This window comes from Diadema setosum, chromosome 22, assembly GCF_964275005.1.
Source record: "Diadema setosum chromosome 22, eeDiaSeto1, whole genome shotgun sequence".
NCBI classification, from domain to species: Eukaryota; Metazoa; Echinodermata; class Echinoidea; order Diadematoida; family Diadematidae; genus Diadema; species Diadema setosum.
Window position 1 is genome coordinate 4,667,113 of NC_092706.1, and position 215,000 is coordinate 4,882,112.

General features: G+C 38.9%; 6 protein-coding genes across 6 annotated transcripts in view; 4 read left to right on the forward strand and 2 right to left on the reverse strand.

The window, feature by feature from the left end:
- The window catches only part of LOC140245567 (protein Wnt-6-like), a 27,917-nt gene extending 13,972 nt beyond the window's left edge, over window positions 1–13,945 (forward strand). The window contains exons 3-4 of the mRNA XM_072325131.1: window positions 7,135–7,418; window positions 13,487–13,945. Of these exons, the coding sequence (XP_072181232.1) occupies window positions 7,135–7,418; window positions 13,487–13,945 (743 nt within the window). The remainder of the gene's footprint in view (window positions 1–7,134; window positions 7,419–13,486) is intronic.
- A 23,995-nt stretch (window positions 13,946–37,940) lies between these two features.
- Window positions 37,941–52,950, forward strand: LOC140245568 (deoxyhypusine synthase-like). Its single transcript, XM_072325132.1, has 8 exons — window positions 37,941–38,318; window positions 41,243–41,401; window positions 41,931–42,149; window positions 42,625–42,711; window positions 43,616–43,727; window positions 44,691–44,794; window positions 51,247–51,378; window positions 52,614–52,950. The coding sequence occupies exons 1-8, from the start codon at window positions 37,941–37,943 to the stop codon at window positions 52,695–52,697; spliced, it is 1,275 nt and encodes a 424-aa protein (XP_072181233.1). The 3' UTR covers window positions 52,698–52,950.
- A 12,181-nt stretch (window positions 52,951–65,131) lies between these two features.
- On the forward strand, window positions 65,132–74,805 carry LOC140245569 (angio-associated migratory cell protein-like). The gene is made up of 11 exons (XM_072325134.1): window positions 65,132–65,234; window positions 66,025–66,177; window positions 66,712–66,831; window positions 67,970–68,109; window positions 68,774–68,918; window positions 69,314–69,397; window positions 71,018–71,133; window positions 71,456–71,538; window positions 72,399–72,489; window positions 73,369–73,523; window positions 74,501–74,805. Exons 1-11 carry the CDS (start codon window positions 65,132–65,134, stop codon window positions 74,574–74,576), a joined length of 1,266 nt encoding a protein of 421 aa, XP_072181235.1. The 3' UTR covers window positions 74,577–74,805.
- A 6,297-nt stretch (window positions 74,806–81,102) lies between these two features.
- LOC140245351 (protein CNPPD1-like) lies at window positions 81,103–98,062 on the reverse strand. The gene is made up of 9 exons (XM_072324929.1): window positions 97,938–98,062; window positions 95,874–95,964; window positions 95,040–95,121; window positions 94,535–94,655; window positions 85,911–85,983; window positions 85,354–85,409; window positions 84,523–84,584; window positions 83,577–83,694; window positions 81,103–82,837 (listed from the first exon to the last, which is right to left on the reverse strand). Exons 1-9 carry the CDS (start codon window positions 97,998–98,000, stop codon window positions 81,980–81,982), a joined length of 1,524 nt encoding a protein of 507 aa, XP_072181030.1. The 5' UTR covers window positions 98,001–98,062; the 3' UTR covers window positions 81,103–81,979.
- Window positions 98,063–102,673: 4,611 nt separating this feature from the next.
- LOC140245004 (neurobeachin-like protein 1) lies at window positions 102,674–184,227 on the forward strand. The gene is made up of 50 exons (XM_072324594.1): window positions 102,674–102,832; window positions 111,726–111,817; window positions 113,510–113,674; window positions 125,614–125,695; window positions 132,512–132,627; window positions 134,142–134,215; window positions 137,778–137,872; window positions 138,614–138,793; window positions 142,246–142,336; window positions 143,190–143,302; window positions 144,071–144,253; window positions 144,845–145,091; window positions 145,902–146,107; window positions 146,967–147,088; window positions 147,588–147,720; window positions 148,592–148,711; window positions 149,345–149,509; window positions 149,994–150,135; window positions 150,928–151,106; window positions 152,409–152,583; window positions 153,439–153,572; window positions 153,744–153,900; window positions 154,423–154,525; window positions 154,956–155,106; window positions 156,126–156,281; window positions 158,018–158,171; window positions 158,964–159,859; window positions 161,236–161,475; window positions 162,056–162,190; window positions 162,820–162,949; window positions 163,487–163,671; window positions 164,633–164,782; window positions 165,788–165,945; window positions 166,773–166,897; window positions 167,377–167,500; window positions 168,249–168,400; window positions 168,902–169,038; window positions 169,937–170,140; window positions 170,702–170,826; window positions 171,533–171,673; window positions 173,298–173,428; window positions 173,949–174,055; window positions 175,447–175,564; window positions 176,090–176,322; window positions 177,011–177,103; window positions 177,720–177,829; window positions 180,208–180,595; window positions 181,724–181,888; window positions 183,143–183,291; window positions 184,074–184,227. Exons 1-50 carry the CDS (start codon window positions 102,782–102,784, stop codon window positions 184,225–184,227), a joined length of 8,136 nt encoding a protein of 2,711 aa, XP_072180695.1. The 5' UTR covers window positions 102,674–102,781.
- A 12,672-nt stretch (window positions 184,228–196,899) lies between these two features.
- On the reverse strand, window positions 196,900–210,704 carry LOC140245313 (peptide-N(4)-(N-acetyl-beta-glucosaminyl)asparagine amidase-like). Its single transcript, XM_072324895.1, has 12 exons — window positions 210,592–210,704; window positions 209,403–209,517; window positions 208,652–208,777; window positions 207,798–207,960; window positions 206,874–207,102; window positions 205,779–205,900; window positions 204,854–204,999; window positions 203,484–203,594; window positions 200,713–200,901; window positions 199,884–200,066; window positions 199,196–199,376; window positions 196,900–198,349 (listed from the first exon to the last, which is right to left on the reverse strand). The coding sequence occupies exons 1-12, from the start codon at window positions 210,702–210,704 to the stop codon at window positions 198,183–198,185; spliced, it is 1,845 nt and encodes a 614-aa protein (XP_072180996.1). The 3' UTR covers window positions 196,900–198,182.
- Window positions 210,705–215,000: the final 4,296 nt, after the last annotated feature.

The following is a 215,000-nucleotide window of genomic DNA, read 5'->3' on the forward strand; positions in this document are numbered from 1 at the left end:
TTAGGTATTTCATCATCTCCTGCGCTTTTTCTTATTTCCTTTTCAGTTGTGTCATGTTCGTCGCTGAGATAAGTTTCCTTTCTCATTATGCGAACTTTGACATCTTGTTTGAAGTGGTGAATACTATTCGTGTCATTTTTCTTAAACGGGAAGGAATTATCAAGTCTAATGCGAGGTGCGTAATTGGACAATCCCTCCTTACACGGTTGAAGATAAGAAAAAGAGTTCATCGTGAGTTTGACAAAGAAGGTAGCCTAATTATTTGACTCAAGAAGCAAGAAATGGGATAAGATTTACGCGTGGATCTCTCCCCGTTTTCAATTCTGTCTCTCGGCATCTTATATATACCGCATCTTTCTTTTTCCTTCACTTTCTTTGTATTTTTTTTTCAATCCGAGGTGACTGAGCTCTTTGTGCCGGGCAGGAAGGAGATATATTCCAATAATTGCTCTTTTGACTGTTCCATCTCAAGGCGACTCGGAAACACTTAGAGCATCAAAAGAAGGATTACGAATACTTAAGACTCATTTTGCAAACCCTTGTAGATGAAGACTACCGCGTCAACTCTTCAGAAGGCAAGTGCCAAATTCAGATAAAGATGAGTCCGGAAACCGAAGATATTATTCCAAAAGAGGGGCACAGCCCTTAGGGCCTGTCTTAACTCGACCACTAAACCATTGACAACTTTGTATGTAATTATATGTCAATGGCTTCCCTGATTTTTGCTCCTGTGACAATATATTGCTCCCATGAAACATCTGCACGCTATTAAGGCAAACATGAATTCTACCCACAAACATAACCCGAACCCTAATCATAATCGTCACATATTGAGAGGTAAACCTGAAACCCTATCACAACCCTAACTCTAACCCTGAGTCCCTGGAGAAAATAAGACCGGAGCAATTGTTGCATATGAGCAAATGTCGAGTCACCATGTCAATGACGACATTTATTTACTTATTTATTTTAGGGTGGGGATTAGTCTGTGAGCAACAGGCGGAGTCATCTAAACAAAACAATCCATGAACATCTTGTCAGATTATCATATTGTTCTGTTGTGAATCAAACGCAGATTTTGATTGCATTTTGGCAAGAACAGAAACCGCTGATTACACTTACGAGTGACAAGCGTTGATATAGTGTATTATGCTGTAAATCGCGTGATTTCCTTCAGAATAGGAGGATATGTGTCTCCTGAACAGCTACACCCATGTTGTTCGTGACAAAGAGCATGATGTTGCTTATGGAGGTGTTAATAATGTTGTCGTTTGAAGCCGCATCGTCTAATACTCCCTCAAAGAAGAAGAAGTAGAAGAAGAAGAAGAAGAAGAAGAAGAAGAAGAAGAAGAAAAGAAGAAGAAGAAGGTTTTCACAACTCTTAAGTCCCCGTTACACCGTTACATACGGTCTTGACCATGGAACGGACCCCGTTTTCGACACAACGGAATTGTACAGTTTCAAATACGCTCCGTGCTGTGACGGCCGGGGTCTTTAACTCACTATCTTCTTACGACAGCTTTTATTCGGTTGTATTTCGTTTGTTTGGTTGTTTGTTTGTCTATCTGTTTATCAGTCTGTCTAGAGCAGGAAGCTACATCCGTTCAAATAATTCTGTTAAATAATCTTGTTAAGCTAGAGCGCACGGTGATATCATCCGCATTCACGCCACAGCTACTCTTAGAATTGTCGGTCTAGCACTTTCGCTCTCACCCGTCTGCCATCTCCGCCTGGGCAATATGAAAAAAAAAACAAAAAACCTCGATTAAGTTCTTGCTTTTGAGAGTGTCTTCTCTCAAATTTAACATTTGCTAAGACTTACTCTTGTCCTAGCTTTCTCTTTATTTTTATGATTGCACGTAGCGTTGCATCTAGCAAGTCACTGCAAGTTGGCACAGATTTTAGGAGCTAACGCAAGGCCATATGACGTATTGGGAAGTTGTAAGTGCTCGGTCTGCCATTGTCAAACGGCATGGGAAAAAGAAAGCTCGCGAAATCGGACAAGAACACTTCAATTAAGTGGGAGTCGAATGATCTGCAGATTGGCTTACACGGCTGAATAGGGATTAGGACTCATGAATTGAGCTTCATGGAAGTAAATAGCAAGGGCAGGAAGAAAAAAGTAAACGGCGACAAAAATTGCGCCGTAAATAGAGGCGATTCGAACAAATTGGATAATGGGGTTGTCTAGTTTGTCCACAGTAAGCGAGTTACCTGTAGCTTCTCTGACGGACGTAATGGGAAATGACATGACCTCAAGGTAAAATCGTTGGTCTTTTTGCCGCTAAGCGGGCAAGAAAAAAAAAGTTATCAAAGAAAGTGAAGTCGCAAGACATACCGGGGGCAGTTAGGTAATGATGTATGCATCATCATCTGGGAGGATAACTGCCCACATAAAGGACTCCAGCTCAAAATACCACCATACGGAAGTTTATACTGAATGGCACAAGCGACAACAAAAAGATGTCTCGAGTGTTGTTACCAGTCTCTGTATATATGGTCATCGTCAATGCATGCGAAAGATCGCATGAATCATTTGTATGGGCAAAAAAAAAAATCAGCAACTTTTACTTGGAAAAAGGCGTTTTATGACGTGATATAGGTCAGCCATTCGGCTCCTGAAGACGCCCATAAAACAGTGAATCATGTGAACCATAGAAGTAACAAAAATAGAAATGGAAACCGCCAAAGCTGCTGAAAACCACGTTGATCAGTCGTTGATCAAAATAATGTAGCATGGGTAGTATCATCCGTGTCTATAGGTGTGTTGTATAGCCTGCACTAACTTGATTACTCGATATTACTTACAATGATATCTTTCTCTTTCTGATTCAGGTAATACTTAAAATATTTCTTTCAGAAAGAAAACATTTTAGGAGAGATTTTATTTCACAAAGGACACCTATATTCCATGGCAAGAAGTAGTCTGAATTGATTCGTCATGGTATCTATGTTGACAAGAGTAACTTTTACTGGGATGATAAGACTCTCAAATTAGATTTTCCCATCAATTTTCGCACTTTTGTCATTCAATTTCAAAGATTTATTATTCAATTTCGTCCCGAGAAGCAGGTGGAACGCAAATCCTAACTTCAATTTCGTCAATTGTCATTGTAATTGGTTTTTCGTCAAACATTTTCGAAGACATAGCATTCAGAATCGTCAACTGTCATTCAAATTCGTCCCTCCCGCTGACGGATCGCAGAATGTGAAGATCAAATTCGTCTTTGTTCACATAATTTCATGAATTTTTCATTCAAATTAGTCAGATATTGTCGATTCTTTATTTTGATGGTTAACCAACTTTAAGCCGACATATTTTTACTTTCTCTCGTAAACTGTATCGTTACACATTATTCCCTAACCATTTGCTTTAACAATACACACGAAAAACAAGACTGCCAACGAAAATGATTGAAGGATAAACGACAGTCAAAAGTCATAACCCAGGACAGTATGTCAGTGTCACATTTTGAACTTTAACTCGTAATGTTCAGGTTTTCGCATCATAATGCATGAAGCAAAGTTTAGATTTTGTACCCTGGAAAGCAGCAAACATAATTATGTTATCCATTCTTTGACATTAAACAGGCGACAATTCTACACTTAAATTTTGTCTTTAATCATGTTTGCCTAGAAATCGTTTGTCAGCGTTTTCGTTTGCGAGACGGTATACTTCTGTTTGTATCAGTGTGTACTCGGATTGCTTGTGTGTGTGTCTGTATCTGTGGTTCTGTGTGTGTGGGGGGGGGGGGAGGGGGGCACTTGTGTGTATATTAACTCCTGAATGTAAAATGTGAACGGTTACAGAAAGAAAAAAAAAACCAATACATGAATGACCGGAAAATCACACCGGGTAGAGATATGAGACGAATATGAATGAAAATTTAACGAAAATGATTGACAAAAGACGAAATCGATCCTGCTGTTTTGAGTGCTGCGAGTGAGACTGACGAATTTGAACTGTAAATGACGAAAATTTATGCCAAATGACTAAATTGAATGGACTTTATTTGAAAATGAACGACGAAAGACGAATTTGAAAGTAAGATTAGCCTACTCCCGACATTCCGCGACGAAATTGAAGTAAAAATTTGTGAAATTGAATGAAAAAAGTTTGAAAGTGAATGGGAAAACCTATAATAGTGTTCAGTGCGTAAAATACGTTTACTTTAATTTGACGCCAATGCTCCTTTTCCCATTAACGAAAAAGATAATGATGATGATGATGATGATAATAATAATAATAATGATAATAACAATGATAATAATAATAATAATAATAATAATAATAATAATAATAATAATAATAATAATGATAATAACATATAATATAATAACAATAATGAAATAATAATAGCAATTAGGATGATAACAAAAATAACAACATCAATTAAAGTAGGGATGTGGAAAGAGATTCTTCCCATCTCCCTGATAAAAGTAGCGACACTACTTTTTAAAATAGTAATGTTGACAGTATACTTATAATAATAACATTCTCGTGAGATTTTACAAGAATGTCTATTCGTAATTTGAACAACAAAAACAGCTGTTGACGTTGCGTTTAGAGTGGAATAGTCTGACGGCATTTGTCGTCTCAGTTTCATCACCTGTGCCAAGATGATGTTGTGACCCACGAGAAGTCGTGGATCTGATAATTCTCTTGGAGGATCTTTTTCTTTCATTCTCGTCTTTCAAGAAGAGAGGCGTGATGGTAATTTCTTGCTCTCGTGTTAGAAGTAGGGTTTCATTTGTAACCCTTCTAATGATATGATCTGTCTACTACATCAATATTATCCCCAGCCAAGTGTATTCAGTTTAAAAAAAAAAGACCTTTGCCCTCCAAGTAACTTTCTTCGCTGCTATTTTCGATTCTCGCGTCCGCCGCAGCTGAATGAAACGGTTGTACAGATTTGACAGAAATAGACCAACGTTTCGTTTCCCACATTACTTCGCGTCGACACCCTTGTATCTGTTCGCACAACGGCCACCAATTACGCGGGCTGGTATTGCCATTGCCCGTCAAAACGCATTTACACATTACCCCCAACGTCTCAATCACGCTCGGCTGTGACAGGCAGACCTGCAAAATAGTGCAGTGTCCCGGCCCCGCAATTTTCTTTTCCCACCCACTCTTGTAGCCACCTCTTTCCGAGTGTGTACTCCACGGAGGATGCCTGAGATAATATTCTAGTCCCTTCTCTGCTCTGCATTTTTTTTTTTTTTTTTTGGGGGGGGGGGGGGTCATGCCTTCACGTTAAAAAGAGTAAGAAAAACACATACGCAAGAAGAAGATTGTTATATTGTCCGAAAAGTTTGTGATCTACATTTTCTATCACCATTTGTTTTCCGAATTAAACTCACATTTAACATATCATGATGGCAACAATGACAGCCGTCATGTGACGCCTTAAAATTCAATACACGTGCACACATATAGATATATGAGCAGCTTCTTTTTTTTTTGTAAGAGATAGATGTAGGTAATGAATTAATTAATTAATTAATTAATGACTAGTCTAGATAGATAAAAAAAAATAGAGGAAAGAGGACAAATTCACGAACTAAAAATGGTAATTAGCGCATTGGTATTATATTTAGACTAAGCTACATGTTACCTACTGATGTATTACGGATGTTATACTCCACTCTTGTTTTGCCCTATTTGTCTTATTGCAACATGGTGTGGGGAAGTACTTTTCAGTCTAGTGTAAAGAAATTGACTTCAAAGCAAAATAAAACAGTAAGAGTCATACATGGAGCGAACCCGAAATCTAAAGCAGGCCCGTTATACTAAAAACTAAAATTGCTTACTTCGAAAAATATCACCACCTATCAGCAATGTATTTTTGTATATCAGTGTGTCAACAAACTTATGCCTGACCATTTTGTTCAATTGTTTGATATCAATCAGAATGTGCATAATTACAATACACGCTCCTCGTCATTAATGCGTTTGCCCAGACCCAGAACCGTGTCTTACCAACATAATATTCGTTTTATAGGCCCCAAGAAATGGAACAATTTATCTAAAGACATAAGAAATGCACCATCTCAAAATTGTTTTAAGATAAGACTCAAGAAAAGTTGTATCCATATAAGGTAGTTTATAGTGAGGGCTGCTAAATTTCTCTCGATTCACTAAAATGCATATATACATGTACATGTATGTGCAATGTTGCCTTGGTTTGTTTTAGTATTATATATTTTGGGGTTCTCTTTACCTCTCCTTAATGTTATTTTTTTCTCTTTTCTTTTCTTTCTCTTTTTCCTTCTTCCTATCTGTTTTCCTCCTGCATCCTTAGCTTTAGTCTCTTGTGTATCTGTACTTCGTCTTGTAAATGTATATTAATGTCTTTTTAGCTATGTTTCAATCAGATTCCGTTTTCAAATGTTAAAGGTGCACTCACTTCAAGCTGTGCTTAGTGAGTTGTCACCTCCAGTTTATCATTACTGAATTGTTACTGTTTCTACATGAATTGATCTGGAAATAAATGTTCTATTGAATTGAATTGAATTGAATTGAATTGAATGTACGCATGTATGTTTGTATGAAAAGTTTGTAGGCCCATATGTAAGGAGAATAGGTAATGTTTGGATTTTGTCCATTTTGTTGCCGGACCTTCGTTTCATTTCGTTTTATTTTCATTTTCAACACATGCGATTACAACATTAATTACACATATACTTATGATACAACAATGCAATGAAAAACAAACTATGAACCATAATACAATTTCATAATTTCAAGACAAGTATAGAAAAAAATGGTTGCTGAAAAGCAATCTTTGTTCTTGTGTTTTGTGTTTTTGTGTCTTGTGTTTTACCCGAAACAGGCTATTCGCTTCCGTCATTTAAACCAAAACGTATTGGACTGACTGACCTAAGCATTAAGTTGTGCATCAGTCCGTCTGTGTATTGTGATATTGATTTTTACTTTCACAGTGAAAGCGAACTTCTTGTACCCTTTGCTAACAATCCCTGAAAAATTTGCGTGATCTTTCCTTTTTCATGCGTGAATAAAAGAGTTTGCATAGTGAAATTATCATAGCCCTCAATGAATTAGCTACCTTTCGCCTTTCTAATTCCTTTTTTCTATGTATTTGTGTCGTACTCGGTCTTTCACGACAACAGATACGAGTCAGACTGCCTTCGTCAACGCCATAACTACGGCGGGCGTAACGTTCGCCATTACGCAAGCCTGCAGCATGGGAAACCTCCTCCAGTGCGGCTGCGCGACGCTGCCCATTGGGAGGCCGGAGGGCGAGGTCGGCGGGGAGGACTGGGAGTGGGGAGGCTGCGGAGACGACGTCGACTTCGGGTACAGGAAGTCCAAGGAGTTCGTTGACGCCCACATGAGGAGAAGGAGCGATATCAAGACGTTGGTGACGCTGCACAACAACGAGGTCGGCAGAATGGTGAGTCCCGGATGTTGATTAACAATCGGTGAACATGACTTCATCACGTAAATTGTCACGTGACCAGCACGTAGCAATATTCGGACCTCGTTGGAACTTAAATCAACGCTGACGACGCCAGCTTCACAACTTTAAAGAGAAATGTCAAACCATCAGCAAAGTTCACTTTGACTGATCGAGAAAAATCATTTGCATTTAGACAAAAAAAAGGTATATACCTTAGAAACGAAATTCTGTTGTTACTCGTGACCACTTGTACGTTTTCTTTGAAATTGTTATAAATTTGTTCTGTAAATGTATTGTATATATTTTTTCTGTATATTCAATGGAAATGGAAATAAAATTGAATTGAATTGAATTGAATTGAAAAAAAAAAGAAGATGACAGCCATTTCCTCTTGCTGTTGTTTTATTAATCTTCAAAGGGCTACATAATAGCTTAGTACCCTGCTCTTAACGTGGAATGAGTGAAGTGGGATGTTTCACGTGAGTGGGTTGTGACTCTCTCACCCACGGGACCTCCATATTTTTTTAGTCCTATAGGGACACACTGTGCCATACGCTTGAACGAATGAATAAATGTCCTATGATACAACAGGGTGTTTTGCCTCTATCAGAGGGGATGGTGATTGCACAAAACATTGCTCAGCTAGACTCGGGAATCGAGCCCAGGTCATATACCTTGGGAAGCAGATGCTACTGAGCCACCGGCCTTTCATTGTGGTAGTTTTTTTTTTTTTTTTTCTTTTTGACGAAGGGGTGGAGAGATATTGTTCGCGATCGCAGTTGGGAGGAGAAGAAGTGATTTAAGAAATAATTGCGTCTCTTTCTCTTTACTCTCACAATTACTCGAAACATTTTCAGAGCTTCTCACAAAAGACAACAACAACAGCCAACAGATTAAAAAATAAAGATAACTTGAGTACGTTAAACCAATAGAGCCGACAATATTAATGGTGAGATTTCCAATTGCCTCACTCATTGTCACAAATCAGATATGAATCGAGGATAGAGACCCAGTTGCCGATAAGATGGCGATAATGACAGTGACGATGAAATGACGGCACTGATGATCATGCCGATGAAGATAATAACAATGGTGATGGTAACTGTTACAATAATGATGACGGTGGTGATTATGATGATTATGATGATGATGATGATGATGATGATGATGATGGTGATGATGGTGATGATGATGATGAGGACGATGAGGACGATGGTGACGAAGATTATAGTGACAGTGTTTATGATGAAAATAGTGATGAAAACCTTGGTTGCAACTATGAAAATGATGACAATGACGTTGATAATAATGACAACGGATATGTCAGTAATGATGATAATGATCATGACGATGGTGATGATGCCGATGGTGGTGCCCTGGAAGCGGTGATAATAGCGAGCTTTAGATATGCGACGCGAACACTAAGATGACGCAGCCTCCCGGGTGGACAACGGAAACAGCTGTCTCGCGCATGTGCAGAACACTATTTTTTGCCTAATTAGCGTCGCAGATCTAAAGCTCGCTGAATGGCGATGAAGGTACGACTTCAGTGAATGGCATATATTAATTATGCACATATAGGTCACATAAGAGCAGGCGAATAGGAGCGCATCGATGAAGATACGACCAAATGAGAACAAAAATATCTAACGTCAAACGCAAACACATACAGAACTATATTTGAAAGATTATGATGATGGTGGTGTTATGTGCCACAGGATCGGCACAAAATGTACGCCTTCAAGATATTCCACACCACTTAAGCTCGTATTTTATTTTCATTTAAAGAATAAATAGGTTGTAATGATAACGTTCAAAGAGGTGTTAAACTCATGTCACACCAGTGGAATCTTGGTACGACAGGATAATTTTCTTTAACACGTTTAACCTCTGATTTATGGTTCCAGGCTTATTAAGAGGAAAGGAAAGAAAAGAAACATGCCCCTTTGACGTGATCTCAGCAGTCCTGCTCTAGCTTGCAGGATATTGTGGTGTCTTCAAGCAGACATGGATGGAATACTTACAACTCAGTTTGACTTTGTTATGAAACTAAAATCACATTTACCAAACAGAAGTAGATCGATGTTTGTTTGTTGTTGTTGTTGTTTTTTTTTTTGTTCTCTCTTTCTCTCGTAAAGCACATGAACGATGTCTTCGCCATTCGTGATTATAACCGAAATTCTTGTGAATCTTCTCTTCCTCATCGCTGAATGAGATATATATCGGAAGTTTGAGAGGAAATGAGGACATAGTATTCTGGCACTTTAATGGCAACTTGTGACGGATAGTAGCTTAATCCACACTGAACATCGACTGTTTCATGTCATACTCGACAGCCAAACCGCGCGTGTTGTCGGGGAACCTGGGAGACCGTTCACGCTTCCTGGCCAAAGAACAAAATAGACTGAAGATTTAAATTTATGAATCGCCCCTTAATTTATGACATACACCGAGTAGCTAGACGGCAACAAATCATCGTAGACTAAACGTTTTAAATCACAGTCGAACGGAGAGCTACGCATTCATTTCAATTTACGACTCCCAATCTAGGTTTCTGAAAGTAGATCAAAACCAGCCCATCTCCATCTCCCTCCCACCCCCACCCCCCCCCCCCCCATAAGAGGAAATTAAGTTTGAATACCCCAAAACATGGGCTAACTTCCTTTCCTTTTACGCATACGTTTCATCAAGTTTATAATCATAAAATACTGTATAATTTCCCCAAAACTATCGCGTCTATTCCATCCCATCAATTTGGCAAACAGTAGTTATCGCTAGGCTGATAGAACGAAAAAAAAAAAACTGGTGCAGAGCAGAATGATTCATTGCCGCCGATCTTGCGGGGGTTGACATGTTTGTTTCTAGTCAACGACGCCAAGAAATCTAAACACACTTATTACAAAGAGTGATCGGTCAATATCGATGTCACCTTCCTCACATACCTTCTCCATTCAGGATTCAAGACAGCAGTGTGAGGTAGAAAAAGGGGTGAGGGTAAAGAGCAGGAAAGGAAGAAAGTGACAGATTGGAATGATCGGTATGGTCTATGACGCGGAAATGGTTGAGCAGTGAAGATGGAGCCGAAAGGAGGAAGACGATGACTAATATGATGATAATGCCGATGATAATGATGATAATAATGATGATGATTATGATGATAATAATGACGATGATGATGACAATGATGATGATGATGATAGTAATGACGATAATAATGATGATAACGATGACGATGATGATGATGGTAATGACGATAATGATAAAGACGATGATGATGATGGTGATGATAACGATGATGATAATGATGATGATAATGATGACGACGATGATGATGATGGTAATGATGATGATGATGATGGTAATGATGATGATAATGATAATAACAATGATGATAATGACACTGATGAGGAGGAGGAGGTTGATAACGATGAAAGAGAACAAGAAGAAACAGAAAAATAAGCAGTAGTAGTAGAAGCAGTAGCATCTGTAGCAACTCGAAGGTTAGCAACACACAATATAGTGATAGTATAAGTAGTAGAAGTAGTAGTAGTTGCTGTTGCAGTAGAAGATTGCATTTTCACTTTACCTAAATCAGATAGTAAGATACATGTTAACAGCTGTAAGGGCATGAGAAGCAACATGTCATTAGTAATGGTGTATAAGAGAGAACTGGAGGGCTAGGGAGAGAGATAATGATGTGTTGATGCAAATGAGTTTAGAACCATGCAGACATTTACACAAATAGAAGTAAGCGCATCTCAGCTATTTGGGAATGGAATACATTATATTAAACCCATAGCTCAAGGAAAACATGGTGTGTCAACAAATATGCTCTTTGGACATTGGACCCATATTAGAGGTAACGAGTTTATTTCAAGCAGTGGAAACTTTCGGCGGTTGGGCATTGAATAAGATGAAGACTTCAGACCAGCCCGCACTGATGTAGGAAAAAAAAAACGCTTAACGCCCTCTTTTGTTAACTGACAGTACAATTATGTTTCGCGGTTTGGGGTCGTAAGCAACAACTTTGAATGACTCGGAAAAGGGCGAGATGAATATTTAAAATCAAGACGTCACTAATCTGCTGAAAACGCCATCTCTTGTCAAATTTAAATCACAGAGATTTTCAACTCGAAAAAACGTTATAAAAAATGCTAACAACAAATGTCACATAATCTGTGATCAACCCAAATTAGCAATTAAGAATCTGTCTAGTTGAACTGAACGGTTTTTCCCCAAGGGATTTTGGAATAAAGGTCATCAAATGGCTATAAAAAAAAAAAAAAAAACGAAGAAATAAACGTGTTGACAGAATACGACTATACAGGTTTCGTATTCTAATTTTTACAGAGGGATTCTTTCACTTAATGGTTAATCAAACGTGAACGAATAAAATTCAGGTTGAACCATTCCCGTTGTTTTTATATCATGGTTTGCAGTTGTGAGCAGTTTGCTTTTCATCATGACTTTTTAAATTCATCTAACAAAACTGTCCAGCCTATGATGTAAACATTCAGAAAAATAGAGAGAAATCTTTAAAACCGCTGGGTTAAAGAGACTACTGAAGCTTAGAAACAAAGAGGATCATTTCCTTCCTGAGAGTTAATGTGTTGGTGTTCCTAACAGTACGCATGGAAGTCCATCTACATTGTGGGTCGTGACTTCTGAAACTATTATAAAACTTGAAGAGGGTAATCGTCATTCTTAGAGCCCATGTTTTGGAGTCGATAACAATATGTGCGAAGAGCAATCTTCAGTGTTGATCCTAACTACTCAACCTGTTACAGAATTGGAAAAGTGCGATCTTCATGCTGAAAGAATACGTAGTTGCGCAGGTTGGAAGAAAACCAAACATCGTTCCTTTTCTTTAAATCCTGTCTCTCTCGATCCCACTGAAATGACAATAAATAGTACATTCTGCGTCACGATACTGCTTCTCTGCTCTCAAAAAGTTTGAACGGACAGGATTTTTTGCAAACTTAAGCAGAAGGTAAAATGCGAGCGAGAAAGAGAGGAAAGTAGAAAAGGGATAATTATTTTATTCTTCTTCAAAACTTGGCACAACCATTGATTTCTATTACATAGATATCAGTGGGCACAACTCTTCGCTCCATGCCATTACAACATACCAAGTCTCCTCGAGGGAGCTCATATCGTCTCCACGAGGGAGCTCATATTGTCTCCACAAAGGAGCTCATAAAGTCTCCACGAGGGAGCTCATTATTGTCTCCATAAAGGAGCTCATTACGTCTCCACGAGGGAGCTCATATGATATTGATGAATACCTCATATTATTCTTCAGACAAACTCAAATAACTACACAATACACGCGCGCGTGTACCGCACACTAACTCATCCACGTGCACACACTCAACCACATACACACACCTTCAACCACGCACAGACACATCCATATCATGGTTCAACCCAAAATAATGTACAGTATTTAAATAGAGCACACACACAATGATATGTTTTTTACAAAATAGAAAAATAATTATTTTTTTTTAACTTTTTTTTTTTTTTAATTGAATACTTTTTTTTTTTTTTAATTGAATACTTGTTTATATCTCTTAAAGATCTATAATGTTTGTTTTATGTTATAAGTGCTGTCTGGGGCAAATTATTTGTATAGGGCCCCATTTCTCTCTCTCTCTCTTCTTTCGATCTTTAAAATAACAACAACAACATTACAACATTGCATTTTGTATCTCCTGACAAATAACCAACTGCAGAGGGCGACATTCCAAATGATCATGCTGTTCATGTATTTGGATTACGAGTACTGCTTATTATTACAAATGAGAAGGGGGGGGGGATACGGAGAAGGGATGGGGAGGAGTGATGTATCATATTAAACAACTGTCTAACCATTAACTCTTTCTGTGCCGGGGAATTTGAACAATGTGTACAGAAATATATTAAGGGATTTCTGTGGCAATCAAAGCATTGTAGATAGGAACGCAGCCAAGAAACTTCAATGATGATTTTAGATAGTTTGTATGAACCATCCATTTCAAATTCGTGTCTTCCATCTCTCTTCCTCCTTTGTTTGTTTACAGGCGGTCAAGGCTCATATGAGGCGAGAATGCAAGTGTCACGGTCTCTCTGGCTCCTGTACGCTCCAAACGTGCTGGAAGAAGATGCCGACGTTCAGCAACGTCGGTCTGCGACTCAAGCAGGCGTTCGACAACGCCGTCAAGGTCACGGGAGGGAACAGCGGCGAGAGTCTCATCCCCGAGCCTCTGCCGGAGAACTTGGTCTACTCCAGCGAGTCGCACGACTTCTGCAACCCGGACCGCCGCTTCGGCTCGCTGGGCACCGAGGGGCGGCGGTGCAACAGCTCCTCGCACGACGTCGGCAGCTGCGACATCATGTGCTGCGGTCGCGGATACCGCGAGGTGGTCGTCGAGAGGCGGGAAAACTGCGCGTGTCGGTTCCACTGGTGCTGCGTGGTGAACTGCGACGTCTGCCGAGTTGTGCAGACGATACAGACTTGCAATGGATATCACATTGCGTGACAGGAGGATGACTCGTTTGCCGCCAAAACAGTGCCATAGAGACAACAAGCTATAGCGTCGATCATGGACGATGTGTTACCATGGCAACAGATTAATCTACTATTAACATCAGCAGCAGCAGCGTCACCATCATCATCATCATCATCGTCATTATCATCATCATTACCATCATCATTATCATCTTTAATGCTTCAGCGGCGAATGGTCGTAGCTGAGGTTTATGAACTTCTCGTGTCGCTTCTTGTATTGACGTCTGCCAAACATTATGAGAGCTCACCTGCAACCAAGTGATGACGTGAAACAAAACAAAAGTGCCCGGATGATCGCGACCTTAATATCTTAAAGTCGATCATTCTGTGACACTACCAGATGTTGAATCATGTTTAAGAAGGAGGGGAAAGACATCCCTCAGCCTGTCTTGTATCAATCAAACTTGGTGTGTTTGCGAAAAAGAACAAACAAACACGGACATCGCGTCTTCCACCTCTTAAATAAATTGCGATGCATACAATTTCATATTTTATCGCTCCATGTAGAGTACAATAATATTCGATCTCTTACTTCTATGCCATGCTGTAGAGATCCTGTTACGCATAATTATTGTATGTAACTGAGATATTTACCACCAGATAAGGTGAGTTCTTCCATTTAATTGTACTGTTAGTTTAACTAAAGTTACGCAGGCTCACCAGAGTGCTTCCATGATATGACCGTCAGCATGGTCAGAAAATTCGTGATGGGAGGGGGGGGGGGGGAGTTATAGGAAGTGGGACGAGGGTGACTGAACCACAAAACGATCAGCCACTCCTTTTGAACGACTAACTGCAAATTTTTTTTCTCTGTACCTGTATCCGTTTTTCGTTCTGTCTTTACATCGATTAATTAATCGATCGATCAATAATCGATCAACTAATTTATCCAACCCTCTATCTATATAGGCCTATCTGTCTATTTACAGTACCTCTTTTCCTTTGTTCTACCCATCTCTCCACTTCGCCCGGTCAGTTTAACCATAGACAGGAATATCTTACTGCGTTCTGATTGTTAATTTCCAACTGAAAGAAATGTTACTTTTCTTTTAATTTCACGAGACCCAAAAAGATACATGTAACACTCGAGCTACACTCTAAGAAAAAAAGGTTCTCAAATGGTTCTCGTCGGCTCCAAAATGGTTCTCATCAGATGGTTCTCGCAAAATGGTTCCGATGAGCACCTATAAATGGTTCCCAATCGAAATGGTTCCGTTCGTCACCATTTGCTAGTATGCGACCCAGTCCCCGAGTGTTATTTGTGGTACTCTTGCAGGTCAAACAATATCTTTAGGTCCACTTTCATTTTTCTGCTTGCTGTATATTCGAATGCCAGATGTAAGTTTAAACCACAACTGTGGTATTGGTACAAAAATATTGTATGTGTTTCTACTGCTGTGATAATAAAAAGTACATATTGTTTTTATCGTAGACTAATGACTTCTCTTGGCTGCGTGCCAACTGACAGCTAGCTGCCACGATCCAATTTTAGCGCTCGATCAGATATGCGTACGCGTAAACGTACACATACTAGTACTGCACTGTAGGACTATGTACCCGCCGCGGCACGCGCCGCGGCTATATTTAGCCCTGTGCTGCCTGCCTGCTGCACCTAGTCTATGCATCACCAGTATCACACCCATCAAACGAACGGCACCCGGTAACGTTAGACATTAATTTTGTCTGAAGTGGACTGGAAACGTGTCACTGTCAATTCCATTTTCGCCATGGCAGTCATCACAATTTAGGAGAATAGGTAAGATTTTTAGTTTTAACGTGGTTTTATCTCATTTTTAGATGACAGTCGTTGTTACAAAATCAAGTTAGATTCATCACTCAGTTTTCATCGTTTTCAGTCAGTGATTAACCTTTAACGGTTAGCTAGATCCTAACGTTAATGTCTATCTAATTTGATCGAAGCTGCTATCTTGTGTAATGTTTTCCAGGTACAGTAGATCCAGATCTAACAATAACATGTTAGGCCTAACACTTTACAATTAGAAATTTGGCATAGCAATGGCCCATGGGCTAGCCCGAACAGACGCCGTGCGGGGCCGGAGCATGGCTGTCTCGTTTTTACAGCGACTGGGCCGGGCTATTTACTTAGCTAGGCCTGCATGTAACGTTTATGCCTATTAAAAATAGAGTCTGCTAACTCCGAAACACAGCCCGAACGCCGAACGCAAAGATAACTGTGTACAAGGAGCGCCCCGGGGTAAGGTCTAATACCGGTAACCGTTCTACATGCAATAACTTTTGTTCTATAAGTTATAACTGTCATTGTTAACGTTAGAGCCAATAGAGGTCTGTCTACAGCCCAGTAGGCCTAACTGTTAGGTCAAAATCTCTTCAGTATGTTTTCAGGCTTGTTCTTAGTAAGGAGTCACGTCATGTAATGCCGTGTTCTGTTTATCGAATTATAGCATGACTTTGTTTTATTAACGAGGTGTAGGTCTATTGTTTCTTTCAATTCATATGTCAGGGAAGTGGACACACCAACATGCACAGAAACCAGGGAACAAGAAACTCCGGCAGGGACGATGAAGCAGAACGTACGTGTTTGGGTCGCTGGTGCGGTTAGGGAAAAAGGTAGACTCTACATTGATCAGAGAGACAGCCTGTGACAGACCGCTGACAACATCGGCCAGAACCGTAGGCTTAACACTAGCCAAGAATGAGCTGGGCGGCCACAAGAATTCATCGATCAGAATAAGAGCCCGGGATAGCCCATTTACAGCATCAGCCAGAACCCGGGCCTGGGCTAGTAGAGAATGAGCTGTGTGGCTAAGACGATACATCGATCAGAATGACAGCCCGTGATAGCCCGTTGACAGCATCAAACAGAACCCTGGGCTAGTCAAGAATGATCTGGGTGACCAAAAGAATACATCGATCAGAATGACAATTTTAGCCCGATACATGTAGCCTGTTGACAGCATCGACCAGAATCCTACGCTAGCCAAGAATGAGCTGAGTCAAAGAAAAAAACACTGATGCTGCCAGAGAAAACCTTTGAGAAATATGTAGATAGGGTAGGTAAGTCCCTTTGCGTTGACTTATAGTGTATTTCATAGCTGCTCTTTCAGAATCTGCCGTCAACCAAATATTCATGTCAGGCGACTTTTTGTTGGTTTGTGTGATGGAGGGTCACATATGTTTTGTTATGATCCCAATACAGTATTTGAAGAGTTTGTTCGCAAAAACCGATAAGTCCATTGTTGAAGATTTTGAAGTACGGTCTCTGTCAAAAAGTACAAAATAATACCTTTTAAATGATATATTGGTCACTACATATAAAGGTACATTTTTAAAGTTATGGTCAAAAGAAGCAAAGATTTTTTTTTATTATTCTCTTTATTTTTCTTGACCTTTAATCGCAAATATCTCCATTTGGCAACTATGGACTTATCGGTTTTTGCAAACAAACTCTTCATTTGCAACTTACAATGTACCAGTGATAATGTTTCACTATAATTTGCATTTAACAGCTTTGAATCAACTGTATGGGGGGGGGGGGGGGGGGGGTAGACGTAATGAGATCAGACCAGATGCCAATCTGAGAAGTGGAGTCATTCATAGTTCTAAACTTTAAAAGCACAAACGGAAAATGCTCTTTATACTTCTCTAGTCATTGTGTGGTCAATTTCTGCACACTTTTAAAGTTTGCACGTAGACTGGTAAAACTTATTGCATTTATACCCACGCAGGAATTACGTATTGTGTAGAGAATTGAACATTATGTAATTTATTTCAAAGCACTGATGCACCTCTTGTCACCAGCTAATATTGCTTTTGCAGACATACAAAATGTACATGTATGTGGTGGTGGTGTTTAAAAGACTGTTGGCAAATTTGGTGAACAAAATGACAAATGCTAACAACATATTGTCATAGGCAGGTTATAGGACAGCAAATTCAAACCTCAGCTTTAGGCCTGCATCATATATAGTTTACTCTAATGAATTTGTTGCTCTGCTTTTAAAAAAAGTGTAAATTCCAAATGTTACATATTTTAGATCATGGGTGAGGAATTTTGTTCATTCATGCTTGTGAAACTGTGTGGGTGTGGTATCCTAGCTCTTTTCCCCTTGGGATTCTTATTATCCTTCACATTATAAACAATGTGTTCTTTTCTTCTTTTTGGGTGTGTGTGTGTGTGTGTGTGTGTGTGTGTTTTCGTAGGACATGCTGTAAATTGTCAGAAGTCATGATTAACCTGAATTGATACTCTTCTTGTATTTGCAGTTGTATAGATGTGTCTATGGTGCTTTCAAATTGCAAAACAACAACAAAAAAGGTCACTCGTATACAAACAAAGATAAGTTAATTCAAGTACTCGACGTTATGAATGTGAAGTGAAGAAGTGTAAAGCTTATCCTATCCCAAGTATCATACCAGCAATATAATGTATGTTTTCTGTGACAATACCAAAGGTCCTGTTTAATGGAATTGTTTTCCTGCCCTTTGTAGTTGCTTTTAGGACAAGTATGCTTTAAAAGAAAAAAAAAACAACACCGAACAAACTAGCAAACATGTGGAAAATGTTCCTCATACTACTTAAGTAATGTACTTGACTTCTGCCTATCTTAAGACTGACACAATTACTGTATCTCATCCATGCAGGAATTATTTCACAGAGAATTAGAAATTTTGTTATGTATTTCAAAAGCCTGATGCACCTCTTGCTATTTCATATCATCTGTGCAGAGATGTGTGATGGTGTTTCAAGAACTGCTCGGTACACAAATGACAAATATTGTGGAAAAAGAATTAGTGAACAAATGAAAATATTTTGTTGAGAATATTTGACAGATTATAACATGGCAAATACAAACCTCACCTTTAGATTGTAAAAGTTAAGGTGAATAAATACATTTCTGCGAATTTGTGAAAGAGCAAATTTCTATGGTTTTCAATTATTGAGTAATGTTTCATGAAAAAATATTGGTGAATGTCATGTACATGTATTTATGCTTGTGAAACTGTGTGTGCATGGGTGTGTTATCCTTGCTCTTTTTTTTTCCAGTGTCAATGATAATGTATGACATGCTAATGTATTGCTAATATACATGTTTTGAACGTATGTTTGACTGATGAGATGAAATTCAGATGAATTCATTTCATTTCAAATGAGTTTGTGATGCACATTTGCAATGCAGATAGGTAATGTACCTTTAAGAATGGTGCCAGTGAAGCACCTTACCAGCACTGCATGTGAAACACACCAAAAATACACAGACATCAATTCACATACTACATTCTAAGAAAAAAGAAAAAGGTTCTTTTGAGCACCATTAAATGGTTCTCAGCACTGTCACAATAGCGACACCTTTTTTGGAGCCTGTGAGAACCTTTTTTAAATGGTGCCTGTCAGCACCTTTTAACATTGGTGCCCATTAGAACCTCTTCCAATGAAATGGTTCCCATGAGCACCTTTTGAAAAGAGTCAAAAAGGTGCCCATCTTTAGTCAAAAAGGTGCCCATGGGCACCTTTTAAATGGTACTCACGAGCACCATTTCATCGGGAAAAGGTTCTAATGGGCACCTTTTGCAAAAGGTGCCGACAAGCACCATTTCAAAAAGGTTCTCACGAGCACCTAAAAGGGTGTCGCTATTGTGACAGTGCTGAGAACCATTTAATGGTGCTCAAAAGAACCTTTTTTTCTAAGAGTGTAGAGAAAGACGAGTGGGATTTGGGTGGGCAATGAGAAATGTTTCCTTCCGTGTATTACACATGTAATGTGCCCCATATCGAGTTCCAACCTGACCGTCGAACCTAGCGGAACCTGGATAAGAATTTAGATGTGAATAATTGAAACTGATTGTTAAAGATGATCCCGTGTTCTATCTAGAGTGAAAGAGATGGGAAAAACACACAAAAAAAAAACAGATTCTTACACAACAGAGTGTCCGTAATGTTTGAATGTTTGAACGGTAAGAACACTGTACTATGGATGGAGTGAAGAGACTCTGGAAGTCTTGACAAAATATTTGAACTCGGAATACAGCCGATACCCAAAGCACTGCTGTAGAGCCCTGCACAGATGCACTGTGGGATAGCTCAGTAGCATTGTCGTATCCGGTTGTCTAGCTCTCGTCGTCGTTCACATAAAATTATTCAATTCAATTCAAATCTATCAAAATATTCAATTCGATAATTATTTATTCCTATCAATAAAAGGAAATACATACGATGCAATCCAACCAATGCTTGCATTTCGCTCATTACTATACTTTCCATCTGTTTGAATTTTGCGTAGAAAGAGTTTATAGGATTTTAATTCCACTGAGGTCGTCACTGCACTGCAGTGAGATGCGCAGCCCAGACTAGTCTAGTTCTGGACCCTTTTTATCGATTCATTTTTCGCCGACTATACGCAGTAGGCCGAGTGAGGGCGCGATCCAGAGAACTGCGCAAACGAAAAAAAGAATCCATAAAAAGGGTCCAGAACTAGACTAAGCCCAGACCGGATCCAGCTTTGCTACAGAGTCATTACACAATGCATCTGAAACAGGACTCTAGGGCCAGGACCCATTATGCTACTGGGGCAATCATGTTATCCTGGGTAACATGTTATTGTAGGACCTATAGTATCAAGTAAATGTCTTCCATATGTTGGATTCTGTGCTTGTAATGAAAACAATGTAAAGCCCTAGGATTGGGAAAAATGCACCAGTTTTGTTATCTTGCAGTGAATGATAAAAGCCCATTACACAAACACTGCATAATTATAATGCTCACTGGTGAGCACCTGTAGCTATACAAGTATTGAATGCTTATGTGTAGTACATGTACAGGTATTATGTTGAGGGCATGATCTAAAAGGCTTCCATTTATTTTGAAAGCTGAACGGTTATGTGTGCTCAACAATGTTTTCGGAACACAATTAATGCAAGGATAATTTCACTATCAAGTGTTGTTTTTTGTCTTTTTTAATGGACTTGTATAAGCAGACTATGATATTGATATAAGAAAAGTGCGACTAAAATAAATTGTGTGTGTTTTATGTATACGTTTCAGTGTTTTGATAGTGTTTGGTTGGGTGTGTTTGTGTGCGTGTGTCTGTGTGTGTCTGTATGTCTTGTGTACTTGTGTTGAGCGGTGGAAGTATATGAGGACTACATTATTGAACATAGGTCATACTAATTACTGCAATGCGTAGTGTACACATTGCCCTGCTAAGGCTATTACGGCAGAGTATCAGAAGTTGTCGAAAGTAGCTTTTAATGCAATCCTGCCATGAATTCGTAGCGACTTTAAAAAAAAAATCAAAAGAGAATGTTGCAGGAAAGCGATGACTGTAATACAGCAGAATGACATTGTGAATTGGAACAATACTGTCAGCTGCCTTCTACAGAAAAATCAAATAAATAACATCATGCACGTTGTTGATGTTGTTGTCTTTACTCACAAAATTGTATTGAGTTTCATTTGTTGTTTTCTCGTGTTTCATACATCGATTGTCAAATCATAATCAGTTAACAGGGATGTATATCGCGACTGCATGCCCTCATATAAGAATAAAAAAGGGATTTTGAAACTTCAGCAGGAATGTATCCTTAAAGGGAATATGCAATGCAAATGCGTGTTGACTTGTAATTGATTCATAGAACCCTGATCGCATATCTAAATACGTGTCATTTATTTTGTAACATTTTTTTTTCATTATTTTTCTTCAGATTACTTGGAAACGCAAGGAAACAAACAAACCAACAAACTTTCAAATCAAGATTCTGTCGACGTCATAATCTGTGAATCACTGGTAAAGTACTATTGATATGATGAACAAAAGGCATGGGAATGCGCTTTTCCCGAGACTGCTTTCTTTGCAATGTCTTATTTGTAACCTGGACACATGCAAATTGTGCTCAGTCTAGCGAGAGATACATTCCAATGTCTTTTGTCGAGCATGTTAGTGTATACTTCAGCAATGATTGGAATCAGAGTCAAAATCTTGGTTTAGAAATTGTTGTTATCGTTGCCGTTGTTGTTGTTGCTGTCGTTGTTGTTAGGCAAATCAGAGTGCCAGGAATGAGAAGAAAAATAATTAAAAATTATCTCAAAATAAAGGGCATATATCTAAATATTCTTTTGGATACATAAGTGATGTTGAGGATATCATGAATAAACACAAGTCAATATGTAGGCCTATGCATATGCGCTGCATAGTTCCTTTAAACATCCATAGGCCTACATGTAGCAAGCAGTCCCGCTTACTATAATGGTATAATAGTGATCGTTCTCACGCATGTATACAGGATAGATAGTTAAAACGCAGATGTAACATAGGTACGACAGTACAAGCAATAGTCACAAATACTTGATTGTTGATCGACCTAGGTTCCATTACATTTGCTCCTGCGACAATTGCTCCCATGAAATATTTATACCCTGAGCCAAACATAAAACCTACCCACAAACATAACCCTAACCCTAATCCTAATCCTCACATCAAACAAAACCTAAAATCTTATCGCAACCCTAACCCTATAACCCTAACCCTAAGTCCTTGTAGAAAATAAGACCGGAGCAACTGTCGCATGAGCAAGTCGTGTCACCGGATCGACATTGTGCTTAGAGATAGTCCTCGTCTATAGAATTCGGGAAGGTGAGGGAATTTATTTGCATTTGCATGACTCTATATAGGGAAAAAATCCAAACAAACATACCCAACCCTGAAATTTGACCAATCAACCGTATCTAATACTCCGAATCGGTTTTTATTACTAGGCGTGGTCCGTTCACTTTTGTCAAATGCACTGCAGACGACCTCTGATTTTACTTAAATTGGAAAATTAATCATCCGTATCATGTCTAACAGCAATTGTTGTTTGCTTGTTTGTTTGTTGTTGTAGGGGTGTTTTTTTTTTCCTTGCTCTATTTCTGCGTTTTCTTCCTCAAAAAACACGAACACAAAATTAATATATGACAATGATATCAAAATACAAATTGAAGTGAATGTACAAAGTCATCAAACAACGATCATCTAAATTTACAATTTATTTTACTGCCTTATCAGTGTAATAGTAACACACTCTATCGATATTCAGTCGACAAATTAATTCCATCTTGCTCCCAGAAAAAAACAACCAAATAGATAAACAGACAAACAAACAAACAAAAGAGTGCAAGACAGTATGCATGTGCGTATATAAACACTTTTGTGTCATTCATTCTCTTTCCTTTCCTTTCTTTTTTTGTTGGTGTGTGTTTCTTCCTAGTAATCATACTCCATTCGAGCTATTCGATAGAGTGAATTTATAACTGGCCGAGGGGCGGCGTCCCTCAGGTGCGACGATAGAGTGCGCTTTTACCTCTACCTTTGTGTTTCGGCGACGTGCCTGGGTATGTCATCAAAGAGCCAAACATTGGCTGGAGGGGCATGCCAGGGAAGAAGACGTACTGGAATGGCGGCAGAATGCTCGCATGTACCCATTACATGTCACAGTGAGGTGAGTGTTTTGGACTGTTGATCTGTTTTACTTGATGGGGTTTATTTTTCGCTGCGTATTATACCACCATTATTGAGTTTGCAATGGGAATTTCTGCGGAATGCACAATGCGTGTCCATGCAGTGTAAAAACACTGAAGCGTGTAGATGTTTATTTGCAATAAACTCACTTCCAAAGCTTAGACTGGCATCGAAACGCCATGGAGAGTGTATGGAATATTATGACGTGAACATAAAATAACGACCAAATATGAACAGAGCTTGCATAATGCTATAGTTGATACAAAAATATAATACAAGAATATGAGCCGGTTTTTTTGTTTTTTTTTTTAATTCAGCGCGATGCCGTGAGTTATCTTTCCCCCTTCTCCCCTGTCAATCTATACATCAATATTATTTCATACAGCTACTATACGCGATTGTGATTGTGTTAAAGTCAATGTTGCTTGATGGTGTGCTGATGGCTAGACCATTTTGTTCAACACTCATCATGCTCATCAGCTGCTATATTAATCCGTAAGAAATGTCAACTGTCACTTACCAGAGCCCGCGACATAATGAGTGCCCATGATTGTGTGTGAGTTTGCGCATGTTTATTTTGTGCATGTTTATTTGTGCATGTGTGTTTGTGCGTGTGTGTTTGTGTGTACGTATGTTTATCCATGGAGGTATATAGAAAAGACCTTATGGCCTACTCCGTGGTTTATCTGTCTGTCTCTGACCTTTTTGTGTGTTCCACGGGTGGCTTAAAAGGAATAGCGATGATCTCGAAAGAGGAGAACAAGAAAAAGAAAAGAGAGTGATGGCTGTTGCGAGAAAGGGGCCCCACGGACGTTCTTGGTGGTTGGATGATTATGCTGAATGACTGAAAATCCAGATTAATCGGCAAGGGAAAGAAATCGTTCATTCTGTTTTCCAGTTCGATTGCTTTAGAGGACAACGACAAACAACGAATGTTGATCTGCATGTGGCACTGCATGGGAAGCAAAGTAATACCGTGTGCCCCCCCCCCCCCAAAAAAATACGAGAGCTCCGCAGTGATATCTTTAAAAATAGTGAATCAATCTAAATACAAATTCAGGGTATGAAACTATAACTCATTGTCCACATCTTGCAGAAAACCCCATTCGATTTGCTTCAGTGGTCAAAGAGAAATGAGGAATTTTGTAGAGGATATCAGGAATCTCTTCCCTCCAAGTCCTGTCTATTATGTTCACACACATGAGTATCCAAGTGCTAAACTTGGAAGAATCAGACTCATGACATGTTTAACAACAATCCACATTTCTCTGTGACCGCTTAACCAAATTGAATGGGATTTTCTGTAAAATAGAGCTAAGATGTTATATTTAGAGACCCTGAAGTAGTATTTAGACAGATTAATCATATTGGGTGTTGTCGGTGCAAAAATATGATTGTATTTTTTTTTGGGGGGGGGGGCATACTGTACAGACCTAAATACGTAATGCCACTTACATGAATCAACAAGGATTTACTTTGCTGACGTTCTTTAATTCTGAGAGACATAATAGACGACCTAGAAAAATAGAATAACTTAATGGCGAAACGGACTTGAAGTAAGCTCCAAAATATACGCCACTGTTATAATGTCATTTCCCAAACTATTCCTCAAGTCTGAACAAGTCAGGGCTGCCTTGCTATCCAATAGTGTTCTGTGCTGGATTCGGTTTTTTTAATTTGATTTATTGATCCCTGTATCATATCGTTGTACATGCCGATACATAATATGTATATAAACATTGTTGGCACCATATATACTTAAACATTAGTTGTTAACAAAGTAAGTTTCTTCATTGTCTTTACAATATACAGCAATACAGTTTCTTCGTTGCCTTTACAATGTACACCACAACGTATCAGCGATGCAATGAATACTACAGAAGGACGACAGCTTAAAGGGGAAATCCAGTCCAAATACAAGTTACTCTGATAAAAAAGAGTAAAATATTACGAGATCAACGATATAAATTTGATCAAAATCTGATGAAAAATAAGGAAGTTATGACATTTTGAAGTTTCGCTTTTTGGGGGGAAACAGTTCTTGAACAGTCAATAATACACTCAGCAAAAAAAAAAAAAAAAAAGAAAACGCTTTTTCCAGTTCATATTTTTCATAAAAGATTTTGATGAAAATAATCGTGTCATGTACCATATTAAATGTTATTAAATCGGCTATCAGCCTGTTAGGTCTATACAAAGGGAAATTTAACACATGAGTGAACACATTAGTTTTTGTCATCCAGGGCACAAAAGTAGAAATTGCAAAAATTGATATATTTGAATTAATATGCAAATGCCTTTCAAGATAACAATGATAACAAAGTACCAATTTCACGCAATGACAGACATGAATGAAATAGCAGAAAAAGGTTTTCGTTCCCTTGTTTCTCTTTGTATTCTCAAACAAAACATAGTGGGGAAACTAAAGGGGGAACATGATAATTTTCTGTCAGCTTAAAGTTTAAATAACATATGGCGTAAGCCGCAAAGGGGATAAATTGAACATAATTTCTTTATTTCCTTTTCTTATTTAAAGAATTTAAGAATTCATGAGACAAATTCAAGTACCAAAAATTTTTCAAATTTTCTCAATTTGGAATAACATTCAAATTTTTACCATCTTTGTTACCATTGCTTCTTCTCTTATGTCTTTTGAATATGAATTTGACAAAATATTCTTCATTTTCCTCCATTATTTTTTGCCTTTCCCTATCTTTGGAGGGTTAAAGAGACATTATAGAGATCATAGGTTGATTTTTGCAAATTAATTAGCATTTCTTATTGTGTTAAATCTGTCTTTTGCTTCATTGTTATATGGAAGAGCACATTATGCTTGAATATCAACTTGTCCATTTTTGCAATTTTTACTTTTGTGCCATGGAAGTAGATACCTTAAATTCAGAACTTCAAGAGTTGCTTTATTGGATAAGATCAAACAAATTGTCCTTGAATCTTCTCCAAACTAAGTGTATGTTATTCAGTAATTCTTTGAATAGTCTTCCTAATAATATATTCTTAGATTATACTGTTATAGATGTAGTTGCATCAACGAAGTTTATAGGATTGACAATTGATAATGAACTTTCGTGGCAGACACATATTGATAATATTTGTCATACAATATTTTGTAACATTGGTGTCATAAATACAGTTAAGTTTTATTTTCCCAGTCCCACCCTCCTTATGCTACATTCAACTTTGATTCGGCCTTATCTGAATTACGGTATCATACACTGCAAAAATCATACACTGCAAAAATCCGGTGTTAAATATGAAACACCGAGCTGGTGTTAAATTTTCGGTGCTCATTTATGGTGTTAGATTAACACCTCCTGGTGTCATTTCAAAATATAAAATTGTTTTTTTAATAGTTTCTTAGTTAACTGCACTTCTTGTTGATTTTGAACTTCAACAAGACGATCAAGAATTTTCCAATAAAGTATTTGATTTTTGAAAAAAAAATGTGTAAACACATTTACACCACAGTAACACCAGTTGGTGTGGTCTCCTATTGAAGCTGGACGAGTGTTATACCATTGACATTAACACCAGCAATATCAAATCACCACCATGCGGTGTCATTATTGAATTAACACCAGTGCAGTGTCAAAAATATCACCAGATACAGTGTCTTAAGAAAAAGTTTGTGTGTCGCCGGTCCTTTAATACCACGAAGTACCAGGTGAACACTTTTCAACACCATCACAGTACATTTTCTACACCTGTGGGTGTGGTCCTCTATTGACACTTGATCGGTGTTAGATTTAACACCCATGGTGTTAAATTTAACACCGATGTTTTTACAGTATAGCTTGGGGAAATATACGCACTCAATGCATCTCGATAGACTGTTTATTCGTCTCCAGAAAAAAGCTCTGCGTATAATTTGCAATGCATCTTGGAGATCTCATACAGACGTTTTATTTTTTGAAAATAAGATTTTAAAGGTAAGTGATGTTTATAATTATCATCTTGGTCAATTCATGCATGAATTTAGTAATAATTTATTACCTCCTACTTTTACTGGGATGTTCGTGAAAAACAACTCCTTCCAAAGATACCCAACTCGTCATTTTAATGAATTTCATTTACCTTTAACCAGGACTATATTCACTCAATCCACATTTTCTTTTGTTGGACCAAAATTTTGGAATAGCCTTAGTGATAATTAAAAAACGGCCCCAACCTTTGATTTTTTTTAAAAGTCGAGTTAAAGAATTTGTTTTTAGATATTTATAGAAATTCATTTGAACGTCATCATTAAATATATATATTTTTCATATTAAAATAAAACAAAATGTTGAATTTTTAATGATTGCAGAAGAACTGGAATATTCACTTTCATTTTTTCTTTCATATCATGCGTATGGCTTAGCGGCTCCGTTCACTCTTCACTTCTTGCCTTCACAATCGACATAGTTCTTTCTTTCTTCTATTTTTCAACCATGTTATCTCTTCGTCTTCTTCATCTCTCTGTCTTTTCTTTCCCGTTCTATTCTCTGCATGACAGCGACTTAATGTTTGGCTTTGTCTGGGTGTTTGTCAAGGGCTAGTTAGGTTCTTATTTGTAGTTTGTGTAATTCATTTTGTAAATTTCATTTCGTGTACAAAAGTAGAAGATCAATGATATGATATGTATACTCATTTTACTATGTTTGGGGGGAATGCACCCTACAAGCATTGCTTCTTCAGCATTCCTCCCCATTTCCTGCATTTTCTAAACTTCAGAATGTTCTTTTTTGTGTTTTTTCGCCCTATCATTTGTTCATCCATAAATATCATTTATCAAATTTTGTAATGTTGACACATAATACATGTACTTATGTTTTATGTGAGAAAAAAATGTATCAATAAGTTCTGTTGGAGATGAAAAATAAATGAATGAAAAAATGAATGAAAGTGAAAAACGAATGTGTTCACTCACGCATAAAGTTTCTCTTTTTATTGACCCACTAGGTTGATAGCCAACTAAGATGATATATATTAGTCATAATCTATGAGAAAGATGAACCTGAAAAAGTGTTTACCTTCTTCTTTTTTTTTTCTCTTTTTTTTTTTTTTTTTTTTTTTTTTTGCTGAGTGTATATGCAAATGGCAAAGTGAGCATGTTATTTATACCCTTACAACTTACCATACAGTTTGTACATATGATTTTGAAATTTCGAGTTTTTCATTCAAACGCATATACCCGAGGCTAAAATCCTCGTATATCTGACTGATCACTATTCTGAAGTTATTCAGCCCGGAATAACGTCATGTTTCAGACTTCAACGACAGAAACATTGAATTTTCGTCTTTTTTTTTTTTTTGATACACGATCAATGGAAAATTGTGAGGGCATGACATGGTTAGCTCACTCATTTACATATTCATACCCACTGTACAAGAACTGTTTTGCAGAAATTATCAAAACTTCAAAATTTCATAACTTCCTTAATTCTCATTCTATTTCAGTCAAACTTTTACCGTTGAACTCGTAACATTTTACTCTATTTCATCAGACTAACTCATATTTGGACTGGATTTTCTCTTTAAGCATTGCTTGATTTGCATGCAACCATCGTACATTTCATAGGAAAATAGGAGGGAGGGATGACTTGCATAGAGATAGGCTAGAAGAAAGGAGAAAGGAGGGGAGAGGTCTGTCTGCTTTCGCTAAATGTTTACACAAAGTTAGATCACTCGGATCACTGATCAGTAAAGCAAGACGAAGTATTTTCTCATCGAGTTATACAGGTGAACAGGTACAGGTCATGGTCGGTTACATAACATTACGTAAGTTTTTAATATGGCCTACCCCATCTGGTGATGAGTACCGTGAGTAATGTACTCTCCTCAGCCCAAAGAACTCAGCTAAGCTGTAAGTCTCAACAAGTTTTTATACTTTTGATTATGGACCACCTTGAATCCCCTTATCGGGCGTTACCCCCCCCCCCCCAGTTTAACGCCTTATATACCCCACCAAAACTTAGCCCACCTAACTGCTTGAAATTGCAACATCATTTACATTAAATTGCCCGCACATTAGTCCAGAAATGATTTTGCTAGCATTTCGAGAGACTCGTGTCAAATGTTGAGTATAAGCCACTTATTAATATTGTGTGATTAGCGAGTCTCAGATTAAGCGCCATGCAATTATTCTACCATCAATTTGAGTGGTATAGACAGACTAAATACAACAAATATAATGGTAGGAGTTTCATGAATGTCGAGCTAAAATGCAAACATTCTGGAAGGCGAATGGTATCGATCCATATGTTTGATGCCGTTGATGTACCGAGTCCTACCTGACAAAAGTTGTGACAGGAGTGACTGTATATATTCCAAGTTTTGGTGGATTTTGTGAGGACATATTCATCATGTGAAACCCTGAGAGCCCACGCAATTATAGAATGATGATGATGATGATGATGATGATGATGATGATGACAATAATGATGATGATAATGATAATAATAATAATAAGAATAATAATAATAGTTACTCTTATCATTATCATTATCGTCATCATTATCATTATTATTACTGTTGTTATTATTATTACTAGTACTACTACTACTGCTAGTGCTACTACCACTACTTCTATCATTATCATCAAAATAATGATTTACATTTACAAAGCGCAACTATTGATCTAGAGGTCTCTTTGTGCGCATTTCAAAACTTCATGAAGTTATTTTCCAAAACATCAGAAAAAAAGCACGAGTTTTCAAGGACTTTACAAACTGCTTACAGTGTCTATCTCAGCCCTAAGTTTGGTTCTGGAGACCTATTATTTCATAATAAGGAGCACTGATATACTTCTGCTCGAAAAGTGTCCGCCATTGCGTGGAGCCTGTCTTTTGAGGCGGAATTCTTCTTCTCCATTAAAATGATAGCTGTGTTCAGATTTTATGTAGTATTCGATTCTAATTACTTTTTGTAAGATTACTGGCAGGAGGATGACTGTTGTTATATTTAATTTTATTTTCAATGATATTTATTTTCAGTAAATATAAAATAATGACATGTAAGTACAGATATCAAAGCAATCAATGTGGACATGCCGGGGGCAAATTTCTAGAATGAAGAACTTGAGAACTGTGTTTTTAAGGGGCTGGCTAGTAACTGATCAGTGGGAATCAGTGGGAATGCTGGGGGATGATTGTTCCAATTCTTGTGGGATTCATTTAAGAGTACATTATATATTTATTGTTGTGTGAAATTTATTTGCTTCAGAATGGTCTCATATTCAAGTAATGTGCAGTTTAATGGTTCCAGGCTAGCGTGCCTGTACAGTGATGGGGCATTAAACTGCACATTACTTGAATATGAGACCGTTCTGAAGTAAATAATTTTCACACAACAATAGATATACAATGTATTCTTAAATAAATCCCACAAGAATTGGAACAATCATCCCCCAGCATTCCCACTGATTTCCAGTGATCAGTTACTAGCCAGCCCCTTTAAGAGATCTTAATTGAATAATTAGCGTTAAAAGGTTGTCTATGTTCTCTTACAGCATAGTCCGCATATATTTCATTCTTTTATATCTGCATTTTGTTACTTATTTTTGTTACTTCTTACAAGAGGTATGTATGTGCGAATGTTGTGAGTCTTATTTTGAGTTACGATGAATGTTTATGTATTTTTTTTTATCATGGGCAGGGCTCTCTGGAATACCGGGACCTGTAGGTCTTGATAAGATTATACCCTCTGGAAATAAAACCGAAATGATAATAATGAATAACAATATTAGCATGGAAGAAACGTCAGTTTGTGAGAAACGTGCGATATATTTCTTTCTTTCTTTATCATTTTTATCACATCAAGAATGATTAGTTCCCTTTTAAAAAGATTACCTCTATACTATCACGTTATCTGACCCCGTTCTGTTCCCTATTTCATTTAAAGCGCCGATGCATAAGCCACTCTGACCCGTACTCAAAAGGAAAAAGTCGAATATAGTTGGCAAGGTAAATATTTATGTATATTCGCTTGATTGTGCAAATATTAAGCTACATTACGCGAAAGGAGATATTGATAGCACGGTTTGGATTAACAATGTTCAATGAGGAGTGAATCTGCCCTGGAGATAGCAGACTGGTCAAGGAAACGCGTGGGAAAATCCTAATGGGGCACTGTGGCATAGTGGGTAATACTATTGACATTGTCAGTCAGAGGTTCCGAGTTCGAATCCCGTCAAGTACCAAGGTACGTCCTTAGATAAGATGATTTTACCCACCACTTCCCTCTCAACCAAGGTGTATATAATGGGTACCTGATGGCAACACTAATAGTAACTAGAGATTGTAATTTGTCATCACTGACAAATTAAGGTGATCCGATTTCTTTTTTAATCAATGATTCGAGTCGTGATAGTGCAAAGTCTCAACTACAACATACTAAAATCTGAGAGAAATTCACCGAAGCATAAGTAAGATAATGCTCGATAAAGAGAGTCATGTCAATTTTCACATCTAAAAAATTCCCTCCCATAGAGGTAACACGTCATAGCGAAAATAGAAAATATGACCTTTGACCCCACTTTGCACAGACAAGATGGCATCTGAGCAAAAAGTGGTTATTTTATGAAATGATCCCTGTAACATGGTCTTTACGTGTGCAAAATATGGGAAAGATAGGACATGTATTCACCAAGATACAGGATGAAACATCTATGACCTTTGACCCTAATTTACATACCCAAGATGGCGTCTGATCAAGTCGTTGTTATTTTATGAAATAATGTTCGTGACATGAACTAAACATGTGCAAAATATGGTGGTGATAGGGTATGTTTTTCTTGAGTTATTGCACATAACGTTGCAAAAAGAAAGAAATATTTCAATACATCGAAGATAAACTTTAAATTCAAGTAACTTTTTTGACGTGACTCCGACATCGTATGAAAAAACGAAGGGCACACTAACGATAGCCCAAAGTCTCAGCTACAACATATTAAAATCTGGGAAAAATTCACCGAAGCATAAGTGAGCTAGTGCTCGAAAAAGATAGTCATGTCAATTTTCACTTCCAGAAAAACTGCTCTCCCATAGAGATAACACGTAAACTGGTCAAATTTTACAAGGATACTTTCAATCCATTTTTACGAGGTGATGACGTCATCCAATCAAAACGTTGTAATAATAAATATGAAAGAACATTAAATAAGCTACAACATACTGAAAGTTAGGTGAAACTCGGCAAAGGATAAGTGAGATACGCTTGAGTGAACTTGAATTTTGATGACGTCATTTTGAAAATTTACCTTTTTTACTTTTTTAAGAAATTTGATATCTTTCAATCATTTTTTCAGTATCGCCAACCCATGAAATGATATGTACAACTCATCAGCTTTCAAAATATGTAAAGAAAATGGGGGGTCACCGTCCATCCTGACGAGTAAAATCGGATTTAAATTTGGCGGTTTTTTGGCATTGTTGCACTGTATATCGCCATTGACGCGCGCGCGGAATTTCAACTTTGACGGGCCCGTATGACGTCATATTGAGTCGGATTGACTTGAAACTTGGTAGAAACATTCTTTGACATTTCAGACATCCGATACGTGTGAAAAGACGGGAAATTTCTATTGCATATGAGCTGTGCGTGCGTATATGCGCGCGCGCGTACGCGTCCGTCGATTTTTTCTGAAATACTCCAAATGACCTGAAACGTGTGCAAAACAATTTTGAGCTCGATTGGAGCATGTTAAAATTTCAACGCGCGCGTACGCGCTCGTTTACTATGAACGTGACTAAATTTTATGAAATATATCAATAGAGCTTGACTTGAACTATATGATATGTAAATTTCATTGAGAAAATCCATTCCATTAATGAGATACGAATGTGAACGTGTTTTCAGATAATGACGTCATAGTGACGTCATGGTTGACTGATCACAGTGATACATTAGATCTGTCGTCCTTATGACGTGATACATATATGGTATCAGTTTAGAAGTGATAGGTGAATGACTTTTAGAGTTAACCGCTGCACAACATTTGAGGAGAAAGAAATAAAGAAGAAGAAGAAGAAGAAGAAAGAATCCGTACAGATACAATAGGTGATCCGAGAGGATACTCGGATCACCTAATGACAGGGTCCACTGGAAGAGCAGTGCAAAACACTGAAAAGGATAGCCTATTATTATCACCACCACCACCATCATCATCATCATCATCATCATCATCATCATCATCATCATCATCATCATCATTTTTGTTGGAGCTGTGAGAGGGAGAGCAAAGGTACCACCTTACTTACGTCCTCTGTACACGCCCAGAACTGTTACTATTCACATTTCAGAATCTTACATACGTTTACATCCCCTTTTCCTATATTTTGCGAGTCCTATACATTGCTGTTAGGATAAGACTAACAGCATGTGTTTTGTACAGCGCTTTTCCCCACTCCTAATCCAATAGGACTACTATTGTCATGCACTAGTACTAATGATACGAAATGATGAGCAAGCCATGTAGACGGGCCATACGTTACTGCATACTGTATAATGTGACACGCAATATCGAGTTGAACCTTTGGCCGTCGTTAATACATCGTCACAAGTGTTTTTAATTAGCCACTCTGTCACAGGAGAAGTGAACGTCAGGCCATTAGGATATAGAAGGGGAATGCACTTACGATGACTACTATCAAACCATACAAAATGTCTTTTAGACATCAGTCGCGTCAACAGCTCAGAATTTGTTGATAAGTCTGAAAACGAATCCCTTCCAAACATTGTTTGCACGCTATCTTGCACGGTATTGTATATCCAGTGCCTAATGTCTCTTTTGTGAACGTCATGAACGATGTGACGTGAATCTAGCACGCAAACAAAGAAAGCTGAAACTAGTAACATCCTTCTTTTTTGTTTTGTTTGGGGGGAGGGGGCGGGAGGGTTTCTTTCTCCTGGGATCTGGTGATAATGGTGTCGAAGCCCCATTTGGAAGCTTCTTGTCGACTATTCGCTTTTGTTTGGACTGTCGTAGAGTCACCACGGTCCAATTCAACTAAAGAAAAAATCCACTGATCCTCACTGCATTTGTTTGTTCCAAACCAACCTTGTCGAATATCATTTCATTAAAAAAAAACAGAATGTCATAGTTCAATTCAATTCAATTCAGTTTAATTCAATTCAATTCAATTCAATTTTTAGCGTTATACATAGAACCAAACGTACGATGATTGACCGCTATATGTTTTACATGCTTACATTAATTTACTGTACATCCAAGCCGGATATTATGATTCACTATGTTTTTATTATATTTGATGTACATTCCTTCATTGAGAAGTATGAAAATAAATTGAATTGAATTGAATTGAATTCAATTCAATTCAATTCAATTCAAACTTTATTTCATTTTTCGAAGAGAACATAAATATTTCACTTTCTTTGGTAACAGAGAATAAGGTTACATATAATCTAAACAAAGTAAATTGAAAAAAACATAATTGTGGAACCTTCGGGTAACAAATATGTTGTAATGAAAATTGATTGACTGAAGTGATATAGACGATATAACATTACACAAAATATCGAAAAATGGAGGGACCCGCTAAAAAGGCAATGCTTGTAGAATGTGGGCCCCTCAGGTACAGAATGTCAATATAAAATGAACTGATGCAAAAAGGGGAAAAAAGGTTGGGAATAAAGTCAGGAAAAAAGTCTGGAAGCCCACCAAGAAGACGGAGTAACAGACAGACACGCATATACACGGGCGAATGAACATTAAACGAGACTGGGACGACAAAACTTATAAAGGGGGACTAACAGACAAGACAGAACGAGACAAGACTGACATAATAGGAAGACAATACAACGGACAGAAAGGCAAAACAGATCCAGCGATCCTCGACAGAATTATATCGAAAAAATAATGGGATGCGTGAAAAGGATACGGAAATATGGAAAAATAGAGAGAAATAGATGCGGAAGTAATACAAACAAAATCGAATCTACTCTGTTAAGTGACTCAGGACAACAGGGACGAGAAAATACGTGACAGTATATTATTTGTAATTAAAATTCTTCGAAAAGACATTACAATGAGCCAACAGGCTGATTCAATTCTGTAGGAACATAAAATTGCAATAAAAAAGACTTTAATCTCCTTTTAAATGAATATATAGAGGGTGCAGTTTTTATGTCATTATTCAGAAAATTCCAATAAGTTGGGCCAGTATGAATAAGTGTGTTCTTAGCAAGAATTGTTCGTATAACAGGTAAATGAAATTCATAGGAACGTCGAGTGGGATAGTCATGTAATTACTGATTTCTTTGAAATTCCAAAAGTTCCCAAAGAGTTCTCGCTCTAGCAATGTATAATACTATGATGATTATCAACAAGGGAAAATTGAATGGAGAAAAAAAAAAGTTAAACATTTTTTTTTTTTTGGTGTAACATTCTAATCTTATTCATACTATAGTATTCACTTCAGCAATCAGTCACTGTTCTAAAAGGCTGACTGCACACCCGAAGGACGCCAATAATTCAATTTACTTTTGTTTGTTTGTTTCTTTTAATTTCCACATGACAAGATCGATCGATCGATAGCTCATACATTATTCAGTTGCACTATAAGATGGTCTTTCATGGGGTCTAGTTGTATTGCGATGCTTGGTGCGGACCACTTCGCTGGGTTATGCGCCCAGATGCATTTTGCAATGATTCGGATTGAAAAGCGATTTTTTTTTTCAACATGCGTGAGCTGTGACTCTTGGGACCTCACTTTTAGCATGTCCTATAGACAGGGGAATGAGTATTTTTCGTCTGCCATGGAGGAGACGACATAATAATACACAATATTGCTCAGCAAGATCCACCGCATCTGGGATTCGAACCTGCGCCCCAGAACCCGAGCCATTACGTCGATTGAATGGCAGACACGCTACCGATACTACTGACGAATGAATGAGCCACCTTCTATCAGCTTCAAACACATAGCGGGAGTGCGATGTCGTATAGGGGCAATACAGCGAAGTATACAGAGTGATCATGCTCTTCTGGTATCTGCATGTAGTATTTTATGTGGGCGTGTGTGAGCATGGACCTACAGCGGTTGTAGCTCCATGGTGTGAGTATATTATTATTTTCCTGCGTGATGTATTGCTTTTATATTGCTGAATTATGACGACGCCTTTAACACTGAATATGAGCGTGGTTTATGTAGCTATCATAATCGTTATCTTCGTTATCATCATATTATCGTGTACTATCCTCACCAACAGCATCATATCGACTTCACTTGTTGGCCAAATGATCTGCAATCACATCTTTTTTCTTTCTTTCTGTGTGTGTGTTTTTTTTTTTCATGTGGACCATACATGAAAAGCACTGTCCCATACCAACTATGGAACGATGTTTTAAAGACGGGCAATGTATCGTAGGTGAAGTCTGCAGAAGTGCGTATGAACATTACACCCAGTTTACCAACAAATTCAAATGTTATGCACATGGAGAATTTAATCGCAAGACGGGTCAACATGTTCAATATTTTGAATTATTTAAATCAACCGTCAGATATGACATAATAAAACCTTTCCAGTGGAACTTCAGTTGTTGTTACACAACAAGGAATATTCTTGAAGTTATGATTAAAAACCTCAAATTCTAGATTCTAGATTTCTTTCCTTTTAGCAGGCAGGTTTCATCGCAAATATCTCAATTTAACACGAATGGATATAACTCCTTTTCCCACCAAACTTTTCATATACTTCCTTAACATAGGACGTTAACCAGAAACCAGCGTGAGGCTTACTCGACATGACAGCAGAAAATATAAGACCAGTCTGTGTTCCACCTTGAGCAGAGAAAAAAAGATTATACCAACAGGTATCATGGTTTTTAAATTCAGCTACAGTTAACGAGTTTAAGACCAGGGTCCCGTTTCATAAAACTTGTTATCAGTGACAACTGCCACATTTCTGTAACAAATTTGCTCTTAGCCAATTAGATGCAAGGATTTCAGTAGCTTATAACAACTATGACAACTTGTCACTGATAAGAAGTTTTATGAAACGGGGCCCAGGTTAGAAACTCATCTTTTGAAAAACCCTCCTAGGTTTGAAGATGTCATGACTACTTTTTTGCAGTGAGCAATAACAGTCATTGACAGCTGAGCAATGTAAATGCCATCTATAACTATTATTGTCATTCGGTGAGATAAGCATCCGTGTTGTAATGATTATTCATGTAATCCTCATAAATGGTACTTGTCAGCACATCTACCAGACATTGTCGTTGGTTTGGGGTCGAGCTAATGTGGCTGAGATAATTTTCGTCAACATCCTTGTATTTATATACAAATCATAAATATTGGAATGTTGAATGGCGGAGTGGTGAAATGATACTATATCATAAAAAATAACTCTTTTTCTTTCACTTCCTCCCCTTGTCAAACGTCACCTTTTAGGTCTCATATGAAAATAAGTCCTTATCGACGGTGTCAACATTGACAGCCTACTTGATAATCGAAGAAGCAAGACAAGCGTTTAAAAATGGCAGCAGTACATCGCTTCTTATCTAGACTCCACCTCATTCGCTCGAGCGGACAAAAGTCATCGACTCTGCCATCCTCCCTGTCGTCGACCTTCCCATGCTTCTCCTCCCCGTCGTCGTCATCGTCCGCGTTCTCGGCCGCTGCCACGTCAGTCAAGGACCGGGCAAGGAGAGAGACGGTAATTCGGGAAATGCCCGAGTGCGTGAACAGGGATGCCGAGGAGAATGTCGCCGGTGTGACGTCGCGCGTACCCGTTCCCGTGAAGGGGCACGACTTCGGGGAGGGCATCGACCACCAGGCGATTCTGTCTGCCATGCAGAGGACGGGATTTCAGGCGACAAACTTCGCCACGGCTGTGGAAGAAATCAATAAGATGGTGAGAATTTCGTTTCGATTGATTTTAAGATCTGTTCATAACAGCACTACGATACTAAAGGATGAAACAATGTACTCTTAAGTGAGATACCTTGTGTTGAAACCCTGTATAATCATTTGACAAAATATCTTACCTGCTGTTCCCTCATAGCCCATGAATATGAAACAGAGGGCTAAATGTCTACGCTTGAGGTTTGTTTGTTTGTTTGTTTGTTTTTCATTTGGCACAATGTGCCTGGTTGATACCGTTTGCTGACTTGCTAGTCACCTGGGACAAACACGAGGTGTCGGCATCATTCGCCTGTTTTCTTGTGTGAGTGAGTATAAGGGGACCACTTTACCGGGCTAGCACCCTGCTCTTTGCGATGAATGAATGAAATGGGATCTTTTACGTGCGTGAGTCGTGGCTAATTCACACACGGAACCTCCATTTTATGTCCTATCCGAGAGACTTGATAGCATTTTGCCTCTTACTAGAGGGGACAGAACGCTTACACACAACATTGCGCAGTGAGACTAGAGAATCGAACCCGGTACCCTTGGATCTGGAGGCAGACGCGCTACTGACTGTGCCAAATCACCGCCATAATATGCTGGGATCATGTCAAAACTTTCACTGTACCAGAGAAGCTATACTGACCGAAAAATAACATGTCATTGGGATAGAATTGGTTTCTTGCATTATCATTGTTGTTTTCATTATTGTCATTGTCATCATTATTGTTATTAACATTATGTCATAGTCTTTCACAATCATCATCAAATATTCGTGATACAACTAACATCATCAATAGTCGACAACTGCTGCATTCAGTACATGTAAATCCATCCCTCAACCTAGAATTCAAAAAGAATAACCTCTCAGTTGTCATTATCCACCTAACAAAGAAGACAAAATCAGTGAATGAACACTCACATTGTTTGCGAATAAACTAGCCGCATCCCAAAAAATAAAAGCTATCTGCGACACTTCTCTTCCGTAAAGCTCCTCGACTATCCATTGTGTATCACTGAATAAGCTTACATATTATAATAACGAATTGTTTGTCTTTTGATAGCGAGGCTGGTGATGGCCGGTGATATGTGGATTTGCCTTTATTTAAAGTGAATATATTTGTCTCAATCCTCCTTCCTCCCCCCCCCCCCCCCAAAAAAAAAGGACAGCAATAAACGAGGGAATTTGGTCATAACCAAGACACTTACCGGTTCTTTGTTTATAAACCTAATGGTATAGTTCTGCTGGTTACTGTGTGCGATTCCCTTACCGGATTGGCGCCATCCTGAAGAAAGACCTACTCAATCTGTAGCTTATCTAAATCTTATATACCATTTAAATACCATGATATGAATCCATGTCTAACAGAGCATGTTTCTGATAACCGTGAAAACCTGTCTTTTGAAGCGAAATAGGTAAAGTAAACTACATTATAAAGTATATATTAAAATGAGGTGAATATGTCAAGGGTGGATGGAATAGCTCGTTATTCTATAATGTCAGTGGAGGAAAAAGCTGTCCATAGATTTGGAAACATCAGTAAAAATATGTATGGCCAACTATCGCAGAGAATGATGTTTCCTCTTCGAAATTCTCTTCCTGAAATGTAGAATTAAGTGTTTGGATTCACTTCCTTTTACCCTACATTAATGTAGCAGGTACAATTTTGTGTACAAATCACTGCAAGTTGTGTGTCAAAGAACGCGTCTATAATGAAATATTTGCGGAGGATTCATCGTAACAAGCACGAATTTATTTTGATCACGCGAAATAAGTACTAGTAGCTTACCGTCACGGTCTTCAACTCCAGTGCACAAGTCTTTCAAAACGAGAAAAGCATCCTGCTCCGTTTAAAGGGAACGCAAACCCAAAGAGCAATGTGGATTGAGTGAAAGCAGTAACATTAGTAGAACGCATCAGTGAAAGTTTGAGGAAAATCGGGCAATCGATGCAAAAGTTATGAATTTTTAAAATTTTGGTGTTGGAACTGCTGGGTAAGGAGACTACTAGAGGTTATGACGTATGAGTGGACTACAATATAAAGAAAAAATAAAGGGAATTAGATAAAAATTAATTTTTTCATGAAAATTACACATTCCATCAACTTGATACTGACATATGTTAGGGGTAGCACTTATTCCCCCTGCTTTCTGAAAGCGGTTAGTCAAGTACTCTTTCATTTTGCCAGAAAAGTGAATATTTGTGGAATTCCTTTCATATTTTCTTTATATTGTTGTCCACTCATACGTCATAACCTCTAGTAGTCTCCTCATCCAGCGGTTCCAACACCAAAACTTTAAAAAGTCATAACGTTTGCATCGATTGTCCGATTTTCCTCAAACTTTCACTGATGTGTTCTACCAATGTTGCTGCTTTTACTCAATCCACATTGTTCTTTGGGTTTGTGTGCCCTTTAATGGTTGCAGGAAGAGAATGAGCTAAAAAAAAAACAAACAAACAAAAAAAAAAAACATTGTCAGGAGATCATCTAAAACAAAAACGATGTTCATTATGGGTCAGTATTTCTTTTTTGTAAGATTCACTTAACTTTATTGCAACTGATTAACAAATTGCCCTACCTTGACGTAAAGCACCGAATTAATAAGTGTTTCAGTAGAGACCGTAATACTTCACTTTCGTTTAAAGATTAATGTTAGTTTTTACCTAAAACTTTGCGTCTCATTGGCGGACCATAGATTTAATATAGCTTGATATAACCACAGAACTCGTCTTCTAGTTCTGTGGATATAACTCGTGTGTCAGCATAACGCATGCGCATCCTTTTCCCCCAAAACAAATTGTCAGTCAGTTTGCCAATCATCTTATTCGTTTTATCAGTTTGCATTCGAGGTTGGTTCCATTTAATTGTATGCTTTTAGTATATTTTATTCTTTGTTCGTTTGTTCACTAATTTGTTTGTTGACCACTAGCTCAATAAGAGAGCCGAGCCCTTGACCAATGAGGAACCGGAACGGAAAGCGGCATGCGGAAGGGAGATTTCGAACTGCACCATATTTCTGGGCTACACCTCCAACATCATCACCAGTGGTCTGAGAGAAGTCATCTGCTTTCTTGCCAAACACAATCTGGTGAGTTTGGATAGATTATACTTTCTGGTTATTGACCGAATGATAATAACATACATATAGGCCTACTACTACATCCTGTAAAGCACGATATTTTCGCGGCATGAAATTTTCGTGAATCGGAGCCGACGGCCGTTTTCGCGGCATGAAATTTTCACGAGTTGCCTCTAACATTCAATTATGCGAATAGTGTAGACAAGAACTTTCACGTTTATTTTAATTTCGCAAAATTCTCGAGAGCCAAGATTCGCGAAATTAAAGTGCACACGAACATTCCCCGTTTTACAGCATATATATGATAATATGTACAAAACAAATGATATTATCATCAATATTGTCAATATAAAAAATAAAGATCTATTGTCATCATTCTTTGAGAAATTTCATCCAAAATGTCATGCTCTATACTCAAAGTTTATATGTCAAAGATGCTCAACTGAAAAGGTAAATACATTAACGTGATTATTTGGACAATTCTATAAATATTCTCGAAATAAAAAGCATAATGATGTTCCTCTTCTGCCGAATCGAGGTCGACTGCATTGTCACTACGGCAGGTGGTATCGAAGAGGACTTCATCAAGTGTTTCGGTGATTTCTACCTCGCGAGCTTTGAGGAGAGCGGTGAGGAGCTATTTAATCGGCGTCTTAACCGTGGTGGGAACTTACTGATTCCTGAAAGCCTCTACTACCACTTCACGGACTTTCTTCAGCCCGTCCTGGAGGATATGATGCATGAGCAGGAGAACCATGTGAGTGCAGGGAGTGTTGCGGTGGTTTGGCGGCGGGTGCACGTCACGAGACCAACACCCACGAGCCGTATAGCCCACGAGTCGTACAGCCCACGAATCCGACACTAAGCAAGCAAGGCCCACTGGACCGACACAATAGTATAAATCCCATAATGTAATACTGAACTCATGGGCCTTGTTTGCCTGTAGCGTCAAACCTATGGGCTGTATGACTCATGGACCTTTTTCCAATGTCGAACTCGTGGGCTGCATGACTCGTGAGTGTCGATCTCGTGGGATGGCGCGTATACGGTTGGGTGTTTGGTGTTTACCGTATCATTCATACCATTATATTCACAGTTCGTGAAGTCTTCATTTTCACTTCAGAGAATATGAATATATGCCATGCACCGTCTTGCTCCCTGAATTCTTCAAGCGCAAGAGAAGTGCATCAGCTTTAGTTGTGAATCTCTTTCTCTTATCGTTGACTGCATAGGGTTTCAACTGGACTCCGTCGAAGATGATTGCAAGAATGGGCAAAGAAATCAACGAAGAATCTTCTGTCTACTATTGGGCATACAAGGTTGGTTAGCTACCAGCGCTCGCTCTCCCCCTCTCTTCCTACCTAAACTTCTATATATTCATTTATACATTTCATCATTATATTCATATCCTCTATCAAAATGAATAGTATCTGTGTATGATGATGATAACAATAATAATGATAACGATGATAATAATAATGATAATAATAATCATAATAATAATGATGATGATAATAATAATAATAATAATAATGATAATAATAATAATAATAATAATAATAATAATAATAATAATAATAATAATAATAATAATGATAACAATAATAATGAAATACATAGCTGAGAAAGAAATAAATGAAGATAAATCAATTGACAGAATCGCCTGTAAAGAACTGAGAATATGTCGATGAAGCCATATTTTTTGTCTCCTTAAGTGTAGTTTCGAAGGTAGAGGCCCCAGCTCCCGTTGGTTTGTGGAGCACTTGTGCAACTTGCTCTTGGATAAGTGAAGTCTTAAGTCTTATAAAACAGGATCTACACTCACTAGACTCATCGACAGGAGAGTCCAACTCATCAAAGTGGGGTACCACAAATCAACGGAGCTATGAGGGTTGCACCTATACATTTCTGGGATGATTAATATTCTCCAACACTGAAATGTGCTCGTATATAGGCCTAACAGGCACAATATTGAATGAATAACCAGTCTTGCATAACAAGCCTTTACTACGACTATTTCCCTAAACTATGTTGGGAAGTAAATAAGAGGAAAGCTCTGAATATTCATGCCGAGTTAATATTTCCCGAAGCTGTTGCAACTGGCGTACTTTTTTCCCATTTGGTTTGTTTTAATGTATTCTGGTTTGTTTTATTTTGCTTACTTTTGCTTTGTTTCGTTCCTATTTCAAATATGGGTGTAACTTTAACTGACCTGACCACCAGAACAATATCCCGGTCTTCTGTCCAGCTCTGTCTGACGGAGGACTTGGTGATGAACTACTCTACTTCAAGGAGCGCAACCCGGGTCGCCATCTCCGCGTCGACATCTCGGAAGGTTTGTTTGTTTGTTCGTTCGTTTGTTTCATTTCCATCTGAGAAGATGGCTGGATAGCCCATATTAACCTGCAATAGCTAGTCTTCCGTGGGGTCCACAAAAATTGGATGTGAGGCAGGACCACTTCCCCGGGATAAACACCCTGCTCTGTGCGATGAATACATGAAGCGCGATCTTATACGTACGTGAGTTGTGACTCCCTCACACACGGGACCTCCATTAAAAACTGTCCTTTCCGAGGGACACTGTTTTGCCTCTTACTAGAGCGGAAGTGGGACCCGGGAATCGAACCCGGGTCCTTTGGATCGTGAGGCAGACGCGATACCGACTGAAATAACTCACCGCCCTTATCTGTATCGTCGCATTTTTGTTTTAGATTAGTTAAATTATATTTGTTCTTATAGATTTGCGACACGAACGTTAAGAGTAACAATAAAAAGAAAACTGTTTTGCGCATGAGCAGGACCGCTTATCAGAATCGATCTCGTGTCGTCTGAGTTTTCATGTCGGTTCTGCTGGCCGGCCACTTTAGGGTCCGCTCAACTATTCACAACGAAATAAGTTACTTCATGCAATGATCACGAGGTACCATCTTACTTTGTAGGAGTATAGGCTGCGTCGTCGCGAGATCTAAAGGTACTTTGCAACACGACGGAGGGAGAGAGGAGAACGGCCGACACACGGACGCAATCGTCGTCTTAACGTCCACGTCGCAAATCTAAAGCTCCCTATTTTGCCAGGGGTGCGATATATTCAAATAAAGGCTAGAACAGAAGCAAAGGGGCCTGCTGAGCTTTCGGTCCCAGCACAATTTTCTTCAGAGAAAAAACTGACGAATAAAGACAAGAATGACGAACAAAAATGATGAAAAACCAGAGAAGAGCTCTGGATGTTTACTTTTTTGCCTGGAACCATAAGGAAAAACAAATCCTGTCTAGTTAAATCCTTCTCTCTTTTTTTCAGATATTGTGCGAATCATCCGTCACGCGCAGGACTCGTATCATACCGGCATCGTAACGGTCGGTGCAGGCGTAGCCAAGCACCACATCTGCAACAGCAACGCACATGTGAGTTACAGTATATACACATTGCAGACAGGCAAATGCAATGTTGAATGGGTATTAGTAGAGCAGTTAAGCCCTCAAAATCATGAGAATTGTGTAAAATTTGACTAAAGCATGAAACTTTCACCAGTGTTAGTACATACCATAAGATTCATCTTAAGGTCGGGAGGTAAGTCTGAAGTGACCTCTGATGACCTCCAGAGGTCAATGAACTTTAAATATCAGAATATTGATGTTTGGAGGCATTTGGGAATGATAGGCCTAGATCTTGGTTACGCTGCACTAAATATGCATTTGTACTACAAAGCTTCCGTTTCCACAGGGCATTGACAGGTTTCTACCTTTGACCTCTGATGACCTTTAGAGGTCAATGACCTCAAAATACCATAATATTGATCTGTGATGTTATTAGTTAATGATAAACATGGTTAAGATGTGCAAAACAAGCATGTCTATTCTACAATGAAATTGTCTTCAATATTCCAAAGAGCAAAGACAGGTTTCTACCTCTGACCTCTGGTGACCTTTAGAGGTTTATATGACCTCAAAATATCATAATATTGTTCTGTGGTGTCATTAGTTAATGATAAACATGGTTAAGATGTACAAAACGAGCATATCTGTTTTACAAAGAAATTGTCTTCATATTCCAAAGAGCACAGACAGGGCTCTACCCTTGACCTCCGGTGGTCTTTAGAGGATGTACAAAACAAACATATTAATTATTATCTGTTTTACAATATTGTAGCCCAGATGGCTACTAGCACATAAAATAAAGAATAGAATAGGATAGAATAGAAAAGGATAGAGAGTAAAAGAAAACAGAACACTGCATTCGTTTTCCTAGTCACCCTATTATGTGATGTCAACATACTCAGTATTTTCCCCTTTTTGGAGTTTATGAAACCGTTTATCTTCCTTCCAGCTATTTTTTGTCGAAACCCCCTCTCCCAAGAAAAATCTATGGTCATAGGAATTTATAAGTTAGACATTGGCTACTTTCCCCGCTAGTGGTCAGTTCCAATGGCTCTCCATCCCCAAAGTCCCGCACCAAATTACGGGGAATGACATGATGGCGTGTTTTTACCCTCTGATCCCCAAACATAATGATCTTCTGAGCTGCCAGAATTTATCCCTCTAAAGGGCTTTTTACACTTGCAAATTTTTGCTTGGTCCCGTACTGACGGTGGGGCTAAGGGGAGGGGGAGGGGGGGGGGGTCTTAGCCCTACCAATAAGGAATTCATTTCTAGTGAACACCACACCCCAATATAAGATTGAGCCAATGAAATGCTTTAGGGAAAGGAAGTTTGTTAGCAAATTACTTATATATAAAAAACAAACAAATAAACAAACATGTTTGAGCCGAGAAATCAGTTAGAGTGGCAAGCTGTAAATGTGATGACAAATCCAATATCTATGTATCTGTACAATAATATGGTCGCCGGCTTGGAGAAAGTCGTAAGGAGCTTTTGGGAACTTACACAATAATGACGTTGTCTTCATATATAAATATATATATATATATATATATATATATATATATATATATATATATATATATATATCAGGGCTGCCAACATTGGAAACTAGTTGAGACTGAGACTACCATAGGCCAATGCTATAATTTAGGAGTCAAAATGAGTGAGATCAATAGAAGTGCATGCAAATTAAATAAAGTTTAGAGTGAGAAAGGACCAAAATGAGTGTAAGTTGGCAGCCCTAATATATTATATATATATATATATGAGAGAAATAGTTCAAGAGGAATGACTTTAATTTACGTTTGAAGACATTTCAAGAGATGTAATCTGATTTGTTAAGGGGCAAATCATTCTACTGTTTGCAGTCTTGTAAACATGTATCTTTAGCGAAAACTGTTCGAGTACGTGGACGGTGATAAGTAGGCCCCTTTAATCAAATTATGTATGAACCAAGTGGTTTCTTTTGAACATGTACTGTGTTGAAAAGTTCTTGGCAAAATTCCAGGGAAAATGTGTACATGAAAATTCCCATGTTCAAAGCATGTGATGGGAAATGTAAACACTATGTGCGAATGCTTCTATGTTTCCTGCTAAACTTAGTTGTCAGTGGGGAAAGAAAAAGAAAAGTCTCGCTCTATATATACCATGTCTACACCACAACGCCTACGGATATCTAAGCTGGAGGCGGTTTGGAATGTCTTGTTTAGAGCATCAACCTAAGTACAGATTAATTGGCAAACTGTTTAGATATTGCCAATTGAAGACTCTGATGATCGCATACAGTGGCTGTGCACCTGGAAAAACGCTGGTCTGACCTCAGGATGTCCCTTTTAGTTAGTGATGGAGATCTGTGTGCCGATCCGTGCAATGTAAGCTCAATCGCGTGTTTCACTGAAGACGCAGATGCTGCCCTGTCTTGAAAGAGATCGAGGGTATACATCTAGACCAATTTCAGCAGGAGGTTACACTGAATCATCCCTTGCTGGTAGAGAGTTTTAACCGGATGATATTACCCCCTGCCATATTTCCCTGATTCACACATTTGATGCAAACCGGATGGCGGCCATTTTGGAAACAAGCAATATTTGGGCATGGGGGCACAACTCTTGGCCAGGCCCAATTGTTAAGGAATATCGAGTATAAAGAAGACAATAAGAGCAAAATAGTTCCACACCTATTTGGAAGTGAGGTACCTAAAGATGTCATTAAAAAAATGCCCCAAGTTGCCTGACTTAATGACCTAAACTTAACTGAATGACAATAGCAAGACACAGGATTACTTCATGTGGAATGCATGTTAGGCCTCACAGTATGTCGTTTTCCAGATGGTCCATGACGTCACTGTATGCTTCAGGACCATGAGTCATTCAGCGGAACCATACAGCCCACGGGCTCGAAACTAGGTAGCATTGCCCATGAGCTTGACACTAAGTTGAGGCAAACCAGGCCCATAAGAGTCCGACACATGGGGGGAGGGGGGGGGGGAAGGACCACAAGACCTATACACTGAATAGGTTAAGCTCTCTGGATACATAATCTCGTACCGTGTGCCAAGTTCTCCTCGAGTGTCGAGCTCGCGGACCGCACAGCTTGTGGGCCCATTATATTTGATGTCGAGCTCATGGACCTTGTTCATCTCGGCCCGAATTCTCAAAGCTGGAATAACTATTCCGCGGAATAGTTATTCCGGGGAATAAGTTATTCCACCTTTGAGACTGAGATTCCGGGGAATAAATCGCGTCATTTTACGTCACGAGGGCCTGATTTGCAGAAGACGCGTAATAAATCGGCGGAATAAGCGGTGTAATAAAGTTATTCCACCTTTGAGAATTCAGGCCCTAGTGTTTAGGTCACAGGATGTATGACTCGTGAGCTGCGTAACTCATGGGCTATACGACTCTTGAGTTGTTTGACTTGTGACGTACACCTGTTGTTTTCTGGTTAGCATCTTTCACCCTTTCATCCAGTTCAAGGGACTTTGCCATATGCCTGTTCACATGAAGCATCAACCCAAACTATGGTACTCCTCTCCCCATCTTCCATGTTTAAGCGTACAAATTTTGTCCAGTGCAAATTTGATATTGTTGCACTTAATTTCATGCAAGCTAGGCTGCTGCATAACTAACCCAAACATAAATATTTATACAGTATGTCCCCCAAAAAATACAGTCAGATTTTGGCATTGATAACACACAATATGATTAAATTGTCTGAATGCTACTCCAGGGTCTTAAAATATATAATTTTAGCTCTCTTTTGCACTGTAAACCCCATTCGATTTGGTTAAGCGATCACAGAGAAATGTGGATTGTTTTAAAGGTGCATAGTCCCGGTAGTGTAGAGGGCGCTGTTGATGATACTGCCGATCACACCGGTAGCATTGATACGAAGATTGCCGAAGTTGAGCTGTCATCAAGAGTAAAGGTGTTGCTTGGTAACGTTGCCTTCGTTGTCTTCTCTGCGCTTCACGCAGTCTGTAGTAATGCCGGGGTGCGTGCATATGTGCTTCTTATTATGACATCACAAAAGAAGTTTGCTAACGCTGTTATCCCCTTCAGCCGAATCATGAGCCGAACTGTGATCGGACCACTGACTACAGTACCAGGGGCGGATCCAGGGAGGACCAGAAACGGCGCACGCCCCCCCCCCCCTTTATTTTTTGTTGAAACAAAAGAAATAAAAAGAAAAAAATGGGGGGAGGGGTGCGTGCGCCCCCCCGCCCCTTTTATTTTTGTAAACACGCCCCCTCTTTACGAAATTCCTGGATCCGCCTCTGCAGGACAGTGGATAGGACTTCTTCGGACTCGGGGAAGTGGGCCAAAGCGTAAGCGCCAAAGAGGAGTCGATAGCATATGTCTCTATAGGAAACCTTCGCCGTGCGCCCGCGTACGCATTTGACGAAAACACCGGGACCATGCACCTTTAAATGTCATGAGTTTGATCCTTAGCACTTCGATGATCTTGTGTGTGAATACAATGGACAGAACTTGGAGGGAAGAGATTCCTGACATCTTCTACAAAATTCCTCATTTCTCTTTGACCACTGAAGCAAATCGAATGGGGCTTCCTGTAAGATGTGGGCAATGAGGTACAGTTTCATACCCTGAATTTGTATTTAGATTGATTCGATGTTTTTAAAGATATCATTGCTGTATTTTTTTTTTTGGGGGGGGGGGACATACGGTATTTGAGGTCACTGCCATCACTGAAGACAAGTGAGCTTCATTTCTGAAGTAATTGACCGCTCACATTCCTGAAACCTTTTACTATGAACCAATGCTCTGTGGAATATGCATACATGTTTGATTATTAACGTCAAGGCGTGATTTGTAAATCATTGAATTTTTAGGATTAAACCAATGAAGCCAAACATAAATAATTGTAATACTACACAAATTTTGATATTCTAAAAGTCTGACCTCACATTATCCTTAGATGTCAAAGTTGGATATACACAGGGTAATGACCAATGTTCTGTGGAATGAGAAGACACTTCTATTGTAGCATAAATGCTATTAGCATAATGCGTGATTGCACACCAGGTATACAGTTAACCATTGAATATATGTCAAATATCAATATTCTGATATTTTTGGGTCATTGACCTGTCACAGTCCTCGGAGGTCAAAGGCAGAGACATGTAAATAATTTCCTTTGATCTGAGGAATAGGAAAGCGATTCAGTTGTAACACAAATGAATTTTTAAGACATCGTTATGTTTATCATCAACCAATTGCACCTAATATCAAAATTCCGATAATTTGAGGTTATTGACCTCTGGAGGTCATCAGAGGTCAAAGGTAGAAACCTGTCAAGGATCGGTGGAACATTGAGGCAATTCCACTGTAAAAAAAAAACAAACAAAAAACAAACTAGAAATGTCGCTATGGCGACTGGTATGCCTCCGCCATAATGCGTGATTCTCCTAATAGGTCTGTAGTACATGTGGACAATGTGTGATTACATTTTCACAAAATTGGCAAAATATTAAAATGACGTGTTTGTCACAAATGTGTTGAATGTTCACCTTCCTTGACCTATGTTTAATTGGATGAATAGGAGAGCATGATTTGGGGATTTAAGAACTTTAACTTGACTTTGACCCTTTCATAAGTTTATGCATTGAGTAATTTTCAAGGTATGGAGAAAAAGTGCAATTTCTGTATTGAGCAGTAAATTGTTATCATTTTCATCAGGCATTTGACCCTAAGATTTATAAGAGAATCACTGTCAGGCAGAACATACATAAATATGTAGGCCTACTAAGTTTCAAGATAACCTGAGCCACTTCCGAGATATGGAGAAAGAAGTAAGTTCAGCACTTTCACTTGATCTTTGACCTTTTGACCTTAGACCTTCTTGGCAAAAAAAAAAAAATCCCAGAGAATCTCTATTGGGTTATACATGCATACACCAAGTTAAAAAAAATAATCCTGCTGGCATTGCATAAATATAAGGGAAATAGTAAAATTTTGAAGTATTGCCCTTGACCTTTGACCCTGACCTTCGACCCATGAACACCAAATTCCCTAGATAACCACTGCCAGTCAGTACATGCGTATATACTATGTTCCATGAAGATACCTCGAACAATTTCCAAGATACGGAGAAAAAAGTGAAATTTTAACATTTTTTACTTGACCTTTTGACCTTTGACCTTTGACCTCATGACCCCAAACTTTCACCAGAGAATCTTACTTGGGTAATACATGTATACACTAACACATTGCATAGATATGGGGGAAATTACTTTGCTTGTTTCTTTGCAACTGATTGACAAATTGCCCTTTTACATCGACGTAAATAAGCACTGAATTGATACGCCCATGGTACGCCCATGATTTTTATCATGACTACTAAAACACAGATCAATTCAGTTCTTATTTACGTCGATGTAGGACAATTTGTCAATCAGTTGCAATGAAAACGTCTCGACGGAAGAATCTTATGAATGTGCTTGTTTCTGTTTTTAGCGATCACCTGCGGGCGCCGATTACGCCGTGTACCTCAACACTGGCCACGAGTTTGACGGCTCGGACTCCGGGGCCCGGACCGAGGAGGCCGTATCGTGGGGCAAGATAAAACCAACTGCCAACGCTGTCAAGGTATATGTCTTTTCTCTGACAATGTCCTTGTTATTTTCCTTTTCTCTTACTCCTCCTCCCCCCCCCCCTCTCTCTCTCTCTCCCTCTCTATCTTACATTTCTCCATCTTTATCTCTCTATTCCCCATCTCTCTCCCTCTCGCTCTCATTTCTCCATCTCTACTTGTATATATCTCTCTTTTTCTCTATTTCTATCTCTCTTTTTCTCCATCTCTATCTTTTGTTTCTCCATCTTTATCTCTCGTTTTTCCATCTCTATCTCTCGTTCCTCCATTCCTCTCTCTCTCTCTCTCTCTCTCCATCTCTATTTCTCTTGTTCTCAATCTCTATTTCTCGTTTTTCCACTTTTATCTCTACCTCTTTCTCTCCATCTCTATATCTCTTTTGTTTCCATCTCCGTCTCTCTTTTTCTCCGTCTTTTTCTCTATCTCTCGTTTTTTCATCTCTCTCTCTTTTTCTCCATCTGTATCTCTTGTTTCTCCACCTCTCTCTCTCTCTCTCTTTCTCCATCTCTATCTCTCTTTTTCTTCACCTCTGTGCCTGCTCCACCTTCTCTCCGCCTTTTATTCTTCATCTTCTTTATATTTATATATCCGTATGAATGAAATTTCCACAACGTGGCAAACATGTTGTCCAGTGTCATTGACTGTTGTAGCCCAAACTATCTCTCTCTTTTTTCACACCTGTGGAAACCCCCCCCCCCCCATGAAAAAAAAAAAAAAAAAAAAAAAAAAAAAACAGGACCTTCCTATTAAAGCCCAATTACTTTGAAATACAGTGTACCAGAGATCATATACTGTAATAGTATGTCGAGGAACATTTAGAAAAAAAAAAGAAATGCTTTGTTTATGATTAATATCTTTTATGACAATTTCATAGCTGTACTAGTTGATGAATTCCTTATCTGAATCCACCACATTTAGCTGCAGACATGGATTCGCACAAACACTAGCAGTTTGTGATAACGCAATATTTGCATTTAAGGATCGCTGAGTGCACTTTGGGCCAGAAAGGAACAAAAATAAAAACAAGCAAATAGGCAAAGGAACATATACGCACATAATTATATGTATAATTGTATATTGTGCGAAACCCTGAAGAAGACGAGTGACGAGTTGAAAATTTGATGCAACCATTCAAATTTGTTGGGCGCTATCATAATGCATCACATTTTCTTCATCTTATATGTATTCATATTATTATCCCTAATACTTGCCAATCCTACACTTTCCCTAGATACATGGAGAAGCCTCTCTGCTCTTGCCATTCCTCGTCGCGGAAACTTTTGCGAAACGAGTCTATCCTCCAGGTCCAAAGTGAGACGCATCTTCCAGCTGCGTGTCAAGCAGAGGAGACTAAAGCTGCTATCAGCAGATGAATCACCTCTTTTAACTTGTTCCTTTAGTATATGGTTCCTTCGATTGTCCGTGCTCTCCACAACTAATAGGAAATCTCCACTTCATTGTTTTTGGCTGACTTTATTAAAAAAAAAACAGTAGAGCTCTAATCAAACAATGCTGACAATTTTCAGAACAATCGGTCCAAAATTATACTGCAACCTCATTGCTGAGGTTGCAGTATAATTTATTTTCATGTTTTCATGATGGAAATTGGGTTCGTAATGCTGATTTTAGAAAGTGCAAACAGTCGTACCATAAACAGACGAAATATGATAGTTTAATTCATTTTATTATGTTGATTAATTTTCATTAAAAAATAGAGAATGTATCATAACCCTGTTTAAGATTCAGTGAACGACAAATTGAGGAGATGACGTTTTATCACTTCATTTAGTTGGTATTTAATGTGGTTGTGGTCGACACTATTGTTGAGTGAAAATACTCTTTATTGATATTCTATCTTCCTTATAATATTGTAGTCTGATTGTGATAAAAACTTACACTGGTTTGTTTAACATTTTACTGTAGAGTATATAGTTAATTAAAGGTGAATGTAAAAATATGACGAGGTTTCTCTTTCCCAGTGTACAATGACTCTAAGCTTTGTCAAAGCTGTGCCTCGCAAACAAAATAGGGAAAATATTGATGACCTTTTTAACCCGTTGAGGACGGACTGCTATTCCTACAACACGCAATTCCAATAGACACCTGCTAGAGTATACTCGGGACTCGTCCTCAACGGATTTTTAACGCAAGGTACGCAAAATTACGCGGCCACGTTTTGTTGAGTTCTGGCGATCAGTACGCAAGAGGGACGGCACAATGGCTAAAATAAAAATGTCTCATTGTTTGACCTTTGAGATCTGTGGCCCGTTGCATAAAACTTATCGTTGAATTTCAATGGTAACTACCGTCAAAATTAGGCGTCACAGCCAATCAGCATCAAGGATTACAAGCTTTACCGCTAATTTGAAGACTTACCGCTAGAAAGGAGCGGTAAGTCCAGCGGTAAGGGTTTTATGCAACAGGGCACTGACCTTGGAAGTGTACTGACGACATTCTTACTTCAAATCATAATTCCCCTTGTACACTGTCATTAATTCAACATTCTCTCATGAGAACCTATCAGTTCCATAAGATTTTATCATGTACAGGCCCTACCAATGATGCCGTTCGAAATTTCGAAGTCTACCAATGGACTTTCTAGTCTGCTGTACAGATTAATTTATATTATTTGAAGTGCATTTAAGTTGCAAGGCAATATTGTAACATATGCACTGGTGCAAAATAATATGATGACGCACTTTAATAAACTATATGGAAATAACTTGAGAAAAAAAAAGAACAATAACAATTGTAACCATGCGTAACCAAGCGTTTCCGTCGTGCTCTTTCAATTGTAAATGTATAGCAAATTGTATTTTGGAATCTACTAAAGAGTCAGAACTCAATCGGCGCTGACCAGGACTGATGTTTATGGACGCTTTTGTTGGAATTCACTTAGCGAGACGAGTGTGGCATGCATGTCATATTGAACAGAACTGCAATAATGTTGTATGATTTTGCCCTTTTGGCGTCCTTCCACGTGCAGGAAACCGCAGTGTCAGTGTGTTAGTTCAGATTTTCACATTTCCTAATTTCGAATGTTTTGAGGAGCATGATTTTACCTCCATAATTATGTCGGTGGTAGAGTGATTTTCTTTATTGTTACAGTGTGATTAGGGATGGTGATAATTACCATTGTGTATCAGGACAATAGTGTATTACCCCGGCTAAATACCGGTCAGTGATCATATGGCTAGGCTTAGGGTTAGAATTTGAGTTAGAGTTAGGATTAGAGTTAGGATTAGGGTAGGCCTATGGTCAGGGGAGGGATCTTGGAGATCATTTTGTAAGAGCTATTCAACTCAAGCGAGTATTTTTCTCTTATGTCATTGTATGAGCTGGCGGTCTCGGGTAAAATGCCGTTTCTCGCGCATTTCTGTGCGCTGTATACTTTGCTGCGTATTCAAGTTCTGCTGAAAAAGTATTTCATAGCCTTTCAAATACACGTATTGTATGAATATTTTAATTGACACAGTGGTCTTTCAGATTGTGGTTTAGTCTTGCTATGAAGTCTTCCATAATTCGTGCAGGCTTAGCACTGTACCAGTAGGCTTTCAGTCTTCTGTTTTATCATTCTTCAGTACTTTGGTGCTAAGCGTTCATGAAGATTATTAATGTTTGGTGGTGATTTCAAAACTCTATGAGATACATTATATTAATAACAATGTACACGTGCATAATCACACATGTTAATAAAGTTTACAACAGGGTAAAATAATAACGATTTCCATGGAACTTTATATGCATGTGTATGTTACTGATCTGATCGATGGGCGAGTTATTCTTAGTTCATATCTTTCGTACTGTTTTACACTTCGGTGAAAACCATGTGAGAAGAAACTGCGTCATATATATGAGGTATTCAAAATGACGAAGCTTGACTGTGTGGCAGCAGCGGACACGATTTTAACAGTAAGTATGTGGATATGGTGGGGGAGGGGGCTGACTGAACCAAGGGAAGGAGGAGGGTGGTGCTGCTGCTGGTGGGATAGGGTAGCGGAGAGGAGGAGGGGTCTAGAGGCCTGCCTTGCTATTCCTGGTTGAGACAATGTACCTATGATGTATCAGGCGAGGAATCATAGAGTGAATACATCTTCATATACAAAAAGCGACATTTAGGACACTGCGCAAAAAAAAAAAAAATGAACATGAGAAGTATGTTTACATGTACATTACACTGTTCTGATACTACTGTCAAAACTTTACGGTCATGAGCGCGGTGGTTATCTTGATGTGTCCACAGTTGTTGATGTGTCAAACCGTTTCATGAAAGTTGGAAGCGCTGACAAGTTTTAAGTCTCTGAAAATCACCACAGTCAGTGACCACAGCTTCTCACCAGCTCAAAACCAAAAATTTTACCGAAATTGTCAGAGACTGACAACTTGTCAGGGCTGACAACTTTCATGAAACAGTACACCGATCTACTGACATTAAATTCGCTATCACTATATGACCACATCCGCACTTCTCCACTTTTGCTCAAATTTCACTGAGCTGTTGCTTTTGTTTCAAACACTTCTCACCGGGACAGCGTCTCCTTTCACAGATATAAAATCAAGATTTGATATCAACATTCCTCTGATGTACCCCTCTTCTTCCACCCCCCCCCCCTTTGGTCAACAACAGAGGTATATTAAATAATACTATTTTGTTGTCTTCTTTTTCTTGTATGCTCGATCCCATCATACACATCATGCTCAAATATACAGACACATATATACATGTACATATTTCCACACACAGACCTTTAGAGAATAGACACATTACAGAAACACGAACTGAGAAATGATATTCATGAAATACCATCATCAACATTGATTTATCATTTGAATCAATGCCATATACATGTATCTGCAATACAAGATTATCAACACAAGTTAATCCAATTAAAGTATATGCTCATGTAACAAAGCCTATCAGATCTGTCTCTCTCACATGGTCTCGATACAAGCATGTCTACAACAAAGTTCTAGTAAAACTATGGATACGTTTGCCTTGTTACTTTCTTCATGCCTCAAGCACAAAATGTCCGTACTTCACATAATGTCGACGTCAACGTCTACCTGAAAACTCTGCTAAAGAATCAAAGGGCATGTAAATCTTTTTGTAACTTCCAAGTGGGAGCTAATCTATTTTTTTTTATATGAATTCAATGTGTGTCATTCTTAGACAAGCCGCTGAATTCATTTGGATTAAGGTCGACTGCAGCGTAATGACAACTTAGAGAGCGTTAAGGATGGACACTACATGATGTCACAATTATTAAAATTAGTGAAATATCTGTGCCATTGACCAATTTCACTATAACACAGTAAACCTTGCGTAAGCTGACTTCGCATAGGTTGGCAAATCGCAAAAGCTAACACAGTGGAAGAGTCCAAAGGTTTTCCTTTTATATTTGGTTGTTATTTTGTTGAGTTTCTGCACAAGTCTACAAGTTTTTCTCTGGTCCCATGCATATTGCTTTATGTAGAGTTTTACAGGCATTACTGTATATGAGGTATGGGTCAAACAAAAGTGAAATCAATAATTTTGAATACTGATGATACAAGAAAGTACCATAACAAAAATTACAAGTACGTACTTCTGGTTAAAAGTTCATTTTGTCACAATCAGTTGTATTATTACCTGTTCTTGATGAGACTTTCACCTTCTGGATCTGGAGGCTTCTTCAGATCGAATGCTGCAGATCCAGTCGGCGAAAGTCTCATCAAGAACAGGTAACTTGCAACTGATTGTGACAAAATGAACTTTTACCCAGTTGATATTCCAATCAGATGAATCTTTTCCGTGAAGTTTGTAATTCTTTTATACATTCCTCTTCCTCATTAATGATGCAAGATTGAATAACATATGAAAAATAGAACCACAAACTGGTTAGGTATCACCAGTCACAAAATGTGTGGTAACAACATACAACAAAAATTCTAGCCTTAAAAACCTCTATCAGAGAAAGACAACCCTTCTTGAGAGATTAAATGCTCAAATTATAGTAAAATGAAAGTTGATATCTTTACCATCTATACAAAAAAGCTGATGCACTCTAACATACGGTACATGTCTAACAAGGGGTCTAGGGCAATTACCCTCTGGGCAATTACCCCGCACCCTTCCCCTGGCCCTAATCCTAATCCTAATCTTGAACCTAACCCTAACCCTAACCCAAACTCCTAACCCTAAACCTAACCCTAACCCTAATCTTTACTCTTACCTTACCACTAACCAGTATTTGGCCGGGGGGTAATTGCCCTCCGGGGGTAATTGCCCGGATACGCTAACAAGGCTTATTATGCTCACAGTTGAAGACAAAAAGTACTGTATTCACTCAGAGTCCTTGCATTTTCATAGAAGGAAAACATTTTAACTTCTGACTGTAAATAATACAATACAAGGTGAGACAAAAAAAAAATACAGCCAGCAAGAACTACTGTACAGCAGTAGTTAAAAATACTCAGAAAATAAAATCCCAAAATGCTGTATCTGTGTTTGAAATTCCAGATACATAGAATAACACAGGGGTGGATCCAGGAATTCCGTAAAGTGGAGGCACCATTACAAAATTAAAGGGGGGCGCACGTGCCCCCCCCCCCCCATTTTGTTATTTTAATTTCTTTTGTTTTGAAAAATAAAATAAAGAGGGGGAGCACCTGATGCACCCCTCTCTGGATCTGCCACTGTCACATATAACTTTCCAGTCTACATGGAGACTAAGATAGAAAGGGTTTCAGACTACAGCGTACTGTAGCTCAACCTATAATGAAACTGCAGTCAACTCCAAGTACATCGACTGTGCATATTTTGTGTCATCGCTACATCCGTGAGAATACAAAAGTCCCTATTTGCACTCAAAGCCTCATGTGTTCTTCCTCTACACACATGATTGAAGTAAAAAATTGCCTAAGTCATTGCATTTTCCTCAGTTGCCTCAAGATCGACTTGATGAAGAGTTGACTGTACATACAAACGCTGAGAACTGTGTAAACTTAGTTTATGGGAAATAAAAATATCAAACATGACTAAAAGCAGAGTCTCACACGTACTTCTGAAAATAATTGCTTGTTCTGTGATTTTGTGAGTGTAAACTTTCTTTTCTAGATGATGTTGCTTTTCCCAAACTGTGGCAATCTTTGCAAAGATCCCATGATGTGCACATGAACATGCCTCTGGCTTACACTGCTACTATCTTTAATTGTGATTACATGTGGACTCCACAGATTTTGCTTGCTGAGAACACTGTCATCCGTTTGGGTGAAACATGTCCAGCCACACCATTTCCAATGTTATCTGGTCCACATCCTCCTTGACACAGGAAAATTGCATCAATAGTTAAAGCAATCTCGCACAGCCTACACCAATTAGTAATCCAGTGATTCAGCATTCAACATTCCATATTTGGTTTGGTCTTATGTAGCCGTGCCACCTGTGAATAACAACTTGTTCTTCATTTTGATATGTTCCTGTATCTCACGTGCTCTTCGTCGGCTATGGCTTGATTGGCCTTCTTCATCCTGCTCTTGCTCTTTAGAATTTCATAGCGATTTTTGTCCACGGTGATCTTGGCGTATGCAAAGGATCCCACTCCAACACCGATGATCCCAATCCTGGAAGATAAAATGTAAAAGAGAAGAAGAACAAAAGCAAAAACAGATCAAGTATTGAAACAGTGTTGCCTCCCCTCATGAACCAAAAAAAAACTCAAATGTGAACTATGTAAAAAACAAACTAAAAACACAAATGTGTGTTTCATTGTAATTCCTACAAAATGTATTTGTTTGTTGTAGATTTGTTTTGAGTGTGTGTGTGTGTTTCTCTTCTCTTTTTTTTTTTTTTTTTTTTTGCGGGGGGGGGGGGGGGGGGGGTGGATAAGAGTCCGGAGGTGTGAATGGGCGTGGCAACCAGCTGCAATCCCTGCAACATGACCTGCATCATTACTGGTAATGTGAACGGCATTTCATTCTGACAAGTGTGACTCACGCTTTTCAAAATACATGTAGCCGACTATAATGTGTGGTTCATGTTTTATCTAACTGTAGTGTGCCCCAAAAGATATCTTTTAAATCTGCCAAACCCTTTGCCAGGTACTAAAGAAACAACAGAAATTGAGTTTACATTGTGACCACTTCATGTATGCCATTTCAGCCTTACATTTGAAGATATGCCACTATGCACCAGACACATTTTTCTATTCACAGTTCAATGCAATCCCCCAATTCAAATAGCACCATCATACCATTCCACATAGAGAAATGTACTGCACACCTGCAGTGTACATGTGTTTGATTTGGAGCCTCTCTTCTAAATGCCAGTAACCTATGATGAATTAGTCATATACTACTAATCCATTAACCAGCTGAGGACTAGTCTCGAGTACATGTACATTGTATACTCAGGCAGTTGTCTATGGGAAATGTGTGTTATTGCAAAATCAGCCAGTCCTCAACAGGTTATTCTAACACCAAAGGTTAGCTAATTCACTGGAATAAAAGTGGTTTTTGAAAGGCTCTTAACCTGTTCCATACGGGAACCTGGTGGCCTGTGTACTAAGTCTATGGGGATTTCAGAATTCAGCATGGAATGGGTTAAAAAAAACAAAAAACACTGATATAAAGATGTCGACCATCAGTCCAATCGGAACATGTATACCGTTTAATGTCATTATCCATGTTGGGACCAGCAGTCATCCAGGTGATATTGCCGGATGAGCAAGATACACTCAAGCACTTTAAAAAACTGCTCTAAATACTCGTTCATTCCAAGAACAATCACAGACTGGAACACACTCCCATTGACAGTTACCGACATCACAAACAAAGACTCCTTCAAAGCAGTAATCCTACAGTACATCCAGGAGCAAAGCAACTAGACCCCACACTTCTCTCTCCGTGCAATAAACATCAGCGCCACCCCTGTCTGGTTGGCCACTACTAAGGGGTGTTGGACAGTAATCAAGAAGAAGAAGAAGAAGAAGCAATTATAAATTGAAATTATCATTACTACTAAATGAAATATGAGTAAAGAAACCCCCTTTCTGTGTGCCTTTGATCCTTTGAGCTGGTTGACAAGTCGTGGAGGCTGTCAAAAGTACGGTGGTCGGTAGGTTTTCAGTTCTTCCCCTGCCCACCCCCCCCCCCCAAAAAGTATTTTCTGTAGGATACTCTATCACATAATCTGACAAGCAGCATGCTTTCCTTCGAGCTACAGCTGTGTGACTGATACTTAATGTACATACCATCATCACATCATACATAGTGATCATCACTTATAATCTATGTCCCAACTTTTCATTGCACAATATTTGCAAGAGATCTAAATCATTTTGAAATACAGCTGCCAAGCTGGTTTGGTTTTAAATTTAATACTATACGAAATATGTATACTTTACAATTTTACTATCTTATTAAAATCATAATTCTCTTTTTGTGATTAGGAATGACATGATCTAGACTAGGCCCTATGTTCATATCGAATTCATAAAAAGGGGGAAATGTGTGCAAATCCACAAGTAAATGTACAACTTTAAAATGAAGACATGGGACTATGAGACACCGCTCCACATTCGAGACACGATGTTGCTGTCACTCGATTTGCAGTAGATCAAAATTCTTCAAAAACCAGAAACCTACCTACTGATTATGATATTATGCTATGCCTTATACTTACCAACTCAGCATTATTTTGGCAGATTTACTTAGTGCCATCGCAGTATAACTTTCGCACCTTCCGTATATCAGTGAACAGCCGAGGGAGTACGATCGAATTGCTTTACAATACAACCGAGTACTGAGTACATGCATGCTTATGTCATACGTACGTGTGTTACGTGAGGAAATGCGCTGCATCGTCTGTATAGGAGACGTGCATTGTACAATCGCAAATGCATGGGGTCGTAGCAGACGACAAATGTTCGTCCGTCTACATGATAACATTGGATTCTGATTGATATATCCTCGATTATTTTACCAATTGTTTGAGCTACACCGGGGGAATTTCATCGAATAAAATCTACAGCATACACTATAAAAATATAGGTCCTACTTCTGCATAGACGTGCATTTAGTAACAACAGCATCACCATCATTACTCACGTTAGTCTCTTTTTTTTTGTGTGATTTACACGGCAAAGAAGGAACCCATTCGGGACGTGAGGACACCTTTCTCAATCCCTAGGTTGTTGCTGTTTTTTTCTGACTCCCATGATTCCCACACACGAACACCCTGCCACCGACAGTCACTAGCAACACAACCAAGGCCTCCTTCAGAACAGTAACCCTCCACTACATCCAATAGCAAGGTAAATAGTTTCTAAGATTCTCACTCCTTGCTACCAACATTAGCCACCCCCTGTCCGGTTGGTCCCTGCAAAAGGGTGTTGGACAGCATCAAAGAAGAATTCATGAAGTAGAAGAAGAAGAAGAAGAAGAAGAAGAAGAAGAAGAAGAAGAAGAAGAAGAAGAAGAAGAAGAAGAAGAAGAAGAAGAAGAAGAAGAAGAAGAAGAAGAAGAAGAAGAAGAAGAAGAAGAAGAAGAAGAAGAAGAAGAAGAAGACAAGAAGAAGAAGAAGAAGAAGAAGAAGAAGAAGAAGGAGGAGGAGGAGGAGAAGAAGAAAAATAAAGAGAGAGACACTCACACACAAGCACATTTACACCATCTCATGCACCATGTCACGCCTACAAATCCACATTATCAATCTACACCCAAGCAATCATCTATTAAGTTCACCCTTTTTCTGTTACTCCGTCTGTACCATATTGTTAAGATATTTGTGCGTAAAAAAAAAAAAAAAAAAATCAATTCACTTGTCGGAGTTTTTTGTTTGTTTGTTTATACGTGCTTATACACCTATTCCCTTTTGTACGTTTTTTTCGGTATGTGTATAATATTTCTATAATGATCAAGCTTTGATTTGTCGAGTTGAATTTAAAGTTCAGCATTTATTTACATTTCATTTTATTTGTTTGTTTGCTTTGTGACTTTTTTAGGAGGGCTATTCTGATTTAAAATTTCAGTGTTTTCCTTTGTTGTTGTTTGATCAACCTTAAAAATGATGACTAAAAAGTTCCAAAGATATTGCACATTTTATATACAACCTCTTTGCAAGGCTCCAATTGATAGCGAGGGAAATTTAGTTCTGATGTGTTCCCGATCTATATATCTGATTGAGGGAAGATGCACATCGACTGAGTCAGAATTCGTATATAATGAAAAGTGTTCTACAAAATGTAACTGGCATGTCTAAGATACCGACAGAGAGTTAAAAAACCTGTCAAATAAACAGTTAAGGACCTTAAAGGGCTCGTATAGTTTTGGTTGAGACCTAACTTCAGGTTTTTAACATTTTGGGGTGAGATAATGAGAAACCTCTTATGAAATATGACAGGGCATGTAATTCCAAAAGGAATCCAACGTTGATGTGATGAAAATTGGTTATGAAATGGATGAGATACCCAAAACAGAGCAATACTAGTAAAGTGTGGGACCCACACTTTATTACGATTGCTTTGTTTTACTTTGTTTTTGGATGTCTCAGCCATTCCAAAACCGATTTTCATCAGATAAACTTTGAATTCCTCTTAGAATGGCATGCTCTGTACCATATCATAAGTGGTTTCTTGGTATCTCGCAAAAAGTTAAAAGCCAAATCCTCAGCTCCATCAATACTGTACCATCCCTTTAAGTTGTAAAACATTTTGTACTTCTCTTATTATGGGTTTGCGTTTTTAAATTGATATCATTATCATTATTATTTCTTGTCTTCACTTAAGTATAAGGTTTTGAAGGGCACCCTCCGCATGACTTTTTAGAATTCACCTTGGGTTGCACTTTTGGGCAAAGTATCATGAAAATCTTTTCATTTAATCGTTTTGATGCTCTCTTCAATGTGTGATTCATCTTAATATGTACAGGTTCTTTCACAACAACCTGAAAAAAAAAATCGTCAGGTCGATCCCCTTTGATTCTTTTTTTTCTTCTTCTTCTTTCTTTCTTTCATTAATTGTCATTAGATCACTCTGGCAGCTATGGGATTTCATTGTTTAATATTCTCATGTTCTGCCAACTATCATTATGATGACATGCAGTATACAGTAAGGGGTCTACTTGATGATATTATGTTTCTTCCATGCCCCCCATGAGGGTCCGTATAAAAAATAAGATCATTGTCAGTTGTCCATTGTAAATATCATATTACTGTAGTATTCATTGTCAATCAAAATCTAGCGCTTGCGTGTGTGCCTGCAATGCCCCACCCCGGCCCCTGGATCCCTCCCCCCCCCCCCCATGCCCATCGCCCCGCCCCCCCCCCCCCCCCCCCCCTCACCCACCCCACACGTACACATGCACACCACCACCACGGTGCTCCCACGAGCGTGATCTTGCGGGCTAGCTAGCTGCGCGGATAGCCCAGATTACTTGGTGTTACAGCAGATGCGTGGCAGTTGGACTAATTTTCATACCAATCGAGGTACAACAATTAGCGGTAAGAATCTATACCTTGACATGACAATGACTTTGCATGGAACCCATAACTAATGTTACATCTTTATACGAGAACAGTGGTAGCACGAAATGAATGGAACTGTCCCTCGCCTCGCATGCCGCCATATGACTGTTTAGTGTGTGTCCCATATATACATATTTGTGTGATGTGTCGATGATTAGGCCTCCACCACATTCACGCGAGAGTATTAAACATTTCGTCATCCTGTGCAATGCCAATGATCGTAATCATGGAAATATGAATTTACTGTTGTTGATTGTGCCATGGATTGTCGCCACAGTGTTGCTATTTGCTATCCATGGAGTCTAGTTATGGAAATAATTGTAAATGATAATTGTATGATTTTACCAACCCTCATTTAACATGTTTATAATTAGAACCTAGTCTTACTATTTATCTATTTATTCTTTTGAAGCAGTTTACTAAGTTTACTAACAATGTTAGAATAAAACAGATGATTACCTCAAGGGAAGGTTATGTTTTCATCGGCGTTTGTTTGTGTGTTTGTGTCCAAAATAACTATATTTGTTAATGGATTTAAATTAAACTTACACTAAAACTAAAATGTTACAGTACTGTTATCATATCATAGATCTCACAGGGCCAGGGAAGGTTGAGAATGACACAAGTACCTTGCTTTGGTAATAAACGATTAAATTTGAAAATTTAGATGGCGTTACTTATGAGCAAATTATGGGCTGCTTGCTTTAGCCAGTTTGGTCTAGATACATGTTTATTGAAAGTGCATCTGCGGCATCCCAACCTTAGCTAGATACTCCTCTTCATCATTCATACATTAGCGCACTGTAAAAGAAATCTTCATGAAAGCACTTTTTGGCACTCGTTCTGGTCAGATGAATTTCTCTGTGGAATCAAAGCACACACACACACACACACACACACACACACACACACACATATGGTGTTACATAGATTATAGCAGACAAAATACTCTGAGTGATTTTTATTTAGTGCTTGTTTTCTAGCGCTGGGCAAAATGGGTGTAAATATCCACAACACACCAATTTCCTCTTTTACAGTAGTCTTAAACACTCTTTGTATTTTGTGCATGAGAAGGTCTGAACTGAGGTAAGTCACCTAGAATCATCTATCCCTCTAAAACCAGGATTGCTAAGTTTGAGACTAGACGAGACACCAAGTAGAAACAATTTCTACATATGTAAGTCATTACATGAAATGTCTGTAAATATTACTGTGCTTTCTTTCTCTCTCTTTTAAACAGATATTAAAGGATGGATCCTAATCATAATGAAGGGGTGGATCCAAATCAAAATGACCAGCAAGAAGAAGATGAAGAGGTAGAAGTCATAGAAGATGATGGAAGCATGCCAGCTGGTTGGTATTTCATTTTCAACCTGAAACTGACATATGATGTTGACAAAGAATATAAACATTGTACCCTGTTCCATGGCACCCATATTTACAATTATGTGCACATATGTTTCATGAGGCCTGTGTAAGTGAGAGAAAAACAACCCCTAAATGGCTAAGATTACGGCCTTGTTTGTATCCATGTCGGAAGGTCTTTGTATGAATTAAAGAGAGAAAACTTGTGATGAATTTCAAACCACCTTAAAAGGAAAAAAAAAATCAGTCAATCAAAGCCTTTTATATGAGCTGTCTAGTGGTTGCATTGATGTTCTAAACAACAAAAGCAAAGATCCCAGTTTGAAGGCTCTTTCACTTGCTTTTAATCTGTTTGAATTAAGCTAAAAAGCCCCCTTCAAATAGTATAGAAAAAAAAAAAAACTTTAGTCCACAAAGTAATTGTGTTAACTTACAGTGATAACAAAATCATGCATATAATGATCTAATCACATAACTGCCAAGCACATAAATACATGTATATTAAAATGTTACCAAAATATATTTCAAGATTAATGTCTTCTGTTCAGTAGATCCCTAATATTGTTTGCTAAAGTAACTTTGTTTCAGTAACTACATTCCTATCTTCAAGTGCCTAACTGCAGATCAATTTGCCTTTGGGTTAGGGTAAAGTGTAGAGAGTTGTAGATTGTTGAGATTGTGATCACAATTCTATCATTTCACAACCTAAGTGTTTACGGCAGTTATCCATATATGCATTCTGCTAACAAAATCCATGCATGTTATGCATTCCCCATAGACTTGATAGCAGAAGAAATGGGTGACATGGACTTCTACGACTACGAAGGGGAGAACGAGGATGATGACGATGCAGAAGGGACTGAAGCCACGGAAGGAGATTCAGATGCTAATGCCAGGGACGATGCAGTAGCGAAGTTTGAAAGCCATTCCGGTCAGTGTCATTGTATTCTTATAATATTTCGTCATCATTTGCATAAATACCACAAGTTAGAAGCAAGGATAATATATGTTCACACGATCTAAGAAAAATTGTTGCATATAAATGGCCATTTGATACCAGGATATCAGTTTTGAGGCAAAAGTCAAGTGGATAATCATTTTATCATGAGTACTACTCAGAGGGTTAATAACCAAGGGAAAAAAGGGCAAGTTTGAAAATATTAGAGTTTCAGTCCAAATACTTATGTACTTACTGGTAGTATTTACTTCTGACCCTGTGCACTCACATATCTTCCTCAAGTCATTACATATTGAAATCATATCATCTTATCTGGTTTAATGACATATTGCCTTATTTATGTTGAAGCTCACTACCGAGGCAATTAACAACAAAGTCATAGGTGTGCATTTTAATCCAGCACACAGCAGCCATTAGTAAAGGCTTTAAGTGCAGTGAGGTGATTACAAGTACTTATGTGCATGGATGCCAGCTATAACTGTCAGCACTCCTTTCATCGCGCTCCAGGTTCGGTGTTCTGCTGCGACATCCATCCAGCCGGGGGCTTGCTGGCAGTCACAGGGGGTGAAGACGACAAGGCCTACATCTGGAGCACCACGGACGGCGAGTCGGTCCTGGAATGCACAGGTGAGATCCGAGAGGGTACAGCTATTTTGCTACCCTGACTAGAAACAATGTCAGTAGCAGATCCAGAGGGGGGCGCACCAGGCGTGCGCCCCCCCCCCCCTTTATTTTTTGTACAAACAAAAGAATTTTTTAAACAAATTAAATGAAACGTGGAAGTAGCACCAGAAATATTTTTTGCAACCCCCCCCCCCCCCCTTCATTGAATTCCTAGATCTGCCCCTGAATTTGTACCTTTGATGAGTCAGATTGGCAGATGCTGGCTTGTTTGGCAGCCAAAGTATGTTTCATCATACACCGTAACAACTTTCCTAATCCATTATGTAGCAGATTTTTTTTTTTTTCGTAGGCACTATTAGTCAAATTTCCATATGTGTGTTATTTACACATATTCATTTCATCACCCTCACATTACCAGTGTATCTGTTTGTGTTATCCTGTTGAGATGAGCTGATTGTGCTGTATCACTTGTTTCCCATAGACACCTGTCCGGGTATTCTCTGGATTAGTCTTCTATGGGTTAAAGGGGCATTCCAGACGATTTTCATAATTTCACATCATATAGTACATAAATCGGCAGCTCCATGTATAGATTTGTGGAATTGTGGTCCTTGAGGAGAGAAACAATACTCTGAAAAATCTTAAAACAAATTACACTGACGATGACATAGGAGCCTAACATATTTCAGAAATGTAGCAGTGTAATTCCATTACAATACCACTTGCTTAACAAATTCACCTGTGTAGAATATATGCATGCCATCTAATTTTGTTATGCTTCCTTCAGCCCCAACTCATGCATTGTTGTGGTGAGACTGCCATGTCATCATCCTTGTTCATTGCAATTTGTTGTAAATTTTGAAAACATTCTTATTCCTTAACCCAATCACTATAAATTCTGAAACTCTGTACTCGGTATAACTAATCTATACTTGTTCAAATGTGAAAGTCTGAAAATCATCCGGAAGTCTCCTCTAAAATCCTTGCTGAATTGTAAAAGTCATAGACTAGCGAGTTACTGGTATCGAAGATTGAGGGCTCCACTCCCAGTTACGTTTGAGGAGTGTGGACACAGCATTAATTTCTATATCTTACTATAAGTCATCTGCACACTGTTACTTATCTCCCTTTGATGTCGCAGGCCACAACGACTCGGTGACCTGCGTCTGTTTCAGCCATGACGGAGAGCTGGTTGCCACGGGCGACATGAGTGGGCTCATCAAGGTGTGGAAGGTGTCCGCCAAGGATGAGATCTGGAGCTACGAGTGCTCGGACTTGGAGGTAAATTTATTACGCTCTCTTTCCTCTTCTTGTCCCTTTTTCTTAGTTTCCTTAACCATTTTCTTAGTGTTTCTTAAAGTTAAACAAGATTAAGTCCAATGATAAAATTATTTGCTAATATAAAGTATGATAAACGTTAAAAAAAAAAAGGGGGAAAAAAATCCAGGAAATACTTTCATATCATTGACCCGTAAGCAAAAGGGGAAACTTTGATGAAGCAATGAATTGACCGATGAGTTTTTTTTAAGAGTTGTATGAGTGTATGAATTCAAGTATCAATTGATTAGTGAATAGACAAGGGAATAAATGAATCAGTAAACAGATTATCAATAAATGATTTGATAAAGAAATTTGAAATGTCTTGTTATTTCCTCCTTATTAGAAAGCTTCCTCATAGAAAGTGTGAAACATACATAAATGCCATGTATTCTTTTGTTAATAGGAGCATACATAATAAATAAGATGTGATTTTAGGATCATGCAATGTGAAATAGCAACTTGATACATAATTTTGAAGTAAACGCTGAAAGTTTATTTTCAATAGATACAGTTTCTTGGTGTTGTGTTGTTCTTCTTATTCTTGTCCTGGTTTATCATAGTGCCAAAGAAAGAAAGAAATCATAACATTTTTTTTGTTCTTTATTGTTTGTTTTTTTGTTGTCAGTGGCTCACGTGGCATAGCAGTGCACCTGTTCTGCTGGGTGGGACTGTGGACGGAGACATCTGGATGTGGAAGGTTCCCTCTGGTGACTGCAAGATGATGCAGGGGCACGGCTGCCAGACCACATGTGGCAAATTATTCCCGGACGGTAAGGCTCAACATCTATCTCTACAGTCCCCTCGTTGCTGAGCGCTCTCGGTCATTAGCAAAAAGTTTGAAGGGTACCACTGGGGCAATGACTTTGTTTTTTAGAAGACAGAGAGAGCAGACATAATTTATTCCATATGTCATGAATGCAGAGCCATATTTACGTCTTGATAATTGATTGCAGATAATCAAACCTGTCTGTGTACTCCATCCAGATACTTTAATGAATTCAAAGTCATGTAAAGACTTTACGAAGAAGACAAATGAACTGGGAAAAAAATATTGAAGTGAGTTGTTGAAGCTCTTTGCTCTTGTCTGAATAGGATGATAGACTGTTGAGCAACTGAACTTGCCACTATGGTTGGTATGTGTTATCACACTTGTTTGTCCTTACAGGAAAGAGATGCTGTGCTGGCTATGAGGATGGAACGGTCAAGGTTTGGGACCTCAAGCAGGCAACGGCCATCCATCACTTCAAAGGTCAGAGGTCATTTAGTCTCCCTTACAGGGCTCACACGGGTAAATAATTCCCCATAGAGACCTGTGTTAAAATTCAAATTTCAAAAAATTCTGTAAAATAGCTGGGAGAAATGAAGTGTTTCATCTTCACTAACCTGAATAAGTGAGATATTACCTTTCATCCATCAGATTGCCAGGGTGGGTTGTTCTGCTCTAATTCTGTCCAGGGGTCTGCAAAGCCAGACTACGAGTTCTTGTCACTCAAAAAATCACCTATTTTCCGTACACGTACCCAATGAAATATAGTCCCCTCAAATTCCATCAGAAAAGCTTTCATCTTCCAACCAAAATGCAGTTTGTAGAGGAATTCATACTCAATATCTACAGCTATTCAGTTTTTTGCCAAACTACATCATTGATTTTTAATTAATTTTTTTCTTCATTTATTTTGGTATCTTTGGTACGAATTTGTGAAGGGGTCTGGGACAGTCCATTTTATTTACAGGTGTGAGCCCTACAAGGAGAATTCTCCCCAAATGTTCATACAGTTTGGCAGATGTCTCCCCTCCCCTTCCCCCCCCCCCCCCAAAAAAAAAAGAAGATCTGATCACATGACAGTCATTAGCTCATCTGTAATTTGTTATCTTGTGGGCACCTTCATATATGGCTATGTTAATTACATAAATGCCATTGTAAAAAACTAAATGAAGTTGATCTGATATTTCAAATAGAAATAGGCTCACATTATGTAAAGAACAATTCTGCACAACCCTGTCTGAGTCCTGTACAGATGGTGCCATGTTTAGACATGTACTTCCAGGCAGAATGAATTGATCCCATATGGCAGTATTTTGGTGATTTTGTGAATGTATGAGTTTTGCAAAGGCATCATGCCAGCTATTTTCAGATACAATGTAAGCAACTTGAGGACTTCACATCTTAGATTACTGATTGGCGTTCAAACTGTCATACATTAATTTTCACTCAATAGCCACAATTTATTTTGTTTGAAACCAACTTTTCCTGTGTTTGTTCTTCTATTTTGATAACATTATCTCTCTTTTGATGGGCATTTTAGGGGATTAAGATGGTTTTACACATGTTTATAATGCTTAAAGATTCTGAATTATCTTAGTATCATCACTACCATTGTTGTCATTTGCAACATTCCCTAGAGAGAATAAGGCTATTCCACACAAGAAAGACTGAAATATGCCACAAGTCCATGAGCCTTCTCAGTCAGCATACTGTTCAAGTGGAAATTTTTTGCATATATCATGTGACAGGAAACTAGCATGAAAAATAAAGACATACAAATTTCTAGTTACCTATTGCTGTTGCTGAGCTGCTTGAAGAACTTGCTCAATTGCCATTATTGTTCACAAAATGAAAAAGGCATGAAATTGATTTTACCCAACTGAACATGAAAATTTGATTGCATGAAAATTTCTGCTTTTACAATATGTGATCTAGTGATCAGAGATTTAACTCCTGAATCAGCACAGATTTACAGTAATGTCTTTATCGTATTTGAGTTCTAACAAGCGACTTGCCATCATAACAATGTTAATGTCCACCGGTACGCAAGGAACGATTTTTCACAAAGATGATCCAATTTGCTTCCATTGATACCATCACTAGGTGGGAGTGGTCACGAGGGAGGAGTAACAACGTTAGATTGTCACCATGACAACAACTTAGTACTGACGGGTGCGGTGGATGGATCTTCCAAGCTTCTAAATAGCGGAACAGGAAAGGTAACTGGCTTTTCTATACCACATTATTGAACATGCCAAATAGTGCGCAAGCAGGATCTGTCATTAATCACGACCTGTAAGACAATGTAACTTGTGGATGGAACACCAATATGCCGTATGCCTATACCACACCAACAGAATGAAAATTAACAATTTCAATATTTTCAACGTCACTTCACTTTTACATTTGCTGGGAAATGGCAATGTTTTCTTTCACATGCTTTTTAGTTTGAATAGTGTATAATCTTTGTGGCATTTTGTTGTTGTTGTTGATTGGTTATCAAATGTCAGTAATACAATCTTTGCACCAAATCTTTTTCAGGTTTTAGCAACGTTTACCGCCGGGCCAGTCAATGAAGATATTGGAGAAACAAACTCGGTGGAATCAGTGGGTATTTCCCCCAGGTGAGTTGATGTTAAACATGCTAAGGCCTTTCGATTTATTATGAAGTCCTCAGAACTGGCAATTCTCTTTTTTTTTACACGAAATTTCATTATAACCAAAGGGAATTTTGAACCATAGACTGTAATAATAATAATTTTTGGACCTGAATTTTCACTTTGTTGTAACAATTTGTTTGTTTGTTTTTATATATATATATCTGTGTTTTTGTTGTAATGGCAGTGCCAAATATAATCATTCTGACTCAGTTCTCTGGTCAGTGTAAAACAGTGGAGTGAAAGAATGCTTTTAATATGTATCTGTATGTAACACGTCCATCCCTTATGGGTTTCAGAGGCATGTGTGTTTTCACCTCATTGCCTGTCAACATGCCTGAGCGACCCAGACTCTGTCAACATGATTCCAGGAATTAAAGGGAAAAGATAATGGCATAATTGGTCCAGGTTCATTACATGACATGGAGATGTGTAGATAAAATTTTATAAATTTTAGGCAAAAATCCTTTGGGTTTATAGGTCATGGTGGCAATTTTGAGTGAACTTGCATTTGTTTTTTGTTTTTTTTTTCAATTGATAACTTGATAAAGTGGTTATGTAATTTTGTAGGAAGGATAGAAGTACACAGTTACTTTTATTGCTTGACCAGGGTGAGAGGTTCAATCTTAGGAGCTGAGATCACAAAATTTTGTTCAAAATATCATTTTACAGCCAAAAGTTCAGCATGGGAGTATGAATGTTGGGATTCTAATTTGACTTGTTTTCTCTCTCTGAAACTCCTGTAAATTTCATTTTATTTTCCCACTATGTCATTGGAAGAAAAGACCAAATAACTTTTTTGCCCTTCCCTTCACAACATTTTCCAGCCAGTCCATGGCAGCCATTGGCTCCTTGAATGGAATTCTGAGCATCTGGGACATCCCTACCCAGAAACTCCGGCATAAGTGTCACCATGAGGTGGGTGTGTCACCAAAATGACATGAGAGAGAGAAAGTGTACCACAGTGATGTTATTTCAACACAAATGTCGCCGTGGTAACCAGTTCCATAGGGCATAAGATTGACTTGAAAAATCATTCCAGCTAAAGGGACAGAATGTATTTATGGACATACCCTGCTATGACCGATGACTTTCATAGAATCAAATTCACCAACCATTCATCACAGAGATTGGACAGACTAGTCAGCAACCTTTTCATGATTTCTCTTTATCCTTTGAGAATGGAAACAAACACAGGGCTGCTTGATGAAAAGCAGATTGGCAAAGATGCATCCCCCCCCCCATGAAAAAAAAAAAAGAAGAAATGTTAGTGTTAGTGAGAACACACATTAACTTATTAGAGAATCATCACAAATGTCTTTACCAGAATATGCATTCATCCAAAGCAGGAGGGTACAAATACTCCCCCCCCCCCAAAAAAAAAAAAAAAAAAAAAAAAAAAATATGTAAGGATTCTACAACCTTCTGTTGAGTGTTTGTTTGAGTGTGATGTATGGTTCGATTCACTGCATTTGACCAGCCACCCCCTCCCCTCCCCCATAAAAACAAAACAAACATTCAGGACATTGTGTTTTATTGGCAATGCGCTCTTGTGGCATAATGTGTAATTTGTGTTACTTAGACGCAACTCACCTAGAAGCACTCAATATTGATAGTGATGATGATGATGATGATGATGGTGATGATGATGATGATGATGATACCAAGTAATTGTGTACATTTTTCAAACGAGTGTTGCTGTGATGGCAAGATATGATGTTTTAAAGACTTCTATTAACAGTAATTAAATCTCCTTCCCTCCCCCTCCACCCTACCCACTCCTCTTTCCCCTCCCAGGCTGGCATTGTCCGCCTCAAGTGGGACCCAGAGAGCCCTATGGTTTTCACTGCCGGTCTGGACGGAGCGGTGAAGCTGTGGGACAGCCGGTCAGCTCAGTTGGTCTCATCATGGGTCGGACACCAAGGGGAGATTCTGGATCTCGCCATAAGCAGGTCAGTTTGTTTGTTTGTTTGTTTGTTGTTAGTCTATTTCACCAGATTCATCATTCTTTGAGATATATGTGTACCTTACCTTTGTACATTCTGAAGTTGTAAACATGTTTGTTCAGATCTTGCATTATATCAGCAAGTTTGATATTGCATCGGAAAGGTATCCACCACTAGAACTTTGCCATGATTTCCCAAGTATACAGACTTTTCCTGTCAGATGCAATTTTCCATCCTGCTACTAGACTGAATGCAGTGCAGAGGTACATAAAATGGTGACACAACATTTGCTCTTGCAACAATTGCTCCAATCTTGTTTTCTAGAAGGAGTTAGGGCTAGGGTTGTACTATGGTTCTAGGTTTAGTTTGATTTGAGGATTAGGATTAGGGTAAGCATTATGTTTGTAGCCAGAATTTATGTTTGGCTTAGTGTGCAGATATTTCATGGGTGCAATTGTCACAGGAGCAAAGGTCATGGAACCACACAAAACATTGCATGTATCAGGCACCAAAGCTGACTCTGTTCAAAAACTCAAATTACTTTGAATTTAACACATATGAGATGACAGACGATGAAATCACTTGTCAGGAACAGCGTGTCTACACCTCACAGTTTTAAATGCTACATGTCAGGGAGGTTGTTTCAATCTCTTTGGATATAACATTCTGTATGCTCCCACCCTGCAGTCATAGCATTCTGTATATGCCGTATGTTTAGTGAGTGAAATTTTTTGTGAATCGGGACTTCCCAACAATTTTGTGAGTGGTTAAATTCACGATCATCGAGTACAGTACTGAATGGAGAAATTTGTATGTGCACATCACATTCATATGGTGATCAGAGACAATATTTTTTAGTCTTTTTAATTTTCAAATAGCAACCGACTCGCAAAATTTGCCATACTGAAAACCTTACAAAAAATTGGGCATCTACAGTACATGTACATTATGATGTTTGTCGTTCTATTCCAATTGTTTTGCAGGGATGGCAACACAGTGGTGACGGCGTCCGGAGACACGTCAGCGAGAGTTTTCAAAGTCCAACAACCGGACAGATAATCACGAATGGGTCATCAACACCACCAATTTTTGTCTTCTGAAGAGAGTTGGAAAACCCCTGTGACTCTGAACTCGGTGCACCAGTGATGATGGTGTTAGGTGCAGCAGTGGATTTTAGGAGAAGTGCTGGAGTGGTCGTACAGGAATGAAGAATGGCAAATGAGACCATGGTGAATACAGGATAAGCATTGTTGTGTACAGAGTCCTACACTCACACACACTCTTGTGGATAGACACATATACACACACAAAAAAACCAACCACCACACACACATACACACAGAAAAAGAAAAACACCAAACATATTCATTTGTACACACACTCATACACATGCACACGCACTCATGCACTTGTACTTATGAGTACACACTCATGTGCGCACACACATTACCACACACAAGCAAACACATACACAAAGGAATACTGTAAAAGTGGATATTTTCGCGCGAGTAATTTTTCGCGCTCAAACGGGTAAGATGAGTTTCACATGTTTTTAAATCCGCGTAATCGGGACAATAACTACTGGAATATATTTGTGGTATACAGAAATGTTCGCATGCTTTTATTCTAACGCTATCTTCTGGTTGCGCGAAATGTGCGAAAATTTCCACTCGGCAAAAATTTCCACTTTTACAGTAAGTTAAAGTCTGCTGACCATTTCTCATCACTGCACTGTGTACTGTTCATTCAAAACTACAACAAAAGCAAGCCATGCAGTAGAACTGTTGTAATGGAGGACAAAAGATAGTGGATTTATCAGAGACTTGGCACTGGGCTAATGCAGTCATGATGAAGGAACTGTTTAGTGATCCAAGCATACAATAGCTTTAATGATGAATACATTCATGGGCTGTTTGCTTAATATCCTTACAATTCATCAGATGAAGGCATTGCATTGTATGTGTAGATACATGTACTTGTTGGATATTGCTCAGTACGTGGGTAATAACAGAAGAGTGTGGTGACAAATTACAGTATAACCAGAAATGTTCACATGCATTTTAATGTCAGTAGAGCCAAGATTCGCAAAATTAAAATGCATGCAAAAGTTCTTGTCTTCACTATATGCATTGAATGCCAGTAGCAATTCATAAATGTCATGTCACAGTATGTGGAATCAATAAAGTCAGAATAGCTTTTCCCTTCAAGGAGTCATTTTAAGACTAAGTCTCGAGTACCATGAAAAGTTTGAGTGCTGACTTATACAAAATTGCACGTTTTTTGTATGATTATTTTCAATAAGATGTGAGTGCATATTGAAGGACTTTTTAAAAATCAATATTAGCTCAATTTTTGGAGAGCCTCGATGAAATTGGGTGCAGATCACAGAATGCTGATAGTAGGCCCTATTGTGTAATTTGAATGTTCATAAGGTTCTGGCATTCTGCTATGACTTTTATGAAATCGAATTACGTGTATCTGGGTGTAAAGTGTAATGTTCTCCTCTTGAGGATTAATTCATGCAAAACACCAACCCATCTCAGTCATGTGGACAACCAGAAAATCGAATAAAATCAGAAAACAAAAAAGTGATGCTATGGAGACCATTTGTACGGAGAGAAGATCTGAGGGTGTGTTGGACAAAAATCAGTGGTGTTTAATAGATTTCTTCCTTTCTGTTTAGGGCCTGGTTGAGAAATAGGGATTTGCTCTGGGAAAATATCTATGATTTTAATCCTTCAAAATGTTAGTCACTTGTTCAAAATATTTATTGTAAGGTCGTCTTTACATCATTATGTTACCTGCACCGCATGTCATGAAGTCTTCTGACTTGATTTTGGACAATTCAGAAGATTTTGGACTAAAAAAAAGTTACTGGCATATAAGAGTACAGCATTCAAAATGAAACATAGTCCATTCAGTACACTATTATGGTGAACACACGGTGACACCAAATAATGCAATACTGAGTATGTCATGTGGTTTATTGCAGAGTTAACCAGAAACTTCACTAGAAGTAAGACTGATAGGAATACATGTATGTCCAAGCACCAAAGTAGGCTGTTGGGGATGAGCTTGGGCCTCCAGTAATTGTCATTGCTCTCCATGATATAACTCTTGGCTGCGACAGTCAAAGTTTCGGAGTCATGTAGTCGAGGCCGAGAAACATCGGGACCATTCACGGTAACAGTTGCATACCACACGACTCCAATGTAGACAACATGTGCAAAGCTTGTGTGAGAGGTGTGTCTGATAAGGTTAAAGCACAGTGCATGTACATCCCACAAATGCCCAAGGGTCTCGAGGCAGGCAGAAAAAACTGCAACATTTTGATCAGATGCGACTGGAAAAGTCATTTTCCAAAGCTGATTTTTACAGTATTGCAAGTTACAATGGCCCTATCATGTGCACGCATAAATTAGTTGTCCGATTTCATTTTTTTTTTTAATTCCATGTAAATATATATGCGAATTATGCAGTTGTAAAATGTCAGTCATACCTTCCATCATGACATCAAGATCTTGTGTAGCATCATGCCCCCCCCCCCTTTTTTTATGTTGTTGTTATGTGACTTTTTCTTCTATTTCATCCGGCGGAGAGAAAATTGTACACTGTAGTGGTCATTGATGCTGTCAATCATGTTACATTCATATATTTATGAAGTTAGGTCTATTAATGCATTGATACAATGTGTTTTTTTTTTTTATCACTGGAACACTTTGAAATCTAATTAGTGCCAATTATGTTGGTTGACTAATTGTGCTTTAAAAAAGCATTTATGTGATGAAAGGCGAGGCATCTTCATGAAATAAAAGGAATTTATATTGTATTTGTACCATGTATACATCGAGTTGTTGATGTGTGTTTATTATATATGTGTATACAGCATTTTATTCCAAGTGTACAGAAGCAGTGGTGTTGTGGATTTATGTACACAATATCTGTAACGTTCTGTGAGAAGCATATCACACGCCCGACACTAATGACACAAATACAAACTTTTCAACTTGCATTACACCAAGACAAAGTTTTGTTACACTGTATAGTTTCAAACAGCCCGAAATGCCTTTATTGAGTCAGTATGCATGAAAATGGGTGTACATATTGTACACGTATAATACTTTCACCAGTGTCTTCAGGAAGAGTAACTGTTGCTGTCGGTCACCAGCTGGCATGGAATGAAGCATATTGACTTTATTCAGGATACAGGTGTAATGCATTTTTTAACAGTCAGACCGCAAAAATTTCCTTGTTCAAATGAAATCTTGCAAAAAATGACAACACAGAGATTAGAGTTTTACCTGTAAAATCCTCTCATACAAACAAAATCTCATATTCCCATGTTTTTTTTATAACGGGGTTCATCTGTGTTTGAATAGGCCTGGGATAACAAGGAATTTTCATGACACTGGGTAAGACTACTGCAGTACAGTAGCAACACCGATGCCCACTGAAGCATGACTGTTACCATGACGGCAAATTCACACCGTGTCGTACTGGTGGAACTTGAGACACAGTGGCTGCTGCATGTACAATGTATACTCGTGATGTGTCCCTGGAGTACTGGAAGATGCTAGCATATAGATAATGGGATATTCTAATGCCCAAAAAGCTACCACAAAGGAACACAGGTACATACATGTAGATATCTCCTGCTTTACTTGGTTCTTGGTATATTTGAAGGGGTCGGTGCAATATAGTGCTAACCCACACAATAGTCATTTTGAGATAATCGCTGTTGAATCTTTGGAAAGTCCATACATTGTACATTAAAACATGAATGCATGCATTTTTTACCATCTTATTGGTTGAATTCAAATATATTTTCACGGAGGATAAAGGATTGTGAAAATGCATGTAACTCAATTTTGACAAAAGTGTGGGTTAGCACTATATTGCACCGACCCCTTCATTTTTTCTTTAATATAGAGAAGGTAAACTCTTACATCTAAGAGCAAAAATGAACATGCAAACTGAACCATCTTTAAAGGTAAAATCCCTCATAATCATCGAAAAGGGGACAGGGAGCAAAGTTTGTTGAGAAGACACTCCTTGTAGCTACATGTAAGTAACATGACACATAATTTAATTACTGTCACACTGTGAATCAAATTTGCACAAATGCTAACATCCTGAATATGCAGGGAAAAGAGGACATCCCTGCATTAGATACAGAAAAGTAAAACACTTTCAATTTAGGACATTTAATCTTGTACAGAGACATAATAGACATGCACTTCTGTATGTCACAAGTGAACCACTGGGTTAATTGAGAGAATAGAAATTGATGAAAGAGGGATTTTACCTTTTAGACAAGACTTAGAATAAATATGAAACACTTGCACTGAAACTAAATACGAAACCATCTCCTTAGCCTAAGTCTTGCACCACCCACTGCAACATATACCAAGAGGTAAATAAGTTAGTAGAAAATGAATACATGCACCTACCTAAAATGATGCCATAACTAATTCTTTCGCAAGACAAGATACACAGAAGCGAGGATATAAATAAAATATATACTGGCATGAGATCAGCAATACAATGTACATGTCTGAACAGATTGAATTTACCACCACAAATGAGTTAGTGGTTTGGGTGGGGCCGAAGGATGTTCCTTTAAGGTTGCAAAACTTCAGCATGTTGGTCGAAGGTACGCTGTAGTTGGTGCATTCATCACATATATCTATCACACAACTTTGAAACTTGCCTCCAAAGTCAACTCTTGTTTTTGCGGGATACCCTGAAACGTGCCTAAACAGCTACACCTTTCCGAGAGCACCGGTATATGGAAAGGGTAACTTTAAGCAAGCACACATGTATACGAAAACCTGCTGGTTTGGCTTTCCATTCAAAAAAATTCCAGGACAAATCCATGGCCAATTTTAATACATGCACTCATTCGCATGCATGGAGATACATGGTTCAAGACCCCAATACAGTCTTGGTGCTGAACATTTTTGAGGGACAATCAATTCAGTTTTGTTCCCAGTGTTTGAATAAAAGGAAATACTCCCTATAATCTTAATCAATTGGATGAGCAGCTGGAGAAAGAATGTACTAATGATGGAGTCCAATTAAGACTACAGGACTGTGATATCATAGAAGCACTACAGAATAGTATGATTAGATTTGATTTCAAAAATATGATACTCGTAGTACTCATGGTAAATATTTTGGTCTTATCTAGACCTTAGTCCTAAATGATGTTTTCTGTCGCAAATAATGATGACACAAAGTGCAGAGCTTTGGATGCAAACACTTTATAACTTGCTCTCCAAAGATACACTCTGGTACAAGAGAATTGTGCAATACATAGCGAAGTAATAGCACACATTGTGTCAGTTGGGTCCCTTGCAAACATGGGACCATCAGAAGGAATGACCTACAGTTATGTACACAGCCACCAAGAGGTCACTGTGGCGGTCACCACTGTGTTGGTCACTGTGGATGCTACAAAGAAAATGAGTCTGGAGATGCCGAGCTGTCCGAAGTGACCAGAAAACTCCCCAGCCAAGACTGCTGTTAACAATTTCTGCGCAAACAGTCGGCATGGGGAGTTGTAACCTCAGCAACACAGCTGAACTAAAATTTACAGCTGAACTCAAATTTGCAGCTGAGGAGTAATCTACATGTAGATCCAAACATATCTTGGCTTTATAAAATGCCAACTTGGATGCTCAACAGAATACCAAAGTGATGATGTCACAGTCTTTTTGTTATAGCCTGGGCTGGAACCAGGTGCATGCATAAACACTTGGGCCAGGTGAGGTTGTTTACAACCAGTTTCCATGGTGATGAAAGGCTATGACATCACACTTTGATATTTGATAATGATTAATTTAAATCGATTTCTATTTACAGGTCTCTTCCATTGCCTGTAGCTACACATGTATACAATACCTGTAATTGGATATATGGAATATGATAGTGGATACCAGTAGTTATAAAAGAGAATGAAAATACAGGGGAGCTTATAAGGAGTGCAATGACTTGAAATGTAATGCAGCAAATAATATATTTAGTAAGTACGATATCATTCAACAGAGTCAGTAATCATTTAATGGAAAATTTGTGTACTTCTGCCATCAGCTCATACCCTGTATACGGCATACAATATCAGTTTCCCATGTTTCCCCAAATCTTTTATCATAATATGAGCCACAAGTTTATGTCCGCACAAAGTTGTACTTCTTATGGTTTTACTCTCTAGTTCACCATTCTTGTTTCATTTTCAATATAAGAAAACCCCAGCCTACACTAGACCTGAAACTGACAAAGGAACTGCTTTGTTTACTTTTTCCAAAGTTTTGTCTAGCCTTTGTGAGAAATACTCATCACAATCTAGTGAATCTATTTGCAGCACCAAGATACAAGGTCCTGCTAGGCGTTACTCGACACTGACTCGGCAATGCGTGGTAATTCCTTGCAGGAAACGGAATACTGGTTATGGTCAAGGGTTGTGTTTTCTAAAAATCAAAACAAATCTGCAGTGAGACAGTGCAGTAATTTTCACTAACGACAACCAACATGGATAGAAATATGTATATAAGGTAATTTGCAGTCTTAGAATCGTCTTCTCTCAAATGCATTATACCTCTAAATATCAGGAACAGAACCCCCCCCCCCCAACAACAAAATTAATTGTCCCACAGAAACGTAATAAATGACTATGTTCTGAAAATGTGGGTTTTAATGCAGGCATGAGCTGCATATATGTAGTACCATCTATTGAAAAATATGAAGTACTGAAGGATGGATTAAGTGAACACGATTGGTCACATTAATGCTAAATATGGATGTTTTCCTACTTCACACAGGTCTAATTTCTAAGTCACAAATCATGTCAATATACATGTAGCTCATGACTTTTTTTTGCTTTTGGTAAATGGCATTTTGATTACTTATGGTTCCCCATAACTTCTCAGAAGTCAGCTTCATACAAATGAAACTAATTGAGGTGATTCGCTGGTGCTGAAGTTCATATTTTTCCACTTTTATGGTAGACAGCCAAAATTTGATGAAGTTAATGCGGCAAAAGAATATTTCTCCCTGCCAAAATGGATTAACTTAAACAAGGCTGAGTGTAATCAATTAGATATGACGTCCCATGCAGACACAAAACTAACCTCGGTCAAACGTTTGATTTTGTAATGGTAGATTAATAAATCCTACAAGGATTTTATAGGCTCATCTTAGATTGCGAAAAAATTGTGACGTTCTGCTCTGCGTACACTGAATATATCTGAATGCCTACATATGGCACAGGGAACAGAAATTATGTTGAGGGCAAGTCCATGTTTCTTCACTTCACAGACGTGATTCGACTGTGAACCAAGGACATGGTTATGCTGCTCGAAAAAGCAGTGCTGCCTTTTATGTGGGATACTTTAACATGCCTATGGTAACAAACTTTTACAATTCTGACATGGGTCATTAACGGCCAAGACGCGAAGCAGGATTCAGGCTACTATGATTGGTAAGGTGCCAGTTGTGGAAACAACAGCACTGTCGTCAAGAGAAGTCCGTAGCACCATGTGGATGGTCTTGTGAAACAGACCGGGGTTCCTGGCACCATCGCACGGGGAGCACTGGTGATGAGAAGAATCATCCACTCCGGAGAAGACGTCGGCGTTTGAGTCCAATGGGGTTTCCGATTCCTCATCACTTTGGGCAAGGCGGGAGCAACTGACCTCAAATGAAGTATCGTACACAACCGGCGGTTCCTGATGACTTTGAGAGCCGTTCGCACGGTGACGGGAGTGGTTCTTCACGGGATTTCGCAGGGCATTCCGAGTGGCAAGACTTTCTGTATCGGTGTCGTAGTAGGCGACAAGGAGGGCGTGGTAGAAGGAGACCATGGCGCGGCGCGCTCTGTCGATCTGATTCCGCAACCAGTAGTCTTCGGGTTTGTGTCTGGTGAGGCACTGCCCACAGGCGGCGAAGCCATTCATGTCAGTACCAACTGAGAGGCGATGCTCCACAGCGCAGCGTGGTGTCTGCCGTGCCAAGAATCCCTCTCCAGCTGAGCTGCTACACTCCCTGCAGCTATGGCAGGGGGCGAGGGACTCCAACGCCGGGAAATCTTCAGGGAGGATGGACCCTGCCTCTGACGGGGCGTCGCGGGGCGGTAGCAGGATTTCGCTCTGGTGGGTGGCGACCTGGGTGCCCTTGATGGGGCGCATCCCGCCGTAGACGTGGGAGTGGTTGCCCCCGTCCAGAGACATTCCGGGAATCGACGAGTGATGTTGAAGCACGAGAAGGGACCAACACAGAGTGGCACTACACAGGGAGTACACCGCTACACAGAGCCCCAGAACCTGCCAGAGATAGAGAGTACACAGATAATACTTCCAACTACACTGTACAGGACTTCACAGCTACAACTCTACAACTGAAGTTTACAATAACATTAGCTTTTTTCCATAACAAAATAAAAAAAAAATGTAAACTTTTCATGGTGCACCTGGGGATGAGATTAAATAAGGATGTCTCATTTGAGGACAGCTGAGACTGTAATCAATCTATTCATGTTTCTGAGCTTGAAGTATCTTATGGCAAAGACACAAAGAAATCTACACACTGAACATTGCACTATTAGCCAACAGTGACATCCTGTGTCCTGTGTGTATACACACCATGGGCACAATATAATGGTATCTTTATGATATTTTCCCATTTGACCTTTGATCTCAAAGCTCAAAGCTTTAACAAGTAATAGGCCTATGTCATCCCTCCTCTTTTGGTGCAGGAATATGATGTGCATATTTTCTGATGGATTTCTTGCATCATATATATATACAGGTTTTAACACAATCTTCGTAACCATTCATTCACTCATCATCAACATTATCATTCTCATCATCATCTTCATTGTCATCATCATCACCATCATCATCATCGTCATCATCATCATTTTTTAATGCTGCCTTGCATCAAAATCATGGTACGAGAAAATTAGTTATCAGGAGGTAGCAAAAATATTGGGTGGGAGCGTATTTTTATTTGGTGTGTCCAGCCCCAACTTGACTCCTTCCTCCACTGCAGGCCTGTACCAACCTTCATCGACTGTTCCAAAAGACTAGACAGCGTGGAATACCAGTCCGCGTGCTCCATGAGCACATTCATGTCCGAGTAGGAGAACCAGCCTCTCCGATGGCCTTCGTTCAGGGCGATCCTTTAATGTTGATGTTTAAGGTATACAGAGTTACTTTCTTCATACACTTTGACAGACAAAATTTTTCGAATCATCTCGCGCCAGTATTTGATACTGGATCAGAATTTGGCTGATTTTAACAACTACTAGTGAATGACTAAAAATGCAATGTTTTTATTGTACATAGTATCATCCTTAAATGTATTACAACCTCCTGTTAGCTTCTAAATGATTGATTTTGTCAAAATAAATTGAGTCATAAGCATACGTAAATTTAGCTTAGATTACAGCAAGAGCTGTTGTATCAAAGAGAAGCATTGTTAAAGGACAAGTTCACCTTCATTAACATAAGGATTGAGAGAATGTAGCAATATTAGTAGAACACATCATTGAAAGTTTGAGGAAAATCGGGCAATCCGTTCAAAAGTTATGAATTTTTGAAGTTTTTGTGGAGTCACTGCTGGATGAGAAGACTAATGCAGTGTATGATGTCACATGCGTACAACAGCATAGGGAAAATATAAAGAGAATTTCACAAAATTTTATATTTTGAAAAAAGTACACATTCCCTTGACTCGTTACTGCCGACTGTCTGTGAAGAAATTGTTACACAGCAGTAAATGGCATCTCTTCATGCACTTCACATGAACCAAATTTGTGGAGGCAATTTTACAGCCACAGGAAAATGTGTATAATATAAATGTCGAAGTCAGACAGCAGCAAACAACACATTCAATCATTGCAACTGATTAACAAATTGCCCTACATAAATACATACATGTACCATCATTCCATCATACACAGCTATGACATTGCAACTGATACTACCAGCGCTGACAAATGGCTTACCATGTTTCCATTTGATGCAGGAATTCATAAAACTCATCCGGTTCGATGTACAAGTCCCAATCCTATTAGATGAACACAAACCAAATACCGATTAAAAATCATGGTATTTACTCCACATCAAGGCAAAATACTTTCGCTTACTTTATAAATTATAGATACATAGGAAGAAGTATGGCACAATTGTTTATTACTTCTTTACAGAGAACAAGCTGTTCTGATTTCACTTCTATCATCAGGACTGACTGTATACGAACTATCTACATATGAGAAAAACATCTTGAGAACCTATCTTTGAAATACATCTGACACATATGACCTTTGTGTAATTATGTATTACTATAATTGTGTATTAAGTTTTTTATTCAGTTCTCAGTAGATAGATATATTCCTATCTCATATCAGTAAATAATTCAACAATAATTCTTGCATATGTTTACATTTTGATGAGACAATTTTTAAGAGTGGCAAAAAAAAAAAAAAAAAAAAACAGAATTTCAGGCATGGACCTTAATTCTGACATTTTAATTAGATCCCATTTCTGAGATTAGACAGGTGATTTAGTGTCATATAATATGTCTCTGCCCAAATTTTCAACAGTGAGCTAAGATAACTTTGATCTCGATACTCAATATCTAACACATTTATTCCTGCAGTCATAAATGCACATATCATACAAAGTTCGCTTATAATATTTCAGACACAAGAAATAATTATCTATGACAGAAGCATTGAACAGTAAACTTCAATTGCCATAGTGCATTGGCATTTACAAGTAATTTTGCTTCTTGTTCATAATATATATATGCATTTGTATTTAATGAATGTACTCACAATCGCTTCCAGGAATTCTCTTTCCAGTTCATGGACTCGCTTGACATCCAAATTAGCTGAAATGTAAAGAACACAGCATGAGACTTGTACATGTACAATGTTTGGGGGTTTGTTTGTTTGTTTGTTTTTGCAATCACTGGAAGATGGGGTGAAACCACAATCTGTCAATAAACACTGTACCCATTAAGAAATATTTCAATGTTTTATCACAAATATTGCTTCTTTCTTTCTTGCTTACTCTTTTTCTTTCTTTCTTTCTTTTTTGCAAGTAGCAGCATCACGTAATGTAATGTTCTGTTCATGTAGTATTCAAATACTGGAAAGGCACAAAGTTTTGTCATTAATTGCATTGGTATGAACCTAATTTCTCTTGTGTACAATATCATTGGAAGCATCAGAATGTTGCTTACTGTGTATGAGATGCTTCATCCTCAGTAAGGAGTTCCACAGCAACACCAAAGAAACAATTAACGAATGCAATTAGTGAGCCAGTCACATTTCCTAGTGGTTAGGACATAATTCTAGGGCTTGTCTACATTTCTAAAAATGTCACTCACCACTGTCCGCCCATTCATCGCTGAAAATCTCCTCATCTTCTCCTTCGTCATACAAAAACTTGGTAGCCAGCATCTGTCAATGACATCACAAGAGAATAGCACAGAGAATAAGACTAATGATTTAAAAGATTGTTTCCATTCAAAACATAAGTTTTTTACAGTACTAATGAAATGAGTAGGATATGGCTGTGTGACGAAAACTATAGCTCTGTTCGAGGTAACTTGTTTCGTCGCAGTACAAAGAGATGCCACTCCAAAACGCTCTCACCATTAAGCCCGTAGGCACAGAGAATAAAGTACACGCAAAATCCATTCATGATTTTAGGTGCCCATTCCTGCAGGATTTATTGAGAGAGTTCTTTCGACATGGACATTATTGCGAGAAGAGTTATCACACAGAGGTGCCTAGCAGCTCTTAGGTCTGCACTCAGCGACGTCTAGATATCTTCTGAAGACTGAAGACAATATCTCTATTTCTTGTCCCCTACAAAATTGCTGATCTATGAAAAACCACTATGAATAAAGGGAGAGTAAAATAGTCCTATTTGGACAAGTCAGCCATTTACAAGAGGGGAAGGGTACATTAAGGGAAACAAAAAGAATACTAGCTTGGTCAAGTCAGCACATTGCTGCTACTAACTTTTGTTTTGTCTCGATTCCACACAAAGACATAAAATAGAAAATAACTCCTGACCAATCACACCACTGCCCCTTCTTACATAACTTATGTTACCTCTTGTCTGGAATAAGAAATAAAGAGTTATATAGTATCTTCACTCTTGACCAATCATAAAGAAGGTCATTCTTACATAACTTATGTTATTCATTGTCTGAAAACCTATTCAAAGAAACACAAAAGAAAATTACTTTTAACCAATCATCTCTCTGTCTGGACCAGCAATGTATATCTCTATTTCCTGCTAGCCTCCTACCCTAAGGGTTGAGACCAACTGACCTTTGAGATGTTTGTCCCTGGACAGGGGATTTATCTTACATCAAGCTCCTGAGGACTGCCACCTGTTGTGGTCTGGAGATGGGGATGTACTATACAGTGCTATACATTTAAATGTGAAATGGACAGTACTATACGCATGGGGTATTTCCCACAAAATAATTGGGCTGACATGTGTGCATGTCACAGACATCCCCAACCTTCTAAGATGGAAACTATGCAAGTTTAGAATGAAGGTTCTCAAACCTTATTATGAACATAGTTTACATGTAGACAAAATTTATAGCGTTTACACTGTTAACCAGACTGGTTATTTAACTTACGAGACTAAATAGTCTATGCTGTGCAATTCTAGCTCAACAGCTCACATGTAAACAATCAAAAGATATAATAACTCAAAACAACTGTACATATACTTTAGACAAATTTGAACATGGATCGTGGAAATTACTTGCAGATTGTAAACTTCTCTTTCTTTCTTTCTTTCTTTCTTTTTTTTTTTTTTCAAAAAAGATTAGGGTTGAGTTCACCTCCTTGCTCTGCAAACATCCTTCTTTTCATCATCATAATTTCTCTAATATTTTACACACAAGGCATGTGCCCTTTATCTGAGTACTTTGATTTTTGTTAGCTTACTAACAATAAGTATTCTGGCATCACTATGCCATGTGCATACATTTAAGGCTGTTGCATATTATGTACAAGTCATGCAGTATCAAAAAATTCAAGATGACCACAGATAGTTACATTCTGGCATCAATGATCAATAGCACAGTGTATGAATGCGTCAGTGTTCTCGTGTTCATCATTGTCCTCAATAATGAAGTCCTCAGTGTCTTTCCTTCGTGTTGTTCTCAGTTCATCCAATGATAAAATTCATCAATTTACTGTTCAGTCGAATTGAAACTCCAAACTCGTATAGGCAAGTGAGTGGCTATGCGATTATTTTATCCTAACACTTTTCATACTGGTGTGGGCAGAATCACAGTTCTACTATTCTATATACCACTACAGGTATAACATACAACATAAATTATCCTGAACTGCGACTTTAATTCCTACCAAAGGAAATCGGAATGTACTTTACATGTATACAACGTTAAGACACACACTTAATTCTTCAGATAAGAACATTCTTTCAGAATTCACTCATTGATCCTTATAATACCCACAGCATGTGTATAAGCCCTGGCATTATATCATACTATGATGGTATTATTCCTAGATGCGGGACAATGCATCTGCATTGCCGTTCATTCTTCCACTGCGGTGTTCCACCACCATCGGGTAAGACTGCAGTGCCAGGCTCCATCGCATAAGTCGAGCATTTTTGGTTTTGAGCTGTTTTAGCCAGCTCAGGGGGTTATGGTCTGTCTGAATGACAAATGACTGCCCAAACAAATATGGATGAAATTTCTCGACACTCCAAATTATGGCTAGGCACTCTTTCTCAATGATGGGGTAGTTCACTTCGCGGGGGAGCAACTTGCGACTAATGAATGCGACCGGGTGATCAACCCCCTCCTCATCTGTCTGGCTGAGCACAGCCCCTATGCCCCTATCACTAGCATCTACCTGCACAATGAAGGGAGCGGAGTAGTTTGGGCTCCTCAAAACTGGGGCAGAGGTCAGTGAACTTTTGAGTGTTTGGAAGGCTGCCTCACATTTTGGGTTCCATCTCACCAATTTTGGCTCTGATTTCCTCGTAAGGTCAGTGAGTGGGGAGGCTATTTCACTGTACTCCGGGATGAATTTCCGATAGTATCCTGTTAGTCCCAGGAAGGCTCTAACGTCTGTTTTTGTGACTGGCCTAGGATATGATACTACAGCCTCAATCTTCGCAGGTTCAGGCTTCACCTTCCCCCCTCCGATCACAAAACCCAAGTACAATACCTCCCTCTCGCCGAACTTGCACTTGGCTGGCTTGGCTGTCAAGCCTGCCTCTCTCAACCTCCCTAGCACATCCTTCAAGTGTTCTACATGCTCCTCCCATGTCGCACTAAAGACGACTATGTCATCAATGTACGCTGCTGCATAGGCCTGTGCGCCACGCAAAACTTTGTCTACCAGCCGTTGGAATGTCGCAGGCGCCCCCTTCATTCCAAAAGGCATCACTGTGAACTCATATAGCCCAAAGGGCGTAATGAATGCAGATTTCTTGCGCGCTGCCTCCGTCAATTCGACTTGATAGTACCCTTTTGTGAGGTCAAGGGTGGATACATACTTGGCATTGCCTAGCCTGTCTATAAGTTCCTCGATGTTGGGTATTGGATAGCTATCAAAGACCGTGATTTCATTCAACTTTCTGTAGTCTACGCACAGTCGCATGGATTGATCCTTTTTCGTCACTAGTACGATTGGAGATGCATATGGTGATGCAGACTCTTGAATTATCCCCATCTTCAACATCTCATCCAACTCTCTTTTCACTGTTTCCTTGACACTATGAGGTAAACGGTACGCGCGCTGGCGGACCGGCCTTTCAGAAGTAGTTTCAACCTCATGTTGTAAGATGTTTGTCCTACCGGGGATACTGCTTAGGGTCTCCCTAAACTCAGAAGTGATTGCTCTCACGTCATTGGCCTGTTCTTCGCTCAAGCGGTTAGAAATCTCTACTTCACTTTCACTATCTGCGCCTGGACTAATTAGTGGGGCAACAGGTATACTTGGATCAGTTTCCTCCTCTACTATCCTGGGCTGTGTGTACATTACAACCCCCTGCCTTGCATTCCACTTCTTCAGCATGTTTATGTGAAAGACCTGGTGTCGTTTTCTTTCTCCTACCTCTACTACGTAGTCTACATCACTCACTTTTTGCACTACTTTGTATGGGCCTTGCCACTTTGCCAACAATTTGCTGCTTGAAGTTGGGAGAAGAACCAACACCTCATCCCCCACCTCTAGCGTGCGAGCACGCGCTCCTTTGTCATACCACAGTTTTTGGCGCATCTGCGCTGCCGACAAATTCTTGTGTGCTAGCTCTAGGTTCTCTGCCAATCTAGTCCTCATGTTCATTACATATGACAGGATTCCCTCTCCCTCAGTGATTTCGCCTGTCAGTGTCTCCTTTAACACGTCTAGGGGCCCCCTCACACGATGACCATACAGAAGTTCAAATGGGGAGAAACCCGTGGACTCTTGGGGAACCTCCCGGTATGCGAACAGTACATAAGGAAGATGTTCATCCCAATTGCATTTTCCCTCATCCATGTACGGCTTTAACATCCCTTTCAGTGTGGAATTGAAACGTTCTACTAGCCCGTTACTTTGGGGGTGATAGGGGCTCGTCCTTATCTTCCTGATTCCTAAGCTCTCGCACACTTGAACCATCAGTTTTGACATGAAATTGGAACCTTGGTCGGTGAGAATTTCTTGTGGTACCCCCACCCGAGAGAAAAGCTTGATGAGCTCATCAGCAATCTTGTCAGCATTGGTGGAACGAAGGGGGATTGCTTCTGGGTACCTCGTCGAGTAGTCACAAATGACTAGAATGTACATGTTGCCCTTCTTTGATTTGGGCAGGGGCCCCACTATATCTAGAGCAATTCGTTGGAATGGCTCACCTATGATGGGCACCTGAACCATGGGCACTTTACCACCCCTCTTGCTACTAGTCTTCTGGCAGGGCTCACATGTTCGAATATACTCTGAAACGTCTCTAAAAAGCCCTGGCCAGTAGTAATTCCGGAGGATCCTATCTTTTGTCTTTTCGACGCCCAGGTGCCCCGCCATGAGATTGTCATGGGCCATCCCCAGCAGCTCCCGCCGGTACTGTTTTGGAACTACTACTTGCCTAAACTCCTGCCCCTGGGTTGTCCCCTTTTTCCTCCAGTGCCGGAAGAGGATTCCCCCCTCCCAGTAGAAATAGCACTCGTCCCCTGCATCTGTGTCAGAGGGGAGGGCCTTTTCCCGAACCAATTTTAGAGTCCCATCCTCCCTTTGGTCCTTTCCTAGCTCAGATTTTGAGAGCATCAGTAGGCTTGGAGTAGCACACCTATCACTACCTACGTCTTTGTCATTTTGGGGTCTTCCTCCCTCATTCTTCCCTGTTTCCTGTTCAGCCATCTTGGCTTGCTGCCCCCTTGTGACAACCATAACAGGGTCCTGCAGTTGCAATTCTTGCAATCTATCATTCAAAAGCTCATTGCCTAGTATCATGTCTACAGAGAGAGTGTCAATTACTCCTACCACAACGTATCCCGAGATGGAGTATGGCTCACTCACAAGATGTATGAGGGCTAATGGGACATCAACCTCATTCCCTGTCACACCCCCTATCCTCACACTCTGCCCTGTGTAGGCATTAGCATGTACATATTCTGGCCTCACTAATGTTTGGGTCGCACCCGTATCCCGTAACAACTGTATTTTCTTCCCATTCACATCAGCCTCGCTCATGTATGGCTTATGTTTAGGGTCCACTTGATCTGCCCGACATAAATAGCCCTTAGCTACGCCACTCCCCTTATCAGAGGGCCCTCCCCCCTGCTTATTAGGGCAGTTAGGGGCGATGTGGCCTGGCTTACCACATTTGTAACACTTTACTGCTTCCCGATCCTTTCTATTGTTCTGGGAGTTTTGAACTTGCCCCTTTGGTTTTTCCTTCCCAGCCTGGCCTGATGGGAGGTTATTGCTGTTCCCTCTATCAGTCCTAGGGCCCTTATAGGTATGGTTTAGGCTCCTCCTGGTAGTGGTATACTCGTCGGCTAGACTAATCAATTGCCCAAAATCAGCTGCATGGTTATCGAGTAACCACAGCTTCAAATCAGGAGGAACGTGATCCAGCAGGTTTTCTTGTAGGATCATGTCCTCAAGTTTCCTCACGTTCCCCTTTGCTCCTACTCCCTCTCCCCACCTATCAAATGCATCGCGCATCCTCGTTCCATACTCTACGTAGCTTTCATCCCCGCGTTTATTCATTCTCCGAAATTTTTGCCTGTAGGCATCTGGCGTTAGCTCATATTTAAGCAGAATTGCTTTTTTGATCACATCGTAGTTGCCACACACATCATCGTCTAGTCTAGAATAAGCTTCGCGTGCTTTCCCTGTGAGTAGGGGTGCTAGTCTTCCTGCCCACAACTCCTTTTCCCAACCGTGAAGTTTCGCAACTTTTTCAAAAGTGCGCAGAAACGCATCTACATCATCTCCTTCTTTGAGTCTGGGCAGCAATTCTTTCAAATTATCTGGCCTATGATGGGTCGCTGGCCCCTGCCTCTGCGCAGCATTTTGCGCTAATCGCACCTCCCTTTCCAGCTGTATACGAGCTTTTTCAATATTTTCTTCCTTCTCTAACTCTACGCGCCTAGTCTCAGCCTGAATTTCTGCCAGACGTAGTTCATGCTGCATCCTTTCGCTCTCAACGCGCAGACGCATCATTTCGAGCTCTACATTACCTTCAGTTTGGGGAGCATTGCTAGATCCTGTCTCAGACCCTGTCTCAGACCCCGCCCCTGCTGAATTTACATGAGGCTGTAGCATTTCAATCAATTCTGCCTTACTAAGCCCGTCATGGGACAAGCCCAACTCATCACACTTCTCCCTCAACTCGGCCACCCTCATTTGTCGCAAGTCACTCATACTTAATATACTTCACTAGTAAATGTATGCGATAACCTTAACAAAAGACAAATGTGACCAATAATTCAAAATACTCTAAAGTCATAGAATTACCTTAGCTCATAAAATACTATAATCCCATGTATCTAACGCTTAAGGATATTAGGATAATTTGTATTGTGATTAGCCTGCACTGAGATTAAGCCACACACCTCAATTATCATATTTTACTTTAGCGTTCATGAAATAAATGTAAATTGAGCCACACCCTTGCAATTCCAGTTCTACTTTCACTTAGCTCCTTTTGGTGTTCGTCAAATGCTCCTCCTGCCTCTCGCAGCCAGTCAGCTCCACAGCTCCTGCCGTCCGTCGATCTGCTCCAGATCCAGCAAAATGAAGCATCCAAATCCTCCTGGATTATGAATCTGCTCCCCTCCAATGGAACTGCTGCCACAGGCATCCGGATGTGTACACCAACAATTCACTCGTCTCCAGATGAAAATTGCGTGCTCCAGTGGATCAGTATGAATTGTTCCACTCAGCTTTAAATATGAGTATTTTGTAGACTTGTGGATCAACTTGAACTGCCCCTTTTTGCTTGAAACTGCTTCCGGGACAGCGTCTTTCTATGGATCAGTTCGAGTTGAAACTGCTCCCAAACCGAAGACTGGAGAATTAAATTTATTTTCTCCAGCCAGCAAACTGCTCCAGATGCAATACCGAAGAACTGAGCACTGTACAGTTTATAGCTGGCTCCGTCAAAATCTCCCCAGCATACGTCTCAAAGTTAACAGACTTGATTTGATGGACTGGTGCGCTTGGCTTCCAGATCCCACTTGCTGCCACCAAGATGTGACGAAAACTATAGCTCTGTTCGAGGTAACTTGTTTCGTCGCAGTACAAAGAGATGCCACTCCAAAACGCTCTCACCATTAAGCCCGTAGGCACAGAGAATAAAGTACACGCAAAATCCATTCATGATTTTAGGTGCCCATTCCTGCAGGATTTATTGAGAGAGTTCTTTCGACATGGACATTATTGCGAGAAGAGTTATCACACAGAGGTGCCTAGCAGCTCTTAGGTCTGCACTCAGCGACGTCTAGATATCTTCTGAAGACTGAAGACAATATCTCTATTTCTTGTCCCCTACAAAATTGCTGATCTATGAAAAACCACTATGAATAAAGGGAGAGTAAAATAGTCCTATTTGGACAAGTCAGCCATTTACAAGAGGGGAAGGGTACATTAAGGGAAACAAAAAGAATACTAGCTTGGTCAAGTCAGCACATTGCTGCTACTAACTTTTGTTTTGTCTCGATTCCACACAAAGACATAAAATAGAAAATAACTCCTGACCAATCACACCACTGCCCCTTCTTACATAACTTATGTTACCTCTTGTCTGGAATAAGAAATAAAGAGTTATATAGTATCTTCACTCTTGACCAATCATAAAGAAGGTCATTCTTACATAACTTATGTTATTCATTGTCTGAAAACCTATTCAAAGAAACACAAAAGAAAATTACTTTTAACCAATCATCTCTCTGTCTGGACCAGCAATGTATATCTCTATTTCCTGCTAGCCTCCTACCCTAAGGGTTGAGACCAACTGACCTTTGAGATGTTTGTCCCTGGACAGGGGATTTATCTTACATCAAGCTCCTGAGGACTGCCACCTGTTGTGGTCTGGAGATGGGGATGTACTATACAGTGCTATACATTTAAATGTGAAATGGACAGTACTATACGCATGGGGTATTTCCCACAAAATAATTGGGCTGACATGTGTGCATGTCACAGGCTGATATGCCAAATTACTTATGCTTGTGCACCAGTTACATTTAAATGCTGTACAGTTACCATTACAACACATTTCTATCCATCTTCTTATTCTATTCATTTACCTATTCATTCAATTATGCTACTCCTCATTTCTTCATCTAACTATATCTTACTTTATTTTCACATCCTATTCATTATCAATTCATTCTAAGAAAAGAAAATATGCTTACGTAATACGTATACTGTTATGCATAAGGTCTCGCTCACTAATACAGACAGGAGTAGGATGTTCTAAAATCAAAATGCACTTCAGCGTAGAAAAGAAGCCTACCATTGAGACAAGAAACAGTTCGGTCGAGGTCACTTTATTCAGGTAATCAGATTTCCGTTGCTTCAGTCGACGGGCGTACATCATTCCCAACACGGAAGACGATGGGTTGACTTGGCCATTACTGAAAAAAAGAATGGAAGAACAAGATGATCACTCATCCATGTGTGTTGAAATAACCATACACATCCACGCATGCTATAATAACCATTCACACATCCATAATACATTAACACTGTATACCAAACTATTGGGTAATAAAATACATTTAACAATGACAAAATCAAAATCTGCTAAGTTACTGCTGCACTGAGGTATCACATATAACAGAGCTTACATCCCCCCCCCCCCCCCCCCGACTCACAAAATTCTCTAACCAGTGTGGAAAATGAGTTCAGATATTCTCCAAATGGGCTGAAAAAACATTTGGGTACCACTATCCTATCCTTCCCAATGACAACTTCGTAAGAGAGATTGATTAAAGAGACGCACATTGTGATAATCTTACCGATTGAATTTTGCAACATGACGACGGGTAAACGTTCCAAGATTTTTCTCAGCAGCGTTTTGGAAGAGGTCCACAGCAACGTCTGTGAGATCAAAAAGGCAAAGCACACTAAAAAAAGGCTGCAGTGCATGCATGAATAATATTACAAATCCCCAACAAAAAAAAACCAACAAAACAACAACAAAACATCAAAGCAATAACTTGTCTTATTTTCATTGCTGAAGATACTAGATAAATGCACGATGGTCTCGCACTTCTCTTAAGAAAGCCCTGTTTTGGGAGTAGGGCTTTTATGGATTACCAAATTGAATGACAAATGTCAACTCTGTGTATAACATCAAGACTATTGAAAACACCCTTTGACTTGGGCAACATTCAACTTAAACTGATGCCACTGGTTCTTCAACTTTGTCTTTTTACAGCTTTCACATGTGCACATCTTCAACTTGTTTAGCGTGGACTCTGGTTGTTCAGTCATCTACATTAAAGATATACCATTTTCCTCGAGAACAATTTATCAGTCAGTTTACGCTTGGCATGGCAGCTGCATTTACAAATATTCAGTAAGTATATACTCTGTGCATATATTCAAAAACACTACCTTCAATAGTGCCATGTTCCATCGTCAGGGTTGACTGTGCAGACTTCCCTGAAGGATGTTTTGCTCAATCTATCTGATTACGTTATATTTACGAGACATTTCAAAAATGTGCCTGTTTTCTAGAAGATGAAAATAAAAGTACCTAAATGGTGCAAAAGATACTTCATATGTTGGATACACATGTGTATCCCTGTCACGTGTATCCCTGTTTACAGACTCTTCAGGATATTTACCTGCAACAGGCAGCGAGATTCCTTCCACTCCCTTCCCTAGGTATAAAGTGTTACGGAACCGTTTCTCCAACTCTGCATGCACTGGTAGATGCTGTTGAGAAAACGAAAGTGGGGAAGAAACGAAACAAAAAAAGTTTCCAGTTTTCAAATGTGCAATTAAGGTAATTTGGGTAATTCAAACTGTCTTCTCACTATTGTACACAGTACATTTGCTGGGAGGATGTGATAATTTGTCATTTTATACTGCTTGTTGTAGCTCCTCTAGTTCTACTGCCCATTTGAACTTTAGCTGTTTCTTCTTCTTCAAAATACTCCTCAACGTTCCATCTGGAACCAAGTGAGGAGGAAACAAGTATATTAAACATGTAAACAATTTTAGTTTAAGTCCCTACTGTGTGTCCACTTCATGTTGTGGAAGTTTATTAAAACTGTATAAAAAATAAAATAAAAATGACACACATGAAGAGCAGGAAAAAAAGAACTGCAGCAACCCCCCTTTTTTTTTGCTAGAACTCTACGCAAAAACAAAATGGGCAAATAAAAGAGGAAGAAAAAAATCAAAACAATCATGGTGAATCATTATTAACCTTGCCCCCCCCCCCCCTTCCCACTTTTTTTTTTTCTGTCCTGCAGCTGCATAGAATCTTGTATACTGCTGCAGCCCCTGTTCAGTCAGTTAGTATTTCATAGATCTACCTAGCCAAGTTAGATTGGTAGGCCTATGTAACAAAAGGATTTCTAATTCAAAATCATACACATGACACAAGGAATTTAATCTGTCCTGTTCATCATTTATTGTTTACTTCGTTGTCATATCGTGGTCCCACATTGATGTGCTCTGTTGACTGGCCACAACGCAGCCGGGCTACACACACAGTCACAGATTTGTCGGATTGTTGAAATACAATTCATGCACCCCCCCCCCCCACACACACACACACACACAATATGTGACCCGCTACAACAAAAGGATCTTAAAGCCGCTGACGGCTAAGCCGAGAAAATCGAGTTTGAAGTCACATCATCAAAATTGGTCAAAACAACCGGATTTCTATTTTTGGTATAATTTTGTAGTCTAATGTTTTGTCCGTCATCTGCCGAAATTTCGAAGCTAAATGATCAAAGGAAAGGCAAGAAATCAGCGTTTTTCTGGGCCATGATTTTCCGACTTTCAACGTAACAGAAACGTGTCCGAAGATTTGGATTTAGCGCCGCAGCTAGACTCCGCCCCTAACAACGAGGGAGTGATCTTATTGGTCAGTGCGTGGCATCCTGATTACTGATTGGTCGTGCGTAGGCCGCTGGTGCTAAGCTTGAATGAACATCGCGGAGGTCGCTAGGAGAATACCTTCTATTGTCAAGCAGTGAAACTGTCTCACCTCCCCTTGATCATGATAGCGTTGGAAGGAAAACTGTGAAGGCGTTTGTCTCAAAACTCAGATTTCCCCCAACCACTTGACATGCGCTCATAAAATCATCAATATCTCGGCAACCAAATACTTTTATGAGTTGTGCTATGTATGAAATAAAAGTAGAAGAGTAGGGCCCTAGGGGAATAATGTCACGCCATTTTCAGAAAATTGTCCTCCCCCGACTTTCGGATCCTTTTGTTGTATCGGGTCACAAATGATTATTACAAGTAAAGACTAAAGTGGGGAACCACTAAAGTAACACAACTAGACAACCGCAAGCACGAAGCGACAAGGACTGACGTACATTCACTGGCCCGTGTGTACGCCCACACTAGGCTACAGTAAGCTATTCATGGTACGTCGGAATACAACAGTCCTCACTCCTTTCACCCTCAGTCCTATTCTACTGACTATGACTTCTACTCTAGTTTTACATAGACGGTCTCGACCCACATCTGTTGTACGAAAATGAATCATCACCACGTTCCTCCATGCACACCACAGTGACGAACATCTGTACGTGAAACCATTGGCATCAAAAACTATGAAAATCAATGGGGTTGGTAAGCTGGTAAGGGCGTGGATATTTCGATCGAGTTCAAGAAAGACTTTCGAGACTCATTAGAAAATAAATAAAGCAGAGAAAACTCACCTCAAAGTCTTCAAAATTCTCTGCGTCTTCTTCAAGACGCCTAAGGCTTGCTAAAAACTCCATATTTAAGCAAAAATTACGTGTCAGTTCATCGTGGTAACAGCAGAACCACCATTCCGTATGTCTTCCTCACTTGCGAAAATGAATATCGCCGCCTACGGTTGCGTTCGCATGTTTGTTGCACTCTCAATCTAGCGATCCTCGCTTGTGTCGCGCGCGCTAGCTTGGAAAACTAGTCTCAAGTCTCAAACCGATAGTCCTTTCAGCCGAGCCAGCCTCAACCTACTAGAAGTATAAGAATCTAGCAACAGTGTACTCAAGTGGTAGGCCCAGAACTTCTTCATATATTACTTACTAGTACTACTCACCATTTCTTGCACCCATACAGTTTGATCCAGAAGCAGAAGGACTAAAGAGAGACCTTCTTCACTCGCCATGTAAACATGAAAAATGTCTGCGAGTCAGACTAAACGACAGTCACTGCGGCCGAAAAATGTGGAAACAGTAGATTTCCACGACACCGTGTACTCAGAATATATTTCTTTGCTTGTTGCAATCGGATCATAATGAAAAGTGTACATAGGTGTATAAAAACACCAACCTCCTTTCACCGAAAGAATCATGGTGAATGTGTCATGAAAGCAATATGCCAAGCATTTTTTTATTATTATTTTAGAAAGAGGGGAGGAGGGTGTGTCATGTAGGAATGGATTTTTTTATTGATGAAGAAGATGATGACGACGACGACGATAATGATGATGATCCACAGCATTTGTATAGCATCATATATCTGTTGTAGAAGAAAAAAATCCAAAATTATTGGACTGGGGTGTGGGGAAAAACATAATAGTGATAATGTAATGGTATATTATAGTATATAATAGAGAATTTATACAGTTAATAAAATTAATGTGAATATGATTGTTCTGGATGAGGAAAATAGATGATAGTGAGTAGCTGGGATATATAAGATTGAATCTCAATTTGTACATAAATTGATGTTTTACATACATGAATAAGTGCATTGAACTCTGGTTACCTATTATGATGTTCATCGCCTGTCTATCACCATTCATCTGTCTTAGGATTATAAAAGTCCATTATCTCGCTTATTCTGTCTAAGAAGTCGAGTATGCATTTTTACAATTTGCTTCCTCATTATGAATCTTTTTCTGTTCCTACTTATGTCGCATATTCACTTTTTGTTTTTGTTTTGTTTTGAGTTTTGTTTTCAGTTCTGTGAATTTAGCTATACAGTGGGTCTTAAAATGGAATTTCAGTGCAGTTAGTCTGAAAAGAAGGAGAGAAATTTTCTTAGCACAACAATGAAGATTTGATCAAATTTGGATGAAAAAAAAGAAGCCACGACTTTTAAATTTTCTCTGTACAGGAGCACTTTGAACAGTCAATGAATATGTGTACAACAGGTGAGGTAATTATATGTCATTCCCTAACGACTTGCTAAAAGTTATAGGGCCTATACAGTAAGTTGTACATAAAATTGTGATATTTCCAGTTTATCATTCAAATGCATTACGTATTATGCCCCATTCTCAAATCCTAATTCAACTCACCAATATTCTGAAGTTTTTCATCCAGGTGCAGGAATAATAATCATGTTTTACGCTTCATCAAGGGAAACATTGAATTTTCGTCATTTTTTTTTTTTGTACAGAATGATTAATGGAAAATTGTGAAGTAATGACATTACAATACTAGCTCAGTCATTTACACAGGGCCTATTATATTCATATTGGCCAAAATATTCACCGTTGTTTTCATAATTCTCATCTCTCTTATTGTTTTTTTTTTTTCTTTTTATACAACCAGACACGTGTCAACCGGACTGGAATTCTATATGAAGGATCTATACTTGAATCGAGTCCTAACAAGACGTTTTGATTGGCTTATGCAGAATGCAATCTGCAAATTTCCAGTGAGAGAAGAACTCGATGTTCCCTCACATCTTTTTATATAGAAACGTTATAGTCAAATCTGTCTATATAGCGGCCACCAGTGTTTATTGCCACTTGGCCTACTATCAGATGGTCTACTTCCCAGTTCGTCTATACGGCTAAACTCACTTGGTCTACTATCAATTGGATATTAAAATGCCCGTTTGGTCTCATCCTTACTTGGTCTAATGCCCAGTTTGGCTAATTATCATTTCGTCTAATGACCAGGTCTCCTTGGAATTTTCCCCACTTTGTCTAATAGAATGTGGGTAAATAAATTAGACGAAATGGGCATAGCCCATCTGGAAGTAGACCAACTGATAATGAGGTTAAGTGGCAATTGGAGTAAATGGTTAACAGACGAAAAGGTTGTAGACCAAATGAGACTAGACCATGTGGGTTGAGACTAAATAGCTATTAGACGAAGTGGGAGTAGACCTAGTGATAGAAGCATTGGTTATATCATTTGCATAGATAAGAAATAAAAGAGGACCTAAGATAGAACCTTGTGGTACTCCACAATTGATTGTTAATCTCCTGGAGGAACATGAATCAAAATCAACATATTGTTCACGGTTAATCGGTGAACCATGTAACAAGGGTATTCCTCGAACGCCATAATGTTTTAATTTTCGAATAAGAATTTTGTGATCAATAGTATCAAATGCCTTACTCAGGTTCATGAAAATTCCAATAATATATTCCTTATTAATAAAAGCATCAATTATTTTGTCACAAATAATGGCGTAATCTGTAGAATGATTTTTCCTAAATCCGAATTGATTCGGAATAAGAATTTCATTTTCATTTAAAAAAGAAAATAATCTTTTATAAGCAATTTTCTCTAAACTTTTTGATATGCTGGGGAGAAGGGATATTCGTGGGCGATAATTTTTTAGTTGTGTTTTTTTTTAATGGATGGGAATCACAATTTTCAGTGAGTTTGGGCAGCGGCCTGAATTGAGAGATAGGTTGATAATGTACTATAGTGGGTTGCGATGAAATTAATAATCTGTTTAAGGAGATAAGCACTAAACCATCCTATAACACGAAGACTTGCTGCATTTGAGATCTTTTACGAAGGTAACTATTTTATGGTATGAAGTTGGTGAGAAAAAGAGATATACCAAGTGATTCAGAAAAACACTGCATAAATTATTACTATCGGTTACATTAACTGGAAGATGCTAAATTTGATCCTATATTAATAAAATACTTATTAAAAGAATTGGCAATAACATTTGGGTTCGTAATTTCATATCCATTTTTAGAACAGGTGTTTTTTTTTTTTCATTTTCCAAAAGATCCTTAATTACCTTTCAAATTGAGGTTGTTTTGGGTCCTCTAGATTCAGTATTTTTTTGATAATACAATTTGCGTGACAATCGTATAATAGTAGTTGTTAATGAATTTCTGTACTTTTTATATCTATTAAAACATCTAAACGCGTGTGTAACGCTTTCCTGTATAAAATTTGCGCCTTTATCGATAACAAAATACCCTTGGTAATCCATGGTCTGCGAGGCTTTCTCCTATTTTTTTTTCATTCGTATACATGGGATATATTCTTGTTATATATAAAAAAAGAAGCTTATTTATAAATAATTCGTACGAGCTGTTGACATCGGATTCACCGAAGACATCATCTCAAGACTCAACTGCCAAATCAGCAATTAATCTATCAATATTTTGTTGTGTTCTCTTCTGATATATTCACATTATTTGTGCTTATTCGTGATACTATCAACCTTCTGAGAAATAACAAAATAGGAAGATGGTCAGATACATCAAAATATAAAATACTATTAAAATTTTCTGACTCACTGACATTGGAAAATACATTATCTATAAGAGTTTCAGAGTTGTTAACTTTTCTGGTTACTCTATTTATGTGAGGATGAAGACTATTAGAGTGGACAGTGTATTCAATAACTTAAAACTGTTATCTAATTTACTTATTTGTGCTTATTCGTGATACTATCAACCTTCTGAGAAATAACAAAATAGGAAGGTGGTCAGATACATCTAAATATAAAATACTATTAAAATTTTCTGACTCACTGACATTGGAAAATATATTATCTATAAGAGTTTCAGAGTTGTTAACTATTCTGGTTACTCTATTTATGTGAGGATGAAGACTATTAGAGTGGACAGTGTATTCAATAACTTAAAACTGTTATCTAATTTACAGGGTAAAATATCAATGTTATAATCACGCATGAAATAACTATATCTATTTTCACGTGCCAATTTATTGAGAATATATTCTAATTTTTCTAAAAACAGATCTATTGAGCTGTTGAATTATAAGGGGGTCTATAAACCACCGCAATAATCATATTTTTTGAAGTAGTACTTGTAAGCTCTACAAATATATTTTCAGTTCCTTCAGTGTATATATCATTTCTGTTTTTAAAAGTGAGAGAATCATGAACATATAGGGCGACACCTCCTCGTCTGAATCTGTGATCATTTCTTAAAATTTTATAACTATCGAAATTAAAATGGTGTTTCAATATCATTAGTCTTTGACTTGCTAGGGTTGGATCGGTTTAAAGACTAATTAATCATCAAAGTTGATTCATCATAACACTGAACATGACTTTGGGGAAGAATGATCAATCTTTATTTTTAACACAGTGTAGAATCTATCTCCGGTTTCAGCGACCGAACATTTCTCCGGAAAGGGGGCGTTTTCTCGGTTAATGCGAGAGTGTCATTAAAATCTCGTCATTTCACGAGGACAATAAACCAATATCAACATGTCAGCTACGCCGTTGTGAGCAAAAACTGGTGTTTCCATTGCGAGTACGGAGGCGGAAATTTTTGCTGTTCTCAGTGGTTGAAGCCCAGTGGAGCCGCTGACAACGGTCAAATGCTGGCAAAATGGGTTCTCAAGAACAGATGTATGAGTTGTGGCTACATTATAGTACTAAGGTAAGCTTTAGATGTCTCGAAAACAAGCATTTCCGCATTCCCATGCTAGCTAGACGTTACACGTCGGGAAATTCAATCTTGCAGTACCACGGTAGGCGCTGTGGCAAAGCGAACGAGCCCCCCGAGGTTGGGTAGAGCTAGAGGCGGATCCGTGCCGTGTGTGTCCGAGTGTACACTGTACACAGCAGCATTGCTTTACATACAATCATGTTAAACGGCAATGACAGACTAGCTTCAAAATGTAGCTAAGGAGGTGTCAATTTCTTGTGTGCCCTGTCATGTCTGCTTGTGAATGTTGTGGTATCAATTTTCACTTGTGTGATTTTCCTTCTTTTCTTGGACACGTTGTAAAATACCCAAAATTTAAGCATTTTCACTTCAGTCCAATCAGATAAAAAGTAGCATGAATAGGGCCTACTAGGATAGTGTGATCATACTTCAGATTATAAATTAACATCTTCCCTAGACCACATTCTAACACAACAGTATCAAAGACTTCATAGATTGGTAACAAGTGAAAGCAACCCAAGGATTTAGGGGTCATGCACAGTTAATGAGTCATATGACCTTTAACCCCATGGGCCATGGCCCTGTAGAGGACAAGCTGATATTATGCTGGTTAATACATGTAATGATGTATTTTTGGTGGACACCTGTCTGCCTGAGGCTGAGTATACTCGTACTCGGGCCTAGTCTGTAAAATTTAACTGGTTAAATCAAATGACACCTACGTTGGTGTACTGTACTTGTATTGTAGATTGCATAACAGCCACAGAATGGTAATTTACCAATAATCCTATGTTTCAACTTCACAATGTCAAACAATGCCCTCGACAGAAAGATCCGTCTGTCTGGAGGAGTCTTTTATTTTTTTGACGTTATCGCTCTCCTAACCGTGAAGCCAGATGCAGTCTCCGTGGAACATTTCCCCGACGACCAGATACAGACCAATTTTTTTGTCAAACAATGCCCAGGCTATGAACCAACTTCGACCATCCGGGCTTCATTGTATCAGCAATGTATTTTTATGCAATCGTTGCCATTGCTGTCGCTGGATGTGTGCAAAAATTGCATACTACTGACTTAATAGTTTCATGCTACTTCATTGTACTCCTTTGTTGATCTGCCTACACAACCACACCTACAATTACAGAGACTCCAACCCCAAGCACCTTCTGATCTGGAGATTCTCCCGCCTGAACCCCTCGCAAACGGGAAACTCCAACGTGATGTGCGCAAAGCGCAAAGTCCCTTGGGTCATTATAGGGTTCTATAGATGCTCTCTCGTGCTATCTCAGGCTTATTTTCAACATACGATGGCACTAAGTAAGTAATAATTCAATGAATCAAATCATATATTTTGGCTTAATAAAACTTGATTTCATATATCATGTGCAGATGCTATGCATGCATGTGTATTATGAAATTGATCGGCATCTACAAAACCATACAAGCGGGAGACACAGAGCCAGGGCGGGAGAAATGAAATCTCAAGCGGGAGAACGGGAGATTCTGTGAAAATGGGTTTTCGGCGGGAGATCTCCCGTCGAAAGCGGGAGAGTTGGAGTCTCTGCAATTATACCATGCATGTGTGCATGTTCTGCTGAAATTAGCCAGTCACCGTAGTGAATTCTCTGGGTATTCTTGCTTAATACTCCTGAACCACGTAAACTGTGGAACAAATGTGGTAATTTCCCCTTTGTGGATTTTATTTAATTTGTTTTTCTCGCTCTGCACACTCACAGAGCAACAAGAGGAGTGAAAGAGAGAGAGAGAAAAAAAAAACAAAACTTACAAACTAAAATTATGTGGGAAATTTTACTCTTCTGTAACATGTGCTATTATCAGCAACGAGAGTCATTTTGAGGTCCAAACTGTGCGTGATCCCTAAACCCCAGGATTTCCTAGCACAATTTTTTTAATGATGATGAAAATGATGATTATCATTGTTGTCATTGTTGTTGTTATTATTATTATTATTATTGTTGTTATTATTATTATTATTATTGTTATTATTATTATTATTATTATTATTGTTATTATTATTATCATTATTATTATTATTATTATTATTATCATTATTATTATTGTTATTATTATTATTATTATTATTATCATTATTATTATTATTATTATTATCATTATTATTATTATCATCATTATTATACAATGTACTTGCCAGGCATTAAGATATGATGTAACAGTATAGTGTATTCAAATTCTATCACAGCTCTTACAAAAGACATCTATGTGCAAACACAAATGAAATTAGTCATATTGTTACAACTGAATAATACCTGTGGTGTCTGATTGCCATTTAAATATTTTGAAGGATATCTGTCTCATTATTTGCATTTTCTTCTTCCAGTAAAATTTGTTTACACTAGGCATGGCCTAGAAATCACTCACTCATTCATTGTGAGAAAGGCAGTGAAGAAATGTTCAAATGAGTTAAAGGAACTGTACAGTACTGGTTGAGGTGGGGATTCATGATTATAACATTCCTAAGTGAGATAATCAGAAACCTCTTATATATATATGAAAGAGCATATAATTCTAAGAAAGATTCAACATTTATTTGTTGAAAATTGTTTTTCAAATGGCTGAGATATCCAAAAAATTGATAATAATAAAAGGCGACAGGCCACGCCTTTTATTAGGATAGCTTTGTTTCACCTTGTTTTGGATATCTCAGCCATTTCAAAACCGATTTTCATCAAATAAAACTTTTGATACCCCTTAGAATTGTATGCTCTTTGACATCTCACAGAGTGGTTTCTGAATACAATACTGTATCTCACAAAATGTTAAAAGCTAAATCCTCACCTCAACCAGAACTGAACAGTCCCTTTAAGCTAGGATAGGAAGAGGTGATAAAAAATGTATAAAAAAAAAATCACCAAAACTTGATCAGAACTTTAAAGATTAGTGGAAATTATGTGACTGGGATGTTGCTCTTAATTGGCAATATTTTCCTGGTGCATTACGTCCATTTGTATCTGTTGCATGTCGATGTGTGAGTGAGCATGTATCATGTGCTATAAAAATATTACTACAAATGTGCAGTACATGTACATTGTAATTAATGTGGATACAATGTGTTTGTTGTAATAGCATTACAAACTGTTTTGGTTTTCATGTGGATGTGCCAATAAACATTACAATGACAAATATTTTGTGGTACAGGTATGTCCTTGTTCAGTATTCCAGTTCTGAGAATTCTGAGAATATGTATACACTCATGTACACAAGTTTGTAAATAAATAATTTCTACCACTTTTCAACGCGCTAATAACTCTCTATACATCTTAGCAATTTTATTGATACACCTGTAATGACATGGTAGCAGAATGACATCTTTTAGTACATGTACTATGATAGACTGACCCCGTTTACAGTGCGGGGCTGGGCCGAGCCGCGGCCGAGCCGCGGCCGAGCCCAGCCTCAATTGCGAGGCCGGGCCCCGCAATTTTGTCCGTTTACACTGCCGGGCTCGGCCGCGCTTTTGATTCAAACCTTTCAATATTTTGTCGTAGTGGCGCTCTGCTTGTAAACAAATGCAATTTGGTATTGTCTGGTTTTCAGACCCTTTGCCAAATGAATTCCTTGGCGACGAATTCGCCGTTCGGGCAAAGGCCTTTGCCGAAGGAAAGAATCCTTTGCAGGACAAAACCACCTTAAACTATACTAGTTTTCGACGTTGAGGGGGTTAATATCCTGAATAGCGAAAGATACAGGCAGAGGGTTTGGAAGCCAGACTAAAATTGGCCGCGCAATTGGCCGCGCATTTGGCCCAGTTTGCGTTTACACCAAGAAAAGGCCGGGCTCGGCCGCGGCTCGGCTGCGGCCGAGACCACCTCCAGAGCGAGGCCAAATGCGAGGCCAATTTTGGCCTCGCATTTGGCCTTTTGCGCGTTTACACTGAAGCGGGGCTGGGCACGGCCGCGGCCGAGCCGCGGCCGAGCCGCGGCCGAGCCTCGCACTGTAAACGGGGTCTATGTTATTCTGCTACCATGTCATAATATGCTGTCACCATTTCAAATAGATGTGTCGGCAAGGAAAACAAATAAAGTTAAATTATATGTAAGAAAGCTTTACATATCAGAAACTGTGTGAACCTGAGGACTACATTATACTGTATCTGTACACAGAATTCGGCCAACTCGATCAGGGCTGGTCGCAAACCTAGATAGTGGTGGCTATAAACTAGTGTTGATATCCAGGATATGAGCGATATGATATCCTGTATTGCTTTTCTTTTCCATTTCATTAGGTTTTGCTTATTTTTATTCATGTGCCTTTTGAAGTATCATATAATGCGATGTTTTCATGATGATAAAAAATGAAGCTCATACACTGTGCATGATATCATATGAATATTATTTTATTTTAACCCGTTGAAGACGAGTCCCTAGAATACTTGGGCACGTTTCTGTTGGCAATGCGTGATAGCAAAATCAGTCCATCCTTAATGAGTTGACAAAAAATAAGGGCTGCAGTTGAGAATGACAAATGCATACAACAGGCAAAAAGAAGGGGCACACACATAAAGATCATATACATGTAAACAAGGAGGTTCGAGAAATGGAGTCACAACAGTCTTATTTGCTTTGATCCCATGCTCGAAGCCGCCACTCAAAAATATTTAAAGTACAGTCAACTTCGGATACCTCGAATTCGTCGGGACCGAAGAAAATGGTTCGAGGTACGTGAAATTCGAGGTATGCGAAATTCGAGGTACGCGTACGTACGTCGAATTTTCTTCGACTTATCCGACGTTTATCGATGTTCAACATGGTATCTGTTATAGTGCCTACCGATTGTTTGCATGCTTGTCAATTGGAATTGAATCGACTTTTATGTGAATGAATTGAATGAAAATCGGAATTGAAATCAAAATGTCAGAAATGAAGATTTTGGTGGCCCTATCGCGCCACCAAAAAAAGTCGGATGTTTGCCTTTACTTTTGAAAATGAACAGCGGTAACAATCTGCTCCGTAAGATACTAAAATAAATGTCGGATGTTTGCTCATACTTTTGGAAATGAAAAACGATAAGACTCAGCTCCGTATGGTGCTAAAACTAACGTCAGATATTTGATTTTGCGTTCGGAAATGATTAAGGACAACATTCGGCTCCGGAAGACGCTGAAATAAATGTCGAATATTTGCTTTGACGTTCGGAAATGAAAATCAATATTCAACTCCGTACGATGGTTAGATAAGTGTCGGATGTTTCCTTATACTTTCGAAAGGAAATAACAATAACATTCGGCTCCGGAAGATGCTGAAATAAATGTCAGATGATCGCTTTTATGTTCGGAAGTTCCAGTAACATTCTGCTCCATACGATGCTAAAATAGCTGTCTGATGTTTGCTTTTAAATTTCGAAATGAATAACAGTAACATTCAGCTGCGTTCAATGGTAAAATTAATGTTTGATGTTTGCTTTGACGTTCGGAAATGAGTAACAATAACATTCAACTCCTTACGATGATAAAATAAATGCTGGATGTTTGCTTTTACGATCGAAAGTAAATGGCAATAACATTCAGCTCCGGAAGATGCTAAAATACATATTGCTTTTACGTTTGGCATGTTTGAAAGTGAATAGCAGCACGTTCTGCCCCATATGATACTAAAAAAAAGTATTGGATATTTGCTATTACATTTCGAAATGAATAACGGTAATACTCAGCTACGTTTGATGGTAAAATAAACGTCTGATGTCAGCTTCGACGTTCAAAAATGAAAAACAGTAACATTCGGCTCCGTACGATGATAAAATAATATTGTCAGAATGATTCAATTAACTTTCGGAAGTGGACAGCAGTAAAATTCGGCTCCGTACGATGATAAAATAAATGTCGTATGTTTGAAATGAATAACGGTAATATTCTGCCTCGTACGATGCAAAAATAAATGACAGATTGTTGCTTTTACATTTGGAAATGATTAACGGTATTAACCCACTCAGTTAGATGCTGAAACAAATAGCGGATGTTTGCTTTCACGTTTGGAAATGGATAAGGATAGCATTCAGCTCCGTAAGATGCTAAAATGAATGTCGGTTCTTTGCTTTTACATTTAAAAATGATTAACGGTAATATTCGGCTCCGTAAGGTGCTAACAGACTAATAAATGTTGGATGATTGCTTTTACAATAAGAAATGAATAACGGTAACTTTCGGCTCTTAACAATGCTAAAACAAATGTCGGATGCTAACAGATGTCGGCAAATGCTCCCACTTTTTCATTTCAAACGTAAGTTTTGACCTCCTGAATTTTTAGGTATCAACTTTTATAATAATCTATACGCCTATTTGCTAAATCTTAAAACACAAAATAAGATGATTGGATTTTCTGATTTTAATTTCGAGTAAATTCGACCACCAAAAAATAAAAATCAGTGATACTGGTGGCCCGATAAAAGTAGTGTGGAGCCCTGTTTATTCTATTCTTTATTATGCTCGGCCTATACTTCCACATCATATTCCACAATATTTTCGGGGCCATATTTTCATAATCGCATTGCTGGAAAAAAAAAAAAAATCAGTGCTTGCGTTCTCGGGGAAGAATAAATGAAACATACTTCGTGAAAGGCAAAAAAAAAAGTTAAAAAAGGGCACTACGCAGGAGATCGATGTTTGGACAGTGGACCGTGATTAATGCCAAAGATATAACTGTCAACACCCAACACCTACGCAGGTGCGCCACGACGGATTAGAAATCTACGCGCGCGGTATGACTATCATGATCAAGAATTAAAACACAGTGGTTAAAGAAAAGAAGATGATGGGCAGAGCGTAGTGCTATCGTAAGCACTCCATTGGCAAGGGTGCTATGTGCATACCGTGTACGTATGTAGGTAGGTGTTTGGGATTTTTCTTGTCAGCTGTGTACCGGGTATTTCTTTGGGCGCGCGATTGTTCTGGTCGGGAATATTTACAGTCAAGTGTGAAAAGATTTGTTACGTCTTCTTCGCTGTCCACGCGTGCTTAATCGGAGATGCTGAGTGATGTTGCAATTCGATTCGAGCTACATGCTGGGAAAAACAATAAGTTAATTAAGATCGGGGGCAGTAGATTTCACTTCGAGGTAACCGAACTTCGAGTTATTTCTTCGAGCTACGCGAATTTTAATACACGCAAACTCCATAGGAACAATCGGGACTTTCATTTTGCCCCCGAGGTAAGTGATATTCGGCTTATCCGACGTCGAGGTATCCGAAGTTGACTGTATGTGCCAAACAGGATCTGCCGCGCAGATACGAAGACAATTGACTCGTGTCTCATTGCATAATCACCAGCCACTTTCAAAGGATTATGTCTTTGTGATGGTAATTACTTTTCGCTATCCCTTCTTCTATAAGATAAGTGGTACAGACACGAGGATGCGCAAGTAGAAATTGAGCAAAAAAATGCTGAAATAAAGACGAATAACTAGACTGGGCACTAATCTGATATATCTATCAATAAAGAATTATACTTGAAGATTATTCCATATCAGTTTCATTTGTGGAAATTAAGCGGAAAAGTGATAAAACTAGCTTTCCAGGATGGTACAGTTTTAAACATTTTCACATGATACAGCTCTGATTTACACTTTTGTGCAAATTTCTGGACGGGACTGACTTTTGTTTAACATGCTTTATCATTAAGTGAAATTTCATTTCATTTACATTGTAATAGATAAGTAAGCAAAATATGGTCAACATTATGAAAACGTTCAAAATGAATCTTCAGATTGCTCAGCAAGACAGCGGCGTCGAACATCGATCATCAAAAGCACAAGTGCACCTGTGGAATTCTTTTGTACATCAATAGAAATCTGACAACTGTTTGAATAATTACAGCCAGTTGGAACTCCATGTATAAAACCTCCTTGATCATACACAGTAGAAACTGTGAACGCGAGGACTGTATGTAACTGTGTGCCTAAACCAGAGTCCTACATGTACCGGTATGTACACACAGAGTTTGGCCAACTCGGTTTCAGCTGGTCCCAGTGCAACATACATGTAGTGTGCAATCCTTTGTCACATGCTCGCCTATAAAACAAAGCAGCTTGCCATCACAGTGCTACCCACTGGCGCATAGCAGGCCAGACTCTATACATGTACAGTATGATGCCTTTGGCCCAAACATTACAATAACCCCCTCAGGCAGAACTGCCAACTCTCACGCATTGAGCGTGAGACTCACGCAATTCAACCAATTTTGACTGTCTCACTCTGATAAACGAAATCTCACGCTAAACTCCCAAAATGGAATGTACATGACTACAAAAATAAATATGTCTCTAAATTCTCTGATATTCCGAATTCATATGCCCAAGCCCAAAATTTCGAGATTTTCCTGCGCAGGTGTAAAGCTTAACCAATGATAATCGTTTTCGGTTCGCGCACAAAGACGAGCTATTGGATTACGATTGGTTTCTACCTATACCACGTGAGCGTAGCTTGTACTTTTGGCAAATTACAGTACATGTATGGCTATGACGTGTGCTTTACATCGCTTTACATACACTGACTGTGTACGTAGTACGTACGTACGTACGGCCGTACAGCAGGCCGCCAGGCGCTAGCCAGGAGGTCGCTCCGCTCCCTCGCAGTGTCTCACGGCAAACTCTCACTCAATGTTGGCAGCCCTGCCTCGGGACTACAAACTGTTAAATGCCATTGACATCTAGTGCAGCATTTTTGACATTGGTAGTGATAGAGTTAATGCAGAACAGGGATAAGGGCATGGGTTCAGACACAGATAACGCTTTATAACCTGAGGCCACAAATTTGATAAACTGGCACCTGTCATATATGCAATTGCTATCCACTTTTGTATATTCTATAGATGTGATAAAAAAATATAATGCCATTCTGTTCCTTCCTTTTGCAGAGGGATATTCAACTCTTCAAGACATATGTGGAGCGGTTTTTGCAGCAATACCAGGCCTCGCTGGACCTGTCATTTACTCACATCGCCGAAGGGTAAGACCACTCATTTTTTCAGCTTTTTGGCATGTTTTTGAGAGTCCAGACATTTTTTATCAGAGTCTGATTGACTGTGATATGAGGTCAAAAATCACGCAATAATGCAATAGGTAGCAATCATCAGATGCATAATTGTTTTGGATGATTTGAATTGAGCATATGAGCAATTAATTGAAAGGTTTCCAAATGGACTTGTTTGGTTTACATCTTTTTGGAATACATGATACACTGTCGTTTCCAATTCAGTCAAGAGGGGCTTTACATTGTATAACGTTTAGAATTTCTCAAGATGACCAACTTTCATTTTTGTCATGTTTAACCTGTTCAGGATGCGCTGATTTTGCTATAGCAGGCATTTCCCATAAACACCTGCTTGAGTATATTCAGGACTATGTTAGTCGTCAGTGGTTGCACAGAGGGAAATCTTTAGTACTCACCAGCTAAAAATATCCCAGTGCAATAGCCAGCAGATTTTCAGATATTTTTGTTATAATCTTTTGCTGTGCTTTTTATGGTTGGTTGATCTTATTTTGCTGTAGTCTCATCAGATTACTGTAATAAATGTTTGTAATACAAAAAATATTGAAGGCGTGTATGTACTGTACAGTATGTAAGTTTGTAAGTGACTTGTAATTGATAAGAACCCAAGCATAGGGAATCCTGAAAAGGTTCAACTTTTGCTTAGTCCCACATATGATACCATGTGTGTGCCATTGTGGAGAACTACTGAACTGACATGGTAGGATAAATCAACATGTTAGTGAAGGCCTCATTTATGTTCACAGTGAACTTTAAATAGGTGGTGCTGTGGTAGCCCCCTACATGTCACACACAACAGTAGGCCTACTGACTGTACAAAGGCCAGAGAAAGCCAAGTCTTGAACTAGATACGTGTGTGACTCATGACCACACTTTGTGTACGCAGACAACAAGGCCCTATGATTGACAGTGATGCACTTTACTTTGCTGGGGTCAGAGTTGCCATTTTGGGATCCAGAGAATGATGATGAATTCCCATACAAATTGTACCATGATTGATGTACACATGTATGTGTGTGTGGTCTTTGCATGACTGTTTTATAGCAGGATGTAAATGAAATAACCACCTGTAAGGGTGCAATGTACAATAGTGTTAAATTGAAGAAAATTTCATACTGTATGTTGCATGCTTTTTAATAATAATAGAGAAGAGTACCCTGTTTTGTTGGTGTAATACATATTTTGATAGGAACCTTGAAATACTGAAGTCCCAAACTGGATTAAGGCTTCCCTATCTATTGCAAATGTTGACATTTTCATGGTGTGGAAATTTTTGTGCCTTTCGCATAACATGAAACTAGCTTGAAAATGAAAGTATATAACGCACATTTGTTTTTCTTTTATTGTTTTGGTTTTTCCTCAAGTGCTTGGAGGCATATTTGTTATTTTCTGGCTTTAAGTACAATGTCAGTAGTATTTTTGTTATTGTCGTTGCTCTTGTTGTTTAAATTAGTACCGGTACTAATATCACTATTGTTATTATTATTACTATTATTTTCTTAATGTTACTACATTATTGAAAAATTGATTGTCATCATTGCTGCTATTATCATTTTTGGTATCGTTTATGACGTTTGTTATCATTGCTATCATTACTCTCATAATTCCATTATTATGCATATATTTTTTTTTTTTTTGGTCTCCATGCAGGAAGACCTTGGCAGGACCAAACTCTGCCTCTCTCCCAGACGGTCTCCTAGAAACCTTGGTGGTAGAGCTCGCCTCCTGCAGCCGTCAATGCAGGGGCGTCGTCGCCGACTGGGACGTCCTGCGCTACGCCACGCAGATTGTCCAGGTGCTTATAGCCACGTGCAGGTAAGGACCAGAAAATATTTTAAACACAAAATAATGTAAAACAAATTAGAGTCAATATACTGTATACACCGAATATTTGGAGGGATTCTTATTTTCGCGAATTTTGCGATTCAGGTGCTGTTTGTGAATTTTAAGACACACATGAATATCAAATGTTATCCCGACATGAATGTGACGTGCACGCATTCATTTCTTCATTCAGTACTCTATTCCACAATTGGGAATTAAACTGCTTGCAATATCATCGCGATGTCCCAATTCGCGAAAAATTCGACTAGATCTAAATGTATCGCATATATATATTTATTATTTCCACACAAGAAATTGCATTGTGCAAATGTCTGTGGGATGAAGAATGAGGGACAAAATTGTACAATGCTGTCTGTGATCAGCAACATGGAATTTATGGTTTAGCTTCCCCTATATAACATTTACTGTAGTCAGATGTGCTATGCAGATATTGGTCAGCAGTGGCAACAGAAAACAGCAGAAAGCCTGGATATGAGACTATCTACGTCTCTTGTCCCATTCAAAGCAGGCAAACAAATGGATGATTCATGTTTTCTTCTCTTCACTTTTTTTCTTTTTTTTTATCAGCCTGTTTAGCAGGGGCATGAAAAGAACAGATACAAGGTGCCCAGACTGTTATTGTCAACACCTCTTCTACGGTCAGTTTAACTTGCTTGATGCTTCAGTGGTTTCTGTATGTTGAGGGAGCTGCAGTGACAGTATATGCCCCCCCCCCCAAAAAAAAAAAAATCTATAAGGGATACTGAGTGGCTAGTGGATGTGATGTGTGTCTAGCAATCAGGAAGTCATTGGTCATAATACAGTGGTACCACTAAAACCCTGAATAATCGGTGTTTATTTACATCAATGAAGGACAATTTTGCAGTAAATTGCAAGGAACACCAAGTGTTCTATTTGTCTCACCTGCGAAGCAGAAGTGAGACATAGGCATCACTGTTCTGTCGTCATTGTCAGCGGCGGTGTCGTCATCGACGTCATGAACGATTTGGTGTATCGCTGTATTTGCTTGAAAGCCGTCAAAGTCAAAAATATGGTCTATGCATGGTAACAGAAAAATGTGTCCCCCCAGAAAAACAAAGCAAAAGTTTATTTGTTTTTAATGCAAACTTTGTAAACCCAATGATGATTTAGAGTGGAAATAAATGAAATTAAATGAAAAGTGCAATGGGTAAAATATTCTGGATTATGTTATTTGGGACATTAAATGATTCTTTTTTTTAAGTCATAGAGGCATAAAATGGCAAGCCTTCTTTAAGTTCCCACCGAGGTCCTAAGTGATGTGTTGTGTACCCATTCACAGTCAAAGCCACTCATACACAGCTAGCACTGAAACGGTGAATACAAGTGTAGGTGTCATAAGTGCTGACACTGTCAGTTTGTTGAGAAACTGGTCAGAAGTTGGGGATACAGTTTATACCCAGATGCGATAGATACCATAGCATTTTTTGACGAATATTGGAAAGATGAAGACAAATACTGTAACTTTGGAGGAAATAAAGAGGAATAAGAATTGGAAAATTAGGAAAGAAATGTAAAGAAATAACTATTCTTGTAAGTACTGTAAAACAAGGAATGTTTCCGTACATTTCAATTTTGCAAATTTTGTAAGAATCAAGATCATGAAATTAAAGTGCAGGGAAAAGTTCTTGCTTACACTATATGCATAAAATGCCATTGAGCGTTTAAGAAAATATTAATGTTGCAAAAAAAGAAGGCAGTGCCAATTTTGCAAAAATTTCATGCTGCAGAAATGATCTTGCTTTATAGTATGTAGGAATCATATAAATCAGCTCATGCAGATGGTGTGGAAATTCCATGCAAGTCACATGTCCAGAGACTCCAACTCTCCCGTTTTTGACGGGAGATCTCCCGCCGAAAACCCATTTCTGCAAAATCTCCCGTTCTCCCGTTTGAGATTTAATTTCTCCCGCCCTGGCTCTTTGTCTCCCGTTGGAAAGGATTTCTTACTTATTTCTATCGTATGTTGATGAAAAAATAAGCCTTAGATAGCGCAAGAGAGCATCTAGAACCCTAGGAACTTCGCGCTTCGCACACATCAAGTTGGAGTCTCCCGTTTGCTAGCGGTTTCAGGCGGGAGAATCTCCAGATCAGGAGGTGCTTTGGGTTGGAGTCTCTGCATGTCTCATGATCATTTTAACTTTTTATTAGCGATCCTACAGTGTATGCAGGTCTTCCCTGGTACAATAAAAGTGCATCAATCGTCTGTTGGCTTGCCTGTAACATGAACCCTGTCCATAAAATATTTTTTATTGTTGCCACGAGGAAGCAAGAATTCCAATTTATATCATTACCACTTCCCCATCAGAGTAATGGAAAGACAAACACTAATAATTGTTCTATTGCATTTCTTGTCAGAGAGGCTCATACCTCAGGGCTGCCAACACTGGAGACTAGTTGAGCGTGAGACTCCCATAGGCCAATGCTATAATTTAGGAGTCAAAATGAGTGAGATCAATAGAAATGCATGCAAATGAAATAAAGTTTTAGAGTGAGAAAGGACCAAAATGCGCAAGTCTCACTCTCAATGCGTGAGAGTTGGCAGCCCTGATACCTACACATTGTGAGATACTGTAATTTTCCCAAGTCCAAAGCCCCACCCCTCCCCCACCCCTTCCCTCCCCGCCCCTTCCCTCCCCATCTCCCTTTCCCACCCCCTTTCCCGCCACCCTATCCTCACCCTTTCCATTGTTTTAAATGCAGAGAATGTTGACATTTATATCTACCCTGCATTTCTCAAACTGGGTTACGTCAAAAAAGAAAAAAAAAAGTCACAATGATCCAAAACAAAGCCAAAGACAATTATTCATGTAAAGCTGGGGCACTTTCCTTTTCTCAAGGACTTTAGTAGATGCTGTCAATAATTAGTCAATATGGGAGCATTGTGTCTGTCCTATTATCTTTCAGGTACAGAAACAGGTACTATAGACCTTACAAGAGTGTACAGTCTACATACAATGTACCACCACTCCGTTTGGAATTGATCTACATTTTAGGTTACTGTGCATGAGAGAAATGATTTAGTCAGTTATCTGCACTGCTGGTATGTACATAGAATTTAAAATATTCATCCTGAAATTGAGTAACCATTATTCTCATTTGGCAAATGTCATCTAGCCTTTTTGTGGTAACTTGTAAGACATCTTAAATTATGGAAATTTATGGGATAATTATTGGACAATTTGGGCAATTTCCATACCAGACAGAGAAGGAAGGGAAAAAATGCTGTACAGCTAATGCTGTTGATGATAAAAGCAATGATATAATAATAAAAGAGATGATCATAATTATAGTGGTTACTGTAGGAGCTGAAATTTTCGCGGTGGTTTTATTTTCGCGAATTTCGCGAATCGCCTTTGAACCGCGAAAATAACAACGTGCGAATAGATAAGTACAGTTAGACCTCGCAACCGCAAAATTAACAACACATGAAAATGTCCTCTAGTAGCAATTCGCGAAAATATCTGTACGCGAAAATTTCAGCTCGTACAGTATTATAATGATAACAATAATAATGTTAGTGACAATGGTATGATGACATTGATTTTTATAATGATGGTGATGATATTATGTTAATGTAATGTTTTAGTGCATGGATTCACACTGAAATTACTGTACCGCATATCAATTATAGTTGTTAGCACCATTTTCATTTGCGAAATAATACAAACTTCTTTAAGTGCCATTCTCATTTGTGAAAGTACCATCATGGTATTTCTTGTATGCACACATATTTCTAGTGGGAAAAGACACAAAATGGATCAGGTCATGTGAGAATATACACTACTGTATGATTGGTTGTATTTCATGACACAATTTACACTCTTATCTCGCATGAACATTTGTGTGAAGTTGGACATATGGAGCACATTTGTTTTGTTTTCCTTTGTGAATGGCACTCGGAAAAGACTTTGTCAAAATGAAAATATCGTTATAGCCATGTTCGTTACAATTGTACATCCGTAAGTGAATTTTGTACCGTAGACTTTTGGGTCCTGAATTTTTAACTTTATTTGGTAACAGGAGTGCACTGTACCCCCTAAATATCAAAGTATTTTGCAATCTATTTTGTTGTGTTGTTGTTGTGTTGTATCGTGTGGAATATTGTGATATTTCACCACCAGTGTGAATGCACCTACATCTGTAGTAAGTTTCTTCTGACTCTCACCACCTGTTGCCTAACAACCATTACTAGGTTTTAAATATAAATATCCTGTTTATTGTTTCAAAGAAAAGCCAAACTGGACAATTTAAAGCTTGGTATGCAGTAGGGCCTGTCAATGATGTGTGCAGTTTTCACTTGAAGTAAACAGTCCATAGAATCTTTTGACAGTCGTGGTGAGTCATTTGTGACACGTATGAATACATTATGATTTCAGATGGAATGTTTGCCTTGTGACATCATCATCTATTGATATAAAAGAAAGTGGCCGAGTGTGACTCGGTCCGGGCTGCCCACAGTGTGTACATTTGTATATTGCCCCATCAAGGCCACATGGATTTTGCTGCAATGATAGTCATCTTGTCATGTTTTAGTAACTTGGTGTATAATGTACATGTTAACTCCTCTGAATTTTGCTGTGTATTAAATGCAGAAAGATTTCTTAAGCAGGGACAGGTTTGTAGATAAATTCAATCTGTGTGAAATCAGAATGACATTTACAATCAAACTTGCCATTTAGGGACAGAAACAGAAACAATCTGAGATATGCGTCGCCAATTTAACCCGTTGAGGACGAACTGATTTTGCTATCACAACACGCATTTCCCATAGACACTTGCTCGAGTATATAGGACTCGTCCTCAATGGGTTAAGGATCCTGTACATTGTAAATCCTTAGCAATTAAGAGGCTTTTGAAAATGCTGTAATTGAAACAACCATTGTAAATGAACAAAAGACTGGTAGAATAGGTTTTTGTTTTATATTGTATCAATAAAATACTAATAAGTGAATGGAGTTAAGTACAAATGAATAAATGATACACTTTTTGCACTTCCATACTTTAGCAAAAAAAAAAATAATAATAATAATCAATGTAATAATAAATAATAGATAAATAGTGCACACATGATTCAATCATTTTAGCACTTCTGACTGGCTACAGCCTTGAACCCATTTTGAAATATTGTTCTGCAATGCACATGGTTTATGACTGGATCCATGTAGGGACAGGTAATAAAATATCGCTCTATGTTATACATCGATTGCATCGATTGATGTATCGCTACAGGGCATCAGCCCCTAGGTCTAGGAGATTGTACTCATGTTGTCCTTTTCTGGAGTTGGTAGAAATTCTGAGATGAAAATAGTTGTGGTATGGTATACGTTTATGAATGATGCATCCGTCATTTACAACAATACAAGTAGCAAGAACAAAGCCCTTGCCCAGCAGTGCCCTTTAATGCAGCTCTCAGACTGAATGCTAGCCACTACCTACGAACTCATGCAGTAATTTTTCCCAGCGAGATACAGTACTGTAATACGCCCCCTCCCCTTCGTGGTGCCATACTGTAATAGCTAGGCGATGGCAATAACCCGACAACATTTTAATCATCATAATGTCTTGTGACTCGATATAGATGTCGATGGATAAATTTCAGAAAACAACTTTAGCAGATGGTGAAAAGTTGTGTTATTAAAGGACAAGTTCACCTTCATAGACATGTGGGTTGAGTGAATGCAGCAATATTAGTAGAGCACATCACTGAGAGTTTGAGGAAAATCGGACAATCCGTTCAAAAGTTATGAATTTTTGAACTTTCTGCTCAGTCACGGCTGGATGAGAAGACTACTATCTAGCTTGTGATGTCACATGAGTACAACGATATAAAGAAAGTATAAAGAAAATTCAACATATTTTCACTTTTCTTGCATAACAAAAGAACACTCGACTTCTCTCTTTCAGAGGGCAAGGGGAATAATATTTCCCTTAACATACGTCAGTAATGAGTCAAAGAAATGTGCACTTTATTAAAAAAACAAAGTTTTGTGAAATTCTCTTTTTATTTTCCTTATACCGTTGTATGCATTTGACATCATACACTGTAGTAGTCTCCTCATTCAGCAGTGATTGCGCAGATGCTTTAAAAATTCATAACTTCTGAACGGATTGTTGGATTTTCCCCAAACTTTCACTGATGTGTTCTACTAATATTGTTGTATTCACTCAATCCATACAGTATATGAAGGTGGACTTGTCCTTTAATATTTCTGCGTTGTACACATCCATGCATCTATAGAATTTGAGTTGTAATGTGATCATAGATTTTCCAGATTCTACCACTTTACATTCAAATTGTAGATATCTCTTCTTTTTTTCTTTTTTTTTTGGGGGGGGAGGGGAATTTTTTTTTTAAATGCTAAAAAAATGCTATGAAATGAACAAATTTACCGTGCTGCAAAGTGAAATGCACTTGCACTTGTATGTGTCAGTATCACCGACACGTACCAGAATTTTTAACACATGTGTGCAAACTGTAAGAAATTCTTGAATGATGTACATGTATGAATCTCCATCACAGTACTAGTATTGCACCATCTTGAGTGCCTTGGTATAAAAGTTTAATAACAGCTTACTTGAGATTCCCGAAATGGCAGTCCAGAGACATCCTCTTTTAATAAGTTTACCCATAGCCACAGAAATATAACTACCGGTACATTAAAGTCTCAGTATTTGGTGTCTAAAGTTCTCCTTCTTTATGACTTTTATAGAAAGTTACTTCATATCATTTTTCTGGTAGCCTGAGTGTCATACTAGTCAAACATTTGGCATTTATTGTTCAATCATATTCTGATCATGAGCAGATGGCATTTTATGTCTTCAAGTAGTCTCCCCTAGGAAACCTGAAAATTGTGAAATTGTCATTCGAATAGACTCAGATTTGGATTTTATATTCAGTGCATGTACACTGTATAATACATACTATGTACCTTAAAGGGATTGTATAGTTTTGGTTGGAACCTAATTTCAGGTTTCTAACATTTTTGGTGAGATAATGAGAAACCTCTTAAATGAAATATGAAAGAGCATGTAATTCTATGAAGAATTCAACGTTTATTTGATGAAAATTGGTTTTGAAATGGCTGAGATATCCAAAAAAGAGCGATTCTAATAAAGTGTGGGACCCACACTTTATTACGATTGCTTTGTTTTACTTTGTTTTTGGATGTTTCAGTCCTTCCAAACCCGATTTTCATCAAATAAACTTTGAATTCCTCTTAAAATGGTATGCTCTTTACCATATCGTAAGTGTTTTCTTGGTATCTCGCAAAAAGTTAAAAACCCAATTCTCATCTCCACCAATACTGTACCATCCCTTTTATATTACAAAACATTGGATACAAGATGTGTGTCCCATTTTGAGTGTGTTTGTGTTTTAGAATGAAGTTTATGATGCATACCCTCAAAAGGGCAGCATCAATTTTCCTTGCCATCATCACATACATTTTGTAGTAGCCGTTAATCTATAGGTACACATGTACAACGTTGGGTATGCATAGTTGCCATGGAAGGAATGCCAAAATCTCTTTAATAGTGCACTACATTGCCCACAAGGGTGTCATATTCATTTCGGAGTCCTTGCTATTGCCATTTTAATAAATGTTGCTCCTCTATCCGTCATTGACGGTTGGATTTATTTGCGTCTGTCAAGATGAACAAAAAGCCGTGTGTAAAACTGCAGTACTTGTGTAATATCTTTATTTAAAAAATCAGTCATTTTGTGATTTCATTGCTCACCTTGAATTATGCTGTCACTATCAGATATATTATAAACAAATATTGCCCTGCTGATATTTCATTCCCAGAATTGTCTGTTCTAACAATGCTGTCTGTTGGGGGGGGGGGGGGGGGAGATGAATGTGGTGCAAACTGCAAATCCATTCACTCGCAGATTTTTAAAGCATTTTACAGTATTTAATTTGTTACACTCAATTTCTATACAATATCACACACATCCACTTGAAGCATGGAGGATTGTGCAGTGTATATTTTACCGTTTAAACAGTGACTTTATCCAGTCTCCGCTATTGTGATTGAGGAACAGCATGAACAACATCAGCAGCGAAGATCATGCCTCCTGTAATCCATACAGTGGTTTGAATACATGCCTGGCAGGCAACTGGCATGCTGTTTTTTGTGATACATCTTTCATGACGATTTTAGCCGATTCTGACGTATACTCCACATACATACTTCATAGCTGTTTTGTCATGTGAAGAATAGTGGTTGTTGGTGTGGTGCTGCTTTAAGATTTCAACAGAGGCTTCTTCTTTTTCCCTTTTTCCCCATGAAAAATGTATGACAGGAGTTTGTTATTGTACTTGGAGCTCACTGAGGCAGTTTCAGTATTCATGAGGCACTGTCTATTTACAGGTACTGAATGAACATTAGTCCCTAGAGTACTTACAGGCTGGTGTCTATGGGAGACGCATGTTAAAGCAAAATCAGCTCCTCCTGCATTGGTTAATATACAATGTAGTTAATACGTAATAAATTTGATTTTGTGAGTTAAAGGTAGGGGATACCTTTTACAGACCTCCCAAAATGCAGCAAAACATTAAATATGAACCTCAGGGGACTTGCTTAGGCCACTGCTTAGAAATTTGGAAGTCAACAGTTATCTAAAATTGAATAATGCACAAAACTCAACTACTCAGTAGTTCTGTGTGTTTAAGCCTTTTTGTTGCATTCTTCTGTATTTGTGATCTATAAACACAAATCTAAAAGTACAAGAGCTGATGTAATAACATATAGAGTGTGTGGCAAGAATAGAAATGTTTGTAAGTGTTGATGAACTTTCTTCAAAAAATATACATGATGGACACACATGCAGTACATGGGTCTGCAAAGGTAGCCTAGTAATGTACTGGAATTTACGGCGAGCCCCGAAAACAATTCAATTCAAAATCGAACGGTCAAAAAAATGTACTAAATGTTTCCTTCCACTTTCAATACTTTATGGGAGTTTCTAAAATGATACTCTCTTCAACATACCACTGTATTTATACAACTCTTCATTTAAGGCGTGCCAATGGGATTCCCTACCTTTAAGATTTCAACAGAGTCTTCTTCTTTTTCCCTTTTTCCCCATGAAAAATGTATGAAAGGAGTTTGTTATTATACTTGGAGCTCACTGTGGCAGTTTCAGTATTCATGAGGCACTGTCTATTTACAGGTACTGAATGAAGATTAGTCCCGAGAGTACTTACAGGCTGGTGTCTATGGGAGACGCATGTTAGAGCAAAATCAGCTCCTCCTGCATTGGTTAATATACATGTAGTTTATACGTAATAAATTTCATTTTGTGAGTTAAATCAAGTTGTGCGGAAAAAGCCAACCAAGAATTATGAAATTTCTTCTTTGATCCAATTATACGGTCATATTTGCCAAACAAAGGAATACATGTACATGTAGGTGAATGTTCGTTTGGTGGCCTGACAAAAATGTGACAGTTTTATCAGTCCACATACTTATGTTCACCACTAATTCTAGAAATGGAATAGAAGGCAGTGTTCAATAGAATTTAAGGGCTGATGTTACATGTATCTTCTCTAATCAATATATGGCCATTCAGTGAACATTTATCATTTGACCTTCATAATGATAGTGCAATTGTATATCAATGTCAGTCCAGCATTGCATACAATTGTACATGTATTTTTGCCCAAAACTTTTAATTTTGGCATGAATACTAATAAATTGCTTGTTTGAAGCAATTTTGGGGGCAAATTTATCTGTCATGGAAGTGTTTGCAAAAATCATATCATATTGTGGGGTAATGGACATTGGAAACAGAAAATAACTTGACATCCCTGAAATTGACCCTTTTTGCTATACCGTGGAAATACACTGTACCCAAATTGCAAGAGATGAATACTTGGGGCTTTGGCCATGTATCAATTCTCAACGCAGAGGACAATGAATTAAAATGGGACCTAGTATATTGCATACATCTTTTTTTTTTATTCTCCTTCAGAGAGGTTTGATATCATTATTGAAACTGGTGATTTATGGCAGTACAAAGTGCATAACCACATGCTGCACAGTACAGGTCATCGAGAAGTTGCGCACTTGCCTTGTATTACAGGTAAATGGGTATTTTGCATTTTGCATTGAGTATGCATCGTCAGTCAGAGACCATAAAAAAAAAGAGGTCTTGCACTTGTTTTGTACTGAGTGGACACTTTGCCTTTTGCATTGAACCTCAGTAGCAGGAAATTAATTTCTGTAATATCTCTGTAATTCCTCCAGGATCACTGCTCTCAGCATGTAGATCAAAGTCCATGTTTTCCCCCGAGACATACAGGAATTCCACCCAAAGTTCAAACAATTTTTATACTTCTATACACATAGAGCCAGACCGATAGATTCAGTGCAGCCAGTTAATATACAAATGTAGTATTTTTAATATTTCAATATTTAATATGGGGGGGGGGGGTGTCATCGAAGGTACTGTAAAAAAATGTTTCTTGAATTTAGATTTTTTACATAATTCCTGAAATTTGATCAAACTTGCATAGTAGGTGTGCATTCTTTCCTAGAATGTGAATCGGAACATGGTTTTTGTCTTCAATGTATGTTTTAAATGTACAAAAATGTTTTGTTTATTTGTTTGTTTGTTTTTTGTTGATCTGCAGAGGTTAGCAGCCCTGTCAAAAAAGCTTGTAGTGCAGTTTAAGGGGGCCACAAAGAAAGTGATGCCTGTCATCACAAAATCATGGCAAAAGTTGGATGTGAATGCTACGAAAATTGCAAAATGATGCAAATGGGTCGCAAGATTACCAGTGTACATGTAGACATACATTGTAGAGCTGCAATAGAAAGTCATATATGCATCTATATTAAAAGTACCCTTATATGGTATATAAAGATTGTACATGTATTTCATGTGTTTTGTACAAAGTTATTGAGTAAAGTACAGATTGCTGGCATTGATATTACATAATGTAGAAATTTATGTACTTCAGTATACTACAAATGTACTGGGTATGCATGTAATGTACTATGCATATATTACATTTGCATGTACACTGTGTACGTTTGTAGGTACTGTATGTACAATGTACATGTACAATGTATACAGTGTATATCTTGTACAAACACATACAAATAATGGGTATGTTTGCATTTATGTCTGTAGTATCGATGTAATTATATCTACACAACATCCTTTGACTAATCCTGCTTGATTATAAATCCTCTCTCCAGTTCTATGTCACAGTGTGTCATTAAAAAAATTGTATATCAATACCACAGGAAGCAAAACCATTTAGATGGCATCCGTCTGTAAAATAACCATGCCTTTGAATAGTATCCCTTTGTCCCAAGATCGCTGCTTTTGGCCTACCATGTGTGTAGAGTTGTATCTAGGAAATGATAAAAATTCCCACTGACTTTTGTCAACTCTATGGCATTTAGCATGTGTATGCACACACACACACACACACACACGTGTGTGTGTGTGTGTGTGTGTGTGTATGTGTGTGTGTGTAGTACATCTTGTGCTTGTCTGTACAATGTATGCATCTTGTACATCATATGTCTCTATTTTTGGAACTAATGTATGAAATGCTCTCAGCTACAAGATATTGCTATAAAGAACACTCATATTGTTTGTTTTTCTTTTTATCTCGTGTGCTAAAAATATGAGGAAGCCTGTTGTAAATCAGGTTCCATGGGGTATAAACATCATAAGGTCCATGTTTCTGAGTGTGTTTGTGAAGCAGCTCTAATTAATTAACCTTCAAATTTCCTCCAGAGGTGCAGTCCAGACTGCAGAAGACTGGTTCTCCCAAACAACGTCATGCGTGGTATATAAAAATAGCCCCTGTGGTTTGACGCTGTTTTTCTCTCTCTCTCCTCTCCGTTTCTACCCTTGATACATTCAGGCACCATGACAACATCGCCCTCGTTGGGTCATGTGAATACTTCAAGCACATCATTCCACTAGCGACAGCTGCCTTCAAAACAGTGAGTATCTACATGTACCATCTTCCATGTTAATCCATGGCACACAAATCTGACCAGATTACCCCCCCCCCCCCCAAAAAAAAAGGGGGGGGGGAAGGAGGCTAAATGGTAAACTGGTTCTGTGTTGTCATTTACAAGTTTTATTTGTGCACTTTAATTTCAGTTATTGCTTACACACTAACTAGGTCATATATTTTGATCACAAATGAAAGCAAATATGGAATCTTCACAACTATGATAAAATGCAATCATTACAGATAGCAGCGACTATCATTACCCATACATAGAAACGAACAAAATGCTGAAGTATTTTGCAATGAGAATGGGCCTGTGTTGAGAGCACCTGAGGGCTTTGCTTGTTGATGATGTCACAGTCTTACATAAGTCAGGTTGCTATTTTTAGATACCTTTAAAATGGAAGACCATGTCAAAAGATTATTTTGAAATCAACAACACATACCTTCTCAATACTTGCGACATTGCATAACAAATCAGCAATATGTTGCCAGGGCCCCGTTGCTAGAAACTTTGCGTTTAAACGCAACTTGCAACTGATTGTCACTGGCCAATCAAAATCATTGTTGCATGCATGTCTTCTTAATAGGGCAGACCCTGAGCCAATCAGAATGGTTGTTTAAAAATTAGCGATTATTTGCAATTGATTGCAACTTTCTTGCAACGGGGCCCTGATCTGTCTTGCTTTGTTTGTGTGTTGTTGTCTTTTGTGTGTGTTTGTTTGTTTTGGTCAAGTCTTCATGCAATTCTGAGAGATGAGATTCTTAGCTCTGAAATGATGTGGAACCTCATCCAAATTTGATGCTCCTACCCCACCAAGAATTAATTGATGGAAGAGCAAACGTGCAGGAATGCCTACATTTTTTTTTTTAGAAGAGTCTACTCTGGTGCACTGAATCACCTTGCCAATTGTGTGTGGAACAAAAGAGATTTAAATCTCCGTAGCAACCACTGTAAAGAGATTACCAGAGTTGAAAACTTCATACTCTCTCTTAAAAAAAAACAACAACAACGACGACCTTTCTGTTCATGATCATGTCATTGTTATCGGCACAATGCAATGCCAGGATTATGGATGATCAGGCTTCTGTTTGTACATGTATGTAAAATACACTTTGTGTACATTTTATCCTTTCTCGAGCTGTCATATTTTCAAGCTATATTACTTATTTAATGACAACCAATACATTCTACAATAATTCAGTCAGATCACTATGTATCGCTTAATCTTGAATAGATCAAAATCAACATATCTTTCCATTCTGTTATCAAATTGTTGTACATATAATTATAGTTATGTTTGAATATACTGGTACCAATTGTACATCTTACTGTTTTTGAAAAATGAGCAAAAAATGACTGTATTTCATATGAGATATTAACTCTAAATGGAAAACTGTATAAAATGAGTTTGAATTTGAATTTGAATTGTGTTAGAACTACTGCTGACTGATACAGAGTGTCTGTAGATTTTTCATGCACGCACACTTTTACAGAGCTCATACATGTAGGTTGGAAATGGAGAAAACCAACTCAGATTAGGAAACAAGACAAACAAAAAATAAGTCTAGGAATAAGAAAAAATACCACTTACACTTCATACCCTGCTTCTGAATTTCAAATACAGGCCCTTGATATAAAAATAAAGGGTTACTACTATGTCAGAGACAACATAAAACCCCATATATAAGCTACAGAGTATTTGACGCAAATGCATTATTTTGAGGCCTATTGGAAAATCAATTCTTTGCAACTGTGTTGTTAAAGTTAATGATGCTTTGTTACATTTGTCTGATTATGAATAGCTGACCTGTTCAGAACCATTCAAGCACCTGTTAAGCACCTGTTAGGAACCATTCCAGAACCATTCAAGCACCTTTAAAGCACCTGTTACGAACCATTCCAGAACCTGTTACTTTCATTGTACCGTTTAGTAGGCATTATGCCAGAATATCAGTATCAAAGGTAATTGATCAGTCATTTATTGATTTATTGATTGAGTTTTGTGCTGTATTTTTTTGTTGTTGTTGTTTTCAAAGCTTTGTCATACTACATTATCAAAACTTCATAGAAGATATGATCATTAGTATGATTGTATGAGATTGCATGCTTTTCAAGGTAACAATAGATTTTCAATACGGGATATTCTCTAGTGAGATTTTGCTACTGATACAGAGTTGAGAATGATTTTCATACCTCAGAGTGTGTTGTTTTATTGATAGCAACATGAGTCATGCTGGATGAAAGTGCCGCACTATCCATTTTGAGATCAAGCTTATCATATATCCAACAAAAACTGTACAATCACACACATGTGTGGTGGCTCTAATTATTATCACCCAAATGCTACATTGATGATAATTGAAGGTTGAAAATGCACCGGATATTCACATGCTTTGCATTTTCCACACGTGGGGCGGCATTTTAATTTTCACACAGAAATTTCTGTTGTAGTGATGAGTGGATGTTGTTTGAGAGGGTAGGATTGTAGGTACGTGTAGCCCCTCAATGAAATTGGCATGCTCCCCCTGATCAGAAGAATTTATGTGGATTTGCAAAGATCACATGGGCTTGATGGAAACTGCGGGGGATTGTGGCACGGTAATCGCAGAATTAACAAGTTCTCAGGCTCTGTAACATTACAGATATGATGCTGGAACAAGATACTGTGGCAGTGTATTTACTGTTTTGACCCATATATCTGTCTTTGGATCAGCTGTGTAGATATTTAGGGGGCCCCCTCATGTTTGATTTGCACAAGAGCAGCAGATTCAATGAGAGATCAGTGTTTAGGAGCAGGGAACCAAATTTGTTGATACAGTCAACAACAATGAGCAGCGTGCATTGTCGGGGACGGAAATACCCATAATCTTGCTGTCGATTAACCTTGATCAAATCAGTGTTTATTTATCCACAAAAAAATAACTGTTGTATCAGTGTTCAAGATGTTAATGTGGTATCATACTGAAGAAGTATTAAAATCAGTCATATTCAGTTGAAGAAGCTAAACCCACAATGTAGTGGCAGCATTATTTTATGTTATTGTTGTCATTATTGCCAGTATTATTACTATTTTTAGCAGTATCAACGTCATTATCATTATTAGCAGTAGAATAAGTATTAACATCATCATTATTATTACTCTTACGCTTGATATCATCATCAGTATCAGTAGACAATGAAAACATGGGTTCCCGTTGCAGTAGTATGTAGTGTTTGCCTGTTGATTTTCATCAAAGGTGACCGCACAAGGGATAGGCACACTGAATCATCGCGTTGTCTTTCTCTTTGCAGTAGTTCAGGAGAAATTCTACATGGATGAGTGCTGATTTCTGAGAAATCAGACGGACATTACATTATTCATTAGATCACGCTTTATGATTACACTGACAGCAGTTGGAACCCAGTAAAAGGTATCTTCCATATGAACAACATAGCCAGAAACTATCTGTTAAAATGTCCTTCATTAAATAAATGCACATTCATTCAATCAATTATTCATCCATTCATTCTGTCAATCATTTATTTGTTTCTAAAATTGCACAATAGCCTTTTTTTTTTCAGATCTTGTCAAAAGAATGAGTCCCCCTAAAATGATACCAGTTGCACAGAGTATGCACTGACTTTAGTTAGACTGTATAGGATCCCTTCCTAAAAGCTGTTAGTACTGCCGCAACCCGATTTACACATAATGCCATTGGCTTTGTATGTTAGTCCTGAGAGTTGCATAAGGGAGGGTGCTACATAAGCACTTGCCTGATTGCCTAGGGCAAGTGAAAATCAAATGTGGGCAAGCGTTTTTGAACAATGAGAACAAATGCTTGCCCGAATTGGGCAAGCAAGAAGTTTTGAAGCCACTAGTCAATACCCTTGCTCTAATTTTGGGAGTATTCATTTTCTTCCCCCCCCCCTTTATTTTTACAAATGAATGATTCAAATAGGGCAAGTATCAAGGCAATTGAGGCTCTTCAGATAATATTCATATTTAATATCTAATGCAATCAAATGACCATTGCTTTCTTGTTCATTTTATGATTCTGTTCAATTTTTTTTTTCCATCAGTCATTGACCATTTACTACTTTTATTCTAAACAGCAAATTGGTCCCAGAAAATGTTCTCCTCTTTGATGTTCTATCAAAGTTAATCATGTTCATACATGTATTTCTGTTCCAATTATTTTGTAATATTGAAGAGTTCAGATGCAACATACCCACCTGGTGAGGATATAATACTTCATGTTAATGTTGTGTCCTTTTTCTTTTCTTTTTTTTTTTTTGGGGGGGGGGAGGGGGAGTCTGCATGTTTTTGTGTGTGTTTTTTTTTTCTTTGTTTCAAAGCTGCATTGGTAGATCCTAGTGCAAGACCAGCTTACATTGCAACTCTACTTGAGCATGTCAACCAGATCTGCAATCTATAAATAGTCTTGATACTTACTGTTGTAGTTTCAAGTGAATTTATGTTTTGCGATATGAAACATGCCTTATCTTGAAATGTACACACAACCAAACACACAAACTTAAACAAACTAAAAACTGCGATAAGGAGGGGAAGTCTTGTACATTAGGTGTGAGCTGCTGCCAATTCCGTGTACATGCCTTATATGCTCAACCATTTGTTGTCACTCAAAAGTGTTTGTTATCAAATACAGTGTTGGGGTTCTCCATTTCGCCCCATGCAATTATCTGTCTGCATGGGGAGACCTGGTTCAGGGACAAGTGGCTCTATGTTTAGAAAAGTCACAGTGCCTGATGTTAAGGATACATTCTCTTTATGTTCTGTCCTTGAAATTCTCATTTAGGTTTTGGCTCGAAGAATCTAGAGAAGAATTTCATGAATTTACATGTGTAATGTGTCTGTCTGGGGTTGTTGTTGTTTACAGCATCCATGTCTTATTGTTTTCTTATGACTGTGTCACACACAGTGGTAGATCAATTGCACAACACACACATGCATGCACGCACACACACACACACACACACGTCTGTTCAAGAATCAACTTACTTTTATACCGGTAGTATAACCAGAGCTGTGACAGAGGGAAAAATATAGAATGTGAGGCAGAAAGAAAATATAGTGTGTGCTTGAGTAAAAAGTAGCAGGAAATTTTAGAAGCAGATCCCATAAAAGATTTTGTATAAACAAGGAAGTTCAAATTTTAGTAATCATGCGTCATGATCCCCCATTATGGTAACATTTGTTTTAAAAATGTTGTTTCTCTGAGGTGTCGATATTGATTGCATATTTGGATGGCAATCATGCCTCGTTTTGTGGTGAGAAAGGGCTTTAACTCTAAAGTTTGAGTCACATTGGCAAGGTTTATGATGTACCAGGGAGGTCACGTACCAGGGAGGTGACCTCCCTGGGTGTACAAAGTTAATTACATTTCAGGATGGCTGTTCCAGAAGCATTAGCCCTTTTTGTGCCAAAGCCTTTGGACAGTATGTTTAGCACTGTGGGGATTTCTTGGTGTTGATAGGCACTCAAGGCACACAAAGGGTTAAGTGAGACCCCGTTTACAGTGCGGGGCTGGGCCGAGCCGCGGCCGAGCCCCGCAATTTTGTCCATTTACACTGCCGGGCTCAGCCGCGCTTTTAATTCAAACCTTTCAATATTTTGTCGTAGTGGCGCTCTGCTTGTAAACAAACGCAATTTGGTATAGTCTGGTTTTCAGACCCTTTGCCAACTGGATTCCGTGGCGACAAAGTCGCCGTTCGGGCAAAGGCCTTTGCCAAAAGAAAAAAAATCCTTTGCAGGACAAAACCACCTTTAACTATACTAGTTTTCGACGTTAAGGGGGTTAATATCCTGAATAACGAAATAGTATGGGCAGAGGGTTTGGAAGCCAGACTAAAATTGGCCGCGCATTTGGCCCAGTTTGCGTTTACACTGAGAAAAGGCCAGGCTCGGCCGCGGCCGAGACCTCCTCCAGAGCGTGGCCAAATGCGAGGCCAATTTTGAACCCGCATTTGGCCTTTTGCGCATTTACACTGAAATGAAGGCGGGCTCGGCCGCAGCTCGGCCACGGCCGAGCCTCGCACTCTGAACGGGGTCATAGAGTCATACCTCCTTCCACAGGTTGAAACTTGAGATCACTGAGATACCATGTATACATGTACATGTACTCCTATTTTCTCTGCCATTGCGAGCCTTTCTAGCATCACTGAATGTTGCAGTTTGTACAAATGAAGTAGTGTCTGGTATCATTAGTAAGGATGATAGTTTCTTGAGATCGGAGGTTTCACTATCGATCCATATGACTCTTGTGATGTACCAGCTCGAGAAAGACCTGCAAAAATGGCAGTGAATGTGGATACTAAAAGCAAGATATATTTGTGGTGTGTAATTTTCGCAAATTGGAGATGCCAGCCTTTTTCAGCACATGAAATTTTCATGAATTATCACTGGCATTAGATGCATACAGTGTAGACAAGAACTTTCACATGCATTTTAATTTCGCAAGTCTCTTTGCTGTTGCGAAATTCACAAAATTAGAATACATGCTGACATTCCTTGTTTTACAGCATGCATTCTATACATTTGTATACATGTGTATGTTCATTCTATGATAATGCACAGATAAATAGCTACATTCTGTTCATGCTCTCATACTTCTGTATCAAGACAACTAGATGTACAAACATGTATCTACAAAGACTTGTGTGTGTATGTATGTATCATAAGTATGTATGTGTAAGGAGGGCATTTTTTTAATAATCCCTTTAGGGCATGTTATTCAGAAGAAACTTAATTATTCTCTTCTTCCTTTTCTTTTCTATTCCTTGTTTGTTGTATTGCTGCAGATTCCAGATCAAGAAGGTCTCCACAGAGAGCTCCTTGTCAACTTCGTTCAGCATTCTCTTCATCTCATAGAGTGTATGTACGACCCTCTGCATCTATGGAGGAGGCATCTATCCAAGTAAGCATCACTTCTTTTGGATTGTCTGTCTGTCTGTCTGTCTGTCTGTTTGTCTTATGTGTCAGGATGCATCAACTTAAGATGTTATATGATTAATGAGTATATGATTTTTCCCTCTTTTTTTCTTTGATATAGAATAAGAAAGCGACAATCCCAAAGCTGAATGAAAATGAACTGGCTTTACCTTAGTTGGTAGTGCCACTGTCCAGTGTAAGGATACTGTATTGTCATGGATATGCATGTTGGTACAAAGTGGGTGTGGCCTGTTCGGCCCACAGTGGAAGACAAGATGGCTCGAGGCTGGGACCATGCCGTCTGAGGAGGCGAGGGAAGAATATAATTTTCATTCCTTTAAAGGACAAGTTCACCTTCATTAACATATGAAAGGATCGAGAGAATGTAGCAATATTAGTAGAACACATCATTGAAAGTTTGAGGAAAATTGGACAATCTGTTCAAAAGTTATGAATTTTTGAAGTTTTTGTGCAGTCACCGCTGGATGAGAAGACTACTGCAGTGTATGATGTCAAATGCGTACAACAATATAAGGAAAATATAAAGAGAATTTCACAAAATTTCATCTTTTGAAAAAAGTACATATTCCCTTGACTCGTTACTGACATATGTTATGGGTAATATTATTCCCATTGCCTTTAGAAAGAGGCAAGTCAGGTGCTCTTTTATTATGCGAAAAAAGTGAAAATATGTTGAATTTTCTTTACATTTTCTTTATACTGTTGTACTCATATGACATCACGAGCCTTAGTAGTCTCCTCATCCAGCAGTTCCAACACAAAAGTTTTAAAAATTCATAACTTTTGCATCGATTGTCCAATTTTCTTCAAAAGTTCACTGATGTGTTCTCCTAATATTGCTGCATTCTCTTAATCCTTATCTTAATGAAGGTGAACTTGTCCTTTAAGTTTGATTAATGGTGGTGATTTGTTTCGGTGTCAGAATGTGTGACATGTTGTTGCCCCACCAGGATTTCCCTCCTTCCGTAATAGTATATTCTTCAAACAGTGAGAATGTATTTTTAACAGTAGGATATACTGTAAATAGTGAGTAATGAGGTCAAATCGTGGGCTGCTTCCATAATTTTTTTTTTTTTTTACGCAATCTGTTATATTTGCTGATTGATCAGTGCTATTATACTTTAATACAGAGAGCTACAGTGTACAGCTACATTTTGTATATAAAAAACTTACTCTGTTTACTATTGGCTCATGTGTAAATAGAATGTGCATATCATAAAACATAATGCCCCTTTTTATTACCCATAATGATGTAAGTGTATGTTACATCAATACATTCTTTCATTCATACACATTTTCAAAGATCAGATTTAAAAGCCAAAGTACATGGCAGGCCTAAATGTATGAAAGCCTATTTAAGCCCAAAGCTACATGTACTTCTTTGCTGAGTATGCAAGCCAGGTTTCTCAAATGTGAAATCAAAAAGTCACTTCTGCTGGATACCTCATGATCAGCTTTAATTCATGATTATCTTTGCAGCCACTCTGGAAACACCTCCACACAAGTTTTCGGTCCCGCTCTCCTCAGCGTAGAAGTTGTCCCGTTCTTCTATGGTAAGTATCAACCCCCCCCCCCCCCCCACCCCAAGTCCTCTGACAGTGTCTGAAAACTTGTTGTCATCACTTTTCAAACAAACTGAAAGGGGTTACTTGTGTCAAACCCAAGAGTCACACACTTCGGAAATCTACTACACTGTGCATCAATGAGTGCATGCAGTTGTAGTATTAAAAGCATTATTTACTGTTTGCAGATGAAACAAAAGCCCAGCTTTAGTGCTTCGGAATAGTTATAAAATGTGAGTTAGTGATAGAAATGACCAATGTAAAAATGTTTATCAGTACAATCATTGTTAAGTATTGTTAGATACAAAATGTAAACAATACTTAATAAGATTGTTTCTAGAATAAACTGTCTACAGTTATGGTTTATTGAGAAAAATAGTTATGTCTTTTTATATTTTAGGCTTTATTGCAAAATTTTCATCATGGTAGGATGTTTTGTTATACAACTGACATACACATATGCATCAAATGTGGTAACTGTAACATTTTTAAATCACTGCTCCCACTGGTAAACGATACCTTTCAACAAGATTTTCAAAAATGGTCAGCAATGATTTGGTCATTTGTGCTAAAAGCAGAAATCTCTACTTGTTTGGTGTCCCAGAATGCATTTCACTGTGTTTGCAACTATAAACAGGAATCACTGACTGTATTTTCGATAAATCCCTGGAAAGAAGTGCATGTGTATGAAGCTACCATTTTGGATGCAACTATAAACAGGAATCACTGACTGTATTTTCGATAAATCCCTGGAAAGAAGTGCATGTGTATGAAGCTACCATTTTGGATGCAACTATAAACAGGAATCACTGACTGTATTTTCGATAAATCCCTGGAAAGAAGTGCATGTGTATGAAGCTACCATTTTGGATGCAACTATAAACAGGAATCACTGACTGTATTTTCGATAAATCCCTGGAAAGAAGTGCATGTGTATGAAGCTACCATTTTGGATGCAACTATAAACAGGAATCACTGACTGTATTTTCGATAAATCCCTGGAAAGAAGTGCATGTGTATGAAGCTACCATTTTGGATGCAACATGCCTTAGAATGAGCCTCGTAGCAGACACGTCGAATCCTTAAAAGCACTGTCAAAAGCTTGACATGATCGGAACCTCAGCTGCCAATATCCGTTTTCAATTCACTTCAATTCAATTCAAATAATTTTATTTCCATATAAAGTAATGCAAGGCATTATACAGTATGTCCACAAAAAAAAAATACAATCAGATTTTCGCATTGATAACTTCCAATATGATTTAACCATCTCAATGCTACTTCAGGGTCTTAAAATATAACATCTTATTAAGTGCAGAAAACCCCATTCACTTTGGTTGAGTGGTCACAGAGATGTGTGGATCATTGTAACGCATGTCATCTTCCAAGTTAGGCACTTGGATGCTCTTGGAACTGCATAATGTGTGGACACAATGGACAGAACTTGGAGGGAAGGGATTCCTGACTTGCTCTGCAAAACTCCTCATTTCTCTTTGACCACTGAAGCAAATTGGATGGGGTTTTCTGCAAGATGTGGGTAATAAGTTATAGTTTCAAACCTTGAAATTGTATCTGGATTGATTCACTATTTTTAGGGTTGTCATTGTACAATAAATTGTAGAAGGTCCCGTTGTAATTTTTTTTTTTTTTTTTTTTTTGGGGGGGGGGGACGTACGGTACAATGTACATAATGCTTGCATGAATAAAAAAATTTTGGTGGAGGCAAGAATGTTGATTTTCAAGGTAAGAATACAGCACATTAGTGATATACCAGGGAGGTGATATGCCAAGCAAAGCCAGTATTCTGTATGGTGTTGTTACTATTTCATAGGGCCCTACAGTGTGTGTATACAATTTGTATGTGTGTGTGTCATGTAATTGTGTTGCCATATTGGAGCAATGAAAAGGAGTATGAGAATTTGTAGAAGATATTTCAAGGACACAAAAGCTAATTCTTGTACACACACACACACACAGAGTGATAATAATTTATCCTTGATGCTCTAAAAAATGCTGTAGCATCCTTAGTGAAAAATACATTGCAAAGGCAAGGGCTGCATTGCTTGATCCACTTACACTATGTACTCAAGGAAAAAAAGCAGCTTTCGTGTAATGAATACATGTATGTGCATGTACGTACAAAGAGGCCTATGACATATTATATTAACCTTGCGTAAAGTATAGTATGGTATCATATGTCCTCCCCTTGGGAGCCTGTTGTTTCCATGGCGACCATTTGGGTGAGTATATCCTGTATTGATTTTGTGATGCTGCTTTCTTGTAATCATGGTTAAATTATCTGCATCCAAATTGTGCGAGAAAGGTCAAAAAGATTTTGTTCACATAGCCTTGGGAAATCTGCACTACTTTTACAACTGTCCATGCTGTGATTGGAAGAAAATTTGAAAGGAATTTCACACAAATCAATCTTTCTGCAGGATATGGAAAGATCACTTTGAACCTAGCTTTACATGCCCAGTGGGCACAGGGAATGAACACATTTCTGTACCTCAACACATCTTACTAACTGGTCAAGAGAATGTAGCTTTGCAAAGAATGAGGATTTGTGAAATTCCTGTTAGCTAGATGTAGTGTTCATATCATGTGAAGAGTGTACATGCTGTACCATTACTGTTTTACCATTCCATTTAAAGATGGTGGTGCATGATGGATTCAACCAAAATTTTAAAGATTCATAACTCTTGCATCGATTGCAGAGATGCCAACTGTTACTTTTTTATCAATATTTTGTATTTTTCCCCAAAATAGAGCCTACTGTTGTACGCAATATTTTGTGTTTTGTTTTTAAAAAAAAATACTGTTTTTCGAAAATTGTATGACTACACACATCTCATGCAGGAAAGGTAAAAACGTTATTTTTCCACCAAAAATATGCTTTTTTAGTCTTTAGAATACTGCAGCTGTTGTTCTACCGATATGGTTGGCATTCCTGGGCTTGTCTGATATGCTGTCAGCTGACGCCATGTTCTAGGCGACCACAGCGATCATACTTTGGGCCACCGTGGACAAAACAGAATTAATGTGATGCAACATGGGGGGGGGGGGGGGGAATGGATGGGCAAAATTTATAGGCTGTGATTGCTGTGGATGCCATGTCAGATTTATAAACTGTCAAAGTATGTGCCACAGCAGTCCTGGTGCTGATGAGAAACCTGAAAAGCTGTGATAAAAAGGGGTGAATGCAACAAAACGTGACTGCATGTGTAGGCCTAACAAAACTTTGAGGCAGTCCGTAGTGGTCCATAGTGGGAAATATGTGTACTCTAGCCTGACTAGATGCCATGAGAACAGTGTCTGATAGCTATAGGTTCACCGGAGTTACAATACTTTTGTAACAAAACTAGAATATGCGAAGATAAAAAAGGAGAATATCCAACCTGCTCGTGGCGACCTATGTTTTGGAAAACCAGGACTGCCGTGGTCTCAGGGAACATGGTGTAAATATAACATACTTCACTAACTTCCCTTGTAATGTGTTTGCATTGTGTCATGTTTTATTTCATATTGTTTTGTTGTTCGTTCATTTGTCTAGACTGCCTCATGGAACCCACGTGGTCGACAGCAATCAAAGTTGGACTCCATTGTCATATACTACACATGTTTGGTGCAATCGTCACAGGTTACAAGGTACGGTACGATATATGGATTATGTCTGGCATTTGATGGGACATGGCCCATCCAAATGGATTGAAAACCTAGTGAGGGAAGTTATATTTCCCAAGATGGAAGTCGGGGGACTTGTGTAACCTCCAGAAAAATAGCATTTCAAAACTGGAGGCTAGTACGTTCTTTGTATTCTGAAGAACAAAAGTCATCTGATCATCTGTTACATTTGATGGGTTTAGTCGAAGAACTTTTCATCATGCATACCTTTACCTTCAGAAATGGGTATGTAAGATTATTTGTCCAGATTGCCATTCAACCCCAGGGAATAATTTTCCTGGTATCGCATAGCAATTCGCTATGTATTTTGGTATGGCTGCTATACAAAATGTAATTTGCATAGCAGTTTCATTACATAGACTTGTATACCATATTGTTGAAAATGTATGTCCATCGACAAAAATTGCTAATCAGTTTCGAGAAGGAAAATTATTCCCTGAACCGGTTACCAACACAAAGCTGATGGGTCTTGTGCAAAGTTATTCGGGAGGTTGGAATCTTATTCCATTTGGGTTGAATCTTTTTTGCGTGTTCTCTCATTAAAAATGTCAATAGTTTTGTGCAAACTGCTGAGCTTTCTTTCTTTCAGTGTGCATATGCAATATCTTGATGACACCGTATAAGATTTGTGTGCGTGTTTATTTCAGTAATCTCGATGAGTTAAATGAGTTTTAAAAGCGCACATCTCTGTTTTTCTCATCCTAGTCCAATGCGCAAATGGCCACGACGCCCCCGACGGTGGACATGCTGTTTCGGCTGCTGACGAGCGAGTCGGACAACGGGGTGACCAAGGGACCCCCCACGGAGAGTCACACGGTCACGACGCTCGTCTTACGCTGTCTTGTTCAGATGATTAAGGTCATCCACAGCTGTTCACCAGAAGAGGTAAGTGCGATCACAGTTTCAAACAAGGGTAGTTTGATCATAAACTTACCGCAAGTTACACGTACTGCTGAATCCCAATCGTCCAATTTTTTTGGTGAGCTTTTTAAAGCGATTAATGCTTGTGTGAACGTTGTGGTGGAAAATGGAAAGTAGAGGTTTCGGTTGTCACAGATTTCATTGCCTTTTTGTTTGTTTTATTGTTCTCATATCCTTTGTCTGGTTGTGACTATTGCTTGTTGTAAGATTCAGAGTATGTAAGACTTTACTTCATGGCAGACTGGACCAGGAAAAAAAAATGAAGTCATTGTCCAAATTTGCTACCTACGCATTTGTTAAGTACAAGTGTATACATGGATCTGTACGTCAAAAAAATTGAGCGTCTCTCCATATTCTCTGGAGAAATCAGGTGTCGCTTCATCCAATCATGTCAGAGATTTGAGTAGAGAGAATCAAGTTAGCCAAATATTGGTTGTATGACAGTATTCAGACCTTTCTCATCTACTCCAATCATCCTACTTTGTGGTCACTGGAGAATTGCCTTTCATTTTCAAGAGTATTCAACTTGCTACAGAGTGTAGATGCAGACAAGCAAGACATCTTGATGATAGGAAAGTGAAAGGTTTCCCAATTTGTGCAGGATGTTTAACTTCTCCCATGGAAATATGGAGTATGTGTATCTAAATTGAATACACCTGGACTGATCCACTGATTGTTTTGATTTCAATACAATACTTTTTTGAAACATGAAAGCTTTTGAAATTGTCTCATCACCGATGATATCATCCATTTTTCTTGTTTTGTTTCTAAAAAAATCTCAGAACATCTGTTTGCAAATAGAATCGGTGGAAGTTTAGAGTATTGTATATAATGCATGAAATTTTTGAGTTGTTTTGTCGGGTTTTTTTTTTGTCTTTTATAGAAAGACAATTATGAGTCTGGATTGTCACAAATTAGTCTAGGAAATGCACCATTGTAAGTTGATATGATGAGACAATTAGATGCCTGAAGTGATATCACAAAACCTAGCATTCCTGCTCTCTTAAAGGGAATGATTGGCTTTGTGTAGGTGTGTTGCTATGCGACCCATGCAATCTCCTTTAATTCTTAAATTGTATCCCATTAAAATTTGTTCAGACACTCAGAGACACACTAGCAAACCTTTGTGTAGTTTACACTTGTGCACTCAAGACATATTAGATGTCAGAATTACATCTTGTACCTTCTGTACTACCAGTATATGGAACAAATGAAGCGCATTTTTTTTTTTATTGTGGTAGTTACGTCAATCTCCATTTTTCCTTATAAATAGTCAATGAGGCAACTTTGTGCTAAAAATGGCCAAAAACTCTGTTTAGAGATTTAACTGAAACCTATAAATAAATGCATTTTATCTCAATTTGAATGTTGTTTCCTGACTCCAAAAACACCTTGAGAGGAAATGGAAAGAACCGAACAGTTTTCTTTTTCTTCCGCAAAAAGCTGGCCCAATTTGATTTAAAACTGGGTTTCCCTGAGGAAATTTAAGAAGCAGCGATCTCCTGATCTTTCTTGCACCATCACCCAGAAGAAATGATGTGACGTTAACAACATTGTGATCGGTCGTAACTTTTCTTTTTACGGCATCCCCTAAAGCACACCATAGTCAAGGCGCTTTTACACCTCATACATGTATCTAGGACATGCAGTCGGCTCCCAAGAGCGTTCATTGTAAGGGCTTGTGATTAAATTCATGAAGACATGGCATTCTGTTCTTGACATGGTGGATAGCAGTGGGACCCTGTTTTTCAAGCAGACAGGTGTTACCTGATTGGGGTATTGCTTGTTTTCTTCTCCTTCTAAAACATCTGTCTCTTTTTTATATTCATGAGGTGTTTGTTCACATTTTTTTTCTTTTTTTTTTTCGCTCTGTGAGCACCATATAACATTGCTGTATTTTTTTTCATACGTTCATGTTTATTTGTAGTTGTGTATTAATAGCTGACAAATTATTTTGGGGGTTGGGGAAATAAACGACTTCTGGTATGTAAACAGGCATCTTTTTTATCCCTGACTTTGTACCTCATTGAAAGTTCATATTTTATTCATATCCTTCATTAATGACATCCTGTTCCGTAATTGGTTGGCATATGATCATGTGACCAAATATAACATTACTATGTTGAAGATAAAATGCCTTTGGGTAAGGACAAGTCCACCGTCATATACTTGTGGACTGAGTGAATGCAGTAATATCAGTAGAACACATCAGTGAAGTTTGGGAAAAATTGGACAGTCTGTTCAAAAGTTATGAATTTTTTAAGAATCTAAGCAGTCACTGCTGGATGAGAAGACTACTGCAGCGTATGATGTCATATGAGTACAACAATATAAGGAAAATATAAAGAGAATTTCACAAAATTTTGAAAAAAGTACACATTCCCTTGACTCGATACTGACATATGTTATGGGTAATATTATTCCCCCTGCCTTTAGAAAGAGGCAAGTCAGGTGCTCTTTTATTATGCGAAAAAAATGAAAATATGTTGAATTTTCTTTACATTTTCTTTATACTGTTGTACGCATATGACATCACAAGCTGGAGTAGTCTCCTCATCCAGCAGTTCCAACGCAAAAATTTTAAAGATTCATAACTTTTGCATCGATTGTCTAATTTTCCTCAAACTTTCACTGATGTGTTCTACTAATATTGCTGCATTCTCTCAATCCTTATGTTTATGAAGGTGAACTTGTCCTTTAACATTTTGATATTAAACAAGTTTACTATCTTTTTAATTCTAAATGTAAACATTTTGAAGTTAATTGTAACAAGTTTTAAGTATTCCATAATTTAAGATTCTGGTCCAAGCCAGTCTTGAAATCTTGGTTTCCTTGATGAAAGAAATTGCAGTTTGTAAAGTCCTCCCACCTCAGAATCTGTCATTCTAGAGTCTGTCGGTGCATGGTATATTTTGAGTTTGATCACAAAATGAACTATCTCCATTTTGTCAATTTTAGATATTTTTTGGGTGAAGCTGCTCAAAAACAGAAAAAAGAAAAGAAAAAGTAGGATATTTTTTCATCATGACTTCCAGAGTATTCCTTGTTGTGTAACAAGTGAGCTGTCATTGGAAAAGTTTGATTTTGCTCTATCTGATAATAAGGCCTAATCTAAAATGTTTGAAAATGACTCTTAAACTTGTTCTGCATTCAAACTCCTTATACATTTACATGTTTACCAGAAACATTCACAGCATGAACTTCTTGTAAATCGGAACCGACGGCCTTTTTCGCTGCATGAAACTTTCGCAAATCGCCTCTGATATTCAATGCATTGTGTAGACAGACACTTTCAGATGCATTGTAATTTCACAAATATTTTGGCTCCTCACGAAATTTGCGACAGTTTCGTGCACACAAAAATTGCAAGTTTTATGGTAATGTGTCTCATTGGCTTGTTTTGTTACCTCCCGCAGAGACAAGTGGAATTGAGTGAGCTGCTGGAACAGCTCCTACAAGCATTAAGGAGTAGCCATAGAAACAGCGATGTCCAATATGCAATCTTCAGTGAGTACAGCATCTCGTTATTGCCTGTCACGTTTTGCCCTCCTTCGAGACATCAAACCAGTACTGTAAAAGTGGAAATAATCGCGCATTTCGCGCAACCAGATGCTAGTGTGAAAATAAAAGCACGCAAATATTTTTGCATGCCATAACTATTGTATGTTCCAGTATTTATTGTCCTGATTCCATGGAATTAAAAACACATGAAATCCATCTTACCCGGCCGAGCACAAAAAATTACTGGCGTGAAAATATCCACTTTCACAGTATCCTAACAGATTTCTCTTTCACAGTATCCTAACCTATCTTTCACAGTATCTTTCACAGTATCCTATCCTTTCACAGTATCCTAACAGAGGCTCCCAGATTTCTGGGAGCCTCTCCCTTTGATACGAGAATGCGTAGAATCAATGAACCACTTTATTAACTAATGCATTCAAACTTTTTACATTGGTACCCGTTAAGGTGAAAAAGTTGTTTCTTGCTAGGCAGAAAGCTTGACCAGGATTTGCCTGACATAGCAGCAACTCATGCAAACAAAATACAAACACAGGACGGTTTGGCAGAACTCATTATAAATTTGTACGCATAGCAGAAATATTGGAAGACACTCTTATATTGAATGCTATTTACATTCCATTAGTGACTGTCTGAATTTCAAAGTTTAATTCGCCTTGCAAATTATATAATTTCAAGTGCCCATTTTTTTTCTGATTTTCTTTTGAAAAATTTTGAAATTATATCTTTGTTGGTCATTAGTTGTAGTAACACATTGTAAAATGCATTTTGTATCACACTTCTTGGAAAACCTTTCATGTACATGCAATGTGTTCTCATTTCATTCATTGAATTACAGGAAGTATACCACAGACACTGCTGGACTCCCGAGTCAGCAAACAAAGTTTACAGCGGTCCTTTGTCAAAGCAGATGTATTCACAACTTTATTAACAATTCTGGAGACTGCAACAGTATGTTCAATGCTGGTACTATTTAATGTTTGTTAGAAAGGAATTATCTTATATGTATGTATGGTTATGTTTTTTTTTTTTTCATTTTCGATTATTTATTTTCCTTTTCATATTTTGTTGTACCAAGTAAGCCTCACATTCATATTAAAATTGAGTATCATAGTTCTATTTCTTGTAAAAGAAGAAAATTTGCATATGTTAACTTCCAGTTAAAATTGTAAGTTGGAATACACAAAGGAAGTTTGGTCCATGTGATGCAAATTTCATTTGCCTAAATGTTTGTGATATATTGTGTCTGCCAACAGACATTCAATAATGAATGTGTACTGACACATGCGTATGCAAGGTAGGCCCGTTTCTTGCTTGATTATATCAATGGACTAAATCAGAACAGTAGATCTGGTTTATACTACATAATGTACCTTTGTGAATTCGGTCCATAGTCTCTATGGTAGCATTTTTAGCATTTTCTACGGTAGCATTTCTTATTTGTCAAGAATTATTGTGTGGTGCAATTTCATATTAAAAGAACATGTACAGCATCAGCTAAGATGTACAGACATGTAAGTGTTAGCATTGTGTCTGTTTTGTTGGAATAAGAATATACACGAATGCTTCATATGCAGCCTTATGTCTTTCTGTGCAGTTAGATTGTGACACTTTTGATTCAAAAACAAATATTTGATGTTCTAGTTTATGCTGTAGTGTTCAGCTTCAGAATAAAATTACTAACAAAAAAGTGTCATTCCTACACTCCAAACTGTCCAGGTTTCCGATGGCAACAAGCAGCTTGCCTTATTCTTCACCGTCCACCTGCTGGGGGCCATTTTGAATGGCTCCCAGTACTCCAAGGAGGTCTTCAAAGAGACGATCGGCTACGAGAAGCTCGGCGAGCTCATCGTCCGACTGGGAAGCCCGTCTCAAGAACTCATAGAGACGTTACTCGACATGGTGAGATCGCCTCACGGAATACAAACATTTGTGTGTGTGTCATATTAACGGATTAGTGTCACCAGATAATGTTATAGAACAGGTTGAGAAAACTCTGCAGTCTCATAGGGCAAAACCCAGCATTGATAGTATTTTTAGTAGCCCTGCATTCATAGAAGTATTGGTGGCAGTAGCAGTAGTAGCAGTAGTAGTAGTAGTAGTAGCAGTATTAGTAGTGGTGGTGGTGGTGGTGGTAATAGAAGCAGTAGTAATGTGGTAGTGTTGATAGTTAATGGTAGTGGTAGTGGTAGTGGTAGTGGTGGTGGCCGTATTAGTATAATTCTCCCTGATTTTGCAGGAATATGAAATACCTCTGAATATGAAATACCTCTCTACATCTTTACAAAGGATGTTGTAAGCCTCCCTAATTTGGGAATTAGGTTTCCCATATTTAGATGCCTTGAACACCTTGTACATTGTAGGTATCTCCCTTAGAGCTTTCTTGAATCTCCCTGATTTTGATGTGTGCAGTCAGCAGTCGTGCAGTGATGTGATCGTACAATAGTGAATTTAATGTGTCATCCAAAAACTTTCTTCCACCCCTCCCCACAGGTGTTGGACACCCCATACAAGGCGGACAGCAAGCTGCTCATCCAGAACACCGGGGTCGTCTCGCTCCTCCTCTTCCTCCTCCCCCACATCCACCACCTCCCGTCGCTCCAGGAGACGGTCATCGCGGGGCTCGCCCAGAGCTGCGTCTCCTGCGACTACAACCGCATGCAGTGCTGCTACGACGGCATCGTGTCAGGGGTCATCGGGGCCCTGCAGAGCAGGGAGCAGCTGCACCGCAAGACCGAAGGTGACGATTGAGGGCGCTGTTCATGAGGGGGGGTTTTTTCTTTGCTTTTTAATGCACAAAGGGCATTAATAACTGTTTCTGCTGCATAAAGTTGAATTATTGCAAATCCAAATAAAGCAAACAAATCAAATACATGTACAGCGAAGTATATAGAACTTTACATTTTAAAGCATAAACATAGCACTCGGAAGAGCTCAAATTCATCTTCCAGTATTAAGTTCCACCATGTGGAATTTGCTTGCAATTATAGCAAAAGGCTCTACCAGGAAACTTGTTAGCTGATGCAATGTGCCAGGGTTATGAGTTGTTGTTGATTATTTTGAGATGAAAAGTGTATAATAATTTTGATTGTAGAACACAACTCTTATTGCTGAAGCACCCACTCTGTTCAGTTGTGGGAGGTAGAATGTTACAGGTATGTAGTGATTGAATCGCATCCTAGCTGCCGTAGTATTGAATCGCATGCAGCTAACAACTGCATGCGATTCACTCTTGTGCGATGGATGCTGCCTATGCCAAATATATTGTGATTAATGAAGTGGTAAAAAAGAAAAATCTTGTGAAAATGCCTGTGATCTCCCCATTCATGAAAATATCTGTATGGAAGATTACAGCTTTTACGTTAAGTGGTGTTTTATATGTCTTATATATTTTGCATATGTCATATATTTCTCTTTACATTATATTCTGTTTTATATGTCCTATATATTTTCTATATGTCATATATTTCTCTTTGCATTATGTTATGTTTTGTATGTCCTATATATTTTGTATATGTCATATATTTCTCTGTCTGTTCTTATCTACCAGAGAGGTTAATAGGTTTGTTGGAGTCTCTTGGGTCCTACAGTATCACAGCCTCTCAGTTCAAGACCCTCATTGGCCTCATGCGTGGCCCCGACGACCAGTCCCTGTCACCAAACTGCACCCGCCTCATGAGGGCAGTCTCACACATGGCGCGGAAGGAGGGCAAGCTGAGCGCGCATCACTACTTTGATTTCCAGGCAGATCAGACTGTGAGTTTTTATTAACTGCAAAATTTCAGATGTTATGGTATGGTTATTTGAAACTTTATGAGCTGTTCAAATAAAAGTTATCAAATTTCTGTCTCATTTCTGAATCTCTTAATGTGACTAATATGTGTATTCATTGAAGGGACATGTTTAATTTGTCATCTTTTTTATGCCATTTATAAAAATATAATTGAATTCTCAAATTTCTTTTGTTAAGTCCATCTGAAAGGAGGAACATATAAACAAATGTGTGCCTTATATATCAGTATCAGCAGCTACATGCGAATGGTGTCACAGGCAGGTTGGTGTATTAAGCAAACTACAGGAAGTCATGTACAATATGGAGGTCTATGCAAACCTTGTTGATTACATCAATCAATTTGTATATTTGAAGATTGCAAAAGGAATCAATTCCAGCTTGTTCATGCAAGGGAAACGGGTTGTGCTATCTATCAGACATAGTGAACTTATGATACTAGGCCTGCAAAGTCTACCGATTTTTGCTGGAGAGTCCCTTTCAGGAAAAAAAAAAGTCATATCCTGACAAAAGAGTATGAAAGCATTCTTGATTTGTCTAGTTAGTTTTTCACCAAGTGAGGTGTATGTATTAAACACACAAGAATATCTCTAAAAGCTCCTTAGAGCAGTCTCAATTTTGGTGTGCACATGCTCACAGTTCTGTGATGTTGGTGTGATTTGCTTCTTGGATTTTTTTTTTTTTTTTTAGCTGTTGGTATTGTTATTGAAGATGTAGTATATGATAGTTGTGTAGAGTACTAGATCATGTGGCACACGCAGTTGTAGGAAAAGCCCCAAACAATGTTTACTTATGTTTTACTTCTGTGTGTTTGTGGGGCTGCAGGGCATCACGATACCACAGATCAAGAAGTGGCCTGGCAGCAGCTTTAGCTTCCACAGCTGGGTCTGCCTCAACACCACCCACGTCACCCTGGAGAAAGGGTTCTACAGGAGGCAGCTTTACAGGTACTCTTCTCCTCCTCCTCGTATCATGTCTTTCATTTGCAGCATTGTAGTTTTCATTTTTCACATTTGTTGTCACTGTCAAGGCATATGTGTGAGGCTTGAAATCATGTCGTAACATTCAATATATATGTCTGTTCAGGCAGAATGATTTTTGGATCAAGTTGAGGATGATTTTGACCAATTTGAATACTGCAGAGTGAGTATAGGAAATTGTCCGATATGGTCATTGTAAGTAAAAGCTGGACAAGGATAGAGGCCACTCTAGGGAAGAAAATTTACTGGAGGGAATATACGTGACTATGAAGGGAAACGTAATACCAAAATCAGAGGCAGTCACAAGCAACTGTTGTCATGACGACCCCTCCATCGTGCTAGACTTTGATATTGACTTCCACTTCTCTTGATGAGAATATGAAAAGTATGTATTAGAATTTGTGTTTGTGTTAGTACTTGAAAGCACAGGAGGAAAATGACCCGCCTTCTTTCTTTTTTTTTTCAGCTTTTACACAGCAAGTGGGTGTGGCTTTGAGGCGTTCTTCACTCTTGACGGTGTACTGGTGGTGGCCGTCTGCACCAAGAAGGAATTCTTCTCAGTCTCCCTCACAGACTATCCCATCACAGACAATAACTGGGTGAGTGGTGCAAGTCTTCACTCTTTCCAACAAGCCTTGGTTGCAAAGAGTTACTTTTGGCAAAAATAGTAGTGCATTATGTTAAAAGCATTTTCTTCAATTGCATTGTCCAAACACACACTGTAGGATGTTGCAAACCCACATACTCTTGAGATTCCCAAATTGTGACTCAGAAATCAACAGCAGCGCTTTCCCTACAATTACAGCACTGCATATGACTTTATTTTTATGCATTGTAGATATGAAATGCAAAGTACTGAACAAGTGATATCACATACAACTTCCTTGCAGGTTTTTTCTTTTCTTTTCTTTTCTCTTCTTTGTGCAAAATGCACTTGCGATGTAGCAATGACAAAATGTAGCAGTTGTTGCACTTTTATTGTGCTACTACACATCGCTGTAGTGTAGTAGTTTGCAGGCACAAACCCTTGTTGGTCGTAAAGGAGTCTGCGCCAAGACTACTACATGCACCACTTTGGCACTGTCCCATAGGCCCTGTGTTGAAGCTTCGAGGCTGCAGTGTAGTGGTGCGTGTATTAGTCTTGGCGCATGCAGACTCCTATACGACCAACAAGGGTTTGTGCCTGGAAACTAGTAGTGTAGGTCCCAGTGAATCAATTTGGCAGATAGTGGGTTTTTATACCTTGCACACACTGACTAAATAAAGAGGGTTTATTAAGTGTGCATCTGTCTGTGTTTCTGTCTGTCTGTGATGATGATGTTCTGTCAGTTAGTTGTAGATATGATTAATATAAAGCAGACTTTTGCTATGCTTACGTTTCCTTTTTTGTTAGAGTGTTTTTTTACGAATGGGTTATCTTTTATGCCGGGCTCTAGTGGATGTTTTTGTCATGGTTTCTTTCCCGCACAGCATCAAGTGAACATTGTCCACTCAGGGTCAAAGCGTCCATTCGTACAGAGCCAACTGTCCATCTACGTGGACGGTTATCTCCGGCAGACGTCGCAGCTGAAATTTCCATCGATGGGGGAGGTCAGTTTTCAGCCAAATTTTGCTGTTTGATTGTCTGAAGTGATAGAAGTGATGAAAGTTGCTTGTCTGTGGATTTGTAGTTTTCATCAATGTGCCATGCCCAGTAAATTACCTTCAAAAACATTAAAGAAAGAGGCATGTATAAGCCATTACTTCAATGCAGGATAATGAAAGACATTCAGTAATATTGAGTGGATGTGCTCTTACAAAGTGTGTAAGATATGTATATAGTCTTGAAGTTATCAATTGTATTGCATCAAATGCTGTGTGTGCACTATAATGGTTGTACGATATGTCCAAAAAAAAACAAAAAACAAAAAATCTGTCTTAAAATCTTTCTCAGACTTTAACCCTAGATAAAGGCATGTTTTGTGCGCAGGTAGGTAATATAAGTCAGGTAATATAAAATACAGCTACATTGTAGTAGCACCATCAGTCTGCTGTTCCATGCACTTGAAGTCCTTGTATGCAAAAGATTCTTCACAATTTTATTCCAGTACCACATTAATCTTTAGGTAAAAAATTTGAACTTACTCACTTCTGCTATCCATATACTAGCATGTCAGGAAAAGAAAAACTTGTGTAATGTTTTCTTTTGTGATGCATTTTCCTCGCTGCATTTTCCACGGGTAGGCTTTTGTGTCGAGTGTCATCAGCTCACCGCCAACTTTCAGCTCGTTCGACCACAGCGCGGAGGTGGACGTTTCGTCGGGGGCGCGGCCACGCTCTTCCTCCACCACGACCAGGAGAAATTTCCCTTTCCGCATGCTGGGCGGGCAGTCGCAATCAGCTTCTGAGGTTGGAAATGTAATGCACAGTGTTCTGATGGGATCAGTCTTGCGATTGATAACAGTGAATCTTGAAATACGTTTCTTTATATGAAGGGGAAATTAAAAAGAGATTTTGATTATAAAGCCAGTTTGTAATTAGCTCATGTGAACGTTAGTGGAAAAAAAAACAAACAAACAAACAATTACCTTTCTGTTTGTTTGTTTTTTTCATTTGGTTAGGCATTTCACTTGTTTCAAAGTGACATAATGCATAAGCTTGCCCGACAGGTCAACGTGAAACATTATGAGGATTTCACTGTAATGCAGAAATTTTCCACGCATGTCAGACATACGAGAGCCTACTAGACTAAAAACAATTGACCCTTTTTATGTCATTTTTTTTCTTCCTCCTCCTCCTCCCCTGTCCCCCTCCCCTCTCATTATACATTTTTGGTCAGTATATTTCATGTCTCCATCTGTGATTATAATTTCCTCTTTTTTTTTTTCTCCAGGATTCCTCCGTGAGTATGGTACCAGCCAACATGAAGTACTTGGAGTGGGGTCCGTCAAGGTCTCTTCAGGGTCAAATGGGTAGCGCCTGTGTCTTCCATGACACGCTGAGCCCAGTTCAGGTCAAGAAACTCTACACAGCAGGTAAGAGATCCTCCTGAGCATTATATTTCCTCCTCATCATCATCATCATCATCACCATCACTATCAATATAGTCATCGTCTTCATCATCATCATCACCATCAAGATCATTTCCGTCATCTATACATCATTGGTATTATTTCCATCATCTATACATCATTGGTATTATTTCCATCAATATTGATATATTCATAATCATCAAAAGCTCTATCGTCATTATCATCATCACCCTCATCATTGTGTTCGTCATCATTACCATCATCATCCCACCATCACTGATAGTAGCACCATCATGGTATGTGTCATTAAGTACTTATCCATATCGGGATCATTTTCATCATCCACAGTTTCGTTACAGATTTCACTTCCATCATTTATTAGCATCATTATCCCATCATCATCGAAAATACAATGTAGCACCATTATGGTATATGTCATGATAGTATTCATCTACATCAGAATATATTTCCATCATAAACATTTTCTCCATAAATTTTCACCACGATCATCATAGTTACCATCATCACCAGCATAATTTCCGTCATCACCTCTGTCGTCATCTTTACTTTGCTCATCATCTTTGCTGTTATCTTGTCATTTGCTATCAATACCATCATTATCTTCAGAGATATTTGCCAGCGATACTGACAGCATGATGTGTCGAAAACATATGTCTGCAATAAAACTAGACCCTCCCCCATTACTATATTGAAAGTTAGAGTGTAATTCATCTTCTGTTAAAGTATGCAACAAAATTGTACTTTCCTCTTTTCTTCCCCTTCTGTGATGAAAAGGTCCAAACGTTCTGACCCTATTCCAAGTGGACGACCCCGACCTCGCTGACCTGAACAGCAAAGTGCTGATCTACTACCATGGAAAGGCCTGCAAGGATGCCACCTGCATGGACCTCTCACGAAACCCGCCCTACGACGGCACCCTAGCTGGTCATAGCTGTAGCACTGGTGATCTCAAGGTTTGTGCTGTCCCGTTGCCATTGAGTCTGTACCCTGTATTGTGTGGTGTGTAAGGTTTAGGGTTCAAATCCTGGCCAGTGGGATTAGTATTGTAAAGGGATGTGACATTCAAGGGTACATAACATCACTCTTCAGCAAACTGCCATGGTATCATAAAGGGATCTCAAGATGGGTTGTAGTCTTCCCAGTCTTAAAGGGAACACAAACCCAAAGAGCAATATGGATTGAGTGAAAGCAGCAACATTAGTAGAGCACATCAGTGAAAGTTTGAAGAAAATCGGACAATCGATGCAAAAGTTATGAATTTTTAAAGTTTTGGTGTTGGAACCGCTGGATGAGGAGACTACTAGAAGTTATGACGTATGAGTGGACAACAATACAAAGAAAATATAAAGAAAATTCCACAAAAAATCACTTTTCATGAAAATTACAAATTCCATCAACTTGATACTGACATATGTTAAGGGTAGCAATTATTCCCCCTGCTTTCTGAAAGCGGTAAGTCAAGTGCTCTTTCATAATGCTAGAAAAGTGAATTTTTGTTGATTTTTCTTTATATTTTCTTTGTATTGTTGTCCACTCATACGTCATAACCTCTAATAGTCTCCTCATCCAGCGGTTCCAACCCCAAAACTTTAAAAATTCATAACTTTTGCATCGATTGTCCGATTTTCCCCAAACCTTCACTGATGCGTTCTACTAATGTTGCTGCTTTCACTCAATCCACATTGCTCTTTGGGTTTGCGTTCCCTTTAAGTGGGTGTGTGGTACAAGCACACTGTAGCTTCTTTCAACTCTGTGGTTTGTAAGGTGTGAGGTTCAAACCTTAGTCAGTGCTCCTCGTATGTCATAAGAGTATGACATTTGATTGAATGTAAGTTGGTGCTAACCTGTGCAATTATTCTCGCAAAAGTGTCACTAGTGACAGTGGATGCGTGATAGTTACTCAAAATGTTACGTTCTGTCACATTTTAGACATCACAACAGTATAAAGAGTTTGATCTCATGATGAACTAACTCCATTCTTGTCAATTTGAAATATTTGCCATTAAAACCTGCCAAAAAAACAAAGGAAATAATGAGAAAATATGGAATATTTGTAATCATAACTTAAGAATATTCCTTGTTATGTAACAAATGAGGCATCATTGGAGAGGTTTTATCATGCTCTTTCTGATCATGGACTTACTTTCATATTTTTAAAAATGGGGCTTAACCTGTTTTGCAGTGGAACTCCTCATATCTTTTCCCAAAGACTTTCATTTCATTGTGTCTTGCTTCTCGTGTATCTTGTTCTTCAGGACGTGTTGAATGGGATCGGAGGGGTGCAGATCCTATTCCCCCTGCTGGAGCTCTCGCTGCAAGACACCAGTATTGCCCAGGACATCACGACCCCAGAAGAAGTGGATTCACCCACGTCGGCCGACGGCAACACGGATGGAGAGTGGGAAATCTTGCCAGCTAACATGCAGTGCGGTACGATTTTGTGCACCAATCTTTGATACCGTACATGTCCTATATTTCATGGTCTTTGCAAATTTTGCGAGTAAGCTGATATTTGGGAAAGTGAAAGTGCATATTGTTTCCGACGCAGGAAATCACCAACTTTGCTAAGTGATAATTAATGATACACTTATTTCACATTATTTCACTCTGGTTCTCAATCACAAATATGAACTCATCCACAAAAATTATCTTACAAGTCAAGAACCACAAAATATCATGCTCTTCAAATAATTGATTGCTGTATACAGTAGATGCATCTAGGCATCATTCTCATGTGCTTGTTTTTTTGTTTTTGTTTTTTTTTTTGTAGAACTGATTTGATGCAGACACGTAGCTTGAAGGCATGGTATAGTTTTGGTTGAGATGGGGATTCTGATAACTTTTTACTAGATAATTAGAAATCACTTATTGAAATACAATTTGTATGTAAGAGCATGCAACTCTAAGAGGAATTTTAAATCTGTTTGATAAAAATAAGTTTTGAAATGGCTGAGATATTTGAAAACAAAGTAAAACAAAGTGGTCCTTATAAAAGGTGGGTTCCACCTTTAATTAGGATATCTTTGCTTTTGCATATATTACCCATTATCACATAAACTTTTAATTCCTCTTAGTATTGCATGCTCTTTGATATTACATACAATTGGCTTCTAATTATCTAGCAAGAAGTTTAAACCTGAAACCCCATCTCAACCAAAACTATACCAGCCCTTTAAAGTTTGACACTCATAATTGTTGGTGTTTTCAAAGAGACATTGACTTCTATTAAATGAAAGATGTCATCATGGGTTCCTCTCTCATTCTCTCTCTCCCTTTTGTTTCCAGAAGCCAAACTCGAGAGGACTCGCATCTCGGGTTTCCTCGTCCTCTTGAAGAACATCTGCATTGGACACTCCATTAACCAGGAGCTCCTACACAAGACCCAGGGGTTAGCAACCATTGGAGCTCTGCTACAAAAGGTTGGACATTGCTGTTTCTTCTATACCAACTCTGAGTCTTATATGTTTTTTTGGGTTGTTGTTGTTGTTGTTGTTGTTTGGGGGGGAGGGGGTAGGTGTTTATTTCTCTCTGCCAGGTTCAAAGGCATTATGTTTCATATTTTTTTCTCTTCTTTCACACAATCATCAAAGGCTGAACCGTCGCTGATCGATGTCAACGTCCTCATGGCCGTCCAGCTCTTGGTTGAAGCTGTGTGTATGGGCAACCCTCACCTACTCAAGACAGCCCACAGACACATCCTCTTCGACTTCCGGATCTGGAGCCGCAGCGACTTTCCCGTCAGGATAGGTACGGTCCGGGCCAAGATTCCCAAGACACCACAAACACCCCGAACTTGCTTTGCAGTTCCGGGTTTCTTGTTGGTACATTACTTGATGCGAAGTACAAAGATTGATAATAGGATGAAAGCATCCAGGGATTTGAGTGTTTATGGTAAAGCTGATGCTCCGCCAATTTCAGACCAGCAGAACAAAACACAAAAACAGGATAATTGGTGTCATGCAACTTCCTATTACTAAAGCCTTGCAAACTGCTGCTTCCTCTCCCATTCCTTTCACTCACACCAAATGGGGCTTTTACTCACCAAACAGCAAAAAATGATTGAAGCAAAGTTTGACTAGTAAAATGAATATATCTTATGGTTGCATTACGGAGAGCCTTGAAGATCACCAGCAACTGTTTATTGAAGCAGCTCTTTGCTTTTGAATTTCCTCAGCATTCTGCATTATTTGACATTCATGTTTATGCTATACAGAGGCTTTTACTACTGTTCTTACTATGCCTCTGTGTTTGTGTCTGAATTTTTTGCAGGTCACATTCAGTACTTGTCGACCATCATCAAGGACAACCGCAAGAATTTCCGCAAGGCCTATGGTGTCCAGTTCATGCTGGACGTGATTCGAACCTATTACAGGTAAAAGGCATTTTGTAATGAAGAGTTAGCAAATGAAAAGTAAAGGTCATTTTATTGATATCTTGGTCATGATTGTAACTGAGGTATTGATTTTAGGTTCCCATTTGTACTAGATTACTTAGATCAGCTTATTTTGTGGTAGTCATGTTGTTCATATGGTGTTCATTTTTCTAAAACTTGGAAAAATAAATCATTTTCACTGATACATAGATTTGATGAAACAAGTAAACAAACAAATTAAGATCTCTAGACAGATGAATTGATCTCTAGATAGATGAATAAATGAATAATTATCAAAGTTTGCCACATGCCAGTACGCAAATTTCACTCTAAACTTTGCTCACTAAACACACATTTCCCTCTGTGCTGCTGATATCCAAGTATTTACACATCCTGTTTCATTTGGATTTGTAAAACAATAATCCCGCAGCTGCAACAACACAGACCTGGCAGCCGATGATGCCAAGGCCATCCGTCACTCCTTGAGGGGTCTGATCCGTTACTACGTCTACCGCAATATCAGCCACGTGGAGCTGCAAAGCATTCTGGGATTCACTGTCGCCGTCAAGGAAGACGCGCTGGTGAGTCATCTGGCTATTTATAGTAGAAGTCCACGTTCATGAATATTCGGTGACACGACACTTGCTCCTGCGACAGTTGCTCCAGTCTTATATCCTCCAAGGACTTAGGGTTAGGGTTGTGATAGGGTTTTAGGTTTAGTTTGATGTGAGGATTAGGATCGAGTTAGGGTTATGTTTGTGAGTAGAATTTATGTTTGGCTTAGAGTGCAGATATTTCATTGGAGCGATTGTCGCAGGATCAAATGTCATGGAAGCAAATATTCGTTAGGGCTAAGATGTGGCTCAGCCTGTAGTGCATCTGCCTAGCAATCAAACGGCTTGGTCTGATTGTCTGCTTGTTTTCTAACACTATCCAATCATTTTGTTTTGTTATATTTCTCATGAATGTTGTTGTAATAATAATGCTTTTGTGTAGTCTTATTGATTGTAATGCTGTATGTTTCTGTTATATGTTGATTTTTTATGGAAGTGTTAGATAAACCTGAAACCTGATTCCCATTGAGTCTAGTAGAGCAATGCTGTGTGTGATCATGCCATACCCTCTGGGAAGAGGCAAAACACTCTGTCCCTCAGGACATTAAATGGAGGTTCAATGTGTGAGAGAGTCACTACTCATGCATGAAATAGGTAATTCATTGCAAAGAGCGAATGAACAAGTGAAAGATTATTAAGATATAGATAATAATTTGGGGACATGAATTTTTACTTTGTTGTAGCAAAATCTTGTTATAACCGTGTTCATTATTACGATAGCGCCCCGTACATTGTGACAGTGTCAGCCATTGGTACTGTATGAAACCTTCACAGATAGAGCCAAGAGCCATTTTTTGCGCTAGGAAACTTTTGCGAATTGCCACTGGCATTTAGTGCATTCCGTAGGGAAAAAAAAACCCCTTTAACTTGCAGTTTACTTTCGTGAAGCTTAGCCTCTCGTGAAATTTGTGAAAGTTTTATGCATATGAAAATTTCTGGTTTTACTGTAATCCTGTGGTCTTTCTTCCCCGTGATGGTTTCTCCAGGTCAACGAAGCTCTGGACCTCCTTCTGACACTCCTGGAGACGCCAGGCAAGGACCAGCTCCTCTCCCTGCTCTTCGAGCATGGCTCAGCAGACCTTCTCTACGTCCTCCTCACCCGGAAGGAGTACCCCGATGGGGTCCAGGTCCGAGTCCTCAAGGTAAAGTCCTGGAGGAAACAACCAGACTCGGCTCTTCTCCGCTCATGAAATTATTATCATTATTTCTTTTCATTGCATTGATAATAGTTCTTTGATACGGGATGTGTTAAAAACTTTAATGACTTTTCGCAGAGATGCATATTACTGTAAAACAAGATATATTCGCGGCATGAAATTTTCGCTAATTGTTGCTAACGTCCATTTTCCCGGTGTGAAATATCGCAAATTACCACTGGCATTCAATGCATATACATGTAGTGTACACAATAACTTTTGCATGCACTTTAATTTCGCAAATCTTGGTTCTCACAAAATTTGCAAAATTAAAATGCACGTGAACATACCCTGTTTTACATTTTGTGGATATCACGCGCATCGTATGATTACACCTCATTGTCTGTCTACCTTTGTATGGTGGCAGCCTGTCCATAAAAGTGAGGTGACTTGCCCCAAGTACACACAGTCCATACAACTGGTCCCAATGGAAGACCAGGACCACTGTGGTAGTGTATCCTCATACAGGCCTACCAGCCATTTTGTCTTGTACAGATGGAAGATGAAAACAAAAATGAAATAAGACCCTACATTTATGTCTCCCCATGAGTAGTGTCTCTAAGTAGGTTTGATTGCATTAACCTGTTAAAGACGAGTCATGAGACTAGTCACCGCCCGGTTGGCCCCTACTAAGGGGTGTTGGACAGTATTCAAGAAGGAGAAGAGTATACAGTATGTCCCGAAAAAAATTACAACGCGGCCTTCCGCAATGATATCTTTAAAAATAGTGAATGAACCTTAATAAAAATTCAGGGTATGAAACTATAACTCATTGCCCACATCTTACAGAAAACCCCATTCGATTTGCTTCAGTGGTCAAAGAGAAATACGGAATTTTGTAGAGGATATCGGGAATCTCTTCTGTCCAAGTTCTGTCTATTGTTCACACACAAGATCATCGAAATGCTAAACTCGGAAGAATCCGATTCATGACATGCTTTACAACAATCCACATTTCTCTGTGATCGCTTAACCAAATTGAATGGGGTTATAATGGGGTTGAATGATGTTATACCTTCAGAGTCTGAAGTAGCACGTACACAGGTTGATCATAATAGGTGTTATCAATTCGAAAATCTGATTGTAATTTTTGGGGCGACTTACTGCAGTATGTCCCCCAAAAAATTACAATAAGATTTTCGCATTGATAATGCCCAATATGATTAAATTTTTCAAATGCTACTTCAGGGTCTTGAAATATAACATTTTAGCTCTATTTTGCAGAAATCCCCATTCGATTTGGTTAAGCGGTCACAGAGAAATGTGGATTGTTGTAAAGCATGTCATGAATCGGATTCTTCCGAGTTTAGCATTTCGATGATCTTGTGTGTGAACAATAGACAGAACTTGGACAGAAGAGATTCCCGACATCCTCTACAAAATTCCGTATTTCTCTTTGACCACTGAAGCAAATCGAATGGGGTTTTCTGTAAGATGTGGGCAATGAGTTATAGTTTCATACCCTGAATTTGTACTTAGATTGATTCACTATTTTTAAAGATATCATTGCGGAGGGCCCCGTTGTAATTTTTTTTGGGACATACTGTACTGGTGCAGGTGTCCATGGGAAATGCATGTTACAGCAAAATCAGCCCGTCCTCTGCAGGTTAAGTATTTAGGTCTAGTGGTAATTTTTTTCTGTCTCTCTCTCTCACGGGATCATATACATTTTTTCCTTTCAGTTGTTTGCTGCCATGCTTCATTCCACCAAAGTGAGCGATAAAAACAAGACGAGGATCCGCCTCCTTGACATCGGCTTCTCTGGCTTGACGCTGCTCATGGAGCATTCTAACATTAGCATGTCAGTGGCCAAGACCCTCATGGAGCTCGTCACAGGTGGGTCGCGCTCCAAGCTTCCTAGTTTGGTCCTGTCCTTCCTCCATCATCATCATCATCATCATCATCATCATCTCCATTATTTTTATCATCATCATCATCATCATCATCATTATTATCGTTATCATTTTCATCTCCATTATCATCATCATCATCATCATCGTCGTTATTATCATCATCATCATTGTTATTATTATCATCATCATCATCATCATTTTCATCACCATTATCATCATCTTCATCATTATCCTTATCCTCATGATTATTATCATCATTGTTATGATGATGGTGATGATGATGATGTTGATCATCATCATCATCATCATCACTATCACCATTGTCATCGCTATCTTCTTTTCCTTCATCTCATATTCTCTCCCTGTTCTCATACTTCTTTCCTTTTTTATCGTCTTGTGCCTTTATTTTTTTCTCCTTTGTCTTTTTATCTTCATTTTTTCCTCCTTTTTCTTCATTCTCTCCTTCCTCTTCATTCCTTTTCTCCAGTCACATTCTTTTTCCTCTCTACTCATTTCTCTTCCTTTCTTGTTGCTCTTCTAATGCTTCCACTACCGTAGGCATCATAATTATTCCTCTATAACTATCCTATATGATTATATCTACAGCTGTAAAAAAAAAAAAAGTGAATAAACATAATGCAATGATCATAGAGCATCGTATTGTGATGTGTGCTCAAATATTAGTCACCATATAGAGCCTATTTCAGCTAAATCTGTGGAACTGCAGTTTCAGAAAGCATACATGAAAGCATATCTATGATATTTGCTCTAACAGAGGGGCAGCTGAACCACAGAGGGTTGCTTGCGGTGCTTCAGGTTCTTCACACTGCAGATGCCTTGGTCAAGCTAGAGGCTTGTACTCAGCTTCTTCACATACTGTACACTCAGCCCGAGGCCAAGACAAAGATCTCCCAGATTGCGGGCTGGCAGGATACACTGGTGCGTCTCCTGATCAAGACGGAGTACTCCAACAACAGCCTCAGCGTGGACATGAACGGATTCTTCAGCACCAAGCAGCTGCAGGCATCCGAGTCGTCTCTGGACAGCCTCCCGACGGAGAACAACAACAACCAGACGCCCCCGCTGACGCCAGACCATCCCCCGTTCACGACGGTGTCGTCGACCTTGGAGGGGTTCATGGAAGGCCCCCTTACACCGACGCCGACTGGGAATGGGGCAGTGGTGAACTACGACACCGGCTCCCACGCCAGCTCCGAGCAACTCAGCCAGGAGGCGACATCTTTGGACCGCGAGCACAGCGACTCCTCGGCGAGCAACCCCCCGACGAGACCTACGCAAATCGTCATCGACCACACTCCTGCTTCGGAGTGTTCCCCCTCGATCCCCGGCATGCCCCCGTCCCAGTCTGAGTCGAGCTGGTCCCTACCGATCTCGGTTGACACGGACTCCATCGCCACGGAGAGCATGCTGAGCATCGACACGCCCGACAACTCCAGCATCGTGTGCGTCGTAGACAGCGGCGTGAGCCTCACGCGGCCCTCCGACCTGGACATTTCCTCCTCGGACCGGGAGATGGCACCCTTCGACGTGAGTCCGGGCGGAGTCATGCAGAGGGAGCGCAACGAGCAGACCTTGGTGGACACCCTGATTGAAATCCTGGTCCAGATCATGTGGGTTGGACAAGAAGGATGTACGGAGGACGCATGGGTGGTAAGTCCTGCACAGACCAGTCAGCAACAATTTTAGGGCCCAGATCCCATTTAAACAATCAAGATTACAGTCATAGCAATATCTTACTTGGCTGATGGTACCATCTACAGTGTTAGCACTGCTCTTCCGAAAGGCTCTGCAGTCGTAATTACCCCAGCACTGTCAGGGCTCAATCTTAATGTTAGGATTGAGAGGGACAGTATTGGTAGAGCACTTTGTTACTAGACCGAGGCACAGGGCGGGATTGGAATCAGTTCTTCCATTTAAGGGTCAAAGGCCTCATCCCCTGTAACACAATGCTCTTTTTTTCAAAAGTCAAGAATTCTCACAAGTTACTAGATTTGGCTTTTAGCCAAACAAAAGCTTGTGAATTTACACATGAATTTCAATATTTTTATTCTAACCAGTCTTAACTCTGATAAAGACAACAGGCCATAGGGCATTTTAAGTGCAACTTTATATTTTGTCACTTGTCCGCCAGTTCAGTGTGGACCTCAAATTACACAGTTGACAGTTGTTTTCCTGATGAGGAGAGGAATTGGCAGGAAAAATTATCAACTGTGATCCATTTGTCATTGAGGATATACAGAAAATTGTATTAACATCTGGTGGTAACTTCTAATGAATGTCTGAAGTGCTCTTTGGAAATCTGAAGAAAATTCCTGCAGCATAATTCTTGCCATCCTGCAGATCTTGGTGAAATTTGGCTGCTTTTGCATCACTTCTCATCGAAGTTTTTCTTGAAAGTTGATGCTTAGATACAGTGTAAGATAACATGTTCTTTGTGAGAATTAAACCCAAAGACATATGTGAACTGTGGAAATGCACCAATATTAGTAGAACACATCAGAGGAAGTTTGGGGAAAATCAAACAATCCATTCAAAAAGTTATGAATTTTTAAAGCCGGTGCAGCCATCACTGGATAGGAAGACTACAACATTTTGTGTCCTCATGTATGGAAAACGGTGTAAAGAAAATATATTTAAGAGAATTCAACGTATTTTCTTTTTCTATAGGGTAATGAAAGAGCACTTGCCTTACCTCTTTCAGAAAACAGGAGGAATGGTATTACCCTTAACATGTGTCAGTACCAAGTTGAGGAAATGTGTAATTTGGGGGAATTCTCTCTAAACCTTTCTTACAGCATTGTGCATATGTGACATCAGGAACTGTAGTAGTCTTCTCATCAAGCGATGGCTGCACTGAAACTTTAAAAGTTCTTGCTTTTCAACAGATTGCCTGAGTTTCCTCAAACTTTGCTGATGTGTTTTACTGCTATTTTCACGTTCACTCAATCCATATGTATATTGGGGTTTCATTCCCTTGCAATGCATTACTCAGTCCCACATGCATATATTCATGTCCTGTTCTTCAGGCCAGGGGTCAGGTCTTCAAATGCATCAGTGACCTGGCCGGCTCCCATCAAATCCTCCGGTCGGTCAACCGGATCAAACGCCAGATGCTGGAGAAGCTGCTAGAGGGCGCCGCGGGGGACGTGAGGTCGTCCGGCCCGAACAACCTCTCCAACTCGGAGAACGCCCTCTATGTCGTCAAGCTCGTCTACGACTTCCTCTTCGGGGTCAGCGGGTTGGATGCACAGAGCTGGAGCGTGAAGGTGGGTCACCTCACAGACTTTGTCAAATTACAAGCATGCAAGCTAAGGTCATATAGCTTATTGATACTGTTGAGTACAAAGGTAATCACCTGCAAAGCATCCCAACAAAAATCACCAGAAACACCAAACACCAAACACCAGAACACCAGCATGAATGTGTTCATGTTGATTCTTCATTCACTATGATACGTTCTCAGCATTAGCTGCTTCTGCAGCTTTCATGAATTGAATGTCTCAAGAATTAAACAGGTACTAGTAGTCAACTACAGTCAAACCTGTCTTAGCGACCACCTGTCTGTAGTGGCCACCTGTATATGAGGCCAATTTTTTCGTCTCCCTTGGGTGGCCGCTATAGACAGGTTTGACTGTACAAACAAAAATTACATACTGTCTAGCATTTATTTAGTGGAAACAGTGAACTGTGTTGATATGACTTTTATGAATTGCTAGGAATAGATGGATATACGAATTCAATCCTGTTACACCCTTTGGAGAGGTGTATAGAAACGTAGATAGTTCTTCTCCATGCATAGTTATCAAGTGGCCATAGCATTAACCCTGATCTCTCACCCCTCTGCAGCTTGAGGAGGGTGTGGTCGACTTACTTGACGTACTCCAGGTGTGGACGCTGACGGCAGAGTTTGACGAGTGGAAGGACATGTCGCAGCTGGGACTGAGGCTTCTCCTTAGGTTTGCATCTCACAAGGATCTAGAGGTGAGCAGTGCACCCATACACCACAAGGGTGTTGGGGGGGGGGGGGGGGGTGGGTGGGTAGGGAGAGGAGGGGACTTCCAAGTACCTGTTAAACTGGTACTGAGCTTATTTTTTGTGAAATGGTACAAGGTCAAATTGAATAGCTGTTTAGATGAGATAAAAGAGTGAGTGAAAGGTGCATTGGAATGTTGGTGGTGGAAATGGTGACGACAATGATGAGTGATGATGATGATGAATACAATGATGAATGATGGTGATGATGATGATGATGATGAGGAGGAGGAGGAGGAGGAGGAGGAGGAGGAGGAGGAAAGCATTGTTGATGATATTGGTCATATGATGATGATGGAAAGGTGACAGTATTGATGTTGGTGAGGGTGATGATGGTGAGACATTATAAGTGGTGGTGGTGGTGGTGATGGTGTTGGTAGTGGTTGTGATAATGGTGGTGGTGATAGTGACTATGAAGATGATGGTGATAGTGATTGTTGAAGCAAAGGTTGCAATGACAGATGTAGTCATAATGAAGGTTATGATTGTTCATTGTGGTTGACAATGGTCTTTATAGTTGTCCTTAGAGCTTTTGAAGTTTATCCAGGATATCTCCCCTCACTTTAATCATACCACAGATTTGTGCAATGGCATCGGCAAGACTGCACCACCTGATCCAGTCTCGACCAATCGCAGAGCCGAGTGAGGCCTGCTTCTTCCTTGGCTCTCTGGACGAGGCTCTCATCTCCAGCATGGATGACACAGATGGTGAGCAGAGAGCAACACCAGGTTCTTATTTGCAAGGGACCAGTAGCATAAACTTAGTCATTGTCACCTTTATAACTTTCTTATTGCATCTGTTGATCAACCCTCTTATTTTACTTGTATTTAATTGTTTGAAAGTACACTGAAGATGACATCGTGTGTAAAACAACATTTTCAGGATTAATGTGCAGTTATTAATAGCTTGCTCCAACTTTATCTAGATTGATTTATAATTCGTTAATTTTCATTCTGGAGACATTTGTACAAGGTGGGACAAGCTAAAGCCATCTTTTTGTATCGTTTTGTTGTTTGGGTGTGCATATGCATGTGTATGTGTCTTTTAATTACACTTGCTTAAAGCTCCCCATGTTTGTCAGAGCATTGTACTCATAACTGCGATTTGTGTTCAGGGTGGGAAACCTAGATATTTAAAGCAGGCATCTCAAGTGGTTACCAAGGAAACAGAGTAAAACACACACACACACACACATACACTTACACACACGTATGTGTGTTCCTTCTCAACTCTTCTCACGACAGGTGCGGAAGACTCCTTTGCCTACATGATCCCCCTGGCCAGGGCGATGATCGACAAGTACCGAGACACCCTGGGCATGGCCACCTTCCTCCTCAACCTCCCGTCCACCGAGACGAGTCCGACCTTCGTGGAGGACTTCAAGGAGTACTGCCGCTCCGACGAGTGGAGGATGTACATAGAGAAGCAGGTATGGCGTCTTTAAAGAGGAAATGAAAATGTGGACCTTCTGTGAGAAAACTTTGTACATGTAGACATCATTGTAAGGTGGGGAGAGTGGTCTAGGTGACTCTAAAATCTTAGGATACTTCACTCTTTCCTGAAATATTTAGCCTGTATGTGTTTGGTCATATAACAGTGACACTGCTATCCATCATTTAAAAACAAACAGGCCTATAAGTATGACTGATCTAAGGCTTAATTTGACAGTGTTTGCTTTCTGACATTTTCACTGCCAGTACCAAAGTGTGATAGTCATAGCCATTTATCACAATGGACACTGGTTCTGAACAACCTCACATGGCCCAAATATCTTTGAATGCTATTGTTGCTAATTAAGCTTGCACCTGTTTCCAACCCAAGCTATAAAAAAGGACTGAACATCATCACTTCAGTACCCTATAGAGGCAGTGTAAAAATTGATATTCCTACCCTTTTGAAACTCTATTGCCTACTTCACCCTATTGCAAGCATCAAAGAGTTGAAATATATTTGAAAAAACAGAAAAGAAAATAATTTCACCGACTTCCAAAAAATATCTCCTCTTATTCGAGAGTTTGTTTTCTTATTTTTATGTGTTTGTAATTCTTGTGTAGTATTGTTATGTTTGCATACCCCGTTGTATAGTACTGGGACCTACTTTCAGAGGCTTTTACAAGGGTTTTCAAGATCACTAAAGTTTGAGAGTGGATTCCGATCTCTTTCATGTCAAAATCATTTCAATTTTTCATTGTTTTCATGAAGGGAGAAGAATACCACGTAATAATGTGTTTCAAAAATAATTGATTTAGCCTACTACATACATTCATGTAGGATTATACTTTGTGCTTTATCATATCATGTATCAAAGCATGTGTGTGTTCTTCAAAAGAAATGCAGAAATCAAATCAGATCAAATTAAATCAAATGTTTGTGTGTTGCACCGCTGCTAGGTGAAACCCTTCATGCACGAGTTCATCACCAACAACTACTCGGATATTTCGGCGAAGATGTCCCGCTTCTGGAGGAAGTGTTTCGACGTGATGAACACAGACATCCACAAGAGGGAGAGGGAGAGAGGCGAGAGCAAGCTGAAATTCACTGTGAGTTTTTAACCCTTCACCTCCAATAACCAGACATTCCTGCAGACTAACACTTAGCTCATTTGGTGGCAGTAGTCAAAGGGTGAAAAGCATTTCCTTTCCTATATCTGAGATACTTTTGCTGCCACAGTAATGTAGAATGTCCAGTCTGATGTTAAAGGGACTGTACATTACTGGTTGAGGTGGGGATTCATGTTTTGAACATTCCGAAGTGAGATAATGAAAAGCCTCTTATGAAATATGAAAGAGCATGTAATTTTAAGAAGGATTCAAACGTTTGTTTGATAAAAATCGGTTTTCAAATGGCTGAGATATCCAAAAAAAAAAAGTCCTAATAATAAAAGGCGACATGCCACAACTTTATTAGTATCTCTTTGTTTCACCTTGTTTTTGGACATCTCAGCCATTTCAAAACCGATTTTCATCGAATAAACTTTTGATACCCCTTAGAACTGCATGCTCTTTGACATTTCATAGAGTGGTTTCTGAATATCTCGCAAAACGTTATCCTCACCTCGACCAGAACTGTACACACCCTTTAAGGGAAAATTCCATCCTGATGTTACACTGTATGTTGTTTTGTATGAGAACAAAATCATAATATCAGGGAATTGGATCAGTGAGAAATTTTTTTGGAAAACATAGACACACACAAAGAGTTATGAACTGTACAAGTTAAGAAAGTAAGACAAATGTAGTTACGTCCTTGTAATGGCAACAACGAGCAGTGTCAGTACGAGAGTCAATGTTTGTATTACAATGCAATATCATGCAACGAACCAGATGGAGCAACAGCTCATAGTGTGATGATAGCAATACGGGCTGTGCTGTCCTCATTTGCAGATAGCAACTCTAGGTGGTGTTGTGTTTGGGGGTTTTTTTTGCTTTTTTTTTGGGGGGGGGGGGTTCCAACCTCATTGCATTTTTGTGCCTCATTTACCAAAGAATATGATTTCATCACACAGATAACATTGAAACCTGTTTCATGTCATTTTTTATTTTCAGGCTCAGGTGACGGAGCCGTTCAACGCTCTCTGCAAGACAGAGAATGCCAGGTACGCCTCCATGTGCACCAAGCTGACCAATCAGCATCAGTCTACCATGAGACAGTGGAGGGCAGCAAAGAGGTTCCTGATTGGAGAGAGGGGAGCATGGGCAGAGAGGTGAGACATACCTAGACACTGCTGGAATTTCAAACGTTCAACACTTGACTCTTCATGTGCTTTTATGCACCACATATTTCGCAAAGTTTTTATTTTCCTGAGTCAGGTGCTATTTGTAAATACAACAACAAGTGAAGTCTAATCCCGACATGAATTCAACGGACATGCACACATTTCTCCATTCGTTACTGGACTCGCTGATTGCAAATGTAACCACTCGCAGAATTGTTGGGAAGTCCCAATTCACAAAAAAAAAAATTGGAATTGCTAAGTATGTGACGTACATTGTATACAGTACATCTCTTTCTTTCTCTTCTGAAGCTTTGTCTTGCCGACCAAGTTGGTTGTATATTGTTACATGACGTTAAGTATCATGATGTAAAGCAGTCTTGATTAATATTTTGCTAAAAACCAATCTGTATCTTCTTGTGAATCCTTTGTATTTTTGTGTTTTTCTGTTTTTCTGTGTAACTTACCTGAGACATGCTAAGAAAATGCAGAAGACCTTGTCTGATGAAAACAAATTCTGTAATAATCCTACAGCAGACTTGAGATCAACAAATAGTTTCATCATACAATCTTTTTCACTAGCAGTGAGCAAAGTTTATAGATCTGTAAATCCTCACAGTAAAAGATGCAACAAACTACACCAAAGGAGATTTTGGTGTCTTTTGTCATAGGAATATTAGGACTCAACTATCAGGACAAATATATTTTGAAGACATTACGATAGAGTTTATTTCCTAAAGTGATTTGCCTGTTTGCAGACTGTGATTAGCTCCTAGAGGAATGATATAAGGACTTAACCTCTCGCTCCTTCCACACAGGAATCCAGAGGAGATCTACTGGAAGCTCTCCTCACAGGAGAACTTCTCCCGCATGAGGCTGAAGCTGACCCAGAACTACAACTACGACCGGCACCTCGAGGCCAGCCAGCAGAGAGATAATACAGGTGAGAGGAGATCCCTGTTAAAAGGACCCTTGCAATGCAAATGCATGTTGACTTGTGTTGATTTATGATACCTTTAACATCACTTTATGGGACCAAAGTAGAATCTAAATACTTGCCATATAGTTTGTAATAATTTTTCCTTCATTTTTTGCCAGATTACCTGGATTCACCCACAAAAAAAAACCTTCCAAACCAAGATTCTACCAGTGACATCATCTGTCAATCATTGCAAAAGTACTGATATGTTTAAGAAAAGGAATTGGAATGCACCTTCCCTAGCCTGACTATAACTTGCATGTTTTCATCCAATGTCTTTTGTGTTTGAATTAGAGTACTATATATAAAGTGAGGGATGCCTGTCCAAAATTGTTTCAGTTGCAATAAAAGCCAAGTTTTAGAAAGTATTCATGAATTCACATTGACCAATAATATCTGTAAAGAGAAAGTGAATGAAGACTTTGCCTCGTCTTCTTCTTCAGGAGTGGCAAAGGAGGAGTCGCAAGCTCTCCCTCTGGCTGTGGCAAAAGAGGCGCGAGTCAGCGACATGGAGCTACAGGATGACAGGCTGGGAGATGAGGAGTGGAATCTCGTCAATGTTGAGGGGTAAAGATGGATGACAATGCGAGTGGACATGGTGATGATGATGATGATGCTGATGATGATGATTGTCGGTCATGCTGAAGATGACAATGATGATTCTCATGAGCTCATGATGAGGGTTGTGGTGATGATGATGATGATGGAGGTGTTGATGGTGGTGATGATGGTGACGATGGTGATGGTGGTGACGATGGTGATGATGTTGATGGGGATGCCGGTGATTATGAGAGTGATTGCAAGGGCAGTACTCATGACTATTGTGATGATGATGATGATGGTGGTGGCAATGGTATTAGTATTGTGCGTACAAAGTGTACATGGCACTAGTATTGTGATTTTGTTCTTGTATAAAAGAGGTACAAGTCATGTATGGTAAACTTCAAACAGAAGCTAGAATTGGACATCATTCACATTGTGGTCTCCTCCATAAAACTTTTTTGTTGTTGTAAGAACTCCTAATCAGCAAAGACCTCCTCAAAAGAGTAAGGATTTGTCACAAATTTGGTACGCTCTCTTTGCAAACTTTGCAGCGTGGAAATCTCCATCAATAAAATCAGCACTTTCAGGAACAGAAGAAGCAAAAAGAAGAAATAGGAGGAGAAGGAAGTAAAGAAGAAAGGGAAGGAAATCTCGAGGCTAATTAAGAGGAGAGAGGGAGATGGGTTAGAGAGAGAGAAAAAGGGGGCCACAGATAAAACAAAGACAGTCGAGTCTTGACAACAGTCCTCCATTTTCCATTTTACTATACCAGGGGAGGAGAGGACCAGGGTGAGACGGTGAAGGAAAAGGTGGTCGTCTCGGAGGACTGCCAGCTCATCACCTTAGTGGATGTCATCCCCGGCAAGCTGGAGGTCACCACCACCCACGTCTACTTCTATGACACCAGCCCCGAGAAGGAAGAAGGTGGGTTGCTGTGAATTCTCTGTAGGCCCATTCACAAACAATGAAAAAGCATGAGTCAATTCATGTTTCTAATCACATTTTTTGTGTGTGCTCTCGTTTCTTGATGGGACTCAGCAATGAGCTGCAAGTTTTGCACTCAAAGAAGCAACCACCACTCCCAACGGGCTTATACCGGGAATTTTTTGACTTAGTTGTCTTATCCACTGAGTCGCTGCAGCTCCATATTACTCATAGGAAATGAGGGGGGGGGGGGGGAAATACATAAAATGCAGACAGCTCTGCAAAGCTGAAATAGTAATATTTGGGCATTTGTTGTTGTTTTTGTTGTTTTAGCCCCACCCCCCCCCCCCCCAAAAAAAAAAAAAAAAAACCCAACAACAACAACTAGCCAATCAGGTTATTTAAAAGAGCTGCTGTAAATGGTTTCCGCTCAATGTCAGAAAGATATCAAATGGTAAAGACTTCAAAGTTTGTGTGTCTTTTTTAATCTGTCTGGAGCAGTGTTTGGCCAGGACTTCAAATGGTCCCTGTCCCACCTCAGGGAGGTCCATCTGAGACGATACAACCTGAGGCGGAGCGCCATCGAGGTCTTCTTCATCAACCAGACCAACTACTTCATCAACTTTAGTGACAGGAAGGTGAGACCTAACTGACAGGCCCCCTGGATGATGGCTACAACTTTTGATAGAGTGTACAGTGTGTTTTCATTGTAAAGTGGTGGTTTACAGAGTGCATTACATTGCATACAATGTTACCAAAACTGGCATTAAAGTCACTTGAAGTTAAAGCCATTATCCATGATTCAGAGCATTTAAAAAGAAAAATGTGACTGCCCTGCTCAAAACTCACAAAAAGTAGGTGAAGATAAATATCCACTTTCTACATAGTCTAAAAGAATAAGCTCTATGCTTTAAAATAATACATATCTTGCTATTAAGATTGGACCATCCTAACCCATTTTAAAATGTCAGAGTTAGGAGATGCAGTTTCATAGAAAAGGAAGAAAAGATCTATAGATTTAGGCCACTCAGGTATGCTGAGCAGCAATATCAATGAAAACATCTTCTATTTCATAGTGAAAGCAGTGCCTGTCAAAAAAAAAATAGTGTCTAGAAAAACTGCTAATATCTTAATTTCAGTCAAGTTATAAGCTACCAAATTTTGACAGTGGGTTGAGAAAAGATTACTCTTCCAGGTAAGACAAACTTTAAAAATTTGAGTCTGACAACCTACTTTGTAAATTGCATATTTTGGTACATTACAGAGAATCCTAATCTGCGACTTTTTGTGGGTTTTGAGCTGGGCGGTCACATACGTATGTTCTCATTAAGCTAATGCTAAAAGCTAAAAACACCAACATATTCATTTTCCTAAGGTGAGTTTAAAGAAGGCTACATTGTCTCCTCATTAACTGCATCACAAGTTTAATAAATCTATAGATATTCCATGTCTTTTTATAAAAAAAATATTTGTCATAAATTGAAAATTAACAAAAGGAATTGAATTTCTCGCAATATTACTTCACCCCATTTGTAGATCAGGAACAAGGCCTACAGTCGCATCCTGGGGCTGAGGCCACCCAATCTGTACTACACGGGGGCCAAGTCCCCGGCGGACCTTCTCAAGGCCTCGGGTCTGACCCAGAAGTGGGTTCAGAGGGAGATTTCCAACTTTGACTATCTGATGCAACTCAACACCATCGCGGGTCGGACCTACAACGACCTCAGCCAGTACCCCGTGGTAGGCATCATGTCTCACACACTCATGTTTGTTTTTTCGTGTCACTTTGTTTCCATTTTTCCATGTGAGGAGATGGATGGATGGCCCATATTCAGCTGCAATAGCTGGTCTTCCATGGGGTCCAGTTGTATGTACAATTTGTACATGGGGGAGAACCACTTCACTAGGTTATGCACCGTGCTCTTTGCGATGAGTGAATGAAGCGTGATCTTTTATGTGCATGAGTTGTGACTCGCTCACACATGGGACCTCCATTTTATGTCCTATCCGAGGGACAGAGTGTTTTGCCTCTCACCAGAGGGAATGGTATGATTACATACGACATTGCTCAGTAGGTTTCAATAGGATTTAAACCCATGCCCAATCCCCAGCTGTTTGATTGAAAGGCAATAACGCTACCAAATGAGTTGGGTAGCTTTGATGATTTCATCTCATCTCGTCTCAAAAGACACCATCACTTTGATCAAATGTGGTCATTTCATAGGCAATGTTTACTCATTAGCAAAAGGGATTGTGTCCTTTTATATTTATTTCAATTTTTCTCGCTGCTATTCTTGTCAGTTCCCCTGGATTCTCTCTGACTACACCTCCGAGGAGCTGGACCTAAATAACCCGGAAGTATTTCGTGACCTCTCCAAGCCGATCGGCGTTGTCAATCCAAAGAACATCGCGGAGGTCAAGAGCAAGTAAGGATATTTTACTTGCTACCCCTTTCTGTGCCAGGGACTTTGGACAGTGTGTACGACGCTAGGTTGTTTTTTTGTGCTAATCGTGCTTAGCTTAGAGCACACAGAGGATCAAATCCTTCCTGTTTCTCACAGACATTCAGCAAATGCAAGATCCAGTTATTTAATTAATAATTCTTTTCCACAATAGTTTATATTTATTTTGACTTGAGAATATTTCCCATGCAGTTTGACATTATTGTGGTATGAAGAACTTGATTTGCGAAATCTACAGGATGATGGATTTCAACTAAATTTTGAACTTCAGGATTAAAGCTTTAAGGCTATATGTAGATTTTCTAGGAATTAAATGTATCTGATCATTCTTTCCTGCTACCATGTACATGTACATGTGTAGATGTGCATTTGCTGTTGGTGCACATTTTGAGTATTACTGTACTTCAGAGTTGTCAATTATATTCTGTCTATAGGTTTACAATGAGGATAATATATGATCGAAGGCTTTTACTGTGATGCACCTATCACTTAAGCATGTCAAATTATAGGCAGTGAAAACAATTCATGCAGTTGTGGAAATAAAACTTCAATGTAAAGTAGACAAAGAAATGTAGCTCTCTGTTGTGTATGCAGAAAAGCCACAGTAAAGGTTATCTTTGCCATAAAAACAATGGTTTTACTACTACATTTGTTTATTTGTTTGTTTTAGATACGAGAACTTTGAAGACCCATCAGGAACTATTGACAAGTTCCACTACGGCACCCACTACTCCAACGCGGCAGGTGTAATGCACTATCTGGTTCGTATGGAACCTTTCACCACACTCCACATCCAGCTGCAGAGTGGCAGGTAAAAGCATTTTACCTTGAACCAAGACTGCATTTCTTTTCTTTTTTCGATTGTATGATAGCAGACGACTCCCCACCACAGGGTTGTTGTTTTTATGTTAAGTATCAAATTTGATTAAGATTAAAGATGATAAAAAGTTTTGGTACCTCAAAAGTTTCCCTGAATTTCCGTGTTTCAGGTTAAAGTACCTTTCATATAACTAACACTGTGAGACTTACTCGCCCCAAAGTGCTCTCATTTCTTAGTAATCATGCAATTAACTGCGACCAGCAGCCCCATACGCATAGCGTAATGGGGCTTAGTATTGTAGCATTCAGGATCATGACAGATTTAGTGTCGCGGGTAAATATCAACTTAAAATCCAAAAAATTCTTCAATTTGAAGACTTAGCAATTAAGTTGAAGTCTTGAAAACAGGCTTCGGGCAACGTTGGTTCTGCCAATAGTCCCTTTCTGTTCAAATTGATGACTGAATGTGACTCTGTCGAGAGGACCTTGGGAGAGCTACATACACTGATTACTACGGCCAGCGCATACGCACACATCACATGCGAACAAATTTCAAATCCATGAACGGATAAGATGTTTGTGTGCGCATGCGCTGGCCGTCAATTCAATTCAGTGTAGCTCTCCCAAGGTCCTCTCGACCGAGTCACATTCAGTCATCAATTCGAACAGAAAGGGACTATTGGCAAAACCAAATGTTGCCCGAAGCCTGTTTTCAATACTTCAACTTAACTGGTAAGTCTTCAAATTGAAGAAATTTTTGGATTTTAAGTTGATATTTACCCACGATACTAAATCTGTCATGATCCAGAATGCTACAATACTAAGCCCCATTACGCTATGCGTATGGGGCTGCTGGTCGTTATGCGTATGGGGCTGCTGGTCGCAGTTAATTGCATGATTACTAAGAAATGAGAGCACTTTGGGGCGAGTAAGTCTCACAGTGTTAGTTATATGAAAGGTACTTTAACCTGAAACACGGAAATTCAGGGAAACTTTTGAGGTACCAAAACTTTTTATCATTTTATCAAAACTTTTTATCCTGTAAGCTACAATGCGAAGCCCCATTTAGCTATGCGTATGGGGCTGCTGGTCGCAGTTAGCTACTCAGTATGCATATGGGGCTGCACGCTGCTGGTCGCAGTTATCATGCAATAATGGTTTCGTACAATACGTGTACTACCTCGCCGCCGTACGGCGGCGGCTCTGGTACGAAACCATTATTGCATGATTACTAAGACATGAGAGCACTTTGGGGCGAGTAAGTCTCACAGTGTTAGTTATATGAAAGGTACTTTAACCTGAAACAGAAACTAAGACAAGGAAATTCAGGGAAACTTTTGAGGTAATACCAAAACTTTATATTATCTTTAAAGCACAAATATTCAAATTTGAATGACATGCCTCTGAACCACAACAACAATTTTTTTTTTTCTGCAAACCTTCATCTAGATTTCAATTTCAATACCTTTTAATGATCTTTGTTCTTTAAATTTTAGCCTCGTATCCAGGCCTCATGCAAATTGAACTCTAATAATTAAGGTCAACTTGAACATGGAGTTCCAGTTCACCTGATCTTGAATGTGGAGTTTCCTCTTTAATGCGATATATCTCGCCAGGTTTGACTGCGCGGATCGCCAGTTTCACTCCATAGCATCTCTCTGGGACACTCTGATGGAGAACCCAAACGATGTCAAGGAACTCATCCCAGAATTCTTCTACTTGCCAGAGTTTCTTGTCAACGCTAATGGTGAGTGTGATGCCATGGCTTTCTTTAGTGTTGTCACCCCTCACAAACAGCATTGTCGAATTCTGTCAACATCTTTGTCATTGCCATTATCATCGGGATTATCATCACCATCATCATTACTACTACCCTTATGTTATCAACTTCTTCATCACCGTCATCATGATCATCATCACTACCATCCTCACGTTATCAACTTCTTCATCGTCATCATCATCATCACTACCATCCTTACGTTATCAACTTCTTCATCATCATCATCATCATCATTGTCATCATCATCATCATCATCTTCATCACTATCACCATCATCATTATCGTTTTCCATCATCACTCAAATCATTGACATGAGCATTCACTTTCCATAGTATTGCCATTTTTAAGAAGCATTTAGATGAAAATTAGGTTTCTTGTTCGGACAAATAGAACCCCAGATTTTCTGTTGACGTTGTTGTTGATTCATTGATTCGTAGTCATCTCTTACGTCTCAAAATATTTGTCAAACCATTTTAATTTGCGACAGATTTTGACTTGGGACACCTTCAGACAGGAGAGAGAGTGGAGGACGTCATCCTTCCAAACTGGGCCAAGTCCCCTGAAGACTTCATCTACAAACACAGACAAGCATTGGTGAGCGGACAAGACCAAAAATCAATCCTGTCAGTTATGATGTGTTTTTCCAGGGGCTGTGGTAGGGTCAAAGAGCTCCGACAGATTGTAGATTTGGTTGATACATGATCTGCTGTTGAACTTTGCATTCATTTCCGGGTATTTCACACTACTTTTGGCTAACTTGAATTAAAAAACCCATGAAAATATCTTAGTGATTTTCGATGCACATTTTGAATGTGTTGAATGGTGTGCTGCATTAGTGGTGCCTCAATGTTGCGCATGTATGTACCGTATGCAGTAGTTTCTGTGCTTGCTGTCCATTCAAATGGATCGGGCAGCACTTCAGTTTTCACGCAAGGAAGTGTCAAATCAATTTTTTTTCTTTTCTGTGAATTGCATGAAAAAATATGTGTAAGCAATTTCACTGTTCAAGTTCAAGAACTCGCAAATGTGTTTTAGAGCTGCTCAGCGCAAAAAAAAAAAAAAAAAATGATTGCATGAAAATATTGACATTTACAGTTCGGTATCTGTCTGTCTATGTCTGTCTGTCTGTCTATCTATCTATCTATCTATCTTTCTATCTATCTATCTTTCTATCTATCTTTCTATCTAGCTATCTTTCTATCTATCTATCTATCTATCTATCTATCTATCTATCTTTCTATCTATCTATCTTTCTATCTTTCTTTCTATCTTTCTATCTATCTATCTTTCTATCTATCTATCTATCTTTCTATCTATCTTTCTATCTATCTATCTTTTTATCTATCTATCTATCTATCTATCTATTTTTCTATCTATCTATCTATCTATCTTTTTATCTATCTATCTATCTTTCTATCTATCTATCTATCTATCTATCTTTTTATCTATCTATCTATCTATCTGTCTACATTGTATCTATCTATCTATCTTTCTATCTATCTATCTATCTATCTACTCTATCTATCTATCTATCTATCTATCTATCTATCTTTCTATCTATCTATCTTTCTATCTATCTTTCTATCTATCTATCTATCTACTCTATCTATCTTTCTATCTATCTATCTATCTACTCTATCTATCTTTCTATCTATCTATCTATCCATCTATCTACATTGTATCTATCTATCTTTCTATCTATCTATCTATCTTTCTATCTATCTTTCTATCTATCTATCTTTCTATCTATCTATCTATCTTTCTATCTATCTATCTATCTATCTTTCTATCTATCTATCTATCTATCTACTCCATGTGCCTATTTATCTATCTAGTCATTTATCTGTCTTTCTATCCCTTTATCTGTCTGTCCATCTGTCTGTTCATTTTCCATTGTATTATATACATTATGTATATCTATTCTTCCGATCATCTGCATGTATTCATCTATCTTGGTTACTATATCCATTGTTCTATCTTTACAGGAGAGTGATTATGTGTCCAGTCACCTCCATGAGTGGATTGACCTCATCTTTGGCCACAAGCAGAAGGGACCCGCTGCAGTGGAAGCCCTCAATGTCTTCTACTACTGTACCTACGAAGGTGAGGTCATCGCTTTCATTGCCATATTTGCTCCATTGGGGTATCCGCCTAGGAGACCAATTGTCTTTAAAATCGTTTCTGATAGTCATAGATGCTGGGCAGAGTAAGCATCTTTTAAAGATTTTTATCTTTTTTTTGCAGTTTAGATGAAAGTTGCTACATATTGTGACGCTGAAGTACTAATTGATGTGCAGGATATCCTCTTTATGATGTTCGACAAGATGATACCATGGCATCTGTTATGGCTAGACTCTTTCCTATCTTAGAGTAATGTAGCAGTAATATTTGTCACCATATATGATATTTCTAAGTTTTGTTTGAGCCTTATTTCAGATCATAACTTGTTTGATTCCCCCCCCCCCCCCATTTTCACTAGGTGACATTCTAATGGTAGTCAAGATTTTAGTGCTATTTCTGAGTTTTAAATTAGTCTTGTTTTAGATCAAAGTTTGCCGACTCATTCCCCCCCCCCCCACCCCTTCCGTTTCTTCCTCTAATTTTGCACCTTGATGTTCCCATCGGTAGGCGCCGTGGACCTGGATGCCATCAAGAATGATCTTGAGCGGAGGGCGGTGGAGGGGATGATCAACAACTTTGGCCAGACGCCGTGCCAGCTGCTGAAGGAGCCCCACCCCCAGCGCCGCCTGGCCTCGGCCGTGGAGGAAGGGAGCGCCAAGGGCAAGGGGCTGATCCGCAGCCAGCCCAACTTCCACAACGTCTTCGAGCACCTCACTGAGCTCAAGGCCTTCTTTGTTGAGGCAAGTGGTCTGTTTGTTCTTTTTTCAGCTCACCAACCTCATTTTCACCCCTGAAGAGAGCCAGAGTGTGTTTGGGGGTTTACTTCCTTCTCTAAGAAGGAACTTTTATTTCTGCATTTTCTGCATGTGTTACATGTACCTGATACAAATGTACAAACTGTATATTGCAACAAAATACTGACATAAAATTGATTAACAGCAGGAAAAGACAAATGTGATAAAGTACAGTTGTTGTAGGTAAATGACTATCAAAAATCAACTCAGAACAGAAATATGTTAATAAACGTAGTTTAGTGCTTGTATTATGGAAGAACATAAGTACCGTTGTTTGTGTATATAGCAGCTGGGAAGTGCAGATGGCCGCTATGTTAAACACAGCTTGAAGAAATGACCAGCCTCATTTGACGGTCATGTACAAGAGAGTTGTACGGGTATTGCCTTGATGGGGCCTGCTTGTATAAAGTAACTGACTGATTGCCATGAGCCTTAAGAGGAGTAGCTGGAAGCTGATGACGTAAACAAAAGGCTTCTACACGTATATTGGGAAATTGGCTGATTTTCATTGTGCATGTATGGGTTTGAATGAGCTGCTTAGCGGAGGTCTGCACTCTCTGAGTGCCTTTCTAGTATGAGAATGGAATCAACTTGCTTACCTCTGTTATTAATTGTACCATTATTTTTCTCACAGGCTTCCACTTGTGATTTTGACCCGCTCGTCTATGTGCGGGTCCCCAAGAGCCAGGCCAAATCTTTCATCTACCAGGGAATGCCTGACACCATGGTGAGTGTACATCTCCCAAGAAAGCCTGTTGTAGTATCTAGCTTTGTGGTCTAGTGGTTTAGGCTTTGGGCTCTTGAAATCAAAGGCCCTCAGTACAAATCCCCACCCAGTGCAAACATCCATTTCCGAGGTTGTTTCACCCCACTATGTTCCTCGTGAAGCAGGTGTATAGATAGCTACATGTACCTGGCAATGCCAGTGTAGTGATTATGGCAGAACCTTCTGGGAGAGCATTGCTATTGTTTGAAGAGCTACCTTGAGTAAATGAAAATAAGAAATTGTAATGATGGTGAGGAAGAGGAGGAGGAGGATTGTCATGATAATCATTGTTATCAGTGCCATTATTAGACTTATCACCAATATCAATTTTGTCTTATATTATCTGTTTCTTCTTTATTTGATACAATGTAGTTTCTTTCTTGTATTCATTATCATGAAAGGGAATCAATAGGAGCTTGTAAATAGCACGGAGTCCCCCCCCCCCCCCACACACACTATATTGTTCTTTGTTATTGTTTTTTTTTTGGGGGGGGGGAGGGGAAGGTTGTCAAGGATGTGGGACATGTATGCATGGTAAATGTCATCAATTATCTTCTCTCCTCTCACGGTCATCAAGGTGACGGTGACCCAGCGAGGCGTCGTCGGCACACACAGCTGGCTGCCCTACGACAGGCACATCCTCAACTATTTCACCTTTGACCGGGACTCCACCCTCCTCAGCCCCAAGTACGTGCCCCTGGGGCTCGTCTCCCGGGTCTTCAGCAAGTTCTCCGGGCCCCGCCCGCCCGCAGCGGCCCCCTACTGGGGGTCGGGCGAGTTGGGCCCACCCGGCTTTAGGTAGAGCAAGAAGGGGGAAAGGGGAAGAAGCGCAAAGGGAGACAGAGTTTGGCATTTGTCTCTGTTCTCCCTTTTGCACTCTTTGCTTGGATGATGGGACCGACATGCATGGATTGGTATCAGAATGCATCATGCTGCACTTTAATACTGGTAGACTCCGGTAGTCAGGAGAGGATGTGGAATCTTACATGGTAAACTCATATAAGGGATGGGTAAAGATGAAGAAACAATACGCAGTGGGGGAGTTAGGGCATTGAACACAGAAAGTCTGTAGTTTGATCGCAAGTCTGCTGAGCACTATGCGGCTGTACATAGACAAGATTGCCTTTATACTCTGTGTGCACGAAATCAGGAGTAGAGTCTAGATCTAGTAGGACCTGGACTGATGGAAAATGCATGCACACATGTAGATGAAGAGGTCTATTTGCAATAACAACTATGAAAATATTAGGGCATGTTCTATCGATACACCAGTACCAGACTATAGAACTCCAAATACTAAATCATCCCTCCTTGCAGTTATATTTGTGCAACAAAATTTTTTGAAACAAATATTTTTGATTTAAAAGAAAATGGCACTCAGGATAGTTTAAAATTTGTCGTTTGATAATCCAGTGATAATCATGATAGAGCATGCACTATTTGAATAATATTGCTCAAAGGGGAAGGTAACCAGTCTTTGCTCAAGGCTCTCCCTGAAATCTACCAGTAAGCTACAATGTGTACCTCTTTCTCCTGATATGCCTCGGACTGTGTTCAGGACTTGCATGGCCCATGACAGCATTGCATGATTTAATTTTTTTTTTCTTCATATTGATGATGTGATAGGGGAGGGGGGGGGGGTGAGGAGTGGCTATAGATATTCCATGAGATTGCCCCGCTATGTTCTCCCTTCAAGGAGGGTACCATTTTAGTTGTTTTTGTTTGATAAGAATAAGTGTGTGCATACATGCATTGCAATTTTTGTTGGCTGCATCAAACACAGCATGCTGCATGATTGCATGATAACTTTGTCACATTTTTTCAGGAATGGTAATATACCCTTTATTAGCAAGTAGCATGGTAAAACCACATGCAGACTTGCTCATGCTACTTTGAGTGAGTGCTTCTCTTGAAATTGGGATCTCTGAAAGAGCGATTGTAATGGAAGAAATAATAGGGTCTCAATGGCATGCTGCAAGTGCATTATCATGCTTTAATATCACATACGTATGAATGCCTTCAGCTATCCATCTGCCATTTTGATAAGTTACAGACAATGAATAATAGCTGCTGCTGCTACATAAATTTCATCCAATTCAAAGGAGTGAATAATTGACAGAGAGTTGCCCTGTGTTCCTATACCACTGGTTAGGTAGATATCCTGTATGCATAGACAGGGGGAAATTGACCTCCGAACTTCAACACTTCGGTTGCCATGGGTTTCCCACCAGTTTCCTTCAATGGGTTTAGCTCCTGGAGTTTTGCTGATGATGATCTGACCCCAATCGATTTATTCCCCGATCCCCACCCCCCCCCCCCCCCCTCTACCTTGCTCTACCGGTCTGGAGGTGCATCTTGCTGTTGAAAATATAAAATGTGATCTTGTTGGCTGCCCATAGACAAACCCTGTGCCCAGTCATGACACATGGTCAAAGGGCCCTTGTCTTTTGGTAGGCAGCCAAAAAGATTTGTCTACTTAGTGTGACTTCGTTCAAGGAATTCTAGTAAGTTTTTTAATTAGAGTGTTCATTAATTGAATTGATGAGTAAATGTAAGTACCAGTTATAAAATGCTAATCGACCTTTCACTTGATGACAGAAATCTTCTTTGATAAACCTAACATGTGTTTTTAGCACTTGCACTGTACACATTGACACTGTGTTTTCATGATGAACACTTCTTGAATTATCTTAAGAGTGGAATTCTTTTATCAAATCAATAAACAAAACTAAAGACAAAAACGAGAAAACTTCATGTTTCAGACTTTACAATTATCCCACATCAGTCCATTATTGTCATTTCTGTATGAATTGCAGTGCATTTGAATGATAAGTTTCATCTGTTTATGATTATTATCTAGGCTTTGTACAAATAATCCAAATTATTTTGAGACGTCATCCAAAAGCGTGTCTGTAAGATTGCTTATCAATTAGTCAATGGCCCAGAGTTGGCCAGGAAAAGGAGACATTGCATGGCTTGATATTTGGAGCAGTGCAAATAAAAAAAAAAGAACAATTTTGAAATTCATGATTAATGATTTGCATTCCCTTGTTGTGAATGAATAGGACTCGCAAGCTGGTGAGTGGACCCTTTGCGCCTGGCCTGAGCATCACTTCGCGACTCTTTGTGGCGACGCACGACGCCCGCCTCCTTTTCGTCGGCGGTCACTGGGACAACAGCCTGCGCGTCTTCAACCTGAAGAGCAGCGGGCGGCTGGTCGGCCACGTCACGCGGCACATGGGCGTGGTCACCTGTGTTGCGCTGGACAGCTGCGGCATGCAGCTGATCACGGGCTCGCGGGACACCACGTGTATGGTGTGGGAGGTGACGTACCAGAATGGCATGGCAAGCGGCATCAACAACAAGCCTGTCCAGACGCTGTACGGCCACGACGACGAAGTCACATGCGTGGCGCTCAGCTCGCAGCTGGACATGGCAGTCTCTGCCTCCAAGGTACATTGTAACAACTGTACAGATGACTCCTGTTATAATTAAGTCCATGAGACTGTTGATTTTCTTTCATTAATCCAAATTTCATTTTTAGCCAAACAAATAAAATACATACTGTATAATAAAGACATATAGATAATAACAATGTTTACCTCATTGAACAAAATTTCATTCTAACTGTGCTTGTTAAATGGGAGTGCTCTGTATAAGCTGTGTGTATGGCTGGCATGATATTAATCTAATCTGGACTTAAAAGACAATATTTTGAGTGGTAGCTTCAAAATGGAGAGCCTCGGGAATGGATATCGTCCATTTTTCTGGAAGCAGATTTAACAATACCTTCCCTTCAAGGTGATGTACACTGAATGTGTGGTGAAGAAGGCTATTATTTAGGTGTTTTCTTTTAGTCAAGAATATCTGCAGACTAGCAAATTTGCAAAATTAAAATCATTCCAAAAGATAATGGAGCATATGGTATTTTCACTCTGTAAGAAGACTTCCTGCAAACACACTGCATATCGCCAGTCGAGCCATGTGACCTATAACTAGCACTATAGGTAGAATTTAAAAGCAGTATGCGTTTTCCAACATTATAGCAAACACTCCTCTGCCTTGTAAGTGAAAATACAACATCAACTCAGTGAATGTCCTTCCAGCCCCTAAATAAACTGAGATTTGTGTTCTAAAGGGTGAATACCCATCCAGCCATCTACCCATATAATCAAACAAATGAAATGTATACATAATACTATTGGGAGCTGAATTTTAACTTTGTTTTAACCTAAATTTCCTTGTGACTTTGTTCGTTTTAACAGGAGTGCACTGTACTAGCTATGTGATCTATAGGGTGAATGCTCTTCAAGCCCTTTACTGATATCAGCTGTGTGATCTGAAGAGTGATTACTCCTCTAGCGATTGGCTGATATTCAATATGTTATGTAAAGGATGAACTTCCTTGTAGCCATTGACTGAAATTAGAAATATGATGTAAAGAATAAACTTTCTTGTGAGGTTGAATGCTCTTCTAGCCATATAATGCTGATATTAGATGTAACTGGCAATATGATACACTGAGTTCACAGCTTTTTACACCAATTGTTTTCTCTTTTTCCATTTTCCTCCGACTCGAAGGATGGAACCATCATCGTCAACACCATCTTGAAGGGTCACTATGTGCGCACCCTCCGGCCGCCATGTGACCCCAATGCTCCCCTCTCCATCCCCTGCCTGGCCATCTCAGAAGAGGGGCAGATCATCGTCCACCTCAGACAGCCGGCGGCCAGCAAACATATGCAGGTGAGTCCAGTGTGTGGACGGAGGTGTCAGTAACGGTTATATTGCCGTTGTTTGTTTGTTTTTCCTTGGCTGTTGTGTAGATACCCTTGGAAGTTGTTGAGATACTGAGGATGCTTTAGTATACTTAGCTTTTGCTTACCTTGCAACTAGTCCTGTGAAAGAGGAATACTCCTTTTTTTTTTTTTTCCTTGAAAGAAGGCACTTTTATTTAACCTTGTATTCCTTTCGTGAACAATTACCAGTTGTCATATATGAGAGATTGGTAAAAGTTTCAGGGTTTTTTTTTTTTTCTGTTTTGCAGTATTTTCTCCCATTTATTCTTTATTTTTACGCTATTGGGGTGGGCAGGTAAGCCTTTTATTTCACAACAGTGGCATCTATGCTTTGCATTTATCTTGTGTGTTGATTGACTTTGTGACCTCATTACTTCCTCTGGCTCCAAAAGGTTAAGAAAAAAAAAACCTTCCTCCAAAAGAGTAAGCCACTGATTGAAGACCATTGTTTTCTTCTTCACTTGTTCTCTATCCTTGTTTTTCCCCAGCGCTTAGAAATATGATATTAAGCGCTTTACAAATGTTATGTATTATTATTATTATTATTATTATCATTAGAATCCCAATTCCAGAGACATTCTACAGTATTAGAGCTGTTCTTCTTTTCAGCTAACATGGCATCTAGCTTCCAAGTATCTCTGCTATCATTGTTCAATGTCTGAATCAAACTAGCAGTCCAAATCAGTGGGATTTTAAAAAAAAAAAACAGAAGAAGAAGAAAAAAAAAAAAGATAAATAAATAGATATTGGTCCGGTGATGAATTCTTTGAAATAGGAGAATTTTGTAGACAGTGTGTTAATTGATGCATTTCCTTGTAGTTGTACTGTACACTTACAGCGTATGTGGGGAAATTCACTTGTAGTCCTATTACCTTCGACTGGCGTGTCGTCTGCACAGGCTCATCACACGACAAAAATTGTAGGGAATTCAGATTCCTGTAGATATGACTTGGTTCATCTCTTTTTTTACATAATTATTGTAGAGGAGGTGATGTAAATCATTGATAACCCCTGAGCTTTTTCAGTACCGTAACCCATAGAGGATCAGCTGAATTATGCTAAAACACGTATTTCCCATTAACACCTGCCAGAGTACGCCCAGGACTCGTCTTCAATAGGTTAAGATGTGCTTGATGTTAGTATCTCTATGTTTTAAATTTATCCTTGGTGACCTTTGAACTCTGACCCTTGACTCTCCCAGGATCACTGCAGTCTCCAGCTGTACTCCATCAATGGCAAGCACCTGACCACTGAGACCACCGTGGGCTACTTGACTGACATGGAGGTCGTGGACGACTTCCTACTCACAGCCGACAGCAGGGGCTACCTCTGTTTCAGGAAAATATTTGAGTAAGTCTACAATAGCTTACATCTGCCTCCCTGTAGGGTCATTCGCATCACAAAGATTAAAATGTGACATGAAAACTTGCGAAGATTGAACACTGCGTGTCCTTATTAATCCAGCAAAAACTTGTGAAGTTACTGGTAGGTCCGACAACAACAAAAAAATTGTGAAGTTTCTGGAAGAATTGCATATGTCCGGTTTACTCGTTCAGCAGGGACTAAAGGAAGAAGGGATTTAGAAGTCACATGAGTAACTTCGCAATTTTTATGCTATATGCGTTCTCATTACAAAACACCTTCTCTGAAGTTTTATAGTAAATGAAAAACTTTGAACTCTGACTTGCGAGTTTTCAAACAAAGTGTTTTGTGGAATTTGTAAAAATTGCTAGGCAACCTTCACACTAAATTTGCAAGATTTCTAGCTGTGTGAGTTTTTATGCCGATGAGAATGACCCTTATGTCTTCTCTTTTTTCTTTTTCTTCTTCTTCTTCTTCTTCTTCTTCTTCTTATTCTTCTTCTTATTCCTCTTCTTCTTTTCCTTTTCCCATTCTCATTTATTGAATAGTTGATATTAATATCGTCACATTTAGATATGCAGTGCATTCAATGCTTGTGACAGATATTCAATTTCACAAACAAGTTTGAAAATCAGTGCCATTTCCTTCACAATATCTTTATCATCATCAACCTTGGTCTGAAGGATGATGGGGCAGATGTCACAGAAATATCAATTTATTCGAACATTATTATGAAACTGATCTATTGCTTGTTCTCTCTATTTACAAAGGTTAAAGGTCATCACCACCATGCGTCTACAGCTACCCATTCACTGTCTGTCAGTGGTTCCTACCAAGAGCCATGTACTAGCCGGTCTCAGGGATGGCAAACTCATCATAGTCTCAATCGACAGACCTCCTGAGGCAAGGAAACTACTAGGGTGAGTACATAGCTCTGCTTTCTCTTCTTGATATTTGGATGTAATTTTTTATAAGTGACTGTTGCAGCAGTCTAGAGGGCAGTGAGAAGGAAACAGGTCTAGGGCAATTACCCAATGGACAATTACCCGGACCCTTCCCCTGACCCAACCCTAATCCTAATCCTGAACCTAATCCTAACCCTAATCCTAACCCTAATCCAAACTCTAACCCTAAACTTAAGCCTAACCCTAATCTTTACTCTAACCTTATCACTAACCAGTATTTACCCGGGGGGTAATTGTCCTGATACGGAAGAAAACAACTAGGGTAGGCAGATAGCTGATAAGTTGTCTGGTTTACCTGTTTTTCTAGAAGTGACTGTGGCAGGAGTCTAACTCCAGACCGAAGATGATCTGAACATGAAAATGCTTTCACTTTACAGGCGCGGTGGAGCACCCCAATTATCTCGCAGAAATCCATCGGCAGCCGAGCCTCATTTGCATAAAGTAAACAACATGTACTCGCGTAGTTGAGAAAAAGTAAACAACTTTTCAAGCTAATAACAATTTAAGGAAACCTATTTTCGGATTAAAATTGAGTTAGTTTGAATTTGAAAACATGTCCGAATATGCGCATATAACATATTAAAGGATTTGACAATGATAAAATGTGAAATTTTAGCGAAAACCTGGCGAGCAAAATTACCAAAAATATGCCTCGAAAATCATCCTAAAATTCACGAAGTGTGATTGCGGAACCAAAGCGCCATTCGAACAAAGTACACCGAAATTTATTTATCTGCTTGCATTTTAAATGTCATACCGTAATATTCCCGGCCATGGTTGTGTCGGAAAAAAACAGAAGGTGATGTCAAAAATGACACAAACGCAAAGCGTACAGGTCGGTCCCATGTATATATAATCGCGTGACTGTATGAATAGCGTTGCATGTCACAGCACACACAACGCTTTGCTGCATGCAGCGTGCGCGGCAGCAGCTCAGCAGTCACCGCCGTGCGACACTCAGCAAAATTGACTGCGTCACATGCAAACCAACAATGAGCACGAAATCCTGAATCTCACGTACCACGCATGCCCAATATTACGGGAAAAGAAATGACGTCATTTTCAATTGTTTCGCTTACTACAATTTTCTATTCCAAACCCTGTAGAAACATGTTGATTTCTCAAAAAGTACAGGTGGAACCAAGCGAAAACTTTCACCATATATGGATTGAGACCTGATAAACTTATGTTGCCAATTTCGGACACATTGGAGCCCGGCCATAGTCCAGTCGGAAAAAAACAGAGAGCATGTTTGGCGAGAGGTGATTTTCAAAACGCTTTAATATCTCAAGTTCTAGTGCAGCAAATTTCATAATTTTTTCATCAAAAGGAAGGTTTTTAAAAACTTAGATAGTGTGGGAAGTTTGAGTTTACTAGCGGCACGCATAGCGGCACAAGGAGAAGGTAAAGATTTGACTTTTCATGCACACAGTTTCGGGCAGCCGTGGATGCCCGTTGGAAATTCAAATAGAACGGGGCGATAATGAGATGCAAATTGGGGTGCTCCACCGCGCCTGTTTATATTAGGTGATGTGCACCCTTGCACCCTGTTATTCTACAGTGTATATCACCATTGGCCAAGTGTTTTGTGTTTTACAGTGTCATACAGTTGTGTTCTTAGTGTTTTACCAAGTATTGTATAGCAGCTTTGCAGAGCAATCATTGAACTTCTTGAAGGATTTGTTCTTACAGCAACAGATGTGTTATTACTCATGTGTCATGTATCAAATAAAGGCAGATTAAGTGAGTCTGTGAGGTTGTATCATATTAAACAAAAAGCATGCTGAATGAATCGCAGTCTTCATTTTGTGCCATCGTTCTAACCAGTCGGGCTTTGAATATATGTTATTGTTTTGTTCTGTTTTGTCTTTTCCTTGTATTCTTTTCTTTCCACAGACGCTAAACTCTCAGGGATCTTGTGTACTAGTGTCTTCCCAGTCCAGAGTAGATTCCGATGTCACAAGCACCAATGCCAAGCCTGAGCATGTCTTTGCTTATAAAGAAGGGGGGAAAATAGTCGAGAAATAGGGGCATTGATATAGAGAACACCGAGCATCACAAATGCCAGCCTCATCCAGCTCAGAAAGATGTATGCTGATGGTTCTTCCAAAGCCAGCGTGCAGTCGTGATCTTGCAGCTTCTCTGTGACACCTAGACTTCGCTGCCCAGGAGTCAGCATTCGGCATGACAAGTTTAAGTTGATAATTTAAGAAGTTCTTAGTGGGGTTTTTTTTTTATTCTTGTTTCTGTTTTTTGTTTGTTTCACTGTCTATGAGCCTTATGCCTGACATGTGAAGGATTGTGTGGTATATTTGTCTTCTTTTTTTTTTTTTTCCTACAGTGTATGTCCCTCCTGGGGGGCATTTCATGAAGGAACTTGTCGGATATTAATGTCCGACAAGTTATTATATCCGACAAGTTCAGAGAAATCAGCCAATCAGACTAAAGAATTTCTCAAAACTTGTCGGATATAATTGACTTGTCAGATATTTTATCCAACAAGTTCCTTCATGAAATGCCCCCCTGGTCTGGCAGAATAGTAGCGTCTTAAGTTAACAGGCACTTCTAGAATTTTCTCGGCTGTTACGTTTCATAAGTCACTTGCTGGCAAGCTGTAATCGATTGGAAACTCTGTGTTCATCTATCACGAGCATGAGCACATTAACCCATTGAAGATTAGTCCCAAGTATGCTCAGCCAGGTGTTTATGGGAAATGTTTGTCATAGCAAAATCAGTTCATCCTTATAGCGGGTTAATACAGTCGAACTTGTCTATAGCAGCCACTTAAGGGGGACGTAACAAGTGGCCTTTATAGACAGGGAGCTAACATGGCTTTTCTCTCGGGGGGGGGGGGGGGGGATTTTTTTTTAGTGGCCGCATATGGCAGGTGGCTGTTATAGACAGGTGACCAGTAAGCCAGGTTTGACTGTATTTTCTATCCCCAAAGTGTAGATCCTTGCAAGCAATACCTTGACTGTAATGTGTAATGTCTTGCTCCAAGATACCAAAGGATAAATTTCACACTTTTTTCATGTGTGTGACAGCTGCTGGCTTTGTTATGATTTGCTTGGGTTGCTCTTACCACTTTGGCCCCAAAATATTCATATTTCTATCAATATTGCTCAATATGCTCTGCAACAAACCTAGATGTCATGGAATCTGATTACATTTTTAGTAAATCTTGCAATTGTCCTAATAAACTTTACATTGCCTTGTTGCTGGCAAAAACAGAGGTACATGTAGTAAGTCATACTGTGTGTGTTACATACTTGTATGTGGCCACTGTTCAGGTGAAAGACAATTACCTATAAAATGCCTTGCAAATATTCTAACATCTGCCTTCATCTTCGCTGCTTCTGCTACTGGTTTTGCAGCTGACAAGTTCGATGTCTGGTAGGCTGAGTAGCGAGCAGCGAAAAAATTGTGCACTGTGTGGAGATACTCGTGAATGTGCCCATCATTGCATGCAATAGAATGTTAGATGTAACTGTGACATTTTCCCTCAATTCGTAGAGCTGTGATTTGCATGCACAGTGTGAGTTGACACTTTTTCAATGGAAGAAAGTGGCATCATACATTACCAAACACAACCTCAGCACTGGAAAAATGCATCTAGGCATAGTTTTGATATGTATCATGATGCTCGTACGCCCTTTCTCAAAAAATATCAAGTCTAAATGAGTAGAAGAGTGTAAAACTGAATTGAATTGAATAAGATGAATTAAGTTTTCCATTGGTCGCAATACGTAATTCGCAATATTCGGCCCTGTCACAAATTAGGTATCGGATGTTTTTGGCAAGTCTGTCGGAGCGGACCTAACGTAGTCCGTCAGAGGAGACTTGAAGACGTCACTCCGATGGGAGCTTACTCTACCAGCTTTTCAGTTGCCAAATGCAGATTGCAGTGTTTGAAATTGGAGTTTAGAGGCTTTGAACTCCCCGGGCAATAGGGATTTATTTGAGATGAGGTCTTGCAGTTGCCGAACTGCGCACACTAGTGTTAAGTGTGAGAGTTTGGATTTTAACAACACTTGATTGCCAAGGAAACGATGAATTGATCACAAGCAGCAGGGGACCATGGAACTGTCGGCTTTAAATCCCCCCCCCTTGTCCATCCCCCCCTACCCACCCCTCCCAGGATACAGTGCCTTGCCAAGGGCCACCCCCATTGCTGTCTGTTTGTTGATGATCGGAACTGCTGTACTACCTCATATAATGGTATGTGGGGAAAAGAGAGCATTCCGAGTCTGCATATTAGGAATGACTATGGCTCACACTAGAAGCAAGTTTGTCAGTACAAACCTGTCATGCTTTTATATTTTATATTTTGGGGAGTCGGACAACACTAGAACACCAAAATGATCACAGATGCACATGCTTGATTTCTGTTTGTGTTGATAAATTGTGTCATAGCTAATCACTCGCTTTGAAGAGGTACATAGCATGTGTCTTCTGGCATGGAAGAAATACATAGTAACAACAAAGTCTGCACCTTCTTTTTCATTCTATTTTGTTCATTGGCACTATGGTCACACTTGTGGAACCAAGGTTTCATGGTTGAGTATGATGGGTGGTTCACTTACTGTGTTTCTGATTCTTATGTAGAAAATTGTCATTGTTGTATGTTGGCAAGGTACATAAGTAAATGATGCCCTAAATTGGAAACAAGAAACTGGAAAATCAATGTTTTGTTTCATTTTAAAAAGATATTATTTTTGATGACTCCCGAGTCATGCTGAATGTCTATATGATTTGTATAGTATGCTCACAACTTGTTGGATGATTTGTTAGTTGTTGAGCTTTAGCTATGAAATCAGTTGCACTGTTGGTCAATTCTTTTGTATTTATTACCATTTCATCATCAACAACAAAAACAACAAAAAGAAACATTACTTCGTAAAGACATATGTTAGGATCTTTTTTTGTATATTATGGAAATAGTTTCTATCAAGAGTTATTTTTTGTGAATTGATTATATTTTGAATATCGTACTGTATGTGTAAAGATACATGCCGATGCAAACTTTTCCAAAGTCTGACAATTGTGTGGCCTGTAATCTCATTTTAATAGCTACTAGTTCATGAAATCTATTTGTGATTTATTTTCGTGAATGGAACACTTGAGTGTTGCTTATGGCCGCATACCAAGGTTTAATTATACTCTTTGTGGCACCTACTCTTGCTTGGTAGTGATTTGTGTTGTGCGATAAAAGCTATACATTTATATCAAGTGCAAATATATTCCAAAGTGGCTCAGTGAAATACTAGCATGTAATACAAAGTTGCCTTTTTGGATTGTCAGTTAACTCAAGCGGCATCCTTTATAAGTTTTTCATGTTATGATTGAGAATGTGGATTTTTATTTTTTTTTTGTTAGATTTTTTTCAGACAGCAGACTTGGCATTTTGAAATTGTGTTTACATTGAGAGGCATGCATGAGTTGGAATGAAGTGTTTGAGAAGCTGTTTAAAATGGTGGGTATAATACCAAAATGACTGAGCAGATACTGAGCTGATACAAGTGTAGTGTTGCTTCAGACAGGACATTCCATGTGGTCAGAGGAAGAAAAATAAGCGATACAGTCTAACCTGTCTATAGCAGCCACCCAAGGGAGGCAAAGAAGTGGCCATTATAGACAGTTGGTGGCTTTAGACAGGCTGAACTGTATACGGAAATGCATAGAGTGTGTGAAAATTGTCATTTCTATGGACACATTTCCAAAAATGTATAGGTGGTGTTACTGACAGGATTTTGATCCAAACTTTTCTGTGATGTAAAACGGCCTGAAACAGGAGGACTCGAGCCAAACTGTCTCATTTATGTCGTGCGTGAAGCTATTTTATTTCGTTTGTGAAATCTTGAAGAGGGGCAGATGTATAGGAAATGTTGTAACGCTGTAAAAGTTTAGATCATGTGTCATGAACTTGCTGAAGATGTCAGGTCGTTGTTGTAGTGTGACACTAACTGTTTGATGAGAAATCACATTTTTTTCTTTCTCTCTTTCAAACCAAGGGCAGGACGCTGTCCATTCTCTCCAAAGAGTTCTGAGAATATGTCTGTCAACAAAGCAGTCTTGTTCACAAAGTGGGAACAGCTTGATATATCAATTCTGAAGCACACCTCCTTTGGAGGGTTTGTTTTGTTGTGTTTTTTTCAAAGCATGTAGAGCCATCTTCTGATGCTGGCACTTATTCTGCATGTGAACAACAGGAGTACATATGTGATGTGAGTTACACTAGATGAGAAACTTCTACATTAATATCAACAAATTTATTACTGGTATCAATCCATAAAATGTGATTTTTTTTTTCTTTTATCCTACTGGAAACAAAAATTTGACATTACTCATGTGTACTTTCAAAATGCATTGATTTCAGACAGAAATATGCATGCTTGTTTCAATTTATGCCTTGTCCATCATGCAGAGTTAAGTAAAGGTCACAAAACTGTAAGTTGTATAGTGTGTTGTACAATGGTGCTCATAACTTTTTGCCCTCTTTTGTTTCTTTGCCCTCTGTAAGAAGGCGCAGAATTTGATGTGGTTGTCGTTTCAAGGGTCAAGGGTCAAAGGCCAAAGGCTCTGTGTGTCATTACCGTTACTTTGTGTAGATGATTATGCTAGCTAGAGATGTCATGTTGGACAATGTGACACAGAAAGTAGAGTGTGCCGAATTTTGCCAGCTCCAATATTACAGGATTCTTGCGTTAATTGCAGATCTGTGGTATGACTTGAGCACCTTTGACCAGCCAAGCTTAGGAGTGGGCGAGTTTTTTTTCTGAGCAAATTTCTATGATGGAAGCATTAATCAAAGTAAAAGGTTTACAGTGAAGTTCTCAAGATAAGTCAACAAACGGAGAGAGAGAGAGAGAAGAACTGTACTCTGTATGTTCAGTGAAAGAAAAAAAAATTGAGGGAGAAGTACACGTGTAAGTGCATAACAGTGTAAGTTTTGTGTATTTCAAGAAGCATCAAAATGAAAACGTAACACATTCCTTTTGATTTGCTTTGATGTGTGTGGGTCTCCAAAAGGGACGAGGAAGGATACCGGTGTGTCATAAGTTGCCACCAGTGGGTGTAATTATCGTCGCTGTAAACTCTTACCAGCATTGACGCCGTGTACTGTTTTGTTGTCACAATGAGCAGGCATTTTGACACTCAATTTCTGACTGAAAGTTACAGTCAGATGTGCCTTTGCAATATCTTACCGAGATACTACGTGTGTATGTTGTGCGTAGGTAGTGATTATGTTTGCGTTTACGGGCAATACCTGTGAGACGAATGAGAATACCAAATAGCTCTTAACATTTCCGCTTATGTTTGTGCGCTCTGTTGTGATATTTGACTAATGTTTGCTATCTTCAAGATGTCTAAAGAGTATTGAATATATGATTTTTGCATCATTGTATTAATGAACCGTAGGTAAAGTGAATGTATTAATTTTAGGTCAGTTAAAATCTATCAAACATTTTGTGAATAAGGATATTATGTATGAATGGTTACTTTATGCACTGGGCCATTATCTTGAAATATAGATTTGCCAAGGGGAGAGAAAAGCAACTAGCGAACCCAAAAATGCGTGTACTCTTTCTTCAGTTTTGGAGATTGAATAGTCTGCGCGTAATTAGCAAATGAAGCACATTTGTGAATAGTCTGCGCGTAATTAGCAAATGAAGCACATTTGATTTGTAGTCTGCCAAGTTGGGGAAAATTATGATTGTGGCACATTGTGTGCAGACAAAAATGAAATGCATTTGAATGTAATCTTTCCTTGGGCAATTAGCACAGTGTGTCTTGTGCCAGTACACGACATTATCTCTCTGACACAGTGCCTACATTTTGTATCAGTCATCAAGTAATGAAAACTGTAGAGAATACATCTTTTTTTTTTGGTGAATATGCAGCTCTTCAGCTAAATCAATGATTTGATGATTTCCTCTAAAAGAGCTGTGACTGTTTACTAATCGTTGTTTCTTGCAACTGATGTAAATTCTATATAAATGCAGTGTACTGATAGTACATTTCCCCTGTATTGCTAAATTAACTTGTACCTCTGCCAACATTTATTGCTCAAACTCCTGTTTCTTTTCTTTCTTGTGTGAAATGTATTCATTCTCTGTGAAAAAGATGTAGAAAAATCTATGTTTGTATATTGATGCAATAAGACAGAGCATTATGAGATTATAGTAAAGAGAGGGTCATTGTCAAAGCCCCTGTGATACATGTATGTTTATTAACTCATTATTACAATCAGCTGTAGTTTTCTCCTTTTCCTCGTGTGTCATTCCAACTTTCTGGGAGTGACTTTGTTTCACCTTTTTGGGGCGAGACCTCTTCCATCAAGACTCTGTATTCATTTGGTGTAAGGAACTTCCAGCCATTCCTGCGTGGACTTCTAGGAAGTGCGCTTTCGGCGCTCGCACAACACATAATCCGCTCATAGAGGTCTGCTTTCCACGTTTAAGAGCATCCTTTCAGTTTCGTTTGACATGTCGCATCGCCACATTTGCAGTTCCGTGCATCACACGATTCATTCGCGCACACTTATTTTTTCGCCACTCTGTAATTTGCACGTCTGGTACATGTGTGGAAAGGGATTCTGTTTTAAACAGAACATTTATATATGCATTTTATATGATACCTAGCGAAAAAAAATTGTTATAATAAGATTTGAGTGAAACAACTACAAAGAGAGAGAGAGAGAGGGAGAGAAAACTAGGTAGAGAGAGGGAGAGCATGTGTGTATGTGTGTGACAGATGTCTACGTACTCTAGAGATGTAACATTGACGTAATTTATATCCTATGATACAAATAAAGTGAGAACACCTCTTTGAAAAAGTACACACAAGTCGTGCTTGATAATTTTTGTGGTTGATTCAAGAAGCTTAGATAATCGCCTTCATCAAATTGAAGAGATGATACCACTGGTGGTAAATCCTTCTCATGTTTATACAGACTGTTTATGTTTGTTGACTCTTCTTTAAACCTGTCAATGTTACCTTGAAAACACAATGTTTTAAGATTTCACACTTCAAATAACATCATAATCCATGCAAGCATATTAATCCTTGATATCTATGAGACACATATTCACTTGAACTTGAAGAGAAACACAGAAAAACCCCATTATAAGGTCCCCATGACCACCATTTTAACCCCGTTATAACATAGTGTCCCTCCTTCTTGGCATACAGTGCGCTCCTGTAATAGAATGAACATTGTTCTAACGAAATTCTCGTTACAACAAAATAAAAATTCAGATCCCCAAATTAACATCTACGTTGTATATATTTATCGCTATGTTTTACAGTTCGGCTATAATGAAATTTTGACATACTGAAAGAAAAACCGCTGGTTCAAAGGACTTCGTTATAACGAGAATGCACTGTACTAAAAAAGAGATCAGCTAATATGGGCCCTACAGTGTAATATATAATAATGGAAAAATCGGGACTGCCAAATTGACCCATTGAGAACGGGCATATTTTGCTACAACATGCATTTCCTATAGACACTTGCCCAAGTATACTCGGGACTTGTCCTCGACGAGTTAACCTCATTAAAAGCGTTACCTTGTTCCACACGAGCTCCTTATAATGGGGTTTCTCTGTGTAAGGTGTAGGAATCTTGTTCCAGACGAAACATGCAAAACAAAAACAAATTATGCAATTTCTGGAGCAGGCAATCTTCCAGTATGTCATCGCTCTTTATTTGCTCATTTTCACAAAAATGTTCAGAGCAGTAAAAATTGATAGACTACGCATACGTATAAAATCTACACAATCTGGTCATAATAGTATTTCTGAATTCATTTGGATGCAAGAATTGTCCAATAAAGATAATCAGCATTCCATAATCCACATAAATAACATGACAATAACATAACAACGAGCAGTAGGGCAGGAATGGTATTGACAAAAACGAATAGACGTAATTTGAAGCTACAATGCTAAGCAGTATTAATGGGTAACACTTGGTTGGCTGGCAGAAATGAGATTAAGATTCACACTTTGAGCTGATTTCTGTCAAAAATGGGCGTTTTTTGTGACAATTAGAATCATTATTAGTTACTTCATCATGTAATATTAGTATTCTAAGAGTTATGTGAGGGTGGGAGGTTAAGCTCTAGAATGGCAAGTCCTAAAAAAAGTTGTTTTGCTTTTTTTTTTTTTTTTTGGGGGGGGGGGGGATGGGCTAGGAGTATGTAATTTCTGGCAAAGAAAAAGAATGGCTAGATTTTGCTATGTTGAAGTGCTAACAATGCAAATTTCTTCCTGCCCAATGGGATGGGATCATTTGTGCAATTACTTTATTATGTTCATACAGAAATTGATTTGATAAATCATATGAAATATACATGGACATATTTTGTAACGTACACTGTATCAACATTACCAGCAGTTGGTGAGGTAACAGTGCGGTACATGCACACAAACTACAAAGTTCGTCCTCTGACTTAACAATCGAGCCAAGCTGGAAAGAAACGCACTCTTGTATGACAACGGTCTATGAAATATGGTAATAACTACAGGAAATTACTTCCTATTTTGTTTTTTTTAATCGCCTTCAGAATGTGGTACAAAATCCTACATGAGAATATCTTACGCTGATCTCACCCTTTCATCCCTTGATCAACTCCTGCAGGCATGAAACAGGCTATTGTATATGCAAAATTACACAATGCTACCCTTATTCCTGTTTTACCACACATTTGGTATATATTATGCTTCCTTGCCCAAAGAAGTATACAAAAATATTGCCATATCCACTGAATTCCAAGATTGAATGACCTTGTGACCTTCTAAAGCAAACTTTAACTTGCGTGATTTATCTATCTTGAATGTTCAAATTCTCTCCCGTGTCACACTAAGATCGACAAACAAGTTCGGATACAACACCAGTGAAAAATGTGTATCAAAAGTTAAAACAAAAGCTGTGGGAGGGGTAATAATAATAATTCACAATACTTATAAAGCGCATTATCATATAAAATGTCTCTAAGTGCTGGCAAAAAAGAAAAAAAGGGGTTATGATATTTCTCCAGTCAATGAGTCTTGACTATTTTATGTTGCGTCTCAAAGTAGTATAAGGTATAGAAACAGACAACCAATATTCATTCTTAAAGGTGCATGGTCCCGGTGTTTTAGTCACATGCGTACGCGGGTGCACGGGGCAAGTTTCCTATAGAGACCTACGTTATCGACTCCTCTTTAGCGCTTACGCTTTGGCCCACTTCCCCCGAGTCCGAAGAAGTCCGATTCACTGTAGTCAGTGGTCCGATCACAGTTCGGCTCACGACTCGGCTGAGGGGGATGACCGCTTTAGTAAACTTCTTTTGTGATGTCATAATAACAAGCACATATGCACGCACCCTGGCATTACTACAGACTGCGCGATGCGCAGAGAAGACAACAAAGGCAACGTTACTTAGCAACACCTACGCGCTTTACTCTTGATGACAGCTCAACTTCGGTAATCTTCGTATCAATGCTAACGGTGATCGGCAGTATCATCAACAGCGCCCTCTACACTACCGGGACTATGCACCTTTAAGAATGGTTGTAATGCAAACACACAGGCTTTACTACATAGCTGTCTCAAACGAAAGAAGAAGACTGCTCTATTTTCAGCAACTGGTATATCATCTAATATCATCATTAGCAACACACTGTGAATCTCATTGGTACAAATCTATGTCATTGACTGCATAATAACAACCTCTTTAGGGGCATCTCAGACAATTGTATATATGTATATTTCTTTTATAATTAAATCTGTGTGGGTATCTACACTTTATATGATTTATCTCATCAACTAAATGGATAGAAAGATTATGATTAAAGGCCGGAAGCATGGGGAAAAAAGGGTTGGCCAGATTGAATTCATCTCCATTCACTGCCAACTGGGGAACATTCGAAAACCATTACCAGCACAGGCTGGCTAGAATAGAATTGCCTGTCAGCGAATATGTGCACTGAAGCGTACACTCATCGATAAAGTTCAACTCAAGTCAAATTCTGTGTACTATGTGTGTACTTATATGGAGATCAGTGATATAGCTTGTACACAATTTTTTTATGGGGATTCCCAAATATGTCTCCGTCGGGCCAGCCTTCCCATTGCACGGTATCCCCACCCTACGGGGTGTTTAAAAGTTACAGTAAGTGTGTTGGCCCTCACTAGCCCCGGCCTAAGGCTACTTCGGAACTACATTGCACCTCTGAGCGGCTCGGCATTCCCTACCCCTATGGATGATCCCTGCCAAAATCTGATCAGAATGTACTCTGAACAAAAGTGACAAGGCTACATGTATTTCCTCATCTTTCCCCTATGACCTGATAAAAGAAATTCCTCAGGATCGGCAGTTTTCTTTTGTTGTATCAAACTTTCGTTATAGCCAAACAAATACAGTATAAAAAGATAAATAGATAATAATTTTGGAGCCCAAATTTCTACTTCGCTGTAAAAAAATTTCGTCATAACCACATGCGTTATAACTAGAGTGCACTGTATAGGTATCTTGCCTCAGGTGGGTTAGAAAAAAAGCCTCTCATCAAGAACGACAAAACTAAATTTTGCAACTCTGTAAAGCAGATACAGAGGATTCATGAAAGTTCTTGGAGAAGGGCCCCAAGTACAACACTCATACAGAATTCTCATATGCATTTACTTGATTGTTAGGCAGCCATTGAACACAAAGCCTACCTTAATAAGTTCAGCCCTTGTTGCGTTAGGTAAATCATTAATGCAACAAAAATCTAACTCTTTTAATCACACACAGAGACATGTCTATTGCTTTGAAGATATACAGAAATAGGTTTCATTTATTATATTATGTTGTACACTGCGTTAAAGATAAACAGAAAGAAATTGACACATTTATGATGTGATGCCACAATGGAATGCGCAAGTTAAAAAAAAAAAAAAGCATTCACAAAAAAGCATTGTCAACACAATACACATAACTTTTCATTTTACAATGAGGAAAATTTTCTCAGGTAGTACTATTATAGACTCTGATATCTTAAGTTTCTTTGTAAATGTATAAAGACAAATATAATAGCACATTTGTACAAATCATCACAATGTATACAAAGTAATTGCAGACACAACATGGTACAAATAGAGCACAATAATTTCAGATGGGAACACCAGGGACCTCATCAGACCTAGCCTTTTGACAAGGCTCTCTCTCTCTCTGTATGATGGTGAGCAAAGCGTGCCCAGTCGAGCTCGATAGCCATACAGGCATAAAATACCATACAGCAAAAGGGCCTTGTCAAAAGGCCACATCAAAACCTGTCAGCCCTGCATGCAATTTTCAAAACTAGATGTGAATGGTATCTTTCTTCAATAAACTGGTAGTCCTCACAGGGTTACACTCTGCTCTGGTTTTCAACTGATAATGAGTACTTTGGTATTATTACTACCTCCACCAAGGAGGTTATGTTTTTGTCAGCATTTGATTTGTTAATTCGGTTGTTAATTCATTTGTTTGTTTGTCTGTCAGTTTGCAAAATAACTCAAAAAGTGGTGGATGGACGTGGATAAAACTTACAGGAAAAGTTGATGACGACACAAGGAGCAGTTGATTAAATATTGCTGGTAATCTGGATAATCATCTAGATCCACGGTACCTTTTTTACAATTTATTTCAAAGGATATCATTGGCAAATCGGCCAACAAATGAGGGAGTTCAAGCTGCGCATATTTGTGGCGTGCATATCCACACTGAGCATGCACTCGGGACGAAGTGATGTACACATACCTATAACAGAAAGGCTTCTTTATCACTGGAAAGTAAGGGCGATTATCATATACTCAGCATGTTTGTATGGATGGAAATGAGCTGCTACGAGTGCTAGGCGGTGGTCTAGTTATCATTTTTTGTTATATTCTTTTTAGTTAGTTGACCTTTAACCCTCTCTAAGGTGGATGCAAATGTCCAGGAGGTGTTGTGTGGTGGCGTCCTCCTCCTGCCGAAACAGCTGTGTGTGCTGCCACATCTGACCGCCGCTCAGCTCCGCCCGCAACTCGGCGTGGCTGGACCCCGAGATGTCGTCCCTCACTTCATGGAATTGACCTTGGAGAAAGGGTTTTTTGGAGTGAACGAGGCTGATTAAAATCTTGACTCTCAGCAAAATGTAGTTCAGCTTCACTCTATTCACAGACCATTTTGTAGCACACAAGCAGCAGAATCTACAATAACGTACTCAGTCTTGTATACGACGACATTTAACCCACATACTGTGCTTCCCTCACTGACCGGCACTTCCAATGGAGTGAGTTCCTCACCTATTGGCACAGATGTGTGTAACTATACAATCTACTAAAAAGATTACCTAATCCCACTAATTCCCACTAATCCCCACTAAGTCACCATGGCCTTCCTACTACAATGAGGCTTTGTTATGCCTTGGTGGTGCTGTTTAACCTAAAGGAAAGTCAAATTTGGGGATATTGAGCAAATGGTAATGAAAAGCTTACCAAGATACAGCCATGCGCCTGGCCAATAAAAGTATTTACAAAAAGATGTTACTTTGAACCACTGTTAGGTTACGAAAATTTGAGGTACAAGAAAGTTAGAATGACAATTATCATAGAACATGAAAAAGAGGGAGGAAAAGAGAAAACAATATTTTGAGATGTTTCATTCCCAAGCATACATGCTTCCATCTCTTCTGAATATGACTCTTTTTACTACAGTACAATCCCGTTATAACGAGCACAGTTATATTGAAATTCAGGTTACAATGAAGTAAAAATTCAGGCCTTAACATTATCCAGTCTATGTATTCTTACTGTTCATTTGTTCGGTTATAACAAAATTTTGATATAACGAAAGAAAACTGCAGGTCCTGAGGACTTCGTTATGATGGGAGTCCACTGTACATCACTGAAACCAATGGGTTGATACATGTATTCTTACTTGATCCATCCAGCTTGGTGGAGCTCCCCTCCCCTTGCAGGGTCCAAACCACGAGGGCGTCCTCATAGGTTGTGCTGGTGGCCCTGACCTTGATCCAGTCAATGACGAGGCCGGAACCGGTGACGTCAAACCTCCAGGACACGGAGCCACGGTCGGTGAACTCCTCTCTCGCCAGATAGACCTAAGAGCACGGAGAAACAAGGAGTGTTTTTTTTTTAAAGGATTTTTTGGTCAAGGGAACGAGAGCACCGTTGGCACACAACACCACCAGAGGGGTATGTTGACTGTGTCTACCATTGGGGTGACGGCAAAATTCAGGATGATTACCAACGGTTATCACCTTTGGCCCCTCAGAGCAAATTCCTGTTTGAGGGGAAAAAAAATGTCTCAAGGAATAGATATTACTCTGAGTAAGGAATTAACAAGAAACTCTCCACCACCTATTCCAGTTACCTTTGATTTGAAGAGTTTTCACCTACAAAGACAGTACAGTGAAGGTGTCATCAAAGTCAGACCAATATAAAGGAAATTATGCCACACAAAATTTTCAAAATGTTCGTTAAATGGTGAAATTAATCATAGATCAAAAAACACATACTGTGCTTTGGGTACTGACTGGCACAGCAAACCCAATAGCTTTGTGCACACTGTCCACCGTCCCAAACACAGAAAGAGTTAATGATCTCACCATCTGCCAATCAAATTCGTGCTTCCTGAACATGTTGGTGCTGGTCCACACACAGCTCTCCCAGTCTTCCGTCTCTGCACTCCCGTCCGACAGCCTGACGTACTTATTGCTGGCTGTGTTGTATTGCACATGGATACACCTCGACTGTTTCTCCGACGGAGTCGGCCGGAAGACAAACCCGACCTAGACAGGTAGCGGTTGAATGAGAAAGAGATAGAAATTAGTGTTTCGTGACAGAAGTGGCAACAAAGTATTCGTGGCCAATTCAAGGGGGAATTTCAGGACCTACAGAATGCTGTCTTGCACACAAAACTTGGCAAAACCACAGGGACAGAAAACAAATATTTACATTCAAAGAACATTTATTAAGACAGTGATTTCCCCCAATGCATTATGTGGATTTTGCAAAAGCAGAATGATTAATGAAATGCTCAGCAAAAGTTTGTTGAAGATTAATCTGTTCAAAAGTTATGAATTTTGAAAGTTTCGCTTGACATTATGTGCTGCCCTTATTATCATTTTTACTTTTTATCACCGTTATCATTATCATCATTATCATAAATCATTATCATCATCATTAGTATCAGAGTTATTATTATAATCACCACTATTAGCATTTTCAACAGCAGGAGCAGCAGCGTTATATCACTGTCACTATCACAACTACCATCATAAATCACTTGCTCTCTTTGTCTAGCTCATACACAAAATTCTTTATCATTTTCTCAAAAGGAAAAAAAGGTACTGTATATCATCTGCAAGAATAGTGAATGTAGGTAAGAGGGGGAATTACTCCTCTCAGCTACTTCTCGTGAGACCACCGACGTACCTGTGAGCTGGGCGTGGCACCCCCTCCTGTGCCAGTCTCCCCTCTCGCTGCTCTCCAGGTGAGGGACCCCGACGACCGTCCCTGGTCCTCCCCATCCCTGGCTCTCTTTGGGGACAGGAACTCCACCAGCTCCCGGGCAAATCTCTCCTGCAGCTGTCGCCTCCTGGCTCCCGTCTGGTTGGCTTGTCGCTGTCATCGAACGGGAGAAAAATCAATTTAAAAAATTGCTTTTTAGGGGGAAATACCATCCTGATACTATTTTGCTCTGTGTGAACCCCCTCCCCCCCCCCCCCCCAAAAAAAAAAGGGGGGGGGGAGCATTACCAGCGAGAATTTGGGGGAAGAAACTGGACACATGCAAAACTAGAAAAGCACTCTGAGAGCGCAGACCTCCGCCAAACAGCTACTTTCCACCGATGATCTTGCTCTTCCATAGAGATCAGTGATTTCCACCCATTATGCCTGCCGAAAAAAATCGCCCTATTTCCCAATATAGAAGCCTTTGTTACGTCATAAACCCTCAGCTGCGCGGTGCGCCTCACCCTAGCAGAAACCAGAGCACGCAAATTTAGTGCGCGTATGAAAACCTCAAAAATGCGCTGCTTGAACTCCCAAGTTCATTGACCCTACCTGCCAAAATATCCAAAATCCTTCATAAAATTCATAAAAATTTCCGGATCACTACCAAAATTTAATCATCTGTTTCTTGTGTCATTCTCAACCTTTCCTGCAAGTTTCATCCAAATCCGTGCACATCTCTTTGAGTTATTTTGCACACAGACAAACAAACAAACAAACAAACTAACAGTAATGAAAACATAACCTCCTCCCTTGGCGGAGGTAAAAAGCAAATTGGCAACTCTGTGTGATCTTGAGAAGTGTTGAGCAGCTCTCCATTTGTTATGTACACAAAATGTCACTAAATTTCATTTTCCTCAAGTATTTGGGCACAGACAGAGCTTAATCATTGACGACAAGCAAAAAGGTATAATTATCTTTTAATTATATACCAAGAATAGGTCTAAAGACATTTTTTTTTCTCAGGAGAAAAATGGTGATTTTATTTTGAATAAACCAATTAGAGAGCTGCTCAACATCCAGCTCATACAGAATTGCAAATTTCTTCTACTCTCCAAATGTTAGAAATTCATAATTGTTTTTTTTTTATGTGTCTGATTTTTTTTCCCATAAATTTCACTGATTTCTCTTATTTTTTTAATTTACATTTTTTTTAGGTTTCATACAAAGCAACATAATATCAAAACGGAATTTCACTTTAAGAATGACCAGTACTGGTAATGTGAAGATATGTCGCAAAAATGAGGGGGGGGGGGGGGGGTAGCAACAGCTACAACATATTGGCATTAGAGTAAAAATAAGATAGATTTGGACTTATTATTGTGATGCATATAACTCAGCCTTTCAACCTTTATCCGTACTATAGATAATGTAACCTTTGCATAGACACATTCTTTTTGTTTTCTTTCTTTTTTTTTAGTGATACTACTTAACAGTTGTCTATACTGTTACTATATTCCTCTGGAAATATGAAACCTGGTAATAGGAGTATCCTGTCTGAGAGAACTGACCTTTATCTACTTCACTGCACTTCCTCAGGACTAATGTGACACAAAGTGCACTCAACGAAAGATAATCTCTCATTGCTTCACTGCTCATTTTCCAGCCAAATATTGTATTTCACTGTCAATCCACAGACACAGCGACAACTACGGACATTTGCACATTTGACGATCAAATCATGGAAGATTACATTTAAAAGTCCACTCCACTTCCCTATTTGAACTTTCCATCCAATTTTGATCAAATTTTCACTGTTGGGCTTGTAGAGTGTTAGCCTTCCTTTTGAGACTAACTTTGCACTGGAAAGAATTCCCCTTTAAAGTCCCACTAGAGATGGAGTAGCATTCTACTGCTTATGTTTTACACATCTTTTTTTTTTCTCTCAAATTAACCTGGCATCGAAGAACACAAATCTTGCCTCAAATCTCAAAACTATGTGAAGCATTACCGGCTCGAAAGACAGTTGAATGACGTTCCACACTGTTCAAATCGACTTTAATGAAGAGAGTGAAATCAGAATTTTTATCAAAAGTGGATTGAAAAGTGAGAAAGTTATGAGGAATTTTGAGGCTTTAGTGATTTTCATCAAACCATGGTATTGCTTGCAAACATGTGTCAGAATCAGCCGAGGTGATGTTGTCATCAGCTCAAAATCTCCAACTGACATGTACACAAAAATTTAAAAAAAAAAACTTTTTTGGTTGATGAATTGGCAAAACTACAAACCTGCCCCATTCGAATGAAAAAAAAAAAATATCATCATTGCTTCACTATTGAAACAAAACAAATATTTCCTGAAGTTGAAGTGAAATGAAGTTTTACCGATAATTATTTCATTAATGTAAAACATCAATTTCAGGAAATATTTGAGTGTAGTTCAATGAGAGATTTCAAGTGAGGTCATGACATGGTTGCCTCATCTCATTCGAATACCTGGTTGCCGCTTATCTCAAAATTTCCAGAAAACATGAATTGAAATTTGATATTCTGTGAACTTTTTTTTTCAGGTTCAATTTTGATGCAACTTCTATAGTTCTGATCATCTGATTTTAGTCACTTTATGTAAGGCTAATTTGAGCATGGTGTCAAAACTGCACTTTGAGCAAGCTAGAGCAATCATCAGATGAGACAGAAGGGGAATGATTCAAAACACCTCCCTGGAGGAACCAGCCGGGATTCCAATGAACTCACCTGACGATTCAGCTTTGCGATGAAATCCACCAGCCATTTCTCTCGGCACTCCTTCCTCCGTCCGATGACCTCGTGCTCCTTGGCGGTGTACCTCCATGTAACGTCCACCACCTGTTACGACCGAAGGAACATCATTCTTTTTTTCCCCCTTCTAACATAGTGATTGTGTTGGTTGACAAATCATTCAAATTTTGTAAAAATATATTCTTGTACAAGCCTCATTCCCCAGTCTTCCTGAGTGTGCCACCATTGTGCTTGTATCTTACTGCTAGTGAAAAGTGAAGAGGGATCTTTCACACTGGTAAGTTTGTGCCTCCTTCACTCACACGACCTTCACTGTACGTCCTATATGAGGGAGAATGTTTTTGTGCCTCTTGAAAGAGGAGATGGCAAGATAAAGGAAAATATGTACAAAAATGGGTGGAAATGATTGGTCATGTGCTATTCTCATGTGACTGTTGACACCAAACATGCACTGTGGTAACCAGAACAGTAGCTGGAATGGTTTTTATGTGATTGCTCTGAGAGATTTTGGTACGGTCTGGTGTGAGGGGGACTTACGTTTGACTCACTGGTCCATGAACAAGGGACTTCCAGATTGTACAACAGACAACGGACAAACTGTGCCAGCTTATCCAACCATAGGAAATATAATCTTACAGTCATAACTGCCTGAAAAGGCCACTCTAAAGAAAACAAAAATATGATATATTTACACACAGGAGGTCTTTAAAAACATGCGGTCATTGCACACAGGTGGTTTTTACAAACACATTAAATGTGGCAGCCACTATAATAGACATGGACATTTTTACCATTCCTAATACACTGTAATACATGCACATACAGTGTATGCTTCATTACCTACATGTACCTAATAACCATCATGACATCATCCACTATTATGTACAGACAGAGAAGCATGTGTTCATGAAAAGTATTTTTTAGACATGTGATCTCCACACTTTACTTGAAATAGATGTCTGCATTAAACTATATAATAACCTTGTGCTTGTCAAGGGCCATTTTCAATTTCTTTTTTTCTTCTGTCTGATGGCACCGACAGCCGATCATTGTGAACACGTAGCATTTGTGAAGTGGGAGCAAATCAGTGGTCACTAGTTGCGTTATGTGCGGTCAAACATTAAGTGTAATTTCTTCCCTACATGGATTCTGTACAAGAGATTTTTAAGTTGGTTCTGTGGACAGGTTGTAGCTAGGGACAGGTGGTCACTACGGCAAGTTTAATTAGATTCTATACCTTGGAAAACAAGTCAACACTGAATAGCTCTAACTCACACACAGGGTTTACAAACAGTAAGATAAGGAAATGATTGTGGGGCATGGGGGGGGGGGGAGATGGGTCTGACCTCTTCAAAAGAGAATGCAATGATGTAGGAGAGTTTCTTGTTCCAGCCGTGTTCGTAGAGCAGCGGTTTGTCGCAGCAGTTCTCGCACGGGTCGGTGTGCATCCAGCGCTGCTGGGACTGAGAGAAGACTTCTGTCCATACGTGATCTACAATCAAGACAAAAAATATATATATATATATGAATGTATCTAATATACTGTAAAACATTGTATATTTGCGGTAAGAAATTTTCGCGAATTGGAGCCGACGGCCTTTTACGTGGCATGAAATTTTCGCAAATTGCCACTGGCGTTCAATGCATACAGTGTCGACAAGAAATTTCGCATGCATTTTAATTTCGCGAATCTTGGTGCTCGCGAAATTCACAAAATTAAAATGCACACGAACATTCCTCGTTTTGCAGTACAAATATCTATAGCATTTTGTGCATAATCTTTGTCTCTCTATCTCCATGTCTGTGTATCTGTCTATCTGTCTCTCTCTCTCTCAATCTTATCAATTGATAAAATATATATGATATAATCATATACTACATATATATACATATATGTCTGTCTGTGTGTTTGTCTGTCTCTATCTGTCTATGCATCAATATACAAAGCAACGTATCAATCAATCTATCTACAGGTATGCAAATTAAAGCCAAAACATAATTCTCAGAAGGGCTCAAAATCTATTTTCCATCATGCTTGCAATACATTGAAAGGGTCTACAAAGAAACTTACCTGGCTGATGCGATTTGCCAGGATGGCGAGTTGTTTTAGAGTATTTTGAGATCAGAAGTAGAAGTAGAACTAACAGTTTACAACAAAGTAGTCTAAGTCTTTCAGCACCCCTGGCAAAAACACTCTACACTGTAGTAATGAGTATTTCAAACTGATGGTATTTAGAGGGAGTGATATTGATGACAGGAGTGATGACCTACCCGTCCAGTCCACCACGTGTCTGGCCTCAAAGCCCAGTGCCCGGCAGCAGAGCGTAAAACAGTTTGCCCACTCCCCGCATCGCCCCGTCCGCGTCTCCAACAACTTCTCTGGGTGGTTGTATCTATAGCAATGGATAGGAGTGATGATTAGCTGCTTCAAATCACAAAATCGGAATCCAGCCATGAATTCATTGTCAAAACAACTTTAAGATAAAACAAAGATATTTGTGAGACAAACAAAAAAAAGTTTCATACCAGATGCAACACGACTCTGGAACAGTCTACCTGATCAGCTCATAAGATGTACCTCCCCACTTACATTTAAGGAGGAGGTGCAAAATCTCCTGCTCCATTAGACAGTTGGAGTGTTTTTAGCTGCACACTTTTTTCTAGCACTGTACATAGCCCACACAAATTTTACCTGGAGCACTGCCACTGTAAACTGCCTGCACTGCACACCCAACCAGTACGCTGATACACCTCATGGTGGACTGTATTATACTAGAAGAAGAAGAAGATCCTCCTCAAAATCAAAATCAAATTCTCCCTGTCTTATTTCATTTATTTTTATTCATGAAAGTTAACTCGACCATAGACTGATGTTGCCCTGTTATACTTGCAAATAACTGGACAAATTTTGCAAGAACATACAATTATATATACCGCTGGCACAGACACACATCGTACAACCCTCAAAACACACACACACACACACACACCACACACACACAAACGTCTCGAAACTCAAGAACATTCACACAAATATACACACTCAAACACACGCTGTGTACTATATAATGCAAAATATCTCACCAACCAATATTTGCCAAATTAACAACTCACTAAAATATTGTCATCTGCAACACTAATATGCTGCAATACTGGAAGAATCTATGGTGGCAAATTGCTCAAGTTTTCTCTTTTGAAAAGGAATATACTAATTTCTCATTTTATCAATTCAGTGCTAACTTGCGAATCCAACCACTTGCGAAAGCATCCTAAAAGTTCCAATCCATTAAAGATTATACCAACAAAAAATACATAACATATACAGTACACAAAAATCTCAAAGTGTTCACAGAGAGAGTACCATACCTGGGAAATCTTTCCATGGTGTTGCAGCGAGTACACGTGTACCCCTCCACCCTGCCCGCATCCCATCTCAGCTCCTCAGCCATCGGCTCCAGCATGCCCACGCTCCTCGTCTGGCCCCGGCAGGAGCTGCACTTGGGAGCGTTCATCCAGCGGAAGAAGCGCTCTTTGAACCACTTCAGGAGCTCCAACAGGAGACAATCTCGATGATCTAGAGGGGCGTCATCGTCATCTGTCCACAGATTACAAACATATGACGTAGCATGACGATCAAGCATTGAAGGATGCTACATACATTCTTGCATTACTGAATGGGGGGGGGATATTGTTATACAGTGAATTCACATCAATGCATGCATACAATTATCCTTTATGAAGTCATTATTTGTTTTATGAACTTTAGGTGCAAACATGCATTTACAATTTAAGAAAGTACAAGTAATCATTATTGAAAATCATAATGAATATAAATAACCGAAAATGTATTTCTAGCATTAAATTCATTTATATGCAAATTGCATGACTTATGATTTAAAACTGTGCTGAATGAATGACATGAGAAAGTCTAGCATATAACTTTTTTTCTCTCTTGAAGCTTTTCTATAATCCCTCGAGTACACACACACACACACACACACACACACACACATACACACAAATAACAATAATAATTGAAGAGAAAGCAAGAGACCGATATGGAAGCTTTGGTGGTTCATAGTTGAATGCACATATGAACAGCAAGCTAAAAGTGTCTGAATGACAAAATATATGACGGGATAACAATGGACAACCAACACATCAATTGATTTGAATCGATACGCATGCTGCCATTATTGACTGCTGTCATTACAAGTTGCAATTCTTTTTCATGTGCTTCATGAATTGGAGTACAAGAATGGGGCGGGGGGGTGGGGGAGGTGATGTTACCGGAGGTTGCCGTGGCGATCCTGTTCAGTCTCTGTTGAGCCTTCTGCCGCAGCTCCTCATATGGTATTTTGTCCCTGGCCTTCTGCTGCAGGAGGGGATCCTCATAAATCATCACATGAGATGCAGAGCTTGTTAACTTCTGTGCAAAGCTCTGTTCTTGAGCCTTGAATAAAAACATGGAGAAATAATGCAAAGCAATGTTGGTGTATTCAAACCCACTCTTTCCAGTACATACATTGTAGTATAAACACTTAATAAGTTCATGCATTTCCCGTTTGTGAGGGACTTATCATCTGTGCTTGAATTTGAATGTGTTGCTGAAAAAAAAAAATACTCGACTAATTTCATTTCTGATGAAATCGATAGAAATGTAAGACAACCCATTATAATTCACAATTAACAATCTCAAGGATAAGATAATCTCTCGTATTAAAAAAAAAAATAAATGATTTATCATACGCTTAGAATTCAGATCTAAGATCTCTTTGCTTAGGCTACTGTCTTTCTTTGTTTAAATCATTGGAATAAGGCAATATCATGAAAAAAGAAAGTTACACTCAGCAGATGGCAAACATTGGAAGTCAGCGGCATAGATTTTCATCGGCAAAGGGGAAGATAACGTTCAAGTTTCCATTCATATTTTTTGCAATACAATCATAACACATTGAAGTTTTAACCTGAAATGACTGTCTGAATCTGTTCATACACGTACATTACCATAGCTTCTGTACCTCCATTTGGGATGGATAGTTTTGAAGAGAGACAGAGAGAGACAGAGATAGAGAGAGAAAAGAAAGGCAGTGGGTTGCTGTGCTGTCCAGGAGACTGAACTAACATTATAACGAAAGTCTCACCTGTATAAAGATGTGATTGTTGAGCTGAGAAGAGATGACCACCAGTCTTTCCTGGCCAAGCAGCTTCTGAAACAATCTCAGTCCCTCCAGAGAGTCAGTCTCATTCAGGGTGATCTTATCGTCATCCTGAAACAGCAGCACAATATCACAAGTATTCTTCATTTATTATTGATACAATGGTAATTCAGTCATCACCATCATCATCATCATCACCATCATCATCATCATGTCATTATCATTTTCAGCAGCAGCAACAGCAGCATTACATCACTGTCATCATCATAACTACTATCAAAAAATCACTTGCTCTCTTTTGGTCCAGATCATTTTGTAAACTTCATTCATTGTTTTCTCAAATTTTCTAATCATCATTATAATCATAATATTGAAAATAATCATGGGATTATTAACACTCACATTACCTCTCGTCAAAGTTAAGGTCTTTTAGTTAAAAACTACTTTACAATCAGCACAATGCAATGGTGGAAGCTCATCTGATCGACCACAGAGGACAATAATAGGAAAATTACCACAGCAAACTATTCACACAGGTGACTACTGCCACATTATAAATCAAAACATTATGGCAGCACACACAACAGTATCAATCCAGTCACTGTTCTGCATTACAAAATCAATCTCAACTATCAAAACAAATTAGCCTTATGTAATTCTTCTCATCTAACAAGGAAAAATAAAATCACTTTGTAGAATTTCCAGGAGGAAATTAATTCAATCAAAATAGGCCCACCTCTTGAAAGCCGACGGTGAAAAGACACTCTAGGGCGCCGCTCACTGGAAGGACTCGACTCTCAAAGGATTTGTTGCCGAGGCGAATGGAGCGGTACTTGGAAACTTCTGGGTGTCTGTTGGTGGTTAAAACATGACACGAATTGGGATATAAAATTACAATAATGAGAAGATGAGTAGATTGAGTTGATTGCTGCAAGCAAAAAAAAAAAGGGGATAGCACCTATTCACGTTGATTAGTAGATTAGTTGATCTATGCCGCCCAAATCGTGAAATCGGCCCCACCGCAATGGACCGGACGCGCATCTGTGCGTTAGCAAGCAAGGTTAAGGTTAGGGTTAGGGTTAGGGTTAGGGTTAGGTTTAGGGTTAGGTTAGGGTTGTATCTATGGTTAGATTAGTTGAGGGATATTAGAAAGTCTTTCCGAGAATAGTGGGGAGAAAGAAAAAGAAAGAACAAAGGAAAAAAACGGGAGAAAGGAAGGAAGAAAAATGCTATGCTGTGAAAACCGGCCCTGCCACTGTATCAATCTCGCGTAAACGCCATTTGGTGGGGCCACATTCATAAGTATTATACTGTGGAAGAAAGTCCCACCGCTGTGCTGAATACCGTCGAACGCCAGACAGCAGTGGGGCTTAATTCACGCGTATTAACACCAACAGGCATGCCATTAGTATAGACGCGTAGTGGTGAGGCCTATTTCCTTGATGGGACAGTCTTGTTCAGTAGTTTTTAAAAGCAAACTACAAAACTTATATCATCCAATACTAAAACACTTTAAACACGTTTTAAACTGTTAAAACACACTGTAGAAAATAATCAACACGTAAACAGATGAAGTCAGTGGCAGTGATTTGGCGAATGCATAGTCACAATTAATTTAGATAGAGCTGAGCATGCCATTAGGACTAGTAGTTTATACTTTAGCAAGAAGCTTCACAAGAAATTCTTTATTATCTAGTTATGTCCATACATCATCATGGGCTCTCTCTATAAACAGACATCTGTTTACGCAAGATCTGGCTTGCATATCATTATCAACGTATCAGAAAGGAGCTACTAACATAAAAACCTACGTGTGGGACACTGCCAAATATTATCCTGCTCCACAATATTTACACTATCACAAGAAGATCATTGTACGTAGAAATCTGAAATAAACCTCGAAAGCTGCATATCAGAACACATACTTGATGATATTGTTTACATATTTCAGCAGCAATTCGGAGACGTCCAGGAAGACTGTCGTATCATTCTGAGAAAGTTCGCGGAAAACGCCGACAATTTCCCTGTTGTCATCCATTGTACAGATTTTGTTGTCACTTTAAATCTACTCGTAATCGCGTGTTAGCCTACCTGCCAGTCGCTATTTTTTTTATTTATTTAATTTTTTTTTTTTTTTTTTTTTTTGCATTTCACTATGTATTTTCAATTTTATAAACAGCGACTCATTCTCACGCAAAAAAAAAAAAAAATACAGATTTGCATCCAGTCTTATAGATATCTCTCTGGCTGAAATGCAAGGGATCCGATTGTTGTTAAAATATCTTTACTTGCTGAAATTGGTTTGCAAACATAAATGTTGCCTAGTTCAGCTCCTTCGGGCAAAGCTCAGTGAGCCAGAACAAACTTTCAAAGCCGGTGTGGCATTAAAGAGAACCCCCCCCCCCAAAAAAAAAATATATATATATGTATATATATATATATATATATATATATATTAATAATAATGAATAAATAAATGAATAAATAGATAAATAAATAAATAGATAAATAAATTATAACAATAAAAGAACAAGAAGAAAGTGATAAATTTCAATTTTCAGTAAGTCTGTGTGTCTACTGTGATACAGGAAAATATGATTTCTGTAGTTTATGAATAGTTACTCAGAAGTATATAGGGCTATGCATCAGAAGAATGTAGAAAAAGATAAACACGTGAATTTATTTCAACCTGCATGCTCTTATTGACTCATTGTATGGTTTCTAGTTTCTACAATGAATATCACATTCTTACAATACTGTAATATATTAACATAATTCTTGTAATATATTAACATAATTGTTGTTAATATTTCTTTTTCTAACTTTGGAGAAATCTTTTAGAAAGGGAGAATGAAAAAAAAAATAAAGCTTACAGTGCTGAACTTTTAAGACATGCTTAAATTGATGGTGGGTGGTGGTGTTTTTATTTTCAAAATAGAGTAAGCTCATACAAAGAAAATGATGGAAGGTTCATAAAAATCACACATGAAAGTTGTCAGTTTTAGGTTATTTTTATACAGTAAGTTCTCAAGATAAACAATACTTTGTGGAAAACCAAAAATACATAACATGCACAAACTACAACTCACCGAGATAGACAGTAAACAAAATTTATTGTAGGCCTACGTTAACATTGAATTTTTATTTCAAAGTTTCATCATTATGTCTATCTTCACCAAAGAGTGATAGTGATATGTGAGGTGCTGATGTCACCTCGCCCACTAAAATTACCGTCGTAGTCCTAATAAACTGCTTTAAGTCGATTATTTGGTAAACCAAAAACTCCTCCCCCTATACTCATCGTCATCGTTTATATGTTATTAGGGCCTAAAATTCAGTAAAATTCAATGTAGGTCTAGATTATTGTGTCATGGGAACCTTGTAGGTCCTAAGGTTTTACCATCATCATCCCATTTAATATAAATAGATGTCGTTTGCACTTTTTAATACATTCAATTCAATAATGATATGATATTCTTTTTATCCATTCAACAAAAAGTAGGGTCCAATTCTTCCATGTAATCGGTGAAACTCAATCTCCCATCGCTTTATCATCCCATTACACCCATTATTATTATAAATTTTTTTTTACAAACTCCCATTACTTTATTATCATTGTATTCTCGATCCGTCCTTGACGAAATATTTTTCTGCTTGTTTGATATTTTACTCTGATTCATTTAAGCCTACATTGACCATGGGTGTGGAACTGCTTTTGTACGCATCGTAATGAATATTTTAGGCACACATTTTTTTAGGTATACATACTGGCAATGTTACTGCAATGTGGGCTGGTTGAAAATTACTAGAGGGGAAATATTTGTGAAAACTGATCAACGCATAAACACCCCTGTCAAAAGGTCATCATGTTATTATCATAGCTCTTTCGAGAGGTTATTAGTCTCTTATCTAAACCCCAAATCGCCCATCATCACAACATCATGCCCAACAACCGGCTGTCGGAGATGCGAGATTCAACACGGGTCCCATTTTTACGAACGGCTCTAGAACGAACGGCCGCCCTGCCCGAACGGCGGGAGGAAAGCGAGGGCAGCGCTGGACGTCATTGCCGAGTGCCGGCGTGACGTCGGAGCTAGCGCCCTGACGCACGAGGAAGACGCGGCGACGGCTTCCGCCGAGCTTCTTGGCCAGTGCCCGTGCCTGGGCGGCGGGCGGGGAGACGTGCCACGATCGAAGAAGGCGGTGGGCATCCATACACATGGTGGAGGCGTTTCATTTTCAAGCGAGAACGTGTTACCAATTCTCTCTTCTCCCTTTTTTATCTCTCTCACAAACTCTTTAAATACGTTATGGATCAATGCATGAAATAACAAGTTTTGACACTCTATAAACACATTGGCAGCCACAGAAAGTAAAGCTATTTAAGTCCACTCAGACTCTTCATAATAGATTGAAAAATGGTGACATTCCATCTTCAAGTCAGTTTATGCTCTTCCATTCTCACAAGCGTGACAGAGATCATGCATTATTCCTGAAATGTGAACAGATATGAACAATGTAAGATTTATTTCACCAACTTCCCTCATTTCACTCTGCTTTTACATCCGCGCGAAATTGGCATTTTCTTCAATTTAAACCGAGATTACTTTTGCGTCCACTTTTACCATTCTCTTTCTTTGTCGCATTATTTTCCTTTCCTGAACACTGGCTCAAAATGAGAATGTCATCCATATTTAACGATATACAGGCAGCGGCTTGTTCCATTGCTCATAGATCATTGTAGATATTCCAAATGGTTTGCAGGGTTGATTAACATAATCATGACTGTTTAGTTATCATCATTTCATGAAAATGAAACATGCAGCAAATGGACAAAATCCGTATAAATTTAAGATGAGATCGTCAACGCACCATTTCATTGAGTGCTCACAAAGTGGGCGGCCATCCCAAATTATGAGTTGTCCACACAGTATACAGGCGTATACAAACTTTGCTTTTTAGTGGACTACTTCTCAGTTTTTCCCTTTCCTCCTCAGAGCATAATTATAGATATATATGATGTGACACATTACATAATTAGATGGAAACTATATGGATAATGTATATTTACAATATACATGCTTTCAATTCCTTTATACCTCTCATTTTCATCGTACAGTCAAGTATTGTGCATTCAAGATCATTTGTAATTTTCCTATATTACGTTGATTATGTTCTAAGAGAATGAAATAAGTTGAATTGAACTGAATTGAATTGAATTGAATTGAATTGAGCTGAGCTGAATTGAACTGAATTGAACTGAATTGAATTGAATTGAATTGAATTGAATTGAATTGAATTGAATTGAATTGAATTGAATTGAATTGAATTGAATTGAATTGAATTAAATTAAATTGAATTGATTTGAATCGAAGTGAATTGAATTGAACTGAATTAAATTTCAGGAGGAAACTTTTGCACGATTGATAAGCAGATTTCTATAACTTGCGTGTATTCCAAAGGCAGAATGGGAGCACCGTGGTATAGTGGATAGAAGATTCTTGGCTTTCAAAATGAGGTTCAGAGTTCGAATCCCGTTTACCCACCATATCCCTATACAGAGCAGCCTAATCTAATAAGTAATCGGATATAAGTATGTACTATATCTATACAGTCTATCTATATGCAAGAAACAAAAATATACGTTTTAATATGACATCATCAATATAACCCAATGATTTTCATAAAACTGCGCTCTAAGAAAAAATTGTTCAACTATACTTATACAATGGGAGAACCTAAAGATCGACACTGGTCTGAAAGGTGCAAAATTGTACCCCGACACAGGTAAAGGTGTAAAGTTGAACCTTCTTTTTGTTTCTAGAGTGTATACATGCCCTTACATAATTTGCATATCACATAATGCCATGTTATAATGATATATTACATGAGATGAATCTTCAAAGTATGTGATTGATTTACTTGTAGACTATGCCCCTTATGTTCATAGTGAAACTGTTGTACATGAGACACACGCGCACACGTGCACACTCACATACCCACACCCACTACACATTTAGTATTTCTATATTTGCTAGTCTTTCTGTATTTGCTATATACGTTATTAGAGACCATCAGTTATAATTTGATATCATATACTCTGGAGACTGTAAAATAGCAGGCCTTATTTCCTTTCGATTTGGCTATCGAACTTTTTAAATTCTTCACAAGTAATGATGTTAAAGGTATAGGGAATCCCATTTGCATGCCTCAAATGAAGAGTTGTATAAATACAGTGGTATGTTGAAGAGAGTATCATTTTAGAAACTCCCATAAAGTATTGAAAGTGGAAGGTAACATTTAGTACATTTTTATTGACCGTTAGATTTTGAAT

Coding starts and splice junctions, on each gene's coding strand:
- LOC140245568 (XM_072325132.1), top strand. CDS start 37,941: ATGGCAGCAGTACATCGCTTCTTATCTAGACTCCACCTCATTCGCTCG. Junction 38,319..41,242: donor TGGAAGAAATCAATAAGATG/GTGAGAATTTCG, acceptor GTTGACCACTAG/CTCAATAAGAGAGCCGAGCC. Junction 42,712..43,615: donor TCTACTATTGGGCATACAAG/GTTGGTTAGCTA, acceptor CCTGACCACCAG/AACAATATCCCGGTCTTCTG.
- LOC140245569 (XM_072325134.1), top strand. CDS start 65,132: ATGGATCCTAATCATAATGAAGGGGTGGATCCAAATCAAAATGACCAG. Junction 68,919..69,313: donor TGGCAAATTATTCCCGGACG/GTAAGGCTCAAC, acceptor TTGTCCTTACAG/GAAAGAGATGCTGTGCTGGC. Junction 71,134..71,455: donor TAAATAGCGGAACAGGAAAG/GTAACTGGCTTT, acceptor AATCTTTTTCAG/GTTTTAGCAACGTTTACCGC.
- LOC140245351 (XM_072324929.1), bottom strand. CDS start 98,000: ATGGAGTTTTTAGCAAGCCTTAGGCGTCTTGAAGAAGACGCAGAGAAT. Junction 94,656..95,039: donor CATGTTGCAAAATTCAATCG/GTAAGATTATCA, acceptor TCTTTTTTTCAG/TAATGGCCAAGTCAACCCAT. Junction 83,695..84,522: donor CTGCATCAAATGGAAACATG/GTAAGCCATTTG, acceptor TCAACATTAAAG/GATCGCCCTGAACGAAGGCC.
- LOC140245004 (XM_072324594.1), top strand. CDS start 102,782: ATGGGTTCTCAAGAACAGATGTATGAGTTGTGGCTACATTATAGTACT. Junction 164,783..165,787: donor AGAGCAAGCTGAAATTCACT/GTGAGTTTTTAA, acceptor TTTTATTTTCAG/GCTCAGGTGACGGAGCCGTT. Junction 167,501..168,248: donor AATCTCGTCAATGTTGAGGG/GTAAAGATGGAT, acceptor TTACTATACCAG/GGGAGGAGAGGACCAGGGTG.
- LOC140245313 (XM_072324895.1), bottom strand. CDS start 210,704: ATGGATGACAACAGGGAAATTGTCGGCGTTTTCCGCGAACTTTCTCAG. Junction 207,103..207,797: donor GATCGCCACGGCAACCTCCG/GTAACATCACCT, acceptor ATCTGTGGACAG/ATGACGATGACGCCCCTCTA. Junction 205,901..206,873: donor ACCATGGAAAGATTTCCCAG/GTATGGTACTCT, acceptor CCATTGCTATAG/ATACAACCACCCAGAGAAGT.